Source organism: Astyanax mexicanus, chromosome 10 (assembly GCF_023375975.1).
Source record: "Astyanax mexicanus isolate ESR-SI-001 chromosome 10, AstMex3_surface, whole genome shotgun sequence".
NCBI classification, from domain to species: domain Eukaryota; kingdom Metazoa; phylum Chordata; class Actinopteri; order Characiformes; family Acestrorhamphidae; genus Astyanax; species Astyanax mexicanus.
In genome coordinates this window covers 5002981-5228408 of record NC_064417.1, presented here as the reverse complement: position 1 = coordinate 5228408, position 225428 = coordinate 5002981, and the positions used below count along the sequence as shown (strand labels likewise).

The window sequence follows — 225428 nt, the reverse complement described above, 5'->3', positions numbered from 1 at the left end:
AGAGTCTAAAAGCGGAGAGGGTGAAGTTGTAGCTCAGAAAAAAACGGGCCAAAGAGTCTAAAAGCGGAGAGGGTGCGCAGTTGTAGCACAGGAAAACGGGCCAAAGAGTCTAAAAGCTGAGAGGGTGAAGTTGTAGCGCAGAAAAAAAGGAGTTTAATATTAAGAGACATCATGAAATGAAACATCAATTTGAAAAATCTTAGTTTACACAACACTGTCAATAATAGATAAAGTTAATAAGTCTGTCACATCTGGTGCTGTTAGCTCCTCTGTTTCTCACGCACCCAGCTCTGACAGAGGTTCTCAGTCTAACAACTACATTACCCAGAACGCACCACCCGCTGACACGCACACACCTAGTCACACGTCACCTCACCTGCTCCAACCAGGAAGCCCCGAATATTAGTCTGGCACTATTTAAGGACACCTCTCACACACTTCTGTGCCGGGTATTGTTGGATTTTCCTCATTACTAAGCGTTACTATCTTTTGTCTCTGTTATCTTCGTGTATGACCTTGTTTTGTTTTTCTCGACGCCGATTTTTGGATTATCTCTGATTGTGGATTTTTGTGTATGACCTGGACTGTTTCACGTTTGTTCGATTTTGGATTACCTCTGATGTTGGCCTGCTTGTGTTTGAACTCTGGACTGTCTCTCACTCATGGTATGGTTATTCCTACGTTGCTTCTGTTTTTCGGTGCTCTAACTCTGTTTGTACGACTACCCTTTTTTCTGCCTGCTATTTTAATAAACAACCCGTTTTACTGCATCTGCGAGTATCTGTATTCTGTGCACACCATGACAAAGTCAAGTAAAATGGTGTGTAATATTCATTATTTGAGTCTGTGGCCCGTGACTTCAAATATATTTCTCCTTCTGGCCCACAACAAAAAAACTTTGGACATCCCTGATTTATACAGAACAACAAAATCATAACTTCCAGGAACGGTTATGAATTTTTCAATAAGACAATGCATTACCACACACTGCACACATTACAAAGAAGGGCTGTGGAAAAAGAGAGTGGCCAACAGATAATGTTTGGAGAATTTTGAAATGGAAAATGCAATAATGTGTTGTGAGGTGAGTTTGCAGGACGAAGGGGGGGGGGGGGGGGGGGGAATAACACCTGAAACACTTTGCGTGGAATGTGTTGCAAATTGTCTTAGGTTCATACTGTCTGCAATTAAACCAGTTAAAGTTAAAGTGCCAGTACATATTATTTAGTTTCTAAACTGAGAGCAGAAGCATTTCTGAGTGGAACAAAATACAAAATATTATGTTTAATGGTACCAGTGTGCTTGAACAGCCATCCCTGCTAAGCATAATAATATATTCATTCTAAAAACTGGGGTGTCGGGTCACTTTTTGCAGGAGCTCTTCTTCTGGCCACGTCACGTGTCTTTACGTACTTACGTCACACGTACAGCCTTTAAAAGAGGATCCGGCTCAGTTTTACTGAACGCGAGCGGCTGGTGGAGCAATGGAGACTTCAGAAGGGGAAACTCAGAGCCCAGAAGCTCATTTATTTACACTGACAAAATTGACAACCTCTCTCTCTCTATCTCTATCTCTATCTCTGACTGAACATAACCTGGAATCGGATTCATCTGCTCTGAAAGGAGACCGCATCACACCCACCCAGTTTAAAAAGGTTCTTCCACATTACCCATTCTCAGCAGACCTAAATCCCCCAAATCCCAAAACTTATGGACATCAGCTTCAAAGTGAATGCAAGAAACATTTCTATTTATTAATTTATTTATTTATTTATTTAGCCTTTCCCATACTGTCCCAACTTTTATGATATGAAGCTTTATGTAATAAATAATTATTAATGCTTTCATTTTAAAAACATTGGCTTGTAAAATATTCAAAGAAAATTGTAAAAAGCTAAAAATAAAATAGAAAGAAAAACAAACAAAAAAAGAAACTGTTATGTTGCTGCTGAAGTGAGGTAATAATATTCAGTTCTAATGCGAGAGGGAAGGATCCTAGCCAGTACCAATCAACAACATCCTTCTATTAGAAAGCCTGCTTCTCTCTCTAATACTACTACACTGGCACTGACTCCTCTGGAAATGCCAACTTGGACACTATTTCCCTGGGTGTTCTACTTAATTACTTTCATTCTTCCCCTTTCACACCTCCAACTGAAAGCCAGTCGGTGTTAGCGAGGGTGCGCTAATAAGGGAATTATCCAATTAAGCCAGAAGAAGTAATACTGTCTGCGTCTCCCTCTGTTTAATTGGCAAATCTTTATTAAGTTTCGCATTATTGGAACCTGTTCCACCCTCATAATTGGAATGAGCAGAGAGGACTCAGTTGCATGTAACCTTTGAGTGAGGAATGGCTAAATATCAGTTCTGTGGGTATTCTGCTATCCAGTGAACAGCAGTCAGTATCAGTGTGTAAGAGTGCACAATTACAGGGATGGTCTCTGAGTCTTTGAATAAACCCAATACTGAAGAAAAGTGGCATAAAGCCAATGACAAGCTGATTAGCCGAAACAATAATACCATGTGCTAGCTCATAGACAAAGCTCCACCGTCCAAACTGTAGGTCTGTATCTGTTTCTCTGCATAGTAGGTGGTGGGAAACAGATGAACAGTCTGTATTTATAGAACTACAAATTTACCAAAGCTTCAGAACTAAGCCATTGATCTGGGTTAAGATGTTCTAGTGTAGGTTAATCCTCTATAAAATGGTAAGAGCAGACATAAGGGTGTTTGGTGCAATGTGTTAAATTTATCCGTCAACTTCAGACACAGAGCTCCATGTGGAATCCAGCATTAGCACTCTGTACCAACCTTAACCCTCCTGTTATGTTCATATGTCAGGAAAAGCAATGGTGTTCCCGGGTCAGTTTAATCCAGTGCATGTTTAATTATCCAAAATAATAATTATATAAAAAAAAATCCAAACAAGCAGAGTGAATATTGTATTACTAACTACATTTCTAATTGTTATATTAATATTTAGTGCAATGGTGTTCCTTACCTCTAACACGTAATGGTTCAATCAGGATAATCATTCGTTTTTAAAAAAATAAAAATAAAAAGACATGTTCAAACTTTTTGTAATGTTTCACTAACTTACTACTTTTCAAAGACCAACATATTAGACATAATAGCTTTAAATAACATTCAAACACCATATTTTGCTTTAGTTTTTTTTTTTGCTTTAGTTTTTTTTTATTAGTTATTGTAGATTACATTAACTAATTCAAGCAGAAGAAGTTTTATACTGAAAAAAATATGTTTAACTATTTTTTCCTAGATCTTCAAACATTTAAACGGGTCAATTTGACCCGTAACATAACAGGAGGCTTAAGAGCTATTTAGGGTCAGTGGTTTAGATCACTGGTTTAAATCCTGGTCATGCAGCTTGCCATCAGCTACCAGAGCCCTGAGAGAGCACAATTGGCCTTGCTCTCTCTGGGTGGGCACATGGCAATTCTTGAAAGTTACTCATTTAAGTAGTTCTTACCATAATAATCTGGATTAGAACATGACTTAAATATTCACTATTCACTGTATACCTGTAACTCTACCTCTTCACTACTTTACAACTGATGCTCTCAAACACTTTAAGAAGCAAGACATTAATGTAGTAGTAATTAACTCTTGATGAGTTCAGCACAGCTGTTAACTGAAAGCCTGTATTCCAGGAGACTCTACCTCATAAAGCTGACTGAGAAAATCCAGTATCTGCTATCTATTGAATGTGTATTGTGAATTGTGAATTGTGAATTGTGAAGCAACAGGTGGACTACAGTCAGTGCTGTAAACTTACAAAAAGTGCATCCCAGTGGTGGTTTCTGGCCTGAAGTAGTGTTTCTATTGGGCTTTTGTAGATTCTCTGTACACCACGTGTTCCACATGAATAAATTAGCATCGTTTTCCTCATCACTGCTTGGGTTTTGTTGATCAAGACATGATCAAGTGAAGCATCTTGGAATATATTGGTAGTAAAAACATTTCAAATCCAACCCCAGCTCAGTTCACATGAACTCATTCTGTTTGCAAACATCTGGAAGGAGGCCATTTCCTCCAGCTCCTCTCTAACCCTCTCCACTCTGTGACTAAATGAGTTTGTGCTGGAAACATTATGAAATGCTAAGCTAGCAGCTCATCAGCTCCCTCATTTACATACATAGAGTAATCACTGTCATATTTTAGCGGACAGCTGAAAAAAATGTGATGCGCAGGAGCTGCAATTTACCTCAGGGAGGCCAAAGAAACAAACACACACACACACACACACACAGTCACTTTCTGCCAGAGCCATGAATATTCAAACGCATAAACACACACTTGCCTCGTTAGCTGCAGGCTTCTGCCTCTTCCTGATCTGAAGGTGGTGCTTTTTTAAAACAGACTCGCTTTCTCTGAGCTTTGTGCACCTTTTTCCACACAGAGCTGCTGAGCACTAACCCGGGGCCTCTTCAGCTTCTCTTAAACTCATTGTGTTTTTAATGGACCCCAACTTCAGCCATCATTACAGCGCCGCATTCCCCGCGTGAGCTCTTGCCGCTAAATGGAGAGCAATAAGGCCTGCAGCTCCATAAAGCGCACGTCTACACCGTTATGATTTACAACCTTGTGGGATTATGGGAAATTAGCCCCGTGCAGTTTGCACGCATCACTTAGCTGGAAAGCTCTGCGAATGATTGGTCACTTCTCCGGCTCAGCCATCGGGGGATTCCGCTCGCTCACGGTTAGCCAATAAACGCTATTAGCCGCTATCTGCTGCACTCATGGACAGAAACAATTAGAGTCCCATCTCCTCGCTGCACACAAAGGCTTGTTTTCTTATTGTTTTCTGGTGTTGTCACAATTGCTTAGGTGAAGGTAATTATTATAGCTTAGATTCTCGAGGTCCAAGTCGAGATTTCCCACCACTTTCCTCGGGCTCATGAATATAGTCTGTGACATAGGCATCTGTTTTTTTATGCTATGTTTATTTTATATAAATCTATGGCATAAAAAAAATCACAATATGGCAAAATAATAAATTAAACTGTGTTAACAAAAAAAGTTGCACAATTGCGCAGTGCACACTCCACTTCACGTCCATATTACGCACTTGACTTGCAGCACTGTGCAGTTCATAGCCTTATTACTGTTTTTTTTGTGTGTGTTTTTGCACTTAGACTATAAGCTCAATATAAAAAAAATAGTTTGTTTAGAATTTATTTTATATTCTTAAACCATGTTAAATTATATTAGATCAGAGGAAAATCATTCAGACCTTGTCATTGTGGATCATTGTTCACACTGTTCATGTTTTAATCTTTTGGAAATCTGTTCTTCTAAACATTTTTTCTTAAATATTACATAATACTGTGCTTCTTCAGTGTTGCAATGTTAATTACCATCATTCTGAACAGATTCCGCTCATTCGAACAGCCCGAAATGATTTAACACACAAAAAAATGTCAAGTTTAAATTGTGCTTGGGCTCAAAATTACAGACGGATATTTAGTGCCCGATCTAAGCTCTAGTGATTATTACATTTTTGAAAATAATTACAAAAGTTATAACCGGCTTTCTTTGTAAATCGGCATTTTCATCATTTTTTTTTCACATATGCTTAAAGGTTGAGAAGAGACTGTATGGGCCCTATTTTAGTGCATAGAGCCTATAGTGCATCAGTGAATTGCACATCACACATCACACAGCTGGATTGTGTGTATCGGTGTGTCTTGTGCATCTCGAAATGTGCAATAGGCATGTACTAATTCTCTTAATTAATCATGGGTGTGTTTTTGGGCGTAACATGAAATAAACCAATCAGTGTGTTACTTGTTATACCCTTTAAGAGCCAGATGAGCTCTGACTTTGGCATGTTCGTATCTTAACAGCACGGCGCTTTTGAGCGTCTCAGCAGAGGAAACTGACCTGCGTGTTCAGGCATATCTTAATAGCTACATTTTAAATTGTCCCACTGCTTTCTCCCACAGTGCATCCATATTTAGGTTCTGTATCTGTGACATTAGTTAAAGCAGCTCTTCTTTTACTGTTTTTTTTTTTTTTATCGACTCAACATTTTAATAATTTTAACATTATATTTCTTTGTCACCCAGCATTTCCAATGAAGTCTGCTTAATAAATTTGTCTTTAATTATGTAGATGTTTTAGCCTTTCCATTTAAGGGCCTCAAAATCATTCATAAATTTGAAATGTATTAATCATAAAAATGGCTTTCTGTCTTATGAACACTACATACAGCTGTAACTCTATTCCTGACTCTGATCTCTGAACTCATTAACCCCGAAACAACCCCCCAAATTATCCTTTCAATCTTAAAAGGATTATAAAACACTAACACGCTTGCACTAGAACCCATATTGCTAGTTTTACCTCTCTTTAGAGTAAAGAACAAACCTGACGTAATGGAACCACAGAGACGAACCGCCGTATTAATATTCCACAAAATGCCACAGTAATATTTCATGTAAAGCCGAGGATAAAATGCCATGATAATGCCGTCATTAATATCAATGGCAGTGAATGAAAAATCTTAGAGACGAGGTTCAGAGACTGAAGTGAAGTTAAGGTTATGTTCTGATATTATAAAGACAGATAATGGCTAATGATGCAGTCATATAGGCTGCAGTGTAAAGGCATCTCTTCTCTTCAGTATGGAACAGAAAACATAGGGGGCTTCATTTCAGCTTCACAGCCGAGTCTTGCTAGATTTTAATGAACATAGATGCATAGATCAGCTGGAAGCAGGGTGTCTACTCTCTCAAGTTACTGTTGGGGCTGTCGATTCTCACGTATTGCTGTAAGACTCGTGCAATTAGCTATAATCTCACGCTCTCAAATCAAACCTGCCATTTCTCACTCCACTCACTCTTTCTCTACTCTCACTCTAAAACAACCTATTGACGAATTTGACTACTGAGAGTTTCCTACACTCAAAATGTAAATGGTCGCACATTTCGGCTGTTCAGAGAACGTTCGACCATTTACATTTTGAGTGTAGGAAACTCTCAGTAGTCAAATATACTACCTAAATAACTATCTCATTGTTTTTTTCACATTATTTATACTTACATTTTGATTTATATATACTCAATTTCCTTCTAAGTGTCAGGCACTTGTTATGTATTCATATAATATAATATATGTTTTTTTTATATATCCACACCAGACTGATGTTTAATCTAAAATGTCTATGACCTACCTTCAGTTATAGACTTAATTATATGTCCTATCTTTTTGTATGGATGCCCATTTCCACCACTTGAAAATAAGGCTCATCCAGTAAGTCATATTTATGACATAGTAAGCATTTTAAATGAGACAGTAAGTCATTAAAATGAGTTAGTAAATCATTCATATAAGAAAGCCCTTATAATGAGAAACTAAATGATAATTATAAGATACTGAGTAATTATTATGAGATAGTAAGTCATAATTATGAGATTCTTAGTCATAATTATGAGATATTAAGTCATATTTATGATATAGGGACTCATAATTATGAGATATTAAGTCATATTTATGATATAGGGACTCATAATTATGAGATATTAAGTCATATTTATGATATAGGGACTCATAATTATGAGATATTAAGTCATATTTATGATATAGGGACTCATAATTATGAGATATTAAGTCATATTTATGATATAGGGACTCATAATTATGAGATTGTAAGTAATAATGATGAGACACGAAGTCATAATTATGAGATAGGAAATCATTATTGTGATAAAATGAGTCATAAGTTTAAGAACCTAAGTTATATTTATGAGATACTAAGTCATTATTATGGTATAATAAGTCATAATTATAAAATAAGTCTGCATTTTAGATTCTTAACACAGAAAAAAACAGCTCAGTTCTTGGTTCTTGCCAGCACAGTATTATACTTATACACAGTATTATACAGTATTATACAACACTGTGGCCAGACACTATAGCCATTATATAAACTAAATACCCAAGGTAAAGATGCAAATTGTTGCTTACTGTTGTGTATTAAGTAGACTCTATAGCTAGATATTTTTTTTAGTTTATACATGAGTAACAGGATGGTGCTGACATCTCATTGTCTCCAACTAAAAAAGTCAAATAATTAAGCAAAGTTGAATTAACTCTCTGTGGACTTGCACTGTATTTTGGATACTAAACACCAGATAAATCCATACTTTAAGAGTGAAAATCAACTCCCCAGTTTTGGCTGTTCGGGATGTTGAGACAACAGACTGGACGGTTATGCTCTGTATGATGTATGATATTATTGTAGCTGCCAAGTAGTTAAAGAGCTTTTTTATGCAGACTTTTAGTGGAATGTACATAATGGTCTGAATGGTTGAAGAAAGCTCTGGTGGTGAATAGCAGAATGGTTTAAAAATCAGTTTAAAAGAGAGTCTCCGATCTGTCAGAATAGGCTGACAGAATGTCTTTGGAACAGCTTTTGTTTATGTGACGCACAGTCTTAGCTTTCCTGTTGGCTCAGTGTTGCGGTCAGCAGGGTGCAGTTGGAAATCACGTAGGTGAGCTGCGCTGTCTGGAGTTTGGGTGGATAATGAGGCCTCTGTGAAGCACAAAGCAGTGGAGAGTGAGACGACGGATAGGTGAAGTTGGGAATCAGGTCAAGAAGAGTGAATACTCTACTTGATGTGACTCTTGAGTCTTTTTATTTGATCTTAAAAAGGAATAAAACACACAAAAATAAACAGATTATAGGAACACTCATTCAAATCTGCTTCCAAATCATCTGTGGTACCATCTTTAAGCCTAAGAATCTTTGTTTCAAAATCATCAGTAAATTTTACATTTCATTTGTAAATCAAGAGAGTCTGGAGGAAGAGTGGAGAGACACACAGTCCAAACTGCTGGAGGTCTAGAGTGAAGTTTCCACCAATCAGTGATGGTTTGGAGAGTCATGTCTGATATCTGCTGGTGTTGATCCACTGTGTTTTATTATCAAGTCTAAAATCAGTGCAGTTTTGTTTTCCACAAAATCTTACAGCACTTCATGCTTCCCTCTGCTACTGACAACTTTTATGGAGATGAAGATTTCATTTTCCAGCAGGATTTGGCACACTGTCCACACTGCCAAAAGTACCAATTGGTCTTATATAATATTCAAAATTCTCTGAGACTCTGTTTTTGGGTTTTCATTAGCTGTAAGCCACAATTTTAATAAAATCACAACAAAATAAATAAATGCCTTAAACATATCCCTCTTTCTGTAATACATCTATATAATCTATATAATATACGAGTTTCTCATTTTTAACTGAATTACTGAAAAAAGTAACTTTTCAATGATATTTAATTTTTTTTAGATGATCTAGAATATAGCTCTGGAAAAAATCAGTTTCTAAAGTTTCTCTAGTTTCTCTGATTTTGCTATTTATAGGTATACGTTTGAGTAAAATGAACATTGTTGTTTTATTCTATAAACTACAGACAACATTTCTCCCAAATTCCAAATAAAAATATTGTCATTTCGAGCAGTTATTAGCAGAAAATGAGAAATGACTGAAATAACAAAAAAAGATGCGTAGCTTTTAAACTTCAAATAATGCAAAGAAAACAAGTTCATATTCATAAAGTTTTAAGAGTTCAGAAATCAATATTTGGTTGAATAACCCTGGTTTTTAATCACAGTTTTATACATTTTGGCATGTTCTCCTCCACCAGTCTTACACACTGCTTTTGGATAACTTTATGCTGCTTTACTCCTGGTGCAAAAAATCAAGCAGTTCAGTTTGGTTTGATGGCTTGTGATCATCCATCTTCCTCTTGATTATATTCCAGAGGTTTTCAATTTGGTAAAATCAAAGAAACTCTTATTTTTAGGGGGTCTCAGAGCTGTATATAAGACTAAAATAAGCTTTGTTATGCTACTATGAGTTGTTTTGATATTGTAAACCAGCCAATAAAAGCATTATAAATATAGTATAAATATACTATTTATTTTTTCACACCATTAAACCATAAAAGAAAAATCATCATGTTTTAATCTGAGGCAAAGTAAGAAAGTGGTAATAAAGACTAGAAATCATTATATCATTTTATCCCTAAATAAAGCAACACACTCACTATTTATACATCAAACAACTCAACAAACCACTCAGAATATTCAATACATTCATACCATGGCACCTTTACATCTTTACAACTGCTGATTTCTCTGTAATGAACCATAATAAATACTTTCCCAGCCCTCATTTATGTCTCCCATAAGAGTGTGTCTCACTGCACATTACATAAGATGAACTCAAGCATCCATGAAGCTCTAAGAGTCATGGGAGCCTCAACATGCAAATCTGGGGCCTTCAGGAGTCACTACTTTTGGAAATAATCAAGGACGTAATGCAGCAACGAGCACACAAGCCTTCTCTGATGTGCGTTAGTGACGCTGGCGCCGATATACAGCATGAATATTCAGACGCCAATGAAAGGGAAGAAAGTGGAGCGTTTGCTTTCCTACCGAGCCCCAAGGTACCAGACAGGAAGCTTCAGCTGTGATTAATTTTCTCTCTCAAATACATGGCGAGCTCGGAGGGAAGGATCTGAGCTTTCTGTTCGCGCGGTGTGTTCTTCCCAACAAGACAGGTCCAAACAAGCTCCAAACAAGACTGTTCAAACAAGCAGACGCAGTAACAAGCAGGTTGATTAGGAGATCCAGAACGGGAGCGAACAGTGATGCATAGTATCCTGGTGTTTTGGGTCAAATGAAAGCTATACTTTTACTATAGTAGACTTTTCAATGTTAAACCAGAACATTGCCTATATACAGTACACTGTCTGAACCCCACAAAAAAGTCTCTACCTGGATTTAGGTAAGTAAATTATGTGTGGTTGGTAGATGCTGCAGTTGGTCTGCAGGTTTAGGTTCAGCAACAGTATGTGAGTATCTGAAAGAATGAGGTCAGCTGACTACCTGAATATACTGAATATAGACCAGGTTATTCCATCAATGGATCAATTTTTTTCTTCCCTGATGATACACACGACCATATTCCAAGATGATAATGTCAGGATTCATGGGGCTGGAATTATGAAAGAGTTCAGAGTTCAGGGAGCATGAGATCATCATTTTCACACATGGATTGAGAGAGAGAGTTCACCACAGAGTCCAGACCTTAACCTCATTGTGATTCTTTGGGATGTGCTGGATGGAGAAGAGCTGCTTTGTGCAGTGGTCAGACTCTGCCATCATCAATGCTGCTGCAAGATCTTGGTGAAAAATGAATAAATTAATGCAACACTGGATTGAAATAAATCTTGCAGACGTTGCAGAAGCTTATCGAAACAATGCCACAGTGAATGTGTGCAGCAATCAACGCTAAAGGTGGTCCAACCAAATATTAGAGAGTGTGTAGCCATTTTTTTTTAGTGGCAACTTTTTTTGTTTGGCCAGGTAGCGTATCAACAGCTTACCACTTGTTCTCAAACTTAGCAAGTCGAGCTTTGAAACAAACAGAAGATTGTGATTAATTTATTCTGCACTTATTGATGAATAAAGCAACCAAGATAGCCAAGATAACATGTTCTTTTTCCTATGTGCTACAAAAAGGCTCTTAGGGGCTACTTTTGGGTAGTGTACCTTTTTAGCACTTTTCCACCAACATGGAACCGGCACCATTCTGGTTCGCAAACCCAATTTTAAACCGGTTTGGTGTGTTTCCACCAACAAAAGTAGGTTCCAGAACCAGGAATGTTCATTTGCAGCAGGAACCAAAGAATACTAGGTTCTTCTGCTCTGTTGATGACATACAATAAGACATTTTGGCGGTTCCATGCAGCGCCATGGTTCTTATAAGCCCGAACAGAACTAGCTCAAGAACAAAAGTTCTTTTGGTGAAAAAAGCTGTTTGTGACACATAATTCACTGCTAAACTTGCCTGGAAGAATTTCTGTCCAACTGACAGACTTTAAAATGGGACGTATCATTGGACTGAGAGAAGCAGGACAGTAATTTTGACAAATTGGATGCTATCTAGGCCAAGGTTTCTAACCAGTGGGCCGCAGACTCTAGTGGGCCATGAAGCACCGTCTAGTGATTTTTTTTTTTTTACTTTCAGGGTGAAAGCAGCTTCATAGTCATAAACCTATAAGTGGAAGAAAATACTACAACACATACAGATGCACTGCAGAGAATAAAATAACATTAATGTTCTCTTAAATGAGCTGCTGGTGTACAGGGGTTGGACAATGAAACGGAAACACCTTGTTTTAGACCACAATAAATGATTGTGGTAACGGACAGTTCTGGAGGAAACAGGAGAGTTGAGGTGCACAATGAATTCTGCCGTGATTTGATCAGCCGTGGTTTTATGTTTTTTGGATACAATCCGAGTTAGCACCCGAACATCCCTTTCAGACAGCTTCCTCTTACAGCGTCCACAGTTAATCCTGTTGGATGTGGTTGGTCCTTCTTGGTGGTATGCTGACATTACCCTGGATACCGTGGCTCTTGATGCATCACAAAGACTTGCTGTCTTGGTCACAGATGCGCCGGCAAGACGTGCACCGACAATTTGTCCTCTTTTGAACTCTGGTGTGTCACCCATAATGTTGTGTGCATTGCAATATTTAGAGCAGAACTGTGATCTTACCCTGCTAATTGAACCTTCACACTCTGCTCTTACTGGTGCAATAATGTGCAATTAATAAAAATTGGCCACCAGGCTGCTCCAATTTAGCCATGAAACCTCCCACACTAAAATGAAATAAAGGTGTTTCAGTTTTATTGTCCAACCCCTGTATCTTCAGGGCACCGCACTGTTAAGAAAGATACGAATGAGCCAAAGTCAGAGCTCACCTGGCTCTTAAAAAACTATGACATCTGGCACACTGATTGGTTTATTTCACATTATGCCCAAAATTAACCACATCCATGATTAATTAAGAGAAATAGTACATGCCTTTTTCGTGCTTCAATCATTTTTTGCGTTCTGATGAAACCAAAAACACACCGACACGCTCTAAATCCAGCTGCACAATACGCAATTCACCAGTGTGCTATAGATCACTAATAAGGGGCCCAAAATGATTGATTAGGAGGTATAGCAACGTCTTGACATCTAAGGGTTAATAGGTCTATAGAGGTTTGATCTTGGTGAGACCGTGAGGATAGTGCTTTTTCCTTACGCTGATATTCTCTAAACCAAAGTTACTGTTTCTACTGTCCAATGTCCATGTAATTGAAATAAATCCACTCCACAAGGTGTTGAAATGATAATCGAAGTTTATTGTTCTTCTTAAAGCTTACAAAACGTAAATGAACTAACTGAAGTATCCTATAATGAAAATAGAAAGGTTTAAAGTTTCTGGGAGTTGAAGAGCAACAGCAGGTAAGAAGACTGTTCGCTTCCACGGTTCCTTGCGATCTGAAAATGAAAACTAAAAAGCGCAAGCCTAAGGATGCCGGCTCGTCCGTTCTTAAAGAGACAGTACACATTTTTAATCCAAATCCAACATGAATTATTATTCTTTTAACCATCCTATATAAAATTAATCATGTTAATCAATAAATATATCTATCTATGAAATTAGACCTTTAAAGTAAATTATTATTTATCTTTTAAAGCGATTTTAAACATTTTTTATTTATTTAAACTTAAAGTCCACTTTGGCCGCTACAAGGTCACATACTTTTCTCACACATGCAGAGACAGGATTGGAAACAGAAGCTTTCTCCTCACTGCAGAATAGCTGGGGTCTCGTCTACATCTGTCTGAGGACGTTTTCAGAGAGAATGCACACATCAGCAACATTGCCTGCAACGTACCGCTGAAGATCTAACCACATCGCATGAAGGGAGGCATGCTGTGTTTATACGGCTATTTGGGGAAATTCTCAGATTTGGGCTTGATTTGATCGTTCCTGCTCGTTCAGGAGCTCGATAGAAGAGCAAGAATAGGAGCCAGACTCTCAGTCTGATCAGCGTGATGCTGACAAATAATAAAACAATGGTAAAAACAATAACACTGCAATGCTCCCTCATTGAACCCATTTAATGATATGATTATTGTTTGTCAGGTTCATATTTATCTTCTCCTCCACTGTCCTATTCCAATTAAAAGTGGAAAATGTTTGATTAATTCACAATGCGTGCTAGCTGTTCCCTATTAATGAAAATGCGACACGGTGCGACACGGTGAAATTACAACACTATCAGCACTGAGGAAATTTGCACTGAAATAATGATGCAAGCAGAGAGACACAAGAGGCACAAAGTGTGCATGGCTGATAAGAACTCTACAAAAAAAACATTAATAATTATGATTGAAAAAACAAGAAAAGAAAGATCATGACAATGAAGAATGTAAATATATAATGTAAATATTTAGCATTCCATTCCAGTCTAAATCTTAAAGTATGAACAATATAATAAACAAATAATATGGTATAATAATTGGTTTCACACTGCAATACCCAGTATGCAAACACATCATAATTTATAACCATTATCTTTTAAAGTCATAAATGTGTCATACTGTTGATGGTATCTCTCCAATGATTGGAAGTCTTAGTTGCACTTCTTCCAACCGCTGCTTTGCTCCATTATCAGCCAATCATGAGCATGCATGAATGGCGCATGATCAATTGCATGATATAATCTACTGTTGGTGTTCATTATTTTTTTCTCGTAGAAAAACAAATCAGAACAGTATGAAAAATGCAGATGTTTTTATAAGTTTATTTAGATTTTTTTTGGATTGCAGACAATAAGTCACACCCCTATACCATGACAGATCATGAACAGATGGCTTTTGGTCTTGCTTATAACAGTCTCAATAGTCATTTTCTTGTTTTTGGTCTGGAGCTCACAATGTCCATTGTTTTTGTTTTTTTTATATAAAAAAATAACTGATTATTATGTCTGACCACAATACACATTCCCACTCTCAAATGCCTCTTACTCAAAGAAGTAGCCAATGTTTCTCCGTCTGGCAATCTGATGGATGGGATGGATGGGTTTGTCAGTTGTCAAGAAAACAGTACTCATCTGACTGCATTGTGGCATCAGTGTAAAGTTTGGTAGAGGAGGGATTATGATGTGGGGTTGTTTTTAGGAGTTGTTCTCAGCCCCATAGATTCCGTGAAAGGAACTCTTAATGCTTCATTATACCAAGAGATTTTGGACCCAACTTTCATGTTTCCAACTTTATGAGAACAGTTTCAGAATTACCTTTTCCTGTTCCAACATGACTGCTCACCAGTGCACAAAGCATGCTCCATAAAAATCTTGGATGAGCAAGTTTGGTGTGGAAAAACTTGACTGGCCTGCACAGAGTCCTGACCTCAACCTGATAGAACACCTTTAGATTAATTAGAGAGGAGACTGCAAGCCAGGTCTTCTCAGACAACTTCAGCGTCTGACCTCTCAAATGTGCTTCTGGATAAATTTACAGAAATTCCCATAAACACACTTCTAAACCTTGTGTAAAGCCTTGCATGTTTCTTTAATATCTGATGATACCTCTTGTGAAAAAGTCTACTTAAGAGCATTGAAAGTATGTTCAAAGTTAGATAAAGAATACTAAAAGTGCATTTTCAATTTAACATACTTTATGACAATACACATTAAATATACTTTATCTGTATTTCCATAAAATGTGTTTTTTAAGCAATGTTTAAAGTATGCATTGTGATGGTAGAAAAAAAATATATAGTGTCATTGAATACTGATTAAAGTGCACTTTAGTGTATTTTTTTCCAGTATCATTAAGGTGTTCACAATATGTGCATTAATACGCAACGTAGTACATTTAAAACATACTTCAAAGTGCATTAAAAAGGATGTTTACAACACAAATTTAAATCTATTGAAATTTGCAGACATTGTAAGAAAAAAGCATTCAAAAGCACAATTTATTGCTTTTATGTTGTTTTTAAATATACTGTGTCTTAATTACAACTGAAATATGCTTAAGTTGCCGTAAGTTGTTTCAACATAGTACATTTAGTGTGCATTTAATACATATTTTAATTTTAAAAAGTATGTAAATTTCTATGTTAAGTATACTTTTAAAAATATATATTTAATACACTTTTCTTTTACAAGGGACATCCTGGTCATTTTGTCATTTACTACAGAAAATATAATCCTTAATGGTCCTTTAAGATATTAATGCAGAAGCTTAACTTATTAAAACCTAGTTGTGCAGCATCATGGTAGATATTGAGAATCAGAGTTCTCTGCAAATTGTTGATGGCACTTCTGGAGAAGGACTGTTGACCCCTGACTAAGAACAACTACTGCTAAGTGGGTTTTAAGAGTCCTTACTTACATGCATCATGTTTTCCACAGAAACAGGTGATTTACAGCAGTTTCCATTCAGAGCATCATCCCAAGATCCTCATCCAGCCGAGTGTCATTTTCAACTAAATACTAAACTAGTCTCTGGAGTATCATAGAAATCATGAGTCAAGCTCAGACTTGACGCTGCTCCAAGTGATGTCTCTCCTGTCTGAATGGACATGGCATGGTCCTGTTACCACTACAGATCTTCCCAGCACGTCCACTTCTAAAGGCCTGCCAAGCTCCAGACCACCCCAGCTGCCTGGATCTCGCTGTGCATCCCTTGGAAGTCACAAACTGTGCTGGCCAACATGAGTGGTCTGGTGTCCAGAGCTGAAGCCCAGCCTTGCTCCAAATGGGCCACAACCTGCTGTCCTCTGAGAGCTCTCAGAAACTTAATAACTGTCCATTCCCAGCCTGTTCTGTGGCTGTGTTTTCACATATCACAACTACATTCCAATTAAAAGTTTAACATGTGATTTACTTATAAATTAAAAGTTAAAAAAGTAAAAAATTAACAAATATTTTGAAACATTTCATTGAGCACCACATACTAAGTGATGAGCACCAGATAGCTAGCTAGCTAAAACATTCCACACTGGAATGTAGTAGTCAACATTAGCTAACCTAGCTAATGTTAGCTAAAACATTCCCCACTGGAATAACATTTCCCACTGGAATAAAGTAGGTAACATTAGCTAAAACATTCCCCACCAAAATAAAGTAGTTAAAACTAGCCAACCTAGCTAACGTTAGCTAAAACTTTCCACTCTGAAATAAAGTAGTTAACATTAACATTTCCCACTGAAATAAAGTAGTTAATATTAGCTAACCTAGCTAACGTTAGCTAAAACATTCCTCACTCAAATAAAATAGTTAACATAAGCCAACCTATCTAACGTTAGCGAAGACATTCCCTACTGAAGTAAAGTAGTTAACATTAGCTAACCTAGCTAACGTTAGCTAAAACATTCCACCCTGAAATAAAGTAGTTAACATTACCCAACCTAGCTAACGTTAGCTAAAACATTCCCCCCTACAATGAAGTAGTTAATATTAGCTAACCTAGCTAACATTAGCTTAAACATTCCCCCCTAAAATAAACTAGTTTACACTAGCTAACAACTTTATTTCACTATGGAACATCTGTCAGTTTAAACTATAGCTTGCTAGCTATCATTATATGGTGCTCACCACTAAGTATTTGGTGCTCACCACTTACCACTTAGTATGTGGAGCTCACCACTTACTATCTGGTGCTTATCACTTAGTATTTGGTGCTCACCACTTACTATCTAGTGCTCACCACTTTTTTACATAAAAAATATAATTTCTATAAGAAAATAAGTGGTCAGTCTTTTTTAATGAATGGAAGTAAATGTATGAAAGCCTTTCTATTGGTCCATTTTATCACGAAATGTTGAGACATTGCGATGACAGCAATAAAAGCTATGATAGCAGTGATATATAAAATAAATATACAGAATTATACATAATAAAACATGTTTTTTAGAGCACTGTAGCAACAGCATGAATTAATGATTTCTGCCACAGCATTTCCTGTGTTACTTATCACACAATTTTTTTTTACTTTTCTGTTGACCAAGGTTATGGCATTCTCTCACACTCATTGTCAAATTATGTCTTACTTATCGTAATAAATGCACACAAACACACACAGACAATAAATACAATTAAATACAATAAAAAAAAACATTATTCATTTATGTTCTGCGTGTTAGTAGAGGATAAAGGTCTTTGTGAATGATAAATAGCAGCTTTGCGCACTATTCAGCATGTTTTCTCACAGAATTATATGAAGCATCCCTCAAAAACAAAGATGTGAAGGCAAATATGCAAATGTGCCAGCGTCCCAAAGAGAATACGTGAGACTGAGAATGTCCTAAATTGATGGAGTTGCATGTCTTTCTCCACCAGAGGAAGCAAATGTAAAGAAAGCCTGCACTATAAAAAAATCTGTATTTTTTAAAAGCATTAAAACTGAATAATGAACATATTCTTGCTGAAAAACTTGTATAGAGTATGTACTACATATCTGCAAAGCATCAGGGTTGAAATTCTCTGGTTATTTCTACAGTAAACATATAGTACAAGTCATATTTTTCCTATCTATAGGGAGCACTTAAAATTCTTTAATTTTCCCAGAAATCATTGGTGCACCTTATGTATGAATTCTACCAGTCAGGTATTAAGGAGCAGTAAAGCTCCTCCGCTGAAGTACAGCATTATAAGGCTGAATTTTCAGTGAAGTTTCTTTAGCACTAAGGCTAGGTGCAGCAGCATTAGCATTAGACACTAACCAAGCGCTAGCTCTTTCGCCGTTCAGTGGTGAGTATTATCGGACTGTAGTCTGTGCGTTAACTGTGTTAAAATAAGCTACATGGGACAAACTGCTAGCTAGTATCTCCCTCGTTTACGGGAACACTCAGGGCTCCTCGTGTAGCACTGTCAGGCGGCATTTACGTCTCACTAGCGCTAGTGGTTAGCTGCTAATAATAATGCTAATGCTAATGCTGCTGCATCCAGCCTTAGTGGAAGTCTGGAAATGTAAGCTTACTAAAAATAAATGGAAGCACTTCACTCACCCAAATAAATGTTTTTTTTAGGAAATAATTAATTTATAAATCATTACCCAGTATCATTTATTATACTTCAGTGCTAGATATAGGTAGTGCATTATTATTCAGTTTCTGAATCAGTTTCTCTCAGATTTTGCTATTTATAGGTTTAAGTTTGAGTAAAATGAACATTGTAGTTTTATTCTGTAAACTACAGACAACATTTCTCCCAAATTCCAAATAAAAATATTGTGATTTAGAGCATTTATTTACAGAAAATGAGAAATGGCTGAAATAAAATAAAAAAAAATGCAGAACTTTCAGACCTCAAATAATGCAAAAAAAAAACAAACAAACAAAAAAAACAAGTTCATATTTATGAAGTTTTAAGAGTTCAGAAATCAATATTTGGTGGAATAACCCTGGTTTTTAATCACAATATTCATGCATCTTTGCATCATGTTCTCCTCCACTAGTCTTACACACTGCTTTTGGATAACTTTATGCCTTCACTCCTGGTGCAAAAATTCAAGAAGTTCAGCTTGGTTTGATGGCTTTTTGGTAAAATCAAGGAAAAACATCATTATAAATTGGTTTCTTATTTATTTATTTTTTCCAGAGCTGTATTTTAAAGTCGTCTAATATTTGCAATTCCTAATATATAACAATTCCAGTGTAATGTGATTTTTACCTTGATACTTTTTAAAATTGCTAAAGCAACTTACTAGCTAACTGTTGCCATAATGTCATTGCACATATTGGCAGTATTCTTTTCTTTTTACAGTGTGCAGTACAGCACTTCATATTCATGCTTTATGCTTCTGTATTGAGAAAGTTACACAAGTTATTATTTCCAGTCACTTCATTTCATTTCAGCAGAATACAGTGGTATAGACTCCACTCTGTGTGAAGGACCACCATTAGACAGAGCGACTCTCTGATGGAGGCAGAGTTAGAGTGAGGTGAAGAAGGCCATCACTTCAGAAGGAATTAACGTCAAGTTTTAAAAATGCTCCCGTTCTCAGGCCTCATGTGGCACAAACTGCATGATACTGAGACTCACTTACATCATCAGTGTTTAATATGGCAGCAGCAGCAGCAGCGAGCACACAGGCACAGGCCTATCAGAGCTTCACACCGAGGTAGAAGCTGAACATCTCTGCAGACAGCATGAGTACAGTCCTGACATGGGAACACACAGTGAAAATGCAATGTCACGGTTCACTTATGAAGGGTCCTAGTGGGACTCTAGTGTCTTTGCATCATGCTCTGCTGTTCGTTACAGTGGACAAGCAAGTGTACAGTGCGCTCATGTAGGACAGTGGCATGGGGAATGAGTCTGACATGAAGAATTTATGAATCTTCTGACTGTATTGTTCACTAAAGGACTTGCCAGGACAAAATCGGCCATTGTTGGATTTTTTTTTTATGGGTTTTTTATTTTTTTATTGGGTTTTTTATTTTTTTTATTGGGTTTTTTTTATTGGCCTCAATGGTTGAAATACAACTTTTAAATTGTCAGCTATCACTGGTCATCAAGTGTTTCATTGGTCAATTGGGAAGGAGTTCCCTTGTCAGTGATCACAGAAATGTGTTTTAAATGTCAACTATAATGGGCCATTGCAGAGTTTATTACTAGACATCACATCATTGGACACAATTCATTGACCATTGACCATTGCAAGGTTTTCCTTTGGTCAACTACCACTGGAAACAGTAAAGCGTTTCATTATTTAATAATCATTGGTCTCTATAGTATATAGTTATAAATGTATTACTAGACACTTTATTGGACACTGTTCAGTTTTTTTTTATTTGTCATTGCAAGGTTTTTCTTTGGTCAACCATCACAGGTCACAGAAAATGTTTCATTGGTCAACAATTAACAATAAAATGATTTTGATTATGTTATTCTCCATAGTTTTTCTGTCAGTCCTGACACTGTCAGCCCAGCCTGCCAGCTCCAGAATCTGAACTCACAATTTGGACTCAAGTTCCCAGCATGCACTCTCACCAGACTTCTCACAAACCTCAGATCACTTGATGCTTTGGTGTTCCTGCTCTCCCAGCTACTAATTACATACACCCGTTGCCCTGTGTGTATATATACCCCTTACTTCCACCCTTTCTCTGCTGACTTATGGATCTAGTTTACTAGCTCTCATACAACAATCATTGGCCATTCGAAAATGTATTACTAGATACTTTATTGCAGACTGTTCAGTTTATCATTGACCATTGCCATGTTTTTCTTTAGTCAACCATCACAGGTCAGAGGAAATTTCTCATTGGTCAATAATCATAAGCCATTACAAAATTTGTTACTCATCCATCACAGGTTAAAGTTACATTTTTCATTGGACAGTGATAACTGACTATCATACTATACAGGTCACAGTAAAGTTTTTCATTGGCCAACTATTATTAGTCACTAGAGTGTTTGTCTTTTGTTGGTCACACTAGCTTTTTACTAGTCAACTATCATTGGCCATTGCAAAGTTTGTTTTGGTCAACTACAATCACAGGTAAAAAAATAGATTTTTCATTGGTCAAACACCATTGGTCACTGCAGTGATTGTCATTTGTCAAGAACAGATGGTTGCAATTGCTGTTCACTGGCCAACAATCACTAATCATTGCAATGTTTTTTTATTTTTTATTTTATTGTTCAACCATTGCAGGTTGCTGTAACTTTTTTTTCATATTGGTCAACCATCATTGGGCACAGTTGTTTTTCTTTCGTCAGTGTTTTCAGAAAGTTTTCCACTGTTCAGCTATCATTGGTGACTACAATATTTCTTATTTGTCTCAATTGCTCAACAATCTTAGGTCACATGGTTGCTGGATTGATTCTCGTTTGTCAGTGTTTCTTTGTCACATTGATTAATAATCTTTGGTCACAATAGTTTTTTATTGGTGATCCATCATTGGTCACTAATTTCTCATTTGTCAACAATCATTGGTCACTTTGGACAACCATCATAGGTCACTGTTAAGTTTTTAATTGGTCAGTTATCATAGAATCATTGAAGAGTCATTGAATTTGTTAATTTAAAGGCTCTGCTTCCCTCATTGATGACCAGAAATACACATTATAAAACAGCATAAAAAAACATTTCATAAAAAATATTGACTTGTACACAAAGTGCCTTATTCAATGCAGTAGGGTTGTTTTTAATGAAAAAAAAGCTCTTTGGATCAGTTGTATTTTGAGGCTGGTGTTGGCGGTACAGTGACTGAATTAGGCCACGGACATCGCTACACTATTTACAGCTGAGCTGCCACTTCCTGTTAGCGGTGAGTGTAGAGTGTCCTGCATAAACAGTCTCAGGCTCATCATGGGGTCAACTGCTCTTCAGAAACTGACTCAGTTTTGAGTGAATGGCTCCATTTATCTGTCCTTTCCCTGAGTAATCCATGAAAAATACAGTTATATGAAAAATAGGATTACGTCCGAAGCCCAGTTGTAAACACTATGTAAAACCTATAAAATCACTATTGAATCATATTTATTGTTGCATTACAGTAGAACCATACAGAGATTCTGTTGCATAATGCAAATCACCACAGACACTATTTTAAGGGTGCAATCCAAATTAGACTGAATAATTTAGTCCTTTTTGAATGGGTAATGTGGAAAAGACAGCACATGTGTAATTTGTGCTGACATTCGCAACCAGAGAACACTGCTGTCAAGAGATTGTATCTTTTGGATGCACTTCACAGCCTAAATTATTTTCTTTTTTTTTCCATTTGGGACTGGATTGATTTTGCATTGTGCTACCCTCTACTGGTGAGAATTTCTAAAATAAATATCAATATCAAAGTCTGCTCTACTGAGAATAAACTGATCTGGGTGAAGAGTACAACCTAGAAACCCAGAAACCCAAAACCTCAAAACTTACTGCTTCAAGACCAGTTAAATAATTAAATAATTAATACTCACCCATATTCAGTTCACTGCAAAATGTCAGCTGATCTCTTATCAGTTGTATAAGTCAATTGCAGACAGCATGAACCTGAAATTCATGTTTTGTTTTGTCAGGTCAACTTAATTGTTGCATAAATTGGTCAATTAAAGTGTTCTGATCTTCATCTAAGTCACAACAATAGACAAAAACACACTCTGCTTAAACTGATACCACACAAAAAGGTATATGTTTGCATGTTTTTTTTTTTCAACACAACATGTTTACATTCACATTAAGGGTGGAAAAAGTATGTGAACCTTTGGATATAGGTATAAGTATTATTAACTGGTTGACCCTCCTTTGGCAGCAATGACTGTTGTCTAGGTTTGTTTTAGTCAGTGGCGCACATTTCCAAGTGTTTTCTGTTGCCAAGATATAGCAATACGCCAGAAATGTACAGCACCTGAACACACTTCATTTCCAGACTACCACGCCCATCAGTGTAGATACAGTGTATTCGTAGGCTCTGTGACTATTTAAATGACGCAGGCACAAAGCATTACTTTTTGCTGGGTGTAAGATAGCAATGAGCATCACCACAAAAAACATTTTTTAAACATTTTTAAACAAGGAAGTAAATGAATTGTTGTATAAAAATGCTGAATTTGAGAAGTTTAGGATATTCAGTGTGATATTATTATTATTAAGTGCTTGATATTATTGATTCTTTGGCGTAAAGTTCGTAACATCACTCCTTCTTTTGCTCGAGTCCTCATTATCTTCGCTTTATATATTGATTTGATTATATAACATATTTTATTATGTTCCCACACTGAAGCCAGTTCTGCAGGGTATAATAGATAGAGTATAATTTTAGAAACACTGAGTGTTTTTATGAGTGTGTGGCCAAACCGTCTTCACTGTCTATATTAAATGACAGCCAACATTCCTCCTGTTGGGTTTCCAGCCTCCACACCTTGGTGTTATTCGATACTTTAACTTCTCCTGCTCCTCAGAAAAGAAGAAGCACCCCTCGGTTGTTTTAGGTTTGAGAACATGGCAGATGCATGATCCTAAAGCTTTTTAATGCATGATGTGATCTGTAGCTACGCTCTGCTGCTGCGTGGGGACGTGTCAGGACATCTGGAGACGATTAGAAGTCCAAACAAAGCAGCAGCCTGTGAGGACCTGCCTCTGAAGTTCATTTGGGCTGAGTATCAGAAACTGCGTAGCGTGGAATAATAAACAAGCAGATGCTTTCAGAATTTCAGCAGACTGCACTTCTCTCAGACCGTGCTCGGATCGGACAGAATTTCCTCTAATTATTAATACGAACTGAAAGTGATTAAGGAGGAAAAAGGAGGTTTGGATGCTCAGGATGTTCTTGAAACTCGTCCCCCTGCTGTTCCTGTTCCTGGGTGCAGCACAAGCTCAAAGAACCACCCAGGATGTGTTCATGATGCAATACTTCCAGAGACGACTGCAGGAGCTGGAGGTAAGACGTTTAGACACATGGATGGATGAGAGCATCTGATGAGATTCTCACTATTTGGCCCAAAAGTTTGATTCAAATTATTAGTGACAAGTTTGAATCCAGTTATTTTACAGGATTATTTTTGGATCATTATAATAATACTCTTACTTAATATTCTTTTGCACTTTCATAATGTTAATTTTCTTCTTGACCATTTATCACATTTAAAGGACTTTAGACTAGACATATATCATATTTCCCAGTTTAATCACATTAGATTTTTTACTTATTTATTTATTATGCATGTCATGGCAATCTGCATAGCCGTGTGAACAATTTTAGTGAAAATGTGGTTGGAACATATTAAATTCTTCATGGTGATCTTGTTCAGTTTTACAAATAAAAAATAGATTTTCTAAAAATACAATATCATTAATAACATACCATATATTGATTTTGACCCTTTTATCTGAGATTTACACTGCAAGAAATCTGCCAATGAAGTAAGCAATCTTTTCTTAGTAAGATTTCTCTAAATAAGTGTCTAAAAGACTTAAAGCAAGCTAAAATAATAGATTTTTGGCTAACATTTGGACACAATATGGTGAATTTTTGTGCTTATTTTGAGCACAAATTTGAGAATTACTTAAAATAAGGTGAAATTCTAAGAAAAGCTGATTAAGATCATTATCCTTAATATAGAATTTCCCAGTGTAGAATTTCCCTTTGGGGATCAATAAAGTATCTATCTATCTATCTATCTATCTATCTATCTATCTATCTATCTATCTATCTATCTATCTATCTATCTATCTATCTAAAGCTAAATCCCCATCAACAGTCTATTTTTATAGCAACAGAACTTGTACAACTTTTCTTACAACTTCAACAATAAACAGAATCCAGCAAATAACATTACTGTTCCCGTAAATGAGCAGAACACACACCTTCACAGCATGAACGAGCAGGTCAGTTTCCTCTGCTAAAAGGCACAGAAATGCTGCACCATTAAAATAGCAATCTGTCAGAGTGCACAGAGTTAGTACATGCCTTTTGTGCGCAATGTGTACTTTTCCCGTTGTTACGATATCAAAGATACACTGACACGCCCTAAATCAAGCTGCACAGTGCACAGTTGATAGATCACTAAAACAGGACACTCAGTGGGATTGCTGGGTTGAAAGCGAAAGGCCCACCAATCAAAAGTATCCAGACAAGAACAGCTCTGTAGTCCGAACCTCACGTCTGATAAAGGAATAGAGCAGTAGTTCCCAACACTGGATCTACAGGACACATTTCAGTGTTTATCCTTTTCCCAACACACTCGATCCAGGTAATCAGCTCATTAACAGCAAAAACTGAAGTTGAGCTTGAATATTGAACATACACTGCTCACTCCACCTCTCACAGGAGCGTGTAATCAGGTGTGACCAGGACCTCCAGACCGTCAACCACAAGATGTACGACGTTTCGGCTGAGGTGCGAGGTCAGCTCCGCGGTGTAACCGCGCTAAAGACCGAGATGCAGGGACACATGGAGAATCTGGCTTTGCGAGTGGACCGCGTGGAGAGAGACGTGGAGTATCTCCAGAACAAAATCCCGGAACTGTCGGAGGTGGAGATAGCAGAGTCTGTGCTGGAGGAGCAGGTGAAAGAAGCCAAGGAGAAGAAGAAAGCTGCCATCCCGCAGAACAAAGGTAAACACTGTGGAGTTAATACCCTGTTCTCCATTCAGACCCTTAGCTCCTCCTGCAAATCAGATGCCTTATCTCAGGGCTTAAGCTGTATGGTTTAGAGGTAAAGCACAGGCATATCATTATAGGATAATATTATTAATTATTAATCTCGCAGATTAATTAAAGATTTTGATTATACTGTATATGCTCCTTGTCATGGTTTAATTATGGTATCACAGCATGCAGTGATTATTATGCAAATATGTCATGTACAGTACCAGTCAAACCAATAGTTTGGATACACCTCTTCTCATTCATTGTTTTTTTTTTTTTATCATTTTTTACATTGTAAATTTAATATTGAAAACTATACTAAAGCTATAAAGAAACACATGCTGAATTATTTTGTAAACAAAAAGTGTTAAACAAACCAGAATATGTATATTTTATACTTTAGATTCTTTTAAAAAGCCAAATTCTATCTTTGAGAACAGATCTGCACACTCTTGGTATTTGGTATTTTAATCTCCCCTTCATGAGGGAGAGTCACCTGGAATAGTGGGAGGTTTCATAGCTAAATTGGAGCAGCCTGGTGGTCAATCTTCATTAATTGCACATTGCACCAGTAAGAGCAGAGTGTGAAGGTTCAATTAGCAGGGTAAGAGCACAGTTTTACTCAAAATATTGTAATGCACACAACATTATGGGTGACATACCAGAGTTCAAAAGAGGACAAATTGTTGGTGCACGTCTTGCTGGCGCATCTGTGACCAAGACAGCAAGTCTTTGTGATGTATCAAGAGCCACGGTATCCAGGGTAATGTCAGCATCCCACCAAGAAGGACCAACCACATCCAACAGGATTAACTGTGGACGCTGTAAGAGGAAGCTGTCTGAAAGGGATGTCCGGGTGCTAACCCGGATTGTAACCAGATGTTTCAGTTTCATTGTCCAACCCCTGTATCTTTGAGTGCATTTAGGAGGCATGTCCAGCATGTCAATGATCTTTCACCATGATAAAAATAAAGAAATCACGTTGAATGAGGTGTGTCCAAACTTTTGATTTTTGGTGCTGTATATCATGATACTGAGATGCTTACAGTATCTTAAGATATTGCAATATATTGCATTGTAAGCCCTCTTTACAGGCAACTTCAACACTGTTTTAGAAGGCTTGTTGTAATTTATTCTGATTATCTGTTTAAGATGCATTAGGGAAATCAAAAACAATAATGTTCCAGTCAAAGCTTAGCTGGTGCTGCAAACAAACTGTGAAACTACAGGCTTATGAACAATTAGAAGTGGTTTAAGTCAATTATTCTAATATTAAAGTGTTCAGTTTATTCACAGCTCATAGTTTAATTGCATTTCAAGCAGCCATCATTTCCCTTCCTATATAGTGAATTCAGACTGAATAAGATCTCTTTTCTCTAATAACTGAGAAAACCTCAGATCAGCAGTTCAGTCATTTAACCCTTTGAACTCTAGGCTGTTTTGGTGTGTTTTTTTTTTTTTTTTTTTCGTTTTTTGTCAGTTCCTCTTTAAGGTCTTATAGCACAGTAATTATATTAGACAGACTCTATATCTGCCATGAGCTCTTTTACTCCAGAAGACATATGGCTGCTCAAAAATATAATCATTTAAAATGTAAAAGGAAGCAGAATTGTTATATTTTCCTATAACTGATCATGTTTTATCTTTTTAAATGATATCTTTTCAAAAATGGTTAGACTAGAGTGTTTATGAGTTGAAAGCAGAAGAATATTGATGATTTGAGTTCATTACATGGCTTATTAATTATTACTTTGAAAAAATACATGGAGAAACAGCATCAGGTGGAGTTATTTGTCTTGATAATCAATAATCACACCTCTAGGATACATGTAGATACTAAACACCTGACACTCAGAGCAGCCTATGCCTTTCAGTATTTTGATCAGGACACACATAGAAAACTACATATAAAAATGTAAACTTTTTAGTCTAAATAAATGAAAATGTTTAGTGCAAAATAACTACTTAGTCAAAATGTGCGAGTAAAATAAAATTAAAACTATATAAAGTAGTGCGCACCCCATAATTAGCTTTAGTTTGAGTAAAGCAGGTAGTTTCACACTTTTTCTGTCTGTGGACACTTTTGAGTCTTTATTTACTGATATTATTTGATTTGAAACATCATATAAATATGTTTGAAGCACTAAATGTAAATAATATTGGTTGGGGAAGGAGATTTTTCACTTTTTCAGGTGATTTTTTTAATGGGTTTCTTGTAGATTTAGCTTTACCGCACTGGGATGTGATCACTATTTTTAGAAAAAGTGTAAGTTCCGCCCTTTCTAACCATATATGGATTATGTTAATGTGTAAAGGGATTCCTGAGTAATTAAGCTGAGAACACATTTTGTGTGCGATTTTGGATGGAAAATCAATTCGTAGGGTTCTAAGGATTAAATGAGCTTCTCCTGATGTGAATTTCATTTCCACCCAGACTGCAGCTCTCAGCTCACCGGCATCAAGTCCCAGAAAATCGTCAAGAAAGCTGGAGACCTGAACGGCTCCTGGATGAGGGACCCCACCAAAGGATCCTCAAGGATCTACTTCTTCAGCGGCTCCAGGAACCGAACTCTGCTGGAGTTTGTCTCGATGAAGACCTTCACTGACACTAACTGGACCAGAATGGCTGAGGCCATCCTGCTGCCTCTGCCCTGGCAGGGGACGGGGAGCGTGGTCCACGACGGCTTCATCTACTACCACCACGCCGACACGAGAAACGAGGTGCTGAAAGTGCACCTCCTCAACCGCACCGTGGTTGACCGCATGCTGCTGCCCGGCGCTGGACGCATGCCGGCCTACGGCCTCTCCCCTCACACTCTGCTGGACCTGGCTGTGGACGAGATGGGTCTCTGGGCCGTCCACGCTGACCCAGACTTTGGGGGGAACCTGGTGCTCACCAAGCTGGACTCCAACAGCCTGTCCGTGGAGCACACCTGGGACACCACCTGCAAAAGTGACGAGGCAGAAGGGGCTTTTATCATCTGCGGCACCATGTACGTGGTCTACAACTCGCAGTCTGGTGGACGTTCCACCATTAAGTGCTTGTTTGACATCCATGACACCCTTCTAACCGACGAAGTGCCTTCGATTTACTTCCCGAAGCGTTACACCAGCCACTCTGGCATGCAGTACCACCCCAAAGAGAAGCAAGTCTACGCCTGGGATGATGGATACCAGACCACTTACAAGCTGGACCTAAAGAAAAAAAAACAAGCCACCTAAATCAGCAAGAAATAGCATACATTTCTACGTATGTGTTATAACTGATTATTAATGATTTTTAAGGCGTTTACAACCTAATTAATAACCATTAATAAACTAATTGTAAACCATTTATAAACCCTTTATAAAGGTCTAAAGGTAAAAGTCTTATTTTAAAGTGGTACCACAATATGTTTTACAAAGAAACATATTGTGTGGCCTCAGTATATTATCTTGTGGCCATGCTATGAGATAATATATATAATAGTATGTTTGGCCGTTTCCATTTCCATGATATTCAGGTATGCTGTTACCAATCAAATGGACAAAATTATGTTTTTTTTTTTTAGACAGTAAAAACCTACATAGACACACACACACACACACACACACACACACACAAACCTCAGGTCAGCATACGAAGGCATTCTATTCTATTTGTTACTCTGTCTTTTCCTGCCCTCTGCTGGTCAGTCAGCTCCAGTGCTGGTAAAGGGGCACTCATTAATACGTTTATCATTATTAATTCTACAGGTATATGTGTGGGAATTGGTGAAGTGTTTTGACGTAACACATTACTAATGTTATTAATAAAGAGCATTTAAATAAAAAGTGATTTATTGGTGCATAATCTCTCTCTCTTTCTCTCTTTCTCTCTCTCTCTCTCATCAGATAAATTCAGTGAGCAGCTCATCTTTGTTTGTTTCTTCATACAAAAACATGACTGTATTTTATTAAACAATAAATCATGATAAAAAAATGACACAATAATAATTTTGTTATTACTATTAATAACACAAATATTTAAAAATTTTTACACTATTAAACGGAGGTAGTTTATTTTTTTATATCCAGCACACCTAAATTCTGTAAAAATGTTAACGTTAATGTGACCATCACGTAGCATTTATTAATGGTGACGTAACGAGCTCAGCCGGCTGCTGTACTCTAATCGAGCAGCAGGTGGCGCTGAAACTGCACTCAAACTGCTCCGCAAGTTCACCGGCGCATCAAAAACACAAATTGATCCATATTAGTAGATTAATTAGCTACATTAAAAAATAAATAAATAAATGAATAAATAAGGATGACAATAAAGCAGCCTTTAAGATTATGTATCTTAATTGTTACAATCATTTCTTGTAATGAAATAATATAATCATATCTTATAATAATCAGATTTGTGATGTGTGTTTAATTTATGTATTAAATTACATTAAATCGTTGTTACTATAATAAAGCAGCCTATAAAACAGTTGGTGTAATATAATTGTAAAAACAATATTACAAAAATGATATATATTTTAAACTATAATAAAGCAGACTATAAAGCAGTGGGTGTAATTTAATTGTTAAAACAATATACAAAAATATATTTAAAATATATATATTATTACTATAATAAAGCAGCCTGCAAATAATTGTGTGTAATTTAATCGTATGCATGTTTTAATCCTTTTTTACTATAATAAAGCAGTCTGTAAAGTAGCGTGTGTAATTTATTGTTAAAACATTATTACAAAAATGATAAAAAATGTTTTACTATAAGAAAGCAGGCTATAAAGCAGCGTGTGTAATTTAATTGTTAAAACAATATTAAAAAAAATATTTAAAAATGATTGTTACTATAGTAAAGCAGCCTTTAAATCAGCGTGTGTAATTTAATTGTTAAAACAATATGCAAAAATATATTAAAAAATATTTTTTACAATAATAAAGCAGCCTATAAAGCAGTGTGTATAATTTAATTGTTAAAACATTATGCAAAAATATATTAAAAAATATTTTTTACAATAATAAAGCAGCCTATAAAGCAGTGTGTATAATTTAATTGTTAAAACAATATAAAAATATATATATTTACTACAGCAATAAAGCAGCCTATAAAGCAGCGTGTGTAATTACATTGTTTAATTGTTAAAACAACATAAAATAATTTAAAAATCATTATTTCTATAATAAAGCAGCTTTAAAAGAAGTGTTTGTAACTAAATTAATTAAACAATTACAAATAAAACTCATTAAAACAATTAAAATTACATTAAAAACATAATTTCTTTAACATAATTGCTTTAAAAGCAGTGTATGGAACTTTATTATTACAACAATATTACAGCTGTTGCTATTAATATTGAATTTATTCACATATTTTACAACATTGTTATAATATTAAAACCGCTTGAATGAAACTTCAATCAAAATATTAATATAAACAAAGTACATGATTGCAGTATTTTTTAGTACAGTAACAATGTATTAAGCTGTCACTCTCAGCCACGCCCCTCTACAGTTAACGACACGCCCCCCTCGGTCACATGGAAAAGAGACGCTCCGAAAAAAAATCCTAAGCGAGAGCGCGTGCTGTCAGAGAGAGTGTGTACAGCTGCGGAGCTGCTGGAGGTGAGCGGTAGGTGAGTGTGTGTGTGTTTTACTGGAGCTCAGTTCTGTTCATCTTTGTGTTTGTCTTTTAAGTCAGTTGAAATGGACTCAAACTGGACTGAACTTATTTTTTATTTTTTTTATATATATATATATATATATATATATATATATATATATATATATATATATATATATATATATATATATACAATATATATATATATATATATATATATATATATATAGATAGATAGATAGATAGATAGATAGATAGATAGATAGATATAGATGTATATACAGATGTAGGCTATACAGATATCAGTATAACTGCTGCTCTCTGTCTTTAGGAGTTTCCTGCTTATTTTGCATGTGTGCATTTTTTATTTGCATGCCTGTTTGAGAGAGCACTGCTGCTGATTTGCACACGGACTCAGACAGTACTCCTGAATATCCAGTGCTAACGTTTTAAAGGGTTTATGCAAATGTTGTGTTAGTTTGTACAGGGTAAATCAGTTGTACTATATACACTGCCTGGATTTAAGTAAGTAAATGATGTGGGGTTGGTTGATGCTGCAGTTGGTCTGCAGGTTTAGGTTCAGCAACAGTATGTGCTGAAAGAATGAGGTCAGCTGACTCTACCTGAATATACTGTATATAGACCAGGTTATTCCATCAATGAATGGAAGATTTTTTTTTTCTCTGATGGCACGATCATATTCCAAGATGACAATGTCAGGATTCATGGGGCTGGAATTGTGAAAGAGTTCAGAGTTCAGGGAGCATGAGATCATCATTTATCATTTTCACACATGAATTGAGAGAGAGTTCACCACAGAGTCCAGATCTTAACCTTAATGAGAATCTTTGGGATGTGCTGGAGAATGCTGCTGCAAGATCTTGGTGAAAAATTAATGCAAGGCTGGATTGAAATAAATCTTGTTACATTGCAGAAGCTTATTGAAATGATGCCATAGTGAATGTGTGCTGCAATCAAAGATAAAGGCGCTCCAATCAAATATTAGAGTCTGTGAACTTTTTTTTTTTTTTTTTTTGATGGTGACTTTATTTTGGCCAGGAAGTGTAAGTCAAATGGAGTTTCAGTCCGAGCCATAAATGTAAATACTGATGAGAAATTAAGCTTGAAATCCTTGTCTGATTGGAAGAAGAACCTGAGTCTGGGGTACTTTTTTATACCTAGCTAGTTTGGTCCAGAGTTTCAAACTTTCAGATTGGTCCAAACCAAAATAGCAGGTGTTAAAGGTGCCATGGAACCATGGTTTAAAAAGTATCTCAGGTGTAAAACATCGATTTTCTAGATGGTTTCACTTCCAGACCAAATAAATGAAGTTGAGATTGGACTGATGTTGTTTTTTTCCAAAATCTTGCATGTCCTACAAGCAGTATGGATGTAAATCTTATGCTTGTCTTGTAAATGCTGTATCTACTGTAACTGTAGATTAACCCTCGATTCATTAGGAGAGATAAAAGGAATCCAAGGGCAGGGTTTCCCGCAGTGCTTTATAGTTAGGGTGACCACCTTGACAACAGATGCCCCTTGCCTTGACTATGTATCCCCCCCTCCCCCTCCCCCCCCCCCAGGATCATGATGAGGCTAAATTGCATCATCTGTTGGTTAAATATGCAGAACCATCGGGAAAACTCAGAACTTTGATGAACATTGTTTAGATTCTGGTCCAGACTAGTTTTAAAACACCCCTAATGTCATCATGGTGCAGTAACACAATCCTGCAGGTCTTTTTTTACATGATTTGTTCCTAAATGAAGGATGGAAGATTATTCACCCCAGTATCTTCTGGTGAGTTACAGTGGCAGTGATGTTTGGAAACATGGAGAACATGTTGTGCTGGTGCTAACGGCTAAAAACAGTATCGCATGCACATGCCAGTGCCAGCCTGCTTCACCGGGCACTGAGTTCAAAGCAGCAGGCTGGTGTGGAGCTGTCTCCTGGTGAAGACGGTGGGGCAGCCAGGCTGTCTCTGAGGATCATGCGCCGGGCACACAGATAAAGCCTGTTTTATTCTGCTTTTGATTGTGCTTTGTGTTCTCCTCTCGCCGTGCAGAGAAACAGGGGTGAAACTGCGGTGGTCTCGCACCCAGAGCCTGTAGTTAGTCCTGTATTTTTCAGTACTATGTCCTGAGACTATTTCTTTTGTTGGAGGTACCATAAAATTCTCTGCTGATCCGGAAGAGGAATCACTAGGATGTAAAGAAAGTTAATCAGGCTGGTTTGGTGTAAAATGGTACATTATGGAGGAGTGCTGATTCAGAAATTGATGAAATCAATCATCTTTAACTGAATAGTTTTACCTCTTGAGACCCTGCGTCCTCGTATGTGGACATTACATTTCTGATTCTCTGCACTGTAATACTTAATTTTTTAGAACATTAATCATTTGGCCTCATATGGAGACCATGCTCATACCATCTAGTGGTCACATGACAATATTACTCTCAATTGATTGAAAACAAGATGGTGGGAATCCCAGTCAGAGGTTTCTACAGCCAGTAAAGGCAGAAATATGGGCAAGATAAAAAAAAATATCATCGTTTATTTACTTACTGTGAGAAGATAACATTTTGTTTTTGGACTAATTGCGTCCCAAAACCCCAAAAAGTTAAATAAACTATAAAAAGTTTAGTTTTTATGCTTGTTAGGTCCAATTAATCCCAAGTAGTTTGCAGAAATTAAAAAGGCATGCCAAGCAAAAGTCTGGGTCTCAAGAGGTTATTATTAATCTATACAAAAGCTATTTTTTACAAGAAATGCTATAAAATACATATGTGGGGACTAAACTCAGGCTGCAATTAATGATTATTTTGGTGGTTGACTAATCTGATGATTATTTTTTTGATTAATCGATAAGTCAACGATTATTTCTGCCATTCTGCCATCTCTAAAAACGGTAGAAACAGCTGATCATGAGATTTAAATGTCTAAACGTTCCGTTCCATATATATATATTTTTTTTCATTTGTTAAACATTATGGTACCACTTTAAAATAAGGCTCAGCTCATTTATAAAGGGTATATACATAGTTTATAAAAGAGTTTAATATTGTTATTAATTAGGCTATAAATACTTCATGAACCATTAATAAGCAGTTACAACACATACATAAAATGGACAAAAGTGGCCTGTCATTTGCCAAATTGTGATTTTACATTAATTTATACTGTTAAACCTCAGATCTTACTTAACGTCTGTTTATTAATTAACAAATATGTTTATTAATTAACAATCTATCCAGTAATAATAATGCATATTTTATGTTTTTTTTTTTTTACATAAAATAACATTAAATAACCAAACTGATTTTCTATATATTTTAAACGATATGTTAATGCTGACTGATGGAAAAAAGAAAAAATAAGTAGATTTTAATAAGTTTTATGTGCATTTATAACTACTTAGAAATGTTTTTTTAAGTACATACAATCAGTACATTATTAACCATTAATAAACTCTTTATACCTTATATACTAGTTACAACCCTTTATAAAGTAGCCTTATTTAAACTTATTAAAGTGGTACCTACATTATATTATGATTAATTTCATTGCAATTTCCTACATATTTAAAGCATCAAAACCATTTATAATAAAATAAATATAAAAATAAATCTTGGAAGCTTGGAAGCTAATCTCTCAAGAGAAGATCATTCCTTCACTCAACAGTCAAATGAAGTGTAAGAATTGAAAATGCTTTTGGTGCACCATGGTGACACGAGCACGGCCTGCCACTGCTCATCAAACACAAACCCCCAGCCAGGTTTCTCTCATTTAGAGAAAGAGAGAGTGCAGCACGTTACTACAGAGCCCGGCTGATTCCAGAGAACCACAGCGGCAGGGGACAACTTCACCACAGCTTTTACACATGCTTAAAAACTCCCTCAGGCTTATATCATGTGTTTGCCCCGCCGAGGTGTGTGTGTGTGTGTGTGTGTGTGCACGGCCTGATGGACCGGTTCTCTGTCCCGCCCGTGTTTTCTTCTCAGGAGTTCTTCTTTTAAGGAGTTCAGCGATGAGTTCCCTGCATGACCAAACACAGGAACGACTCAGACCAGCCCTCAGAACATCGCAGGGGTCTTTTCATGATCTGGTTTCTGCACTGAAAAAAAATGATGCATAAAATTTACTTCAAAAAAGTTTCGCAACTTTCTGCATTTGCTTTTTTTTAAGTACATTTAATTACAGAAAAAATTAAGTAACTTCAACTCAGTGTCAAGACTTTAATTTTACATATAGTAAATAAGTGAACTGAACTTCAGTCAATCCTTTCTTTTAGTAGAGAAAATCCAGCCAAGATCCATTAAAAACAGGTATCAAACAGACTGGATGTGAGAGTTTCATAAAACAAGGGAGTGGGAGTCATGCACAATAAAGCATGTTGATTGTGTCAATATTTTCCAGCCTTTATTCTAGGAGTGTAACAGTATACAGAAGTCATGGTCATGGTAACACCATGTTTTGTACACTGGCAACTAAACTAAAATCGAAAGCATCTCTTGTTACGTTAGACAAGTACAAAACAGCCAGTGTAGAAATACATGAAATACAATTCTATTTCCTTCCATTCTGTAGAAATAAAGCCAAAAATATTAGCCATATTGTCAATTAGAGCTGATCAATATATTGATATTATACATGTTCTGATCGATCATTCTAAAACTGATAAAATTGCTAAACTTTCTGTATTAATAAGTGACTGAATATTAAACTGAACAATGAGATTAGTTAAAGTTATAGGGCCCTGTTTTAGCGATCTATTGGTGAGCCATCAACCGTGCACCATGCAGCTTGATTTAGGGCGTGTCAGTCAGTATGTCTTTGCTATCATAACGATGGGAAAAGTATGCCTTGTACGGCTCAAAGTGCAACAAAAGGAATGTACTAATTATCCTAATTAATCATGGATGTGCCACTTGACATTTCCTTTAAGAGCCAGGTGCGCTCTGACTTTGGTGGATTGCTATTTTAACAGTTCAGCGCTTCTGCACTTTTCAGCATAGAAAACTGATTTGCGCATTCCTACTGTAAAGGTGTGTAAGCAGCTCATTTATAAAAACAGCAATGTTATTTTATGTAGTATTATTTATATTTATAATTAAAAAGTTGGGTTTGTGAGCTGCTGCATATTCATGTGTTAAGTACATGATGCACCTGCGTTGCCAACATAGCACCGAACGTCTGACTGTTGTCTGCTGTCAGGGTTTTAATCAGTCAGTGGTGCACCTGTGTTTTTTTTCATTGCCAAGATAGCAATACACCAGAAATTGATCTGAACACAGCTCACTTCCAGACCATCATACCAATCAGCGTAGACATATTCGTAAGCTCTGTTGCTTCGTTATGTGAAAATAGACTGTTCATGGGGTGTAAGGTAGCAATGAGCATCGCAGAATGCATTTGGCAGGGTGCAAGATAGGGCTCATATTTTAGATCGATAGAAAGCTAGACAGACAGACAGATAAAAAGTAAAAGTAAAAAAAGTAAAAAGCGTTTAGGCTCCGTTGCTTCATTATGTGAAAATAGACTGTTTGTGGGGTGCAAGGTAGCAATGAGCATCGCAGCGCACATTTGGCAGGGTGCAAGACAGGGCCTGTATTTTGCTTTGTTGGTTTGTTTGCTGGGTGGTTAAAAATGTAAAAGTAAAAAAAAAAAAAAACGTTTAATAAATATGTGGAAATTTAAGTTTTTTGATTGCTTTTCTTTTGCAATATTTTGATGCATCCCTACATATAAAATTTGAATTAAGTGTTTTAGAAACAATTGGACTTCTATTGTAAAAGTACTTTTAGAAGAGTTTTAGACGCTCTGATTGCAGACACATCTGATGTGAAGATGATGCTGAGGTGCTGGTTGGGGAACGGGGCTTTCCTGCAATAAAGGGGCTGCTGACATTTCCCCGGGCTTTTCCACACACACACACACACACACACACTTCAGTGCACCTGCTTCAGACTGACATTTCCTCTGCTCCTCTCACGGGGTGCCGTCTTCCCCCCAGCTGCCACAGAAAATTGGCCCGGCTGAGGAAGGTGCAGGGTCACCTCTCAGTCGGCCTGCCCCGGGCCCCCAGCCTCAGTCTGCACCCTGTGCTAGGATCTGGTGTACTTGTGTTCTGGTGTACTTGTGTACTTGTTGAATATGGTATCCTGATAATGTGTTTTTGGGCTGTATCATATCGTATCATATTGTATTGGCATATTTGCTTTTGCAGTTCTCAATCAGTTTGTCAGACAGTGGTTTATTTTACATTGCATTGTACTCTGCTGTCACTAGTTCCCACTATTCTGTTTGGATACACAGTAAACTTTTCTTTTTCTACCATTTTATAAATATGAGTTTCTTTGATTTGACCAAATTGAAAACCTCTGGAATATAATAATAAGAGGAAGATGGATGATCACAAGCCATCAAACCATCAAACTGAACTGCCTGAAATTATTCACCAGGAGTGTAAAGCATAAAGTTATCCAAAAGCAGTGTGTAAGACTGGTGGAGGAGAACATGATGCTAAGATGCATCTAAAATCTGTAATTAAAAACCAGGGTTATTCCACCAAATATTGATTTCTGAACTCTTAAAAGGTGAAAGGCCCTTTCTACGTATGTGTTATAACTGATTATTAATGATTTTTAAGGCATTTACAACCTAATTAGTAACCATTAATAAAGTAATTGTAAACCATTTATAAACCCTTTATAAAGGTAGTCTTAATTTTAAAGTGGTACCTAAATTTAATATTGTTTTCCACACTCACACATCTACATTTCACACATGATTCTTTACAGAACTAAAGGTGGGTTCTCTATGGAATGTCTTAAAGCACCATTTGAAGCACCATTTGTGGTGAGAAAAGATTCAACGTTTGGTTTATGACACACTCCAATAGATAAATGATGCTATCTTGGTGATCTTCATGCTGCAGTGGATTTGAGGAGCCATGTCTGGACCGATAATGAATGTTCATGGAAATGTTGTGCTGCTCATTGTTGCTTTGTTTCGTTGCACTCAGCCAGCAGTCAAGTGATCAGCACACATGGAGCAGCGCTCAGTAGCGAAGTCACGAGGCCTGAGCTGCCAGTGTGGAGCTGAAACCCTATCCTACTGTCATTTGAACTGGGTTTTATAGGGTTGACTTAGCTTAAAGGTGAGGAAAGCGTGAGGAACAGCTCAGCAGCTTGTGCTGTCTTGCACTTCTGACGTAGTTTGTTGTGGGTTTGGGTTGATTTTTCAGGATTGGGGGACTTTTTCTTGTGCCACTACTGTATTCCCCACATAGAAGTCACATTGTCTCTCTGCAGCGCATGCGGCGCGCAGCCAGATGGGCAACAATGCAGCCTTGTGCGTGTGCAAGGCAGCGTCGCATCTGACCCCTCTGTACGAAACAGATCACCTTTCTTTGCTCTTTCCTGCAGGTGATCCAATAAGCCTCCTACTGGTGAACAAATTCTTTAGAAAACAATTAGATGCATTATAAAATATCTTATCTGGAAAAAGAATATAGACTGACAAAGCTAATAATACAGTATAATATACACTGTTAAATAGGGGTGGGCGATATGGCCCTAAAATAATATCACGATATTTCATGGTATTTTCACGATAACGATACTCTTGGCGATATAAATTAATGATTTTTTTTTTCAAGAATACACTACTGCAACAAAATGAAAATTTTATTTTATTATTGCAAACGATTTATGTCACACCCCTACAATTTAATCAGATTTGTAACAGAAGTCAATGATCCAGATTGTCATCATGAGACTAATAATAATGCACTCCAAATATCTCCATATATCCAGGATTAAAATAAAATAAAGTACTGGAGAGATATAATCTGTCTCTAGTAGATATATAATGGGAAATGAGAACAGTGTGATTTTTTCTTTTGCTAAAAACAGTAAAAAAAAGTAGTACCCTGATGTGATAATTAGGGGTGGGTGATATGCAGTGGTGCAAAAAGGGGGTATGCAGCCTATGCGACGCATAGGGGCGCTGCACCAGAGGGGGCGCCAATTCAAAGCCCTAAGTAAATTTCCTCTCCGGAGAAACAGCCAATCATCCTTCTGGTTTGCGGAGCGTGGTGGGAAAGTAATGACAGGACGCTGACGATTTTATAACGTATACTCCAGCTCCCCCCACCCCCCCCCCCCCTTGATGATTTTAAAACTTATCTCTCTAACCCCACCCCCTCCAAGGATGATTTTAAGGGGGGCGCAGATACTACGTTTGCATGCACCCCAAGAAGTATGTAGTTGCGCCCCTGGTGATATGGCCCGATATTTTTAGGGTATTATATCGTTCACAATATTCAAAAATGTTGGCAATATTATTGGGTACGATACGATATGGCACACCCCTACTGTTAAAAAAAAAAAAAATCTTTAGTTCAGATAATTTATTTGTATAAAAACTTCAATTATTAAATCTCACCAACTTCTATAAATTGTGTACTATAGGTTCTGCCCAAAAAATTCTTTAGGCTTGACCCCCCAAAAAAATTTTATTTTACTTTAATCAGATTCATGTACTGGGTGTAATAATGTTACACTACTGAAGTCCTGAAGAGCAGAAGGAGGTGATTTCTGGGTAATTTTCCATTCTGTCAGCTATATTATGAGCACACACACACACACACACACACATGGCGGATGGTTTAGGGGTGGGTGCTGAGTGGCTCGGTTTAAGCTGTTTGGAAGGTGTCTGTCGTTTGATGTTTTCTGTATTAAGCAGTGTTGACGCGCTGCCTTTATTGTCCTGACACCTCCTGCTGACGCTGCACTCTCTCTGTCTCTGTTCCTCTTCAGACCTGCATTCAGGCCTTTCCCAAAGCTTCATTAGTAGAGGTGTAAGGAAAAATATATATACTGAAGTATCATATATACATATATATACTATAAAACTTTTATACAATACTATATATATTAAGATTATCAAAAACTTTTTTTTTTTTACTTTTTTTTTTCTTCCAAATTTTAATTTCATAGTTTTTGAGATGCGGTGAGGATTCAAGATTTTTTTTTATTGTCACATCACAGAGTACAGGTGTACATGTGAGTGAAAAACTTGGGTGCAGATTCCCACCAATGTGCAATGAATAATATTTACAAGAAAAAGTAATAAAGTAAAATAATATAAAATAACAATAAACATGATAACTTGCACTATAGACAAATATTGCACAAAAACACAAATATTGCACAGATGTAGATATGCAGATATATAGAGTGTGTGTGTGGAAGTGAGGAAATAGTCCAGTAGGTGACAGAATAACTATGAGTAAGTGCAGGTAAGGAATGAGTTGAGTGGGAAGTGGGAAGTGCAGGGGGCAGAATGCTGTATAAATATGGGAAAGTCTGATAGGTGCAGTGTAAAGTAAAGTAAAGTGCAGGGTGCAGAGTTTGTATGGGTGTCAGTCAGTGGGGAGAGTTGGGCAGAACACTGTTCTACTGGCTGTTCCACAGCCTGGTCGCCTGGGGGAAGAAGCTGTCTCGGAACTGGCTGGTTCTGGTCTTCGAGCTTCTGAGCCTCCTTCCACTCGGCAGCTATGAGAACAGGGAATGGCTTGGATGGGACTGGTCCTTCATGATCCTTTTGGATTTCTCAGGCAGCGGATAGTGTGCCTGAGTGCATAGTGTGCATGAGTATTTGATACATGAAATGCTTCTTATGGATAATATTGCCATTGCCATATATATATATATATATATATATATATATATATATATATATATATATATATATATATATATATAAATATATATACCCTGAACCTGAAATGCCATATCACCCACCTGTAATTATTATATCAGGGTACTCATTTTTTGCTGTGTTTAGCAAAAAAGAAAAAAATAAATCACACTGTTCTCATTTCCCATTATATATCTACTAGAGACAGATTATATCTGTCCAGTACTTTAATTTATTTTACTTTTATCCTGAATATATGGAGATATTTGGAGTGCATTATTTTTAGTATCATGACATTCTGGATCATTGACTTCTGATACAAGACTGATAAAATTCTTGTATTTTTTAATATCTCAGTTAGGGGTGGGCCATAATCGTATGCAATATCGTATGCAGTAATAAAATGTAATTTTGCTTTTTTTGCAGTAGTGTATTTTTGATTTTTTCAATTTTTTTCAATTTTATTCAGTGTTTTATCATGTCGCCACAGAAGATCGTTATCGCGAAAATACCATGAAATATTGTGATATTATTATTTTAGAGCCATATCGCTCACCCCTAAGTTGAAATGTACTTATGATAAAAATTTTCATACTATGGTTTAGCCTGGTAAAATTATAACCACTGCAGCATCACGTCTGATACTGTATAAGCAGAACAAGGTCATGTAAGGATCATCATTCACCTGAGTGATGCTGACTATGAACATGACAGACTACACATCAGCTGCACAGTGAAGAGCCTCCAGCAGGGATTAAAGAACGGAGCAGACAGGGCAGATTGGGTTTCCCACGCAGTGTCACTGGAGGGTTTAGTGGTTAAAAAGCTCATTAATGATTACTCATCCCCTCTGCAGTAATGATTATACACCGAGCTGTTTGAGTTTCGCCCTGAGGTTAATGGGCACAGTGTTCTCATGACTCAGTGGATGCTGTGATGCTTTGAGAGGTACAGTGTATTAGATCTACTGTATGTTTTACAAAGCATTTACAAAGTGCTGTATGACTGTATTATATATTTTAACTCTGCAATGCTGAAGAAAATTAAGGATGCAGGTAGCTTAGAAGCAAGCAAGAACAGCACCCCTAAAGAAGCACACTGGCAGAGCTCACTAGCTAATGCTAGCCAGTTAGCATAACAAGATAATGCACTGGAGTAATGGTAGTTCAGCTCTGTGGAGTCAGAAGCTCCATCCTGCCTGGAGAGAAATGAGTACAGCACTTTATCTGAGGAGCTCCTGCTGCTGTTCTTAACTGTATGAGTGTTTTTAATCCAAGTAAAATAGAAAAACAACTATTCACAGAAATTAATGGAATTGTGCAGTCGATCCACAGCTCGGAGAAAAGTACTGTTTAAAAATGTATTAATACTATATAGCATGAAGTATCATTTTAATGCAAAAGGGAACTGTGGCTGATTTAAATATAATGTCTTACTTGTGCAAATGAACTTTTAAGAAATATTTCTATACTTTGAATTCTTACATTTTAAGTAATTTAGTGCTTATGGAACAATTTAAAATACTAAGTTCAGTAAAGGAAGCAGCGTTAAAGTTGTTAGCGTATCGCTTTTTAAGGTCTATTGTTTAAATTCTTTAGAAGTTTTTTCTTAAAGTGTGTGTGTTTAACGAGCGGGGGTGTACGTACGCTGGCTGTTTAGGAATGGAATCTGGAATGGAATATGATTGGCTGTTGTCTAGTTTCAATGCAGTCAGTGGCGCACCTGTGTTTTCCACTGCCAAGATAGCAATACACTAGAAATGTACCTGAACACACCTCCAGACTTCCAGTCTACCACTCCTAAGATACTTTTGGGAAACTGGGACTAGAAGCCCCATAACTTGAAGCCCAGGCAGAACCATGCTAGTTGTTAAGAGCTAGCTAAGTTGATGTAGTGATTACGTTGGTTAGATACTGAGCCTTGGTTATAAAACCATTAATAAAGCCTCAGCTAAACAAGGAGTTAGCTAGATATAGATCATGCACATCATGCTTCAGAGTTCTGTCGTCAGCTGGGGCTTTAACCCTTGTGTGGTGTTCGGGTCTGTGGGACCCGTTTTCATTTTTCATCAAATGATACTAAAAAAATATTTTTTATAACTCAAACTCATTGGCATTGGCTCATTTTTTTGTGAGAAACATATATTTATACACATTTTCGATAAACACACACTGTACACCCCCCCCCCCCCCCCAACCCCCTACACATTTATATTACATACAGTATGTTTGGCCAAGGGCTAATAAACATTGCTTCATTTGTAAATTTGAAACTAAACAAATTTTCTACTCATATCTTGAGTTTAATTCATTTTCTTTTACATTTTATTAAAAAACTAAAAAAAAAAAGAGTAGCACTTTTTTAAAGAAATGTAACATAAGAAAGGTAAAGGGCAAATATTAACCATGTAAGCTGTTTATATTGCTTGCAATTTAGGTAAAGCAAGCATGTGTAAAGCATTTTAATGTAAAATTGCTTAATTTTGCTGAATTAAATACAAGTAACAAAGTAAACGAGTAACATAAATATGAACACCACACAAGGGTTAAAAATGAAATGCACTTTTAGCTCGTGCTGCAGTCTCCCTGATAGACAGGCTTTTCCTGTTAACTTCCCAACAATTGCTCAGACTTGTTCAACCCTACGCAAGAAATAAACACCACAGAGTCCTGTAACTCGACCTTCAGTCAGTCAGCGCGTTGTCAGTGCGCACTTCCACAGAATGAGGCTGCCTGTCAGATTGTTGGCGTGTTGGTAATAGAAGTGCACTGTGCTTTTTCTTTTTTCTTTTTTTCAGTAGTATGTAGGTTGATGCATGAAGAAGTGAAATGAATACTGGTTTCAGAGAGGCTGTGGTGTACTGTAGCAGATCTCTGTGGTCAGGGGTCTTCTAGAGCGCACTCGTCTGCTCTCTTATTGAGAGCTTGTTCACGTGAGGAGCACTAAAATGTGTCAGGGCTGCACTGTAGAGTACCATTTGTTGTTATTCATTATTGCAGTTTGAGCACTTTTGAATTTGAATAAAATAATATACACAGCACTCTGGGTGACCTTGAGGTCTATTTTAATTTACTGAGCTAACAGCTCCTGGAAAAATAATCCAAAAAGCCCTGACCATCTTAAACTCTTTGTTGCTGCTGAAGGCAGAAGAGGGGGAGTTTGCTTTTCATGGCGTATCTTTGCGGAAAGATACGCCGTTATAAAAATAATCTGGATTTACTGCTGAATGGAGCGCAGTGGAAGCAATAATGTGACACTATAAGAGAACTTCGGGTATTTTCCACTCTGCTGGCTGTATGTGGTGGAAATCGTGACCCCATTGTGTGAATGCATTATGAAGGGAATCCCTGGAAATGGAGGGGAAATGCTCTACCTAAAAACTTAAACTTTTATCATCTAGGAGTTTTAGTGAACGTTTGACCTTATAAGCTCCTCTGGAACGCACGAGGAGGAGGAGGATGTTGATAAAGATGTTGATGATGGCGATGTGCAGAAACTACAGTATATTCATGGAGCTGCAGCTCAGTGATGCGCTTACTATATATGGTTCAGTACAAGTACAGAATATTAGGAAAAAAAAAAAAACATAACATTAACCCATATTTCAATTAAATTAATTAATTTATTTATTGAACAGACAGTTGTTTAATCAGTGTTCAATTATATTGCAAGACAATCCTCTGTGATAATTCACATCAATTGGGTCTCTTAAATAAGCAAACACCAGGAATTATCAATTTTTTACAGGTTTACCCTATTTGATTATAGCGCCACCATGTGAAGTAATACAGCAGTAACTTTAATAATAAGTCAAATTTGACAGCACAAACAGTATAATAATCTCTCGCGAACATGAAGTGAAGTAGGACAGGGTGCAACAAACTAGCAGCTCTCCAGCCCAAAGGGTTGTTGAACCGAATTGCAGAACAGTTCATCTCGGGTAAACTCAAATTTATAATAAAATATAAATTTAATATATAAATAAGCACACCGCTCCTCCAAAGGATCGAACCCGTGTCGTCAGGGTCGAGGTCCAATACACTATCGCTGCCCCGGCTAGTAAATTGGGACGCGGCCAGGTAAAACCACCGTTATAAGGAGATAGGGAGCCCGAGAATGAGTGGAAAAACGAGAACTGGCGGACCCTAAAGTCAAGCCGAGCGCGACAAAAAGAGACAGGTGAGGATTGTAAAGAAAAGCTCTCCAGAGAAGCATTTTATATATATTTTTTATTATTGTTCAATATATTTCATCATCAACCTCACGGGCCAGATGTTTCATGCTTGCGGGCCACATCAGAATCTCCCCGCAGGCGGCCTATTGCCGACCCCTGATCTACAGTAGGCATTTTGCCCATTTTTGCAACAGGTCAATTGATTGTCTATATGCTTCTGTTGTTCTAAAACTATAGAAGCAGTTTTGGGAGCCCCAAGCAAAATTGCCCAAAAAGGCTTGCACTAATATAAACATTACCCAATTTTTTTCTGCTAGCCTACCTGCTGCTAAATTACACCATTTGTAGAAGACATGTAGGCCTAATGTAGGCCTAATTTGTCTGACTTCCTGTTGGATAACTCAAAAGTTTCACATTTTGCCAGCTGCAGGAGTTACTAACCTGGCTGGCTGGCCGGCTACTGTCAGCTACTAGTGAGAGGCGCCCCCTTGAGGGGGATTCTGATAACAGTGTGGATGTACTTTCCTGCATTGTCCATCACAGAATTTAAAGGGGTGCTCGCACACTTTGTTGTTGCATTTAATTCAATACCAGTCGTTGTCTGGGGGCCCCCAGGCAAGCTTAGGGCCTCTAGCTAGGCGATTGATTGGTTTGCTTGCCTTGTTGCAATGGGCCTGAGTCTGATGGAATACATTTGAGGAACGGATGAACCTGTACATTTGAATTTTCCCAGAACTGTCATTTTAAAGGTCAGAGATGGCCAGGGTTAAGTATTGATTGTTTGTTTCTAGGCTGAAGTTTGATTTAGCCTTTTAAGTCACAAAAGAGCAGAGACTTAGTGCTTGGTTGGTTTTGTTTATCTCCTAAAGGAATTGGCCTGTTTTGTATGGTCTATCTCACCTTCTGCCTCACTTCCTCCTGAGGGTAAGCAAATATGATTCATTACACATTCATCACATAATTGATATCTAAAATGTTCTTATTTTGTTTAGAATACTGTATTTTTATCACTATAAGGCACACAAAAATTCCTCTTAAATTTTTCCAAAAATCATTAGTGTGTCTTATAATGAGGTGCGCCTTATGTATGAATTCTACCAGTCAGTTACTGTATTGAGGAGCAGTAAAACCACTCCGCTGAAATGCAGCGTTATACAGGAGTTTCAGCGAAGTTTCTCCAGCACCAAGGCTGAAGCTGTATTAACATTAGCCACTAATCGAGCTAAGCGCTAGCTCTTTCACCTGCTGCTAACCCTGGCTAGTGCTGCTGGAACAGCATTAAGAATATCCATTTACTGTGCTAGCTCTTTCACATTTTTAAAGAATTACAGTTTTGTTTACTTAGCTTAGCTTTACTTAACTTTGCACCTTATAATCCTTATAATCTTTTTAGCAATCCAAAAGCTATATATAGTACAGACATTAAAACTTAAATGGTTCTCAAACCAAAAATCATTGCATCAGTCACAGTGACAGATCTTCCCATCGTGTGGAAGTATTGCAATGTGGCGGTAACATTCTTGGGAAACAATTGCTGTGTGTGGGCAAGCATTGTCCTGCTGAAAAATGCCAGCTGGAATACCTTTCCCTGATAGGAACACGTGTGGAAAAGCTGCAAAGGCAGGATTGAAGTGCTCACAACTGCATGCCAACTTTTGCAGAACTCAAGGTCTGGTATTTTATATTTTCTAAAGAAAAACATTTTCTAAACGAATCAGTTTGTGCAAAAAAAAAATAAGTTATCAGCGCATTTTGAGTAAGTTGTAAGAAATGTTTGGGTATATGAGATTGATCCCATATTTTTCTGTAAGCTTATCATCTAACATTCTGAAATAAAAAAGCACAAATCAAAAATTGTCTTGGCTGAGGGATTGCGTCTGGAGTCAGTGAAAAACTGTTCTTTAACCCAGAATTTAAAGTAAAAATCTGCGGTTGGCTTTTTTAAATAGCTGTTATTGTTGTTCCTCTGGTTTGTGTGCTGTACAGAAAGCTGCCAGGTGCTGAGCTGTGTTCAGTTTCTGCTGGAATTGTGCTTTCAGTGCGGCGGAGAGCTTTAAGCCCCGTCTCTCCAGCTAATCTGGAAAATACTGAACGCAGGTGCAGCATTTGAATGCAGGCTCTTCTTCCACAGGAGTGAAATATAATCTGACCCAATAAAGGTTTTGCAGAAAGTGATGGTTGGAGCTTTTTCTCCCCAGAGCGGAAAGCTGTGAAATGAAGATGATTGAGGCCTGTTTAACTGTCGCTGCAGATGTTATTGTGGGCAGACGGGCTTCAGAAACGTCCGCAGTGTGGATATCGCGCTCAGATAAGAGGGAGCTATTTGTGGGAAGGGGCAGTGGAGTGAGGCGGACGTCTTTGGTGGCCTGAGCCTCTTTGTTGACAGCAGTCGCCTGAGGTGCGGTACAGTGTGGTGAGGTGCGGTACAGTGTGGTGTGGTGTGGTGTGGTGTGGGGTCAGTCATTCTGAGGGCTGCTTATTTTGCTGAGCGTGCTGAAGGTGTGGATCAGGACTGATGTGTTTCAGTTTCTCAGCAGTCGTTAAATGGATAATGGTGAAGTAGGAGGTGGCAGAACTCGTCAGGTCGGGTTTGAGTGGGAACTGAACGCAGGGCGTATCTTTTCCCACGGTGTGACAAACCAGAAAGTAACAAGTTACTGATAAAGCAGCTAATGAATCTGAACTTCCATCGAATGGGGATTTTTTAAAATTCCTTTTAAAAGGAATTTATTCATACATAGTTGCAACAGCTTTTCAAGTCATTTTGGAGCATTTCTATTGACCTTTGTACGATGAATTTTTTGAAAAGTTTTAATTTTGTAGAGAATACAGGACAATCACATGTTAAGATGGATATTCAAGGGTTTGTTCATAAGGAGATAATGTACGATAACATTTGAATAAGTATTACTTATAAAATAAAGATCACATTGAATTTAGTTCTGCAAATCCTGCCCTTTGTTGTTGGCAATATGCTGATGGATCTCTTAAAATGACAGTGTTTGTGTATTAAACTGTATATTGTATATTAGTTTAAATAGACACACGTCTATGTTACACATGTGTAATTACACTTGCCCTATTACATGTGTAAGTACACTCACCCTGGTATACATGTGTATTTACACAAGTTAAAATTAACCTTAATTCATGTGTAATCACATTACCTGTACCTCTGTAGTTAATCTGTAACAATGCATATTTTATCAGTAGTTACACTGTAGTTACATGCATTGTTAACATGTAACTACAAAGTAATAATGGACACATTATAAAGTGGGACCTGGATTTCAATGTGTTTTCGTTTTTTAATGATTATAAATGTAATATTGAAGACATTAAAGCTATACAGGAATTACTCTGCATGTGTTCCTAAACCAGAATATGTTTTATAGATTTAGGTTTTGATTCTTCTAAATCACACATTTCTCTTTGAGGACAGATCTGCACACTCTTGGTATTTTAATCTCAGAGTCTTCATGAGGGAGAGTCACCTGGAATAGTTTTCTCAGCGTCTTGAAGGAAAGAGTTCCTGGAGGTGCTGAACAATAGTTGCTGGTTTTCCTTCACGCTGTGAAGCTCCAGCTCATCCCATTTAAATCACCTCAAATCACCATCTCAGTTCATCAGGTTTACAGTAGATCAGGAGATTGCATGAGATTGTGTGTCCAAACTTTTCACTAATACTGTACATATACAGGGGTTGGACAATGAAACTGAAAAACCTGTCATTTTAGTGCAGGATTTTAGGTTTCATGGCTTAATTGGAGCAGCCTGGTGGCCAATCTTCATTAATTGCACATTGCACCAGTAAGAGCAGAGTGTGAAGGTTCAATTAGCAGGGTAAGAGCACAGTTTTGCTCAAAATATTGCAATACACACAACATTATGGATGACATACCACAGTTCAAAAGAGGACAAATTGTTGGTGCACGTCTTGCTGGAGCATCTGTGACCAAGACAGCAAGTCTTTGTGATGTATCAAGAGCCACGGTATCCAGGGTAATGTCAGCATACCACCAAGAAGGACCAACCACATCCAACAGGATTAACTGTGGACGCTGTAAGAGGAAGCTGTCTGAAAAGGATGTTCGGGTGCTAACCCGGATTGTATCCAAAAACCATAAAACCACGGCTGCTCAAATCACGACAGAATTCAATGTGCACCTCAACTCTCCTGTTTCCACCAGAACTGTCCGTCACCACAATAAATTATTGTGGTCTAAAACCAGGTGTTTCAGTTTCACTGTATAACCCCTGTATTTGTATGTACACACTGTATGTAGATTGATTCAGTGAAAATCCTCCACTGGCTCTTTTTCTACACAGATTTAACCTGGTAGTCAGACCTAACACACTGTGACACAAAGCTTATGCCTCCCCCTCTTCTTCTTGAATGTCAAGGGTGTGTTGACAGGGCTGGGGGTTGAGCTGAATAATCCTGTGTTGTTGTGGTATTAACTAAGGCATTAGGGTCTGCTAATGAACTGTGCCGAGCTGTACTCGTCTCTTGCTGCCGTTTATCTGAAAGCTTTTATTCTGTGTTTCAGTGAGTGACTGTACTGTTACTGTATCCTTTATGAGGAGAGGAGAAGCTTTAGCAGATATGAATGGGGGACTGGTCCTTCTCCAAGTAGAGCTAAATTCAGCAGTAGTGCTGTTATCTCTCTCTCTCTCTCTCTCTCTCTTGCTCTTTTACTCTTAGTGTCGTTATTACTGTATCTTCAGCTCCACTGCATGAAGATGAATTATGGTGTAAATCTGAATTTGGCATACAGGTCATAATATGTCATGCAAGAGTAATGTAGTATAATATAATAATAGTATATAATTGTAGTATTCAGTCATGAAATCAGTCTTTTTGGTATTTTTATTTCTATTTACTGTGAAGCTTGAACAGTTTTTTAATACAGTTATATACTGTTATATATTTGCATTATATATTTTCTAGTGAGGTCAATTTCTTTGTTATATAATGATAGTTTTAAGTTGCATTATTCAATTTAAATCAATAAGTAAGTTACTGTTGTTCACAAAATAGACATTTTTGTTCTGAATTTGTTATACTTCCAGGAAATATTTTATTTATGTATTTATATTTATATATATATATATATATATATATATATATATATATATATATATATATATATATTTTTTTTTTTTTTTTTTTTTTTTTTTTATATATTTATTCTGTTGCAGCATGTTCTCAAAATTATAAAAATATTTTATAGTGTTTTATTTCATTTTGGACAGAATATCTAGATTACTAATGGGTGATATGGCCCTAAAATTATATCACAATATTTCTGTTTTTTTTTTTTTTTCTTTCTTTATGAGCACATCTAAATACATATTAAATATTTTTTTCTGAGCAAATCTACCATTTTCAACATTAATGGCACACCATATATTGGGCATATATTGAGTATAGTTAACACAGGTAATTGGTTTCTTTATTCCTTTGCTTTCTTCAAACAAGGCAAACGACTGAATGGAATGTACAGAGTTTCCAAATGTGTGTGTGTGTGTGTGTGTGTGTGTGTGAGGGCATTGTGGGCCATTAGGCAGAATGACAAAGACTTGAAACTCTACCCTGGCAGGCCTAATTAATCTCAGGTTCCTATACTGCTGTTAGACAGAGAGAGAGAGAGAGAGAGAGAGAGAGAGAGAGAGAGAGTGCGAGACAGAGAGAGAGACAGGGATGGAGTGAAAGATGACAGATAGAAAGATGGCGAGAGATGGCGTTTGTGAGCCCAGAAGGTAAAGAGTTAAAGCTGGGATAACAGCAGTGCATGCCAGCCTTCAGGAGTGTGTTTGCTCAGAGCAGCGTCATGCAGATACAGAGCGTTCACTGCACTCTTCATATGAAGAGCTTCACTCTTTCACTCTTTCGTTAGTCTGAGCACGACCTTGAAATGCAGGCCTGTGGGAAGGACAGGACTTTCATTCATTTCAGTGTAAATTCGGACTGTCCTGCGGAGTAATGCGATGGGAAGTCACCATAAAGGCCAGTTAACCCCTTAACCAGCAAACATATATATTTTTTTTCCATCCTGATATTGCATGCCTATATTTTGAGGATTTCTGTTCAACGAGTACATAAAAAGGTTTCATGTTTGATAAGAAACGTTACTGAAAATCCTAACTGTAATAAAAAAATATTTAGAAAATTTGAAGAAAATTTGCAACTGTATAAATATATAAATAAAAACAATAAAATGGTGCTTTCCTGAGCAAACTTAAATTTGATGTCCTTCAAACCTTTTATTTTCTTACATTTGACTACTTTTTGTCAAATTTAAGAATTAGGGGTTGATTCCTGTTACTGATCTGAAATAATTATGTGGAGTAGAGACTGGCATTATGCGGGCCAGACGAGACGTAGACATTGTCAGGTACCTAATGTAAAGTTTATTAGGCAAAAGAAGAGTCAAAAAACAAAACAGGGACTACACCAAAAGAAGCTAACAAACAAGGGGCTAGGCTAAAGAGAGGTCAAAAGGGAAAAACAGGTCGGCAACAAAAGAATACAAAGTACAAAAGAAAAGCTGGGTAGAAAAAACATAAAAATAGGTTCAATACTTGGCAACGGGGAACAGAAACAGAGGGGTATGTATACAAGGGGAAACAGGAAATGGCAATGAAAACCGTCATGTGATCTGGACGGTAGAGCACAGGTGTATACTCGAAAATGTAGTCCTTAGAGCAAGAGCTAGAGTCCAGGACAGGCAGACAGTCAGCAACAGGACTTCCTGTAGGAGTCTGTGAAGCCCTTAAAGTTTTCAGAATATACATAACTTTTTTTACTGCAGAGAAAATTAGTTTTCACATGTAGCCTATATACGGGCCAAGACCTGTTAAGGGGTTAAAACAGTTGCTGTACAACAGAAACTCATATAATGTATAAAAAAGCATAGTTTTCGCATTTTGTATTTGATTGACACTTTTGATATTCAGCTGAAATATTAAATATAATGCCTTGTGTGTTTTTCAGGTTGGCATCAAACCTCACGCCTCATGCAGTAGTCCTGTAGTCGTTCAGCATCATGGCCACGGACGCCAGTCACATGTTGGAGGCAGCCTTGGAGCAAATGGACGACATTATTGCAGGTGAGTGTCTATCAGGCTAATTAAGGATGCTAAATACGGCATTTTTGACATTAGTAGCATGACTGATAATAGTCTCTAGAAGTCAGGCTTCCCCATTACCCACTACAGATCAGCTGCCTCACGGTCTCGGACTAGTTGCTCAATTTCTACTGCTTCCACTGCTGGTGTGGCTATTCATTAATCTAACATATTAGACCTATGTGGATGTATAATCATTTTTATGTAGTTTGACCAGAGGAGGATAGGTCCCCCCTTATATATAGCTCTGGAAAATTAAGAGAACACTTCAGTTTCTGGATCAGTTTCTCTGATTTTGCTATTTATTGGTATATATTTGAGTAAAATGAACATTGTTGTTTTATTTTATAATCTACAGACAACATTTCTCCCAAATTCCAAATAAAAATATTGTCATTTAGAGCATTTATTTGCAGAAAATGAGAAATGGCTGAAATAACAAAAAAGTTACTTTGAGCTTTCAGACCTCGAAATAATAATGCAAAGAAAACAAGTTCATATTCATAAAGTTTTAAGAGTTCAGAAATCAATATTTGGTGAGTTTTCATGCAGTTTGGCATGTTCTCCTCCACCAGTCTTACACACTGCTTTTGGATAACTTTATGCTACTTTACTCCTGGTGCAAAAATTCAGGCAGTTCAGTTTGGTTTGATGGCTTGTGATCATCCATCTTCCTCTTGATTATATTCCAGAGGTTTTCAATTTGGTAGAATTAAAGAAACTCATCATTTTTAAGTAGTCTCTTTTTTCCCAGAGCTGTATTAGCCTTGATAGTACATGTGATTTAATCCATAAGCCTGACCCTACTTTCAGAGCTAGTCATGCTATACATTCCCCATATTTTTTATACAGTGTGTTGGCACTTTAAACGTATAAGCTAATGCTTCGTAACACATTTCCCTGTACTGTTCTGTTGTGTGTATTTATAAAGACCGTAAACTTCCTCTTTATAGTGAACCATTTAAACACATCCTAAAGCCTGATGCCGCAGAGATAAAGCCTGTGAATCAGTCAGTCGGTTAGAGCTCGAGGAACCCCCAGTGCTTTATGGGAACCCCCGCGCACTCCCCCAGGCCCTGCGGCTTCTTTGAGAAAAATATCAGATAAGAGCATGTTCCTGTTTTGTGGAGCTTATCTTCCCATCAGCGTACACTAATCACCCCCTCCCCTACTTACACAGGCGTGTGTTAAACAGGTTATACACACACACACTGACAAGAAATGGAATGAGAAGATTAGCAGACTTGGAATAAAGCTAAATAAAAAGAACAAGGCTATATCCAAAACTAAGCCTCATTTAGTGTGTAGTGCACTTCTTTAGCCCTCTACTGTTTTTAAGTTGTGTGTATTATTCAGTGTAGTGCTCTAAATGTTTCTTTGAAGGTAACTGTGTTCAGGGGATGATTTATACTACCTATACTGTAAATAAATTAGCAGCTTCACCTAAAAAAAGTTCATCTGCTGCCTTAACGTTTTAATTTTAAGCTTAACAAGCGCCTTAGTGCATAGCTAAGATAAGTATGGATGGGTGATGATTGACAGTTGTCTGGGTTGTAATTGGTCAGTGGCGCACCTGTGTTTTCCGGCACTAAGATAGAAACCTTAAACGCAACACATTTTCATATTTCTGTTTGCTATAATACAAATCTATTTAGTATCCTTCATTTTCCTGTAAAGGGAATGGTAAGACATTTCAGTCACTAAAAACTGTATATAGTTCTATAGTGCTACTGATTTTCCAGTTTAGAAAACAGCGATTAGGGAATTGCTTGTATCCCCTATAATAGTGTTCCCCTCTATTATAGGACAATGTAGGACATTTCTGTTTAGTATAACAGTATTGGAGTGCCATCACTTTTCTAATGAGGAGGTATCTAGTAGCTATTTAGAGGATTATTCCAGCCCCTTATAACCATCCAATAACATGCTCCTAAAATTTCATTACTTTTCCTATAATAGTTTTTTTTCTTTTGTATAGTGACCTTGATTTTCCTCTGTGGTTAAATGGTGATTAGTGACCATTTTAAACACAGTGAGATTTTATATTATTAGCAATAGGAAGAAGGATGTGCAGTCCACCCAGCAGCAGATTATCTGTGTGTTGGTCTCCTCTCACAGGGCAGGGCCGGACACGCGGGGGCTGAGTGTCCCCTCCAGCGAGCTCAGCTATCGCCAACACGATTGAACTAATAGAGAATGAATGCTTAATGCAGGTCAACAAATGAAGGCTGGGGGAGGTGGAGGGACACGTCCCTTACTGTTCAAGAGGAGACAGAATTAGAACAGGCTGCTGGGTAGCGTGTTTATATTATGGCTTTACCATAATTATACACCTTATAGTATATGGGAACTATATATATTGGGAAATCAATAATCTCTCATAGTTAAAGAATGGACAGCATATTTTCTATATACAGCTCTGGAAAAAAAAAAAAAACGCTTAAAATGGAATTTAATCAAGAGGAAGATGGATGATCACAAGCCATCAAACCAACTCAACTGCTTGAATTTTTGCACCAGGAGTAAAGCAGCATAAAGTTATCCAAAAGCAGTGTGTAAGACTGGTGGAGGAGAACATGATGCCAAGATGCATGAAAACTGTGATTAAAAATCAGGGTTATTCCACCAAATATTGATTTCTGAACACTCTAAATGACAATATTTTTTTATTTGGAATTTGAGAGAAAGGTTGTTCGTAGTTTATAAAATAGAACAACAAAGTTTATTTTACTCAAACATAAACCTATAAATAGCAAAATCAGAGAAACTGATTCAGAAACTGAAGTGGTCTCTTATTTTTTTCCAGAGCTGTATATTCAGTTAATTTACTATTTACTTTTTCACATAGGGCTAGATTGTTTGGGATTTTTTTTTTCCTTAAATAAATAAAATTATAATATAATTTAAAAAGTACTTTTTACATTTACATCTTTGTCTGATATTAAAGTTATTATTGGAATAATCGGGAAAAAAAGACAAAAAATCTGTGGGGAAGAATATTTTTCTATAGTTATACTATAGATACTATAGAAACATAATATCCTTTAAAAAGTGCATAAAATACTATCATCCTTTTTATTCTGACATGAAAGCCATTTTTGTGCCATCCCACCCCAGACAATGTGTACACAATTTGAGCTGTGGCACAATAAATGCAGTTTAAATCTAATATTTGCTGCTAGTATCATGTTATATTTATGGAAACAATTAATATTCCTGCAGAGTTTTGTGAGTGTAATGTTGAGTATCACAATGTGTTTTTACACTTAAGTGAAACACATTCATACAGCAAATGGTAACTTGCTCTTATAGCCTTCAACACTGAGGCTGGCCAGTCAACCCTTGCATAAATATAAATATAAATATAACAGAAAACATAAGAAGATTATAAAATGTACTGTATGTACTGTATTTTGCAGCCTCAGTATATGCTACTGTGTGTATGCCTGTCACAGAAACAAAGTCTACATTTAACTGAGATTATTAGTTTAAAATTAGTTTAAGGAACCCACCACAGCTACTCTCAAGCCTGAAGGCAGCCTTTGTTTAACGCTGGAAGTCCTTACTCTGGAATTATTATGGAATTTACTGAATGTGGAAGGAGAACAGCATGATGCAAATGCTGACCCGTGGCATTTCTGCAGCACATGAAGAGAAATGTCACGTTATCGCATGTCGGTTAACTATACATGTTAATGAAGATATGAATATAAATCTACAGCTCATGATTATGGAGCATTTTTTTTGCTTAATGTTTTTTTAAGGATTCATGGATGTTTTATAGTCATTAACGTCATGTGGTACATGAGGTGGAACAAAATTGTGATCTCAGGATCCAATTTCACCCAAAGAACAATATTATCTAAGATAAAATAAAATAAAATAAAAAATAAGATAAAATAAATAATAAAATAGATAAATAGACATAAATATAAATACTGTATTTTTTTGGAATATAAGACGCACTATATTTTAAGGCACACTATCAATAAACGTCTATTTTCTGATCTATTTTAATATATAAAGCGCACTGGATTAAAAGGCGCATTGAGTGACACTAGTAAGGATGCCTGCATCGAAGTGATCAAGCATGTCGCCATGTTTCCCTTGTATTGGGGAAGCTGGGGGCACCTAAATAAACAAAACTGTAATTCTTAAAAAAAAACATTTACTTTTAAAGTTAAATGAGTGCTGGATGTTAATCTACACAGATTTCTCCCCTGAAAAACTGTTTATTTTGGTGGATAAAGCACTTCTGTTTATTTACAGTAAGATTAGATTTCCAGTATTTTGTCTAAGCGTAAGTTTTGAGTGAAGTTTCTCCAGCACTAAGGCTGGGTGCAGCAGCATTAGCATTAGCCGCTAACCATAGAGTTAGAGTAGTGGGACGTAAATGCTGCCTAAAAGCGCTAGACTGAGAAACCCTGAGTGTTACATTAAACCAGGGCGCTATGAGCTAGCGGTTCATCCCATGTAGCTTGTTTTAACATGGCAGCATGCAGACAACAGTGCAATATACTCACCTCTGAATAGCAAAAGAGCTAGCGCTGTGGTTATCAGCTAATGCTAATGCTGCTGCACCCAGCCTTAATGCTGGAGAAACATCACTGAAAACTCACCCTTATAATGCTGTACTTCAGCAGAATGGCTTTACTGCTCCTTAAAACCTGGCTGGTAGAATTTATACTAAAGGCGCACTGAGATTTTTGGGAAAATTCAAGGAGTGTGATTTTCGGTGCACCTTATAATCCAAATAATATGCTAAGAAAAGTGAGGAAGTAGCAGCAACATGACATTATAGTATAAACGCAAAACTGCATAAGTCACTTTTCTTGTAGCAGCTTTAATAAGTATGAACAAATAGCAGTAATATGATAAAGTTTGGCTGGGTGGAGTTTAATAGTCTTATAGCTCCTGGAATGAAGCTGTTTCTCAGTCTGGTCATTTTACACTTGTAAAATAGATACAAACAAAAAGTTGGGACAAAAATTTGAGAGTGTGCTGGGTGAGTGGAATCCTTCATTATAAAGCTGGCCATTTCCCAGTTCATCTGATTACCAGCTATATTTCAGATACTCATATATTCTAAATATATTCCTTTAACTGAGATACTGTAGATACTGTAGATGCTGTAGAGTGTATAGAGCACATGCTAATACTATGCAAACTAGTTCAAATCCCTCCTGCTTTAAATGATGCTTTTTGTTTGGGGATAGTGCCAATGATTTTCAAAGGGCACCACCTGCTGGGGATGATTGGAACTGGCTGAATAAAGGGAAAAACTGTTGTCTAACTAAATAATAAAGTACTATGTGTCAATGTGAAGTTTAGTATTTAGCGTGACCAGTTCTGGAGAAGTCCAGCCAGTCCACATGTTTGATTGGTCCAGCCTCCAGCACTCCAGTAAGGTCCTTAAAAAGGATTTCTAAGCAATTCTGAAGAAGAAACACTGTTGGTTTTGTTTTTAAAAAATACACCTTTTCTCAATTGACATGTTTCTTTCTTTTCTTTATGATTTTTTACATTGTAAATCTGTTTTATCCTTCAGATTTTTCTAAGCAGCACACTTATCTTTGAGGACAGATCTGCACACTCTTGGTATTTTAATCTCAGTGTCTTCATGAGGGAGATTCACCTGGAATAGTTTTCTCAGCGTCTTGAAGGAAGGAGTTCCTGGAGGTGCTGAACAATAGTTGCTGCTTTTCCTTCAGGCTGTGAAGCTCCAGCTCATCCCAATTAAATCACCCCAAATCACCCAATCTCAGTTCATCAGGTTTAGATCAGGGGATTAATGTGGAGGAAAAACACTTTTTTTACTGTTTACTATGTAATTCTATGTGTCCCTTAATTTTGTAATGCCTTTATTATTAATCTACAATATAGAAAATCAATTAAAGAAAGAAAGAAAGAAAGAAAGAAAGAAAGGAAATTATTGAATATCTGGTATCTTAATATGTGAAGAACTTCTTTACACTGCTCTATTTGATTGAATTAAAATGTATATATTTTTTTACAATCAAAATGATCAACATTTGAAAGATCCACTACTAATTCATATAAATCTAAGAGGTAGGTACCTAAATAAACAGAACATTTTTATCTTACACACATCTACTGGATGTGTGTAAATATTCTTTTTATATCTTTTGCTGCACAGTTTGTGTTGGTCATTCTCAAGTCTAGTCCTTCATCAATGCCCACAGGACAGGACAGGACAGGACAGGACAGTGTAACTCAAATGCTGAGATTGACCATTAAAGAACAGAGTAAAAGGAGGATAACATATGCAGAGAAACAGAAACAGTACAGGACTACAGGGTGTAGAATCAAAACAGGTGGTCATAATGTTTTGCTTGACCAGAGTATATCGCAGCATACAAGAACATATCACAATATCAGGTTTTTTTTTCCAATATCATGCAGCCATTTTTGTAGGTATGACTAAACCCAGGTTACTATGGAACCAGTAAGCTAGCATGTTTGGTTCAGAACAGAAACATAACTGCCAGACCTCTCTGTTGTTTGTTTTCTGACACCCCCGTCACAAATGTCAGAAGACATTGGGTATTGACACACAGCTGCGAGGGGCAGCAATCATCGGCGAGACGCTCTGCAGAGACGTGCAGTCAAAATAAAAACATGAGGTCAGAGCGAGGCCTCGAGAAATATGATCTACAATACAACAGGCTTGTAGACACATACATTTACCCATTAAGTAGCCAAACACTGTATCAGATGTGCTTTATATACTGTGTATTGAAAGTGCATCAACCTGACCTCATTGCTTTCTAGGACAGAGACCAATACAGCATCCAATACAGTAACACTGCCTCAGGGTATAACCCATTCACTGCATCCACTGCAACCCTAACACAGAGAGTAAGCGCCAATCCCATTTCTCTTTTGTACCCAGACTTCCCCTTGTTTTCAAGTGTAACCCTTCCCCTAGGAACAGATTTATCCTAGAGAGCCCACAAGTGAATCCTTAATCTTAGTGTTGGTACGAGAGAGAAGCATGTAGCGCTAATGCTAATGCGTAAAAGCAAAAAGATGCATGAATTCAGATTTGACCGTTCACATTCATGACGCATGTCTATGGATCGGATACGGATCCAATTTAGGACCACATATGGAAGTGGCTCAGATCTGATTTGAAAAAATCGGATTTGGCATGTTCACACAGCCATGAAAAAATTAGATCTGAGCCACATTGAGCAAAAAAATCTGATTTGGGTCACTTTAGCCTGGTAATGTGAATACAGCCCAACTATTTGCAGGATATTCCTTGAATTTTTAGTTAAGACTAAAGACTGAAAGAAAGTCTCGATGTCTACATTTGTTTGGTGATGCAAAGTTCACTGCATTTTAATTTAGTGTAACTGTATTATATTGCTATTGTACTTTCATTATATCAGTAGTTAAAAGAAAAGAAGGCCACACCTACTGAATGCCTGGTTTACACTACACAACTTTTTGAATGTCCAGGGTGTTGTGCTGTTCACACTACACAACTGGTTGTGCTGTAATCGTCAGTCATTTTGTTGTTGTGTCTTTCACAATAAATGACTGATTGGCAACACAGGGTCACGAATTGCACATTTTTGCACAATGAAATAATCACCAACTCAACTGTCTGCTCTCCAAGAGCATGTTTGATGCCATGCCACAGAATCTCTAGAAAGGAGAATACCTACTTAACATAACATTATCGTCACGTCTGGCACTGAGCCACTCACCTGAATATTGACATCACCTGCTCTAGACCTTTTTAAGCCACTCACTCCAATTCACTTATTGCTAAGTATTGATGGATTTTCCTTGTACAACATTTTTTCTCTCATTTTTTGACCTTGTTTGTATTTACTGTCCCTGCTTCTTGCCTGCCCTCTGATACTGCCTTGCTGTGTATGACCTCTGTACTGTGTTTAGTTTTGGTATGTTATCTCGTTATTGCTGCTGCTGTTTACCTGTGTTGATCTTGCTTTGTCTGATTACCCCTTTGTCTTATAATTTTATCAATAAAGTATATTTTGATTTGCATCTGCGCATGTCTACTAAGCACGCAAGTTATTAAGTTTTACTTGCTATGTAAAACGTAATATTCTATATTGATCTCAGCAAAACCATTGAGCCCTACATGACATTAGACATGCTGTGATGTGTCTATTGCTCATGCACATATTACAATATCAATGCTGAAACAACATATTCTGTAGCCCTGTTTAGATATGGTTAAAATTAAAGCTATACAAACTATACAAAGTATTAAACACACACATCTTCAGGCAGCATTTTAAGAGCACAGGTGTTGTATTACATATGTAGTGTATTCTCAGGAGCTGCAGGAGCTCAGTGTGTGCATATACAGTGTGCACTGAGGGGATCAGGGTTTAGATCAGCGACTGATAGCCTCCAGATGTGCTGGTGCTACTGGAGCTGTGGAATTATTAGCTTTCGCTCTATAGCATCCAGATGGAGGCGGTTGGAGCTGAGAGACGTGTTCACTGATGGGGATGAAACGTGGTCACATGTGGTGGAAGGGTGATGGGTAATATGACATGATAGTGGATGACAGGTCACATCTCTCTGTGTCTGTCTCTCTTTCTTTCTCTCAGTCTCTCTAGTTTTGCAATGTTGTATACTTACTGTATATATATATATATATATATATATATATATATATATATATATATATATATATACAGCCTTAAAAAGAATAAGAGACCACTTCAAATTACGAGTGTCTTTGATTTTACCTAATTAAAAACCTCTGGAATATAATCAAGAGGAAGATGGATGATCACAAGCCACCAAACCAAACTGAACTGCTTCAATTTTTGCACCAGGAGTAAAGCAGCATAAAGTTATTTAAAAGCAGAGTGTAAGACTGGTGGAGGAGAACATGCCAAGACAAGGCATGAAAACCGGGTTATTTCTCCACATATTGATTTATGAACTCTTAAAACTTTATAAATATGAACTTGTTTCTTGTTTTCTTTGTATTATTTGAGGTCTAAAAGCTCTGCATCTTTTTTGTTATTTCAGCCATTTCTCTTTTTTTTTTTTTTTTTTGCAAATAAATGCTCTAAATGACAATGTTTTTATTTGGAATTTGGGAGAAATGTTGTCTGTAGTTTATAGAATAAAACAACAATGTTCATTTTACTCAAACTGTTATTTATGTTACTGCTTTAAATACCAGAATACAAATGGTGAAATACGAATAGTTTTTTTTTTTTGGCCAATTCTTTGTATTTTAATGTTTTATTTTACATAAATATTTGTAGCTCTGGTGCTGCTGCCAACTATGCATTAAAAACAGAGGGGATTATTATTCATTTCTAGGTATAAAAAAGAGGTTATCAGTACATTGAGTGTGTTTACATGTACATAATAATCAAATTACTGCAGAACATCAGATTTTGTCAGTTTTGTTTCTTGCTTTTCACTAAGAAACATCGCGGTACCACTTTAAAATAAGACTACCTTTATAAAGGGTTTATAAATGGTTTATAATTATAACACATACGTAGAAAAGGCAACAATGACCTGTTGTTTGACAAATAGTGAACCCACAGCCATCTATATTGTTGCCCTTTCTAATAATGTGTTATAACTGATTATTAATTATTTTTAAGGCATTTACAACCTAATTAGTAACCATTAATAAACTAATTGTAAACCATTTATAAACCCTTTATAAAGGTAGTCTTATTTTAAAGTGGTACCAACATCGCAATACGAGTGAACGGAGATATACTGTCCACTGTTATATACAGTCTCTGGTCTTGACTTCTTTATTTCTTTATTCTTGTATTCTCTCTCTCTCTCTCTCTCTCTCTCTCTCTCTCTCTCTCTCTCTCTCTCTCTTTCTCTCCCTCTCTCTCTCCAGGCTCTAAGGCTGTGGTGGAGTTCAGTAATGGCCTGTATGATATTGGCTCTCCGGTCAGCGCTGGTCCTCTGCAGGTGCTGCAGTTGGCCGAGGAGCTCCGCGTGGCTCTGGAGCTGCAGGCTGGAGACGAGGGCCGGGGGACACTGCGCTCCCAGCTGCCCTGTTCCACCGCACAGACCCTGCTGGACTGGCTGGAGAAAGGAACGGTCAGTGAAGCCTGAATGAGAGCCTACAAACACTAAACGATACAGTGCTATTTTACTCCAGCGTTAGTGGAAGCTGTTGACATATGACTTATTCTCTGCAGTACATGTATACAGCTTTAACTTGCGTTTGTGAACTTAATGGTGAACAAAATGATGATTTCTGAAAGTGTTTCTTAACCCATGCAGTGATTTCCAGTTCAGAATCTGTGCAGCCTACTTTTAACGCAGTGCCGCCTGAGGGCCTGAAGATCACCAGCATTGACCATTGTCTGTGTACCTTGAGCACAGGAATTTCTCCAGTTTCTCTGAATCTTTTGACGAATTTAAACCTCTAGAATATGAATATAATTAAACATTTTAGCAACATTTAGGTGCTAATTACTTTTTCTTAATTTGATCAATTAACTATGTATAAATATTGTAGGTTAGGGCCTAATATTTAGGGAAGTTTAGAGAAACATAATTAAAAGAGTAAAAGATAAAACTAAATGTGTGTAAAATATTGATATTTTTTATGTTATATACAGATAAAACTGCTTATTAACACTGGTGTGTACACTGTGTATATTACATAAAAAAAAAATTTGTTTTGTTAATTTTATTTTTGCTTGTGGTTTATTGGGTATCAAATTGCGAAAAAATGACAAAAAATATGAAGCACAAAAAATTACGTCAGCCATTTTTCTTAGAGACTTTACACATTGAATGACTAGAGGTGGAAAGTAATGAATTACATTTACTCACGTTACTGTAATTAGTAGATTGTATCAGTAATTTGTCATTTTTAAAGTAGTTTTTAAAATAGGTAATTTTACTTTTACTCAAGTACATTTTGACACAAGTCATTTACTTCTCTACATTGGAAAACTCCTCGTTACTGAGTAAAAAATAAAATGCTGGGAAAAAAACAACTGTCTGAATTAAAAAAATAATAATGTGCGGATGCGCCAGCGCATGAATGATCGCGCATGGAATAACGAGGCAATAACTTCCTCATGCAATGCAAAATGTGCCCCGCCGGACACAGCTATCAGCTTTCAAAACTTCCACATCAAACCTGCAAAAGCTTGTGGTGGTAAATATTTTTATTATTAAAAAATAATCTGCTTAAATGTTAAAAAACATGTAAATAGCAGTTAAAGCAGAGCAATGGTAAGTTAAAATATAACAATGAACTGTAAAACTATAAAAATACGGTTTATAGTCACATATATAACCATAAAATTTTAACCGTAAAGAAAAAAATGGATCATAGAAACCTATAACACTTGTTCTTGAAAATGGTTTATGGGACAGTCTGAACAAATACTGCCCGAAAGGTCCAAATTTCTATGTGGAATAATAGTTCATTAAAAAACAATTTCATTTGTGATTTGTTTGTATTTTTTGCATCAAATAATTAAAAGTATCTATGTAACATTTACTTAAAGTACATTTTAAATTGAGTACTTTTTTACTTTTACTCGAGTAGATTTTTAGATGGGTACTTTTACTTTTACTTGAGTAAAATTTTAAGAAAGTAAAGGTACTTTTACTTAATTACAATTTTCAGTACTTTTTCCACCTCTGTGAATGAGTGTATTTAAACACTAACCCCAAAGATAATAGGTGGTTTACATTGAGCTTAGTCTGTCTTGTTGTATTTTACCACTTATGTATTACAGTGGCATTTTTGCACATACTGACTAATCTGTGATAAACCTGATAATCAGGTTTATTGATTTATAATCACTCAATTATTTTCACAAAACACAGGGTCTTACTCCATAGCATGGTTTGTATATATTGAGGATGATCAGGTTCTGATAAAAGAAGCGTTTTTTGAGGAGATTACACAAGTGCGTGTTTTATAAGAGTGTTGTGAGGAGCTGAGCGAGTCATTAGCTTCTCTGTAGTAGGTCTCGAGTGAAGACGCCTGACTGCAGGATCATGGGTCGTTTCTGCTCTGCCTTGCAGCCTGTTTTTTGGCTTAAAGTGTGTGTGTGTGTTGGTGTGTGTGTGTGTGTAGTCTGGCTGTGTTTAAAAGGGTTTGGGTTCTCCTCTGAGACACTGATAGGGGCTGTGCTGAACTTCCTGCCTCCCTCTCTCTCCTCTCCTCTTCTCTTCTCTCTTCTCTTTCTCTCTTTACTACGCTCCCTGTTTTTACTGCACTCCCTCTTTTCTCTCCCTCCATTCTTGTCTTTCGTTCTTTCGTTCTCTCTACACTCTACACTCTGGTCACTTGTGGCTGAGTCTGGATTATGATGATGTCCTGAGGGTAAGTTCAAAACTGACCTTGGTGGTCAGCTGGGGCCGGGTAGTCTACAGCTGACGCTCTGCTGATGGAAGTGTGTTGGTTTTGTTGGTGTGTGTGTGTGTGTTGGTGTTTGTGTGTTTGTTGGTTTGTTTGGTGAACAGTGCATTGGAATAGTGATCTCTAGTTTTGTGTAAAGCGCTCTTGTTTGTAAGGATGGTATTTTTAATGGGAGAGCAGTGCGTGTTCACGGCTGGTCTCGGTCGACCACGTTCTCTCTTGTTGTTGATGACGATGAGGCGCCGTGGAGAGGGGAGGGGGCCAAAGTAAACAACCTGTTGGCGGAGCAAGTGGGCCAATCAAAAAGCTCCATTTCAGAGGGCAGAAATGGGAGTTGTGTGATTAGAGCCACTTACAGAGATTGAGTCTCATTTATCAAGAACCTCTGAGTAAAACTACTGATCCAAGATCAGCTGTCATCAGCTGCCTAATTGGATTCCAGATCAGTTTATATAACAAAAATATATACACTACCAGTCACAAAAGTTTACAAGATTAAACGGAAGTCATTCAGACTATAAAAGAATGCACACGTTGGCTGCTCTTAACTAGGGAGCTGTTACTTTGCAGTTTCTGAGGCTGGTAACTGTGGTTTCTGAGGCTGATGAACTTATCCTTTGCAACAGGGGTAACTCTTGTTCTTCCTTTCCATGACTGGTCCTGATGAGTGCCAGTTTCATCATACCTTAGCTATTCACTGTATACCTGTAACTCTACCTCTTCACTACTTTAAGAGGCAAGTAATTTAAGTAATTAAATAATTAACTCTTGGCTAGTTCAGCACAGCTGTTAACTAAAAACCTGAATTCCAGGTGACTCTACCTCATTAAGCTGTTTGAAAAAAATGCCAAGATGTGCAAGACAGTATATAGCAGGTTAGCCAGCAGACTTCATCTGATGGAGGAATCTGTACCTACTGTCTGTGGCAGGTGAAAAAAATTATAGAGTTGTAAGTACTTTCAAATAATGATTTTTTTGCAGAAAGATGCACAGTTTTTATGCATCTTGGCATCATGTTCTCCTCCACCAGTCTTGCACACTGCTTTGTATAACTTTATGCTGCTTTACTCCTGGTGCAAAAACTCAAGCAGTTCAGTTTGGTTTGATGACTTGTGATCATCCATCTTCCTCTTGATTATATTCCAGAGGTTTTCAATTTGGTAAAATCAAAGAAACTCGTCATTTTTAAAGTGGTCTCTTATTTTTTTCCAGAGCTGTATAACATAGACATTATTCAATCTGTGTCTCGACAAGATGTAAAAACAACACTGTCTGATTGTGTGTGTGTTTGGGAGGGTGGTGGAGAAGGGGGTGGGGCAGCTGGAGGAGTGTGCTGTGGGCAGCAGATAAGGCCTGACTGGTGTGTTTGTTGGGTCAGTGATATAGGAGTGTGTGTTGTAAATATTTAAAGCATTCTGTTTTACTCAGCTGTTTCCAGTGTCTTGTGTGTTTACGTCTGTGTATGTGTGTGTGTGTGTGATCATTTATATGTGTTTTATGTTTGTTTATGCATCTGTGTGTGTGTGTGTGTGTGTGTGTGTGTGTGTGGTGTTTATCCAGTAGAGGCAGCTGTGTAGATCTGAAGGCTTGTCAGGTGCAGCTTAGCTCTGTAAACTGGTAATAAGCTGCAGTCAGCCGCACTGACGGCTCCGGACCCTCAGCCCCGTCACTAAAGCCCCTCAGACCTAAGACCACTTAATAACTCCTGAGAGAGAGAGAGAGAGAGAGAGAAAGAGGAAGGGAGGAAGAGTGGGGGAGAGGCCAGGAGGGAGCATTCCAGCTTTACTCCTGCTAATGCTAGTATGCATTTTTCACATACTGCCATACCACTAGAGGTGCTGCGGAACGCCGCCAAAGAAGCTATTAGCAGTTAGCTAAAGCTAGCCAGTTAACATAGCAAGCTAACAGACTGGAAGCTCAGCTCTGTGGAATCAAACACTTCTCTTATGCTGTCCTGCATGGAGAGAAATGAGAACGGCGCTTTATCTGAGGAGCACCTGCTGCTGTTCCTCACTGTATGAGTGTTTTTATCTAAATAAAACAGAAAAACAAAATCAAACCGCAATTATTCACTCAGAAATGAAACCCTTTTAAATATATATTAATACTGTAGATAGAATGATAATTTTAATGCGCAATGAATTAAATGTGTTAAGTAGAGAAAAAAAGAGAATTGTGGCTGATTTTAATACAGTAACATAGATTTATATTTAACTTGTGCAATTTAGCTTTTTAAAAATATCTCTTTAAATACTTATATTTGTCAGTATTTTAGAACCACTTCCACTTCCACTGCAGTAATACATGCAGCTTATCAGGTAAATATATAGTTTGTATATATAAATAATGTGTAAGTAATGTATACATACTTAATCAAATAGGGAAATTATAAACATTTTTTTTACTGTATATTTAGGATTGAATGTTTGAATTGTTTTAGTAAATTGTAAATGTGTGTAAACTGTTAATGAGTGTGTGTTTGTTAATGTTGACTGATGAATCTCAGCTGAGCTTGGCTTGAATTGCAAAAGAAAGAGAAAGTGACAGAGAGTGAGAAAAGGAGAAAGAGAGAGAGAGAGAGAGAGCACATTTCTCCCTCTCTTTCTGTCTTTCTCTCTTTCAGTGGCCCACAGCCACTGGTCTATTTCAGTTCACACTCACACATTGTGAATTTAACTTAATTACCACTGACCTCTGACCGAGAGAGAAAGAGAGAGAGAGAGAGAGATGGGGGACCCAGAAAGACAGAAATAGAGAGAGTGAGAGAAACGAGGGAGTGTTTGTTGGGAGTGTGACAGAGAAATAGATATAGACAGTGAGAGAGAGGGAAAACAGAGAAAGAGTGAGAGAGAGAGAGTGTTAAACAAAAAGCAAAAATGACAGAGAGGGTGAAATTGGAAAAGATGAGCGAGAGAGACAGTAAAAGTGTAGATCTGGAGAAGAGAGAAAGAGATAGAGCTCCAACTTGAGAGAGAGCAGAGGAAATAGAGAGCAAGGGAGAGTGTAACATTGGAAAAGAAAGAGACAGAGTGCCAGATTGAGAGATCAGAGAGCAAAAGAGAGCGGGAGAGAGAGAGAGACTGTGACAACGCAAAAGAGAGAAAGAGATAAAAGAAAGAAAAGAAAGAAAGAGCATGAAACATTGAGAGAGCAGAGAGAAATAGAGAGTGGGGAAGAAAGACTATGTAGAACTGGAGCACAGAGAAAGAGAGAGAGCGGAAAAATAGAGAGTGTAAACCTGGGGGAGAAAGAAAGAGATAGAGCTCCAAATTGAGAGAGCAGAGAGAAGTAGAGAGTGTAAACCTGGAAAAGAAAGAAAGAGCATGCCAAAATGAGAGAGCAGAGGGAAATAGAGGTTGGGAAAGAAATAGAGTGTGTAGAACTGGAGGACAGAGAAAGAGAGAGAGCTCCAAATTGGGAGAGTAAAGAGAAATAAAGGGTAGGAGAGAAAGAGGGAAAGAGAGTGTGTAGAACTAGAGGACAGAGAAAGAGAGAAGGATTGCCAAATTGAGAGAGCAGAAAGAAATAGAGGGTGGGAGAGAGAGACAGTGTAACACTGCAGGAGAGAGAAAGAGAGCAAGCACCAAATTAAGAGAACAGAGGGAAGTAGAGAGTGAGAAATAGGGAGTTAAGAACTGGAGAAGAGAAAAGGATATTCCAAATTGGAAGAAGAGAGAAATAGATCGGGAAAGAGAAAGAATATAGAACTGGAGGACAGAGAAAAAGAGCAAGTGCCAGATTGAGAAAGCAGAGAGAAATAGAGACCGGGAAAGAGAGAGTGTAAACCTGGAGAAAAGAGAAAGAGATAGAGCACCAAATTGAGAGAGTAGAGAGAAATAGAATGTGGGATAGAGAGAGTGTAACACTGCAGAAGCGAGAGAGAAAGAGATAGAGCTCAAAATTGAGAGAACAGATTGAAACTGAGAGCAGGAGAGACATAGAGAGTGTAGAACTGGAGAAGAGAGAAATAGAGAGAGCGCCAAATTAAGAGAGGGAGAGAGAATAGAAAATAGAAAGCATTAAATTGTAAAAGTACTTTTAAAAAAGAGAGAGAGAGAGAGAGACTCAAACTCAAAATTAATGTAGAGAGAGAGAGACATAGTTTATGAGTGTGTAACAGAGAGCGTGGGTTAGCATGCTGTGTGGTGTGTCTTCATAAAACACACACACACACACACACACACACACACACTCACACACACACACAGGCTCTTGCAGGCGGGTGGGTCTGGGGCAGACGGGCTCTCCGGCCGGGGCGTTTGTGCAGTTGCTGTCTGGAATGGATAGAAGCAGCAGCAGCAGCAGCAGAAGGAGGAGGAGGAGGAGGAGGATGAGAAGAAGGAGGAGGGAGCTCCATAAAGCTCTGTAAGGCAGACAGCAGACAGCGTCCGGCACTCTGTAAACCGGCACTTGAATGCTCTCTCTCTCTCTCTCCCTCTCTCTCAGTCCCTCTCTCGCTCTGTCGCTCTCTCTCATACACTCTCACATGGGCAGACATGGGCCTTCAGCATGGAGCCGGACATTGACTTTTACAAACATTTCCCTTGGCTGAAGAAGGTAAGCAGTAAACTGTTGCTGTGTAACTTCTGGAATCTGACTAAGTATAAGAATGCCTATAGAATTGAGCGTGACATCGGATCAGAATGTAAGAATGATCAGATTTCAGTACAACTGCATGCTCTCTTTGTAAGCGTATAGTAACTACTGAATGCTCTGAGTTATTCCCCAGTCTAACATGTTGCACCCGGTCTGTTTTCGGCGCTCATGTTTGTAGTATACACTCAGCCGGGCTGCAGAGCGGGTCTTGTGAAAGACGAACATCTGAAACCTAATTATAGTTCAGCAGGCTGGGTTAGGTGCTGCTCTGTTGTGGCTTGTGTGTCAGTGGTCTTGTGATTTTGCTCAAGCACAAGGAACTTTGTTGTTTTCATCCCTCTGGATGAGCCTGTGTGGAGAACCTGATGATAACAGTGGTGGGCTGGTGTTTGAAGTCTTGCACTGGTATAGGAATTATACATGGAATATTAATAGTATCATCAAGCCACAACTGCATTACCCCTGACCTTTTGCACACTGTGTTCTGAACTGTTCTGTACAGTACTGCATTACAATATGTGTGCTTTTCAGTACTTCACTATATGTACTGCTCAATAATGCAATAACGAGTTATATTTAATAATGCACAATGTATGCTGCTCAGTACTTCACTATATGCAAAGTTTAGTACTTCACTATAAAGTGCATCACTATATGTAAAGTTCAGTACTTCACTATAAAGTGCATCACTATATGTAAAGTTCAGTACTTCACTATAAAGTGCATCACTATATGTAAAGTTCAGTACTTCACTATATGCAAAGTTTAGTACTTCACTATAAAGTGCATCACTATATGTAAAGTTCAGTACTTCACTATAAAGTGCATCACTATATGTAAAGTTCAGTACTTCACTATAAAGTGCATCACTATATGTAAAGTTCAGTACTTCACTATAAAGTGCATCACTATATGTAAAGTTCAGTACTTCACTATAAAGTGCATCACTATATGTAAAGTTTAGTACTTCATTATGCAGTGCATCACTATATGTAAAGTTTAGTACTTCATTATGCAGTGCATCACTATATGTAAAGTTTAGTACTTCACTATACAGTACTTCACTACACAGTACTTCACTATACAATACTTCACTATATGTAAAGTTCAGTACTTCACTATACAGTACTTCACTATATGTAAAGTTCAGTACTTCACTATACAGTACTTCACTATATGTAAAGTTCAGTACTTCACTATACAATACTTCACTATATGTAAAGTTCAGTACTTCACTATACAATACTTCACTATATGTAAAGTTCAGTACTTCACTATGCAGTGCATCACTATATGTAAAGTTTAGTACTTCATTATGCAGTGCATCACTATATGTAAAGTTTAGTACTTCACTATACAGTACTTCACTACACAGTACTTCACTATACAATACTTCACTATATGTAAAGTTCAGTACTTCACTATACAGTACTTCACTATATGTAAAGTTCAGTACTTCACTATACAGTACTTCACTATATGTAAAGTTCAGTACTTCACTATACAATACTTCACTATATGTAAAGTTCAGTACTTCACTATACAATACTTCACTATATGTAAAGTTCTGTACTTCACTATGCAGGACATCACTATATGTAAAGTTCAGTACTTCACTATGCAGTACATCACTATATGTAAAGTTCAGTACTTCACTATGCAGTACATCACTATATGTAAAGTTCAGTACTTCACTATACAATACTTCACTATATGTAAAGTTCAGTACTTCACTATGCAGTGCATCACTATATGTAAAGTTCAGTACTTCACTATGCAGTACATCACTATATGTAAAGTTCAGTACTTCAATATACAGTACTTCACTATATGTAAAGTTCAGTACTTCACTATACAGTACTTCACTATATGTAAAGTTCAGTACTTCACTATGCAGTACATCACTATATGTAAAGTTAAGTACTTCACCATGTGTTATATTCAGTAGTGCAACCTGTATGCTGCTCAGTACTTCAATATACAGTACCTCACTATATGTTCAATTCAGTACTTCACTATGTTATATTCAGTACTGCAAAATGTGTTTTGCTCAGTACTGCACTATACAGTACTTAACTATATGTAAAGTTCAGTACTTTTTTTGAGGATGCATGTATAAACATCTCAAACTTAATCTATGAACAGAATGATTTCATTAGGATTAGTGAAAATCTTTGCATGAAAACGTAATAAACTGTAGCGTCACTGTTGTAAACCTACCTGGTAGCAATTAGTTGCAACAGGACAGTCCAGCATGTGTGTCATTATGTTAAATGGGATTTTAGCCAGCATGTTGTACGGCTATTATCAGGGCACAGTTATTATGTTCATATGGGCAAATAAAACATTCATTATATTTTGACTCACAGCCAATGGGCTGCAAGGAGGGGTGGAGCTAGAGCATGACAGTCATTACTGGGAGGGGTGCATTACAGCATGTTGCGCTCTGTCATACATTCTTGGACAGTGGGATAATTATCACATCCTCTGAGTTTGTTTCTGTTGAGCGTTGGAACTGTAAGAGTCAGTCTCTGAGATTCTGTGATTTACGCTCTGATGGTAAAGGGGAAATTCCTGGGCTACGACCTTAAAAAGCATCTCTCTCTCTCTCTCTCTCTCTCTCTCTCTCACTCTCAGTAGGGTAATAAACTACACTCTCTGTCTGCTCTTACTCATGACTCTGCTCTCTGGAGGTGGCTCTACTGAGAGGTCAACAGGAAGTGCTCCCTCACGTCAATAATTCTGTCAGAAATGCTGAAGAAATGCTGAAATCAACCCAGAACATATGTGGAGAATTGACCATGCTAAACACTTAACCCTTAAGAGCCAAGTGTATCATATCTGAAACATATCTAAGCCACTTCTGCAAATAATCTGTGTTATTAACAATTAAATAAAAAAAAAATCTACATCAAAGAAGTATCAATTACCTCAAATAATGCAAAGAAATCAGTTCATATTCATAACATTTTAAGAGTTCAGAAATCAATATTTGATGGAATAACCCTGGATTTTAATCACAGTTTTCATGCATCTTGGCATCATGTTCTCCTCCACCAGTCTTACACACTGCTTTTGGATAACTTTATGTCGCTTCTGGTGCAAAAATTCAAGCAGTACAGTTTGGTTTGATGGCTTGTGATCATCCATCTTCCTTTTGATTATATTCCAGAGGTTTTTAATTTGGTCAAATCAAAGAACTCATCATTTTTAAGTGCTCTCTTATTTTTCCCAGAGCTGTGTGTATTTTTTCCTCTCTTGGGAAAGAGGCCAACTTCTTTCAGTCTTATACCTCCTCTTAACACCCTGTGGATACTCTGTCTTACATGCAGCTCGTTTTATAAGAGACTATGTCTAAGACAAGTGCTAGCCCTACTAGCTTAGCACTAGCTTAGCTTAGCTGACTTTGTGCTTTCTCCGGATGTGAACTGCTGTGACATTCTCAGTGACGTTCCTCCACAAGCTCCAGGGACAGCGGTGGTGTGGCAATCCCTCTGCAGCTGGGAGAAGAGAAGAGGCCATTTACTGGCTTAGCTCAGGAACGTCACGATACGGATGTCATCGGTGACTCGCTTAGTTCCTAATAAGTCCGGGGTTGAGCTGTTAAAACCACCAGACATCTTCCAGACTTGTCAGAGTTAGAGAGGAAAGAGGAAAGCCCTTCTTTTGTGATGGTTAATAGTGCTTAAAACTCAGAGTCCTTTGATATGTGTATCTTAACCCCGAGGGGAAATTGCACTGCATATAGTGAACATGCACTATTACACAGATACAGTTAAGCTCAGATAAGACCATCTTCAATGTAATAAAACCTTATTTCTTCAAAATTTCAAAGAAATTAGCCTCAAAGTGGGAATATATTTTATTTTATTTTATTGTTGAAATCCCTATACAGAAATCCATTACATTCCATCAATAAAGGAAAACATGGAGTATTTGTCAGAGCTGGGGAAACAAGGAACGCCTGGGGAAGATAACGAGGGAGCTGAGTAACAATCTAGACACAGGTGTGAACACTGATGACAGGGCGGGGCTAGGGAAGACAGGGAAGAGAAAAGACCAATAAATAAGGACACAAGACAAACATGATTCAAACTGTAATAGAAGTACAGAAGTAGCATATGATGATTATCTGGTCTAATTTAAATAGCTAAAAGTGGGAAGCTACTCAAAAAACTGTATGGATTTTTTTAGGGCATCTGCTCATAGTGAGCAATGAAATCCCATTATTTATTTTCACCTTATTCTCTATTCTATACATAATGACAGGTACTTTATGGTGCGTCTGTGTTATACTAATGATCTGCACAGAATTTAAGGTGCCATTGTTGAAATCCCTATACAGATATTCATTACATTCCATCAATAAAGGAAAGCATGGGGTATTTGTAGAGCTCTGGAAACAAGGAACACCTGGGGAAGATAACGAGGGGGCTGATGACAGGGCGGGACTAGGGCGGAGATAGCAGCAACAAAACAGGAGGGAAAGTAAACAGGCTAGGAAAGACTCGGAAACAAACAGGCAAGGAAACAAGAGAGGAACATAAAGGACCGAGAAATAAGGAAACAAGACAAGAACGAGCTAAACTGTAAAAGAACTATAGAAGTAGTGCAATATATGGTGTTTTACTGTTATTATTATTATTATTATTATTATTATTACTATTATTAACAGTGCTTTTCTTCTCCAGGGTCCAGGGGCAATTCTAGGATCCCCCATAAAATAACAAAACAAAAAAATTAATTTATTTTACACGTGTTTTCAGCAACATAAAATATAAATATAAAACTTTTGGATGCACATATTTACATATTTTTATCAAAAACACCTCCCACAGCTGCATTCTCAGTTATCTGGTCTAATTTAAATACCTAAAAGTGGCAAGCTACTCAAAAACATTTTTGACAGCTTTTTTAGGACAGCTGCTCATGCTAAGCAATGAAATCCTATCATTTATTTTCACCTTATTCTCTCATTTTACCTGAACCAGCTCTTTACTTTGGAAAATATCAATATCAATGGCTTGGCTATCAACAGGACGTAACAGGAGCTGGACATCAACTGTCTCATCATATCTTCTATTATACTGTGACATTAATTAGTTGATACACACACACAGACAGTACTAGACGAGCACCAACAGCATTAGCTTACTAAATAAAAATAAAAAACGTCAAAAAACAACAGAATAACGAGTTCTGTTTACATTTGTGTGCATGCTCTCGCTCTGCTGTAGTTTCATGATTAAAATTCAGTTTAATGATCTACTTTCTAAAATGTTAATATTCATTATCCTATTAGAAACAAATTGTTTAAACTGACAAACTGTTTTGCATTCACATTTAGAGGTGAAGGGCCTTGTTTTAAGGTGCTTCAGCCCCCCTAAAAATGGTCAATAGTGTTAAAAAATAGGGTTTTCCCTTTTATTTAAAGTTTCCATTGTGGATATACATGGTTTTAGGAGTCATAGGTCCTTCTTAGCTTATATACATGTTGTTACACTACACTGTTCTCATGATCACAGTTTATATTAATGTTTGACCTGATTTACTCATTCATATCTCATGAAGTGTTCCGGTTTACAGCGTCTTCATGTTACTCAACACCTTTATGTGGCGCTGAATAGCAGGCTTTGGTACAATTGTAAAGCTTTCTTTCTTTGCTGTGTGTGTGTATGTGTGTGTGTGTGTGTGTGTGTGTGGCATCGAGCCAGCATTTCGCAGTAAGTGGACAAGCTGGTTAGCTCCTCCTCCTGATACACTGTTAACACTCTCTTTCTCTCTGTGTGTGTATGTGTGTGTGTGTGTGTGTGTGTGTGTCCTGCTGCAGGTTAACCTCCAGTCCCCTCCGAACAATGAGACGTACCAGGAGCGGTTGGAGAGATTAGAGGGGGATAAAGAGTCTCTGGTTCTGCAGGTGAGCTCCGCCCCTCTGCCCGGGCAATACACACCTCCACACAATAGGGGTCAGCCCACAGCGAAGGGGTCAAACCAGGAGAGAGAGGCTTCCTAGAGATCTCAGTGTCTGACATTACAGTACTGGATTTATTTAAGATTTTACAGTTTTTACATTATAAAAATTGTAATTTCAGCAAAATTGCTGACAAATCAATTTATCTGTTAAACTGACATGTCAAAAGTGATGGGATATCATTACATAAATTGATCCTGTACTGTTACCAGAGATGTCTAGTAATAAAGTAGAATGAAGTAGAATATATATATATATATATATATATATATATATATATATATATATATATATATATATATATATATATATATTAGCAATAGTGTGGTTTAGAATGATTCTTAACATTTTTGTAATGATACAGCACATTAAAAAAAAATATATATATATATATTTTAATGTGCTGTATCATTACAAAAATGTTAAGAATCATTCTAAACCACACTATCACTAAAGGCAGAGCGGTAGATGCTCTGCACTGTCACTGGGTTTGATGAAGCTGCTCATCTTAAATCAGACAAAATGAAAACATGGAATAAAATGTATTATATTTACAAAAATAATAAAATAAAATATAAATATAGAGAGATAGGAGTAACAATATGCACCGTGTACAGTATATTTAGTGTATAAAGTGTGCAAAAAATGCAGTTTGAAACCTGTGCAAAAGTATGTAATGTATGTAATAATACATTTATACATGTATGTAAAAAAGGTACAACATTTAGGGATACATAGAAATTAGTATTTGTGTCCAAAATTAAAAAAAAAAGTGCCACTAGTGTTTATATCATTTATCTTATTACCAATCAAAAGTTTGGACACAGCTTCTCATTCACTGTTTTTATTATTATTTCCTTTTTTTTCTACATTGTAAATGTTAGTTCGGAATGACTGACATTTCCTTAAAAAATATATATATTTTTTGTATTATTACTTAAATAGAGCTATTCACTGTATACCTGTAACTCTACCTCTTCACTACTTTACAACTGATGCTTTCAAACACATTAAAGTAATTAACTCTTGAGGAGTTCAGCACAGCTGTTAACTGAAAGTCCAGGTGACTCTACTTCATAAAGCTGACTGAGAAAATCCAGCCTAGGTGTGCCTACTTTAAAGAATCTAAAAAATAAAACATATACAGGTTTTGGTTAATAAAGTATTCCATGTTTTTCTTCATAGTTTGAATGAATTTAATATTAATCTACAACATTTTTAGATACTGTATATTTGCCTGACTGTTAGTATCTATCATCAGATTGATGTATAAGAGCTTTTTGACGCTGTGAATAGACGCATGACCCCTCAGTGAGCTCAGTCCCTACACTGCAGGTCAGCTGTAGGTTCCTCAGTGCACAGAGCGTGTCAGGTGTAGAAGGACAGTGTTATTAAGGGAGTGGGGGCGTTAAAGCACTTATTATCAGCTCATCCCAGAGATGTCCTTCTGCTGGAGCCACTGTTTACTGTAAACTACACAACTCACGAGTGTTTTTATGTTATTTTCTGAGGTCAGTACGAGACTTCTCTTTAACCTTCATGTGTCTTTTATGGTGTATACAACTCAATACACCATGGGCCCTTCAGTATACCCTGCTCATTGCTATCTTACACCCCGTAACCAGTCTGTATTCACGCCTTGCTCCCGCACTGTTAAAATAGCGTTGTTGTACGCTTACACTAAAAAAAGTGACAGATGTGCATCATGGGAATATTATAACAGTTTATACACAGACATATGACATTTTTTTTTATTCTTATTTTTCCCCATTTTCTCCCCAATTTCTCCCCACTCATTAGGACCCCCCCCCCCCCCCCCCCCCTATCACTACTAATTCCCCAACACACCAGGAGGGTGAAGACTAGCACACGCCTCCTCTGATACATGTGAAGTCAGACTGAGCTGCTGCTTTAGACCGCTGCACCAAGCATTATGAAGCATCATAATCACACTTTATATTGCATAATAAACTGTTAGCTACCATCTATAGTGTAATACATGTTTATAATGCTTTATGAATGTATTATAGTGCATATTGGGTATGTTTATAGAGTCTAACAGACTAGAGATTCATAGAAAATGTTACCAAGAGTTTCTATTAGATTGTTTTGGATCATTTCGATTGGTCCATTTAAAAAGAAATGTTGACACAGATTTAAAGAGGGTTTGTGTGTTCAAATTACAGGCATGGAAAAAAATAAGAGACCGCTTTGATTTTACCAAATTGAAAACCTCTGGAATATAATCAAGAGGAAGATGGATGATCACAAGCCATCAAACCAAACTGAACTGCTTGGATTTTTGCACCAGGAGTAAAGCAGCATAAAGTTATCCAAAAGCAGTGTGTAAGCCTGGTGGAGGAGAACATGCCAAGATGCATGAAAACTGTGATTAAAAACCACCAAATATTGATTTCTGAACTCTTAAAACTTTATGAATATGAACTTGCTTTCTTTGCATTATTTGAGCTCTGAAAACTTTGGAAAAATTTGGAATTTGGGAGAAGAGTTTTCCATAGTTTATAGAATAAAACAACAATGTTCATTTTACTCAAACATAAATCTATAAATAGCAAAATCAGAGAAACTGATTCAGAAACTGAAGTGCTCTCTAATTGTTTTACCAAAGCTGGAAAATGGAGATGCTTGTTTTTCATTGGACAGAGGCGACATGTTCTGTAACGTTTAGTCTGAATGAGCAGGTTTACACGTGATGTGTGCAGTCACCCTGCTGCTGCATTCCTCGGGCCGCTCAGTGAGCAGTGAGCACTGATTGGTGGAAGTGTTTGGGCTTCAGGCTGCTGATAAACCAGATTGGCCCGGAGTCTCCCTCGGCTTTCTCTTCCTCTTTACCTGTCCCGCGGGGGGCGGGTCGTCCCTGTGAGACGAAACAATAGGTTAAACTCAGTGGAGGTGTGTGTGCGTTTGTGTGAGTGCGCAGGTGTAAATGTGTGTGTGTGTGTGTGTGTGTGAAGTTGATAGTGTAAGTGCTCCACTTCAGCAGTGTCTTCCTGCTGCAGGCGTGTGACGGCTCCTGGAGTTCGGAGCGGTAGTGAAACTGCGTGTCAGAAGAGTGTGAGAGGTTAAGAGTGTCGCAATAATGAGTGTGAGCAGTGTTAGGGAGTGACAGAGCAGAGAGAGAGAGAGAGAGAGAGAGAGAGAGAGAGAGAGAGAAGAAGGTGAAGTGAGGTCTGGAGTTTGCCTGGGTGAATATTGAGGAGTGTTTGACACTTGGTAAGTGTGTGAATTTGTACTTTACATTGTTGAGGACTGTATCTGAGTGAAGGTGTGTGTGAGTGTGTGTAGAAGTTGTGTATGTAGATTAAGGTGAACGTGTGTGAGTGTGTGTTTAGTGTGTTAGTGTGTGTGTTAAGTGTGAATCTGCTAGTTTAGCACAGAATCAAGTCAAGGCTTTTAATCAATACCAATGTAATGTAGACTCTTATGAGTGCTTCTCTCTCTCTCTCTCTCTCTCTCTCTCTCTCTCTCTCTCTCTGTGTGTGTGTGTGTGTAGGTGAGTGTTCTGACGGAGCAGGTGGAGGCACAGGGAGAGAAGATCAGAGATCTGGAGGTCTCTCTGGAGGAGCACCACCACAAACTCGTCTCCACTGAGGAAATGCTCCAACAGGTACCGACTCATGTTCACTCTCTCTCTTTCTTTCACTTTCTCTCCTTTTTTTAACTTATTCTATCTTTTCTGGTCTTTACTTTCTTTAATTTTGATTGTCTTACGTACAGAGTTACTTATTTACTATTTTTCTTGCTCTATTATCACTTATTGCTATATTATGAGACCACTTAAAAATAGGAGTTTCTTTGATTTTGCCAAATTGAAAACCTCTGGAATATAATCAAGAGGAATATAGATGATCACGAGCCATCAAACCACCAAACTGAACTTGCTTGAATTTGTGCACCAGGAGTGCAGGCAGAAAGTTATCCAAAGCAGTGTGTAAGACTGGTGGAGGAGAACATGATGCCAAGATGCATAAAAACTGTGATTAAAAACCAGGGTTATTCCACCAAATATTGATTTCTGAACTCTTAAAACTTTATGAATATGAACTTGTTTTCTTCATTATTTGAGGTCTAAAAGCTCTGCATCTTTTTTGTTATTTAAGCCATTTCTCATTTTCTGCAAATAAATGAATATGTTTATTTGGAATATTTATTTGGAATATGTATGAATAGCAAAATCAGAGAAACTGATTCAGAAATGTAAGTGGTCTCTTTTTGTAAAGCTGTGATGTGTGATGGATTTCAGTTCTGCATTGTGGACAGTGTAGTGGAGTTGACTCTGCACAGTGAGATGTCAGTATGTAGAAATGCTGCAGTTTGATGTGTGTGTTCTGCTGATTCTGACACTGTGTGAAGATGAGCAGGACGTTTGGAGATGATTGATGTGTGAAGCTTGTCAGTTTTTCTGTTTCGTCCCCCATAATTCCCCCCTGCAGTGGCAGCACAGCGGAGAGACCGCTGCAACTGTGTGTGTGCGTGTGTGTGTGTGATTAGAGAAGGACGAGGGACGTTCTTTACACTCAGCAGTGGTTGTTGTGCAGAGCTGTGTTGGGTCAGTGTGTGTCAGCTGAGGCAGTAAAAGCCCCACACAGTCTTATATTTGACTTATGAAGTTGAGGTGTGTGGTTGTGCTGGAGGTCTGTGTTGGTGTTGGGGAAGATCAGTGACCTTCAGTCGTGTCACAGTGACATACCTCACCACGCCGCTCCACACTGCAGTCTGAGTGTTGACCGAGTTTTTAATCATTAATGATTCAGCGAATCACAAACACCACCTCCATTCAACTCACTGAGTTTCTTTCTCTCTCTCTTTCTTTCTTTCTTTCTTTCTTTTTCCTATTCAGTTTTCCATATCTTTGATTATTCTGTTGTTTATATATTTTGTTTTCGATTGTTTCTTTGTTATTCTTTCGTTCTTTCTTTCTCTGTTTACTTTTTAGGTTTTTATCTTTTATCTTTTCTTTTTACTAATTTACTAATTTTCTAAGTTTTCTTTTTTATTTTATGTCTATGTTTTTCTAATCTCTTTTTCCATTCCCTGTATTTGATTAGCTTATTATTCTTTCTTTGTTTCTTTCATTTATTTTTTCTTTCCTTCTGTTTGTCTGTGTTTTTTGAATTTTTGTTGCTTTCTTTCTTATATTTTTTCTTTTTTTATTCTTACTATCTGCTTCCTATTTCTCTTTTTTACCAGTTGCTTTATTCTCATATATATATATATAGATGTATAAATATATATATATATATTTTACAATATAACAATGTTTTTTATTGTTTTATATTCTTTACAGATATTTGTTTTCTTCTCTCTTGTCTTTTGTTTTTCTGTTTTTCTCTGTCTTTCTCTATATATATATATATTTCTTTTTATTTCTCTCTCCTTTCCCTCTCTCTCTCTCTCTCTCTCTCTCTCTCGCTGCTGTTGGTGTTGGTGTATTAAAAGTTAAATTTTTTATACACTTTAAAGAACTGTATTACAAACAGAGTGATCGAGGTTCTGAACTTGGATCAGACAGTAACTCTTCTGAGCTGTGAAACATCTCCACTTCATGTCTCAGAAGGGTCTCAGGAGGGTCTCAGCGGAGTCTCAGCGGAGTCTCAGGGGGGTCTCGCGGCGGGGGGCACGCTCAGGAAACAGCAGCAGCGCTGCAGCGGATATTGTGTGTGTAAACGCTCTCTCTGCTGAACACAGGCTGGTGTAAGAAGCTGCTATGGAGATAATCAGATGCTGATGGAATGTGAGGAATCAGGGAGGGAGGGCAGGGAGAATAGAGGGGGGAGAGGAGGGACAGATTGACAGATAGCTAGAGTCCTCCTCGCTTCTTCTGCCTGTCTGAACATGTGAGATCCTGGGTTTCCTGAAGTCAAGTCCTCTGCAGACGTTGACCTCAGAGACACCTTCAGAAACTGAAGATATTAACCTGTAGGTTGAACTTGTTATATCAGAAAACATATTTTCTTTAAAGATTCAATATGGATTATATTTTGTATTGGATCTCATAAAAAAATTATCAGGGTGTATCATCATATATTACGGAAAAGCTGCCCACTACCATTACCCTATTTCCATTTCCACACCCTGGATTGTCAGGTATAGAACACAATAGTAGGTAAACACTTTGCTGCAGTTTGATTTGTCAGTTTTGTTTTGTTTACTACAATTGAGAAATGCTTTTTAGAGTGGAAAAAACAACAATACTCAGCAAGGAGTAAGTGAAGTGAGGGTGTGCAATGTATACAATGAGTGCATCAAGTGAAATCAATATTCAGGCGATTGGCTTTCTGGTAGTGCCGTGTTCAGTGTCATGTGATCGTGAATTGGAGTGATGTCAGTAAGATTTGTGATGCATTATGGGTATTGTAGTCTGGACACAGGAGATTGCAGGTAGAGTTGAGTGTGGGAAAGACAGGAAGGCTATTTCCTACATTTTAGTAACTATGTGTTATCTTATGTTAAACTATGAATTGATCTGTTTTGGACACATTTCATGCAGAATGTGCATATTTGAGTTTGATAAACATAATATTTTCTATTGTTTTACTGTTTGTCAGTGTTTATAAAATGATATTTCTGCTAGGGAACTGTATCTAAGACCGATTCAGCTTTAATAATTCAGATGTTTCTCTTAGTTTTCAAATTTGTAACTGGTGTAGTATACCTTTTTATTATTTTTATACTCTATTTGTCATATTATAATTCAGGCACACATTATCCACTCCAGAAATGCTATTTTGGTGTGGTAGGTAGAGAGAACCAGTAATCCAGATTTAGTTGTGAAACTCTGCAGTCATCACCACTTCTTCATTTTGGTTTCATGTTTTTCCGCACTGTGCGTGTTGGAGCCTGTATTTTCCTCTAGTGTTTACTCTGTTCTGAATATATGTTCCTCACCATTTCTGATTCTGTGGAATTAGTTTAATTATCGCTTTCCTAACCCTCTAAACTCCAGGTAGTTATCAGTAGTTGTGGAATAATACATGTTAAAGGAGAACTCTGGTGTAAAATGGACTTTTGGGTGACATGGGGCATAATATGCTCTGATAAATCGATTTTTCCACCGTTATCCAGCAGCTCAAAGTAGCTCCACACCTCCTTGCTAGAATCCGGAGATCCCTGACATTTTGAATAAGGCATTAATAACTTAAAAAGTGCACAAGAAGCTTATTAAAAACACTGTTTACATCCTATAATGCTAGCTTCAGCTCCAAGCGCCGCCATTACTCCTGGTGTCGGCTGCCTATATATATATATATATATATATATATATATATATATATATATATATATATATATATATATATATAGTAATGGCGGCGCTCGGAGCTGAAGTTAATTTAAGCTGGATAACGGTGTAAAAAGTGATTTATCAGAGTAAATTATGCCCGTGTCACCCAGTCTGAAGGGTGTTTGACAAACTGTTAAAATTTCTGGATCTCGAAACACTGTGGGAGAATGGAGGTGCGCTATTCATCAATCAGGTTAGCACTTCATGTTTTACTACAACAAAAGTCAATTTTACACCGGAGTTCTCCTTTAAGATGAACAGGCTGCAGTGTGGGGGGTTGGGGGTTGTGCAGGAATCATAAAGCGTCTGTGCTGAGCTTCAGGTTCGCGGCTTATCGTGTGGTGTGGTGTGGTGGGTTATGGTATGTGTGAGATTGTGTACACACAGCCTGTAGATCTGTGATAAGCTAAACTGTGATGCACCCCTCGATAAGTTCAAAGCTGTTTCTTCCCCCTCCCTCCTTTGAAGTAAAAGCCGCCTCTGGAGAGGAGGAGGAGTGTTGAGGAACGAATCTCAGCCGCTCGCTATTAGACCTGCACAGGAGATTAGACTGGATTTGATTCTACTGGTGTAGCTTTAGGCTCTAAGTTCTGATCTGTGACTTTATTGTGAATATATAGTGTTCAGTCAGTGGTTTTGTTGTCATTGAGAAAGACGTGGCTTTTGATTACGTCTGTGGGGATTTTGACTATTATTTTAGATGAATAGAAAAATGCAGAAGTGTCTTTTCTTTGGAATGGAAGGGAGTGATTGTGTAATATGTAGTATGTGTATATACATATATATATATATATATATATATAGCGAGAGAGAGAGAGAGAGAGAGAGAGAGATAATGCAAAGAAAAGTTCATATTATTAAGTTTTTGGATAAGTTTATGCCTTCACTCCTGGTGCAAAAATGCAAGCAGTTCAACTTGGTTTGATGGCTTGTGATCATCCATCTTCCTCTTGATTATATTATCTTATTTTTTCCAGAGCTGTGAAAAAATCAGAATATGTTTTATACTTTAGATACTTCTAAGTAGCACATTTGTCTTTGAGGACAGATCTGCAGACTCTTGGTAAGATTTTAATCTCAGTATCTTCATGAGGGAGAGTCACCTGGAATATTTTTCTCAGCGTCTTGAATGAAGGAGTTCCTGGAGGTGCTGAACAATTGCTGCTGCTTTTCCTTCATGCTGTGAAGCTCCAGCTCATCCCAATTAAATCACCTCAAATCACCCAATCTCAGTTCATCAGGTTTAGATCAAGGGATTAATGTGGAGGACAAACACTTTTAACTATTTAGTACATAATTCCATATGTGTCCCTTTATTAGTTACTGTGTCATGTCGAGTTAATAGTATAAGGGATTACGTATTTGTGAACAGTATTGTACACATAACAAAACAACAAAACAAATAGAATGATTTAAAACCTTGAAGGATACATCCGCCTACATTTCCAGGAAAAGGGACTTCCGCAAGGTTTTGTGTGTGTGTGTGTGTGAGAGTGTATGTGTGTGTGTGTGTGTGTGTTTGTGTGTGTGTGTGTGTGTGTGTGTGTGTGTGTGTGTTTAGAAGGATGTAAGAGGTAAGATTCATGGCAGAGCTCGTCCTCAGCTGGAGTCTCACAGTGCTCTGAATTTAGCTCTCAGGCAGAGGAATGCAGTGAAAGCCATGTCCCCCTCACTCACTCTCTTTATTTCTTTCTTTCTCACACACACACACTTACACACACACAAACACACATACACACCCTCACACGCAACATGCTGGACAGACAGAGGAAGTAAAAATAGAGTTCATTGCGTGTGTATATTTAGCGGTGCTGGCTGGGATCCAGGCAGTAGAGAAGTTGTTGCCCAGTAGAGCAGCAGTAAACTGTACCGGGCAGCTGATACTTTCACAGTGCAAGTGTGTGTCTGTTATGTGTACTCCAGCTTATGAGTGTGTGTGTGTGTGTGTGTGTGTAGGAGCTCCTGAGCCGCACCTCACTGGAGACGCAAAAGCTGGATTTGATGGATGAAGTTTCGTATCTGAAGCTGAAGCTGGTCAGTATGGAGGAGGAACACGGACACATGGATGGAGATGATAAGCAGCACAAAGCGGAGGTACTGTCGCTCTACCACCCTGTTACTTCATTCTATCAGAATTTTTTTTTCAATTGGTACTTTTTGCAGTGTGGGCAGTGTGCCAAGTCCTGCTGGAAAATGAAATCCGCATCTCCAAACTATCACTGATTGTAGAAACTTCACACTAGACCTCAAGCAGCTTGGACTGTGTGTCTCTCCACTCTTCCTCCAGACTCTGCTCCCTTGAAATTTTCTAAATGAAATATAAAATGTAATGATGATCAGTGATGGTTTGGAGAGTCATGTCTGTCATCTGCTGGTGTTGATCCACTGTGTTTTATTATCAAGTCTAAAGTCAGTGCAGTTTTGTTTTCCCACAAAATCTTACACCACTTCATGCTTCCCTCTGCTGCTGACAACTTTTATGGAGATTCAGATTTCATTTTACAGCAGTATTTTGCACACTGCCCAAACTTCCAAAAGTACCAATTGGTCTTACATAATATTAAAATTCTCTGAGCTGCTGATTTTTGGGTTTTATCATTGGCTGTAATCCATAATCATTAACAATAAAATAAATACATTCTTAAAATAGATCACTCTGTGTGAAATACAGAAATCTGTATAATACATAAGTTTCACATTTTGAACTGATTTTCTTTTTTAGATGCACCTGTATGTCACTCTGTCCTTTAAACACATTCTTTTCCCTCTGTAGGTTCAGGTTTAGTTTAGATGTCTGTGTTTTTTAAGCATTTTTTTATATGGTTTAATTTAGCTTTAGACACAATACTCAAGTCTCAAAAGTCTCTCCCTCTCTCTCTCTCTCTCTCTCTCTCTCTCCCTCTCTCTCTCTTTTTTACCCTCACTCCATGTAAGGCCCGTCTGGCCTGGTTCATCAGCAGCTGTGTTTATTTACTGCCCTTTTTTTTCTTGTAGAGCACTAGTCCCTCATAACGATGGTACCAAATTGCTGTGTGTTTGTGAATTTAGAGAGATGGTGCTCTGGGGGCTTGAGAAAGAGCTGTGTGATCTGTTTGGTCCAGAGCAATTCTGGGAATACATTCGCAAGGAATTATGGGTTGGGTTTTTTTGGGCCTGTGCAGCTTTGTAGAACAGCAGTAACTGACTGTAAATACCACTAAAAAGTATGTGATGAAATGTAATAATAAGTCAATTACACTCTTTTTAAAGAGAAATAAACTTTTGTTATTAAGAATATTTAGACATTGGTATTGGAATATTAAAATGTTTACATATCCTATATAAAAAAAGTCATAATTCTGTCTTATTCACATAAAATTGCTCTCCTTGATTGAGACTCCTTGATCTACTTATTAATATTGACAAGAATTATTGAGGGTATGTACACAAAAAATTGTACAGTAGTCAACAACATAATTATTGTGACAGGCCTGTGTGTTACATAGGGTTCTTTACACATTTTCTACAAACTGTATAGCTCAACATATATACATATATACATATATATTTTTTTAATTTTCTAGGAGTATAAGGGTATTTGAATTAGATTTCATAGTAGAGTTCATATTATTGATGCTCCAAATATTTGGCAACCAAAAATATGTGAAAATACTTACAAATGGTACCGCTTTAAAATAAAACCACCTTTATAAAGGGTTTATAAATGGTTTACAAATAGTTTATTAATGGTTAATAATTAGGTTGTAAATGCCTTAAAAATCATTAATAATCAGTTATAACACATACATAGAAAGGGCAACAATATAGATATGGGTTCACTATTTGGCAAACAACAGGTCATTGTTGTCCTTTCTACGTATGTGTTATAACTGATTATTAATGATTTTTAAGGCATTTACAACCTAATTATTAACCATTAATAAACTATTTGTAAACCATTTATAAACCCTTTATAAAGGTAGTCTTATTTTAAAGTGGTACCAACAATTTATAGTGAACAATGACTTGTCTATGTTAAATTATAATCACTGTTTAGACTAGTTAGTTTATTCAGTGGTGGGAAAATTAATGGCAAAATTAATGGAAACCTGCCAATATTACACATTATAGCACGGACCTTGAGTGTATTATTATTTTACCACAGTTCCATTATCACAGTTTATTCAAAGATTTATAGTTAAAGAAGATGAGAAAATAGGATCTGTTTGGTTATAAACACTCCACAAGTTAAAATAGTTCCATTGCTGCTCTGTTTGTAGCTGTGCTGTTTGGCTTGTAAGCGCTGCATCATTGCTAGGTTATAGGTTACCTGTATGTGGCGGAGTAAGACATGTAGAGCTTCAGTTACAGTGCATTACCGGCTGATAACGGCACTCAGAGAACGTCTCTGAGCCAATCACATTGCAGGGTCAGAATTAACTGTTGTATAATAATAAATAATACATATTAACAATAAAACAGCGTGAACAGAATTTCCTCGGAACAGAATGTGAGTGTGTGCGCAGCTAATTGAAACATCACCAGCCTGATCTGACAGCACTTGTCTGGAGCTTTGGAATTCTAGTCATCCACATTTCTGACCTCCTGCATCCACCCCCCCCCCCCCCCCCCCTGGGGAGTCGCCCTTCAGGGAGTCTGGCAGACTCTCAGCGCAGGGACATCAAACAGTGTCCTAAAGTGAGTTCCATAAAACCTCTGAGTGAAACATTCGACCTCAGCTTAGGTGGCCACTAAACAAACATCTCCCACAAAGAGTGTGCTTTCTGAAGACCACTGCAGGCCTGGGCTGTGTTCATGACCCCACCACAAGCCTGTATCTGAAGAATTGCAGCTATAAAGAACATATAAATAACTGTATAACTTTCTTGAGACAAAGACTTGGGGCCCTATTTTGGTGCTTTATTGCAGATCACACTGTTTGATTTAGCCTAAAACGTGCAAAAGGCATAAACTAAATTCTCTTAATTAATCGTGGGTGTGTTTTGGGCATATCATGAAATAAACCACTCAGTGTGTCAGATGTCATTCCCTTTAAGAGTCAGGTGACTTTGGCGCGTTCCGATCTTAACAGTGCGTCGCTTTTCAGCGTCTCAAGAGAGGATACTGATCTGCTCGTTCACACTGTGAAGATACTCCAGCAGCTCATTTAATGGAACTACAATGTTATTTTATTCTTTTGCACTCCTGCATGGCTAAGATAAGAATGGACTCTGACTCTTGACTGTTGTCAGGGTTTAAATCAGTCAGTGGCACACACCTGTATTTCCCGCAGACAAGATAAAAACACAGACCACTTCCAGACCACCACACCCATCAGTGTAGATATATTTCTGAACCCTGATGCTATTTTAACAGTGGGTGTAGCAAGATAGCAGCAACAAGCATGTTCACCTTGTGCAGGGTGTATGCCTTTTTATGATGTTTATTCTACTTTTCTTTTTTATACTAACAGAAATTCGCTTAATTGTGTTGTAGTATTTAGTTTGTTTTAAGAAAATGTATCTCAATGTTTTTTTGAGCAAATAAACACATTAATAATGTAGCATCAGGTCATAGCCTCATTTAGCACTTTCTTAAAAATGGCAAATCCACCAGCAGAGCCCTTATCCACCCTGTACCCCAACTCCAAGAGGTTGAATTGAACTATATATTCTACCATTCAATATATACAGAACCACAGAGAAAGCTTGAGTTTCAGCTACTATGGCCAACATGGACATGCCACATACTCTCTAAATATAAAATATACTTATATAAGCATATAAAATATATTTGTAAGTAAGTTTAAAGTATATTTGGCCGTGATTTGAGATTAATTTCTTTTAGGTCGGGAGTTCCAGCTAATTACAGTAGCTTACGTATCAATTTAGTTATACCACCCACTTTTGTTCAGTTGTTATATTCATTTTTATATGATAGATAGTTTACCTTATTCAGTTTTATGATATTGAGATAGATCTCAGACCCATAGGCCTCTGACTGAAGTGCAGGTCAAACTGATGATCAAACAAACCGTGTTCCACTCTGTTCCAGTGACTCAAACACCCCAGTGTACTTAAATAACAGTGTTTCTGAAATAACCCCCTATTCACAAGCATTCTCGTGCTGAAAGACTGATGCGGTGTGATAAGGGAGGCGGAAATTGCAGGATGCACAAAAGCGTGTGTGACAGACAGCGGTGCACGAGCACTGATCCCACTAACACATACAGTAATAACCAGACAGGGGGTTCAGCACAGATGTAACATACAGCTCTGAAAAAAAATGAAGAGACCACTTCAGTTTCTGAACCAGTTTATCTGATTTTGCTATTTATAGGTTTATATTTGAGTAAAATGAACATTGTTGTTTTATTCTATAAACTACAGACAACATTTCTCCCGAATTCCAAATAAAAATATATTGAGTCATTTAGAGCATTTATTTGCAGAAAATTAGAAATGGCTGAAATAACAAAAAATATGCAGAGCTTTCAGACCTCAAATAATGCAAAGAAAACAAGTTCATATTCATAAAGTTTTAAGAGTTCAGAAATCAATATTTGGTTGAATAACCCTGGTTTTTAATCACAGTTTCTTTCATGCATCTTGGCATCATGTTCTCCTCCACCAGTCTTACACACTGCTTTTGGATAACTTTATGCTGCTTTACTCCTGGTGCAAAAAATCAAGTTCAAATTCACTCTGTGTAATGTATGCTGTACACTTATGAAAATATGGGGGGAAAGACTGCTCATATAATTACATTATATAAAAAAGGGTTATCAGGGCACCCTGATTATTTTAATAAATTTCCTTTAAGATCATTGGTTGTTCGGATCAGTTATTTCAGTTAAATACAGCTCTGGAATAAATAAGCATGCACCATCGCTTTGGAGTAAATACCAGTAACAATTACTGCCCGTTTTGAGGTCGGCATTTTGTAATGGTGTTAACCTCAGAGGTCAGGCGTTCTGGGCCGTAAATCTGTACCATCTATAGAGCAGCCGTATACAATCCCGGCGCCGTGGTAACCAAACCCCCCTCGCATGTGTTGCATCAACAAACACCATCCCCACATGCAGCAGCTGCAAGAACCCCCCCCCCCCCCACACACACACACCTCTTAACACCACAGAACGGCAGCGGACCTCTCAGAACTGAAAAAAATGATGCATAAAATTTACTTTAAAAAAGTTTTGCAACTTTCTGCATTTGCTTTTTAAGTAGATTTAATTTCAGATACATTTAAGCAACTTCAAGTCGGGTTCAAGACTTAAATGTTACATAGAGTAAATAAGTGAAGTGAACTTCAGTCAATCCTTTCTTTAAGTAATCTTTATTTAATTTCTGCATACAATATTCCCTAATTACAATTACTTAATTTTTATATAATATTATTATATATATTTTTAGTTAAAACACACATTCAAATATTTACATAATCTCAAAGATTTATATTGTGAACAGTCTCAAGTCTCACTGTCTCAACACATAGATGGCATGTTATACATTATTTTAAGTATACTAGTATAAATAATGTATTACTTGCCGTCCATGTGTTGAGACAGTGTAGTATGTGTGTTTTAACTAAAAATATTTAAATTTCAGGAATTAAAATATATTTTGTATCATAAATTATGTGAGTAATATTGTATAAAGTAATTGTAATTAGGTAATATTTAATGCAGAAATGAAGTAAAGTTTACTAAAAGAAAGGATTGATTCAGTAAAAACAAATTAAGTAAAGTTTACTAAAATAAAGGATTGATTCAGTAAAAATAAATGAAGTAAAGTTTACTAAAAGAAAGGATTGATTCAGTAAAATAAATGAAGTAAAGTTTACTAAAAGAAAGAATTGATTCAGTAAAAATAAATGAAGTAAAGTTTACTAAAAGAAAGAATTGATTCAGTAAAATAAATGAAGTAAAGTTTACTAAAAGAAAGGATTGACTGAAGTTCAGTTCACTTATTTACTGTATGTTTAACATTTAAGTCTTGAAATCAAGTTGAAGTTACTTAAATTTTCTAAAACTAAATTTACTTTAAAAAAGCAAATGCGAAAAGTTGTGAAATTTTTTTAAAGTAAATTTTACGCATCATTTTTTTCAGTGCATGCCAAAGGCACACACACTTTCTCCACAAACATCTCCCCGTCTCCAGCCGCGAGCTGCTGAGTGTGGAACCTAAATATAGTAGAGGAACATGGGCCTTATCATCAGCTCTGACTTCAACAGGACATATCAAATGAAAGTTCCTCGTCTCGGGGGTCCGAACATGTTCTCCAGAGACCCCTAACACCGATCAGTCACTCACTCTGTCCGGCATGCGCAGTGTTAAGTGGGAAAACCAAACTTAGCATTAGCATCCTCCGTGCTAAAGCTCGTATCTTCTGAGTGCTTTAACTAAAAACGTAGGTCAGTAAGTTATTTATCCCGGAGAATAAGAGGCTGCCATAGTGCAAATCCGTCCATTAATATCTGCTCTGACGTTTAGAACTGGGAGTTCTTCGTTTCTTTAAAGCTGTAGGAGCCTCACACCTACAGCTAATGAGAAAACCTTCTAAATTATGTGTGTAAAGCTGAACACTTATGAAAAAGATGGGGAAAAAAGACCAGGGGCACCCCTGATCCTTTTCATGATTTTCCTTCACAAATCATTTGCTGTTTAGAGATACCCCTAAAAAAATTACGAGTTTCTTTGATTTTACCCAATTGAAAGTCTCTGGAATATAATCAGGAAAAAGATGGATTATCACAAGCCATCAAACCAAACTGAACTGCTTGAATTTTTGCACCAGGAGTAAAGGCATAAAGTTATCCAAAAGCAGTGTGTAAGACTGGTGGAGGAGAACATGATGCCAAGATGCAAAAAAACTGTTATTCCACCAACTATTGATTTCTGAACTTTATGAATATGAACTTGTTTTCTTTGCATTATTTGAGGTCTGAAAGCTCTGCATCTTTTTTGGTATTTCAGCCATTTCTCATTTTCTGCAAATAAATGCTCTAAATGACTCAATATATTTTTTTATTTAGAATTTGGGAGAAAGGTTGTCTGTAGTTTATAGAATAAAACAACAATGTTCATTTTACTCAAACATAAACCTATAAATAGCAAAATCAGAGAAACCGATCCTGATTTACTATTTTTTTTTCTAGAGCTGTATTTCATATAGCAGATGAACACAGTGATATTTGAGAAGTAAAATAACATTTATAGGATTTACAGAAAGTGTGAATTTCCCTGAAAGATCATCAGGGGTGCTCAAAATGTTTCATACCACTGTATTACAAAACTTATCCTACATCCATTCTGTTTATCTTCTCTCTCTCTCTTTTGTAAAGGTGTAATGACACATACAGAATTTTGAGGTTTGGACACATCTCTTCTCATTGAATCAGTTTTCTTCTTCATTTTCTTTGTTGTCTAAATTGTCTCGCTCAAACTCAATTCAAGTTTTGTGTGTTTTGTATAAATGGGTATGCATAGTACAGTAGTACAGATACCACTTTAAAATGATGGGTTTCTTTTATTTTACCAAATTGAAAAGCTCTGGAATATAATCAAAAGAAAGATGGATGATCACAAGCCATCAAACCAAACTGAACTGCTTAAATGTTTTCACCAGGAGTAAAGCAGCATAAAATTATCCAAAAGCAGTGTGTAAGACTGGTGGAGGAGAACATGATGCCAAGATGCATAAAAACTGTGATTAAAAACCAGGGTTATTCCACCAAATATTGATTTCTGAACTCTTAAAACTTTATGAATATGAACTTGTTTTCTTTGCATTATTTGAGGTCTGAAAGCTCAAGTTTTGTGTGTTTTGTATAAATGGATATGCATAGTACAGTAGTACAGCTCTGGGAAAAAAAATGAGACCACTTCAGTTTCACCTCCGTTGTGTTCACCATCATGTTTCTTCTCCTTTTATCATCCCCTTATCCTCATATTTTCCTCCTCTTGCTTTTTCTTGTTCTTGTTTTGTGTGTGTATGTGTGTGTGTGTGTCAGTGTGTGGTTAACGTTATTAGCGAGCTCCAGGAGCAGATGCGTAAGTTCCAGCAGGAGATCACCACTCGTATCCAGGAGCAGCGAGCCCTGGAGGCTCAGGGAGCCGAGGCGTGTCGGCAGGAGCGCGACCGCAGCCCCGACGTGGGCTTGGGCTCGTCGGACGTCGAGGACTGCAGCTGCCGCTGTAGAGCCGGGGGAGAGAACGTAGGCCGGCTTCTCTTCTGCCGTGGAGCTCACTGCACGTCTCTCTCCTACGGTGGCCCTGAAGTGCAAGGCAAATGAACTTGTCAGAAAACAAAATTACAAAAATTCAAACAAATTTACATAGGAAAAATTGTTACATTCAAGAAAACAGATTTACCAAAGAAAAACAAAAAAAATAAACTAAAAAAAAACATTACATTTCAGAAAAACTAAATGACAAAAATGAAAACAAATTTAGAAGACGCAAAACACTTTAACAAGCTGCGATATCTGAAGGAAAGGGAGGGTCTAACACACAGGAAGTGCTTGTTGCGGATCCTCCTTGTCAGTCAAGCTGCTTCCCGATGAGAGAGTGGAGTTATGGACACTAAACTTTGTTTAGTGGCACGTATTTTAGCAGCAGCAGTAAATGCAAAAACTGCAACAAGCACTTCCTGTGTGTTAGACCCTCCCTTTCCGTCAGAAATCGCAGTTTGTAAAAGTGTTTCAGTGCTGGTGAAAGTGTTTTGCGTCTTGCTAATTAGTTTTCATTTTAATAATTTTGTTTTTCTGAAATGTAATGTTTTTTTGCCCATGTAAAATATTTGGTAACACTTTCTATGAATGTCATCTCTATAAGACTCTATAAACATACTAATAACACATTATAATGCATTCATAAGGCATTATAAACATGGCTATACATATTTATAAACATGTATAGTTCATCATAGCCATGTTTATTATGCATCATGAACTGTGATTATAATGCATTAATAGCTGTGTTTATAACATGTTATACATCAATACCAAGAAACTCATCTGCAATAAGTCCCAGTTTGCAGACTGTATCATAACTAAAAAAGCTTCCAACCTATAAACACACCCTCAATAATCCTATAAATATATTTTTATATACTCATAAATTATTCTTGTCTTGAATATAATGTTAGTTATAGTCAATTATAATGTATTATAACAGGTCTTTGTGCGCTCTAAGTAAAGTGACAGAATTTAATTGTGGAGATGTATTATTAACGATAGATATATATTATTTTAAAATAGATATTATAAACACAGCTTCTAATGTATTATGATCACAAGTTCAAGGATTCAAGGAGATTTTATTGTCATTCGCATCACATGTGGTACATGAGGTGGAACGAAATTGTGATCTCACGATCCAGTTTTACACCCAAAGAGCTGTTATTAATAGATATATAGACAAAAAAAAGAATACAATAAAAGACATAGAATATACAAAATAGATAGATAAATATCCCAAGAAGAAAAAAATAAATAGAGAGTAGAAGGTTCAGCAACATGAAGTCCAGAGTGCAAGTGTGCTATAGCAGCATGATAATGTGAATTAGAGCAGTGGAGATAAAGTGTCTCAGTGCAAGTAAAGTGACCATGTTGGTAAACAGTAACCAGTAATTTGTCCTTGGTGTCAGTGCAGTGTGTTGTTAAGTGGAGTTTAAGAGTCTTACAGCTTCCGGAATGAAGCTGTTTCTGAGTCTTGTTGTTTTGCACTTAATGCTCCGCAGCCTCCAGCCTGAGGGGAGTGGGACAAAAAGTGCGTGTGCTGGGTGGGTGGGTTATAATGCTTATTAAACATGGCTATAATGGGTTATGCATTTTTATACATATTTGTAGCCATGTTTATAATGCCTTATGAATGCATTATAATATGTTATGAATGTGGTTAAAGAGTCTAATAGAGATGACATTCATAGAAAGTGATACCAAATATTTTTTTTCTTTGGTAATTTTGTTTTTCTGAATGTAATTATTTTTCGTATGTAAATTTGTTTACATTATTGTAATTTAGTTTTCTGACATGTTAATTTGTTTTGCACTCCTGGGCCACCGTACTCTCCCTCCTTCTCCCTGTCTTTATTTCTCTCTCTCTCTCTGAGCACAATCACCCTACCAACATAACTGTCCTCCTCCCGACCCCCTCCCCTACCAGGACCCCAGCACTAACCTTAACAGGCTCTTCTCACAGGGCGTCCCGAGCGAACGCTGCTGCCGCGGGGGAGATGGGAGCTGTGTGGGTTGTTAGAGAGTCTGCTGTGTGTTTCTTCACACTCTGCGTTTCTCCAGCACTTGTTTCTAGGCGTTCCTGCATGATGGACCTGTCACTAACTCAGTGGGTGTTGAGTGCTGTTTGGAATTAGTGGTTTATGATGGTTTATGCTCCTCTAGTGTCCTCCACTTACCTGCATGCACAGGGTAAATGGTTTGAGTAGCTTAGTGAATGTAGTGTACACTGGATGGCCACTTTATTGGAAACCCTGCCTTGCTGATGTGCAATTATTGACTGTAACCCTATCAGTTGATATATATATATATATATATGTGTATATATATATATATGTAAGTCAGTTCAAAGTAAACTAAAATATAGTAGTTAAAATGCTTGTTTTAATTGAAAAATAAATACATTTATCAATAAGTCAAGAAATAACAACCACTTCTAAGCAATGAAATAGGTCTATAAACATCCCCAATAATCACTCCTATACACTAGCAATGGGATATATATATATATATATATGAACAACCTTAATAAACACTCCTACATACAGTTATAGGAGGAATTAATATATATTAGTATATAAACAACCTCAATAAACAGTCATATACAATAAAGTAGGAGAAGTATTTTATAAATAATCTCAATAAATACTGATATTTATTCTAAACACTGAAATAGGGGATATTAGTATATAAACAGTCTCAATAAACACTCTTATACAGAACATTGGAAAAGGAGATATTAGTCAGTAAACACCCTCAATAAACACTCCTATATACAAGAAAGGAGATATTAACTTATAAACATCTGCAATAAACAATCCAAGACACTGAAATAGGAGCATTTAGTCTATAAACAACCTTAATAAACACCCCTATACACTGAAATAGGAGCATTTAGTCTATAAACAACCTTAATAAACACCCCTATACACTGAAATAGGAGCATTTAGTCTATAAACAACCTTAATAAACACTCTCCTACACACTGAAATCGGACATATTCGTATAAAACATCCTCAATAAACACTCATATACATTAGAAAAGGAGACATTAGTCAGTAAAGAGCCTCAGTAAACATTCTGATATACTAGAAAGTAAATATAGGATTGATTATCTACAAATAATCTCAATAAACATTCCTAAATGCTCAAATAGAATATACTCATATATATATACAGCCTCAATAAATACTCAAATATATTACAAAAGGATGTTTAGGCTATAAATATCCACCATAAACACTCCAATTTACTAAAACTGTATATGTTAGTCTAAAAAAATGGAATAAACACTATACAATAGAACAAATTAGGCTATAAACAACCTTAATAAACACACCTATACACTGAGGTAGGAGAGGAATTCTATGAATAATCTCAATAAACACTAGTAAACACTAAAATGTGAGATATTATAAACAGTATAAAAGCATCCTCAGTGAACACTCCTATATACTAGAAATGAGATATTAACCTATAAACAGCCACCATAAACACTCCAATACACAGAAATAGGAGAATTTGGTCTAAAAATAATCTCAATTAACACTACTAAACACTCAAATAGAAGATATTCATATATAAACAGCCCCAGTAAATACTCAAATACATTACAAAATGATATTTAGCATATAAACATCCACTGTTAACACTCCAATTCACTAGAACAGGATGTGTTAGTCTAAAAAAAGGGAATAATCACTGTAAAATAGAACAAATAAGTTTGCGCTTTTTTTGACAAGCGCAAACACATACAGATGATTTGGCTACAGTCAGTAATTGTATATCTGTACTGTCCAGCAGATCTTCTGTATAAGGTGGGCGGAGCTCTTTAAATGGCCAGTGAGTGGACAAGCTCTATACTATGTTTCTAATCGTCTAATAGATTGTAGTTAATTGTATTTTGATTGTATGGTGGAGGAGCCTGAGCCTGAGCTTCAAATCCATCCTGGCTACTGACTTTACTAACCATTGTTTTCCAGGGTTTCAGGAATTCAGCACTTCCTGTATTAAATGCACGGTGTGGTGTGTGATCAAGGGGGCGCTGTCCTGAAATTTCCACCCCTCCCCTACTGAATTTTCTTGTTGTATGATATATTATTATGTAGAAAAAAATTAATCATAGGTGTTTTTTGGTCTTTGGTGGAAGTGCCTTTTTTAACCCCTAAGGTGGCGGTGGGTGGTGGGCGTGCACTGTGACGACCAATCAGCTGTCCAGTCTGCATGTCAGCACTTTAATGACTGTTTTAATTGACTTCTAAAAGCTCTTACAGATGTTTAATAATGAGCGTCCTCTGTGTTTTACTGTCAGCAGGCTCTCCAGCAGGAGCTGCGGCTGCTGAAGACCAAAGTGGACGAGCTGGAGAGCGAGAAGTCTCAGTATGAGAGGAAGCTGAAAGCCACCAAGGTAACGTCTGTCTTTCTGTCCCCCCCAAATCCCACCCATTGCTGACAGATCGCTGCCAAATACCCTGCCCCTCTCCTGCTTAACTCCAGCATAAACTAATAAAGCTCTCCTCCGCCGGCTCGCTTTAATCACCACCGAGAGCTGGAGCTAAAAAAGCCTCTTAAGTGATTACTTTAAACCAGCAGCTCCCACCTCTTTACCTCTTTAACTTGTTTTGCGTTTCACACTCTGCTCGCGCTCTGCCTCCTTCAGATCTGGCGGGGGAATCCGCTGCTTTCTGTCAGCCTACTCCTCCTTTACTCTCTCTCTCTCTCTATTTCTCACACACTCCCTCTCTCTGTTTTTACAGTTTCCAGTTTCTTACTCTCTTTCTGTTTTTTTATTTTTTTATTTTAATTTCTAATTTTTTATTTATCACCCTCTTTTTCTCTGTCATGTATTTTTTGTTATCTCTCGTTTCTTGTTTCTCTCCTTCTCTTGCTCCCTCATTTTTTCTCCCTCTGTCTCTTCATCTTCATTTCCCTCTGTGTTTCCCTGACATTCTCTCTCTTCAGCTGTTCTCTCGCTTCCTTTACCTCTAGATACTCTGTTTGTTTCTTTCTCTCTTTTTTTTACCTCCAGTTACTCATTTTTTATTTATCACCCTCTCTTCTCTCATGTATCTTTCGTTATCTGTCAGCCTACTCCTCCTTTACTCTCTATCTCTCTCTCTCTCTCTCTCTCTCGCTCTCTCTCTCTCTCGCTCTCTCTCTGTTTTTACAGTTTCCAGTTTCTTACTCTCTTTCTGTTTTTTTATTTTAATCTCTATTTTTTTATTGTTCACCCTCTCTTTCTCTCATGTATCTTTCGTTATCTCTCTCTTTCTCTCCTTCTCTTACTCCCTCTTTTTTCTCCCTCTGTCTCTTCATCTTCATCTCTCTCTGTGTTTCCCTGACATTCTCTCTCTTCCTTTACCTCTCAATACTCTGTTTCCTTCTTTCTCTCTTTCTTTACCTCTCGTTACTCTGTTTGCTTCTTTCTCTCTTCCTTTACCTCTCAATACTCTGTTTCCTTCTTTCTCTCTTTCTTTACCTCTCGTTACTTTGTTTCCTTCTTTCTCTCTTCCTTTACCTCTCGTTACTTTGTTTGCTTCTTTCTCTCTTCCTTTACCTCTCAATACTCTGTTTCCTTCTTTCTCTCTTTCTTTACCTCTCGTTACTCTGTTTCCTTCTTTCTCTCTTCCTTTACCTCTCGTTACTCTGTTTCCTTCTTTCTCTCTTCCTTTACCTCTCGTTACTCTGTTTTCTTTTTTTCTCTGTTCCTTTACCTCTTGCTATTCTGTTTCCTTCTCCTTAATTCCTTCTTTTTTTACCTCTCTCTCTCACTTTCTCTCTTGCTCTCTTGTCTCCTCTTATCCTCCTCTCTTCCTCCGTTTACTTCTCTCCCTTACTTTTTCCCACCTGTTCCCTCTTTCTTTTTTTCATCTCCCTTTCGTATCTCTCTTTTTACTCTAGCTTTTTGTCATTTACATTATCTCCATCTCTTCATTTATCACCCACTCTCTCACTCTCTCACCTTCTCTCTCTGTATTTCTCTCTCTCCCTCTGTGTCTCTCTCCCCCTCTCTCACTCTCTGTCTTCATCTTTTTCTCTCCCTCTAGCTCTCTATCTCTTACTCTCTTCATGTGTGTTACCAGTCGCTCATGACCAAGCTGTCCAGCCTGAAGCTCATGGTTGAGCAGACTCAGGTTGAGAGGCAGCGCTGTGAGGAGCGCTGGAGGACCGCTCAGGTGCTTACTCCTCTTCCTCAGCCACTAACCTTCATCACCAGGGGGCATAACCTGAAGGACAGGACTGGGGGGTTTATGGATGCTCTGTCTCAGCTGAAAATCAAGAAGAACATCAGAAGAACATTATAAATTATATTCTATTTGGGTCAATTCATGGCCCATAAATTCTATATCTACCTGTTAACTGTAAACGTGACAAAAATTGACAAGCCTATACTTTGAGATGCAGGGGTTGGACAGTGAAACTGAAACACCTGGTTTTAGACCACAATAATCTATTTTCCTGACAGACAGTTCTGGTGGAAACAGGAGAGTTGAGGTGCACATTGAATTCTGTCGTGATTTGATCAGCCGTGGTTTTATGTTTTTTGGATACAATGCGGGTTAGCACCCGAACATCCCTTTCAGACAGCTTCCTCTTACAGCGTCCACAGTTAATCCTGTTGGATGTGGTTGGTCCTTCTTGGTGGTATGCTGACATTACCCTGGATACCGTGGCTCTTGATGCATCACAAAGACTTGGTCTTGGTCACAGATGCTCCAGCAAGACGTGCACCAACAATTTGTCCTCTTTTGAACTCTGGTTTGTCACCCATAATGTTGTGTGCATTGCAATATTTTGAGTAAAACTGTGCTCTTATCCTGCTAATTGAACCTTCACACTCTTACTGCTCTTACTGGTGCAATAATGTGCAATTAATGAAGATTGGCCACCAGGCTGCTCCAATTGAGCCAAAATGATGACAGGTGTTTCAGTTTCATTTCAGTCCAACCCCTGTAAGTTACCATACAGCTTAGAGGGATGTCCTCTCCTTCAGGATTTATGCTCCATCCCCTCTTCCTTGTCCTCCTCCTTTTCCTGCTCCTCCTCTTGTTCTTGTTTGTGTGTTGTATCTCCACGTCGTGCTCATATTCAGCGTCTTTTATCTTGTATGAGGTTCAGTTTAGGGCACTCTGGATACGGTGGGCTAGTTTACTTGATTTTTAGTGGTAGTGATTTGTGTGTGTGTGTGTGTAGTGTGTGTACGTGTGTGTTTGTGTGTGTGTGTGGTTCAGTGTCATTTATTTTTAGAAGACAGAACCTGCCATGCTTCAAGGTTAAGAACCAAACAAGCATGTTCATGTATTTCGATAGTCAGTTTCTTGGAATAGATGTACCCCTGCTCAGTGTGTGTTTGCGTGTTTGTGTGTTTGTGTGTGTGTGTGTAGGGGAAGAGAGGGAGGGGCAAAGCAGCATTGGTTGATGGTGATTAGTGGAGACAGTGCACGATTAGCCTGTGCTGTTGGCTGGGCTGGAGCTAATGATGGGCGGCTGTTTGTGCTCCAGTGGCTTTCTCTTATTTAAAGCCAGTGCAGAGGAGGCATCAGCATGCATCCCTGCATCCATCAGTGTGTTTCTCTGGAGAAAAGAGTGATACGTGTGTGTGTGTGTGTGTGTGTGTGTGTGTGTGTGTTTGAGAATGTGTTTGTATATATTTGTGTTTACTTCTGGCCTTGGGGGACTCTGTGTTAAAGGCTTTAACCTGGAGTTCAAGCAGTGTGACAGAGCATGTTCAAGCAGAGCAGTGATGTGTGTGTGTGTGTGTGTGTGTGTGTGTGTGTGTGTGGGCTGCAACAGAGCCAGTGAGAAAGGACTGCTCTTAAATGGTAGTGTACTTTCGTTAGCCAAGACAAGGCTTTAAAAAAAATAATAAATAAAAGTAAAAGTTTTGTATGTAAAAAAGTATTTGAACCAAATTATCAGGTTCAGATCAGTCGAACCACTGATTAGTTTATCTGCAGAATAAAAAAACACTTTTATAATGGTTCAGATTTTTTTTTCCCCATGCATAACAAAAAACTTACAGTATAAACTTACTGTACAAACTTGATTAGCAGCAGTTAGACCGTAGGGCCACCCTAGGGCTGTGAAACTAATCTACGTAAAATCACTGTTCTGAATTAATTTACCTTTCCATTGTAACATGTCTACCTACTTGCTTCTCAAGAGACTCTCAAGAGGGATTATACATTTAAACCCTGGTAGTTGGAAACAAAACAGGTCAGTAACAAAGGCAACCAGATTCAATACTCGTCAAGGAACATTGAACAGAGGGGTATAAATACAAGACAGGCCAGGTGCAAACAATCAGTATCTGGGAGAGTGGAAATACCATAGCGTCACGTGATCTGCAGAGTCAGGAAAGTCCAATGTGAGTGCATGCTGGGAAATGGAGTCTTTGTTGTGTAGTTCAGAGTCCAAAGGCAGGCAGACTGATAGTATCGGGTCTGACCCATATTATTTATTATACTGAGAGAGCCCAATCTCATTTACAGCAGATCTGAGCTTTTGTTCTTAGCAAAAACATCTTAAAACCCCTTAAAACAGTTTCTGCTTGGTCAGCTGAGCTTCAGCATGTGTTCTGTTCTTCCTGAAGTCTTTTTTTTTCACAGCTTGATTGGTTAGGTGTGAAAGCTTGGTATCAGATTGGTATCAGTGAAAGCTTGGACCCAAACCAGTGCTGCTCTATGGTGATGTCATCTCCCCATCTCCTCATTTCCCATCTCCCAGCGAATGACGTACAGTGTTTTAGAGAATTCTAGCTGATCATCTGGGAGCACTTTGGATTGAGTAACAGCACGCATGGGTGTTCTCCCATCATTTAAACATGTGACTAACCAGTGTGTAGCTGTAGTTTTGTGTTCCAGTTCCAGTGTCAGTGTTCCATGTTCCTCCTGGATATGCAGATGGATAAGGCCTGATGTGTTACTGTAGATCCTGATGTAGTCACCAATGTCATATAAAGGCATTGATGTCCAAGTCCAAGTCTCGTTCTTCTCTGTACCTCCACACCTCTGATCCCAGTGGACTGTAGATGTTCGTTTCCGCCGTTTCAGATGTTCTGAGCTTCTGAGTGTGGACAGTTCTTGTGCAAATGGTCTTAAATGTCTTTAAAATCTTTTTTTTAGGCTGAAATCTCTGAGCTTCAGCAGCTTCTGGGCTCCAAAGATGCTGAAATCGAAAGTCTCCAGAGCCAACTTCTGTCCAGAGGAAACATGAGCAATGACAGCTTAGACAGAGGTACATTCATTTCATTTCCTTTCCTCCTTTCAGGAAAGCACACACTACAGTCAGGGCGAATTAAAAATATATATTTAAATAAAGTTACAATTGATTAAAGAGTGCACATTAGTCAAATTGGTGTCAAAATCTTGCATGACAGGGTGGTTGGAATGAATTTGTAAGGAATAACAAAGCTCGCTCCAAAAAAGTAACATCAATTCTTTTTTTGTGATATGATTTATACCAATAAAACAATTATTGGTTGACAAGCCAAGGTAATGTGATGGTGTGTTAAATCAAATTGAGGGATGCACACAATTTTATCTTGTGAATATTATCATATATTTGCAAAAACATGGGAATTAGAAGTTCTAAGCTTTGGAAACAGTTTGACATCTTGTTTACAGAAGAAATCTGGTGTGAAATGGACTTAGGTTTTAGTGAAACATGATAACAAGTACGAACTTTTGTTGGATAGCCCACCTCCATTCGAAGAGTCTCCAGACACCATCATCCTGAACTTAGGTCACGATAAGAGAATGAGTAGGATAAGGGAACAGATTGCAAAATTATTATTAAGTTCTATGGAAATTAATGAATATTATATTATATTTTACATATTTGATGACTCCTGATGAAGCAAATATTCATGTGACTTATCAGCTGTAGTTTCATTTTTGTTCATTGGTCGATTTACTGTATAGTGACCTCATTTTAAGACAGCTAAGCCCGAAGGACTACCTGAATGTGTACAGAATTCTACCAATGAAGTGTGGAGCTACTTTGAGCTTGTTAATGGTGTTAAAATAGTGAACAAGAAAGTAAAACAGAAAACAAACACAGGTAACGTAAAACCAAACAGACAAAAACTGCAAAGACAAGACCAAAGCAAACTAGACTGACTAAACATGACTAAGAAAACAAGAAACAGAACAACCCTGAACAGGAGCACACAAAACTAACAAACCTGACACCACAGGGCACACAAAGACCAGGTAAGGGACACTGAAATAAAGGGGCTCTATGTACACAGGGAGACTGGGAACATCTGGGACAGGTAACAAGGGGGTGGGGTTACAAACAAGACAGGTGTGAACCCTATTGACAGGGCGGGATGTGGCGGAGAGAAGACAACATCAAAGTAGGGCCATGTGCTTAAAGAGCACATGGGAGAAAAAAAACAAAGAGTCTGGGATATAAAAAAATAGAAACTCAGGACACTCTATGCCCAGAGAATTATCTGAAGGTAGTGTACAGGATTCTACCAATGAAGTGTGGAGCTACTTTGAGCTTGTTAGCTTGTTAATTTGTAAAAATAGCAAGTGCTTTGCATGGGCAGCTCTATGCCTCTATCACTAGCATTTTAAGTCTGTTGGGAGAACCAGCTAAAAGTGCTGTATTTTAGAATGCTGGAGGCAAGTGGAGGTGGGCTATTTGACAAAAGTTCATACTCAGTATCATGTTTCACTACAACCCACAAACCAGATTTCTCCTTTAATGTATAATAAATTCTAAAGGCACCCGTTTAGTAGAACGAGTCAACCTTGTGCGTCGTAGCTGAAGCATGGAAGGGAGTCATTAACCTGTGCTTTTCTCTTTTTGTGGCTTGTGTGGTGTCTCTTTCCCTCTGCTCTTTGTCGCCCCCTGTTGTAGAGGAGGTGTACAGGAGGAAGCTGAAAGACAAATGTAAGCAAACATCTGACAAACGCTTCAGATGTGCATCTTGGTGTCCCGCTGCTGCAATGCTTAATGCGCACTGGCACACTGTCAGGCCTGTCACACCCATCTCATCTGCAGCTGTGTGTGTGCGGGCGCTGGTTTGTGTGTGTGTGTGTGTGTGTGTGTGTGTGTGTATGTGTGTGTGAAGAGTGATTCATCCACAGTGTCACACCCTGCAGCACACACACACTTGCTTTCCCTGTTAGCTGTGTGTGCTAATGCCCCACTCTGTAATCCACCGTACTAATGTAAATTTGTGCTGGGCGCTGCTCACTACATGTAGCCTTATCACCACCAGCACATCTCCTGCTGAACTGAGATGCTTAATGACACTCTAGCTTGTCCTTAAAAGTGCAGCGACTGTAAGTAAAGCATGAAAAATGCAGGTTTTATATATTAAAAATAAGGATTTACTGAGGAACCGTGATTAAAATACTTTAAATTAGAAGGGAATGAACAGAGATGCCTTGTTGTTTATTATAACGCAGTTACAGTAGTTCCATCCTGCAATGTGATTGGCTGAGATGCATTCTATGAGTGCCATTATCAGCCGGTAATGCACTGTAACCGAAGCTGTCTGCGTAATACTCCGCCACATACAGATACAGTAACCTAGCAACGATGCAGCGCTTACAAACCAAACAGGGCTGCAATGAACCTTTATTAACTCGTTGAGTGTTTATAACCAAACAGATCCTATATTTTTTCCTCCTCTTTAATTCAAATAGTAGAACTGTGGTATAATTAAGCAATATTACACAAGAGGGAGTGCTATAACATGTAATATTGGCACTGCTGTGCTGATCTAAGACCGCAGCACAGCAGTGACAATATTACACATTATGGCACCAACCTGGAGTGTATTATTGCTTAATTATACCACAGTTAGTTCTGACCCTGCACTGTGATTGGGTGAGTGGCGCATTATCAGCTGGTAATGCACTGTAACCGAAGCTCTCCATGTATTACTCCGCCACATACAGGTAACCCAGCAACGATTCAGCGCTTACAAACCAAACAGCGGAGCTACAAACAGAGCTGTGGTACAATCATAATAATACATTCGAGGGTCATGCTATCATGTGTTATATCACTCCCTCTCGTGTATTATTGCTTACCTGTTGGAGGTGGCAAAATACTTTTGCACGTCACATTTTTCCAATTTTTTTGTTAAAAAAAAAATAAATGTATCATTTTCGTTCCACTTCACAATTTTGTGCTACTTTGTGTTTGTCTATCACTTAATAAAACACAAGTTTAAGTTTGTTGATTTATTGTTTCAATCAATTGAAGTTTTCAGCTTAACATGCAATACATTTTCAAGAGAATTTATCAGATTTTTAAGACATTTAAGTTGTTTTTAGACTCCTAATTCAAAATAGGTCAAATAGCTCACACAGACCTATGTTAAAAATGTATCCGTGTCTAAATGTGACCTGTTTAACACCCGACACCTCACAGTTCATGTGGCTTATTTGGTGACAGTTTCATGTATGAGTATTCCTGTAAACAGGAAGGTGTGTTTATGTCCTCACGTGTGCATTCCTGACCTGACAGACGTGATGAACTGACATTCTGACATTTTTAACACTGGAAAATGTTCATTGCATTCATTCATCGTTGCATCATTGCACAGCAGTCCAGCCTGTCTCAGCTGGTAAGAATGAAAAGGTGTAAATTCTAAGTGTGTTTTGTGTTTCTGTTTGTGTGTTTTAGATCTAGAACTTCAGAGAATGAAAATCGGGATGGAGTCTCTGCTAGCAGCCAATGATGAAAAGGTACAAACACCACAGTTCAGACTGATGTTGTTTTGTTGATCAGCTGGTCATGGAAATGGTGTGTAAAACGTATATATTTACCCATTTGACTGTTTCCCCTCCAATATAGTATATAGCTCTGGAAAGAAATAAGAGACCATCTGAAAATGATGAGTTTCTTTGATTTTAATCAAAGAGGAAGATAGATGATCATAAGCAATAATCAAATCAATCTGAACTTCTCAGATTTTTGCACCAGGAGTAAGGCATAAAGTTATCCAAAAGCAGTGTGTAAGACTGGTGGAGGAGAACATGCCAAGATGCATGAAAACTGGGATTAAAAAACAGCGTTATTCCACCAGCCAAAATAAAAACCTCTGGTATATAATCTAAAGAGGAAGATAGATGATCACAAGTCATCAAATCAAGCTGAACTTCTCAGATTTTTGCACCAGGAGTTCCATAAAGTTATCCAAAAGCAGTGTGTAGGACTGGTGGAGGAGAACATGCCAAGAAGTGCATGAAAACTGTGATTAAAAACCAGGGTTATTCCACCAAATATTGATTTCTGAACTCTTAAAACTTTATGAATATTGACTTGTTTTCTTTGCATTATTTGAGGTCTGAAAGCTCTGCATCTTTTTTGTTATTCAGCCATTTCTCATTTTCTGCAATTAAATGATCTAAATTACAATATTTTTATTTGGGAATTTGAGAGAAATGTTGTCTGTAGTTTATAGAATAAAACAACAATGTTCATTTTACTCAAACATTTACCATCTGAAGGAAATGACAGTAGTTCTGCCTTCATAAAGTATTTTGAATTAGCTTCTCAATTTTTTTGGGTGAGTCTTTTGTTCATTCTTCTTCGTCATAGAACACAGTGCATTCTGTCTCTGTTCTTTACAGGATCGTCACATAGAGGAGCTCACAGCACTGCTGGCTCAGTACAGAAAAGCCAAGGACATGATGGTCCTCTCCCGAGGTACACACTCAGATTCAATCTCAGATCACTACTCCATCATCTCTCTCTCTCTCTCTCTCTCTCTCTCTCTTTCTCTGAGTGTAGTGCACTTACACCCACTTATCTACAGTATGATCTCTTTTCACAGTCAGCTGTGATACAGTTATATCTCAAACACACTGTAGGAATTAAGTCCTCATACAGCTCATACAGGGAAAAAAATAAGAGACCACTTAAAAATGATGAGTTTCTTTGATTTTACCAAATTGAAAACCTCTGCAATTTCATAAAGAGGAAGATGGATGATCACAAGCCATTAAACCACCAAACTGAACTGCTTGAATTTTTGTACCAGGAGTAAAGCAGCATAAAGTTCTCCAAAAGCAGTGTGTAAGACTGGTGGAGGAGAACATGATGCCAAGAAACATGCATACATACTGTGATTAAAAAACAGGATTATTTAACCAAATACTAATTTCTAAACTCTTAAAACTTATAATTATGAATATGAACTTGTTTTCTTGGCAATATTTCTCTGCATCTTTTTTTTGTTGTTATTTCAGCAATTTCTCATTTTCTGCAAATAAATGCTCTAAATGACAATATTTTTATTTGGAATTTGGGAGAAATGTTGTCTGTAGTTTATAGAATAAAACAACAATGTTTATTTAACTCAAACATAAACCTATAAATAGCTAAATTAGAGGAACTGACTATTACAGAAAATGTAAAGTGGTCTCTTAATTTATTTCCAGAGCTGTATGTGATCAAATCAGAAATTAAATTTAATATTTTATAATACCACTTTTAAGACTATTCTCAAAATAACTGCAAAACACCAATATTAAGTTTTTACAGTTAATACAGACTTGTTATGTTAAATCTCTCTCTCTCTCTCTCTCTCTCTCTCTCTCTCTCTCTCTCTCAGCAGTATGTGGTGATCGTTTATTGTGTGCCAGCAGTGAAGAGGACCTGAGTGGATCTCTGAGACTACGACCGATTACCCATAAAGCCCACTCAGACATCGTCCGCTCTGACCTGCAGGTCTGTTTTCTTAATCTGTCTCTCTTACTGCAAAGCACTGATGACTCTTTCATAATGTACCATGTGTCTCAACCAATCAAACAGTACATGTTAAATTACAGTGTGATTTACTGAGTGTGATTTAGGATCACTGATCTAAAGCTGAATTAAGTAACCTTAGCTTTGATATACAACCAATACTGTGTGTGCACAATGCCGTAGCCTGTATTTATTTTAAAATAAACAAAGATTTATTAAAAAACGTTAAAAGTGTAGTTGTAGAACTGTTGTGAATGACTTAATTTTATTTTATTAAACTTAATTTAATAGTAAAAATATATTCTGGTCTGTTATCAATTCCGTTGAGGATGCTGAGTAGAAACAGAGCCTATCCTCAGACTTAATTTGTGTACAGTATTTCAAGATTTCAAGAAGTTCTAGATTAAAATCTATAAACTTGTCTTCATTTTTTTGCTTTGTTCTTCGCAGATGTCGACACCTCGAGGATCCTCTCCACTTTTACTGCCTCCAGCATGCCTGCAAAATAACCTGGAGTCCAAGTAAGAAAAACACACACAATGCTTTTACACTCTGTATAGTTTTTTTTGAGATTTTGCCTCTGTTCACCATTTTAATATCTGAAAGAAATCAGTTTAATATATGACTAATTTATAGACATTTACCTTTACTTCAGTGGGTACAAAATACTGCATTAGCTGTTTATATTCAGAGTAATTACAGCCATATTATCACATAGAGCCTTCATTTTCACAGGCTTTAAAGAATGATAAGCATATGGATCATGATACTGTGGATTGAGGAATGTTATTATATAAAACACCAATAATTCCAACTGTCAGAAAACACTCTGTCCTAGAAAAGTTAATGCAAAAAAATACACTCACACACACACACACACACACACACAGTGGCCAGCTGGGACCAGACCTCTCCCAACAGAGAAAAGTGCTGAAAAATGCCTGAAAACACACTTATTTACCTCCTGCACTGCTCTGTGTTCTGACCACTCACCCAGAGTTAACTCACACATTCACGCTCTCTTTCCTCCTCTGTCTCTTTTATTATTTTATTTATATTGTTTCTCACTTTCTCTCTCTCTCTCTTTCTCTTCTCTGTATCACAGCTATCGCAGTTTGGGGATCTCCATGGAGAATTCTATGATGTACCCCAGTGACACAAGCTTTCACAACGGACAATGGTGAGTAACACTGATGTTGTTTTTTGTGTTCACTGTGCGGAGGGGTCCAGTTCTGTTTCTCTGATAGATGTGTAGATGTTTGTGGACTCCTAAACCTGTCACAATAATGACATTATCGACTTATTATACTATACATGGACATGACTTTATCGATATTTCATAATGGTGATATTGTCTGTTGTGTTTATTGGTATGTTTGTTCACACATATAACAGTAAACAGTATTTTAGCCAGTCATGTGATACAAGGCCATTGCTTCAATAAATGTGACGCAATAAGTATAGTATAGATATATTTCTATAGATATGCTATTATTAATTAAGATGTGTTGTCTTCAAAAGTGTGTAATTGCTTTGTTATACTATTCTATTATCATTATGTCAGTTGCATTTAATGGCCATCAAGGGACCACTATATTTATAGAGACGCAAAGTATTTTTCAGACTATGTTCAAACACTTAAATGTAATTTTAAAAATGGAAAGTTTGATACAAACACATCAAAATTTGCCGTAAAAAAATTAAGAATGTATGTTGCAAAATCTAAACAGAAAAAATATATTGAATATATATTTTAAATATATTTGGTTACTTTATAATTCTTTGCCGTTACTCCAAAATTAAATTAAATTATGGACTTTGCTTTTATTTTTGAGGATTTTCTAGGGATTCTTGTGTATTTGTTCATATTTTGTTCCTGAATCTCGATTTTGCTTCTGCTTATTTATGTTTTTGCTTCTATAAGTATATAATCTGCTATTTTGATTGTAGACTTTATATTTTTTGTGTAAAACTTGTAGCACAAGATGAACTTCCTTTACTAATTTGACATTTTTTTGTACATAGATAAATGAGTTACGGACACAAATCAAAATTTTAATAATCCAAACTGAAAAGTGTATACTGTAAATAAAAAAAATATATACAGACTAATCTTTTCTATTTCTTTCCTGAATGCTCATTTTGATCTTTGTCTCTCTGCAGGTCGACACCAAGGATGCTCTCCAGCAGTCTGGAAGAGCTGCAGAGTGGATCTAAACACAGGGTCTGTAATCAAACTGCTTCCTTCTCTCTGTTTCTTGTTACTGTTAGGGCTCAAGTTATGTAGATTTGGTTAGTAGAGAATTAATACAGAGTAAAACTGTTAACACAGTTTTTAACACAGCACTTTAGATTGGACACCTCTTATCTAGTCCCACAGAGCCAAACTAACATATCTATCTCATCCACTCATCCTTTTGTTGTAATAGAATTATTAGATTTTATTTGAGGCTCCTTTAACTTGGCATAATTGTGCTAAACTCAACTATAACTAATGATTACAGTACTGTGAAGTATTTCTCTCCTACATTTTCCCCTGAATAGATTTTTTTTTCTTTTTTATCATATTTACATAGTTTAGATCAGTGGTTCCCAACCTATGGGTCGCGACCCAACCTATGGGTCGCCAAAGATCCACGATGGGTCGCGAAGCCCTCTTGATTTTAAGGGGTTTAATTTTAATACTATATATAGTCTAGGGTAAGCAAAATTCGCCGCGCTGCGCTGCGCTCTCTCTGTCTCTCTCTCTCTCTGGCGCGCGCGCGGGCGCTCTCTCCGGCAGCGCGGAGCTGAATTCAGCGCGAGGCTGAATATAATAATATAATAATATAAGAATATAAAACTCAGTTTAGTTAAATAAATGAAAATGAGTGAGGGCCTGTAAAGTTAATCAATTAGTGTGCAATATTTGGACAGGTTGAGGTTTTGGTGAGCTGTTTTACTGATTTGAAACTGAAACTGATATTATTCTTTTTTTTTGTTTGTTTGTTTTTATTTTATATAAATTATTTTTTATTCATTTTAAATAGTTGTATTATTTTATTGATCTAATTATTTTTTTCTTCATAAGTTTTTTTTTTTTTACGTGTTTATTTTATTCATCTATAGTAAATGTCAGTTTTTATTTGTTATTTCTAACCCCCACCCCCCCCACCCCAACCCAATTATACACTTACATCTTTTACACTTTTGGGGGGGGGTTATGTTGGGTCACCAAAGCTTACAATGGTAAAAATATGGGTCCCTGAAGAAAAAGGTTGGGAACCACTGGTTTAGATTAACAAACACATTTTAATATTAGACCAATATAATCTGAGTAAATATAAAAATCAGTTTTTAAATAATAATTCAAGTGGTTGAGGGTAAAAAAAATCTATCCACGTCCATCTGACCATCATCCCAGACCATCACAGTTCAGTATGATGTTTCTGAAATTATGTTTTAGTTTTATGCCAGATGTCATAGGACACACACCTTCCAAAAAATTCCACTTTTGTCACGTCAGTCTAAAGAATATTTATCCAAAGTCCTGGTGATCATCAAGGTGTTTGTTGGTAAATGTGAGACGGGTCGTTGTGTTCTTTTTGATCAGCAGTGTTTGTTGTCGTTGAACTCTCTCTATGTTCACCATGTTTCGTGGGACCAGCTGTTATAATAATTCTTTAGATGTTAATGTTTCACACAGGGCCGGGTTGGTTTGGATTGCTTTTTTCCTTTGATAATTAAAATTATAAATATAAAACAACTTTTTTTATAATTACTCAGGTTATTTCTGTCTGATAATTAAAATGTGTTTGATAATCTGAAAAATTTAAGCATGACAAAAAAGCAAAAACAAAAAAATATCCAACTATTAACCACACTGTTTAGAGGTAGCTGTGCTTTACACAGTAAAATAACTCTGTGTGTGTGTGTGTGTGTGTGTGTGTGTGTGTGTGTGTGTGTGTGTGTGTGTGCATGCTTTTTTTTGTCTTTTCTTACCCAAGCATGCAATGATGCAACCAGTAGAGCCTGTTCTAGAGGTACTACCATCAAATATTAACCCCTAATATCTAACTCACACACACTCATTTCTTCCTCTGTTTCTTAATAAATCTTACCAAACTCAATATATAAAATATATTTCTTAAAGTTTCTGTAGATTACAGCCTAAACGCACTACTAAAACAAATACTAATACTTACTACTAACATAATTGTACTAACAAGTGTGTTACTTAACACCTTTTACACCTTTAACAACGTTATTTTACTATTAAGACTTATTTAACTATTTAATGTAAATGTATCAATTTACTATGGATTGAAATAACTGGACACAAGTTTAAACAAATTATTAGTTGCATAAAAAAAGATAAAATCGTGAAGCGAGTGATTTTTAATGAGGTGTTTATGTTTGTGGAACAGACTCGGCATGTTTCAGACGGCAGTAAGTACCGGACTCTGCCGGGAAAGTTTTACCGTCCGGATCAGAATGGAGACAGGGACCAGTACTCGTCTCCACTCCAGCTCTCACCTGACGAGAGTGAGGACAGCGCGGTGAACCTGAGTAAGAGCTCATTTAAACACACACTGACTCAGTGCTTTAGTTGGGGGGGTGGGGGGGGGGGGTTGCTAAGGGAATGAAAACAAACATAGCGTTGCGAAATCATTTTGTGAACAAAGACTATAATACTGATTTTCTGTCCACATTTTCATGTATTTTTGCAATTTTATTCATAAATTGCATAAATTATATATCCTTGACAGATCTTTTCAAAGACACAGGCAATTACAAATCTATTTTTTACACATTTTCAACATCCCAGCAGACATACCAACAAAGCACAATACATTTACCTCAGCAGTGCTATCCTAATTATGAATTTACCTCAGCAGTGATATCCTAATAATGAATTTACCTCAGCCGTGATATTTAAGTCACACAATCATCTACCTTAGCAGCGCAATTTAAAGAAGAAAATAAAAGTTTTATCAAATCAAAACATTGATGTCTTAAAAAACATTGTTCATAGCATTAATCATGCTGGTTTTAAATGTTAGTATTGTTATATTGCTGTGGTATTTGGTGTAATGGGATGGCAAAATTTATTTTGGTGGCCTATAGACCTTGCTTGAGTTAATTTAACACTGTTAAATTTATTGTGTACTGGCAATACTGACTTTACTGTATATAAACTAGCTGTTGTTTGATACAAATTACTGTATTCTGTCTTTTCACTTATTCGTCTGAACACTGGAAATGTTTTTCTTTTATTTGACGTTTTTGTTTAAATAATTTTGGTTGAGAAATATTCTGCACATAAATTAAATGAAAACACTTTCTTTAAACAAAGTCACCATACTCATTTATTCTTGTAAAAAAAGGGCACTCATTGGTTACTGGGCACAATGAGCAGTACTGACATTATCAAAAATGATATTGTGCAATATGTTGATAACTCGGTAATTATCGTGACAGACCTAGATGAGTATGAACTGTAGGAATATAGATCATTTTTGTTTTTTCAGTCACGTTTTAACCCAGCAGTGCTTCAACATTCATCTCAATCCCATTAACCGAATTAACCGCTGCATGTGTAACATCAGATTCATTCACTACAGTCTTTTTAGACATCAGGAAGACTGTAAATCAGCACAGCTCTGCTTATTACTTGCCTGTTGCTTTTATCTTCATCCCCCTTTTTCCTAAATCTGCTGCTGTTTTGCATGAGCTAAAGCTTGCATTGCTTTTCTCTCTCTTTTCTTACTCTCTAATCCCCCCCTCTCTCTCTCTGTCTGTCTGTCTGTGGCTGTCTCTCCTCTTTTCTCCTGGCTGCTGTGTGTTTTCTGGGTGTGAAGACCGGTGCAGGAGTGCCAGCGCCCCGGCGTTAGGTACCGTACTCTCGCTCTAACTCTCGCTCTGGCTGTAAGACACTCTGCTTTAGTCATGATGGATTAAAGCGCTGCTCTCTCTGCTGTATTTAGTTGGGGGTGTGGGGGGGGGGGGGGTAAAAAAGAAAAAAACTTGTAGGAAATATAATCAGCACAGATTAGGACCAATCACAGACTTAGACTTACACTACTGACGTGTGATTTTTTAAAATATAAAGTGCATTAATTCTATATCCTAGATTAATCTTTTGAACGAAAAAGGCAATTACAAATGTACCTCAGCAGTGTTATTTTAGTCAGAAATATAACTCAGCAGTGCTATTTAATTCACACAATTAGCTACATTCAGCAGTGCACTTTTAGTCAGATATTTACCTCAGCAGTGCTATTTAAGTCATACAGTTAGCTACCCCAGCAGTGCAATTTTAGTCAGAAATTACCTCAGCAGTGCTATTTAAGTCACACAATTAGATACCTCAGCAGTGCTATTTAAGTCACACATTTAGCTACCTCAGCAGTCCAATTTTAGTCATAAATTTACCTCAGCAGTGCAATTTAAATCACACAGTTAGCGATTTCAGCAGTGCGATTTTAGTCAGAAATTTACCTCATCAGTGCTGTTCAAGTCAGAAATTTACCTCAGCAGTGCTACGCAAGTAACACATTAAGCTACATCAGCAATGCTATTTTAGTCAGAAATTTACCTCAGCATTGCTATTTAAATCACACATTTAGCTATCTCTGCAGTGCAAATTTAGTCAGAACTTTACCTCAGCAGTGCTATTATAAATGTATCTCAGCATGCTAATCAAGTCACCCTCCATGGGTGAAATTTACACAGAGAAAAGAATGGCAATCAATTGAATAAAAGCTAATCTAGCTAACATTATTTTAGGTAGTAATATGACAGGTAGTAATCAGACAGGTAGTAAACGCAGTGCTGATGCCCCGCCCATGCAGATCACACACTGTGTGCTGGGTGGCACCAAAAATCAGGCTCTGGTTTTGTCATGGTGGATTAAGCCACTCCTCTCTCCGCTGTATTTAGTTACAGATTCCTTTTGATTTTGCATTTTTTTTGTCATACCTACATTTTTCAGATGAACAAACACATTTTAATATCGGACAAATATAACTTAAGTAAAAATAAAAAAAGCAGTTTTTAAATAATGATTTCATTTATTAAGGGAAAAAAAAATCTATTCAAACCAACATGGCCCAATGTTAAAAAGCTTTGCCTTAGAACACTCCCATGAATACCATTTTTGCCCAGTCTCTTTTTTATTATTGGATGAAGAACACTGGCCTTACCTGAGGAGAGTGAGACCTGCAGGTCAGACAAGTTCTCGATTCTACAGGTCGAGATGTTTGTGATGATTTTGTTGATGGTTAAACTTGTTATGAGCTTTAAGCAATAAAATTAATTTTCCGGCTTGATTAAGATCAGTCAACAAAACCTGTACAGCATTGTGTTTAACATGACTGCTCCTTTTTTTCTCAGGAAAGACAGAGAAAGCCGATGAGTCTACACTGTCAGATCTGTCGCCGCTGTCCTCAGGCGTGGACTCAGGGCATCAATCACCGGTTTCTCCAGAAAACAAGAAGAACCAGAAAGGCATTCGGAAGCTGTGGGGAAAGTAAGGACCTCTGCTATACTGTACTGAACCAGCTCTATAGAACTTTCTGTCACTATTGCTCATTTACTTTCCTGGTGAATTTGGATTGTTGTGACATGATGTCATAGCTAATTTGCTTAATGTAGCCACTGTGAGAAGATTTATGCTTATGATTGCAAATCATAGCAAATCAAGCACAACATCACAGCTCTGGTATCTGTAACATCATGTGAATATATCTTATACCATATACCATTAGAGATGGAGAACAGTTGTAGGAAACACTTTCTATGAATGTCGACTCTATTAGACTCTATAAACACATTCATTATTCATTATGCATTAACAAGGCATTATAATCATGGCTATGAATATTTATAAAAATGCATAACCCCCTACCAGTTGATGCTCGCATCAAATTCCTCCTCCTTCCTACCTGCACTCACTCCTGAAGGCTTACGCCACCTCCCAGCCGCAGCGCTCCTCCAATGAACGTCTCTTTGCTTTACCAAAAAAACATTCACACAAAGCAATCCAGACTGTTCTCATACAGAGTTCCCCAATGGTGGAACAAACTACCTTCCACTACCAGATCAGGAGAATCTCTCGCTATCTTTAATAAACTCCTGAAGACAGAGCTCTACAAAGAGCACCTACTCTCCTAACACCTCTAACTAACTACCTTCTACTACCAGATCAGGAGAATCTCTCGCTATCTTTAATAAACTCCTGAAGACAGAGCTCTTCAAAGAGCACTTACTCTCCTAACACCTCTAACTAACTACCTTCCACTACCAGATCAGGAGAATCTCTCGCTATCTTTAATAAACTCCTGAAGACAGAGCTCTTCAAAGAGCACTTACTCTCCTAACACCTCTAACTAACTACCTTCTACTACCAGATCAGGAGAATCTCTCACTATCTTTAATAAACTCCTGAAGACTGAGCTCTTCAAAGAGCACCTACTCTCCTAACACCTCTAACACACTAACTACTTCTAACCTCATTTCCTTCTTCCCCTCCTCCCCACTCCTCTATCCCATTATTTCCCTTCGACCTCCTTTAAGCCCTATCGAAAAAATGTTTTACCTTTAACTTCTATTATTTTTGTACTTCACTATTGTAAGTCACTTTGGACAAAAGCGTCTGACAAATGTAATGTAATGTAATGTAATGTAATGTAATGTAAAGCGATGTTTATTATGCATTATGACCGCATTATACCAAACACAAATTTGCTTACTTTTTGTATTATGTTGAGTAATTAAACAGAATGTAGAAAATACTATGAAGTATAGTAATGATGACGTTTCCCACTGTGCAGAATAGTTAGGTTAAAACAGCACACTTTCATTCACGTCTCTGTGTTCATCTATCAGGATCAGAAGGACGCAGTCGGGCAGTCTTCCTGCAGACAGTGCAGATTTAAAGAGGGGAGGTTTCAGATCTACCGCAGGTCCTCGACTCGCCTGCATGAGCACTGCAGACTCTGCACGGTAAGACTGCTACTCAACCTACAGCATGATTTGTCCATGCTTACATAAAATCTCAGCTATACGTCTGAATATACACTGAATAGTAGTTGCAGTTCATATGTAAATGGTTTTGTATATTTGTCACATCGTAACTTTAATGTATTCAAAACATCTGTTTGTTAAATCTGATCATAATCCTCGTCTTTCTGTTTCCCTCCTCAGACATGCAAACATTCCCTTCTCTAAGTGGTCATGTGATCAGGTGTGTGTGTGGCTGGAGGATTATGGGTTGGGACAGTACACCCCTATGGCCAAACAGTGGGTCAGCAGTGGCCAGACTCTCCTCTCTGCCTCCCTGCATGACTTGGAAAAGGTACAGGATACACTTAAAGAATCATTTGTGTAAAATTGTTCATATGATAAGATATGTTTATATTTGAAGCATATGAATAGTTTGTAATCAGTAATAAATGAGAGTGAGTGTGTAAAATGGCTCAAGGAGTAAAATGGCTTTACAATGGACACCGAGTGGTCAAGCAATCACTGGTTTGAATCCCAGTCATGCAGCTTGCCATCAGCTGCCGAAGTCTGAGAGAGCACATTTGGCCTTGCTCTCTCTGGGTGGGTACAGTAGATGGGGCTTTTTCCACTTATCTCTGCTAGGGTGATGTCAGTCAGCACAAGTGAGCATCTGTGAGCTGATGTATCAGAACCGAGTCACTTCACTTTCCTCCGAGCATTAGTGCTGTGATGCTAATCGGCAATGCTACATCAGCAGCAGTTCAAAAAGAGGCGGTAACGGCGAGTCTCACTCTGTTGCTGGTCAGTGAATATACTACTACTATGCTAGTGGTGGTGATGAATTACCAGCTTTGGTCAGCAGCCTTACTGAAGCTCAGTGATTACCTGTTCAGCTGAAAAACAGCCAGCTTGCCTGTTTCCATGGCTACAGCACACTGTTTGCATGCTGCTGTCTATACATGGCAACCAGGGGTGTGTTAATTAGAGAGGCAGATTAAAAGGCTAAATACCACATACATAGATTACCGTTGCATACAGCACAGTTCAAATAAGAAAATACTGGCTGTAGCTCTGCTAACACCATCAGATATTAAGCATGTTTCCTTAATATCTGATGATACATCCTGATCGTGTTATGAGTTACTACAAAAAATATAATTCTTAATGGTCCTTTAAATAATAAGGAAGTAAAAAAGTTTACTTGAAATGATTAATAAAATACTATACATGTTTTATGCCACATTTGTTGGAGCATAATTTTGGCCTCAACCCCCCCTCTCATTGTTGAAATGCCATTGACTGTTCTGTGCAGCCAATTACAGTCCTTTTATTTTTTTTATGTCTAAAGATCTTTTAGTATTGGATGTTGGACTGAATGATTATAATAATCGCTCCGTTATATCCGCTTTACTAATTACACACACATTAACAACTCACAGCACCTGGCTCTCATAGTCAGACAGATAATGATGTTATGGCTCTCCGTCCAGTTTGTGGCGCTGCCACTCAAATTGTGCCACAGTTCTGCCCCTCCTTCACACCTGACCATCAGGAATCCGTCCTGCATTTCTGTCTGTCAGTCCAGCTTCACCTTCAGTTCCACCTGTCAGTACTGCTGCCCCTGAACTGATCTACCCTACCAGCCCACATCCACACACTGAGGAAACTCACCACACTGAAAGAATTACTGTTATTCCTGATCCTGTTAGGGAATGTATATACTTAATACATAATAATGAGGCAATAATCTGCAGGGATGTATAGTAACAAAGTAGAACTACTTCACTACTGTACTTAAGTACTAAAATGCTGTACCTTAATCTACTGGAGTATTATTTTTACTTTACTATTGTACTTAAGTACTAAAATGCTGTACCTTAATCTACTGGAGTATTATTTTTCCTCCACTACTGTACTTAAGTACTAAAATGCTGTATCTGTATCTACTGGAGTATTATTTTTTTACTCCACTACTGTACTTAAGTACTAAAATACTGTATCTGTATCTACTGGAGTATTATTTTTACTTCACTACTGTACTTAAGTACTAAAATGCTGTATCTGTATCTACTGGAGTATTATTTTTTTACTCCACTACTGTACTTAAGTACTAAAATACTGTATCTGTATCTACTGGAGTATTATTTTTACTTCACTACTGTACTTAAGTACTAAAATGCTGTATCTGTATCTACTGGAGTATTATTTTTACTTCACTACTGTACTTAAGTACTAAAATGCTGTATCTGTATCTACTGGAGTATTATTTTTTTACTCCACTACTGTACTTAAGTACTAAAATGCTGTATCTGTATCTGCTGGAGTATTACTTTAACTTCACTACTGAACTTAAGTACTAAAATGCTGTATCTGTATCTACTGGAGTATTACTTTAACTTCACTACTGTACTTAAGTACTAAAATGCTGTATCTGTATCTACTGGAGTATTATTTTTACTTCACTACTGTACTTAAGTACTAAAATGCTGTATCTGTATCTACTGGAGTATTATTTTTACTTCACTACTGTACTAATAAACAGTAATACGTGTGTATTATATAAAAATATTTTACAGTGTGCTCTTGCATATATGTATAAGCATTAATAAGCATAGGTATGATAAATGTTCTACTAGGTATAGTGTAGTCAATAAAGGTAATTTAACATGGTCACAGATATTCAGAGCTGTGTCATTTGTGTTCTTCAGGAGCTCGGGATGAAGCACCCGCTGCACAGGAAGAAGCTGCAGCTGGCCCTGCACTCCTTCAGCACCAAACTGGGGGAGAAATCTGCAGACCTGGACTACGTCTGGGTCACGCGTGAGTCCTTTCATAAAACTATGGCTTATTATCAGGCCTCGCTCAAACTGCCAAAATTCACATTGTCTTGCCATGAGCATGCTGGCCAACTGTCACCCACAAGATAACACCTCACAACTTATACAGGTGTGAAAATGATTCAGTCTTATTGCAGCACCATCATACATAAATGCAGAAGAGGAGGAGTTGGGGAGTTATCAGTAGCTGCACTGATTGTTAGTATTAATTTATATAACTCATCATCACTATCAGGGGTGGGACAGTATAATATTGATATTGTATACAGATATTGTATCGATACATGGTATCCGATATCAACAATTGTATTTAAATCATTAGATTAATAGATTAGGACTATTAGGATATTTTTATATATTTTTTATATATTTTTTATTTTAGATATATTTTAGATTCTTTAAAGTAGCACTTTTCGCTTAGATTAGACAGTTTTGCACATCTTGGCTGGATTTTCTCACTCAGCTTTATGAGGTAGAGTCACCTGGAATTCAGGCTTTCAGTTAACAGCTGTGCTGAACTTATCAAGAGTTAATTACTTGAATTTCTTGTCTCTTAATAAAGTGTTTGAGAGCATCAGTTGTAAAGTTGTGAAGAGGTAGAGTTACAGGTATACAGTGAATGAGTAATGTTCTAAATACTTTAAGAAATGAAGGTCAGTCAATCAAAAACATTATGATGAAACTGGCTCTCATCAGGAGAGTTGCCTCTGTTGTACAAGGTAAGTTAATCAGAGTTACCAGCCTCAGAATTGCAAGTTAACAGCTCCCCAGATAAGAGTACCTAAATGCTTTACAGGGTATTTTGTTTTGTTTAACACTTGTTTAAGTTACTACATGATTTCTTGTGTGTTCCTTTATAGTCTGGATCACTTTAGAAGTCATTTACAATAAATAAAAATAAGTAATTGTGATTTAAGCAGTGTGTTGTTTCTCATAGGGTGGCTGGATGACATTGGTTTGCCGCAGTATAAAGACCAGTTCCATGAAGGTCGTGTGGATGGGAGGATGCTGCAGTACCTGACAGTGGTAAGATCTTCCACACAGATCCGTGTCAGTGTCCAGTGTCTACAGCATCTTTAGGCCAGGCATTTTTTTTTTTTTGAATGTCTGATTGATTCTGTTTGTCTCGTTTCAGAATGACCTGCTGATCCTGAAAGTGAGCAGTCAGCTCCATCACCTGAGTATTAAAAGTGCTATACATGTGCTTCACGTCAACAAGTTCAACCCCAACTGCCTGAAGAGGAGGCCGGGGGATGAGGTGAGCCTGAAGACGGTAGAGTCTTTATTTTTGTTTGTTTGTTTTGTTGTAAAACAATGATAAAAGTAAGATATTACAACTTACAGTATACCGTATTTTACGGACTATAAGGTGCACAGGATTATAAGGCGCATTAAGCTACACTAGTAAGGTTGCCTACATTGAAGTAAGTAAGGGTGTCACCATGTTTCCCTTCTAATCTTAAAAAAAAACATTTTCTTTCAAAGTCAAACGAGTGCTGGAAGTTAATCTATACAGATTTCTCTGCTGAAAAATAATTATTTGAAAATTATTGAAAAATAATCATTTAAGTGATTCCTCTTATTTACAGTAAGCTAAAATTTCTAATATTTTGTCTAAAGATGAGTTTGCATTGAAGTTTCTCCAGTGGTGCAGCAGCATTAGCATTAGCCGCTAACCGCAGAGCTAGCGGAACTCTGAGTGATCCAGTAACACAGGGCTCTGTCAGCTAGCAGTTTGTCCAACATAGCTTGTTTTAACATGGCAAACATGCAGACTACAGTTCAATATAATCGCCTCTAAATGGTTAAAGAGCTAAGGCTGCGGTTAGCAGCTAATGCTAATGCTGCTACACCCAGCCTTAGTGCTGCAGAAACTTCACTGAAAACTCACCTTTATAACGCTGTACTTCAGCAGAGTGGTTTTACTGCTCTTTAAACCTGACTGGTAGAATTCATACATAAGGAGCACCGGATTATGAGGCGCACTGTCGATATTTGGGAAAATTAAAGGATTTTTATTATTTTTATTTGTATTATTGAGTTATAAGTAAATACATTTTTAAGAGCTGAATCTCATCTCATTTGTTTTTTTTTGTGTGTGTGTGTGTTTGTGATGCTGGCAGGCACACATTCAGTCGACCCCCTCTGAAGTGATGCAGTGGTCTAATCACAGAGTGATGGAGTGGTTGCGATCAGTGGACCTAGCTGAATACGCACCCAACCTGCGGGGCAGCGGTGTGCACGGAGGCCTCATAGTGAGTAATATAAAACACACTTACTGTGGACTTCTGCTCACAGATACAGCTATAAAAATCAATCCAATCAGACACAAAGCTATTGAAACAGCAGCGAACCCTCATACACTATGTATAGCTCTGGAACAAAAATAAGAGACTAATAGAAATAATGCATTTCTTTGATTTTACCAAGCTGAAAACCTCTGGAATATAATCAAGTGGAAGATGGATGATCACAAACCATCAAACCAAACTGAACTGCTTATATTTTTGCACCAGGAGTGATGGCATAAAGTTATCAAAAAGCAATGTGTAAGACTGGTGGAGGAGAACATGATGCCAAGATGCATGAAAACTGTGATTAAGAAAAACCAGGGTTATTCCACCAAATATTGATTTCTGAACTTTAAAAATCGAATAGAAATATGAACTTATTTGCTTTGCATCATTTGAAGTCTGAAAGCTCCTTTTTTGTTATTTGAGCCATTTTTCTTTCTTTTTTTTTTTAAAAATGCTCTAAATGACAATATTTTTATTTGGAATTTGGGAGAAATGTTGTCTGTAGTTTATAGAATAAAACAACAATGTGCATTTTATTTAAACATATACCTATAACTGGCAAAAATCAAAGAAACTGATTCAGAAACTGAAGTTGTCTCTTAATTTTTCAGAGCTGTTTATTTTTTTGTTTAAGTATCCACTCACCTGCATTTCGTTAAGCTGAAGCTACATGAAGTTTGGATTAGAGCACATACAGTAAATGCTTCACAGAGTTAAATGGAGTTAAAGGATTTTGTAAGGTTCCTTTCTGATTTTGGCCAAACTGGTAGCCCTAAGTAGCATGAATAATATTTTCCTTTTATTTTAAAAAAGCTTTTTTGTATTTGTAGTTGCATATCACCCCCTCACTGCAGTCACATAAAGCTCTACTGTGCTAAACGTTTCACCTGCAGGGCAGTATAACAATCTGCTGACTTCTTAATCTTGATTTCAGTCACATTATTAGCAACATGACTTTTGATATGAACATTTTGTTACATCAGAGCCCTTTTTTTATCTGTAGTTGTTTGCTTTTAATCATCTGCTCAATTATGATTAATTAAGAGTAGCAACAATGATTTTATACGCTTATATGTTATAGAATTTTAGCACCTAAAGTGTGTGAATGCATTTTACAACAGATCCTGGAGCCACGCTTTAACTCGGACACGCTGGCCATGCTGCTGAACATCCCTCCACAGAAGACCCTGCTGAGGAGACACCTGGCCACCAACTTCGCATCGCTGGTGGGAGCCCAGGCTCAGCAGGAGAAGCAGGAGTACGTGGAGTCTGCAGGATACACGCCGCTCTCCACCACAGCTAAAGTCCGGGTACTGCAGCTTTCTCACTTCTCAACTCAGCTTTCTGAGAATATCACAAGCAGCACTGCAGACATGCACATGCAGATACCACCACTCTCTCATAGAGCAGGCAGACATTTCACATTCCATAGACACGGTCTGCTTTTTAAATTAGGTATAATAATTCAGAGAGTCCAATCAGAATAGAGCTCGGTGTCACAGAATGCACAGAAAAAAAATAACTTTCTTTGATTTTATCAAATTGAAAACCTCTAAAATATAATCAAGAGGAAGATGAATGATCACAAGCCATTAAACCAAGCTGGACTGCTTGAATTTTCGCACCAGGAGTGCAGGCATAAAGTTGGCATCCAAAAGCAGTGTGTAAGACTGGTGGAGGAGAACATGATGCCAAGATGCTTGAAAACTGTAATTAAAAACCAGGGTTATTCCACCAAATATTGATTTCTCAACACTTAAAACTTTATGAATATAAACTTGTTTTCTTTGCATTATCTGACATCTGAAAGCTCTGCATCTTTATTGTTATTTAAGCCATTTCTCATTTTCTGCAAATAAATGCTCTAAATGACAATATTTTTATTTGGGATTTGGGAAAAATGTTGTCTTTAGTAGTTTATAGAAAAAAGCAACAATGTTCATTTTACTCAAACATAAACCTATAAATAGCAAAATCAGAGAAGCTGATTCAGAAATTGAACAGAGCTGTATACATCTACCTAGCTCTATCTCTCTAGCTTCAATACAAACCTCTAACATCAACAATGAATTCAGTTTTGAAATCAGAATATAATTGTCTAAATAAATGTTTTGGTGCTTCAAGTATTTTGAACCATTATTTAGAATTTACTACTATACAGTAATACTACATTTTTCTCCTAATTTATCTGGCCAGTTGTCCCACTTGTTCTGCTGCTAGTCAGCTGTATATCCCCCATTACTAGTGATGCCTTAACACAAGGAGGGTGAAGACTCGCACATGCCTCCTCCTGATTGATTAATGAAGTTTGATTAATGTCTAAAAGTTTGTGACCTCAAGCTCAGGAGTACCTGGGTTCTGCAGCAGGACAATGACCCAAAGCTCACAAACAAAAAGTCCACCTCTAAAAGGCTGGGGAAAAAAAGAAAAAAAAATGAATGTTTTGGAATGGCCTAGTCAAAGTCTGATTGAGATGCTGTGGAATGATCTTAAACAGGACATTTATGCTGGAAAATCCTCCCATGTGTTTGAATTAAACAGTTCTATAGAGAATAGTGGAACAAAATTCCTCCACAGAGATGTGAAAGACTTGTTGCCAGTTTTTGCAAAAGCTTGATTGCATTTGTTGCCCCCATGAGCCAGGCTGGTTTGGATAAATTTTAAATAAAAAAACGTAAAAGCTTTTGAGATATAATCTGGTTATATTTGTTTGATATTAACATATATGTTAACACTATATATTACTTTCTTTTATCTTCAACAGCCAAAAAAACTGGGCTTCTCCAATTTCGGCCACCTGCGCAAGAAACGTCCAGATGACTCCACGGACTACATCTGCCCTCTGGAGGCAGCCCAGGCCCAGGCTCTGCTGAACGGAGCCCAGCGGCCCTACACGGGCTTCAGGGGCCTCAGCCCCATCCTGGACCGGGACCCTGAGAAGCGGGAACAGGTGGGCCCTCCACACGGCTGAAGCTAAGCTAGCCCACCCCGTCCCCCTGAGCTTGCTGCCAGTCCCACACCATTCCCCAATCAGCTGAACCAACCGCCAACCCCCTCTCATTCCGTGCCATCACATATTACCCAGCATCCCTCACTCGCTGCCATGTGACCTGTTACTGAGAGACAGATAAACAGGGATGTCTACACACAGCGCTGAACTTTGACCTGTGGATTTGGGACTGGTTGTGCCAATGGTCATAGTAATATTTTATTATGTGACGTGTAAAATTGATTTTATATTAGATAAACTAACACTTTTCCATTTTTACACTTTATTATCACTGTCATGCTGTTCTGTCTGAAAGCAGAGGGGTTTAAATCAACTCGTGCAACATTTGCACACTTTAGGGTTTAATTTAATATTTATAGTGGTGGATTTTAGCATGCGTACAGATGATTTTTAACACGTTTGGTAACAGTGTATATTTGTAATAGATGTTTCATATATTCATATATAATATTTTTATAAATAGATGGATGTGCCGCTTAATGTAAATATATAAAAGCGAAAAGCCACAGGATACAATGATCAATAAATCTCCTCCATCACTGTGACACTGTGTGTTCTTCTGCAGAAACTGAATCAAGACAGTAAACGCAAATAGCATTATAAAGAAAGTTATCCATTAAATGGCAAATATACTGGACTTTTCATTTTGTTTATTTTTAAGTTTGCTAAATTTCACGAGTTACATTCACATGGTTTTATGAACCAAAAACAGAAATAATGCATTGATATACAGCATTATGCAAACATTTTCACACCCATGGTTTATTTTCAAACTTTAGGTGAAAATAAATTCAGATACTCAACAGAGAAACACAATAAAGTTTGTAACCATTACTTTAAAGTAAATTGAACTTATTGATCTTTTGATTGATTGATTGAAATTGATTGATTGACTTGTTTAGATACTATTTACCTTCCAAAACTTAATTGAATCATCATTTGAACTTACTCACTTGACTACAGGGTTTTTTTGTTACTTCGCCTTTAGAACAGATATAATAATCTGTGTTGCCAAAAGTATTGGTAACACTTTACTTGGATGGTCCATTTGATGGCCTCTTTGATGCTCAACTGACATTCAACTAACATTCAACTACATGTCTATTAAATGCAAATGAACTAAAAGATGAAAGTAAATGATTCTCTATTGAATATAACCCTACATTCAACTCTAACCCAAACGCTTATCTTAATATTTTAGGATTGGGTTTAGGGTTAGATTTTAATCTTAGGTTAAGGTTAGGGTAAGGGTTGGGTGTAGGGTTAGATTTTAATCTTAGGTTAAGGTTAGGGTAAGGGTTGGGTGTAGGGTTAGATTTTAATCTTAGGTTAAGGTTAGGGTAAGGGTTGGGTGTACAGTTAGGTTCTATTTTGAATAATTTACATTCAACACAGGGTTAAGTTAAATTTAATGGACATTCGATTCAGTGTTAGTTGAATGTCAGTTGAGCATCAACAAGGACATAAAATGGACCATCCAAGTAAAGTGTTACCAAAGTATTTACTTACCCATGCATATCATTGAAATCAGGTTTAATCAATCAATCATTCAATGGCCACAGGTGTATAATATCAACACCGAGGACCTAGTCATGCAGACGGCTTCTACTATTATAATGAAAGAATGTGTCTCTCTCAGGATTGAACTCCAGCATGGTATCATCCTAGGATGCAGCCCCTGTGCAACAAGTTATTTGTTATTTGAGCAAACTGATTTCTTTAATATATATATATTTTTTATTTTACTGACAACTTGAGTTAAAATTAGACCAAAAAACATTTTATCATGCCTAAATTGTAAGTACATTTCATTGATTTTTATTTTTTGTTACATTTTATTACAAATTGCTTTGCTTAATAATTCTACTTTGAATGTTATGATCAGGTGAATAAAATAGATTTATATTTAGTTTTCTCTCTGATTTAAATAAAATACAAGTAAAATAATAAAAGAAAACAGTACAGCATAAGGCAAACACAGAGTCACTGCAGCTCAGAAAAATAATACTTTTTCTTTTGATTACAGCCTATAACATAGGGGACGGGACAGGCATTTACTGATAATATATGATCTACACGTTTACCTAAAGGACACCTAGTATGCAATATACTTCAGTTAGGACTCTATCAACTGGGAAGTCAATAGTTCATTATGAAACAGTTTACATTACACCATATCCTGTGTACCTTTAAAATATTATTATTATTATTATTATTATTATTATTATTATTATTATTATTATTATTATTATAATTTCAGTCGGTCATTATGGTCTTTAATAAGATACATTAGAAAGACATAACCTGATGCATGATTAACAGCCTCATTCACTAACCTGCTCTTACCAACAAGCCCATTATCCCCGTGGAGATGGAGACGTGCATGCTGGGAAAGGAGCATCCTGCAGCTTAGGGGAGGGGCTTCCATCCACAGGTACCTTTGGATACCTAGATGACATCATTGACAATTTTTGCTTCCATTCATTGCATCATTTAATGTTACCACCCACTGCTTGCGCTTCATAATTTCATAATACGCATTTCACGCAACTTACAGCAGTTTTTATACGGGTCTGGTATTTTTTAATCCTGATGATGGCACGATGGATGGCTTGTCTTCCCAGACGCTGATGACAAAAGGAGCAGTGCTGCAGATAGAAGCTCTATCAGAAGGCATAAACCACCTCACAGTAAGTGCTGCTCTACCATCTGCTGTACTCTGATACATATCACAGCTTTCACAGCATAGGCTTTAACAGAGTTCATTTGTAGCCTGTTGGGCTGTTGGTTTAAACCAATGACTGTAAATAAAAAAAAAAACATGGAGGCCGTGGTTCCATCCCCTATCTAATGTTAAATTTCTAATCAGAGGTAGAGCAAGACTCATTTGTATCTCACAACACCATCATTAAGCCTACATGGTAGAAGCATAGTGGATTTTTCACTAGATGCCTTTCACTAGTATAGTGTTTCAACCAATGACTGTAGAAAGCTGGACTCTGTGGATCCATTCCAATAGAAATTAAACCAAAAATATAGCACACACTATATTTACACACACCTGTAGTTGTGAACGTTTCTATGGTCCGGATCAGTTGATGAGTTCTTTATTTGGACTGTTTTTCCTTCTGTTTGGTTTGGTTTCACACAGGCACAAACCTAAAAGCACCAAAATGCTCACCAATAAACCATGCGAGCAGATCGTCTCCTCTGATTGGTCAGAGGAGATGCGAGCAGTGAACACAGCACAGACCGTGCATCTAAACAGCATGGAGCAGCTGAGACAGCGTTTGTTCATAGCTGTGGTAATTAGCATCATCTGGCTCATATATCAGATTAAACTGCGCCTTATCAGCAGTTTAACTCAAATAATAAGGAGTATATTTGATAGCTGGATCAGATCGAGACCAGATCTATTTACAGTAGAAAAGTAAAAGTAATGTAAGCAGAAATGTCTTTTGAAAGAAGCCGTAATAAAAACAAGCTGAACATAAAATAGGAGTAGTGAGGCTAATTTTAAAATGTAAAAAGTAAAAAGTTCAGAGAATTGTGTAAAAATAAAAAACTAATCGTAATTACTCAATAATTACTCCAGTAATGTGTAGATAACCAACATTTTAACTTAAGTAAAAAGTATTTCACACCTCTGGTTGCAAACATGGCAAATCTAGTGTACGACGGCCTTTAGATGTCATACAAGAAATCTGGGTACCACTTTAAAATAAGAATACCTTTATAAAGGGTTTATAAATGGTTTAGTTTATTAATGGTTACTAGTTAGGTTGTAAATGCCTTAAAAATTATGTAAATGCATTAATAATCAGTTATAACACATACGTAGAAATGTACAAAGACCTGTTGTTTGCCAAATAGTGAACCCACAGCCACATAGCTGATTATTAATGATTTTTAAGGCATTTACAACCTAATTAGTAACCATTAATAAACTAATTGTAAACCATTTATAAACCCTTTATAAAGGTAGTCTTATTTTAAAGTGGTACCGAAATCTGTATACAATATGTTATTAGGTAGTCTCTTCTCACAGCAGCTTGATACCAAAAATCATTATTGTTAATCCTTTTTTTTAAGTTACGATAATGACATTTTACCTCATGTTTTCAGTATTTAATGATATGTTGCAACACCAAACACAACAAAAATGTAGCTAAATGTTAGTTGTTATCAAGTATATCTAGATTCCCTAATGAAATATAGTATTCTTATTAATAGAGCTGCTGTGAGAGGAGAGCACTAACAGTGTTACTCACTTGCGCTCACCAGTGCTGTGCTAACCCCACCCCCCACCTCCCCCACCCCCTCTCGCTTCCAGCACTTACTGAGCCGAGACGAGCTGCTGAGAGGAATGAGACGCAGCCACACCGCCATAGTGTGAACAAGCTAACACCGCTAGCAACCCCCCGAGCCTAACCCAGCGCACCTCCACCCCCAGCGGAGAGCCCCCAGCACCGGGACCGAGCTCCTCCACCCGCCCCGGAGAACTCAAGCACAAATCTGATGGATCTGCCAACCACAGCGCTTCACCCTCATGTTTACTGTGGAGTGAAGCCTATTTTTATAAGATGACTAGCTGTTAATATTATAAAAATATTATGTGTTTTACAATCAACTTTAAGTGTAAAGTGGTTATAATAGTTATAGATAATATTTTAAAAAGCCTGAAATGTATATTTTCTTAAATATAGTGCATTTTTGTCTTGGGTTAAGCAATTTAAAACAGCTAGCTAATAGATTAATACATTCATTTTAGTCATAATCCTGACAAATACCTCACTTACAGTGGTTTGCAAAATAATTCATACCCCTTGAACCTTTTTTTTTACGTTTTGTCATTTTGCTGCCATCCCCACTGTGAAGCATGGTGGTGGCAGCATCATGCAGAAGGGAAGCTGGTCAGTGTTGATGGGAAGATGGATGGAGATAAATAAAAGACAATTCTGGAAAAAAACTTGTTGGAGGATGCAAAAGACTTGAAAGTTCAGGGTGATGAGCGGTATTATTTTTTTTTTCGCAGCACATAGTGCTTTGCATTGAAGCCAAAAAGTTACAATTTGGTCTTTTCTGAGCACAGAACAGCAAACGGCACTTCTTATTTCTTTCTTTCAACAATTGTTTTCTTCTTGCCACTCTTCCATAAAGGTCAGATTTATGGGGTGCATGACTTATAGTTGTCCTGTGGACAGATTCTCCTCCCACCTGAGCTGTGGATCTCTGCAGCTCCTCCAGAGTGACCATGGGCACTCTGACCAGTGCTCTCCTTGATTAATCTGTCAGTTTGGGTGGACGGCCATGACTTGACAGGTTTCAGAATACTTTTGCACATCTTTTCCACACTTTTAAAAAAAAACATGCATCATTTTGTTTCCATTTCTCAGTTATGTGCTACTTTGTCTTGTTCTATCGCTTAAAATCTCAATAAAGTACATTTCATTTATGGTTGTAAGGTGACAAAATGTGAAAAAGTTCAAGGGGTATAAGAAATTTTGAAAACCACTGTACATAGAATCCAACAACCTCCCTAAATACCCAGCACTCATGTTTTTTCTTCACTTTATACACACTGTTTTTTATGTTATAGACTAATGACTTTATAGACTAAGGACTGAACAGAATACTTCGAATTTTTTTTTCACTTCTTCCACTGGTACTTATTCATATGTGGTGCTTCTATTCCAGCACAGACACTGAGTTTACCTGTGTTGTAACTAATTCCCAGCATTAACTAAAGCAGACCCACCCCAGCCTTGTTTATTTTGCCTGAAAATCCAGTAAAGACAAAAATGGACTCAGTGATGACCTGACAGCTTGGATGAGCCAAAAGTAAACTTCACGCCACTCTTCTCTAGAGGACACTCCCACCTCAGAGATCCCTGAGACATCCCTGCTTTTAGGAGGGTCAGAGGTTGTGACTCTTCATTAAACTAGCACACATATTTCCATAGGAGCCCAAAGAGGAGAAAACAGAGCCGGCCGGAGGTTGTCTGTCCCCGAACACCAAGCAGAGACTGATACTGGTGAGTAGTGGTGCACAGGATTTCAATGTGTTACTTTTATTCAGTTACTCAATTAGAAGTAAAAACAAATCTAAGCAAATTTACACTATTCACTCCTTAAAACCAATGTACTTACTGTATGTTTGGTATGAAAAATTGTGTCTCTTTCATTCAACTGTTAGCTAATAGCTAATGCTAATTGGTGCTCATAAGCTTACATTACTTGTTCACTACTTGTTATCTCTGTAATCCTTCTAATACACTGTAAAACACAACATTAAGAAAATGGTTCTATAAAATGCATATTGTAAGTACTGCTGACTGTCATTTAGGATCAATTAAAAATATAAGCTGTGCCAATGACATTTTACATTAATTAAATTCATCTAAATGGCACAACACAACATTTTTTCTTGATTTACGCATATTACATACAGCTCTGGAAAAAAATAAGACACCACTTTAGTCTCTGAATCAGTAAAATGTTTTATTCTATAAACTACAGACACCATTTCTCCCAAATCACAAATAAAAATATTGTCATTTAGAGCATTTAATTGCTTAAAATGAGAAATTGCTGAAATAACAAAAAAACAGAGCTTTCAGACCTCAAATAATTTCAGTCTGCAAAATTCATATTCATAAAGTTTTAAGAGTTCAGAAATCAATATTTGGAGGAATAACCCTGGTTTTTAATCAGAGTTTTGTTATGCATCTTGGCATCATGTTCTCCTCCACCAGTCTTACACACTGCTTTTGGATAACTTTATGCCTTTACTCCTGGTGCAAAAATTCAAGCAGTTCAGCTTGGTTTGATGGCTTGTGATCCTGATGTGGATCAGCACATGGCTGCATCTTTGAGCTGATGTATCAGAACCGAGTCGCTGCCCTTTCCTTCAAGCGTTAGCACTGTGATGCTACTCGGTAATGCTGCATCAGCAGCAGTTCAAAAAGAGGCGGAGTCTGACTTCACATGTATCGGATAAGGCATGTGCTGGTCTTCACCCTGCTTGTGTTGAGAGTCCTAATGAGTGGGTTGGGCAATTGGCTGTGTAAACTGGAGAGAAAATGGGAAAATATTTTAAATAAAAAAAAGATTTGACCAAAAGAATCCTAATCTTCTGATTTATCGGTTAGTAAAACAACTATTTTTGTATTTTCATTTGCAATCTCATCACCATTCTTAAATAAAATCTGTTTATATTTATGTTATATATTTTTTTAGTGTATAAGAGAAACAACTCTTTAACCAGGACCAACTAAGATGAACCAGTCGGAGAACCAACCCAAGACTAAACCAGGGATATTTAAATCCCTGTGGTCAAGTTCCAGTAACTCATCCCTCACATCCTGCTGCTCTCTGTTCAGCGACTGCATCCGTGCAGCGTCGACCAGGACCAGTGAATATCTTCTTTTCTCCGACCCAAAAAACAAGTTCCAGCCCAGCCCTGCTGCCCTGTGTGAGATCTTCCTCATGACCTACATCCAGCGCAGCAACCAGCTAAACCTCACAGAGACCATCCACTGCACGGTGATGACCCGGGAACAGAGGCTCGTTCTGGGGGCCGACTGGGTCTGGGCTCTCCTGGACTCTTCCAGCAAGAAGGAGCCCAGAGTCCAAATTGCTGTGCAGGTCCTGCATCCTCCAGAGAAAATGAAGGAGAATGTTGAGGAACGTTCCTCAGACGCCTACAAGGAGATCTTACGTACGGCTGGAATGGAACCCATGGAGAAAACTGGAGCTGAGAGAATGGTGGAGTTCTGCTCTGCCATCGGGAAGACCTGCTTTGCTCTTTTTCTCTTTTTCGGCGTCAAGAAAGACCCGGCGAACATCTACGGGCTCCTGAGCAACAACCTGCATGTGGCTGTTGGGAAGTGCGTTCAGATTGACCAGGCTTTTATAGAGAATTTCTTCAGAGGAGCCAAACACTATGTTTCTCCAGCTGCGATGTTGCAGACGGTGCTGAATAAGCAGGATAATGAGCCTCTCACCATGCTCGTCAAATTTAATATATAGATATATATATATATAACCTTCTTATTTTCATAAACAACAGTTGTGACTGTTAACCCTTGTGTGGTGTTCATATTTTTGTTACTCGTTTACTTTGTTACTTGTATTTAATTCAGCAAAATTAATTCAATTCTAAATTAAAATGCTTTACACATGCTTGCTTCACCTAAACTGCAAGCAATATAAACAGCTTACATGGTTAATATTTGCCCTTTACCTTTCTTATGTTACATTTCTTTCAAAAAGTGCTACTCTTTTTTATTACTCAAGATATGAGTAGAAAATTTGTATGTAATATAAATGTGTGTGTGTGGGGGGGGGGGGGGGGGGGTGTACAGTGTGTGTTTATCGAAAATGTGTTTTGATATATGTTTTTCACAAAAAATGAGTCAATGCCAATGAGTTTGAGTTAGAAAAAATATATTTTTTAGTATCATTTGATGAAAAATGAAAACGGGTCCCACAGACCAGAACACCACACAAGGGTTAAGTACAGGTGTCAAATTGGCGGTTATTACAGTGGACTATGGGTGGGCGATATTTCATGGTATTTTTATCGACAACGATACTCTTGGCGACATGACAAAACACAGAATTAAAAAAATATATAGATTTCAAGAAAACACTGATGCCACAAAAAGAAAATAAAATTGTATTATTGGATACAATATGATAGGATTAAAGTAAAATAAATGATACTGGACAGGTATAATCTGTCTCTAGTAGATATATAATGGAAATACAAACAGTGTGACATTTTCTTTTGCTTAAAAATTTGTACCCTGATGTGATAATTAGGGGTGGGTGATATGGCACCATATTTCAGGGTATAAAATTACAATATTCACGATATTTAAAAATGTTGGCAATATTGTTGCATATGATATGATATGATATGGAACACCCCTAACTGACATATTAAAAAAATACAAGAATTTTATCTTTGTATTATTTGTAACAGAAGTCAATGATCCAGAATGTCATGATACTAATAATAATGCACTCCAAATATCTCCATATATCCAGGATTAAAGTAAAATAAATGATACTGGACAGATATAATCTGTCTCTAGTAGATATATAATGGAAATAAGAACAGTGTGAAATTTTCTTTTGCTAAAAAAAAAAAAAAAAGCAAAAAATGAGTACCCTAATGTGATAATTAGGGGTGGGTGATCTGGCACATTATTTCAGGGTATAATATCTTTCACAATAATACATTTTTTTTTACAGATATTATTGAGTATGATATATGCATTGTGGGGAAATGTTGCACCAACACCAGCCAATAATGCTTAACTTGTTTATGGCCACATACTTATATATTCCAAGACTGTTCACTCACTGATAAGCCATAATTTGAAATGAAAAGCAACTGCTGTGAAGATAACAAAATGTAATTTTATAAAAATGTGAATATGAGAAAGGAGGATGAAATAATAAAAAAAGTTGTTTTCTTTTTTGTTGTTGTTTTCTGCTCTTTAACGTCTCTATTAGTTTGTTTTTTTAGGTTGCATTGAAAATATTTTACATGTGTTTAATACTGAGAACTACATATCGTCACTGTCCAATGAAAAATAAGCATCTCCAAAACAGCAACTTTACAGGAGAGAGAAAGAACCGTCTAAACTGGATGTAAAAAGAGTTTATTTCTGGTCATTTTTGAAGTATTTCTATTGGTCCACCATCAAGAACTGTTGGCACAGTTTGTCTGTTCAAATTATGTAGTAAACTAAAAATCAACAAAAATGGAAATACTTGTTTTTCATTGGACAGCGAAGATATGCAATTATTTAGATATTTACACTTCTTAGTAAAAGGTTTTTCCCAGTAAAATCCAATTTTGTCATTTTGATTCTCATAAACTTGCACAAATATTAGGATGTATGATGTAACAACATAGTAAATAATAGGATATTCAGAATTCTGAATTAAAATATATGTTTTTATTTCAAGTGCCATAATCAGAATGCCCACTAATACATGCTCTGTGTTATAAAATGTACTGTGATGTTTTTTTTGTTTTAACAAAACTTCACATGGGGCGCCGAGTGGTCCAGCGGTCTAATGCGCTGCCACTATGAGCGGGAGGTCGCAGGTTCGAACCCCCGCTCATGCAGCTTTGCCACCAGCTGCCGGCGTTAGAGGGAGCAAAATTGGCTCTGCTCCCTCTGGGGTGGATAGATGGCGCTCTCTCCCCATCACACTTAAGGTGGCGCTGGGCGGCACGAGGCGTCTGTGAGCGGATGTATCGGAACCTGGCCGCTGTGCTTTCCTCCGAGCGCGCTGTAATGCTGCTCAGGCAATGATTCATCCGCAGCAGCTCGAAAAAAGGGGTGATTGACTTCACACGTGTCGGAGGAGGCGTGTGCTCATCCGCATCCTCCAAGGGTCACGGGCATCACCGGTGATGGGGACGCACAAAAGGGGTGGGACAATTGGATATCCAAATTGGGAGAAAATGGAAAAAAAACTTCACATGACCCCCCAGTCTGCGTAGATCAAACAATCTGTGGTGACACCAAAAGTCCATTTTAAACCAGAGTTCTCTTTTAAACAATGATAAATGTACAACATTTATTTTCACTCTGAACATGAGCAAGAGACAGTTTCCCAGACTGAGATTAATCCCAGTCATAGTCTAGATTTTCCGTGGACAATAATGGAAAATCTTCATTTAAAATGCTAAATAGTTCAAGACTAAGCTTAATCCCTGATAGGAACTCACACCCAAAACTGTATCAATAACTAATCAATCCCAAACATACCGATGGCTCTAGTACGCAAAAGTGTTTTCTTCTTTGTAGCCCAGCTTAGTGAGGTTCGGCAGGCATGCGTTCTGGATCATGGGGGGCGGGCCACACATCACAACCAGCACGTCATTGGCCGCTGGGAGAAGATGCTCTTTTATCATCGCTGCATCAATGAATCCTGTGCTGTACTTCCAGCCTGCAGCAAAAACAAACCCAATTTATTACTTCACAGATAAGGAGTCACCTAAGGAATATCACGGGATCATTATGAAATAAGTCTTTAAAACAAAGGAACTGACTGGAGGCAACATCGTTACTTATAGAACAAAGCTATTTTACAGTCGCTTGAAAAAGTATTCATACCCCTTAAACTTTTCCATGTTTTGTCACATTACAACCACAATCATAAATATATTTTATAGGAATTTTATGTGAAAGACCAACGCAAAGTGGTACACAATTGTGAAGTGGAAAGTGGAAAAATGATGCATGATTCAAAACAAGAGAAAACAAGAGAAGCAGCCCCTAGAGCATGATGCTGCCTCCACCATATTTAACAGTGGGTATGGTGTGTTTGCACACAAAGCATGAAAAAAGGGGCGCTGAATACTTTTGCACACCGCACTGTACATATTCTCTGGACTATATTTCGTTGGTTTTGTCAAAACTCACTTTACACAACTATTTTTTTTAATCTCTTTTCCCTTCAAATAAGACAGTCTGTATTTGTTACAGTGCATTTAAAGCACATTAATGTAAATGATCTCTTTTCTGATTGGCTGCCCTCTATTTTAAAATACAAAAAAAATAAAAAAACAGTAAAGGCTAAAACGTTACCATAAAAAACAGGAGCTAATCTGCAGCCAATGTTTACTGTTTTACAGCTACATTTTTTTTAATTCACACTTTTTGACATAATGGGAACCTGGCAGATACTGTGCCTTACAAAATTACCCCTACTATCCCTACTACCTAATACCCCTTGATCTTTTTAAATTTTTGTCACCTTACAACTACAAATTTAAATGAGATTTTATCCCTCCAATTATGTTCTGGGTCAAACTGACAAGTTTTAAAGTTTGAAAATCTAGAAAAAATAGTTCAAAGTATTTTTTCAGTATGAAACTTTTTCATCTTGCCTTAATTAGTGTAATCAATATATAATATAAAAATGGTTCATCTCATATATTTGCAACCACCCCCTGCAAAAACTAAAACAACATTGCAATGTTACATTTTACTGTTATGTAAAACTATTGTGTTTTATATGTCTATGGGTCATAACCCGGGAACACCATTGCTGTTCCTGTTCTTTGGATTAATGGAATTTAGGTCAGGACTTTGACTGACACAAAAACACAAAAGCCATGTTACCTTGTGGAGGTTTGTCCAGTGTGTACCACAGGTTGAATTTATCAGGGTGATTCTTCAGAACTTCTTCTAACTCCTTCCTTAGCAAAATATCCTTCTCAGTCTGAGAACAGGGAGGTAAAGAAAAGTATGTAAATGTAGGATTGGTGACACTAGAGAGTGAAAGTGAGCGAGGGTGTCGCCATGTTTTCCTTCTAATGGGGAAGCTGGGGGAAGCACCTAGGTAAATACAACTGTAATTCTTAAAAAAAAACAAGTCAAAACAAAAGTCAAACGAGGGCTAAATGTTAATCTACACAGATTTCTCTACTGAAAATTGTTTATTTGGGTTAGTAAAGCTCTTCTCTTTATATACAGTAAGCTTAGATTTCCAGTATTTCATATAAGGGTGAGTTTTCAGCAAAGTTTCTCCAGCACTAAGGCTGGGTGCAGCAGCATTAGCATTAGCCGCTAAACCACAGCGCTAGCAGGACATAAATTCCATCCAACAGCGCTACACTGAGAAACCCTGAGTGTTCCGGTAAGTCAGGGCCCTATCATCTAGCGGTTCATCCCACGTAGCTTGTTTTAACACGACGAACATGCAGACTACAGTCTAGTATGCTCGCCTTTGACCAGCAAAAGAGCTAGTGGCTCTTTGGGGTTAGCGGCTAATGCTAATGCTGCTGCACACAGCCTTACTTCACTGAAAACTCACCCATATTACACTGTATTTCAGCAGTAGAGTGGCTTTACTGCTCCTTAATACCTGACTGGCACTAGATTAAAAGGTGCACTGACGATTTTTGGGAAAATTAAAGGATTTTAAGTCCCAAAAAACATGATACATTCAACAATAAATGTAGCCTACTCTGCTGGTTCAGTACTATGTCACATACTATGCCATAACTGACTTACTTGGTTGGCAAAAATAAGGGAGCACTTGGTGTTATCTGTAGGGTCTGCTGTTATGCTGCGGATGAGCTGCAGCATTGGAGTAATGCCTGTGAAAAAGCAATAGACAGGTCAGAGCAAGTGAAGGACAGCGTAGTTCATTCCATAGCTCATAGATGTGCATGATTAACTTTATTCACCTGTTCCTCCTGCGATCATGCCCACGTGCCTGAACTTCCTCACTTTGGCGTCTGACTTTTTATCAGGCCGAATAGCAAACTGACCTTTAAGAGAATTTAAAAACACATTAACAACCTTCATCATAGTATAAAAAAGCATTTGCAATGGGACATACCCTATGTTGGCAAAAGTATCCTGCATTACTTAAAAACAATTAATAAATACTGCCCCCTGCTGTTTATCTATGCATGCTACATTCTTTTCATCTTTTTTTTTTTTTTTTCAATGTCTTTGTAATATTAATTGTTTGTGTTTTAAACTGTCTTACCATTTCCATTATACACCAGGAGACCGTTTGGTCCACGGAAGTCAATGGTGTCTCCAATCTTCAGGTCATTAAGGTACTGAGACATCTTGCCACCACCAGGGTAGCTTGGGTGGGTATTTTTAAAATAAACCTGGTGACAATATGCAGACATACGGTAATGTGCAAATGTTTTAGGCACCTGTGGGAATTTCAGTAAAGAAAAAGCTTCTTATCTGTGCAGTAAGTGTTTATTATCTCAGTAAAACACTACATTCTGCATTACAATAAATACAAAAAGAGATTTTACAAAAAGCAGTGCAGCTTTTACAGCCCTGTTCACCTTAAAACAGCTCTTAATCTCTCCTCCTTATCTGAGTTTAATAGAGTTATTTCTAGTTCTCATCATATTAATCAACACTTGTTTTGGTAAATTGGTAAATGTGGTAAATCAGGTGAGCTGCTGACGGAACTGAACATAATATACACATGCTGGCTGAGGAGCATCCAGGAGAAATCTGGAATCTCTACACTTTGTTCTTCAGCTTCAGTCTCACAGGATAAAACATACTTAGTTAAAAATGTATGTAAAGAATGTCTTGTTATGTTTTACTGTATTCATGTTTATTGGCATCTATTTAAATCATATGTGGTGCTTTTTTTTAGGTAAAAACACTCTAAATATTGCTGAAATAAATGAATTAGTGTAATTTGCTTTGGTGCCAAAAACTTTTGCACAGTACTGTATATATATTTTTATATTTAGTTTTGAAAGGAAGCTGAAAAACACTGTATGGATATGTGTGTGTAGACAAATCTAAGACAAAGTGTTTTTACCTCCACTTTGGTCAGTAATGCCTGATACATGCTATAACTCTCTTCCTGCTCTGTGTTCAGCTCACACTCACAAGATAACACCTCACAATATACACAGATGTGGGCATTCCCAAGCTGTTCCATGAAGTAAATCATCATATTTAACTTTCATACAGCTGTCCCATGACTTTCAGCATGCCAGATGTAGATCTGATTAACATTTAAAGAATAATTACAGTTACTGAATCAAAGATCTGCAGTTTTAAGAGGGTTCTGTAAATTTATCATGTCTGATATATGTGATTTTCTTCAAACAGTGATAACATGATAACATAACATGCTACAGTAAATGTCAGCCATAAGACAAAAGAAGGAATAAAGTGTGAAAAAAATGATAAACTTTAATTTTCCAGACATTGTAGTTTGTATTGATCCAGTACCTTCACTACTAGATCCACAAATCCCTGATCCTCATCACTGGAGACAGGTGTGTAGGCCCGGACCACCAAACTGCCCCCCACCTTAGCAGACAGGTACACATGCTGACCTAAGAACAGAAGAAGTAAATAAAATACAGTTATAAATGCAGGGCTGTGTATAGGCTTTATTATAAGGGTACTGTAGGTAATGGTTCATACCGATTGGAAGACCGAGCACATGAACAGAGGAGGGGAGGCTGAAGCGGAATCTCTTAGTATCGTGTGAAATTTCCTGTTACAAATAGTAAAAACTGTATATTAGTTTTATATTTTTTATACTATTATGCACATTTTATACAGCAATGCTTGAAAATTTGTGAACCCTTTAAAATCTTCTATGTTTCTGCATAAATATGACCTAAAACATCATCAGATTTTCATCAGATTATCATAAAAGTAGATAAATAGATGCCAATAAAGCAAATAAAAGTAAGACCAAAAATATTATACATGATTATTTATTTATTAAGGAAAAGATACCACTTTAAAATAAGACTACCTTTATAAAGGGTTTATAAATGGTTTACAATTAGTTTATTAATTTTAGGTTACTAATTAAGTTGTAAATGCCTTAAAAGTCATTAATAATCCGTTATAACACATACGTAGAAAGGGCAACAATATGGATGGCTGTGGGTTCACTATTTGGCAAACAACAGGTCATTGTTGCCCTGTTTACACATGTGTTATAACTGATTATTAATGATTTTTAAGGCATTTATAACCTAATTAGTAACCATTAATAAACTCATTGTAAACCATTTATAAACCCTTTATAAAGGTAGTCTTATTTTAAAGTGGTACCAAGGAAAATGATCAAATATTACATATTTGTGAGTGATAAAAGTATGTGAACATTTGCTCTCAGTTTCTGATGTAGGAGCCAACTTTGATAGATCCCTGTTCTTTAATAAAATAGGCTCCACCCCATCACACCTGACACCTGATACGTATAATGACCACGTATAATATTTTGGTCTAATTTGTTTAATTGGGTTTTCTTTATCTACTTTAAGACTGATGATGTTTTAGATCATATTTATTCTATTTATTTAAATCATAATTTCCATTCCACCTTATACAGTGTAGCATGTATGCTAACATGCTGGAACATGCACACAATTATTTAAAGTAGAATGGAAAATTCGGCTTGATTAGAGGGACATTCATCAGTACAGAACCACATCAGCTTGGTCATTAGTTGGTGGTGGTAAGACTGACCTCCTTCTCTGTGAGGGTCAGTGGGTATTTCACAGTGGGGCCCTGCAGTGTTTTGGGGAATCTGCTCTGTTTCTTCTTCCCAGTGGAGGACCCAGCATTCAGGAAGAAGAAGAGCGCAGTGGCTAACACTGCAAACAGTCCAATTACCACAGGTAGGGTCTGCAACACACACACACACACAAAGAGAGACACATACATATGCAAAGAATTATAATTACGATAAAATTTACACTATACACTAAATTTACACTAATTATGTGCACACTGACATGCCAAATATCAAGGGACAGGAATCAATATCACGCCCCATGACTTTTGCAATGTCCCATGGAAGCTAAAGTGGCATATGCATGTATGCACTGAATATGGTTGGGATTTCTGCCACAATCACTTGTCTGTTTGCATGGACAATTCTAGCCAGATGCCACCAGTCGTGATCATGATTATCCATACTGCACTGTCCACCATGGTTGGTAATGCCTTCTATGATATATTCCCAGTAAAACGTGAGTCTGTGGATTGAGGAATCTTAAATGTTTCACACAACTTCAGAAATTAAATTTGCCATCCATCTGGCACCCATCTACAGACATTCCTCCATCTAATAATTCATATTGGCTTGCTATGAGCATGCTGCCCAATGTTCAACCTTGATCACATGATAACACCACACTTATACTTATAAACAGGGGGGTGGACTTTCCCAAGCTGTGCTTGGAGGGAATAAAAACAGGCGAATGTATTCAAAGCCTTTATTTGGCTGCAAATAAATACTGTACAAAATTACTACAGTACTAAATTACTAAATTACAGTACTAAATTACTGTATGTTTAATTGTATTATGAGTATTATGTGAAACACTTGGGCACCTGTGGTTAAATAACATACACTATAGTATCAGTATCTCTACTGTACTCTTAACAAGGAATGAATCTAGAGATATTTAAACCTAGAAACAATTAATTAGAAAGTTAAATTATATTAGACAAAAGACAGAAATTGTAGCTGGAAGTAAAAAGTTTTTATTCCTACCAGAATCTGGTCCATGCTGTGTCTCTGGATGTGTCAGAGTACAGTGTAGTATCTTCTGCACGTTCACATTGTCTCTCAGACCTTTGCCCTGAACCCATTCCTAGAGAGAAGAGCAGAGAGTTCAGCGGGGAGGAGTTAACAAGCCTCCACCAATGAGAATGCAGCATATAATACACCATATCATAGGGTTGACTGATATAACCACTGCCCTGAGAGAGGTCAGCCAATAGGAGCAGACTATTCTAATGAGGGGGCTGTACCTGAGCTGTGCCTATAGCTGTCAGTGTAATGGTGTGGAATCACCCCACTGCCTCATTATATAGAAAAGGAGGAGAAATTCCACCTCTTTTCCTAGAAAGTGAATGAAAACTGAATTTCTCCTTTACTGAATTTACTTTACCAGACAGTGATTAAGCCTAGTGTAAGAATACACTTTCCTTGTAGAATCTCCATTAAAAATGCTATTTATTCCGAGACTGGGCTTAATCCCTGTCTGGGATACTGCCTCAAATATTTACAATAAAAACACTGTAAACAATTAATGAGGTTAGTAAATATAACACAGTTTACACAAAATAATTGAGTTAGCAACTGAAAGTGGAATTATGAGTAAAATCCAGCTGTAACTGGGTTTATCTCTTTCTTTTATTTTTTATTAGTTGATCTCTTTCTTATTATTTAAAATTGTAATTTATTTTATTTATTTTTATTTATTATTACTTTATATTTTTATTCTAATGTTTTATATTCTGATTCTTATGTTATTTTTATACATTTTATAATTTCTTATTATTCTTATTGTTTTACTTTACTTTTACTATTAATTTTTTATTTATTTTATATTTTAAAAATTCTTTACATTTTATGTGTCAATTCTGTTTTTATTGTCTTTTAGAATTTTCATATGTTACATATATGTTTTATTCATATATATTAAATGTTGATTTTAAATGAGTACTTATTTTATTAATCATTTTTTTACTCTTACATCTTGGTACAGTATTAGAATAAGCATCTTAAATTCTAAGAGATAAAGAAAGGCAAAAAACAGATGAATTGCACTCATTTTTGGAACATTATGCCAATCAAATGTAACATAAAAATTCTTCAAAAAATTCTTCAAAAAATGTTAAGACCATTTCCAAAGTTCTTCCTGAGAAAGCTCAATATTAAAAGTTATTCTCCAGTATCTACACAGGTTTTAATTGAATTCTCTCTAGTATTAAGACTGCAGATGTCTGGTCTGACTCCATCTGCACCATCTGCATAGTGGGGTGGATGTGGGGTGGATGTGTGTGGTATGTAATCAACCGTGGCACACAAGCGTGGAAATGATTATTAAAGGGGAAAGCTGGTTTAAAAGTCAACCACTGTTGGTAATTTTTGAGACATAAACTGGGCATGAGGTGAGCTGACAGCTGGCCTTCAGGAGAAACAGTCATTAGCTAGAAAACAATGCCTATAAACTAGAGATAATACACACATTATAGTTTCAGCATAGAATTTTTTATTATTTTTTATTTTTTATTATTTTTATTATTTACAAACCTGTATGTATTTTTCATCAGATGCTGAATTATCTACTGTTTTTCGCTGAACTCTGTGGTCCTCCGGTAATTTTAGTCTTGTCCAGACGCACATCTCTGAGTTTCATCCCCTTGTTTTTAATAAAATAGCTATTTGTCGACTGCCATGCACCGTACAGTAATTACACTTTGGGCGTGTAGATCCACGTAAACAAAACTGCGAGTGGAACTGGAGGAGCTACTGAACATGATGTCATGTAACCAAGAAAATAAAAACTCAACTGATCCTCCTGTTTGATCAATTCCAGCCCAGATGCAAGAGTTTTATCACTAAGTAGAATTGTGAAATATTTTTCTTACAGACATCCCCCTGAGAAACGGGGGATAGGGCTATACACACTCTACAGGTGGACATTATGGAATGAAACCACACTGGAAACCATGGAAAACAATATTCCACCTTTAATAATTATGTAATTCATTACTGAAGATCAGGTTTATTGAGCTAATTTCCAAGTGTCACAACTAGAGGGCAGCATCACTGCATCACTTAATTCCAGCCTGCAGATCTGAGAAGTTTGAGGCTCTTGTCTCTCAATATATTTCCCAGTATTTCATGCTAAAAGTTGTTCTAACTAAATAACCTAAGTTGGCAAAGTTTACAAAGTGCAGTTGAAGCCTAGTTGAGGCTAGAAGAGCTAATTACACTGTAAGCATGGGGAGAAGTTGAATTTAGTTGAACTTTTTTATTTTTGTTAAACTGTAAGACCTGATAAGTTGAGTTTACTTAACTTTTTTAAGTAATGGGGAATAAAAATTTGAGTTAGCATAAATTAAAACATCAAGTTATTACAACCAGTGTTCTCAAGTCTCACGCTCACACGCGACACAGTATTTCTCACGTTTGCCAATCCATCTGCTGTATATTATAATGTACTCTCGTTGAGCCAATCAGAATATAGATCGCTCTGTTATTAGGCAGACCGGTTAACAACTGAAGAACTGCGCGCACTCACGTATGAACGAATGATACTTTTAACTTAAATCAGACCAAATAAAAGTATAAGTTGGAGAGATTTGAGGATTTGATGAAAGTTAATGATTATCTAAACTATAGATTTCTAGTTGGCACAACTGTTGTTGGTTTTCTTCAGAGCTTTGAAGTTTGAGTTGGTCTTAAAACGCAGAAATCCAGATCTAGATCCTCAATTTTATTTTCCCCTGGAAATTTAAATCCCCTGGATTTGTCCAGTATATTATGTTCAAAAATGTACCAGTAAAAACTGTAGCACTTACATCATTTTCACCATTAAAAAAAAATAACAAATAAGTGTTGTGGGGGAAATCCTGTACATAGATTTAATAGATGGTGTTTCATTGTGATTGTGATCAGCTGAACTGAATGGATGTAATGAGATGTGAGGATGTGAGGTGAAGATAAAGAGCTGATATTGTGTTTCGGGCTGATTCAGGTTGTGTGTGTGTGTGTGTGTGTGTGTGTGTGTGTGTGTGTGTGTGTGTGTGTGTGTGTGTGTGTGTGTGTGTGTGTGTGTTTGGAGTGCTGGGTTTGATGACCTCTGTGGAGTTTGTTGTAAAAACACAGCTGATGTGTGCTGTAAGGAATGTGGGCTGTATTGTAGGATCTCCAGTTGCTTCAGAGTGCAGTGTGTGTGCATGTGCGTGTGTGTTTGTGTGTGTGTGTGTGTGTGTGTTATACATTTGGGTGAGTGGGCCTAAAAAATTAAACATAAATTGTAAGAAATTAAGAAATAAAGAAGTGGGAGTGAGGTGGGGGGGTTAGACCTCATTACACATGTAGACACACACACACACACACACACACACAAACGGTTCTGCAGGGTATGTGGTTTTGTGTGACTTAACACCAGTCACTTCTGCTTTGTCTGGGAGACTGTTGGGTAAACGAAGGTTTGGAATACTCGTTTCGCCACTCTCGACCAGAAAAGAGAGAGAGAGACAGAGAGAGAGAGAGAGAGAGAGAGAGAGAGAGAGAGAGAGAGAGAGAGAGAGAGACATTTTGAGAGTTGGGAGAGCAAGCGAAAGAAAAAGAGACTGAAGTAACAGAGAGAGAGAGAGAGAGAGAGAGAGAGAGAGAGAGACAGACTGAGGGGTGAGAGATAAAGAATAGGAGAGGTAAGGGGGAAGTTTAAGCGGGTTGCCAGATTGACACAAGTGGCAAGCACAACAAGTCTTACCTTGTTAATCAGCTAATCAGTGAATATACGTACAGAGGTTGGACAATAAAACTGAAACACCTGGTTTTAGAGCACAATAATTGATTGTGGTGACGGACAGTTCTGGTGGAAACAGGAGAGTTGAGGTGCATATTGAATTCTGCCGTGATTTGAGCAGCCGTGGTTTTATGTTTTTTGAATACAATCCGGGTTAGCACCCGAACATCCCTTTCAGACAGCTTCCTCTTACAGCGTCCACAGTTAATCCTGTTGGATGTGGTTGGTCCTTCTTGGTGGTATGCTGACGTTACCTTGGATACCGTTGCTCTTGATGCATCACAAAGACTTGCTGTCTTGGTCACAGATGCGCCAGCAAGACGTGCAACAACAATTTGTCCTCTTTTGAACTCTGGTATGTCGCCCATAATGTTGTGTGCATTGCAATATTTTAAGCAAAACTGTGACTGCCATGAAACCTCCGTATTCAAATAAGAAATTTGTATTTGGATTAAAGCGGAGGCCTTCTTCACTCCCTCCTGTACAGAAGGACCTCCATTCAGAGCCAGCAGAGCCATGAGGCATTTCACACAGAACTGAGAGAAAGACAGAGATCTGACCAGACCAGACCCAGTCTGGATATCAGTGATCAGGAACAGGACAGCAGAGATCAGGACCTGCTTGTGATCATCAACTACATGATAGATTACTATTTTATCAGAAACACATATCCTTTGTTCTGATCTTGTGTGTTTGGTGATGAACCTACAGTATATCTCATGGTTCAGTACCAACCACTGCTGGAGTTTAATAAGAGGTGTCAGGTCTAAATCTGAATCTGATTCAGAGCATTTTTCCATTACTGCATTTTTCCACTGGTTGATGCTATCTGTATTTTTAGATTCCCAGTTAATGAGGTTTTATATAGTTTTCTTGGAAACGTTTACAGCTATAAAAGAGTACTCACTCTAGCTTTCCTTTGTCATGTGATTTTTTTATATCTGCTGATTCGTCGCACAGCAGGCAGGATGATGGTGATTGGTGGAGAGAACAATTGGGGGCGTGTGATTGGAGGTTGCGAATGGGGATTTTACTATCCAGTAAAATTGGATGTGTGTGTGTGTGTGTGTGTGTGTGAGAGTATAATTATCTACAGTGTTTTTGGTGCAGTATGTGTTCACGAGAAAGCTGATAAATCCAATTTTGTGTATTGTAATGTATTCTATGGATAATTTTATATTGATGAAGTTTTATGTTTATAAAATGTGCATATATATTAGATCTAAAATTAAAAATACATCAAAACTCAATAAAGCAGTGCTCTATATACACTGTAATGGATTTATCCATTTATCGAGCAACAAAAAAGCTTGGTATTACATTTCCCTCCACATTGTTCTTGATTTATTGTTGCTCAGACTTTTGTACAAATCCACAGATCCAAAAAGCTTGCAGCGTTCTCCATAAGTCCATAGAACCTAGCAAATAGGTTCTGCTGAGGTCCTCACTGAAATGACTTCTGTAAACTTCACTGGGCAGAAACTCATCCTCAGAAATCTGTGAGCAAAAATTAGAGTTTTGTTTACTTAGCCACCCAGTGAAAAGATCTGCTGAATTATAAGGAAAACATGTCGACACTCTTGTTCCTTACTAGTGTCGCAAAAGGCCCTTTATAATCCTGTGCACCTCATGTATAAACATAGACCAGAAAATAGACACTCATTGATAGTGTGCCTTATAATCCAGTGCACCCTATACTATAGTAAATATGGTAACAATAATAATAATAATAATAAAATAATAAGAAGAAGAAGAGGAATGCACCATTTTTGTAAATGTATTGATGATATATGTGATATAATAGTGTTTACACTATTAGAGAGAGGAAGGATCACTTGTAAAGTGGGTAAAACTATACTATAAGGAGGTTCTAGAAAGCACCCTGTTGGGCACCTTTAGCTTGGATTCAACATGAGATACAACAGTATATGGAGGCATTTAGCTTGCGTATGGTACTGTGCAACACATTTACCCACATATATGTTGAAGCTGGGCCTGTAGATCCTGCACGATCATAGGTTTCTGAAGCTGGCATCTCATAACATCAGTGTATGACATTATGAACATCATCATGAGCAATACATTTGTAAATGTGAGGAAAAGTATTTTACAATATATCTGTGTGTGTGTGTGTGTGTGTGTGTGTGTGTGTAATACAGTATGTGTGTAATGTGAGCAGAGTGTGGGGCTTGTTTGTTGGTGATGTTCTCACCTGTTTTGCTGATGAATGAGAGTGTAGCAGTGAAGCCCCGGCCAGACACACTGCTGTCACTGTGGAACTGCACCAACATCACACTGCTGAAGCTCAACACGGGCGGGGGAATGCTCTGACCACACAGCAGCACTGTAACCACACACACACACACTCTTACTACCCATAAGCCAACTGAACAATTTAATGTCAGGTGAAACTGCAGCGCATAGCTTTATTCCTGGAAGGTCACAGTGCAGTTCTCCTGCTATGACCAGCCTGATTTAATTCATCATCTAATCATCATTAATAAATCTCCATCAGCTGCAGCAGGTGTTGCACTGAACCTACACTCAGGTAAAAGTGTCATTTAAAAAAAGAGAACCAGCAGATTCTTTCTTTCTAGTTTACAGTGGTTATGCATCTATTAATAACTAACTCTTCAGTTTCTGAATCAGTTTCTCTGATTTTGCTATTTATAGGTTTATGTTTGAGAAAAATGAACATTGTTGTTTTATTCTATAAACTACAGACAACATTTCTCCCAAATTCCAAATAAAAATATTGTCATTTAGAGCATTTATTTGCAGAAAATGGAAAATATCTGAAATAAATAACAAAAAAGAAGCAGAGTTTTCAAAGCTCAAATAATGCAAAGAAAACAAGTTCATATTCATTCAAGTTTTAAGAGTTCAGAAATCAATATTTGGTGGAATAACCCTGGTTTTTAATTACAGTTTTCATGCATCTTGGCATTTTCCTCTCCACCAGTCTTACACACTGCTTTTGGATAACTTTATGCTGCTCCTGGGCAAAAATTTAAGCAGTTTAGCTTGGTTTAATGGTTTGTGATAATCCATCTTCCTCTTGATTATATTCAAGAGTTTTCCAATTTGGTAAAATCAAAGAAACTCATAATTTTTAAGTGAGCTCTTATTTTTTTTTATGGAGCTGTAGACTGTTGACGGGGTGTAAGATACCCCTTGTGCAGGGTGTACGATATTGCCCACAGAGTCTTCCAGTGTTTTTTTTTTTTAATGCTCAGCTCAAATTGAGATAAGGCACTTAGTTTCGTAACACACCAGCTGTGATTATCACTTTATCCGTTAGCTTTATTTGCATTATCATACAGGTTTTGCAGGTTTTAACATTAGCTGCATAAACTAAAGGCCTAGTCTAATAGTTAACATAATAAAAAATGCTGTACTTTTGTACAGTCATGTACAAAAGTTTGGGCCCTTCTGGAAAAAAATCATGTTCTCTTGAAACTTACTTTTCTAAGTGGAAATAAGTCACATCCTCCACAGAGGCATCCTGTACAAATACTCTTTATGTGCTTCATTGTGTAACACAGGATAACACATTTTATCAGCTTACCGATTTCCTCTCTCGCCTCAGTGTCCCCGAACACAGCCAGCGAGTCATACTCACACCTCTCTGACTGCTCCAGGTAAAAATCAGAGAAATCCAGCTGCAGAGAAGTGAAAGGAAAAACCTTTTCACATTACACTTAGTCCTTTTGCAACAAGGCAAACAAAGCAATCAGTTTCTTAACTTGGGACCCCCAAGTTATAACCAGAAAAATACTGGTTATAAATTAAATGCAACAAAAAACTGTGTGAGCGCCCCTTTCCAATTCTGTGGCGGTCAATGCAGGAAAGTACAACACCACTGTTATTAGAATCCCCCTCAAGTGGGCCCCTCCCAGCAGTTGCTGACAGTAGCCATCCAGCCGGGTTCGTCATTCCTGCTGCCGGCAAAATATGAAACTTAAAAAACTTCATTAGGAAGCTAGTAAAGAAAGGAGATAAATGAAGAAGGGGAAGAAAATAATAAAAAAAGACAGCATTAAGTGATGATTTACATCACTTTAAAATCTTTACGCTCCATTAAAATGTTGTGAGTTTAGGAATAAATCTACACTGATGGGCATGGTGGTCTGGAAGTGAGGTGTGTTTAGGTCTAATGTGCATTAAAACACAGGATCTTTTATTAAAAGGGAACCCTGGTGTAAAATGGACTTTTGATGTAGTAAAACATGATAAAAAGTGCTTACCGTTGATGAATAGCACACCTCCGTTCTCCCACAGCGTTCTGAGAGCCAGAAATGTCAGGGCTCTCCGGATTCTAGCAAAAGGTGATTTATCGGAGTAAATTATGCCCCGTGTCACCCAGTTTGAAGGGTGTTTGGACAAACTGTTAAGTGTCTTAATCTTGGAACGCTCTGGGAGAACGGAGGTGTGCTATTCATCAAAGTTAAGTACAGTGGTTAGACAATGAAACTGAAACACCTGTCATTTTAGTGTGGGAGGTTTCATGGCTAAATTGGAGCAGCCTGGTGGCCAATCAAAGAGCAGTAAGAGTGTGAAGGTTCAATTAGCAGGGTAAGAGGAAGAGGAAGCTGTCTGAAAGGGATGTTCGGGTGCTAACCCAGATTGTATTCTGTTTCCACCAGAACTGTCCGTCACCACAATAAATTACTGTGCTGTTTCAGTTTTATTGTCCAACCCCTGTACTTTTGTATGTTTTACTACACCAAAAGTCCATGCAGTAGGCCCGTGTGCGGTGTACAGTAAGGGCTGGGGTGGTGAAGTGCAGTGACGTAACTTTAACGTAAGCGTGTCTCGTGTTTTCTCTGGCGCTGAAACCGATCAGGAGAGAGTCTCCACTCTCACTGCATATTCAAACAGGCAGATAAATGCATTCATGAGGAGGCGTCCGGCGGCGAGTCGCCCGGGCCGGGCAGGGCCAGGCCAGGCCGCAGGTTTCATTACCTTGGCGATGTGACCCTGCGGGGCGCGGATCAGCCAGCGGCACCGGGTGCTGTTGTTATAGTGCCGGGGGTAGTTAGGGCTCCGCAGGACCCCCTGGGATTCAAACATTGCCACTGTGCCGCAGTCTGGCCCTGAGCAAACACAAAAGAGAGGCACTGGTGGAGCCAAGCATGGCTGAACAAACCACACACACACTCACACACACTCATACACAGTCTAATCTCCCTGCGGACAATGCCGGCTTCCCTGCAACACAAACACACCGTTGTTCCGGCGGCAGTATCGCGTTTCTGCTAGGGGTCATGTGGAGGAGAGAGAGTGTGTGTGTGTGTGTTTGTGTGTGTGTGTGTGTGTGCTGCTGTTTTCACCTCAGTGTTTTGGTTAGTCACTTTTAAAATAAAAAAATACATTATATGTGTACAGTATACAATTAAGACAAAACAGGCAGTTTATTTTTTTAGTTAAAAGTGATATTGAACCATTTCTATTAGTCTATTTGTAAAAAAAAATAATAATCTTAAGATCAGCAATTTAATAAATTATTTCTAAAAATGTAAGATTTGTGAAATACACTGGGCAATATGATAAATTATTGATCTAGAAATACTGTAGCATTTTCATTATTTCTATCTTAACATATTTGTATCATGTCCAATTGTGTGTCCTGCTACTGTAACACAACATCTTCCACTGGGATCATCTATCCTCTACCAATTACTTCAGAGACCCTCCCTAATACTGAGTTCGGTAACACTTTACTTGGATGGTCCATTTGATGGCCTCTTTGATGCTCAACTGACATTCAACTAACATTCAACTACATGTCTATTAAATGCAAATGAACTAAAAGGTGAAAGTAAATGATTCTCTATTGAATATAACCCTACATTCAACTCTAACCCAAATGCTTAATCTTAATATTTTAGGATTGGGTTTAGTGTTAGATTTTAATCTTAGGTTAAGGTTAGGGTTAGGGTTAGGTATAGGGTTAGATTTTAGGGTTGATTAAGGGCTAAGGTTAGGGTTAGGTTTACGGTTAGATTCTATTTTGAATCATTTACATTCAACATAGGGTTAAAGTTATATTTAATGGACATTCAGTTTAGTGTTAGTTGAATGTCAGTTGAGCATCAACAAGGCCATAAAACGGACCATCCAAGTAAAGTCTTACCCTGAGTTCATTTGGAAATATTCATATTAGGACATTAAGAATTTCCAATTCACATTGCAGAATTAGTAGTACGTATTTCCTAATAATTACCAAAATGCTGAACAAAACCATTTTAAATACAGTACCAATAAAAGTTTGAATCCACCTTAATTGTTAAAGCTTTTGTTTTTCATGATTAAAAATCTGCATTGGCAAGAACTACTCAAATAAATAAAAAAAATACTTTTAAGAAATGAAGGTCAGTCAATCTGAAAAATGTCACTAACCTGGTGCAATTACCTATGTACCATAATTTTACGGAATGGCTGAAAGCATGAACCTTGGTGTTTGAAGATGTCAGATCACAATCATTCACCTACTGCTATCTAACTGCTTGAATAAGTTGGCATTTAAAGTGGATATGTAGTGTAATTAGTCATGCTCTTCCACTTCCAGAACATTTTATACAAATGTAATTACTGTCCTCGCCCTATTACACATGTAATAACATCACATGAGTCAGAATTCACTGTTACAATAACAACACTTATAACTTCAAAACTTTACTAAAACTATTGCACATGCAATTACAGATGTTTTAAGAGTTCAGAAATCAATATGTGGTGGAATTAGCCTGTTTTTAATCACGGTTTTCATGCATCTTGGCATGTTCTCCTCCACCAGCCTTACACACTGCTTTTGGATAACTTTATGCCTTTACTCCTGGTGCAAAAATTAAAGCAGTTCAGCTTGGTTTGATGGCTTGTGATCATCTATGTTTCTCTTGATTATATTCCAGAGGTTTTCAATTTGGTAAAATCAAAGAAACTCATTATTTTTAAGCTGTCTCTTATTTTTTTACAGAGCTGTATATTGACCCCTATCACTTACGTGTCGGTGTGCATGCATGAAATGCTCATATTTGAACGTTGCGAAAGCATGCTGTCATTCTGTGTTTCATGCTTATGTATACAATATGAAGTCTGCATTCCACATTCAGGGAAGTTGCTTTCATTCATCACTGTCAGAAAGCCCTGAAGCAGGTCTGTAAACCACAGGAATGAACTGATGTACCCTGTTCTCTTTTCAATAAGCCGTTGTCAGTAGAGAACACTGTTGGGAATGTTGTGAACAGACTGGTTTGAGAGTTTACACTCTTACCTAACGAGTAATCGTGATCCACAGCTCTGTACCGGATGGAGAAGCCAGCACCCGTCACACTGAAATCAGACACGAACTGGATCCTGGCAGTGCCGGAGTGGATGAGCAGTGGAGGATGAGCTTCACGGCCACAGAAGCTTCCTAAATGGAAAAGAGATTTTTTAGAATAAAATAAAATTTCACCCACCAAATCCTAATAAATCTCCCTTTTGTCCAGCAGCTCCAAACTCTATCTAATCCACAGCCATTCTATATTGCTTGATACATTTGTAATAAATGAATCCCTTGTTCCTCATATTCACTCCCATTCAATTTCACACATGCCAAAGACATAGAGTTTCTGTGTCCCAACAGCCACCAAGTTTCATATACTCCCTCAGCTTGAATCCACAGGTTTACTTACTCATCTCTTTTTGATTTTTTCCTCTCATTTACTCCCATTTTTTGTCATAAGGTTCTAAAGCTTCTAAAAATATTTAATACATAATTTTTGTTTGACTACAATTCATTTGATTAATTCTAGGCAAAGATGTTTTTTTTGTGTCAACTAGTGTTAATTTTGCCAGTATAAGTCAAATGACTAAAACTAAAACTAAACAAAAAAAATCACCTGTCAAAATTAACACTGGTTATAGGCTGTTCCATATAAAAGGCACATTAAAGGTACTCACATAAAATAGGACTAAATTTGCAGACACATTTTAGTCAAAATACTAAGACCAAGGCTGCAGTCAAATTTTAGTAAAAGACTAAGACTAAAACTAAACCAAAAAAGTCACCTGTCAAAATCTGCACTGGTTATAGGCTCTTCCATATAAGAGTCATAATAAAGGAACTCATATAAAACATGACTAAAACTGCAATTAAATTTTAGTCAAAAGACTAAGACTAAACCTGAAGTCAAATTTTAGTAAAAGACTAAGACTAAAACTAAACCAAAAAAATCACAAAATTAACACTGCTTATTGGCCGTTCCATATAAGAGTCACATTAAAGGTACTCATATAAAATATGACTGAAACTACAGTCACATTTCAGTCAAAAGACTAAAACTAAACACAAATGTGTCAAAATGAACACTGGTTATAGACTTTTCCATATGAGAGTCACATTAAAGGTACTTATATAAAACATGCAGGTGTAATAACGCTCACCTAGCAGCATGTCTTCACCAGCAAACACAGTAAGGTGGTCATTGGAGCACAGAGAGTCTTCCTCTACGTCAAACTCCAGGAATTCCAGAAGGATCTGTTTGCCCTCGGGCACACTGATGGACCAGGAACATGCCCTGCCCAAAACCAACAACAATCCAGCTTCAGTCAGAGGCTCTGAACCCTCAGGACTGCAGTTTAGAAGCTGTACTCTGGGGAAAGCTCTCAGAATGACTTCAGAGACTAAACCTTGCCGTGTTGTTGACTTTACAGAGCCTGCTTAAATCAAGTGCAGCTAGCGTACATAGTGTTACAGAGCGTACAGAGCGTACATAGTGTTCCTACGACCTCAGTGACCTCTTAGAACAATATATACTATAGTATAATCTCAATATAATTAAAAGAACATCATTATATAATTAATGAAATGGATGGTAACACACATTTACTTTACTGTATATAAAAATACTGTACATCTTGTTTTAATGGGTTGGTTTCATTTTAAACAATAATGCAAAAAATGGAAAGGCCATTTTGGTGGCAAGCTGCATGACCAGGATTCAAACCAGCAATCTCCTGATCATGGTGGCAGCACTTTAGACAGCTGGATCACATTTGCATTACATTTGGAACTTAACCTGTAAAGAAAAACTCACTCGTTATTATTGTAGTTCAGGCCTGGCTGGGCTGGATTACGGATAATGCCCTCAGTGCCTGTTAGAACTCCATCTCCCACGCTGCACTGGGAGCCTGTTGTTCCTGTAATGAGTCATAGCAATAATGAGTAATGCCCTTGTTCCAAATAACAACAAGAATCAAGCAGCACTGAATTATTATAGATATCAGCACCATTCCAACAGTTGTTGGAATGTGTCATTCATTCAGGTCTTGCCTCCATCATCACTGATTCCGGGAACATCCCTTCCCATAATGCACTATTCCTTTTGTCATATATTCCACATTACTCACTCATTACTACAGAGATTTTTTAAAAGGGACATATTATGCATCTTTTTACCTAAACTGCAATACTGTAAGTCTGTACTTCTATCTCACAGCTCTATTCTTGCCCATTTCAGTCCCTTCAGAATGAGCCGTTTAAGGGCTCTGTCACTTTTGTGCAAATAAGCTGTTGCTGTCTAGTCCATGACGATGCTGAGATTTAACCACACATAAGTATAAGCTTGTGCTCAATGGCAAAAGACAAACAAGCTAGTTTATGCTTAATTGTGATAGAAGCACAAAACACATTGTTTGAAAGTACTTACATCTCCGTCATCTGTTGGCTTGCCATAGACAGTAGGGACAGATTCCTCCCTCAGACAAAGTCTGCTGGCTAATCCTGCTGTGTACTGTTTGAGATTCTTGACCAAAATGATCACCCTCACAATCATCCACACAATTTGCATCTATTGTTAGTCCCATTCATTCTTATTTATTTATCCTCTATACCAAATCCCAATTTCCTCTTTGTACGCACAGCCACCGAACGTCTTGTGCTCCCTCAGGGCAGGTAACTGAGATCTAATCTACACCCACACTGGTGCTCTGGATGTCATTGTTTCATGATGTCATTTTTGTCCTTCCCATTCACTACCATTGATTTATTCATTGGTGTCTGAAATATAATACAAAATGATGTGACACAAATTAAACCTCACAAATCTATAGAGATACAGCAGACCTGTTCTGAGCAGCCAATTGAGGAACACTGGAACAGCAGTGAACACTGCAGGTGAGCCTCGAGCAGTTGGAGGATTCATCCTGTTGTTGATCCAGCTCCGACCACACCCTTTACCCCAAGACGTGACCCCAACCAGTACCCACTGCCCGTCTGCACGCGGGCAGAGCAGAGGACCACCCGAATCCCCCTATAAAACAAAAACACACACAGTTAAAGCATCATTAGATTCAACACCTTCAGGGTTAAGATTCCTCAAAGCTCCTCTATAAAGAAGTCATATTCAGAAGGTGGCCTGAGTGTTCCACACACTTTCACGTTTTTTTTTTCTCTGTTTTCACACATCATTACACTTTTGCTACTATTTAAATATGATTATTTAATGTAAAAGTATAAATACTTATAGACATGCTGTCACGTGGTCCCTGTCTGTTCTCGTGTTTCTGTGTTTATTTACCTTTTCTGTGCCTGTCTCTGCTTGTGACTGTGAGTGTTTCTCCCACGTGATCCGTGTTCCTCAGTGTTTCTTGCCCTCACCTGTGTTCATTTTGTAACTCCGCCCCTTAGCCCCAGGTGTTTTCTGTTTCCCGTGTGTGTGTTACACTATTTATAGTCCGTGCTCCCTTTCCCTCGTGTCGGTTCTTGTGCTTTGTTAGCCTGTTATGGTTGCGTCTTTGTTCCCCATAATTCTTGTTTTCAGTTTAGTTTCAGTTTATTTGTTTATTTTTGTCTTTTGTTATCTGTGTAATAAATTCACTCGCATTTGCATCCGCTCTCCTCGTCCTTCCTGCCCGCATCCTGACACATGCTTATTTTTATACAGACATATATTTGACATTTTGTTCCATGGAAGTAAAGAATGCTGCACCTGGCATTGCCAGGACTTGCCATGAGCATGCTGGCCAGTGTTCAACCTCCCTCACAAGATAACACAGCTTATACAAGTGTGGAAGTTCCCAAATCATGGATTTTTTTAAATAATTAAGTAGAGAAAAATAACAAAAAACAGAAGAGGTGTACAGTGCAGGGAATGCATTTCCCATAAATGTTCTTAAGGCTAAGAACTTTGTAACCTTGTATTTAACAACATTCCTAATATTATGAGCATTTCCTGAAAACTTTTGTAAGTTAACATATTAGAATGCCGACCCACTTGAAATGAAATGGCTTACGAATACTGTATCTTTTTGCACAATTCCACGTAAGAAACGTCAGATGCCACCAAAGATCCTTCATTGCATGTAGACATGTGGTGGATCTGCACTCAAAAAAAAAAAAAAAATTGTTATATATAAAAATGTATACTAAAAAAATAAAAAATATATTTTATTTTTGTTTATCTGAACAAACAAAAAAAATCTACAGCTTTATTTGCTTGGTCAAATGACTTATTATTGAATGTAGTGTAATATTTTAATCCCCGGTTCAACACCAGCAAAGCCGGTCATGTCAATTTATTATTGACCCAGTAAACCAGCTGCGTAAGTAGATGCATTACTTTAATTATAATATTTTACATGTATATTTAGCCCAACAATATTATAGAATTACATTACATTACATTTGGCAGACACTTTTGTCCAAAGCGACTTACAATAATGATGTACATATAGTAATAGAAGACATATAAGGTCAATGTAAAAAAATAATAAAAATAAGACAGAGCCTAAAAGAGGCCAAAGGGAAACAGTGGAATACAGGAGGAAAGGAGGAAATTAACACTACAACCACCAAAATGTAAAAAAGTTGAGCATATAAATGAATGTATAATTTTTTTCTATGAAGGAGTTTTTAACACTTATTTATTACGGCTGAGACTAAGAAGACTTTTGGGAAACAGACACAAAATTGGTATTTTTAAAGTCACGTCGTTTCTAAAGTCATTTGTAAATTGATAAGATTATTCGCTATCAGAAAACCCACCCCTGCAGAACTAATATACGAGGTTTGTACCTGGCAGGTGTCTTTCCCCCCTCGCTCTGGTCCAGCGCACAATACTGCATAAAAATCCCGTCCCAGTCCGAGAGTCTGCAGGACATGCTGACACACAGCTGAATCCACCAGCTCCAACTGCACCTCATGAAGAACTGGAGTCAGGGGACCTCCTGAGAGAGAGAACCATCTAACACTCAACACACACTGTCTTTACAAACGTGAGGTAAAGGTTATTGATAATGAACATAATGAATTCCACTTTAGTGTAAAAGCAGCCAATCAGGAAGTGGTGAAGTAACTGACTGTCCAAACTCAAAACTCAAACCAGAGATTTTATGATGATAATAGGTAAAGTGTAATGTTTGTATTCATTATTATGAGACATTTAAATATAATAGACATATAATATAACTGGTCGTTTAAAGTCTTTTTGATATTGACAGTTTCCTGATATTTACAAGCCATTTATCAATCATGCCATTTATCTTTTTTGCTTTGCTTCCTGTTTTCACCTAAAAGACTTTTATTGTGAAACAAACTAATAACAGGAAGTGGTGGTGGCAGCCTCTCAACAAACATTTAAGGAACAGATTCTTCAAGCTGTTTTTTCTCACTCTTGCTCGTGTGGCTGGACTATTTATACATGACGCTGGCTGAGACTAATGCTTTTTGTATTTAGCTGGGCCCTGTTTTTTTTTCAGGTGGTTTTTTTTTTTTAGATTTTTTTGATGATGATTTATTTTGCATCTTGGACACTTGTGTTTCTGATAAATTTTTTTATTTGTTTTTTTTTTTATCTTGGATTCATGCGTAGTATTGTTCATTTGTATTCATATAAAAAACTTAATTTACATCAACTCCAGTGTTAGACCTTTTAAGTAACTGTGTAAATTGATTTCCTAACCATAATAAACTGTTACAATGTACAGTAAAAGAGCCTTAAACAATGATGTGCCAAAAGTCATGGGACAGCAGTACGTAATCTCATTATGAAGTGTTAGGAAAAATAACTTAAGGATTAATACACGAGACTGAGTGCTATAACGTGTATCATATTGTGTATCGTGTAACATATAGCACAAACCTCAAGTGTATTATTGCGATTTTACCACAGTTTCATTATAACTATAGATTTTGAGCTAAAGAGGACAAGAAAATATGATCTGTTTAGTTATAAAAACTCTGCAAGTTAAAATGGTTCCATTGCTGCTCTGTTAGTAGCTGCGCTGTTTGGCTTGTAAGCGCTGCATCGTTGCTAGGTTACCTATATGTGGTGGAGTAATACATGGAGAGCTTCGGTTACAGTCTGTTACCGGCTGATAACGGCACTCATAGAACGCCTCTCAGCCAATAACTGTGATATAATTTTGAATAAACTCAATGAATTTATTTAAAAACTCCACCCAAGAGAGAAAGGGAACTCTTACTCTCTTTTGTTCGGCCCCATCCAGCGACAACACACGTGGTCTTTGGAGGGAAGGTCTCTCCAGGAAAAGGCAGACAAATCGGCTGAACATAATCACCTGCCAACACAAAGCTCAGATGAGTGTGAGATGTGATTGAGACAGCTGTGATTATACAGTAATGATTACAGAGTTAGATAGTTTACTCACTGCTGAGCAAATGTTTAATCAGAAGGTTTATCCACTAGCTTCAGACGTGGCCTTCAACACTTTAAGACTGACATATTTCACTTCTCAGAAACATGTACAGTCGAGCATCGCTGTCATGCCAGGATTGTTTAAATTCTCGGCATCGTTTAAATGCTGCTGTTTAATTTTACAAAGATAACTGAACCAATAGAAATACCACTGAAGGTTAAGAAAGAAAGTTTATTCCTTCTTGTGTAAAGCTGCCTTTTTAATGATACAAAGTTTTGCATGACAGCAATGATAAATGCTTCTCAATAAACATAAATACTGTATTTTTTTGCATATACAGTGCTATAAAAAGTTTTGGCAACCCTGATCATTTTCATAATGTTCCTTTAAAAATCATTGGGGTTTTTTTTTTTTGGATCAGCAATTTCAGTTAAATATACCATATAGCAGATGAACATAGTGAGTGATATTTGAGAAGTGAAATGAAGTTGGACAATGAAACTGAAACACCTGTCATTTTAGTGTGGGAGGTTTCATGGCTAAATTGGAGCAGCCTGGTGGTCAATCTTAATTAATTGCACATTGCACCAGTAAGAGCAGAGTGTGAAGGTTTAATTAGCAGGGTACATCTTGCTGGAGCATCTGTGACCAAGACAGCAAGTCTTTGTGATGTATCAAGAGCCACGGTATCCAGGGTAATGTCAGCATACCACCACAAAGGACCAACCACATCCAACAGCCAACATTAACTGTGGACGCTGTAAGAGGAAGCTGTCTGAAAGGGATTTCCGGGTGCTAACCCGGGTTGTATCCAAAAAACATGAAACCACGGCTGCTCAAATCACGGCAGAATTTAAGGTGCACCTCAACTCTCCTGTTTCCACCAGAACTGTCCGTCACCACAATAAATTATTGTGGTCTAAAACCAGGTGTTTCAGTTTCATTGTCCAACCCCTGTATATGTATGTATGCTTGGTTAATATTCTGGGGAAGAACTTGCTAAATTGGATGCTTTCCTGAAGCTCCAGCACAGCGATGTCGTAGCTCATGGGAAATGTGTGCTGGTACTTCTCATGGAGCTTTACACTCTTCACCCGAAAGCTCTGCTCCCCTCGGTCCACCACCTTCTGGTCATGCTCTCCCACCACTGCCTCTACATCGCCCAGGAACTCCCTGGTAACAGAGCAATGAAATTTCCATCACATTGGTAAATTTTGATCTTTGTCTCATCAGTCCATAGACATGTCTCTGTAAAAATTCCAGCCTGGCCTTACTTATTAATGGTTTTCATCTTCTGGTGAAGCCTCTGTACTTTAGTTTATGAAGTCTTCTGTGAACAGTAGGTTATGATACCTTCACTCCTGCCCCTATAGAGATTGTTGCTGATGTTACTAACAGTTGATTTAGCACTCACAATGTTTCTGTCGTCAATTGCAGCTGTTTTCCTTGGCTAACCCGTTCATCATCTGTTATTTAGTACACCAGTGACGACTTTCTTCTTTAGAACTGCTCTTCATACTGCAGTTCTGGCTATGGACAAAATTTGTGCTCTAATGGCTCCGATTGATTTCCCATCTTCTCTCAACTTCAGAGTTGCTTGGTTTTCACCCCTAGTCTCTTATAGCTCTCTGATTTTCATTTTTGGTAACTCCTCTAACTATAAAAGCACAGTCTGCACTGATAAAACCTAAATCTGAAACTGAGCACTGTTTATGGTTTGAATAATGAATGTATCAGAACACGCCTGGGCAAAAAAACATAAGAAAAATGGATGGGTTCAGACAGAAGGTGCTACAGTATCTTCTGAACTGTGTATCAGATTCAGATGTAAAAACTTGGAAATGAAAGCTGAAATATTGATCTTTTGTCTTATATTATTCTTTTAACACCAAATTTAAATGTTTTTTAGTCTACAGCAGAAATACTGGGATTGGCCTGACTGTTCCAATACTTTTGGAGAGCACTATATGTGTTGGGAGTGACACTGTTGTTGAGAGAGATGTTGTTATTATTATTATCACAGCGTGTGAAGATGAAACAGGAGAGCTTACTCTGAGGAATCTGAGAAGCAGTGAGCGGCGGTCAGCAGCCAGCGGTCGGTGAGAACAGACGCTGCGCAGAAATGAAAACCTTTGTACCTCAGAGACACCTGGGAAATAAAACAAAATAATTGTTCTGACACAATAATTGTACATAAAGTATATTTCATATTAATATTCTATATTCTACTATATTTACAGTTATGTTTCCATGTGTCATCCAAACAGGTACTCACCAGCCATGGATGAGAACCGTAACGTGCCACTGATCCCCCGACAACCCTCAGAAAGGGGTGAACTGGCCTCGTCCACGGAGAGCTGCACTTCACTGCTGAATACAAGATCCATTTAGAGAGATTAAATACTGACAAAAACAGAAGTACCTTTAATTAAGCCGTGGACCAATGCATTACATTTAGAAACAATTAATTTAAATTAATTTAATATGATAAGATCTGGAAGATTCCTCTTTAAAGGAGATCTACTCTGTACATCCACTTCATATAAGCAGCATTCACAGGAAGGTTGTAGGTTGGATATGTTTAGGTTTTTTCTTGGTGTCTTATTTGAGTTGGGTTTTTATTACTCCATCTGTATCATAATTAACTGCATATGTGTCATGTGAAGCATTTGAATTGAAAGCAATGTGATTTTTCTAAAACAAAAATGCTTCAATATAAAAATCTATTTTTCACACACATTTTTTTACTGAAACTGACAAACAAGATATTTAATACATTTTGCACAGAAGATATTTCACTTCTATATTGCGTGCTATCATATCACCTTCATCAAATGCTGATTGTCTGTTGGATCACTTGCAACAGTTTGCTGAAAATTGGTGTAAGCGCATTTCTTTGATTCATAAAATATTCATAAAACATAGATAATTGTTAAAATCATACAGCATATTCACACTAAGCCCTCTCTCTCTCTCTCTCTCTCTCTCTCTCTTTATGTTAAGATGTCCTGAAACTGGGCCTTGTTTTGTTAAAGTGTGCCATATACTGTATGTTAATGAGATCAGCACAGCAGGTTCTTACCATTGTGATGAGCAGTGATGTCAGAATGGGAACAGTGGATCAGACAGAAGAAGACTGCAGTGGACAGGAACGATGAGGTGTCCATCCTTCAGCTTCTTTAACTGCTGCCACTTGAGCCTGGAGCATTTATATAGGAGATGGGGGGGTCAGAGTGGTAAACAGGGCATGACTGGGTCATTTGTTAACCACATGACTGCCACAGAACTTCCCACAGAACCTTTTTTAATATTTCTATGTTTTGATTTGTTTATTTATAACACTAATGTTATATAGTTGTCCAGTAGTAGAGCTGTATGGCCCAGACAAGCGTTTTTTTTTTTTTTTTTTTTTTTTCTTATCTTAGCAATGACTTTATTATTACATTTCACCTCTAATACCTCTAATTTCTCATACCTTTCTAACTTTACTAAAAATCCAGTGTTAAGCTAAAAAGCTAAAGGCTAAAGCTGTTGCCATGTGGGTCAGCCAGACGGTTTCCTGTAGCAGTTTCCAAGAGTCTTTTGAAGGTGTAGGAAAAACAGTACTCAGCGTTCTCTGGCTTCATCAAAAGACTTACACTTTTAATAGTTACAGAGTTCTCTGTGTTTCTCTGGGTTTTTCTAGTTATTATGATGAAAGTGAATGCTGCAGTAGAGAGTAACAGCAGTAACACCATTTGTTCCAGCACTGCTTTACTACAGGCTTTACTTCTACATTTTTTTAAATCTATTTTTAAAGCTATTAACCAGTGATGCATTTGCTAAATGTCGCCCCCTCTTTTTGTTAAAACAATATATGATCCTTTTTAATTTTTATACAATATGCCAATACTTTTTTTTTTTTTTACACTGGATTTCATACCATTTATGGTTATTGACAGGACTTCAAGAGATTAACTGTCAAAAACAATGAGAAAATTAGGTTTTCTAAAACTTAGGTAGTGAACTTAAAACAGTTTCAATTAAGTTTTTTTTTATGTTACTATAGCTAATAAATAAGCAGAAGGTTTTGGTCACTTTAAGATTAATATAACATCTCATCTGGATTTTTTCTTCTTTAAATGCATTCAAATCATCCGTTGCATTGAAATATTGTGAATAATTATTTTCAGCCCCTCCTTTCAGTAGACTGTAATGATTCATTTATTTTCTACCAGCAATAAATGGATATTTTAATGTTTTTCCTTCTAATAGTATGCTATAGGCTGTCTGCAGGAACAACACTCTCTATCACTTCAATGTAAACAAGCAGATAAAGGTAAATAAATGCTTAAGGGTGAATAGATAGTGAATATGTACATATAAAGTTATAGTTGTGGCAATGCACCCATAGGCTTATGGGCTCTTTGTTTAACCACTTACACCTTAGGTTTAGTTTTTAGTTATTAATACAACTAATGTAGCAATTATTGTAAATTATTTAGTAGCCATATCTCCCACAAGTCCCACAAGGTTCTATTTTGGGGTGATTTATATAATGCAATGTAGAGCAATGTAGTGACATATGGTATGAAGTGTGATATTAAATACAGTATTTTAGGAATTAAACATCTCAGCTGGACAGAGTAAGAATCTAACAGTAAATTCAGTGCCGGGTTTACAGTGCGCTGGTCATTTAACCAACAGGAAGCCGTCTCTCCCCATTAAAAGCCTGACAGAACACATGTGGCTGGGAAAAAAACCTCCAGGCCTGAGCTCTGCAGGAGAGAGATGTTCATGAAGGTCATGAAGATGTAACATCATCTGCTTTATAGGATTTATTTGCTGAAAAATAGGTTATGTTTTTACTCAGGCAATAAAACACAAGCTAGCTGGGCAGAAAGAAGCAGGTATTTATTGTGTGGTTTGTGATTCAGCCGAAAAAAGAAAGCTTCAAGATCCACAGAGACGTTTCCAGCCAGTGTCAGCGATGACCTTTAATCCAAAGGTTTCATTGCATTTGGTTGTTTTTATTCGATCAGAGCTTCCAGCTGCTGTAGAAAAAAAGATCCCTAATGAGCAAACTGAGGACGACAGCGGCTGCAGCAGTGAAGCTGCTCAAACAGCACTGACTGGCTTTAGTTATTTCCTAATAAAACAATAAGCCACAGGAGGCCATGATTTATAGTGGACTTACCACTTTAAAATCAGGGGTTCAGTGAAAAACAAAACAAAACTGTGAAGTGACCATGTAAAATCAACTGAATAAAATATACTGAACTGCGCACTTAACCATATTAAATTAATTTCCTCAATTTCTTTAATTAAGTTTCTTTTTAAATGTTGGTCTAGATAGATAGATAGATAGATAGATAGATAGATAGATAGATAGATAGATAGATAGATAGATAGATAGATAGATAGATAGATAGATAGATAGATAGATAGATAGATAGATACTTTATTGATCCCCGAGGGTAAATTCTAGAACTCGAAAAAACACACAAAGGAGACGGAGCTACTGGAACAGGCAGGCACTTGCGTCGGCGCCAGAAGTGGTTATTACAGGCTTTACTTCTATTTTTTTATATACATACCCGTCTTTTTGTTAAAACAATATATGACCTTTTTCAGTTTTTTTACACAATATACTATTACTTTTTCTTTTTTTTTTTTCTTCAATTTTTGGTTTTGTTTTCTTTAAAGTCCATGGCAGTTTACTGCTAAATTTTGTACACTGGATTTCTTACCATATATGGTTATTGACAGGACTTGAAAAGATTAACTGGCAAAAACAATGGGAAAATTGGGTAGTGAATGTGATGTAGCCTATTGCTCACTAATGGAAGGAGAAGCATTAAAATATCCATTTATTGCTGATAGAAAATAAATGAATCATTATTATTATGAATCCAGTCTACTGAAAGGAGGGGCTGAAAATAATAACCTGAGTTGGCAAAATGTACAAATTTGCGAATTGAGGCCAACACAACTTTTTTGCACATGCTCATTTTGACTCTTTAGATGAACGGGGACTTCTGAGCAGTTCTGCAGGGGTTTTCATCTGATGTTGGTCACGCTATTTGCATTTTGGGCGTGTCTCCCCATCTCTCACTCACCTTCATGGTGTAATTATTCTCCACAGGCTGCTGCTACCTTCTCTTTGGATTTCTATATGTGTTATTTAATAGTTAATAACTGCCTGGTCTCAGTGTTGAAGGCTATAAGAGCAAGCTTATATGACTCACAATAAGAGTAATAGTAATAGTCATAGTAATAATATATAAATAGTCATAAATTCTCAACTCTCAGTTACTAAATTAACTAAAAAGAATACAGTGTTGGGTGCTGGGAATTCTGATGAACTTATCCTGTGCCACAGAGGTAACTCGTAATTTCTTGGGGCAGTGCTGATAAGAGCCAGTTTCATCATAACATTTTTGATGGTCTTTGCGACTCCACTTAAGGACACTTTCAATATTCTTGAAATGTTTGTAGTGACTGATCTTCATTTCTTAAAGTTATTTTCTTGCCACAATATGGATTAGATCATTACTCAAATAGAGCTATTCACTGTATACCTGTAACTCTACCTCTTCACAACTTTCAACTGATGCTCTCAAACACATTAAAAGGCAGGAAAGTCAAGTAATTAACTCTTGTAGTTTCTCCAAATGTGCTTCAGCAAATTTAATGTTTTAGAACTTATACTTCAACTGTTTGCAGTTCAGCTGTATTTCTACAATCTAACAAATACAGAAGCACAATAGTTTTTTCTAATACTTTGACTAGAGTTTCTATTCCCACCTGCTGAACAATTAATTAATCACTTATCCCTTAAGATCAGACTTTGAACTCTGTGGCACTTTCTGAGTAACTAACAAAAGAGAGATTGAGAGATTTACCTGCTGAAGTTTGATTAGAAGTTGAAGTTCTCTCAGTTCCAGTCTGGGCTGTGCTGATCTGAGAGTCTTTATTCCCCAGCTGGAGATCAGGAGAAGTGAAGAAGTTCAGGCTGTAAGTAAGAGAGCTCAGACGTACTGAGCGAGTAGTTCAGACCCTGCAACACTGTTGCCTATTCTGACCGTAGAATTTACAGCAGCAGTTACAGTATGTGCACTGCAGGGATGGTGTACAGGATGTTCTGTCAGATTCAGGCTGATTTATACTTTGTAATATTGTGATCAATGAGCTATTGTGTGTTTATCTGCTCGTGTAAAATGGACTTATAAGGAAGCATATACACTCATTGGCCACTTTATCAGGTACAACCTACAACACCTATTGCTCTGGTTTTGCTTCATTTAATTCTGTGATGACATCACATATATTTTAACTGTTAAGGAGCAGTGATGGCAACATATTGGGCCCTCTTGGGTCCTTAAGCAAGGCCATTAATCCTCACTTTGTGTTCTGAGTGTACTTACTGTGTTCACTTTACGGATGGGTTAAAGGTAGAGGCCAAATTCCATCTGTGCCCAGCACAAGTATGGTGTATATTGTTGTCTTGGCTTACAGTTTTTGCTATGGTTCATCCATGCTGCACCCATTCTGATGGTTATACCAGGGCAACTTGGCAACTTCTGACCCCAAAACTATGCCAAAACTAAGGGCAAGACAAAGACGCAAAGGGCATTTATGCAGGCAAAATATTAAAACACGCTGGTTAAGTTATTTTTTCGCCCCCGACTTTTGACATTGATGTGACGCCATAACATCACCAAATTAAGAAGGCTTTACAGCAATTCTAGGCAGACTCGTCCCATCATTTCCTGCACTCAGTTAATTTCCTGACTCCACACTTCCCTGCGAGAGAGATTTATACAGACAGAGAGACCAGGCTGTAAACAGTGGGGTGTTCAGCCCTAGAATAAAGGCCAACAGCAACTGCATGACATTACGAGACTGCCCACAGGCGACGCCATGCCAATCCTGGACAGCATGACTCATGCATAACAACAACACAACTCAAACGAATTCATCAACCATCAGTAAATAAAGACTATTGAACCAACTTTCAGACTACACTATCTACACCTTCTCAGCTTCAGAGAAAGAGAGAGAGACCAGTCGTTCCAACTCAGATAAAACACCCATGTGAGGCTTGTATAGGTATTCCACTGGGTGTATTGTTAAGAACTGGGTGGTACAGTATGTATCATGATATAGTGGTTATGATTCTGTGTATTGTAATATAAATAACCAGTCAAAAGTTTGTACACCACTTTCTCTTATGTTTTTCTTCACACAAATTATGCTCTGAAACACATTAAGAGGACATGGATTTCAAGTAATTAACTCTTGACAAGTTCAGCACAGCTGTTAACTGAAAGTTATTCCTTGAGTCTAACTCATAATTAGGACATGAAATTAATAGGACATGAAATTCAAGTAATTAACTCTTGACAAGTTCAGCACAGCTGTTAACTGAAAGTTATTCCTTGAGTCTAACTCATAATTAGGACATGAAATTAATAGGACATGAAATTCAAGTAATTAACTCTTGACAAGTTCAGCACAGCTGTTAACTGAAAGTTATTCCTTGAGTCTAACTCATAAAGCTGACTGGAAAAATCTAGCTAAGATGTGCAAAGTCATCTAAGCAACATGTGCCTACTTTGAAGAATCTAAATTATAAAACATATTCCGGTTTGTTTAAAACTTTTTTTGTTTACTAAATAATTCTATATATTTTTCTTCATAATTTGGATAAATCTAGTCTTAAATGGACCAATGAGGATAATATTTTCTATAGGGTTGTCAATCTGGCAACCCAAATAAGCTTCATGTCTGGGGAGAAGCGGATGAAATAGAATCTCTCTCCAGTGTTTGGAAATTGGACACATTCACTCCCATTTACTACTGTGTTGGTTTTTTTTTTTTGTGTTCCTTCAATCTACAATGCAGGAGATTTTTATGTAATGCAAAAGCACTGAATTTAAGGTGTGTTGAAACTTTTGACTGTAGATCTAAATATTAAGCAAGAAGCGATACAGTATTGCAAAACATAATATTGCAATACTTTGATATATCAATATTTTCTTACACACCTGTTGGGCCCCATTGTGGATGGGTTGAACATGGGCCCCATCTGGGTTATACACTGTACATGGGACCTAGGTGGGGTCCATGTGAGATTAAGGTGGGCTGTTACAATGGGGCCCATTTGGGAAGGCCAAGCCCACCTGGCACACACCTAGCCCACGTTCCACCCATGTGAGTCCCACATGAGCATGTTGGCTGGGGGTAGAGCTACCTGATTCTGAGTGGGAGCAGGACACAGGCAGAGAGAGAGAGAGAGAGAGAGAGAGTGAAAGAGAGAGAGAGAAGGGGGGAGGGCCTGTAAGACTCTATTTGACACTGGCTCAGAGCCAGTTGAGGTTGAGTGTCTCTTGCTCCAGTGCACCGCAGAGTTCAGAGAAACTGCAGTCTGCTGTTCACACCTCCATCACACTCAGCCTGCTGGCCTGGAACACTGGCGACCCGCCTCGTGTGAGAGAGAGAGAGAGAGAGAGAGAGAGAGAGAGAGAGAGAGAGAGAGAGAGAGAGAGAGAGAGAGAGAGAGAGAGAGAGATGGAGAGATTAGAGTGAGTAGTTTTAAACTCACTAACTGACAGAAGTGTGAGAGAGAGAGAGAGAGAGAGAGAGAGAGAGAGAGAGAGAGAGAGAGTGAGAGTGAGAGAGAGAGGGTTATAGTAGGGTAGTTTTAAACTCACTAACTGACAGAAGTGTGTGAGCTCTATAAACAGGTGTTATGATCCAGCTCGGCTCCATTTACATTAAATAAGTATCTCCCATTAAAAATCATGGCCAGGCTTTCTGCTGAGTAAACTCTCCACTGTGAGTGCAGATTAGCATTAGCCGAGTAGGAGTAGGACTAAATGAAGAGTAACAGAGAAATCCACCTGTTGTGCAGCCATACCCAAGTGCAATCTCCAGGGTGACGTTACCTGGCAACCTCGTCTTTTAACCACTGGTACTGGTAATTATGGGCTTCCAGAAAAACCTGAAATACTCAGTTAAGCTCTGAATGGGCGGGTGGGGGTGAGGTGTCTCCTGTACGCTCAAGCTGTTAATTCCTCTCTTTCTACACACCACAGCATTACCTGGAATACCATGAATGCATTCAAAATCTGTGCAAATGAGAAGCTTCAGTAAATCGACCAATAAACACAACATTTAGAAATTCAAATATTAACCTAATTGGCTTTTACACAGGCCAAATCCCAAACTGCCAAACTGTCTTGATTTGTTTCACATTTACATAAACCCCGCTCACTAGTGAAATGCTGTCTTCAAGTCAAGTCTTCAAGGTGGATATCATTTTACGAGACGAGTGCACACAAACGCCATTACAAAAGCGTATTTACTAGTGAATACCATAAGTGCAGACTTTTAGAGTTGGAAGCATAAAAATGGCTGATTTAACAGCACAGTCAATATCAATATTCCAGTATATTGATATTATTGATTTTGTGTCTGGAACAAAATAACATTTACTCGGAATTAACACATTACTACAAATATATAAAGGAATGTTAAACTTATCACTTTTTTATGCAACAATATTTTGTACATTTTAGACTGTTTTCTTTAATGTGAAGGGTACATTATCTTTTCTTTAAGTTTTCAAGATGTTTTAAATAATTTAGACATTTCAATTATTATATTTAGCTATTTTCATAAAAATATTAAATGATTAAAATGCGTACACTCTACTATCCTGAGATAACATCCTCTTTAGGAAAGTAACCTTTATCACCTATGACATCACAACAATCATACTGTTTTATTTTCAAGGGACTGAAGACACAAGCTTGCATCTTTTAATTATGTGGTGGAAAAATGTATGCAAATAAAAATATATATTAAATAATTAGGCTAAGAAAATTTACTTAAATGTGGTAAACAGTCAAAAGAGTTAAAAATCAATACTGACCAAGAAAAAAATATGATATAATGCCATCCATATGTTTTGACTGATTGGACAATTCAGAGGTCCTCTGAACTGAGCCTGTGATGTTAAATCCATGTTTATGTGCGTTTATGTTTGTAGATTACGGACGAATAGCTTGAAATCACAGCTCCTCCTCACTCATCTGTTCCAGCATTAGTAATCCTAAAGATCCTACTGAGAGAGGGGCCGAGTAAATGACCTTACTCAGAGAGTCAGAGAGCACACAGCTGCTGACCACCGGGGACATAAACCTGGGATGAAGTCACTTTAGATCAGAACATTAGTGAAATGGACATTTAGAGTGGAGAAATCCTGGAATATGTTTCAAGAATATTAATAATTTGTACTACATTAATGCAATGATGTAGAGTCGACTGTATCTAACAGCAGAGAATGAGTTATATCCACTATGTTCACAAGAAACACTATAAAACACCATGTAAAGTGTTTTAAGGGTAATACAAAATTCTGTGCAAAAGTGGGCATAGACCACAATATATAAAGACACCTTATTTTACGTTATAAAAAATCCTCAGATGGAAAACACCTGTTTGTTCCCACAAATAATAATATTAATATTAATAATTATTATTTAAATGTACTACAATGAAAGACCAGCACATTTCAGGCCTCAACAATGGAATAAAAACAGATAGAATAGATACATACTTACTGTAAGTAATGCTTAATACAAAGCATACATTTAAACCATAATGTTGAATCAGCATTAAATAGATGCAAAAATATATATACATTGTGATGTAGGAGATGTTGTTTCATTGCATAAATCAATTAATTAGTGATGGAAATATGAACATTTAACATTTTTGTTATCTGGGTCAGCACAGTTTATTCACTTTATTAAACATATTACAAATTAAACATTAACTGTGGTGTGTGCAAAGTTGTAGCTCTTATGTGTCTAATACACTCTAAGAGTGTATTAAATTCTACTGTAGATAAATGTTGCCATTATCAGCAAAGAATGCATCAAATTAACTATAAAACCCATGAGACAAATGATCATTTATTACTTTTTTTTTTTTTGAAAGATAAAAAGATGTCAAATACATACAGTACCAGTCAAAAGTTTGGTACATTTTTTTTTCTTTATTTCTTTTTTAATTAATTATCTACAATGTAGATTATTACTAAAGACATGAAAACAATTAAGGAACACACATAGAATTATAATCCCCTGATCTAAACCTGATGAACTGAGATGGTGATTTGAGGTGATTTAAATGGGACGAGCTGGAGCTTCACAGCGTGAAGGAAAAGCAGCAACTATCGTTCAGCACCTCCAGGAACTCCTTCCTTCAAGATGCTGAGAAAACTATTCCAGGTGACTATCCCTCATGAAGACACTGAGATTAAAATACCAAGAGTGTGCAGATCTGTCCTCAAAGACAAAAGTGACTATTTAAAAGAATCTAAAGTGTAAAACATGTTCTGGTTTTCTGTATGGTTTTAATGTCTTCAACATTTAATCTACAATGAAAAAAAAAACATAAAAAGGAAGAAAAACACAGCATGAGAACAGAAATTAGAATAAGAAAATAAGAATTCAAAAAACTGTTGTTGAACAAAAGTAAATTCCTTATAAATCTTTAAAAAAAAACAGTCGTAGGGTTTTAATTGTTAAGACAATGTAACAGATTTTTTTTTTATGATTTTGTGATGACTGTAAGTCCCTCGTCGTGAGCTGTGACGTAAGTCAGCAGCGGTGTTTCATCGGGATCTGGCAACCCGCGCTTCAAGCGGCGTTTCCTGTTCATACTGAGAGAGAGAGAGAGAGAGAGAGAGAGTATGAATGCAGCAGCAGCAGCAGCGCGGCTGGATTGACTGCTCCCTCCGCCGTGTACTACAGTTAATACAGTACAGCACAGCCGCTTATTAAACCCCGCGGACTGAGGAGCCGAGCGCAGCCCACCGAGCACTCAGGTAGGAGCCGGGCTGCTGTAACGTTACTTGTTACCGGATTTATTGCGTTTACATGTGTCTGTGTTTCAGAGCGGAGGCTAGCTCGTGTTTTAGCTCTCTCTCTCTCTCCCCTTTCTCTTTCTGTCTCTCTCTGTCTCCCTCCTTCTCTCCCTCTTTCTCTCCCTTCCTTCTCTCTTTATGCAGACTTGTCTCTCTGTCTGCAGACTGTGGAGTTAAAAAAGAGTTAACTGTAAGTTACTGTTACTGTGACTCTTACAGATGTTACTTAGCTATTTAGCTAGGAAGCTACACTTCCTTGATAACCTCTTAATTAGTAGCTAGTTAACTTACTTAACTAACTAAGTAACAAATGACGTTCTCTATTGGAAATACTGGAAACTGAATAAGCAGAGAATTTTCTATAATACTGAAAGCCTAATATCTAGAATTTCTGTCACTTTTCCACTGAGATTTTCACTTTTCTTTAATGTTATCCCAGTTAGCTAGCTAAGCTAGCTTTGATATCTGTCTATTAATTAACGTTACTGTTTAAGTTAACTAACTATCTTTTCTACTACAAAGCAGGGAATGTCACATTTCCGCTAAGATTTTCCCCTTTCCTTAATGTGTTTTACTATTTTATATTACTAAACCATAGTAACTTACCATGTATCATGATTATAGTACCATAATCAGAACTTGTCACTTTTCCACTAAGATTTTCCCATTTCCTTACTGTTACCTCATTTATCCAACTAAGCTAGCTTTGATATGTGTGTGTATTAATAATTTAGTTGATTAACTAACTAACTAATTATCTTTTCTACTGGAAAGCTGTGATAATTCTCTAAACCTTTCTAATCTTCAGAGTTCTGTAACTTTCCCACTGAGACTTCAGCTATCCTCTTTTCTTTAATGTTATCTGAGTTAGCTTAGCTAAGCTAGCTTTAATATGTGTGTATTACTATATTAACTTACTTAACTAACTAACTAACTATCTATCTTTTCTACTGTAAAGCAGGAAATTCACTATACTATAATCTTCAAAAGGTCTGTCACTTTTCCACTGAGTGTTTCCTCTTTTCTTTAATGTTATCTAAGTTAGCTTAGCTAAGCTAGCTTTAAATTGTGTATGCTATTATTGTAGTTAACTGTCTACCTTCTCTATTGAAAAGCAGGACATCTTCAAAAGTTTTATCACTTTTCCACTGAGATTTTTTCCCTTTCCGTACTGTTATCTCAGCTATCTCAGTTATCTTATAGTATAGTAATGAGTGTGTTACTATTTTATGGCTAGATTTATGGTTGTTATTGCTCTCCTTTCCTCACCACACTTTCACAAGTAACTCGATAACCCCATGTCTATCGGACTCTCTCATATTAATAAACTCTGGCCTACCCAGTATTAGATAATACTGTAATACTGTCTTTAACTGAGTGCCATTAATAAACTCAGCACAGTAGTGCATTAGATAATGTTGTCTATAAATACAGATAATTAATAAACTCTGCACAGAAATACGTTATATAATGCTGTACCTAACTGTAATATTTATAAACCGAATGGTATTAAAACAGAAAGGCAGAATTGCTTTCTCCGCAGGACAGGGTGTAAAATGATGTGGAATCTGGTAAAGTGCTGTGGCATTTATTCAATTTTGGAGGGAAAGATGTTTTGCCTGCTTTTGTACTGCTTCTTTGGTCTCAACTTCCCCTATGAAAACTCCAAACGTAAAAAAAAAATTCATCTGTTTTCTGTGAATCAGTTGTAAAAGGGGTCAGAAATCATATGCTTCTATGAGCCTATGTTTGGATGGCTCCATTCTTGTGACGTTACAATAGGGAAACATGCATAGAACCACCCTGGCACCACCCCTCTGATCAGTTGAAGATCCACCACAGTGGAAAGTACACAGCAGGATTAGCCAGCAGACTTTGTCTGAGGAAAGGATCTGTACCTACTGTCAATGTCAAGTCAGCAGATAAGTGCAATGTAAGTACTTTCAAATAACAGGTTTGCTTAAATCTTCAAGCAAGAACTAGCTGGTTCATGTTTTGTCATTTTGCAAAAGCTAACACTAATGTGTGGGAAAAGCTCAGCAGTAAAAATGAAGTGGCCAGCAACAGCTTACTTCCTTAATAGCCCTAAAATGTCTCATTCTGAAAGGGTAATTTTGTGCAAAGGACTTAATGAACATGATTTGTATAGGATAAAATGGGTGTAAAAAGAGGTATTGTATGTCCTTTCTAAAGCAGAAAATCTGAAGTGCTCCCTCTGCAGGACAGGGTATGAGGTGCTGTGGAAACTAGTAGATTACAATGGCATTTGTTTTGGAGGGAAAGAGGTTTTAAAAACTTTATAAAGTGCACAATGTGGACAAAAAATGGGATGTGCAATAACGCTGTTTGCTATCCTAATAATAATGTTAAATGTAATAAATTACAATCCTAAACTTTTTAACTGTTTTAGCTCACTAAAGTAATTTTTTTTTGCGTTGGTTGCACAACTTATTCTTACGCGTCAATTCTACACACAATGCACGAAACTATTAACGAGCACAACATTGTAGGCTGTTCACACAGACTATGCGTAGACTGTGTTTGTGATTACTCAAAAGTATCAAACCAGATTTTAGAACTAGTTTCATGTGTTTGTTCTGTCTGCAGCATTAAGAGCAGTGCTTTCACTGCAGGACAGGTTATGAAGTTCTGTGGAACCTAGTAGAATAAAAGTCTATAAATATCTTTAATACTGTACATAACTAAAAACCCATGAACATTGAGTCAGAAAGGCTATAATTCTCCCTCTGCATGACACGTATGAAGTGCAGTAGAATTCTATAATTCTATAAGTTACAAATGCATTATTTTGGATTTAAAACTATTTACATTCTTTACCACACAAGCCTCCATTTGCTTGAGTTGCTTGGTTATGTGCACTCTGTAGTTTTCCCTCTGCCCTTATAATGAGGATCACAAGACCTCACAGCTGTGTGTTACCAATTCTCTGACTGTCCTGAGCCAGTTTTCCTCAGCAGTTTCAGCCAATACAATAAGATTGTGTCTTCCTACACACTTGCAGAAGAACCAGCAGACCTGGTTAAAGTCATCTGACAGTTTCAAGGTGTTGAAATAGTGTCATAACACTTTCTTCCCCCACTCGCTTATCTCTTCACATTGGATATAAACAGTCTTCAATCCCCAAGCGCCTCCTTTCAAGGCTGTATGCATATGGTGCATCAATTATTCAAGCCGAGGATGTGGAATCCTGGCCCGATTTGCATCTGCAGGACGTGTAAGGTGCTGATGTCACACGGCCCACGCCTGTGGGATGCGCTGCTATGTGGGAAGACCCTGGATCAATTGGGGAAAGTTCAGCGATCGGTTCGGAAGGTCAGATTAGAGCAGTACCCAGGAGTCCACTTCTTCATGCAGAGTCCCGCAGAACTAATACCTCTCAGCTCCTTTCTTACAGAATTAAGTGTCCGTTTAATGGCGGTGTCACTGCGGAGGCTGCCTTCCCTCCTCACTCTCAGAAATGCTGAGTAGTTTTTGGATGAGAGTCACACTGCACAACACTATGGGACGCAGCCTCCGCTCAGACTCCGGAAAGAAGGTTTTTAGTTCAGAGTTTGGCTACAAAAGATGTGCTGTGGGAGATTTTCAACCCTTGTTATTAGATACGATTAGGGATGGCTAATAAAAAAAAATCATAGATTTAAAGAGAGTTTGCACATTAAATTATACTTATTCTGATACTTTAATGCTGTCATTGGTTCAGTCGTCACAGATCTATAAAAATAAATATTTAAATACTATCCCATAGAGCAAAATATACTGCAGTTCAAACTTAGACCCCTCAAAGATTAATTATGTTGTTGGTAATGATAAATGAAAAACCTCTTTAGACATGTATCAGATATGTATCAGATTTTAAAAACACAAATGAAAATCAGATTCAGTGTTTCAGTTCTGCTGGTTTGTAAATGTAGGCCTAGACAGTCTCCTCCAAAATCCCCTCCAACCGTGTTCTAATCATCTGCAGCTGACATGCTGCACTTTAATTCTAATTTTAGACATTTTAGATAGTAATAAGTAAAGAGATGACCTGTTTTTTTTTTTTTCTTAACAACTGGATATAACTGCATTAGTCCAATTATTTGTACATTAAATTAAGTTTCTTTTGAACTTTACGTTAAATTTAAAGTGGGACTTTTGTAAGATCAGTTATACAACCATTAGTAGCATGGCATTTGTAGCTTTATGTTAGTAAATATAGCTAAGAATTTTCACTTTGGGTAGTTAAAAGTGGAGGATGCAATATGATATGTACTTTTTTTCTACCACTCTCCAGTCTATTGATTGCTTTATTGATAAATTTGTCATTATGCAACTGGCTAAAATACTTTAAGTTAATTTGTTTGTAAAGCCAATGGGCGATATGAAGGTGAAATAATTGATGGGATGCACATATACAGCTTCATTTTCTGAATCAGTTTCTCTGAATTAGATTTTTATAGGTTTATGTTTAAGTATAATTAACATTGTTGTTTTATTTTATAAACTACAGACATGTCTCTCAAATTCCAAATAAAAATATTGTCAGGTAGAGCATTTATTTGCCGACCTCAAACAATGCAAAGAAACAAGTTCATATTATAAATTTTTAAGAGTTTGGAAATCAATATTTGGTGAAATAACCCTGGTTTTTAATCACAGTTTTCATGCATCTTGGCATCATGTTCTCCTCCACCAGTCTTACACACTGCTTTTGGATAACTTTATGCTTTTACTCCTGGTGAAAAATATAAGCAGTTCATTTTGGTTTGGTGGCTTTTGATCATCCATTTTCCTCTTGATTAAATTCCAGAGGTTTTAAATTTGGTAAAATTAAAGAAACGCATAGTTTTAAGGTGGTCTCTTATTTTTTTTCCAGAGCTATGTATTGTAGGATAAGTACATATAGGATAAATAGCCAACTTTTGTAAATAAGCTACATTAAGACATCAGATAGAAGGCCCAATATAATTTAGAACATGTAGAAATGTGGCATCATTGTAGATACAGATGCACAAGGTGTTAAAGTGGCGTATCTATATACTATAGAGTGAAAGTAAAGAGGTGTGAGTGTGTGAGTGTGATATGCTGAAGCCTGTACATGTGAGGCAGCCACCGCAGAGAGTTCAGGTGACCGTGTTACAGCAGCACTGCATGCCCATGAACATTTCAGCTGTTTCAGTTACGTCTGCCTGGCTAGTGTTCAGAGCTGCAGGGTGAGAGAGAGGTAATCCCTTTTTGAGATTTTTTCACACTAGCAGTTTTCTTAAAATTAAAATTTCTCGATTTAAAAAATCTAATATAAATTTGTAAATGTATTGCCTTACAATGTATAAAACAGTATGTTTTTGAATAATAACCACTGTATCATTATAAATATTGTATCTCTAGGTTGTTGCTAGTTTCTTCTAGAAGCATCCACTTTCTTGCAGTATTTTAAAGGAAAGCAGTGGCAAAGATTAGAAATATCTATCTGAATGGTAAGGGTGGGCAAAATCGTAAAAAAATACAGCTCTGGAAAAAAAATAAAATAAAATTTAAAATGATGAGTTTCTTTGATTTTACCAAATAAAAAAAAAAACTGGGATATAATCAAGAGGAAGATGGATGATCAGAAACCATCAAACCACCAAACTGAACTGCTTGAATTTTTGCAGCAGGAGTAAAGGAGCATAAAGTTTCCAAAAGCAGTGTGTAAGACTGGTGGAGGAGAACACGATGCCAAGATGCATGAAAACTTTGATTAAAAAACAGGGTTATTCCACCCAATATTGATTTGATCTGAACTCTTAAAACTTTATTAAAATCAACTTCACACTGCACACAAATAGCAGGAGATTTTAAACACTGCTATCCACATTATATCCTAGCCATAACATAACAGTAATTTGTGTAAAACGTTAGCTGCACTTCATACAGTTAAACAGGACTAATTGTGCTTCTTGTAATGAAGTGTGTTCTTTTTAAGCTCTGATGATCTACCCAGAAACATTTTATAGACATTTAGTGTGCGATTTATGGAAATTATTTTCTCTAAGCGTAGACACTGAAACAAGGTTGGTGTCAATGGGTGTGAGACATATGTCATATAGCAGCAAAAAATGCCCCACGACCAGAAATAGAGCACACTTCCAATGTGTGAGATGATGTGGTTAGAGCTGCTAGTTTCTTTCTGTTTGGTAGAAGTGTTTTTGAGTAGTCTGAACACCATACACTACTTTGGGTCTGGAAGTTAGTCTGTGAGTGAAACTGGAGGTAGTTGACTTGATTCCTCACTGTCTACATCCTTATTGTGTACATTTTGGTTTCACACTGCAGTTTAGTGAGTGGATTATAGACATTTTCTACGTCCTGTCGCTTCACCTATGTGGGCTGATTGCACGTTCATGCGTGCCCAAACCCCAAGGCCCCACCTTACAACTTTAGGAATTTAGGAAAGGATTTCCTGCCAGCATCTTGTGCCGAATACTACAGGACACCTTGATGATTTGATTTTGCTTTGGTAGCACAAGGCAGAACTACATTATTACAATATTAGGGGGGTGGGTTTAATGTTATGGCTAATTGGTGTAGTCCAGCTGCAGCAGCAGGCGCATATTATTTTTAACATGCTGAATCATTGTTTAAAAAAAGGATATGAGGACTTTAGTTTTATATTTCGATAGAACGCAATGAAAAATGAGAACAGCACTTTATCTGAAGAGCTCCTGTTGCTGTTCATTACTGTTAAAGTGTTTTTTTCTCCATAACAAAATAGGAAAACAGCTAAACAGCAATTATTTACTTAGAAAAGGGACGAATGAAATTGCGCAATTAATTCACAGCTCTGAGAAAAGATACTCTTTTGAGCCCAGATACTCAGATGAGCCCAGAATTGTTTATTCAGCTCAAAATATAAGACCCCCAAAACTCTGGCTATGAGTTGCAAGTAAACTTCAAAAGCAGTAACTACAGACATTATAAATATATTAATACTGTAGCTTAAAGGATAATTTTAATGCACACTGAACTAACTGTATTTATTAACTGGAGAAAGAAGGCAAATGTGGCTGATATAAACATTAAGAATAACATTGTAAATTGATATTAATTTTGTCTTTTTTGAGAAATATTTTTTTTTGAATACTTACATTTTGAATATTTTAGGTCTTTTTATAGTGTTTCTGAAACTATTTAAAATATTTTTAGTTTTATAAGGGAAGCTGCATCAAAGTTGTTTGCGTATCTTTTATTAAGGTTTATTGTTTATATTTTTCTGCTAATAAAGTCAGATTTCTTCATATATTGTGTAATTTTGTGGGACAAAGTAAACCCACCAGTAATCAAAGCCTTAATTTAAAGCCTTAGTGTTTGATATTATATGTGCTCCTAATTGTAGAGGAGGTCACAAACCTATATTAAAACACAGTCATGCAAAAATTAATATATAATAAATATATATAAAAATACTGTAATACACCATGAAACCTTAAAAATCTTAAAAAATAAGGTCATATATGTATGTTTGTTCCAGCTAAAAGCCTGTTAAATCTGAAGGTTTCTCAGCAGGCTGTCATTTAGATGGTGCTTTAAAGGAGCCTGTGTAGAACACACAGCAGATGTATTACATAATCATAATATTTACTGATGAATGTGTTTAAGCTGCAGATTTGAGAGCGCAGGTTTGAAAAATGAGTCTGGAAATGATCACCTGCTCTGTGCCGTCACGCACTCTCCTCTGAACCTGCTGGAGGTTGAGCTCCACGCTGCTCCAGTGTTGTGCAGTAAACAGTGCCTCACTGCTGTTTCAGCTAAAGAGAGGCTGTTAAAACTGCGTGTCTGCAGCAGGCTGTGGAACCTGTTCTGTTCTAAAGAACCTGAATGGTTCATGTGATCACTGCACTGGACTGAATATGTTTCCAACTGTCTGTAACTGAGGGGAGCTTCCTCATTTTTTGAAGAGTTGTACACCTCTCGTAAAAATCTAACTTGTGTGGTTGGTTTCTGATGTTAGATGAGATGATGTGCAGTGCAGGCCAAAGGTTTGGACTCAGCTTCTCTTTTTCAATGCATTTTCTTTATTTTCATAACTATTTACATTGTAGATTCTCACTGAAGCATCAAAACTATGAATGAACACATGTGGAGTTTTATGTACTTAACAAAACAAAGGTGAAATAACTTTCTTCAAAATAGCCACCCTTTGCTCTGATTACTGCTTTGCACACTCTTGGCATCATTCTCTCAATGAGCTTCTTTAAGAGGTGGCCACCTGAAATGAAAGGTTTTCCAACAGTCTTAAAGGAAGGAGTTCCCAGAGGTGTTTATCAGCACTTGTTGCCTCTTTGTCTTCTTCACTCTGTGCTCCAGCTCACCCCAAACCATCTGGATTGGGTTCAGGTCCGGTGACTGTGGAGGTTCAGCTCATTTTTTATTAAGTACATAAAACTCCACATGTGTTCATTCATAGTTTTGATGCTTTCAGTGAAAATCTACAATGTAAATAGTCATGAAAATAAAGAAAACGCATTGAATGAGAAGGTGTTCAAACTTTTGGCCTGTACTGTACTTTGCCATCAGCTGGGGTGAGATCTACCTGTAATTCCCATGATGATTCCAAACACAAAGGAACATTTCTTCTTGTACATTTCATCATGTGTGGAAATGCTTTAGGTTTTGGTTGTACTGGACGACATCACCAAAATTCTATCACAATACGTTTCTTAATTTTAGTTGATGCATTATAATTTTAATATCGGTATAGACAGTATAAAAACGACTGCCTGTGGTGCAACTACACCATCACACACTGACACTAACGGACTTTGGAAACATATAGCCTAATTTTCTGCATTTCCTGCTCTGATTAAATGCAGTTAACTGACATCAGTGTCCTATAAAGAACATCAGTCAGTAACAGATTCTGTATATAATTTATATCTCTTACAACATTAGATCAGTTTCTATAGGTTATTTACTCGTATTCACCTAAAATGACAAAGAATTTATAGAAGATGGATTTTTTTTTTTTTTTTTTTTTTTTTTACTTTTTCATATTTTGACACATAACGAAAATGATGCATCGCTTTCAAAATATTAGTTAAATACATTCCCTGTCCCTAAAAACAAAATCCTTGCCTTGCTATAGAAAAGCATGGTATGTTCCGGGTGATGCGCAGCGTATCTTTTCCACTAAACATAGCGGTTTGCATTTAGGCAAAAAAAAAATCCCCTTTGATTCGTCAGACCACACCACCTTCTACCACATGTTTGTTGTGTTCTTACATGGCTTGTGGCTACAAACTGCAAACGGTACTATTTAGCAGATAACTTGTAGTTGTCCTGTGGACAGATTCTCCCACCTGAGCTGTGGATTTCTGCAGCTCCTCCAGAGTGACCATGGGCCTCTGGCTGCTTCTCTGACCAGTGCTCTTCCTCGATCTGTCAGTTTGGGTGGATGGTCATGTCTTGATATGTTTGTAGAAACAGTTGTAGAATACTTTTTTCCATTTTTGGATGATGGATTGAACAGTGCTGCTTGGGATGCTCAAAGTTTGGATATGTTTGTATAACCTAGCCCTGCTTTAAAGTTCTTCACAACTTTATCTCTGATCTGTCTGGTGAGTTCTTTGCGTTTCATAATGCTGTTTGTTCACTAGTGTTCTCCAACAAACTGATGAGGCCTTCACAGAACATTGTATTCATACTGAGACCAAATTACACACAGCTTTACTAATTTTTAGAGTAAAGAGGGTTGAATACTTTCAGCTGTCACACTTTTCAGATTTTTATTTGATTACAATTTGGAAAACCATTTATCATCTAAAGTGACAAAACGTGAAAAAGTTCAAGGGGCATAACTAAATTTGCAAACCACTGTGTAAGTTTATGAGTTGTCCTGAGGACTTTTATTATGAAGCCCACAATGGCAATTGACTAACTGGCAGTGCTAATGGGTAAGCCTGTCATGTTAGGATTTTTTTGCGGGTGATATATTGTCTCAGAAATTATTGTCATTTTAAGACCATTTAATGTCACTGATATAATGATAATAGAATATCATGAAAAAAGAAATTATACCCTCAAAGAAAACAAAATTTTAATAATCATAGTTTTGGAAAAATATATATTTTTTCTTACTTACTGCAGTCCACACTTTGCATATGGAGTCTCAGTTTTTGGAGCATTGGTCTGTTATTGCTAGCTAAAATACTCTTCATTGTTATATATGTGTACAGACATACAAATAAACACAATAGACTATATCACGATATCTAATATTATTAATATAATGTTATATTTTGACAGGCCTACTGTTGATATTTCCAAGCTGAATTGATTACAGATGGATTGGCCTGTTATTGCTAAAATAAAATAGCTAAAATACTCTTCATTGTTATATATGTTTACAGACATACAAATAAACGAAATAGACGTTATCACAATATCTAATATTATTGAGGTTATGTCCATTTATTGTACGATAAGTTGATAATGTAATTGTTGTGACAGGCCTACTAATGATATTTCCAAGCTGAATTGATCAGTGTTTTCAATAGCAGATGGATGTCTTTGTGCTGGTTAGAGCGGGTAGCTATAGCATACTTGGGTTATCTGTTAAAGCTACCGGTTTGGATTACTGGTCACTTTTTAACCCTTATATTGCCTGATGTATTGGAGGAGAGATTTGTGTGTGTTTGATCAGGGCTGACCTTGATAAGCCTTCACTCTGAGAGAGATTAGATTAAGCCCCTGTCTGACTGGATGCCTCGCTGAATGGGCTGTATTGGTTTACTGTCAGCGAATAAGAGACACAAGTCAGGAACCTGTGAAGAAAGCAGTTAAACGACTGAATCCTGACTGTTTTTTTCAGCAACTCTCTTTTACTTTGTGCTTTGTCTTGTTAATAATGTGTATCTGCCCACTTCGCCGTCGCTGCTCCCTCAGGAAGGTATCCTGCGTGCAGCAAAGCGTAGGCCTGCTGTATCTAGGGAACAGCATGGTCCAATTTCATCACTTCCACTGCCAGAGGAAGTTCATGCAATCAAAAATTGAAGTCTCTCTGAAACCAGCGTAGAAGCACGCATGGTTTCTTAAGTGAACGCTTTCTAGCGTTTCTGCTTTTAGAAGTTCCGCTCGGTGGGAGTGACTCACTTTACCAAAATGTGTCAACTGATAACAGGAAGGTGATAATTGGTGCTGTGAGCTCTGAGTTCACGCTGCCTAACCGAGACCTTGGGACCTGTTTAAAGCTACTCAAGAGCTACTTTTTAGCAAAGCAGGTGTTCAGCACATGCTGCTGAACTTTGTAGTAAATATTCTTGTAAAACCTTTCTTGTAGCATTGTTTGAAAGCACCCATTGTTGCTCAACCAGAATAAGCATAAACAAGCCATCGGTTGTCCTTCTGTATTTAATGTAAATACTGCAGATCCAGACTGAACACTGCATCCACCATGGCATCTATTATTTTTGTGTTGACAGGATGTACAAAGTAATTTAATGCCAGACAGGGAACTTCATCTGTAGCTACACATGTTTAAATATCCTTGTTTAGAGGAGCAGTTTTCAGAAAATGCAAAAACATTGATGGCAAAATATTCATCCAAAGAAGTATAATCTACAATTTTCCCCAAAGAGGAAGCCTTAATTCTGGGTGTAAGTAGAGATAAAGAACAAGTGAATGAGGTTCAAGAAGGTAAAGCTCACTTAAAAGATTTTAACAATTTGTTGGTTTAAGTGTTGCACAAATGCTAATTGTGTCGAAACTGTGTCAGCTTTATTTCAGAGCATTAAAATTAAAAATCATTTTAAACTTAGGAATTTTAGGGTTTCTTTGTTGTGCTTGTTTCTGCATTGCACCAATTTCTACTTTTTTCATTTAAAAACCTTTCTTTCAAACGAGTCTGGAGCCTTGTATTGTGTATATGTACATTGTGGTGATGATTTAAAAACAATATATTGCATCCCTAGTAACATACCTAGGTACATAGTAAATTAAAATCCCAAACCAGTTCCAGGTTTTTACACTTGGCTTTGTCTAAACTAACCTTCAAATGTGTTGTTTGATCTACTGAAGCAAAACATGTGCTAATATGCAATATTAGGAATTCTAGGCTCCTTTTTAGTGGTAAAGAATTTAAGAAATGGGCCTTTTCTATGGTAAAACTATCAAAATTGGTATTAGTAATGAGAGTTGAGGCCTGACTGACCTAATAAATGCTGTTAAACAAGTGTAAGGATCTGTTAAAAGTGATTGTTTTGTAGTTTAAACAACTAATTGAAGTTAAGTACTTTTTCTAAACTAAACAAAGTTTGTATTTTTAAGTTTATTTTATTTTATTGCTCTAAAATTAAGCTGTTAGTTCAAGCTTAGTACTATTTAATTTTTTTTTTTTTTCTGTTTTTGTTTCTACACGTGTTTTTTTCCCTCTAAAGCATTTAATTTTTTTAAGTGGTAAATGCTTGGGCTAGACCCAAAAAATGTTTAGAATCCCAAACAAATTAAAATATTTGTGGTTCTTTGCAGATTTTTTTTAGAAATGTTGCCATTTTTTTTTCATTGCACAAATTAAATACCAAAGATAATTATATAAGATAATTCAACCCATGTCCTATGACAGTTGGCATGTCTGTGTACGATGGATTAAAGCAATCAGATATATTTGAACATTCCATGCTGCAGTATTTGGTCTTTCTGTGAGAGCGACTCCAGAGTGTTTGTTTTTTATTTGTTTTTAACTTCCTGTAATGGAGCTGATGTTGTGGTGTGTGTGGTTTCAGGGGTGTGACAGAGGAGGGTCAGAATGGTCTCCATTCCGGAGTACTACACCGGGAAGAATGTTCTCATCACAGGGGCGACGGGTTTCATGGGGAAGGTTCTGCTGGAGAAGCTGCTGCGCTCCTGCCCTGGAGTCAAAGCTGCCTATGTTCTGGTTCGGCCCAAATCGGGCCAGTCCCCCCGCGCTCGCATCACAGACATGATCACCTGCAAGGTGAGTTCAGAGCTGCTGTCACTGGGTTTACGTTAACGCTACGTTTACACTGATCCGTCACGTCAAAGCACACGAACGCACCGTTCCCCTCCAACTACTCGCATGTGGGCGTTACAAAAGCATTTCCTGCGTCGTCTAATTGAAGCGTTTAAATGGGAAATGGTTTTATACAGGCTTTATTTCCTATACATTTATAAATATAACAGTGTCTACTGAGCAGCATATAGGTTACAAAAGCTATTTTTTCCTATTAAATTATATATTTATATTTTCAAAACCCTCCAGAGACCCCAACAATCTCTGCACACCCTTCCTCCACGCTGTATTACGCTGATCAGAGTCCCTGTAAATCAGCAGATATTGATCATAAAGGACAGAGAAGCCTGAAACAATGCAGTGATTAGCTTTTCTTCCATGCCTTCCTAGTAGGCATGTAAGAGAAAATAAAATGTTTACATACTCTGGTCTGAGAACACGTATCACGCAAACACGCGATCTCTGATTGGATTGATGCATCGCATTGCACAAATTCATTTGCATAAAGTTCACCTTGGCTCAAATTTTTACCGGGTTGCCTCCCATGGACTTGAGGCGCCGGTGTTAATGAATGTGTTTATAAATGTGCTGAAAGCCTAAATCTGAAATGTGATGTGTAATTATTGTGTCTTGATGCTCAGCTCTTCGACAGATTGAGGGAAGAACAGCCAGACTTTGCAGAGAAGATTGTAGCTGTAAACAGTGACCTGACTATACCAGACCTGGACCTCAGTAAAGAAGACCAGGACACTCTGGCAGACTGCATCAACATAGTCTTCCATTGTGCTGCCACCATTCGCTTCAATGAGCCTCTCAAGTGAGTTGTGATCTTGATGATCTCTTTTATCTGTTAATTGATCTGTTTTTATATGGTTATTTCTGTGTATCGCCATCAAAATGCTAAAAAAATGCGACTTTACTGTACTGTTCCCAAGCCAACTGTTCTTCTTGTCTGCTCTAGCTCTTAACACACACACACACACAATTTACAAAGCCTTAGTAAGCTGTGTCACTTAATCCTTAAGACTGTGTGTTTATAATTCGATCTTATTGATTCAATATTACATTTTAGTTCTGGTTCACTTTGCATTCATAGTGGTCATAGCAAGCAAATATCAAGCAGTATGGAGTGACTAAACGTTAAAGTGTGTACCGATGTTCATTTTTATGTTATAATATATGTTATTTAAAAAAAAGCCATATTTTAAAACAGTAAAACGTAACATTACCGTGGCTACATCCCAACTCTCTCACGTCTTCACTTATACACAGACAACTTCAATGATAAATACAGTTCTAATAGTGGAAAGCTTTAAAGGGGCACTAAACACAATGATTTTTCTGACTCCACTACCAGCACAAATATGAAAAAAGCTTAAAAAAAAAAAATTGGGAGGGGTAGTTTGGGAGGGGCACTGGGTGATGTATGGGTTTAGAAGCAGGCAGGAGGGAGAGCTGATTGGCTGAGCTGCAGCAGTAGCAGTGTGCCTCTGTTAGCGAGATCCAGATGGTGGCGGTATTATTAATACTAATACTAATATTAATCCATATTGTGATGTGTCTGCATACCAAAGTACATGAACGCATCATCCTCGCTTATAATACAGTTGAACCTGAGCGGGCTCTGCAGAGGCAAAAATTACCACAATAAAAGAGTTTTTTAAAGCTTAGGAAATGTTTATAAAATTTTAAGCAGAACTGGTATGTTTTGTTACTTCAAAGTAACACATTTCAGCTATTAATGGAAAAAAATGTGGTTTAGGGTTTAGTGGCTCTTTAAAACGCTGTGCAGTGTGCTAGTATGTGGTGTGGGACTCATCCCCGCTAAACCAAAGTGTCAGACAGAAGAAGAACAGAACAGTTAAAGAACAGAAACATGGGCAGGTCTTCACAGAGTCTCAAGTGGGTCTAAGTGGGCTCATTACGTTGGTGGATGTGGATGTTTATACTAGATTTTGCGAGCAGGATTGGCCCTTTGCACAAATCTAGCTGCAGGAACAATTTCTCCTCAGCATCTTATTACATCACATCCTGTGTTTGGTTTGTTCAAATGCATCTGGTCTGTGTTGCGTTCATATTTAAAACTTAAACCTTTACCAGAATTTAGTTAGAAACTGACTGAGACCCACCTACACACCAGAGCTCAAAAGGCTGTGGTCACAATTGCTGTTTTTAGCCTTGTTGTGATTAGTTTGGGCAGTTGTGAATATAGTTATAGCACTTTGTTTGTTGTAAGAATGTAATCTGACCTCGATACGACCCAACTATCAGGTGTACACCGTCCTTTAGCTTAGGTTTGAGATCTGAAGAACCGGATTTAGATTTGCTTTTGTCAATATATGCCATATCTACCATTGCTCTTTGGTTAATTGCACATAAATACAGCTCTGAAAAAAAATAAGAGATCACTTCAGTTTCTGAATCAGTTTCTCTTTTTTATGTTTTTTTTTCTCTTTTTTTATTTTGTTATGTATAGGTTTATGTTTAAGTAAAATGAACATTGGTGTTTTATTCCTTATACTACAGACAACATTTCTCCCAAATTCCAAATAAAATGATTGTAATTTAGAGCATTTATTTGCAGAAAATGAGAAATGGCTGAAATAACAAAAAAAGATGCAGCGCTTTCAGACCTCAAATAAAAAAAGTTCATATTCATAAAGTTTTAAGAGTTCAGAAATCAATATTTGGTGGAATAAATCGTTTTTTAATCAGTTATCATGCATATTGGCATGTTCTACTCCACTAGTCTTACACACTGCTTTTGGATCACTTTATGCCTGTAAGCAGTTCAGCTTGCTTTGATGGCTTGTGATCATCCATCTTCCTCTTGATTATATTCCAGAGGTTTTTAATTTGGTAAAATCAAAGAAACTTAAAAGAAAGGGACAGTAGGTGAGAGACGCGAGACAGCAGCAACAGAACAGGGAAAGTTTTTGCTCTTACTGCCTCTCCCTATTAGGCAACAGAGGGTCATGTAGTGTTGTGTTACGGTGTTTGTTGTTGCACCACTAAAGTATGGAGGATAAAGAAAAAGAAATCCAAAAGAATTTGAATGAATCGGGAAAAAAAATCAAATCGTAACCCCAAGAATCAATTGTGAATCGAATTGTGGGATTCCCAAAGATTCACAGCACTAGTACAAACCCACGCCCTTAGTAAACAGATCTAAAGCTTAACCTGCCCCTGGTCTTATATAATATTGCCAAATAATAATTTTCCCCATGCTCTGACATGCTGATGTGGCTCGGTTTACAGGAGTTTAGTATGATTTAGTTGCTGAATCAGAAGCTGTTCTACAGGTTTGGCAGTAAGCATTGTGTATGGGTGTGTTCTGCAGAGATGCCATGCAGCTGAACGTACTGGCCACGCAGAAGATGGTGAGTCTGGCCCACAAGATGAAGCATTTGGAGGTCTTCATCCACGTCTCTACAGCCTACGCCAACTGCAACCGTGAGCTGATCGAGGAGGTTATTTACCCGCCACCTGTCGACTACCGCAAGCTCATAGACACACTCGAGTAAGTCTCCTGAAAGGATTAAAGTGATCGTTCTGCAAAAATATCAAATATACACCATCGAGGAATGTTCATTCTCTACACAACTTCAGAAAATGGAATGTATAATCCATCTGGCACACACTATCAGGTCTCACTTCAACTCACTTGCAAGTGTTTAGCCTCATTTATAAGATAACACCTCACAACTTATACAAGTCTGTGCATTCCCAAGCCATCACCTGAAATAACACTGCATGATCAATTTTAACTTTTAATAACTTTTTGCATGTCTGTGTGTACATATAAATGTTATTGTATATAATTATTTGTTATGAAGTAAGAAAAAAATGATTGTTTTTAAGTAATTTAGTATTATAAGGATGTGAATTTCATTTTCCAGCAGGACTTTGCACATTTTCCACCCTGCCAAAAATATCAATTGGCCTTATGTAATAATCAAATTTTCTGAGATACTGATTTTATGGTTTTTCATTGGCTATAAGCCATTATCATTATCAACATTAAAAGAAATAAAAAAGAAATAAATGGTTATTGTTTTCTAAGTAATTAAGTGTTATAAATTAATTTGCATTTAGAAAAAATATAATCTGTGAATAATGTGAAATATAATCACAGTAAAGATATATTTGAAAATTGCATAAGAATATAATAATGATTTTAAGATTATCATATGGCATTATTTTGCACATATATACCTCCTCTGCAAAAGCTTTTTCATATTGGTATGCGTGTCTATGGTCATATAAATAAATTAAAGGATGGAACGTAGTAATCCACTCTTAAAATTGTGGAACCAGTGCTTCATCCTGATGATAAATCCTTTAGATTAATTGCTCAGGCTATTTCAGTGTATTGCTCTGTTCAACCTTTTTTATTTATCTACCTATACAGCTCTGGAAAGGATTAAGAGATCACTTCAGTTTCTGAATCAATTTCTCTGATTTTGTTATTTATAGCTGTATGTTTGAGTAAAATGAACATTGTTGTTTTATTCTATAAACTACGGACAACATTTCTCCCAAATTCCATATAAAAATATATTGACATATAGAGCATTTATTTGCAGAAAATGATATAGTTCATAAATCAATATTTGGTTAAATAAACCTGGTATTTAATCACAGTTTTCATGCATCTTGGCATCATGTTCTCCTCCACCAGTCTTACACGCTGCTTTTGGATAACTTAATGCACTTCTGGTGCAAAAATTAAGCAGTTCAGCTTGGTTTGATGGCTTGTGATCATAATCCTTCTTCCAAAGAAACTCATAATTTCAACTTGCCTCTTATTTTTCTTCTAACTTTAAGTTAGGTACACTTTATATAGGCCTGATCATGATGTTTTTCATGTGTTCATGTACAGGTGGATGGATGATAAGCTGGTGGGTTTGATGACTCCTAAACTGATCGGGGAGCGCCCCAACACATACACATATACCAAAGCCCTGGCAGAGCACCTGGTGCAGCAGGAGTGTGGGAACCTCAATGTGGCCATCATCCGGCCTTCAATAGTCGGAGCCAGCTGGAAGGAACCCTTTCCTGTAAAGATCTCTCTCCTCTCACTTTACTGCAGTGTCATTTCAAACATTTGTACTTGTGGAAGAGTGTGTTCTGTATCTAATCTTCCCGTACTTTCCACTACAGGGCTGGATAGATAACTTCAACGGACCCAGTGGAATATTTATTGCTGTAAGTGCTACTTCTTTTTTTTTGTTATTGGGGTCAGCACCCATATATTATGTTGTTTAAATTTAATACAAACACTGCATAACAATGCATTTTCAAGGTTCACTCTGAATGAAAACATGATTGCCAATATAGGGGAATATTAACATTTAGTTTAAAGTACTTTTTAAAGTGCAATTCATGCATTTATCTTAGATGATAATTTAGGCATTTCAATGATTAATTTTACTAATTTTATAAAAAAAAATACCAGCCATTTAATTCCCTGTTCACCCTGTAATCCTGAGATAACCACCCCTTTAAGAAAGTAACTATTGTACAGTTTTATTTACAAGGGACACTGAACACACTTGCTGCATGTTTATCATATAATAAAATGTATTTAATTTAATATTTCTCATGTTCTCCCAATACCAAGCTAAGATAAAGCTTGAATTGTTTTGATAAAATTTTAATTTTCACTCAAGTTTTATACCTTTTGGTTTTGAGGGCCAAAAGATGCGGTATTCTGATAATGACCGAATTTTGAGAATACTGTATAAAGTGATACTGTATGTAGGTAATACACTGCAAAAAAAAAAAAATAAATACTTTACAATAAGGATACATTAACATTACACACTAAATACTATCTCAACTAATTATTAATTGTTAAACTAGTTAGGACATTAGTTAAATAATTTTGTAATGGTTAATATTGCATTATCTATATGTATTTCAGTCTCATTTACAACAGTCTCATTCATTAAAATCTAGTCATTTTAATATCTTAACTAGTACCAGTTTTTAATTTTATAAGACATTACTTAACCATTGAACAATGTCTGTTACTGCTGTAATTAATGTTATTGTACTAAGCATTCTGTACATATAAGAATATTTTGTTATTTTTTATTAATTAACTTAATCAGTAGAGTGTGTGTGGGTAAGTGACCTCAGTAGATGTTGTACTGTAGAGGCAGTAAATTCTCCTGTAAATTCTTTCTGCAGGCTGGGAAAGGCATCCTGCGTACCATGAGAGCCTCTAACAGTGCTGTCGCTGACCTCGTGCCAGTAGATGTGGTCATAAACACGACGCTGGCTGCCGCTTGGTACTCTGGTTCCCAAAGACACACTAGGTCAGTCTGACACATGCACACACATGTGATACATAAGCCCTGAATATATACAGCACTGTGCAAAGGTTTTAGGCAGCTGTAAAAATTATAATAAATCTTCTTTTCTGGAGAGTAAGTTGTCTGAATATTGAACACATTCATTAATATGTACTTTTTCACCATTGAATAACTTAAATAGGCTAATTGCATTTTTGAATTGCTTTCCAAAGAAAAAGCAATTATACTATACTACATTTTAAAAATAATTATTGAACATGTAACATTTTCAGTATCCCAGCAAACATACCAACAGAGCACACTGCGTTTACTTTAACCATAGATGTACCTCAGCAGTGCAAAACAAATTGGCCTCTACACTTGCTGCCAAAGCTAAATTTAAAATAGACTTTTTGTTTGGACTTTTCTCAAAAGGAAATCTTTAGAAAGACATTGCTGAATGATGTCTATTCATTTTAAGCAAAGCGACTACAGTGACGTTCTCTCTCTCTTTTTGATTTTAGGCCAAAGAGCATATTGATATACAACTGCACAACAGGCTCCATCAATCCATTTCACTGGGGTGAAGTCGGTATGAATTGTTTTGTTTGTTCTTTATAGAGTTTAGGGATCAGTTGGTAGATAAGATTCCCTGTGAGATATCTATATGAGTGAACAATTCCCTAGTTTATTTTTCTGATAAAGCAGTTCGTCTTTGCTGTACAGTAGAATGAAAAGCTGGCACTGTTTGCAAGGATGATGTAAAAAACTGCTGGGGAGTTTCATTTGGAAAGTGGGCTATCAATATCCTGCATGCTGAGGAATGGTGACTGTGCGAGAGACAAATACAGCTTTTATTACTTTGGATTTCTTGTTGAGACAACTTGCCTTGGAATTTTGGATTCTGTGGCGAGATAGCGGTTTCTTTACATAGCAGTTTCCTGCTTTGCCTGAGAGTGCATGTGCAGGCAAATGAAAAAAATAGCTAATTTAAGATAAGAAAATATTTTTTGTTCTCTTTTTTTTATATTTGTTAAACTTTGCTGCTTTAAAGGTGGAACATTTGAATAAAAAAAAATATAGCCATTCACTTATAACACTTACACCTTATCAGGACAGTAAGCAAAGATGGATATCAAGTAGGGTTGGGCGGTACACATATATCATATATTAACATTATTTCCAAACAAAGGACGAGGAATTCATCAAACAAGGATTTCATAAATATGATGTGTATAATGTGCCAAATTTCTGCTCTGTCAAGCTTATACAGGCCAAAATACCACATTCATTCACTTGCATTTACGATGGCCACAGGATGGGGCGCTCACTAAATTTGAGTCGCTCTCTGAAAACGGGTGGGAAAAAAAAACATGTCCACAGTAATTGTATGTTTATCATTGGCTCTGTTCAAATCAAAGGCAAAACCATTAAACCTGGACATATGAGTCTGCAAAGGTGTGCCTCACAACACTTCTCAAATCATTCACTCAACTGTGTGTGCAGGTTTGGAGCTTTATCTTCTACACCTGTGCGATTTGAGCCTCATTTAGCCAGAACACCGTCTGTGTTGTGATGTGGTGTTTATGCTTGCTGTTAGCCTGTTAGACTTCACTCTCTCAAACACAAGTTTTAAGTTGGTCAAAAACAGCTGAGCTGTCTGATACTCTGGGTATCTGAAATAGACACTAGTTTAGCAAGTGTGCTATAGAGCCCACTCTATCTTGTGTTCTGTGGTAAAAAGAAACTTGGCTACCATGCTAGCTTAGCTTAGTGAAGTCCTAAAAGCTAAATGTGGTACATAGATGACTCTACAGTATAAAGTAAAAAGTATATTCTGGTTTGTTTAACACAAACCAGAGTGATTCAGTGGATAACACCATCGCCTGCCAGTGAGCTACCATGTGAGAGATTGGGGTTCCAATTCCAATTCCAGGCCCGGGTGACTATGCTGTGCTACACCAATAAGAGTCCTTAGGCAAGACTCCTAACACTACATTAGCCCAACTCTGTAATAGGAATAGCCTTGTAAATCACTCTGGATTAGAGCGTTAACTGAATGCCATAAATGTAAATGTAAATAGTGTTTTCAAGCTATCCCCTGAGGTTACACTTCATGACCAATTTACTATATACTGACTTTTAGCATGTCAGTTTATAATAGGACTGTCACAATAATTAAATTATCGATTTATTGCACAACACATCGACATGACTTCAATAATCTTTGATAATGATGACATTTGTCTGTTGTGTTTATGTGTATGTTTGTTCACATTTATAACAGTGAACAGCATTTGAGCCAGTCATGCAATACCAGACCATTGCTTTAATAACTGTGACTACATACACGCAGTGTGTACTGCAGTAGGAGAAGAAAAATAAATATATATCCCAATCTATAATCTATAATTAATTCCAATTATGTTGTTTTTAAAAGGGTATAACTGTTTTCTTATGCTATTCTATTATTATTATAATGTTGGTGTCATTTAATGGAATTAAAATGATAATACAGTGTATATTGTACCTGGAGGTACCCTGCCCACATTCATTTTCAATGCATGAGGCTCTACAGACATATCCCAAGGTCAGCGTAATGTTAATTAGCTTCCACAGGACATGCACAAGTCATGGGACACAAGTCCAATGACCTATGGTATGTCATTGTATGTACAATGTAAGTATGATTCATTGCATTGCAGTGTTACGCCTCTTTTCTTTACTATTATTTAGTAGGGTTGCAACGATTAGTCGATATAATCGACAATGTCCATTATAATAAACTTGGTCTGTGTCTCCAAAAGTACCCAACGTACAACAGATTACATATTTATTCACTTAATATCAGTACTCTCCACGTTTAAACAACATGTGGACATTTAGATGTCTTTTAAATCTCATGTTTAGCTGTTTTTCTGATTCTGTTTTAGAGATGGAGGACTTGGCAGAAATAATCGTTGACTAATCGAAAAAATGATCAGCAGATTAGTCGACTACCAAAATAATCATTAGTTGCAGACCTATTATTTAGATATTGCTATTGGATGAGAAAAACGATGGCCCATTTGGCATGTGATTTAATAAGTTTTCAGAAATGCTGTGCGAGGTTTACTCTGCTGAACCCCCCTTTTGTCTCTTAGAGTACCATGTTATATCCACTTTCAAGAGGAACCCCCTCGAACAGGCTTTCAGACGACCCAATGTAAATCTCACATCCAATCACCTAATCAATCAGTACTGGATTGCTGTGAGCCACAAGGCCCCAGCATTCCTCTATGATCTGTGCCTCCGGATAACGGGACGGGAGCCCAGGTAAATCGCACCGTGTTCCGGCAGCCCCTCCCAAACCCTCCTCTGCGTGCTTAGTCTAGCCCAACGTCATGTGTTGCAATGTTGCTTATTGCTGAAGGGAGAGAATGCATAAGCCAGACTGTGCCTTCAGCCTCCTGGGTTCTGCACTCTCTCTCTTTCTCTCATTCTCTCATTCTCTCTCTCATTCTCTCTCTCTCTCTCTCATTCTCTCTCTCTCTCTCTCTCTCCCACTCTAGCTGCTTGTTGTCCTGTTTAAACGCTGTGTGTGTGTCTATGCTTGTGTATTCTCCCCCCCGCAGAGAACTGTATAAACATGACCTTCAAGACCAACCCATTAGAGCAGGCCTTCAGACGGCCCAATGTTAACCTGCGTTCCAACCCCTTTACCAATCAGTACTGGACAACGGTGAGCCACACCATCCCCGCCCTGCTCTACGACGCCTATCTGTGGTTGACGGGGCAGAAGCCTCGGTAAGGTCTCTGGAGCCCTCCCTTCTTCCCCTCAGTTGACCTAGCTCTGCTCCGCCCACGGATGTGTTCAACAACTATGAGTTTTGCAGAACGCTGACAAATATTTAATTCAGCCTATTGTGAATCTGTAGTGCACTACTCAGATTTTGTGGAAATATGTACACCAGTGTTTGATGTGGACAAGATTAAGTGCACATCGACTCTTTGATCTTTCATTTTAACAGATGGCTGAGGTCCTTCACAATCATCCTGGCCTTGGTCAAGCACCAAGCTTGCTCTGAATGATGTGTTCGGCTGAATGCAATGCCCTCTAAAAAGCCTGTCTGTCCTGCTTTGTAGATCCACCACTAAAGGACATGCTTTTACACGTGCATTTTAGGACAAGCTGAGAGAATCAATGATTATATTCTTTATAAAATTCTTTATAACTCACACTACTATACTTTTTTGTCTTCTGGATTTTCAAGCTTATGATGTGAAAGTAAAATAACTTATTTACATTGCGAAAATGTGAGGGCTTTGAAATCTCCTACAGGACACGGGCTGGACGCTGCCAGTTCAGTCACTTAATAATTTTAGATCAGTAACAGAAATCAACCCAAATTCTGCAGTTTTAAAAATAGACGTAAAAACCAGATAAACATAACGGTTTGGAGGACATAAACTGTTTGATTTGTATTCAGAGAAATACTCATTTTAAAATTAAGTTCAGGAAAGAGCCACTTTTATGATTTTATTCATTAAATTTTGGCAGATTTACTTAAATATTTTTTTTATATTGCCGTTATGCTTTTCAGTAATGTTTCCTATCAAACATGAGAGCTTTTTATGTAATGCTTAATAAAATAAAAAGATTTAGTGGTATAATGTCAGGCAGACAATTGACAGAAATCCTGGCCTGTTAAGGGGTTAACCAATCTTGGCTACAGAGCATTATTAATATTGTGACATGTTGGATTTTTGACTTCTGATTTAGTTTTAATACATATTGTAGAAAAATTGATTATTGGTTATTATTAGATTATTTTTGTGCATATGAAGGATCACATCTTTTTCCATGCTATGGAAATCACAATTGTTTTGATAAATGATATCTTGACCTGTGAAATTATAGTAAATATAGTCTAAATATCTAATATTTCTAAAAAAAAAAAAAAAAAAAAAGAAAAAGAAAGACTCTGAGTTCAGTACAGTTTCTCATTAGGCTAAATGAGATTTTTGCCCGTTTTCTGTAATATTTATTTAATTGTAGTGTAATATTTGTTTTAAAAAATGCTAGAACACATTTGTGGGCGGAGCACTGATGGGGCAGGGTGCTGGCTGCTGACTGTGTGGTGCGTGCTGTGCCGTCACATGGGTTAACGACCAATCAGAAAGGATGAGCGTCCAGCTCGGCTGTCTGCTGGACCTCATAGCCTCCGAGCGATGCTGCTGGCAGACATCCGCGCCAAGACGTGCATGGGATCTTCAACAAGCATGCCTGATTCAGTATTGATTTCACTGTTTTACTCCCTCCAGGGCTGTCACTGTTACTTATTACATTTCTGATATTACAAAAACATGAACATGAAGTTTCCAGGAATGCAACAAACGATGGTTTGTTGTTTTGTGGAGTTTTCCGTTTTTACTGTTTGGCCCTTTTTTAAAAGCTTCTCTATTCTGCTTCCAGAATAATCAGTATATTCCCTGGATACTAATATAATTAACAGTGACAGCCCTTATTTCCTTCTTAATTCAGTGCATTTTGGGAACGGAGTAGTTTTTGTAATGAATTGATACATTACTTGTATTTGTGTTTTGATTATTTTGTAGTGTTTTATATGTAATACTTTCTTGTAATCTTTTAGAAGTGGTCTGTTTCTCGAGTTAGCCACATGTACATGTTTTTCTTTACCAAACACTAAATATGATCCAGAGTAGTGTCAGGACAGTCTGAATTTCCACTTTTCACTTCATTGTCATGCAAAATTGACTTCCATTAAATTTTAAAAAGTTGTTTTCTTCCGCTGTAAGGTTAGCATTCAGAAAACACAAGGGGCTGTATTTTAGTGATCTATATGTGAGCCATCAACCATACACAGTGCAGCTTGATTTATGGCATGTCAGTGTGTCTTTGCTATTGTAACAACAGGAGAAGTACACCCTGAGCAGCTCTAAATGCACAAAAGGCATATACTAACTCTCTTAATTATCCATGGGTGTGTTTTGGGTGTAACGTGAAATAAACCAATCAGTGTGTCATGCTATTCCCTTTAAGAGCCAGGTGCACTCTGGCACTCTGACTTTGGCGGATTGCTATTTCAGGGACGCTTCTCAGCAAAGGAAAGTGACCTGCTCTTTCACACTTGTTCAATGTTTATTGTTGGTGTAAAAGTTTGCATAGCTGTCATTACGCATATGCTTATTTGTTTGTGCACTGCAGTGTGTCCATGTGTGCATAACTCTTAGGGGTGTATGCATGCTGGGCTTGCACTTGTGTTGACAATTCACTGCCATGATAGCAATGAACGTCTGACCATTGACGTCTGTCTGGTTGCTTTCAGTCAGTGGTGCACCTGTGTTTTTCGTTGCCAAGGTAGCAATACACCTGAAATCTACCTGAACACACCACCACACCCATCGGTGTAGATATATTCAAAGTATTTAATCAATGCAGGTGCATGTCATGAAAATATACTCTTGCGCAGGGTGTAAGATAGGGCCCATGGTCTTTGCATGACGGTGATGCTTGACATTTACACATTTGTATCATGTTATATAGCAACAGAATGTAGGTGTAGTTCAAAAATAATTATTCATTTTACAGAAGTTTTAGTTTTATTACAGCTTAGTTTAGTGGTTTTAGTAATATTACAGCCTGTTTTAATACTGTATGCTCATTGACATAATGCTGTAAAATGAATGTTTGGCCACATTGTCCTTACTAATGTATTTTTATTCATTTATTATGCATGATTAAGCCCGTCATGATAATTACATTATCGACTTATCATACAAAATATGTGGACATGACCTTTTTCATGACATTTTTGCTGAAATCGATATCGATCGATGCTGCTATATTAGAGAGAAGGGCTCATTAGCATGAATTGGAAGGTTTGTCAACTAATGTTTTACTTCTTTTTTTCTTTTTAACATTGTTTAATCCTTTTTTAAAATCCAGTTCTTAATATTCTGAATTATTTACATAAATAGTCTTACAACGATAATGACTATCATTTATCTCAGGTTATGTCCAGAACAATATTTCATCCAAAACTAAAAGTTATCATGACAAGGCTTTGCTTCGTATTGAAATGAAATAAATTCAGTTCTGCAGTGCTGCCTAGCTTATTATTGCTGTCAGAATTGCATCTTGTCTAGTTATAGAAAGTCTAGTCCAGTTTGAGCTTGAGAAATTTCTGTTTGTCTATTTGTTTGAGTTAATATGTGCCTGTATTTCCAATTGATAGATGTTTATGAATCATTTTTGTATTGTTTTGTATTTTTAATCTGATAATTTGATTAACTTTAATCCGTGTGGATAATTATTTTGTCCTGCCTGTTTTACACTGATAATTTGATTAGTTTTGCCTATGTTTCTTTGGCTCTTGGAGGCAAACTGGATAGAATAATAACATTTACGATTGACTTTACCCATTTTCATATTCACGTATTTACCAATATGTAAAAAATACAAAAGCATTCAGACAAGCATCCTGTCTAGTTACATCCTGAAATGTGGCCTTGATTTTAAACTAAAGTGAAAAATCCTTTAAATTCAGGTGCCCTCCAAGACCAGATCTACTGTTCCTCACCCAGTGATCATTGGGGGGGGTTTAAACTAATGTACTGTGTTTTTTCGGGTTATTGTAAAGCTAACATCCTGTTGGAGCGGCAAAATGGCACTTTGAAATGTTTGCAGTGATTTATTTTCCCTGTTTGTCTCACATGCAAGAGTCCTGAATAAGAAAGGTAATCATTTTACACAGACTGGAGAGTGTAGAATTGCCTAAGAACTATTATTGGTGTAGTGTGCAGTGCTTACTAAGGTGAGGGAATCAAAACCCCTGTCTGGGTTTAATCTACAGCTTTAAACCAAGTTTAACAATAAATATTTAATATAACAAAATGTAATAGCATGTCAGTACTGGAGAAAATTATTCTGCCCTTATAATGCATTTATTCAGCTTCAACAAAACAGTTTCTGCTGTTTTTCTGGTTACACATTACTAGGTCCTTAAAAAGTCTTGAAAGGTCTTAAATTAAAATTCGGGTATTTAAGGACTTTAATTGTCTTGAAATGAAGTAAATTTGCTGTAGGTATTAAATTATCAGACGGTGCGTTTAATGCAACTGGGAAAGCACATGCTAACTTTAGCGGTGAGTTAGCTAACTTTACTAGAAAGAGAACTAAGGTTAACGGAGAGCTAGCTAACTATGCTATGCTATCTTTTTGAGTTGAAGACACTGTCATTTTGTTGTTCTTGTTAAAGTGACAATGACAGATTTATCTAATCTTATCTAATATTAGCGGTGAGCTAGCTAACATGCTAATGTTAGCAGCAAGTTATCTAGCTACATTACTAGGGAGAGAACTAAGTTTAGAGGAGTGCTAGCTAACATAGTAACATTAGCGGCAAGCTAGCTAACATAATAATATTAGCGGTGAGTTAGCTACGTAACCGGGGAGAGAACTAAAGTTAGCAGCAAGCTACCCAACATTAGCGGCAAGCTAGATAACATAGTAACATTAGCGGTGAGTTAACTACGTTAAATTTTAATTTCCAGTACAACCAATTATTTTCTACCGAAGATAATATGACTACCTTTTTGGGTCTTAAATTATATTTATTGCGGTCTAAAATTATCTTAAAAAGCATTACATTTGACTTTTAAATAGTGCAAGAAAATAAGTACATTTGTAATGAGTTACTACAGAAAATATAATCCCTAATGATCAATTAAACTTTTTATTTACATTTATCATGCTACAATGCCCTCCTATAGCAGCGTTTGACCATTTTATTAGAAATCGCTATGGCACAAGCCTTCTAACTTAGTTTAAACAGAGACATCACTTAAATTGTCTCACTGTCTTGCCACTGAAATCCTCACTGCTGTCATACTATTTTCTCTTCTCCTTATTAACATTTTTTTATTGTCCTCACTGCCTTTTTACCTTCTCTTTTACGTAAAAGTCGCACAAGCTTCAATCTGGTTGTTCTGCTTAATCCTCATTGTTTGAATTTTAATACCACAATGAAAATGTCACATTCAATAAAAATAAAAAATAGTATTTAAGACCCTTATTGCCTTAATTTTCATGTATGGGCTGGGTCAGTAAATACGATTTTAAAATATTGTTCACAAACTACATCAATCTCCTTTATTTTCATTATTTCATGATATACATCCTTTTAATCTAACCTCTTTCTTTATTAAGCTACTTAAACGGATTAGATTAAAGTATTCATTAATTGGTAGCTACAGTAGTTTATTCAGGCTCGCTATAAAGAGTAATTTTCTTTTTACTAAAGTAATTGATATGTTTACTCACCATTTCAAAGTGCTTTTTGCTGCTCCATTTGTTTTTTTTTTTTGGGTTTTTTTGGTGTTTTTTTTTTGTTTTTTTAACCACTAACTCAGGGTACTGGTTATATGTGGTATGGGTTATCTGATGTGCCACGTTGGCGAGAAGTTTGTGGGTGGGTTTAAAAAAAAAAGAAAAAAAGCTCCTACATGCATATTTGATCGCCCTCTAATACTGCTCTCTCTCTCTTTATCTCTGCCTCTCCCATGCTGGCTTCTGTCACTGCCACCGTTTCCGTGGCGACGCAGGATGATGAAGACGATCACACGGCTCCACAAGGCCATGATGGTGCTGGAGTACTTCACCAGCCACTCGTGGGTTTGGAACACAGACAACGTCACCATGCTACTGAACCAGCTGGGAGCCGAGGACAGGAAGGTGTGTGCTGCACCTCACACACACAATCAGTCATGAGTCAGTCACAGGCCCGATTCATTCCACTGCACACGGCACGCCAGTGGCAGCCTGTGTGTGTGCGTTTGTACAGTGTATGATTGTAAGGCTGAATGTCTGTGGTTTAATGACTTGTGAATAGACTCTTTATGTAGAAAGATCTTGGATGCCATGCTTGGAATTCTAATATCGCAGTGTCCCGCCTCATAGACCACTATCGGCACTGTATCTGTAGATAATGTTGAATTGAATTCAGGAATTCATCATTTTATTTGTCAGTATTTAAGATTTGGGATGTCCTGATCACATTTTCTTTCTTTTTTTTTCCCTCCTAGTTCATATCTTTTAGATTTTTGAGTATGTGCCGATACTCAATTCCGATCCAATACTTGGATATATAATAAACAACACATACAAGTTGTCTTTTTTCTTTTTTATTATTAGTTTTTTTATTATTATTGAATAAACTGTATCAAAACATCCGATTCTTATTACAAAATAAACAAGTTCTAAATGATTTCCATTTAAATATGCACTTAAAAAAAACAATAATTCTGCGATTAATCGTAATTAAGATCATTATTTATTTGTTTAAATACCGGTAGTTCTGGAAAGACAGATGGACCGATTAGCTCTTATTACATGTAGAATCTGCTGTTTTTGTAGCTTATTAGTCATCATGTACTGACTAGGGAGTGAATTACATGTTTTAAAACATTGCTTACATTCATCAGACTATAGATATTGATGCTTAAAACTGTGAAAATGTATATATTTTTTTTCTTTCTTTGCAGGTGTTTAACTTTGATGTCAGGCAGTTGCACTGGGCTGAATACATGGAGAATTACTGCATGGGTACCAAGAAATATGTGCTGAACGAGGAGCTTTCGGGTCTTCCAGCAGCACGCAAACATCTAAACAAGTAAGCAGCCCCTGATGTACCACTGCTACTGAGAATAACACATATATTAGGTGTGCACATAAGGCAGCAAAGAGCAGTGGGTGACCGTTATCGTGACTGGCGGCATCCGGATAGAATTGTCTTGACGAAGAGTCCAGCGACACTGAAAGAATTGAAAACAACAGAAAAAGAAAAAGAATAACCTGCCTGGATATGCAGGTGGGGTCTCCTGCATTGAATGTGTGCTTCGCTAGCCAGAAGCCACCGGTCACCATCATATCCTGTGGGCAGCAATGCTTTTTATGATGTAGGGCTGGGCGGTATGGCCAAAAATGCATATCACGGTATTTTTCAAGATTCTGACGATTTCACAGTATTTTTATTTATTTGTTTTTATTTATTTATTTTTATTTTATTATTATTTTTTTTTTTTTTTTTGCATAACTGGGCTTTAATATAGGAGTTACTCTAGTGTTAGGATTACATATAACATTAAACACCAAGGCTTTAAATTAAGGCTTTGATTACTGGTGGATTTACCTTTTCCACAAATTGATATGCACAATAAATGGAGGAGTTAGGCTTCATTAGCAGAAAAACAGCTAAAGAATGTAAACAATGAAAAGACCTTAAAAAGAGATACACCAACAACTAAATATATTAAATAATTCCATAAACACTATAAATGGTCCAAAAATACTCAAGTATAAGTATTCAAAGACATGTTTTTCAAAAGCTCTATTGCACAAGTAAGATACAAGTTTAATATCAATTTACAATGTTATTCTGAAGCCATTAAAGGCATTACAGTATTTAAATCAGCTACAATTCCCTTTTTTCTCCAGTTAACAAATACATTCAAATCATCCTTTAAGCTACAATATTAATATATTTAAAAGGGCTGTAGTTACTGCTCTATTTTACTCAGATAAAAAAACTCATACAGTACAAATGGCAGCAAGAGCTGTTCTCATTTCTCTCCAGGGAGGACATCACTAGATTTGTTAGTGTTTGACTGTGGTTTGACTCCACAGGGCTGCATGTGCTTCTTTGGTGGTGCTGTTCTACACAGCGCACCGCAGCGCCTCTAGTGTTATGGCGCTATGAGAGAAATGCACAAGCCACTTATTTATTTATTTATATATTTTCTCTTTCTCGCAGGCTGCGGAATATCCGCTACACCTTCAACACAGTCCTGGTCATCCTGATCTGGCGCATCTTCATCGCCCGCTCTCAGATGGCGCGCAACATCTGGTACTTCGTGGTCAGCCTGTGCTTCAAGTTCCTCTCCTACTTCAGGGCATCCAGCACCTTGAGATACTGAATCTCTCCTTTTAACCCTAATTTAATCCTTTAATCTTTTTCTCCTCCCCCAAGTTCTCCCTCCCTCCCTCTCTCCTCTCTCTCTTTCCTGTAATAGCTATGCATATGCTACAGCGCTGCAAAGCTCTGGGCTGCAGCTTCGCCCTGGCTGTGGCTGGGGGCCGCTGCATCCAACTGCTTTGTAGAAAGCATCAAGCGTCTGGGCTGGAGGTGCGCGAGGCCTTTTTAGGTTTTTACGCCGGAACATTCCCCCCCCTCCCCCTCGAGCCTGTGTGAGCACTTACCTGGCCAGCGGTTCTCCGTGAACACAGTTTACAGTCGTTAGTTTCCCAGCCTTACACTCAGTCAAGCACAAGGTGGGAGATTAGGAGATTAGAGAGGGGATGTGATGGCCTGCTCTGTGCCTACCAATCAGATTACTAATTAAAATTTATTTTGGGAAAGATGCACTCGTTCTTTTCCAGAACACTAGCCATTCTTTTTTTTTTTTTTTTCCCTATTTCTGTTCTTTTCCTTGTTTTTCTTTCAGTTTTCTTCCTTGTGTTGATTTATGATTATTATTTTTTTGTTACCACTATGATTGTTATACAGCCATTGTTACACGATTGTTGTGCTAACAGTTTCTGGGTTATTTAGGTCATGTTGAGTTGTTTAGAGCCTTTCCACATGTTACAGTTTGATTAACACACTAACTTTGACTTTGTCAAAGGTGTTTTGTGTCGTCACTTATGATCCAGCTGTATAACGTAGCTGAGGATGAAATTCTGTGACGCGCTTCTTCTTCTAAGGTCTTTTATTTTGTGGGTCATAAGTACATAAGTTCTCGGTCACTCCTGGGGAACAGCAGCCTATAGGAACTTTTTTCTTTGTTTTTTGTTTTTTTTTCTTTTCCTTCCTTCTACATATATTCTATTGCCTTCTCGAAACTAATGACCTTTTCTTGATGTTACTGTATCGTTATAGTTTGGTATTTTGTGAGTGAGAGAGTGGTAATCCGTTGGTTCTAATTGCTCGATGTTTCTTTTCTAAAAGTTCTATTTTTGTCTTCATGTTTTTTTTCTTTTCTGAGCTCAGCTGTGAAGGAGATTAGTTAGCGATTCTGACCTCTTTACTGCCTCATGTCATGTCACTAGGAAGTGTGAACATTCACTCTTTTGTTAAAAAAAAAAGATGTTTTAAAGTAGTTGTTAATTTTCGTTTTTTTTTTTTTTTTGGAGCGATGACATAGAACAAGCACAACAGCAGTCTTTAGGAAAGTTTGGTAGTTGCCCTACTCAAGCACTTTCACTTTAAATGGTAATTAACAGATGATTTAAATCAAATGTGTTTAAGTAGGCTACTTACTTGGAGACTTGGAGGAGTTGCGCTCTCCTACCATAGAGGAACTTTATGGAACTGTTGGTTCCATTAATATGTGCATAGGAATAACCTTTTAAAGGTTTTAGGAACCTTGAGTTGATGTAGTTCAGGCTAGGGCAGGGTGATATTGTAAAAAAAAAACAAAAAAACCTTGATAGTTTTTAAATTAAAAAAAAATCCCTTTATTATTTTCATATTGCAATACATATAGAAGAGAAAAAAAATACAGTGTCCATTTTTTCCAATATTGTGCAGCCCTAATATATACACTCTTCATGAAAACAATAGTTGTTCGATTGCAGTGCTATTTGGAAGCAAGAAAGCAAGATCTGGAACAAAAAAAAGTTGATAATGTAATTATTGTGACAGGCCTAGGGACATCATTAGGAACCTCTGCTATAAGGAACTTCAAGCCGAGACATCTGTGTGTGTAACTTAATAATAAATATTGCCTGTTTCAGCTTAAATTTGAATAATTTATTTGTTCTGGTAACTTTTATCTTTACTCTGAATAGCATTGCAATCCGACACCCAATCGGACACCTTCTTTCAGGTGCAACTATAGTTTTTTTCTATAGTTGATGAGTGTAAAAATGTTAGAGTTAAAAGAGTGTCCAGCAGCCAATAGAGGTTTTGTTCCTATCATAGCAGCATCTCATAATACAGGTTCAGAGCACTGTGGGTTTTTTTTTTTTTAAAGCCGTGCCTGAATGTTGATAATTTTTGCTTTTAGAAAGAAAAAAAAATACAATCACAGTTTTTTTTTTTGTAATCTATTTGTGTACAAAGATTTTGATTACATAAAACATAAAAACATTCATATTGCTGTTTCATTACTGAACATTTTCATGCTTTACTAATTACAAAGAGGCTATTTATTTAAGTAATCTAGACTTTAGGAGACGATGCATAATGTATTTTATCCTCCTACAGTCGCACTGTAACGCATCCTGTTACTGTTGTCAGTCGTTTGTACTGTGCTCGTGTTTCTCTGAATGTGAATGTCTGTTACACCAGCCTAGACAACAGCGTAAAATATCACTAACACTTGCAAGTGCTATTGATGGGTGTAGTTTTTCCATCTAGTAAACGGATGGAGCGACCTGTCCTCTCTGATAATCTCTGTCAATACTGATGATAATGATGGTGATAATGTTACTGCTTTTTGTGGGATGTCTGTTAAAATGTGAGAGAAACTAGTGTTCTTCTTTGTTCTGCAAATTCAGGGTTTCTACTGAAAGAGGAGTTCCAGCCAAATACAGATTCTTTCCCCCCCATAAATTTTCAGTGGAGAAACACAATAATTGGCATGCAGATATTCAGGAACAACTACTTTAACCCTTTCAGACCCTGCGCCTATTACAGCAGATATGATGAGACGTGTTGTCCATCAGAATATATCATGAATCGGCCAATGAAAGGTTTACAAGCCAATAATACTACAGCTTAGCCCCGCCCACTGCACAGACATTAGGGCATGGCAGCTTTAAATCCAAATATTAAGTAAGGTCACAATAACAGCTTATTTTTATTAATGTTATGTAATGGTTTAGAACACCTTTAATCATCTTTATTTTACTGTTTAAGGGTTAAGGGTTTGTGAAATAAAAAGGTTGGAAAAAAAAGGAAAAATTAAACACAAGCTTCCAATGCACCTGACATTAAAAAAAGCTATTAAATATTTTAGTTGATACAGATTAAATATCAAATTATTAGGGTCTTCTGGCACTCTCATATTTTTCCATCACTGGAACATAATTCGGATCTAAAAGGGTTAATATGGAAAAAAGAGATCAGTTGGGATTGAAAGCTGTACAAGCTGAACATTTAATACAAAAAAAACTAAAAAATGAATACCAAAGCTTCATGTGCTGTAGGCAGATAACTTTATATATATAATTTATGTTAATATGTAAGTCATGTGGAGCCTTTCTATTAGTCGACATGTCATAAAATGTTGTTAATATGTAAAGAACAGACAGATAGATCTACATTACAAGAGAAATTGACTAACTGCAAAAATTGAGATGCCTCAATTTAATTTTTTTGGTTGTCAGTGATGGTATAATGAAATGCATCAGAACTAGCAATGGTATTTTCCTGTATTTGAAGGTGCTCTCGTCGTCCAGAGAGATAAATGAGAGAGTCTGTTTTGTCAGAATATTATAAATTATATAAACTTTGAACATTGATTTATGCTTCATTTTCTCAGTCAGGAACAGCCAGCACTCTACCAAGAACAGCTAGCAGAGGGTGTATGAGGCTCCAGCAAGCAAAAGGTCCATAAACATCAAATCCTGACTTAAGGCTGGGCAATATGGCGAGCATACAGCTCTGGAAAAAAATAAGAGACCACTTAAATTTTTTTTTTTTTTTTAATGTTACCAAATTGAAAACCTCCAGGCACCAGGGGTGGCGTAAAGTTATCCAAAAGCAGTGTGTAAGACTGGTGGAGGAGAACATGATGCCAAGATTCATGAAAACTGTGATTTAAAAACCAGATTTATTTCACCATATTATTCAGAATATTGATTTCTGAACTCTAAAAAACTTTATGAATATGAACTTGTTTTCTTTGCATTATTTGAGATTATTTGAGCTCTGCATGTTTTTGCTATTTCAGCCAATTCTTATTTTCTGCAAACTAATGCTCTAAATGACAATATTTTTATTTTATTATAATTCGGGAGAAAGGTTGTCTATAGTTTATAGAATAAAAAAAATGTTCATTTTTTTTAACATATACCTATAAATAGCAGAATCAGAGAAACTAATTTATTAATTGTAGTACAGTAGTGTTATAAAATAGTTTTCCAGTCTAGTGTGTCTGACTCCTGCTGTATAGAAAACTGAGTCCTCTGCGTCTCTTCTCCTCCACCAGCTCCAGCTCCAGCTTGGCTAAATATTTACATGCCAGCTTATCTCACTGGAGGAAGACATATATTTGAGGACAGTTTGTACCCATTTGTAAAACCAGCTCATGTAAACCTTATTTTACAATATCAGTTTTGTATTTATTTTTGTTTTAGAATCGAGTTTTGGGTGGAACTCCTCTTGTGTAACTAGTGAGAAGTTTTCTGTGCTTCTTCCGAACTCATTCCATGCGTATGCTTCCTTTAACACACTGTCGAATGTTGCTTTCGGAGTCGTGGTGTCACTGACCGTGTCCTCACTACAAAGGGCATTTCACAGCTGCGATGATTCCCAGGGTTTTTTGTCCTACTGCTTAGAGCAGATGTGATCAGATGCTGAGGCCTTGATAAAGCCAATGCAAAGTCATCGTCCTTTTCCACTGTTTGTCTGCCTTATCTTGAGTTCATGTGGTTCCCCTTAGTGGTGGTGGTGATGATGATGATGATTATGATGATTATGATGATTAATATCATGGAATAAGTCAGTCGTGGGTCGTGTTCCCAAACAAAACAAAAAAAAAAGGATCTTTACCAGGCTCTATGAAGTATTACTGAGAGCATTCATTGCCACAGTCAATGTCAATAGGAAAATCAATGGGTGCCTTGTGGTTGTAAACCGAAAAATAAAGAATAAAGTAAAACTATGTGAAATTAAAAAAACAGATTCTGCCACTCTCTTTGTCTTTTTAGGTTCTGGAAATGTAAGATGTATTGTAGTACTCTAAAGGCTCTACAGGTTCTAGACTGCAGTGTGAGAAACTGATTGAATACAGTAAAGCTAGTCTAGAATAAACACTTCTGATGAGTCACTCAGTAAGGTTTAGTAAGGTCACATGCCTCGTGCCTTACTGGGATTCAGTCCAAGGCAAAGACTCTGCCATGTGCTCGCCCACCTACTGCGCGCTCCGTGTACAGCATATGTACAGTGGCTTGCAAAAGTATACATACCCCTTGAACTTTGTCACATTTTGTCGCCTTGCAACCACAAAAACGTATTTTCTTGAGATTTTGAGTGATCCCTTGAAGTGACTTCTGAGACCTTTGATTGTGCAGGCTTTTATTTAGAGGTTTCAGAGTGAAGGGGCTGAATACTTTTGCATGTCACACTTTTCAGATTTTTTTTTTTTTTTTTTAAACCATGTCATTTTTGTTCCACTTCATAATTATGTGCTACTTTGTGTTCGTGCATTAAGTATATATTTTTTTGCTCCTTTCTATACTCTTAATTATACTTAAGGGCATTGAAAGAATGTTCAAATTAGTTAAAGAATGCTAAGAATACATTTTCAATTTAATATACTTAAAAAACAAAATGTTAAAAAAAAACAATACAATACATTAAATATGCTTTCTCTGTAGTTTCATAAAATGTAAGGAACTCAGAGATCCACAGCTCAGGTAGGAGAATCTCTACTGTAATTATAACTACAATTTTTGCACTCCACAAATCTGACCTTTATGAAAGATTGTCAAGATGAAAGCCACTGTTAAAAAAAAAAAAAAGAAAGACATAAGAAGTGCTGTTCACAGTTTGAAACAAGCCATGTAGGAGACTGTGTGGTCAGGTGTCCCTAAGTACTATGTAGTTACACAGTAATAATCCATGTAACTACAGTGTAACTACTGATGAAGTACACATTATTACAGATTAACCACAGAGGTACAGCTTATGTAATTACATATGTGTATTGAGGTTAATTTTGACTTGTGTAAGTACACTTGTGTACCAGGGTGAGTGTACTTACACATGTAATAGAGCGAGTGTACTTACATATGCGTTATACTCAACTTATCACACGCACTATTACACGTGTGTAAGTGCACACACATTGTTACATATGTGTAATTACACTTGCTCTATCTATGGTACCCTGGTACACATGTGTACTTACACAAGTCAAAATTAACCTTAATACACGTGTGTAATTACACAACCTGTACCGCTGTAGTTAATCTGTAACAATGTGTACTTCATCAGTAGTTACACTGTAGTTACATGAATTATTACCATGTAACAACAAAGTACTTAGGGACACTCATTATAAAGTGGAACCAACTTTTTGGTCTAAATGCAAAACGCTATGTGTAGCAGAAAAGGAACTCTTCTCATCACTCAATCACAACACACCATCCCCACTGTTAAACATGATGGTGGCAGCATCATGCTATGCAGATGTTTTTCTTTAGCAGGACAAGGAAGTTGGTTAATAGGAAGGAGTTAATAGGAAGATGGATGGAGTTAAAGACAGGGCAATCCTGGAAAAAAATCTGTTGGAGGCTGCAAAAGACTTGAAACTGGGAAGGAGGTTTACCTTCCAGCAAGACAATGACCCTAAACATACAGCCAGAGCTACAGTGGAATAGAGTAATAAAGTGGTTTACATTAAAGAATATTCATGTGTTAGAATGGTCCAGTCAAAGTTCTGACCTACATCCGATTGAGCTTCTGTGGCAAGATATAAAAACTGCTGTTCACAGATGCTCTCCATCCAACCTGACTGAGTTTGAGCTTTTTTGCAAAGAATGGACAAAGTCTCTAGATGTGCAAAGCTGGTAGAGACAAACCCCAAAAGAATTACAGCTGTAATTGCAGAAATTGGTGGCTCCAATAAGCATTGATATAGGTGGGGTGAATACTTTTGCATGTCACACTTTTCAGATTTTTATTTGATTAAAAATTACAAAATCATGTATAATTTCCCTTCCACTTTACAATGATCTGCTACTTTGTGTTTGTTGATTTATCACCGAAAAACTTAAAAATAAATAATTTGTTGTTGTAAGGGGACAATTTGAAAAAGTTAAAGGGGTATGAATGCTTTTGCAAGCCACTGTAAATAGTAGAGTATTGCCATCTAGTGTTCAGTCAGTGTTAGTAAGTGAGTTTAAGTTTTACCAAAATGTACACAGAATGCATTTAAAAGTATTATTTTTATAATAAAATATTACAGTGTATATGGGTCCAATATTTTTAAATATTTATTAAAAACATACTGTTAAAACAATTGTAATATTAATTTAATAATATTATTCGTCAAACTGACAACAATAATAAACAACAACAAACACAAAAAAAACTGTCTAAGCAAAACCATGCATCTCCATAATAGAATTATTACAGGGGAAGGCCAATTACTATCCTAGGTGATACTGGAGCTTTTCTATTGGTCCATTCATTCTTTAAAAAAAAACAAACAATATAACATTTTACATTATTTGAGAAAATACTATAAAATAGAGATCCATGGTTTTGGTTCATGGGACAGAACAGTGAGAATTATTAAACCTTAAAATTAAAATCCCACTGAATGTAGAGTTTAAATCCAGAGATGGGAGCAGTGGTTATTCTTCATGGTCCATTCTTGAGCGAGCTTTTGTTCTTCATGCACAGTGACTCCTGCCTAAAAAAAATATATAAAAAATGTAATAAAATGTTCAGTACACATTCAATGCATTTTAAACACATAAACATACAATATATACTGCATACATACAGGGGTTGGACAATGAAACTGAAACACCTATCATTTTAGTGTGGGATTTTAGGATTCATGGCTGAATTGAAGCAGCCTGGTGGCCAATCTTCATTAATTGCACATTGCACCAGTAAGAGCAGAGTGTGAAGGTTCAATTAGCAGGTTAAGAGCAGAGTTTTGCTCTAAATATTGCAATGCACACAACATCATGGATAAAATACCAGAGTTCAAAAGAGGACAAATTGTTGGTGCACGTCTTGCCGGCGCATCTGTGACCAAGACAGCAAGTCTTTGTGATGCATCAAGAGCCACGGTATCCAGGGTAATGTCAGCATCCCACCAAGAAGGACCAACCACATCCAACAGGATTAACTGTGGACGCTGTAAGAGGAAGCTGTCTGAAAGGGATGTTCGGGTGCTAACCCGGATTGTATCCAAAAAACAATAAAACAACAGCTGATCAAATCACAGCAGAATTCAATGTGCACCTCAACTCTCCTGTTTCCACCAGAACTGTCCGTCACCACAATAAATTATTGTGCTCTAAAACCAGGTGTTTCAGTTTCATTGTCCGACCATTGTATTTAGTGATGCCAGGTTCACACTACACAACCTTAAAGGAGAACTCCAGTGAGAAATAGACTTGGTTTTTTTTTTTTTGAGATGCACTAGTGAAAAACATACCCCACAGGTTGGCACTCCAGGCCTGTAGTGCACGGGCAGTGTTCACGAGGAGCTTCATCGTCCCACAGCATCAGCTCCAGCAGCTGGTTCTGCTGCTCACGACAGCCCTGACCCTGCTGAGGCCTGGGCCGACACACAGGAAACAGCAGAGCTAAAGAGAGAGAGAAAGAGTGAAGATGATGGAAAAACTTCGTTTTTTGTTAGGTTCCCTGGTAACAAACCAGTAAATGTAAAAAAAAAGAAAATCATAAGAAGCTCCACAAACGTTCTCAACTTTTACTATCCACTTGTCCTTCAAAATATAAATATCAACTCAATATTGCCAATTGTGTACTTAACGAGAAGAGCTGAGTATCGTGAAACAGAAAACACTGGTTTTATTTTATTTAAGTTTTATTTATGTAGTATTATTCTATATTTTTATATGCCAATTCAAATGTCTAAATATCCTTAATAATTAAAAGTTCACTGCTCTTTAAAAGAATGTAATTATTGCATTATTATGCAACTGTGCATGGAGGACGATAAAATAAACATAATATCATAGTATAAATAAATAAATGCACATATAAATGATTAACTAAATAAATATATGAATAAATAAATATATGCACGCATAAATAATTGTAAAGATAAATACATACATGAATAAATATATTTTGTCATGAAAAAATACATGCTTAAAATGATATCAGGAAACTATTTCCAAATTTTCATGCATAAACCCTTTATTTGGGGCTGTTATTGAATTTCTGCATTTATTTATTTATTTATTTATTTATTTATTTATTATATTCATGGTTCATGCATGGGAATATGAAAACGTGTGTACATGACAAAATGTATTAATTAATTTATTTATTTATTTATTTATTTGTACAATTATTTATGTGTGCATTTCTTTATTTATGCTTATGTCCTTTTTTGTCCTTCATAACTGTGTAATCATTACATCCATGGCTTAAATTTGTCTTAGAATAACAATATTTTTTTATTATTGTTTAATTATTTCTGGGACAATATATATTTTAAAAATGATTGTTTACAGAGTCAGGCCTGATACTTGTGAGTGTGACAAACCTGTAAAGGCAACACCACATCCTATAACATCTGGATTAACTGTGTGCAGTTTATGGAGGGTATTTACACTCCGCTCACTTACATTAGCCAAGTGTGTTTCTGCATCAGCCTTATAAAAAAAAAACACTTTATTTCTGATTGAGATCATGAGTTCATAAATTAGGTCACGTGCTTTTAGAGCACTAGCACATATGCAGGATGGTGAAGATTAGGGTTAGAGACCCCTGTGCTTATGGCGCCATCTGGTGGACTAATAAATCAGAGGGTTTTGTATAACCTGCCATGATCCAGGAACACTGAATATACCTGTCAAAATAACCCTGGATTTTAAATAAAAAATAATAATTATATTGTTATCATTTTAAGCCATTTTATACCACAGATATACTGTTAATATAATAGCATAATAATGTAATTACTCTCTTTTAAAGAGCAATAAACGTTTAGCTATTAAACATATTTATATGGGACTATAAAAAATCACATACATATATATATATATATATATATATATATATATATATATATATATATATATATATATATTTTTTTTTTTTTTTAGAAAGAAATATGTATAAAAACATTTTAAATAAATAAAACATAAATAAAACAAAACCACTGTTTTAGGTTAACCACATATTCCTGGGCTCTTTCATTAAGTAAACACATTACAGTAATTTACTGATCAATGTTGAGGTCAGTAAAATGTATTAAAGGTCATATAATGCTGGGTAATATGACAATACTGTGAAAAATTTGCTATTTTAAAAAAAATATATTTCTTAGTAAAAAAAATCTGTCTTAGTATATTGTGGATTTCATTACTGCTTAAAAAATCACACTGACCAACTGCATATTTCCTTACAGAAAGTAATGAAAATATAAAGTATAGTCCTGTATAGTCCTATAAATGGATACTGGAGGTGCAGCATTTTGTATTTAAAATAGCTGTACATAATTTGTAAATTAAATGTGTGTCTTTTAGTCTGCCAGTAAAACTATGATGATATATAAATATTGTGTATTATAAAAGTGTCTTTAAATATTGTAATACAATATGTTTATCATATTTCACAGCCCTATGTACATATATAGTACAATGAATGAATAATTATATAAGTAATTATCATAACATACTTCTCTACATCCAACCACAATCTGATTCACTGTATCTGGATGGAGAGATTTATCTGGATAGGGATTATGAAATGATGAAATTTATTAAATTTATTTAAAATTATTTTTTAATAAAATAAAATAATTGAAATAATAATAATTTAAATAAAATGTAAATAATTTAATTTAAATAATTGAAATAATACTAATTTAAATAAATAATTACAATACATTTAAATAAATAATAATGTAATAATAAATAATAAATTATAAATAATACATTTATAAATAATAAATAATTATAAATTATAAATTATAAATTTAAATAAATAATAATTTAAATAAAATTATTATTTATTAAAAATTATTTAAAATTATGAAATTTGGATAGGGATTATGAAATGATGAGAAGCTGGAATAAAATCAAGCTGAAGTGAAATAGGAGTAACGAGGCTATTTTTTTTTTTAATGTAAGGGGTAGAAGGTTCAGATAATTGGGTGTAAAGGTAAGAAGTAGAAGTAAAAAGTCGACTAAAAAAAATAATAACTTTTTTTGTACTTCATTAATTGACACCTCTGAGTTTAGTGGATCAGGGTATTAATTAGGTAGATGTTTTGAGCACTGTAAGAAGATAGAGAGAACACACACACACACACACACACCAGAAGAGGAGCGTAGATGTTCCAAAGCCAAGAGGCTGCAGACGGGGATATGAAGTGTATCTTAGAGAAATGAGGGGGAGGAAAATCACACAGAAAGGAATGAAATGAAATAAAGAAAAGAACAGGAATTCTGGAAAGGCGAGGAGAGAGCAGACGCTGAGGAACCTCCAGAGATCTGGAGCTATCTGTGTGTGGTTTCGTGGCCACAGGGCGAGTCCAATAGCCGTACACACACTCTGCACAGTGGTTTTAAATTTGCATATCTGTCAAGAGGAAATGCTACAGCTGGCGAATGAAAAGCAAATGTGTACAGCAATGGACACGGAATGAGAAACAGCAGAGCATTCCTGTTCTCCTCCCCAGACAACAACAAGAAAAAAAATCTCTGACCAGTTTAAATGACGTTTGGCTGCTTTTAGCATGTCAAACTTCATCTGTCACAGTAATACTGCAGAGGGACGAATCAAATTACAGTGTTTTATACCACATGTTCCCCGTTCTCGACCCTGTCTCTGCATATTTCAGCTATTCCCTACGCCAGCACACCTACTTCCAGACAGGAAATGGACGCTTGTTTATGGGCAGATTAGTTGAATCAGATTTGCTGAAATTGGAGAAAACCCTAAAAACATGCAGCACAGAAGGTTCTCCATGTCCAGAGCTGGAAAATACTGGGAAATGCTGCCTTTTCTTAATGTAGTTGTGTTGTCATCATTTTCTTTGCTTTGTAAATGTTGTTCTGATGTGTCTTTCTGGGCCACCGTACTATTACGCTCCCAAGTGAGGAAATTCCAAACTAGCATTTCTCCACTTAAACAAACTCTTTAGGGACTCACACCTCACTTTAACAGAAACCACCACCATTAACATAAAAACACTTTCCTCATCCTATAGAGAACAACAGCAGCAGCAACACTTGGCATTTTGCCATGACTGTGCTTTTAAAAACAAATGGCTCTGTATGATTCATTGCAAGAAGCCATAGTAAAACTACATTTTTGTTAGTAAAATAGTAAAGAAACTTTACATTAATTGTGTTAGTAAATTAGTAAAGAAACTTTACATACATTTTTGTTAAAAAAAATGGAAACTCTACATCAATTTCTTTCCACATTAAGAAGGTTCTCAAAAAGGTTCTTCAAAAAACACCTAAAATATGTAAAACAATTTCAACAAGATGTCCAACTCACAAATCAAACAACTAGTCTGCCTTTAGTCAAGTTAAGAGGCTTCTATTGGCATTGTCAAAATCAGCTTTTATCTGAAAAAATTTAATCCGATACCCTGTTTAGAAGATAGCACCTTTTATCTTTTTTTATGTTTTAACCCTTGTGTGGTGTTCATATTTTTGTTACTCGTTTACTGTGTTATTGTATTTAATTCAGCAAAATTAAGCAATTCTACATTAAAATGCTTTACACATGCTTGCTTCACCTAAATTGCAAGCAATATAAACAGCTTACATGGTTAATATTTGCCCTTTACCTTTCTTATGTTACATTTCTTTAAAAAAGTGCTACTCTTTTTTTTATTAGTTTTTTTTAATAAAATGTAAAAGAAAATGAATTAAACTCAAGATATGAGTAGAACATTTGTTTAGTTTCAAATTTACAAATGAAGCAATGTTTATTAGCCCTTGGCCAAACATACTGTATGTAATATAAATGGTGGGGCGGGGGGGGGGGGGGTGTACAGTGTGTGTTTATCGTCGAAAATGTGTTTTGATATGTTTGAGATGTTTTTCACAAAAAATGAGCCAATGCCAATGAGTTTGAGTTAGAAAAAATATTTTTTTAGTTTCATTTGATGAAAAATGAACACGGGTCCCACAGACCCGAACACCACACAAGGGTTAATTTAGCTAGGCCAATTATTCCACCCTTTCAGCTGCTACTTAACAGTATATCCCCCATCCCTGGTGATGCCACAACACATGGAGGGTAAAGACTAGCACATGCCTCCTCCGACACATGTGAAGTGTTTTTTTATGCTTATTATAAATTAAATGGCCATAAAACATTGAAATGACATTAAAATATTGTAATATTGTGTAAATCTTTTTTTCACAAGAAAAATATTTTAATTTGAGGGTCTTATTTGTCGCTTGTTTAAGTGAGCCTCTCTCATGTAGCCCCAACACTCCCCTGACCACTCCAGCTTAACAAGAATCAGGAGTCCCTACCTCTAGACATGCTCACACAAAACCACAAGGATATATCTAAACAGTTGGTGTTACCTTTGTGAAAGGCGCAGCAGTGCTGCGGGCTGCAGTCGCTCTGGGCCTGGCAGATTGTCCCAGACTGTCCTCTGGTTTTGTTCTGCACGCAGAGCCCCCACACACACAGCTGCTCTCCACAACACTCCTCATCCTTCACACACTCCTGTAAACACACACACACATGTGGGCAGAGGCCGGGTAAATTCCATGAGAAGGAGCGCTGTGTGTTTGGGGTGTGGAAAATTACTCACCATGTTAGTGAACTTGCAGGGAACGCAGTTAGAGCTGCTAATGTTGTACAGACAATAGCTGTCCTGCTCACAGTCTTCATCAATAAGACACTCCTGCAGAGACACAAAAAACACTGAATTTAAGGTGAGTCCAGAGTTATGACTGGTACTGTATGTGTGTGTATGTGTTTTTTATTGTGTATATGTGTTCTCCCTATTATACGGGGGCCCAGACGGGCATATTACAACAGCATTTACAAAGCAAATGAAAAGATGACAACGCAACTACATTAAGAAAACGCAGCCAGGGGCGGATTTTACTACCACGCAAACCACGCAATTGCTTGGGGCCCCCGGCGTCAGCGCTGTGGACCGAGCCGGTCTCTGGGGCTGTTTGCCAGGCGTCAGCACTGTGGACCGAGCCGGTCTCTGGGGCTGTTTGCCCGGCATCAGCACTGTGGACCGAGCCGGTCTCTGGGGCTGTTTGCCCGGCATCAGCGCTGTGGACCGAGCCGGTCTCTGGGGCTGTTTGCCAGGCGTCAGCGCTGTGGACCGAGCCGGTCTCTGGGGCTGTTTGCCCGGCATCAGCACTGTGGACCGAGCCGGTCTCTGGGGCTGTTTGCCCGGCATCAGCGCTGTGGACCGAGCCGGTCTCTGGGGCTGTTTGCCAGGCGTCAGCGCTGTGGACCGAGCCGGTCTCTGGGGCTGTTTGCCCGGCGTCAGCGCTGTGGACCGAGCCGGTCTCTGGGGCTGTTTGCCCGGCGTCAGCGCTGTGGTGGAACGAGGCGATCCCAGGGGACATTTTCAGTAAAAAAAATGATTGAAGGTTTTTTTCCTAGTGATCTTTTGTGTCATAGTTTCATTATTGACCCAATCAAGTTGGATACTCTACAAATACATTTACAATCATATTTTAATCTCCTTCTGCTATTACCAAACACAAGTCTGGTTGTGTTCACATAAACATAATACCATCTCTTGCAATGTGACTAAAAGCAAATCAGTAATTTTGAGTATATGCTTGTATAAATGCTTTCACCCCACTCACCCCATGTTTGACATATTACAGTAACTGCTCAATTAAATGAATAGTGTAAACATGCGGTGAAGAACATTGGTATTTAAATAGCGTGAAACTGACACCAATAAATCCATAATTCCTGCTATTTACTTACTTAAAAGTATTTTGTTTCTCAGTAGCATAGTCGCTGTGAAGTGTGGAGAATAGTTTTGCGATATATTGATTATATTTTATATTGAAATCACCGTTATTATTAATGTCCCACAGCTGAAAGGTGCTGGAAAAACTTAAAAATGGGCCTTGAAATCTGTGTGTTGGAAATCTGTGAAATCAATTTTGGCCACATCGTCCAACCCTAGGAACACACTAAGAAAAGTAAGTACAGATTTGTACTTAAAAGAGTACAAAGCTTGTCGCTGGGGCTGTACCTTATACTGAGGTACAAAAAAGTACCTTTCAGTGAAAGTCCTTTTTTGTACCCATGGTTTTTGTGCCAGTAAAGATTATAAAAATTATAAACATTAAATATAATTATGGCTCAAAAACTTGATGATCCAAAATTGTTTGGCTTTCAAATAAAAAAATGTACCCTTTGGCTGCAGGTTAAATGGTACAAATTTGTACTTATTGCTGTTAGAAATGACTTTGTACTTCAGAGGGAACAAATCTGACCCTGTAAAGACCAATATTGTACCCTTGAGGGTACAATTATGAAGAGTGTACCATTGAGTACAAAAAAGTACTCATATCGTACCTCTGTTTTTTAGAGTGTAGGATGATATGATAAAAATATTGCTGCACTTAATACAGTAATCTTTAAGAAATGTTTGCCGCACGTCAATTTAAATAAATTTAAACCACACTATGTGCAGTTAAAAGCACTGACAGTGTCTGTTATAAATTATAAATCTTTTATCTGATACTACACTTTAACACAATGTTGACAGTGCATATTATCTGAACCTGGATCTTATCTAACAACACTAAAGTTACTTATAATCATAATAAAACAAGGAAACATCTGATCAAAGCCATCTGGATATGTGCTGGATATGAATGTAACTAAACTCTTCAACTCTTTATGAACTTATTATGCTTTAATATCCCAAAGCCAGCTCACCTGATCCAACTCCTCACTTTAATAAGTTGAACCAGGTGGGCCTAAACTGTTTTCCCATTGTTTTCACAGCTGTATAGGTCTTTATCCTGGCTAATCTAAATGAATACCACATTACCCAGTCGGTAGTGGTTTCAGCCCGTTTCCTTTCTGCTTTAGCGGCTGTGTGGAGGGTCTACCAGATCCGCTGGAAGAACTCGAGCACTGCCAGAGCTGAAACATTATGGGATATAGTTTGTTTTTCCTGTATCTGATTTATTTCATGCAGTTTGAGAGCTTTTTACAGAGAGAGATCATGTCACCGTGCAGCTCAGATCAAAGCAGCCTCCAGAGCTGCAGCGTCTAGACTGGTGTGGGAGGCTTTTCCAAATGAGTCACTTCATACAAAAACTGCAGTCTGGCGAATGTTTCCTACACATCCCGACGTCATAAATCACACCCTGCTTACAGAACGGACGAAACAGCCACTTACAAAACCTCTTCAACTAAAACTACTACAACAACAGCTTCCAGGTCAGTTAGTTCTAAAGGATCAAGATTAAAAAGAACAAGTCAAATGAGCCTTAAAAGAAACACTAATTTATACTAAATTATCTCCATAGGCCGCACTGGGCTAATTTGGACAGTTTTTTTTTAGCTATTTTATTATAGCAATATTTTTACTAAGTAAAAAAAATAAAATTCTGTAATTTACTACAATACAAATTGAATAAGATCCTAAAAAACATATAATTGTACTACCATACAAACTTGCCACAAAAAGAAATGTATTACTATTTTTTCTTTATATGTATTTTAAAGTTTTTAAGTTATTAATTTTTTTATGGTAATTCTATACCTATTGCTTTTCTATTAGTGTTTGGCTTTTGTCACAATGATTTATGCTCATTTATGGCATAAAAAATTCTATTGCTATTCAATGCTTTTATGTGGAGATTATAAATGCCTAGTTCAGTTACTGTATTCACTATTAAAATGGGTGTCTAGACACATTTGGGATCTACACTAGCTGCCCAGAATTCAATCACCCAACCATACGCAACTCATGCTGCAATAGTGGTAAAAGAAATGCAGTAAACGCAGATCAAAATAATAAACAAAATAAAAAGGTAAAACAATGCTGCTGCACAGTGCAACACTGGCAGATTTTTTTATGAGAATGGCATCACAGCACAGTTATTAGTGCCACGAGTCCCAACCACAGGCACTGGGTGAGTTTTCCATGCATTCCTTCCAGTGTGTCTAATCCCACCAGCCTGTGTGCCGCCGCCAGCTGACAGGCCGCAACACGGCCGCTAACAGCGCTAATGGCACTGCCGGCTGTGGAATAAAACCAATGTGCTCCTGTGCTCGCTGGCTGCTTACAGCATCATGTTACTGTCTCCTTCCCTGTATCACATTTTACACATGAAATGTATGATCCAGTTGAGAAACCGGTTGGAAACTTTTTACTTCTTATTTCTGATACAGAACGGACTGTGTAGAAGTGTCAGGACTCGCAGAAACAAATAAGACTTTACACTAACTTTTAAAGCCACGGCAGTAAAATTGCCCCCTGTACTCTAAAAATATGTTCCAGACTCTAATAACCTCACTTACACTTTACAAGCAAAGACACAGCCCTCAGCAAGGAGATGCAAGTAAACTCGAATCATGAAGCAGCATGTGACTCATGTTTGGAAAGTTTTTAGAGTGCTGACATCACCGAGCTAAAAGGCCGGACATCAACCATCTGCCCTTCAGCGGTTCAGTGCAGAGCTCCACAGCTCTACACAGCTCTACACAGCTTTTCACAGCACGTACACACAGTTTTATTAGCAAGCATTAGCAGATGACGGACTGCGCTACCACACACACACATTCAACACATATGTCAGCCTGACACGCTCACTCACGACACATTTCATCACTATCAAATAAGAACCTTACAAATAGTTCCATAACTCTGCAGGAGAATTCTTCATAATTCTTTAAAATCTGCTTCAATTCAATGTAACTTCAAGCCATTCCTATTTGCCCATTCATTTTAAATTTATGAATGGAGTTAGGAGGTTTTGACCAGCATTAACAAGCAAGATCAGTCTAATTTACTAGTGTGACAAGCTGAAGAAATCTGGTAGACCAGTACGATTAGCACAACCAAACTGCTCCACCAGCATGAAAAGCAATATCAGGCTGGTCAACCAAAATGAACAGAAAGACCAAGCTGTTGGACCAGAATGACCAGTAGCCAGTTGAGCAGAAACACAAGCAAAACCAAGCTGGACCAGAAAGACTAATTTGGTTAACCAGCATGACAAGCTTGTCTATGCCTGTCTGTTGACCAGCAAGACCAGCAAAAAACATGTTGGACCAGCAAGACCAAGCTAGATGACCAGCATGACCAGCAAGACCATGTTGGACCAGCAAGACCATGTTGGACCAGCAAGACCAAGCTAGTTGACCAGCAAGACCATGTTGGACCAGCAAGACCAAGCTAGTTGACCAGCAAGACCAGCCAGACCATGTTGGACCAGAAAGACCAAGCTAATTGACCAGCACGACCAACCAGCAAGACCATGCTTGACCAGCAAGACCAGCCAGACCATGTTGGACCAGAAAGACCAAGCTAATTGACCAGCACGACCAACCAGCAAGACCATGCTTGACCAGCAAGAACAAGCTGGTTGACCAATATGACCAGCAAGACCATGTTGGACCAGGGAGACCAAGCTAGTTGACCAGCATGACCAACCAGCAAGACCATGTTGGGCCAGCAAGACCATGTTGGAGCAGAAAGACCAAGCTAGTTGACCAGCATGTCCAAACAGCAAGACCATGTTGGACCAGCAAGACCAGCAGCCAGTTGAGCAAAATGACATACAAAACCATATGATATATTTATTTATTCTGATACACAATGTGCTGTTTAGGGCACTGTGGATATTGTTGGTGCAACATGTTTCATTAGAAGTACTGTAATCAGTGTACTGTAATTAGTCCTCTAACATAACTCTAAGTAAAAATCAGTGTTCTACATTGTGTCTGCAGGTCAAAATGATGTGATGAACATAAATTTCCATCTTGATGTGTCTAAAAAGTAAATAAATACTACATATCATTTTAATGTCAATGTAAAAGAAGCCCTGTTATTTACTGGCTGTTTAACAGAACATTAAACTCATATCTAAAACGGATTATTTTTTATAGGCGAGCAGCTGCTGCTGAGAAGGTCTGTTATCCATGTTATTCTCTAAAAAAAATTGTAGAAAAAAAACAAAAACTCACGTGATCCACCTCGTTCCATCGTCCATCCTCAAAGATGCTCTTGCTGAAGGGTGAATCTCCGGTCGGGCCGTCTGTTTCCTTGAGAGGACAAAAGCAGGTGCTATCAGCAAAGAAAGCAAAGCTGAAGCCTCACTGATAATGACTTGCAGATGTCTGTTATGAACTATATGAGCCGCCATGACTGAGACATCTACTCTCAGGCCTCAAGCTGAATTACACTGGAGTTAATCAGCAGAGAAGGAGATGTCATTATATGTTTATGGAGCACACGACCGACTTTAACCTTAACCCACCCCAACACAAAGACACAAAAACCCACAAAGTCTGACACAATGGTAATCACCTCAATTCTGTCTCAGCGTGTCAGTGTAAAAAGCCTACCCACCAAGGTTTTGGTTGTGTTCAGGTTCTGGTTCTGAAAGATGGAAGGCAGACTGTATCCATACAAATCCCTGGATGTCTCATTCTGCATCTGAATATGGTGAAAAGAAAGCCGTAGTTTTTAATTTAAAGCAGCACAGTACAAAATATGTTTTTCTTTTAAACAACAAAACATAATAAAAATAGTGTTCTTGATTTAAAATGGGCCAAAATATTCTAATTAGAAAGATATCAGTGTCAGGGCACAACCATCCCAGCACCTTTTTATATACCCATTAAAACATACCTGGTCTGGTAGGTTTCTTGGATGCAGCTGCACTCTTCATTTTTGAACAAATTTTATATATGAACAAAATGATCAAAACAAAAAAATAATTTATTTACAACTTATTTATTATTACCTGCATTAAAATAACTTTTTCACATGCTATGTTTAATTACATAAATCTATTTTTGATTGTACCTATTCCATAAATAAAATGTAAAACTACTGTTGTAAATGAAAATATAACAGTTAAACAATATTTTCCCACAATTGTTTAAAAGATAAGTGCAGAAAAGACCTAAAAAACACATCTGTATTAATACTAGGGCTGTCAACATTAACATGTTAATGCATGCAGTTAAGATACGTAGTTCAGAAGGAAGATTACCTTTTTTTATTCTCTCAAACTTGCTTGGTCATGCGCACACAAGCACACACAGCTGATGGCACGTTTTTTTACTTCTTAAGCTGTTGAGTGTGGAATATGGAGCTACACTTGCATTTATTTTCCCTATTAAAACTCTCAGTCAAACTCAGCAACTCAGCGCATTACAATATTCCAGTTCTTAAAAAAAAAGCATCAAAACTTCCCTAAAGTATTATAATACAGTAAACCTACCCTGAGATATTATGATACAGTAAAAAGGATCTATTTTCCCAAGTTTAAAAAACAGCACACTATTATTACTGTCCCCTTTTCAAACATACAGTTAAGTACCAGTATTTTAAAAAATGTAATCATGATTTTATCCAGGAATTAGTCAGAGAATATTGTTTTGATTAATACAATTAAATATATTTTAAGGGATTGACCCCATAATACAAATCTGTTTCAAAAAAGTGTACAAAAGTGTTTCAAATACTGATTTTTTTATTCACATTCAAAACCCCATTTTCAAAAGCATAGTCTTAAGGAAGAAAATGTGTGATTAATCGTGATTAATCACAGAATTATATTGTGATTATATTTTTTTATTGATTGACACCACTAATATACATCCACAGTTTTAAATCTTTTATTGAATAATATTTGGTTTTCTATTGTTCAGATCCTTATTTAAGATAGAATACATGTAGGTTTAGAATTAGTACATTAATACATTTTGCAAATATGAAAATTTACAAAAAATAATAATTAATGAATATTGTGATTCTTGATTTTATTATTTTTTAAATGTTAAAGAGTATCAGTGCATTATCCTCCTCCTACCTGATGAACTGCCTCCTCCAGCTTGTGCTGCGTGTCCTCCATCAGCTGCTCCACTTCCTTCAGCATATCGTTTAAGGAGATTTGGCCCCGGGCCACACTGACCCCCGGCTCCAGAGGGCCAGCCTGACCCCTCTGAACTGCCCCCCAGAGCAGACAGAGCGAGAGGCAGCTGAGGAGCATAGCGTCTGTACCGAGTCTTTCCATCCTGCCCTCAGTCTCTCACTCAGACTCTGACTCTCTGACTCAGTCTGCACTCAAACTCACTAAAGAGGGGGAAAAAAACCCAGAGCGGAAAAAAAACTTCTGGCTCACAGCTTCAGTTCTGCTTTTAAAGAGACAGAGCACATGCTGGATTTCTCTCCCCACCAAACAACAAAAATACAATACATACAAAAGCTTTATTAAATGTATTAAAAGCTAAATATTTCCTAGTGCAGGGGGCAGCAATTAAGTTTGACTGCAGGCCAAACATTTTTCAAGCCATTACGTGGCGGGCCACAAGAAAACTGTTTTGGAAAATGAAGTGTAATGGGATGGAGTGCTACAGACTAGTAGCTCTCCAGCCCAGAGGGTTGTTGAACCCAATTGCAGAACAGTTGATCTCAAAGCAGGTAAACCGAAAAATGAATCCTCCTCAAACAGGATCAAACCCTGTCGACAGGGGCGCGATCCAATACACTATCGCTGCCCTGGCTAGTGAATTGGAACACAGCTGAAAAAAAAAGCCCTTATAAGGAGATAGGGAGCCCAAGAATGGGCGGAAAAACAAGAACGGGTGGAAACTAAAGTCACGCAGAGCGCCACAGAGAGACAGGAGAGCAATGTAAACA

General features: G+C 37.1%; 7 protein-coding genes across 15 annotated transcripts; 4 read left to right on the top strand and 3 right to left on the bottom strand.

The window, feature by feature from the left end:
• Positions 1-23772: 23772 nt before the first annotated feature.
• On the top strand, positions 23773-29856 carry olfml1 (olfactomedin-like 1). The gene is made up of 3 exons (XM_007228458.4): positions 23773-24273; positions 25663-25948; positions 28416-29856. Exons 1-3 carry the CDS (start codon positions 24148-24150, stop codon positions 29201-29203), a joined length of 1200 nt encoding a protein of 399 aa, XP_007228520.3. The 5' UTR covers positions 23773-24147; the 3' UTR covers positions 29204-29856.
• Positions 29857-31523: 1667 nt separating this feature from the next.
• Positions 31524-132249, top strand: ppfibp2b (PPFIA binding protein 2b). Of its 7 annotated transcripts, none has more exons than XM_049484455.1 (31): positions 31524-31593; positions 52457-52572; positions 62483-62688; positions 75408-75494; positions 79063-79176; positions 84808-84945; positions 92846-93049; positions 97383-97478; positions 102196-102307; positions 103943-103975; positions 105725-105786; positions 106675-106750; positions 107661-107773; positions 108242-108312; positions 108897-108971; positions 109955-110015; positions 111778-111813; positions 112198-112339; positions 113632-113664; positions 115166-115301; positions 116660-116776; positions 116978-117128; positions 119485-119596; positions 120551-120639; positions 120749-120871; positions 121737-121868; positions 123032-123220; positions 124675-124860; positions 127545-127610; positions 130884-130955; positions 132160-132249. In XM_049484455.1, the coding sequence occupies exons 2-31, from the start codon at positions 52509-52511 to the stop codon at positions 132181-132183; spliced, it is 3120 nt and encodes a 1039-aa protein (XP_049340412.1). In that variant the 5' UTR covers positions 31524-31593; positions 52457-52508; the 3' UTR covers positions 132184-132249. The 7 variants fall into 7 exon arrangements, with proteins under 7 accessions (XP_049340412.1, XP_049340413.1, XP_049340411.1 ...); XM_049484454.1 differs by having other exon boundaries at positions 31525-31593; positions 107658-107773; XM_049484456.1 differs by lacking the exons at positions 130884-130955; positions 132160-132249 and adding an exon at positions 129254-129494 and having other exon boundaries at positions 107658-107773; positions 120749-120886.
• Positions 131408-142503, bottom strand: LOC103022560 (NADH-cytochrome b5 reductase 2). 2 transcript variants are annotated; one of them, XM_015601606.3, is made up of 10 exons: positions 141979-142503; positions 140946-141104; positions 139884-139956; positions 139686-139792; positions 138454-138583; positions 138146-138229; positions 137970-138055; positions 137076-137175; positions 135717-135897; positions 131408-131991 (listed from the first exon to the last, which is right to left on the bottom strand). In XM_015601606.3, exons 1-9 carry the CDS (start codon positions 141991-141993, stop codon positions 135725-135727), a joined length of 927 nt encoding a protein of 308 aa, XP_015457092.3. In that variant the 5' UTR covers positions 141994-142503; the 3' UTR covers positions 131408-131991; positions 135717-135724. The 2 variants fall into 2 exon arrangements, with proteins under 2 accessions (XP_015457092.3, XP_007228392.3); XM_007228330.3 differs by lacking the exon at positions 131408-131991 and having other exon boundaries at positions 134067-135897; positions 141979-142502.
• On the top strand, positions 132199-133244 carry rep15 (RAB15 effector protein). Its single transcript, XM_022683817.2, has one exon. It carries the CDS (start codon positions 132199-132201, stop codon positions 132949-132951), a length of 753 nt encoding a protein of 250 aa, XP_022539538.1. The 3' UTR covers positions 132952-133244.
• Positions 142504-147072: 4569 nt separating the features above from the next.
• Positions 147073-166442, bottom strand: LOC103035632 (ovochymase-2). The gene is made up of 15 exons (XM_022683807.2): positions 166285-166442; positions 162483-162599; positions 161676-161770; positions 161452-161549; positions 160401-160573; positions 159227-159322; positions 157818-157969; positions 155868-156054; positions 154840-154942; positions 154187-154320; positions 153033-153173; positions 150722-150852; positions 149325-149418; positions 147969-148100; positions 147073-147253 (listed from the first exon to the last, which is right to left on the bottom strand). Exons 2-15 carry the CDS (start codon positions 162565-162567, stop codon positions 147246-147248), a joined length of 1629 nt encoding a protein of 542 aa, XP_022539528.2. The 5' UTR covers positions 162568-162599; positions 166285-166442; the 3' UTR covers positions 147073-147245.
• Positions 166443-172128: 5686 nt separating this feature from the next.
• On the top strand, positions 172129-208542 carry far1 (fatty acyl CoA reductase 1). 2 transcript variants are annotated; one of them, XM_007228333.4, is made up of 12 exons: positions 172129-172280; positions 185078-185289; positions 185967-186142; positions 188666-188845; positions 190208-190385; positions 190489-190533; positions 191521-191648; positions 192149-192216; positions 195239-195410; positions 201231-201360; positions 202170-202297; positions 203438-208542. In XM_007228333.4, the coding sequence occupies exons 2-12, from the start codon at positions 185101-185103 to the stop codon at positions 203598-203600; spliced, it is 1557 nt and encodes a 518-aa protein (XP_007228395.2). In that variant the 5' UTR covers positions 172129-172280; positions 185078-185100; the 3' UTR covers positions 203601-208542. The 2 variants fall into 2 exon arrangements, with proteins under 2 accessions (XP_007228395.2, XP_007228394.2); XM_007228332.4 differs by lacking the exon at positions 195239-195410 and adding an exon at positions 194768-194939 and having other exon boundaries at positions 172130-172280.
• Positions 208543-210782: 2240 nt separating this feature from the next.
• On the bottom strand, positions 210783-224854 carry dkk3b (dickkopf WNT signaling pathway inhibitor 3b). The gene is made up of 7 exons (XM_007228331.4): positions 224599-224854; positions 223128-223214; positions 222743-222820; positions 217359-217451; positions 217126-217270; positions 212031-212181; positions 210783-211271 (listed from the first exon to the last, which is right to left on the bottom strand). Exons 1-7 carry the CDS (start codon positions 224800-224802, stop codon positions 211220-211222), a joined length of 810 nt encoding a protein of 269 aa, XP_007228393.2. The 5' UTR covers positions 224803-224854; the 3' UTR covers positions 210783-211219.
• Between the last annotated feature and the right edge of the window lie 574 nt (positions 224855-225428).

Bases quoted from the DNA above. Each gene is read 5' to 3' on its own strand.
- olfml1 (XM_007228458.4), top strand. From the start codon at position 24,148: ATGCTCAGGATGTTCTTGAAACTCGTCCCCCTGCTGTTCCTGTTCCTG. The intron at 24,274-25,662 runs GTAAGACGTTTA...CACCTCTCACAG, and splicing joins GACGACTGCAGGAGCTGGAG to GAGCGTGTAATCAGGTGTGA. The intron at 25,949-28,415 runs GTAAACACTGTG...ATTTCCACCCAG, and splicing joins TGCCATCCCGCAGAACAAAG to ACTGCAGCTCTCAGCTCACC.
- ppfibp2b (XM_049484454.1), top strand. From the start codon at position 52,509: ATGGCCACGGACGCCAGTCACATGTTGGAGGCAGCCTTGGAGCAAATG. The intron at 108,972-109,954 runs GTGAGTAACACT...GTCTCTCTGCAG, and splicing joins AGCTTTCACAACGGACAATG to GTCGACACCAAGGATGCTCT. The intron at 115,302-116,659 runs GTAAGGACCTCT...TTCATCTATCAG, and splicing joins ATTCGGAAGCTGTGGGGAAA to GATCAGAAGGACGCAGTCGG.
- rep15 (XM_022683817.2), top strand. From the start codon at position 132,199: ATGAACCAGTCGGAGAACCAACCCAAGACTAAACCAGGGATATTTAAA.
- LOC103022560 (XM_015601606.3), bottom strand. The intron at 138,230-138,453 runs GTAAGACAGTTT...ATTCTCTTAAAG, and splicing joins CCTGGTGTATAATGGAAATG to GTCAGTTTGCTATTCGGCCT. The intron at 135,898-137,075 runs GTAACATGGCTT...TTTTTGCTGCAG, and splicing joins ACTGGACAAACCTCCACAAG to GCTGGAAGTACAGCACAGGA.
- LOC103035632 (XM_022683807.2), bottom strand. From the start codon at position 162,567: ATGGACACCTCATCGTTCCTGTCCACTGCAGTCTTCTTCTGTCTGATC. The intron at 159,323-160,400 runs GCAAGTTCTTCC...TTGTGTTGGCAG, and splicing joins TCAGGAAAGCATCCAATTTA to GTGATTATGTTCAGCCGATT. The intron at 148,101-149,324 runs GTAAGCTGATAA...GTGTGGTTACAG, and splicing joins TGAGGCGAGAGAGGAAATCG to TGCTGCTGTGTGGTCAGAGC.
- far1 (XM_007228333.4), top strand. From the start codon at position 185,101: ATGGTCTCCATTCCGGAGTACTACACCGGGAAGAATGTTCTCATCACA. The intron at 188,846-190,207 runs GTAAGTCTCCTG...GTTCATGTACAG, and splicing joins AAGCTCATAGACACACTCGA to GTGGATGGATGATAAGCTGG. The intron at 190,386-190,488 runs GTAAAGATCTCT...TTTCCACTACAG, and splicing joins GCTGGAAGGAACCCTTTCCT to GGCTGGATAGATAACTTCAA.
- dkk3b (XM_007228331.4), bottom strand. From the start codon at position 224,802: ATGGAAAGACTCGGTACAGACGCTATGCTCCTCAGCTGCCTCTCGCTC. The intron at 223,215-224,598 runs GTAGGAGGAGGA...CACCATATTCAG, and splicing joins TGGAGGAGGCAGTTCATCAG to ATGCAGAATGAGACATCCAG. The intron at 212,182-217,125 runs GTAACACCAACT...CTCTCTCTTTAG, and splicing joins CTGCTGCGCCTTTCACAAAG to CTCTGCTGTTTCCTGTGTGT.